Here is a 255,000-nt window from a genome sequence, read left to right as displayed (position 1 = left end):
TTTTTACGAAGCCACGCTGTTGTAACCCGTGCTGAATGTGGCTTGGCATTGTCTTGCTGAAATAAGCAGGGGCGTCCATGAAAAAGACGGCGCTTAGATGGCAGCATATGTTGTTCCAAAACCTGTATGTACCTTTCAGCATTAATGGTGCCTTCACAGATGTGTAAGTTACCCATGTCTTGGGCACTAATGCACCCCCATACCATCACAGATGCTGGCTTTTGAACTTTGCGTCGATAACAGTCTGTATGGTTCGCTTCCCCTTTGGTCCGGATGACACGATGTCGAATATTTCCAAAAACAATTTGAAATGTGGACTCGTCAGACCACAGAACACTTTTCCACTTTGCATGAGTCCATCTTAGATGATCTCGGGCCCAGAGAAGCCGGCGGAGTTTCTGGATGTTGTTGATAAACGGTTTTCGCCTTGCATAGTAGAGCTTTAACTTGCACTTACAGATGTAGCGACCAACTGTATTTAGTGACAGTGGTTTTCTGAAGTGTTCCTGAGCCCATGTGGTGATATCCTTTAGAGATTGATGTCTGTTTTTGATACAGTGCCGTCTGAGGGATGGAAGGTCACGGTCATTCAATGTTGGTTTCCGGCCATGCCGCTTACGTGGAGTGATTTCTCCACATTCTCTGAACCTTTTGATGATATTATGGAGCGTAGATGTTGAAATCCCTACATTTCTTGCAATGTCACTTTGAGAAACGTTGTTCTTAAACTGTTTGACTATTTGCTCACGCAGTTGTGGACAAAGGGGTGTACCTCGCCCCATCCTTTCTTGTGAAAGACTGAGCATGTTTTGGGAAGCTGTTTTTATACCCAATCATGGCACCCACCTGTTCCCAATTAGCCTGCACACCTGTGGGATGTTCCAAATAAGTGTTTGATGAGCATTCCTCAACTTTATCAGTATTTATTGCCACCTTTCCCAACTTCTTTGTCACGTGTTGCTGCCATCAAATTGTAAAATTAATGATTATTTGCACAAAAAAAAAAATGTTTATGAGTTTGAACATCAAATATGTTATCTCAGTGACGTGCGGTGAGGTTGATGGCTGGTGAGGCACTGACTTCATCACAGTCACATTTACAAACATATGAACCCTAAAGAGTATCTTATTCACCATTTGATTGGCAGCAGTTAACGGGTTATGTTTAAAAGCTCATACCAGCATTCTTCCCTGCTTGGCACTCAGCATCAAGGCTTGGAATTGGGGGTTAAATCACCAAAAATGATTACCAGGCGCGGCGCCGCTGCTGCCCACTGCTCCCCTCACCTCCCAGGGGGTGATCAAGGGGATGGGTCAAATGCAGAGGACAAATTTCATTACACCTAGTGTGTGTGTGACAATCATTGCTACTTTAACTTAACTTTAACTTTACACATACAAACTGTAGCACACAAAAAAGCACATTTAATTAAAAAAAAAACATTATTATGGTCTTACCTTTATGTAATATATTGAGTTGGAGGCAATAACCAGGCGAGGTGATGAAGTACGTCTCTTTACTGTAGACTTCAGAACAGACTCAACACACTTGACGTCAGGTGCGCAACACCACGTAAATCGTTGGCCAACCAAAAAGTAACCCCAGTACGCTATAGCCAACATTAACCAGGAGATGGCAACAGACAAACATAGATCACTCTATTACATTCCTCTCCTTTTAGAAATGTAGAAGTTACTCAATAGAAATAAACAACCCAACCAAAAAATGCAGCAGCTCAATAAGAAGCCAAAAAGTGAAAAAACAATAATAAAGTTAAAGTACCAATGATTTTCACACACACACTAGGTGTGGCGAAATTATTCTCTGCATTTGACCCATCACCCTTGATCACCCCCTGGGAGGTGAGGGGAGCAGTGGGCAGCAGCGGTGGCTGCGCCCGGGAATCATTTTGGTGATTTAACCCCCAATTCCAACCCTTGATGCTGAGTGCCAAGCAGGGAGGTAATGGGTCCCATTTTTATAGTCTTTTGGTATGACTCGGCCGGGATTTGAACTCCCAACCTACCGATCTCAGGACGGACACTCTAACCACTAGGCCACTGAGTAGGTTGTGTTGGAGGAGTTGTGAATTAATGAAATATGAAATCCGTGCTGCAGTCTGCAGGTGTACCTAATGTTGTGGCCCTGCAGTCATTCACAACTCCTCCAACACGAACATTATTGTTTTTGCACTTTTTGGCTTCTTATGAAATAACTTTTTTAAATAGATTCAATCTTGCACGTGGAAAGTTTAAGTGTGGGCTTTAGTTGATATAACAATTCTACGGCGGGGGTGCAGGAGGCGGGACTACTGCGAGCCTCAGCCAGTGCGTCTTTTGCAGCCGTTTTATGATCGCTCAGCACAAGAAATACGTTACACACATACAGTTGTTGACAAAATACACTGTACATTATATACCTCAGCTAACTAAACTATGGAAATGTATAATATAGTTCATATAGCAATACAGTCTCACTGCACAGCAGGCCAGCAGTTAGCCGAGTCCGGAATCCATGTTGAGGCACTGAGTGACGTGCCTCAACTGGCTGCTGTTCACCGCACCGTCTCTTCTCAGTATTTGAACGGCAAATGTGAAAATTCAGCAATTTTGAATAAGAATAATCTAAAACTGGTGAAGTTAAATGGAAAATAACTTTATAGTATAATCACTGGATACATTTAACAATTGAATTAATTTTTTTTCTTTTTACATTTTTTTTCTTTCCATGATGGCAGGTGAGGCAGGGGCCTCACCTGCCTCTAATGACTGCACGTCACTGCTTTGTAGCATATTCAACTGAATATGGGTTGAAAAGGATTTGCAAATCATTGTATTCCGTTTATATTTACATCTAACACAATTTCTCAACTCATATGGAAACGGGGTTTGTAACATCAGATGCTTATCTCAGTGGTGGAGTGTGTATTTCATTTAAAAAAAGGATTACTAACAGGGGCCAGGTCCCTCCAGGGCTCTGGGCTTCTGCATGCAACGCAGCATGGTATGGTTAGAAAACACCAACCTGAGATGTTATCGGAAGGAGGGATCACTTGGAACCGAATCACACGCTTTCTCAGCTGGACGCGGGAATGTTCACCAATCACCTGCCTTCACTCATTTGTGTTCATTTGTGCTGACGGCCGTATTGGATTTCAGATGCTGGCGAGCCTCCGTAGTGCAATGAACGTTCATTTCATACTTTATTCTACAAAGCCAGTGAAGTTGGCACGTTGTGTAAATGGTAAATAAAAAGAGAATACAATGATTTGCAAATCCTTTTCAACTTATATTCAATTGAATAGACTGCAAAGACAAGATATTTCATGTTCGAACTGAGAAACAAACAGAGGTGGGTAATAACGCGCTACATTTACTCCGTTACATCTACTTGAGTAACTTTTGGGATAAATTGTACTTCTAAGAGTAGTTTTAATGCAACATACTTTTACTTTTACTTGAGTATATTTATAGAGAAGAAACGCTACTTTTACTCCGCTACTTTTATCTACATTCAGCTCGCTACTCGCTACTAATTTTTATCGATCTGTTAATGCATGCTTTGTTTGTTTTGGTCTGTCAGACAGACCTTCAAAGTGCCTGCGTTTCAACAAATACAGTCACTGGTGACGTTCACTCCGTTCCACCAATCAGATGCAGTCACTGGTGACGTTGGACCAATCAAACAGAGCCAGGTGGTCACATGACCTGACTTAAAGAAGTTGAAAAACTTATTGGGGTGTTACCATTTAGTGGTCAATTGTACGGAATATGTACTGTACTGTGCAATCTACTAATAAAAGTTCCAATCAATCAATCAAAAGTGTGAAGGAAAAAAGACCCTTTTTTATTTCAACCGTACATCCCGTCAAAAGCCTAAAGACTGACCGCACAGTTCCTGTCTTCACAATAAAAGTGCCGCTCCATCGCGCTTGCGCTTTCAAAACAAGAGTCTCCGAAAGCCAGCGCAAACAAGCTAGCAAGCTACGGAGTTTGCCGCCAATGTATTTCTTGTAAAGTGTATAAAAACGAATATGGAAGCTGGACAAATAAGATGCCAAAAACCCACCACTTTCATGTGGTATTAGACAGAAAGGAGGAACTTTTTTTCTCCTCCATTTGAAAACGTGGACGTTATCATCACTACTGTCTGATTACAATCAATGCAAGTCATCAGAATCAGGTAATACACCAACTTATATTCTTGTCTTCATGAAAGAAAGGAATCTATATGTGTTAAACATGCATGTATATTCATTAAAACACTATTAACATTTAAACAAAAACGGCAAAAAAAAAATATATAAATTATATACTGTATATATCAATGTATGTATATATATATGTGTGTGTGTGTATATATATATATATATATATATATATATATATATATATATGATATGTGTGTGTATGTTACTCATCAGTTACTCAGTACTTGAGTAGTTTTTTCACAACATACTTTTTACTTTTACTCAAGTAAATAATTGGGTGACTACTCCTTACTTTTACTTGAGTAATAAATCTCTAAAGTAACAGTACTCTTACTTGAGTACAATTTCTGGCTACTCTACCCACCTCTGGAAACAAATAATCACAAACTTACAATTTAATGGCAGCAACACATTGCAAAAAGGTTGGCACAGGGGGGCATGTTCACCACTGTGTTACATGGCCTTTCCTTTTAACAACACTCAGTAAAGGTTTGGGAACTGAGGAGACACATTTTTGAAGCTTCTCAGGTGGAATTCTTTCCCATTCTTGCTTGATGTACAGCTTAAGTTGTTCAACAATCCGGGGGTCTCCGTTGTGCTATTTTAGGCTTCACATTTTCAATGGGAGACAGGTCTCGATGTGCTGAATGTGGCTTGGCATTGTCTTGCTGAAATAAGCAGGGGCGTCCACGAAAAATATGTTGCTTGGATGGCAACATATGTTGCTCCAAAACCTGTATGTACCTTTCAGTATTAATGGCGCCTTCACAGATGTGTAAGTTACCCATGTCTTGGGCACTAATACACCCCCATACCATCACACATGCTGGCTTTTTCAACTTTGCGCCTAGAACAATCCGGATGGTTCTTTTCCTCTTTGGTCCGGAGGACACTACGGTCCACAATTTGAAATGTGGACTCGTCAGACCACAGAACACTTTTCCTCTTTGCATCAGTCCATCTGAGATGAGCTCGGGCTCAGCGAAGCATGCGTTGTTTCTGGGTGTTGTTGATAAATGGCTTTTGCTTTGCATAGTAAAGTTTTAACTCGCACTTGCAGTACATATGTAGCGACCAATTGTAGTTTCCTACTCAGTGGCCTAGTGGTTAGAGTGTCCGCCCTGAGATCGGTAGGTTGTGAGTTCAAACCCCGGCCGAGTCATACCAAAGACTATAAAAATGGGACTCATTACCTCCCTGCTTGGCACTCAGCATCAAGGGTTGGAATTGGGGGTTAAATCACCAAAATGATTCCCGGGCGCGGCCACCGCTGCTGCCCACTGCTCCCCTCACCTCCCAGGGGGTGATCAAGGGTGATGGGTCAAATGCAGAGAATAATCTCGCCACACCTAGTGTGTGTGTGACAATCATTGGTACTTTAACTTTAACTTTAACTTTTTAACTTTAACTTTAACTTAACTTTAACTTTAACTTTAACTTTAGTTACTTACAGTGAAGTGAAGTGAAGTGAATTATATTTATATAGCACTTTTCTCTAGTGACTCAAAGCGCTTTACATAGTGAAACCCAATATCTGAGTTACATTTAAACCGGTGTGGGTGGCACTGGGAGCAGGTGGGTAAAGTGTCTTGCCCAAGGACACAACGGCAGTGACTAGGATGGCGGAAGCGGGGATTGAACCTGCAACCCTCAAGTTGCTGGCACGGCCGCTCTACCAACCGAGCTATACCGCCTCATACAGTGGTGTTCTGAAGTGTTCCTGAGCCCGTGTGGTGATATCCTTTACACACTGATGTCGGTTTTTGATGCAGTACCGTCTGCGGGATCAAAGGTCCGTAATATCATGGCTTACGTGCAGTGATTTCTCCAGATTCTCTGAACTTTTTGATGATATTACAGACCGTAGATGGTGAAATCCCTAAATTCCTTGCAATAGCTGGTTGAGAAATGTTGTTCTTAAACTGTTCAACAATTTGCTCACGCATTTGTTGACAAAGTGGTGACCCTCGCCCCATCCTTGTTTGTAAACGACTGAGCATTTCATGGAAGCTGCTTTTATACCCAATCATGGCACCCACCTGTTCCCAATTTGCCTGTTCACCTGTGGCCCTGGGGAAGAAGCTGTTCTTTAGCCTGTTTGTTTTGGTTTGAATGCACCTGTAGCGCTTCCCAGAGGGCAGCAGGTGGAACAGGTCAGAGCCAGGGTGGGTGCTGTCCTTGATGATGGCACTGGCTCTGTTGAGGCAGCGGGAGGTGTAGATGTCCGTCAGAGAGGGGAGAGGGCGGCCGATGATCTTCTGAGCCGTCTTGACCACTCTTTGCAGCCTCTCCCTGTCTGCTGCAGTGCAGCTGCCGTACCATACCGTAATACAGTAGGTCAGCAGGCTCTCGATGGACGAGCGGTAGAAGGTCAGCAGCAGGTCAGGCTTCAGGTTGTACTTCCCGAGGACTCTAAGGAAGTGTAGCCGCTGCTGAGCCTTCTTGATGATTGATGTGGTGTTGAACTCACTTACAGATGTAGCGAAGAACTGTAGTTACTGACAGTGGTTTTCTGAAGTGTACCTGAATGCATGTGGTGATATCCTTTACACACTGATGTTGGTTTTTGATGCAGTACCGCCTGAGGGATCGAAGGTCCGTAATATCATTGCTTAAGTGCAGTGATTTCTCCAGATTCTCTGAACCCTTTGATGATATTACGGACCGTAGATGGTGAAATCCCTAAAATCCTTGCAATAGCTGGTTGAGAAATGTTGTTCTTAAACTGTTGGACAATTTGCTCAGGCATTTGTTGACAAAGTGGTGACCCTTCGCCCCATCCTTGTTTGTGAATGACTGAGCATTTCATGGAAGCTGCTTTTATACCCAATCATGGCACCCACCTGTTCCCAATTAGCCTGCACACCTGTGGGATGTTCCAAATAAGTGTTTGATGAGCATTCCTCAACTTTTTCAGTCTTTTTTGCACCTTGTGCCAGCTTTTTTGAAACATGTTGCAGGCATCAAATTCCAAATGAGCTATTATTTGCAAAAAAAAAAGTGTGAATGTTAAATATCTTGTTTTGGGGCGGTATAGCTCGGTTGGTGGAGCGGCCGTGCCAGCAACTTGATGGTTGCAGGTTCGATCCCCGCATCCACCATCCTAGTTACTGCCGTTGTGTCCTTGGGCAAGACACTTTACCCACCTGCTCCCAGTGCCACCCACACTGCTTTAAATGTAACTTAGATATTGGGTTTCACTATGTAAAGCGCTTTGAGTCACTAGAGAAAAGCGCTATATAAATATAATTCACTTCACTTCACGTCTTTGCAGTCTATTCAATTGAATATAAGTTGAAAAGGATTTGCAAATCATTGTATTCTGTTTTTATTTACCATTTACACAACGTGACAACTTCACTGGTTTTGTACAATGGCTTGCATGGGATGATGACAGAAAATAAGATATAAACAACCGACGGTTGCCATGGCATTATGGAAGACAAACACGCCGTGATCAATTAGAAGGGAGCAGGAAGAGCAGCATGTACACCTCCAGGAGGCAACGCGGTTTCCTCCTTTTTATGACTTCAAGATGGCTACTTCAGAGGGAAAAGTAATAAGTGTAGCATTGCGGGTTCTTGTTGGATGTAAGATGTAAGAGCTTGATTTAAGGGAGCTGGCCCTCCCTGACCAGCGTACAAATTGCTCTGGGGTGGAAGGAGCATGCACGGGGAATTCCTGTCATTCATTTATGTTGCAAGAATATTTGCTTGTCATTCTGCATCACAGAGGACTGACACTTTAATAGGTACACCTGCACACAATTACGGGTAAACGATAGCCGCTACACGAGCTGTATCTAAAATGACCTCTTCAGTGGTTTGTTTATTGTGGCGGAATGTGTTTAATGTTCAATATTACGCTTACTTTATTTAGTTACGAGAGTGAAAAAAAATGTTGAAAAGAGCTCTCAGGATGACAATCAACATGTTGTTATGCATAAGGAGCTAAATTAGGGCTTTCCATCCATCCATCCATCCATCCATCTTCCTCCGCTTATCCGAGGTCGGGTCGCGGGGGCAGCAGCCTAAGCAGGGAAGCCCAGACTTCCCTCTCCCCAGCCACTTCGTCCAGCTCTTCCTGTGGGACCCCGAGGCGTTCCCAGGCCAGCCGGGAGACATAGTCTTCCCATCGTGTCCTGGGTCTTCTCCGTGGCCTCCTACCGGTGGGACGTGCCCTAAACACCTCCCTAGGGAGGCGTTCGGGTGGCATCCTGACCAGATGCCCGAACCACCTCATCTGGCTCCTCTCCATGTGGAGGAGCAGCGGCTTTACTTTGAGCTCCCCCCGGATGACAGAGCTTCTCACCCTATCTCTAAGGGAGAGCCCCGCCACCCGGCGGAGGAAACTCATTTGGGCCGCTTGTACCCGTGATCTTGTCCTTTCGGTCATAACCCAAAGCTCATGACCATAGGTGAGGATGGGAACGTAGATCGACCGGTAAATCGAGAGCTTTGCCTTCCGGCTCAGCTCCTTCTTCACCACAACGGATCGATACAGCGTCCGCATTACTGAAGACGCCGCACAGATCCGCCTGTCGATCTCACGATCCACTCTTCCCTCACTCGTGAACAAGACTCCGAGGTACTTGAACTCCTCCACTTGGGGCAAGATCTCCTCCCCAACCCGGAGATGGCACTCCACCCTTTTCCGGGCGAGAACCATGGACTCGGACTTGGAGGTGCTGATTCTTTTAGAATTAGGGCTTTGTACTTTGGAAAAATACATCAATGTATTCAAAATAAAAAATAATTGTACACATTTTTTTAAATATTGTTTCACTCTGGTAATTCATTTGAATCAATTGTTTATTTTCCTTTTTCACTTTCATATATTTTGATATTTGAGCTTCTGTTTTTTTCAGTTTCAAATCCTATTTTAAGCACTATCAGAATGTTCTTTTTCAGATGTTTTTTTTTTTCTTTTTTCAGATTCAGTCTTATGGTAAATAGCAGCCTATTTGTCACATATCAATTCCAGTTCTAAAAATGAAGTTTATTTAGTAAATTTTGTTTTTAATTTCATGTTGGTTCAATCCTCAATACCTAATGATCAGAGGTGGGTAGAGTAGCCAGAAATTGTACTCAAGTAAGAGTACTGTTACTTTAGAGATTTATTACTCAAGTAAAAGTAAGGAGTAGTCACCCAAATATTTACTTGAGTAAAAGTAAAAAGTATGTTGTGAAAAAACTACTCAAGTACTGAGTAACTGATGAGTAACATACACACACATATCATATATATATATATATATATATATATATATGTATGTGTGGGAAAAAAATCACAAGACTATTTCATCTCTACAGGCCTGTTTCATGAGGGAGGGTACCCTCAATCATCAGGAGATTTTAATGGGAGCATTCGCATACCATGGTTTATATAGGGCACAGAGTGTGTGGGTACAGGCTGGTGTAGGGGCGTGGTGATTGGCTCATGTGTTACCTAGGAGGTGTTTCCGTCTATGGCGGCATGTTGTTACAATTTCGCTGCGCTTGTTGAGGGATGACAGGTCTGGACGGTAAATAATAAACAGTTTCTCTTTCAAGCATAGGTTGCATCTTTTATTACCACTATTGTAAGGTGTGCTGGATGCAAGAATTTGCCATGTTATTGAATATTCAACATTATTGTCTTTGAGGTCCCAAATGTGTTTGCTGAGTTCTGTGGTATTCCGCAGGTTTTGGTTCCTGAAAGAAGCCTTGTGATTGTTCCATCTGGTTTTGAATTCTCCCTCGGTTAATCCTACATATGTGTCGGATGTGTTAATGTCCTTGCGTATTACCTTAGATTGGTAGACAACTGATGTTTGTAAGCATATATATATATATATATATGTATATACATATATACATATATATATACATATACATATATATACACACACATATATATATACAGTATATAATTTATATTTATTTATTTTGCCGTTTTTGTTTACATGTTAAAGGTGTTTTAATGAATATACATGCATGTTTAACACATATAGATTCCTTTCTTTCATGAAGACAAGAATATAAGTTGGTGTATTACCTGATTCTGATGACTTGCATTGATTGTAATCAGACAGTAGTGATGATAGCGTCCACGTTTTCAAATGGAGGAGAAAAAAAGTTCCTCCTTTCGGTCTAATACCACATGAAAGTGGTTGGTTTTTGGCACCTTATTTGTCCAGCTTCCATATTCGTTTTTATACACTTTACAAGAAATACATTGGCGGCAAACTCCGTAGCTTGCTAGCTTGTTTGCGCTGGCTTTCGGAGACTCTTATTTTGAAAGCGCATGCGCGATGGAGCGGCACTTTTATTGTGAAGACAGGAACTGTGCAGTCAGTCTTTAGGCTTTTGACGGGATGTACGGTTGAAATAAAAAAAGGGTATTTTTTCCTTCACACTTTTGATTGATTGATTGGAACTTTTATTAGTAGATTGCACAGTACAGTACATATTCCGTACAATTGACCACTAAATGGTAACACCCCAATAAGTTTTTCAACTTGTTTAAGTCAGGTCATGTGACCACCTGGCTCTGTTTGATTGGTCCAACGTCACCAGTGACTGCATCTGATTGGTGGAACGGAGTGAACGTCACCAGTGACTGTATTTGTTGAAACGCAGGCACTATGAAGGTCTGTCTGACAGACCAAAACAAACAAAGCGTGCATTAACAGATCGATAAAAATTAGTAGCGAGTAGCGAGCTGAATGTAGATAAAAGTAGCGGAGTAAAAGTAGCGTTTCTTCTCTATAAATATACTCAAGTAAAAGTAAAAGTATGTTGCATTAAAACTACTCTTAGAAGTACAATTTATCCCAAAAGTTACTCAAGTAGATGTAACGGAGTAAATGTAGCGCGTTACTACCCACCTCTGCTAATGAATAAATAGCATCATATTGCATCCCCTGAAGGCAGCATGATAGGACACGCCCCCCCCCCATCCTTTTTGCACAACTGCCTTTAATGATGCCACGCCCTTTTCAGTTGATGACACGCCCACCACGCCAAATTTGAGCAATAAGTCCGAATCTGACAAAAAAAAAATAGATTTGAATCTGAAAAAGAAAAATGAAAATGAAATGAAAGCATAAAATGAGATTTCAGTATGAAAAAAACAAAAGCTCAACTGTCAAAATATATGAAAGTGAAAAATGGAAATTAATATTTTACTAAAGTGAATCATAATTATGTTCAACCTAAAAATATGTGCGCATTTATTTGTATTTTGTATAGACTAATACATTTTTCATTATTCAACATCAAGACTTCATCAGTTTCAAACTTTTGTTTTTCCAAATACAAAACCTTTGACCTAATTTAGCGCCAAACTTGTGTCACGCAAAACTAATCTTATTTGTTATATATTATTAGCAGTGCTGTCAAATGATAAAAATCTGATTATTCACACTTTGGCATTTTGATTAATTGCAATTAATTGCAGTAAATTACTTGTCTTATATAATTTAATCATTAATAATGATTATTAATTTGATTAACTTTAACAAAGACTCTAATATTTTGACGTAAATGCAATTTTAAATTCCAAATGTTATACAAAAAAAAAAAAATCACATTTTTTTTACTTTTATTTTCTCAAAACAGTTTTATTTACTTGGTTAAAAAAAAAAAAGTCAGTAGATTTTACGGTCACCAGAATTGTATTGTTAAGATAAGGGAGCATGCATGCTCAAAATAAACTGCACGATTAATCTGCGTTTCTACTTGATTAACGCGATAATCTTTTGTGATTAATCGCATTAGTTAATTGTTTAACTTTGACAGCTCTAATTATTAACAATATCAATATATTGTTATACTGTATTATTTATTCTAAATCTTTTTGTCGAATTAGATTGTGCAGGTGTACCTAAAGTTTTGGCCACTAAATATTACTTTTCTGTTTTTTTTTGTCGTCAATAATTGTACAAACCCCGTTTCCATATGAGTTGGGAAATTGTGTTAGGTGTAAATATAAACGGAATACAATGATTTGCAAATCATTTTCAACCCATATTCAATTGAATATGCTACAAAGACAACATATTTGATGTTCAAACTCATAAACAGTTTTTTTTTGCAAATAATCATTAACTTTAGAATTTGATGGCAGCAACACGTGACAAAGAAGTTGTGAAAGGTGGCAATAAATACTGATAAAGTTGAGGAATGCTCATCAAACACTTATTTGGAACATCCCACAGGTGTGCAGGCTAATTGGGAACAGGTGGGTGCCATGATTGGGTATAAAAACAGCTTCCCAAAAAATGCTCGGTCTTTCACAAGAAAGGATGGGGCGAGGTACACCCCTTTGTCCACAACTGCGTGAGCAAATAGTCGAACAGTTTAAGAACAACGTTTCTCAAAGTGCAATTGCAAGAAATTGAGGGATTTCAACATCTACGCTCCATAATATCATCAAAAGGTTCGGAGAATGTGGAGAAATCACTCCACGTAAGCGGCATGGCCGGAAACCAACATTGAATGACTGTGACCTTCCATCCCTCAGACGGCACTGTATCAAAAACCGACATCAATCTCTAAAGGATATCACCACATGGGCTCAGGAACACTTCAGAAAACCACTGTCACTAAATACAGTTGGTCGCTACATCTGTAAGTGCAAGTTAAAGCTCTACTATGCAAAGCCAAAGCCATTTATCAACAACATCGTCGGCGTTTCTGGGCCCGAAATCATCTAAGATGGACTCATGCAAAGTGGAAAACTGTTCTGTGGTCTGACGAGTCCACATTTCAAATTGTTTTTGGAAATATTCGACATCGTGTCATCCGGACCAAAGGGGAAGCGAACCATCCAGACTGTTATCGACGCAAAGTTCAAAAGCCAGCATGTGTGATGGTATGGGGGTGCATTAGTGTCCAAGGCATGGGTAACTTACACATCTGTGAAGGCACCATTAATTCTGAAAGGTACATACAGGTTTTGGAACAACATATACTGCCATCTAAGCGCCGTCTTTTTCATGGACGCCCCTGCTTATTTCAGCAAGACCATGCCAAACCACATTCAGCACGTGTTACAGCAGCGTGGCTTCGTAAAAAAATAGTGCGGGTACTTTCCTGGCCCGTCTGCAGTCCAGACCTGTCTCCCATCGAAAATGTGTGGCGCATTATGAAGCGTAAAATACGACAGCGGAGACCCCGGACTGTTGAACGACTGAAGCTCTACATAAAACAAGAATGGGAAAGAATTCCACTTTCAAAGCTTCAACAATTAGTTTCCTCAGTTCCCAATCGTTTATTGAGTGTTGTTAAAAGGAAAGGCCATGTAACACAGTGGTGAACATGCCCTTTCCCAACTACTTTGGCACGTGTTGCAGCCATGAAATTCAAAGTTAATTATTATTTGCAAAAAAAAAAAAAAAAAGTTTATGAGTTTGAACATCAAATATGTTGTCTTTGTAGCATATTCAACTTGCAAATCATTGTATTCCGTTTATATTTACATCTAACACAATTTCCCAACTCATATGGAAACGGGGTTTGTATATTATCAGAATTGGCTGCAAAAAAATATTGTTAGTGAGGTTTTTTTGTTGTTGTTGTTTGTTTGTTTTTTATTATTATTATCATTTTATTTATTTTTTTATTAATCAGACCAACAAAATAATACACACTAATACCATAAAAATACAATTGAAATTCCAAAACCCAACCCGGCAACATTCAGAATAGCAATCAACAGAGCAATTGAGAGGACACACAAACATGACACAAAACAATCTAAAAGTAGTGAAACAAAAATGAATAATGTCAACAACAGTATCAATATTAATAAGAATTCCAACATAGCAATGGTTAGAAATTCCTCATTTACATTATCATCACAGCCATTTATAAAAAATAAAATAAAAACATTTTTTAAAAAAAGAACAATAGTGGCTTACACTTGCATCGCATCTCATCAGCTTGACAACACACTGTGTCCAATATTTAGTGAGTTTTGGCTCAGAACTTAATTTTTTTTTGGTGTTTTTATTTTGTTTTGATTGATTTGGATTGGCTGCATCTAGTTATTTCTATGTAAATAGCACCAAACTTTGATTTGGCTTGTTTTGCCAGGGCCCACCAGGTCCACCAGGTCCCCGAGGTTCTCAAGGAGAAAAGGTAATGCCAATGTTATTATTACAGGTAAAAGCCAGTAAATTAGAATATTTTGAAAAACTTGATTTATTTCAGTAATTGCATTCAAAAGGTGTAACTTGTACATTATATTTATTCATTGCACACAGACTGATGCATTCAAATGTTTATTTCATTTAATTTTGATGATTTGAAGTGGCAACAAATGAAAATCCAAAATTCCGTGTGTCACAAAATTAGAATATTACTTAAGGCTAATACAAAAAAGGGATTTTTAGAAATGTTGGCCAACTGAAAAGTATGAAAATGAAAAATATGAGCATGTACAATACTCAATACTTGGTTGGAGCTCCTTTTGCCTCAATTACTGCGTTAATGCGGCGTGGCATGGAGTCGATGAGTTTCTGGCACTGCTCAGGTGTTATGAGAGCCCAGGTTGCTCTGATAGTGGCCTTCAACTCTTCTGCGTTTTTGGGTCTGGCATTCTGCATCTTCCTTTTCACAATACCCCACAGATTTTCTATGGGGCTAAGGTCAGGGGAGTTGGCGGGCCAATTTAGAACAGAAATACCATAGTCCGTAAACCAGGCATGGGTAGATTTTGCGCTGTGTGCAGGCGCCAAGTCCTGTTGGAACTTGAAATCTCCATCTCCATAGAGCAGGTCAGCAGCAGGAAGCATGAAGTGCTCTAAAACTTGCTGGTAGACGGCTGCGTTGACCCTGGATCTCAGGAAACAGAGTGGACCGACACCAGCAGATGACATGGCACCCCAAACCATCACTGATGGTGGAAACTTTACACTAGACTTCAGGCAACGTGGATCCTGTGCCTCTCCTGTCTTCCTCCAGACTCTGGGACCTCGATTTCCAAAGGAAATGCAAAATTTGCATGGTTGGGTGATGGTTTGGGGTGCTATGTCATCTGCTGGTGTCGGTCCACTCTGTTTCCTGAGATCCAGGGTCAACGCAGCCGTCTACCAGCAAGTTTTAGAGCACTTCATGCTTCCTGCTGCTGACCTGCTCTATGGAGATGGAGATTTCAAGTTCCAACAGGACTTGGCGCCTGCACACAGCGCAAAATCTACCCATGCCTGGTTTACGGACCATGGTATTTCTGTTCTAAATTGGCCCGCCAACTCCCCTGACCTTAGCCCCATAGAAAATCTGTGGGGTATTGTGAAAAGGAAGATGCAGAATGCCAAACCCAAAAACGCAGAAGAGTTGAAGGCCACTATCAGAGCAACCTGGGCTCTCATAACACCTGAGCAGTGCCAGAAACTCATCGACTCCATGCCACGCCGCATTAACGCAGTAATTGAGGCAAAAGGAGCTCCGACCAAGTATTGAGTATTGTACATGCTCATATTTTTCATTTTCATACTTTTCAGTTGGCCAACATTTCTAAAAATCCCTTTTTTGTATTAGCCTTACACAATATTCTAATTTTGTGACACACGGAATTTTGGGTTTTCATTTGTTGCCACTTCAAATCATCAAAATTAAATGAAATAAACATTTGAATGCATCAGTCTGTGTGCAATGAATAAATATAATGTACAAGTTACACCTTTTGAATGCAATTACTGAAATAAATCACGTTTTTCAAAATATTCTAATTTACTGGCTTTTACCTGTATATCTGATGATTAAAGTGGCTGTGTTGAACAAAGAATGACATTAATGCTGTATTTATGCATGAAATAAAAAGAGGCTCTTCCCTGTGTTTGCATCAGGGGGAGCTCGGTTTACCGGGTCCAGCTGGATTGGACGGCCAGAAGGTGCTTAGAAGAAAGTTGTGACAATACTGTATATTGGGGTTTTTTTTTCAGCTGTTCGCCATTCATTGGTGCTTATTTCTGTCCTCCAGGGATCTAAAGGTGACGTCGGTGAAATAGGACAGCAAGGGGAAAGAGGAGAAAAGGGAGAGATGGGTCTTTCTGGGCCTGCGGTAAGTTGTAAGCTGACAAACTAACTGGTCACTCTATTAGGTACACCTGCACAATCTTAAATGGTCGAGTCGTTTGAAAGAAATCTGCCTGTACAATATAATAATGCTCTGTTTAACAGCATGTTTATGGTTGTTGTGTTTTACTCGAGCATACTGTTAATTGTAGAGATGTCCGATAATGGCTTTTTTGCCGTTATCCAATATTCCGATATTGTCCAACTCTTATTTACCGATACCGATATCAACCGATACCGATATATACAGTCATGGAATTAACACATTATTATGCCTTATTTTGTTGTGATGCCCCGCTGGATGCATTAAACCAGGGGTGCTCATTACGTCGATCACGAGCTACCGGGTCGATCTCGGAGGGTGTGTCAGTCGATCACCAGCCAGGCATTAAAAAAATTGTCCTAAAAATGAGCGATCATAAATCTTCACTATGACGTCACTTTCGTCACTTGATTGACATTCACGGCACCCGAGGGTCTTCTGAGATGACGCTGGCTGCTGCCAGCCCATTAAAATTACCGACTGGAAGGCGAGAAACACTTTATTTCAACAGACTCTGGCGCCGTACCTGTCGTCAAAACTCCAAAGACCGACTGCACAGTTGCACAGTTGCGCTAACAAAATAAGAGTCTCAGAAAGCTGGCGTGCACAAGCTAGCAAGCTACGGAGTTTGCCGACAATGTATTTCTTGTAAAGTGTATACAAAGGAGTACGGAAGCTGGACAAATAAGATGCCAAAAACCAACCACTTTCATGTGGTATTGGACAGAAAGGAGGACTTTTTTTCTCCTCCATTCGAAAATGCGGTCCTTATCAGCACCACTGCATAATCAATGCAAGTCATCAGATTTAGGTAATACACCAACTTATATTCTTGTTTTCTTCCTTTTCTTTCTTTCTTTAGTTTATTTGGAACATGAACACACTTACATCATAATACATCACACAATTTCATATCATTTCATTTTACATCATGCCCGAAAAGGAGTAGGAAGAAGCAAAGCTTATTTAATCCTACCCCTTTCCCACTTCAAGCGTTTACAAATATATAGAATCATTTACTGACCTTTTTATATAATAAAATAACATCTATGAATTAGTATACAACAGTTTTGTAATATGTAATTAATTAATTAATTCAGTCATTATTAACATACTGAGATGAAGAATATCTTATTTTCAATAAGGTTGAAAGTATTTCTCATAATTCTTCTTCTTTGTACTCTGTAAGCACTATTATTTTGAACAACCTCTTAAACTGGATCATATCAGTACAATTTTTAACTTCTTTACTTAATCCATTCCATCATTTAATTCCACATACTGATATGCTAAAAGTTTTAAGTGTTGTACGTGCATATAAATGTTTTAAATTATTTTTTCCTCTAAGGTTATATTTCTCCTCTTTAGTTGAGAAGAATTGTTGTACATTCTTTGGTAGCAGGTTATAGTTTGCTTTGTTTTCATGAAAGAAAGGAATCTATATGTGTTAAACGTGCTTGTATTATCTTTAAACACCTTTAACTTATTAACAACATGAACTATATGTGTTAAACATGCTTGTATTATCTTTAAACACCTTTAAGTTGTTAACAATATTAACTATATGTATTAAACATGCTTGTATTATCATTAAACACCTTTAATTTTTTAACAATATTAACTATGTGTGTTAAACATGCTTGCATTATCTTTAAACACCTTTTACTTGTTAACAATATTAACTATATGTATTAAACATACTTGCATTATCTTTAAACACCTTTTACTTGTTAACAATATTAACTATATGTATTAAACATGCTTGCATTATCTTTAAACACCTTTTACTTGTTAACAATATTAACTATATGTATTAAACATACTTGTATTATCATTAAACACCTTTAATTTTTTAACAATATTAACTATATGTGTTAAACATGCTTGTATTATCTTTAACCACCTTTAACTTATTAACAATATTAACTATATGTGTTAAACATGCTTGTATTATCTTTAAACACCTTTAAGTTGTTAACAATATTAACTATATGTATTAAACATTCTTGTATTATCATTAAACACCTTTAATTTTTTAACAATATTAACTATGTGTTAAACATGCTTGTATTATCATTAAACACCTTTAACTTGTTAACAATATTAACTATATGTATTAAACATGCTTGTATTATCATTAAACACCTTTAATTTTTTAACAATATTAACTATATGTGTTAAACATGCTTACATTATCTTTAAACACCTTTTACTTGTTAACAATATTAACTATATGCATTAAACATACTTGTATTATCATTAAACACCTTTAATTTTTTAACAATATTAACTATGTGTTAAACATGCTTGTATTATCTTTAAACACCTTTAATGTATTAACAATATTAACTATATGTGTTAAACATGCTTGCATTATCATTAAACACCTTTAATTTGTTAACAATATTAACTATATGTGTTAAACATGCTTGTATTATCTTTAAACACCTTTAATGTATTAACAATATCAACTATATGCGTTAAACATGCTTGCATTATCATTAAACACCTTTAATTTGTTAACAATATTAACTATATGTGTTAAACATGCTTGCATTATCTTTAAACACCTTTTACTTGTTAACAATATTAACTATATGCATTAAACATACTTGTATTATCATTAAACACCTTTAATTTTTTAACAATATTAACTATATTGCATTATCATTAAACACCTTTAACTTGTTAACAAAAACATATATTTCATAAATAAGTAAATGTAAATGATATATATGAATGAGGTAGATCCCCACGACTTGATCAATTGAAAAGTAGCTCGCTTGCAGAAAAAGTGTGAGCACCCCTGCATTAAACAATGTAACAAGGTTTTCCAAAATAAATCAACTCAAGTTATGGGGAAAAAAAATGCCAACATGGCACTGCCATATTTATTATTGAAGTCACAAAGTGCATTATCTTATTTTAACATGCCTCAAAACAGCAGCTTGGAATTTGGGACATGCTCGATGAGGAGGTTGAGGTGGGCGGGGTTGAGGGGGACGGGGTTTGGTGGTAGCGGGGGGGTGTATATTGTAGCGTCCCGCAAGAGTTAGTGCTGCAAGGGGTTCTGGGTATTTGTTCTGTTTTGTTACGGTGCGGATGTTCTCCCGAAATGTGTTTGTCATTCTTGTTTGGTGTGGGTTCACAGTGTGGCGCATATTTGTAACAAAGTTGTTTATATGGCCACCCTCAGTGTGACCTGTATGGCTGTTGACCAAGTATACGTTGCATTCACTTGTGTGTGTGAAAAGCCGTAGATATTATGTGACTGGGCCGGCACGCAAAGGCAGTGCCTTTAAGGTTTAATGGCGCTCTGTACTTCTCCCTACGTCCGTGTACACAGCAGCGTTTTAAAAAGTCATACATTTTACTTTTAGAAACCGATACCGATCATTTTAAAACCAATACCGATAATTTCCGATAATATATTTTAAAGCATTTATCGGCCGATATTATCGGACATCTCTAGTTAATTGTATTCTATTGGATATCATTGAATCAGGTATAAACAGGTGTGTTCAGTTCATCTTGCACTTTGTGACTCAGGGTATGGATGGACAGAAAGGAGAGAAGGGCGACTGCAGACTGGATGACAACCTGGTCAGTGGTATTTCCTTATTAGTCTTTGGGCATCCCGAGGGCCCAAAACATCCATTATGTTACTTGATATGATTGTTCAGTTTGAAATTTCACAGGTTTTTTTTTCAATATTGAATTGCATTGTTTTTTATTGCAACGGTGTTAGAATAGGATATAAAAATAAAGTACCGTGTTTTCCGGACTATAAGGTGCACTTAAAATCCTATTTTTTTCCCTCAAAACTCGACAGTGCGCCTTATAACCCAGTGGTTCTCAAACTTTTTTTGTCATCCCCCACTTTGGACAAGGGGGAGTTTTCAAGCCCCACCTGCCCCCATCGCCCCAACAGAGCGCTAATGCCAAGCTTTAACATTTTCAAATTTATTGAACATCAAGTTGTATACATTCGAACTCAATAACATAAAATAACATTAAGTTCAATAATAAATAAAATAACTGTGCAGCTGTGGTATAACTTGCATCAAGTTCAATAATAAATAAAATAACTTCCATCAAGTTCAATAATAAATCAAAAAAAGTGTTATAACTTGCATCACGTTAAATAATAAATCAAAAAAAGTGTTATAACTTGCATCAAGTTCAATAATAAATCAAATAAAAGTGTTATAACTTGCATCAAGTTCAATAATAAATCAAAAAAAGTGTTATAACTTGCATCAAGTTCAATAATAAATGAAAAAAGTGTTATAACTTGCATCAAGTTCAATAATAAATAAAAAAAAAGTGTTATAACTTGCATCAAGTTCAATAATAAATCAAAAAAAGTGTTATAACTTGCATCAAGTTCAATAATAAATGAAAAAAGTGTTATAACTTGCATCAAGTTCCATAATAAATCAAAAAGTGTTATAACTTGCATCACGTTCAATAATAAATCAAAAAAAGTGTTATAACTTGCATCAAGTTCAATAATAAATAAAACAAAAGTGTTATAACTTGCATCAAGTTCAATAAAAAAAAAAAAGTGTTATAACTTGCATCAAGTTCAATAATAAATCAAATAAAAGTGTTATAACTTGCATCAAGTTCAATAATAAATCAAATAACTTGCATCAAGTTCAATAATAAATCAAAAAAAGTGTTATAACTTGCATCAAGTTCAATAATAAATCAAATAAAAGTGTTATAACTTGCATCAAGTTCAATAATAAATCAAATAAAAGTGTTATAACTTGCATCAAGTTCAATAATAAATCAAAAAAAGTGTTATAACTTGCATCAAGTTCAATAATAAATAAAAAAAAGTGTTATAACTTGCATCAAGTTCAATAATAAATGAAAAAAGTGTTATAACTTGCATCAAGTTCCATAATAAATCAAAAAGTGTTATAACTTGCATCACGTTCAATAATAAATCAAAAAAAGTGTTATAACTTGCATCAAGTTCAATAATAAATCAAATAACTTGCATCAAGTTCAATAATAAATCAAAAAAAGTGTTATAACTTGCATCAAGTTCAATAATAAATAAAACAAAAGTGTTATAACTTGCATCAAGTTCAATAATTAAAAAAAAAAGTGTTATAACTTGCATCAAGTTCAATAATAAATCAAATAAAAGTGTTATAACTTGCATCAAGTTCAATAATAAATCAAATAACTTGCATCAAGTTCAATAATAAATCAAAAAAAGTGTTATAACTTGCATCAAGTTCAATAATAAATAAAACAAAAGTGTTATAACTTGCATCAAGTTCAATAATAAATCAAAAAAAGTGTTATAACTTGCATCAAGTTCAATAATAAATAAAACAAAAGTGTTATAACTTGCATCAAGTTCAATAATAAATCAAAAAAAGTGTTATGACTTGCATCAAGTTCAATAATAAATCAAATAACTTGCATCAAGTTCAATAATAAATAAAATAAAAGTGCCACTTTGCAATCTTTGCAAAAAAAAAAAAGGAGGAGCTATGCATTTGGCAAGACAGGGCAAGTGACAGCACTTTCCCCCAGGAGAGCCACCTTGCTTCACTGTGAAACAGCACGGCTGTATGATCAGCTCCCATTTCCTCACACAGTGCAGAGAACAGTCGCGCTTTCAGTGGTCGTGTTTTGATCAAATTTACCGCGCTCACAACATCTGTTAAAACCTCATTGAGTTCGGGGCTGAGCTGCCTTGACGCGAGTGCTTCCCGGTGAATGACACAGTGTGTGCCCGTCACATTTTTGTTTCTCTGCAGGCGCTGGCTCTGGCTCGACGACCTTTGAGGTGCGAGTCACAAATGTATATATTTGTGTAATTGTGGTCCACACGTTAGCCTGCTACCCATCCGCGCGAAAGTTTGTTCCGCTTAGCCCCGCCCCCATTAGTTACTGTTGCTATGTCTGTCAAACTTTCGCTCGTACCGAGAAATATAAAGCCTACAGTAAAAATAAGTACCGGTAATTTCCATTTATTTATATAGCGGATTTCACAGACAGAATCACAAAGTGATTTACAGTGTGTATAGAAAATGAAAGCATAGTAAAAAAAATAATCTAAGAATATAATAATAAAAAAAAAATTTTTTAAGTGAAATTTCCTCCCGTTCCTCGCGCCCCACCTGTCATGTCTCTATTCCCCACCAGTGGGGCGCGCCCCACACTTTGAGAAACGCTGTTATAACCCGTTATGCCTTATGTACGGAATAACTCTGGTTTTTCTTACCGACCTCAAAGCTGTCAGGAGTTGTAGGTAACGAACCCCAAGATGCAGAGAAGGTGGAAGGCATAGTGCGGGGAAACAAGATTTAATGTTCATAAAATAAAGGAAAAAACACAAACCAGGAACTAGGAACAGGAAACAGGATGCCAGGAAAACAGGAACCGGAAGACGAGGAACAAAAAGACAGCAAGCTACAAAACATCTACAATAAATAGCTTACAGCTACACTGGCATCAACAAGTAGGAAAGACAATAATCCAGCATTGACTGGAGGGGAAGGCAGGTTTAAATAGAAGCTGGCTGATTGACACCAGGTGTGGCCAGGTGCCAATCAGCCACAGCTGAGGGGAAGCAGCACTCAGGGAGACAATCAGGAAATGAAGACAAAATAAAAGCGCTGACAGAAAACTAAGACAAACGCAGAGGAAAAACTAAAACGCAGTCAAACTGTCAGGGACAAGCCTGACTAAAGTTATTTTATTTGGTACATGGTGAAATGATAGGTGTGACCAGTAGATGGCAGTCAAACATAAGAACTGTATGTAGACTGCAATGTGACTCAAGTAAACAACACCAACATTTGACATGTTCCATTGAAAATATAGAACATTACACACGGCGCTCAAAAATCTATCAACATTTTTTAGCACGACTTAGGTAAGCTATGAAGCCAATGATGGATTGTACTGGTCTTCAACATACGGGTATTATTATGGTGTGTGTATAAGGTAAGACATACCTGGCGTTTTGTTTCGCAATATTACCGTATTTTTCGGACTATAAGTCGCAGTTTTTTTCATGCGACTTATACTCAGGAGCGACTTATGTGTGAAATGATGAACACATTAGCGTAAAATATCAAATAATATTATTGATGTCATTCACGTAAGAGACTAGACGTATAAGATTTCATGGGATTTAGCGATTAGGAGTGACAGATTGTTTGGTAAACGTATAGCATGTTCTATATGTTATAGTTATTTGAATGACTCTTACCATAATATGTTACGTTAACATACCAGTTGGTTATTTATGCCTCATATAACGTACACTTATTCAGCCTGTTGTTCACTATTCTTCATTTATTTTAAATTGCCTTTCAAATGTCTATTCTTGCTGTTGGCTTTTATCAAATACATTTCCCCAAAAATGCGACTTATATATGTTTTTTTCCTTCTTTATTATGCATTTTCGGCCGGTGCGACTTATACTCCGGAGCGACTTATACTCCGAAAAATACAGTATGCAAACTTTTCTTATCTTCTGGTACCTGCTGATGTGTATTTGGGATCTGCATAAGTCCTGAAAAATTGTGTGTGTCCACCTTTGTAGTCCGTGCCGACACCGTAGTCGATAAGCTTCTTCTTTTTCTCTATCTTCTTGTTATGGGACATTCATCCTCCACTGTTGCCATTTCTAATATAAAGTAGTGTAAAGTTCTTACTTATATCTGTCAGTAAACTCACCATTAAAGCACTAAAACATACCGGTGTAGTGAGTTTACATTATTCACCCAAGGAACTTTAGTTATTAGACCGTTCCGGTCGGACGGTTTTTCACAGGACACATTTCCGGTGTTGTTGTTGTCTTGAGAACTGTGTGGGCGCCCTTAATGCCCACACAGTTCTCAAGACAACAACTGGTTCCGGTCGTACCTAACCGACAGGAGTTTTTGTGTAAAAATAGACAGTTTTATGTCTTCCACAACTCCTTTACCACATAGGTCCCCCAGGGCTCAATCCTTGCCCCAATTTTATTTGCGCTTAACCTTCTCCCCCTTGGTTCTGTTTTTAGGAAGTATGGTATTGCCCGATATTGCCAGAAAACCGTGAGCGTAATCGTCAGAGCTTTGATAAGCGTAAATAAGTTGAACTGCCATTAAATGCAATCACTTTCTTGTAGTTTTGAAGGTTGGCCATGAAGATAAAATATGACTCTTGCAATCTACTGCAGTGGACTTGGCGCTTATGGCGATTGATTTCTTTGCTCAGGTTCAAATGATTTCCCAGCCAGGCCCTCCTGGCCCACCAGGCCCACCAGGAGTTTCCGGGTCACCTGGATCTATGGTGAGTACAGCTAGCGCCGGAGAAGCAATTTGGTCGTCACATACTTACAAATGCCATGTTTTTTTAGGGGCTGCATGGCATGCCCGGTCCCAAGGTAAGAACGGAAGACCGCCAACATGTGATGGGGACTACAAGGTGTTATTTCTTTAGTTCAATGCTCCTCTATTGCCATTCAGGGGGAGCCAGGATTCGGCGTAAAAGGGGAGAAGGGTAACATTGGTGTTCCAGGAAGCCACGTGAGTGACACTTATTTTGTCGTGTTGTTTAGGAATCAAACATAATGCCGAATGACTCATGTGTTCTTACGCTCTGGCTGCAGGGAATGGACGGCTTTCAGGGTTCACCTGGCTCTCCGGGCCTAGTGGGTCTTCCAGGAGCTAAAGGAGAAAGAGTAAGTACTTTAACACTGAGACATTTACCCAGGGCCGGCTCCTGGCATAAACACGGTTATTTGGACTCTCTCTATTATGTTAGATCCACTATGGACGAGACTCTCACAATATTATGTTAGATCCACTATGGACTGGACTCTCGCTATTATGTTAGATCCACTATGGACTGGACTCTCACTATTATGTTAGATGCACTATGGACTAGACTCTCTCACTATTATGTTAGATCCACTATGGACTGGACTCTCACACTAATATGTTAGATCCACTATGGACTGGACTCTCACAATATTATGTTAGATCCACTATGGACTGGACTCTCACTATTATGTTAGATCCATTATGGACTGGACTCTCACTATTATGTTAAATCCACTATGGACTGGACTCTCACTATTATGTTGGATCCACTATGGACTAGACTCTCACAATATTATGTTAGATCCACTATGGACTGGACTCTCACTATTATGTCAGATCCACTATGGACTGGACTCTCACAATATTATGCTCGATCCACTATGGACTGGACTCTCACACTATTATGTTAGATCCACTATGGACTGGACTCTCACTATTATGTTAGAACCACTATGGACTGGACTCTCACACTATTATGTTAGATCCACTGTGGACTGGACTCTCTCACTATTATGTTAGATCCACTATGGACTAGACTTTCACAATATTATGCTAGATCCACTATGAACTGGACTCTCACACTATTATGTTAGATCCACTATGGACTGGACTCTCACTATTATGTTAGATCCACTATGGACTGGACTCTCACTATTATGTTAGATCCACTATGGACTGGACTCTCACACTATTATGTTAGATCCACTATGGACTGGACTCTCACACTATTATGTTAGATCCACTATGGACTGGACTCTCACTATTATGTTAGATCCACTATGGACTGGACTCTCACACTATTATGTTAGATCCACTATGGACTGGACTCTCACACTATTATGTTAGATCCACTATGGACTGGACTCTCACACTATTATGTTAGATCCACTATGGACGAGACTCTCACAATATTATGTTAGATCCACTATGGACTGGACTCTCACTATTATGTTAGATCCATTATGGACTGGACTCTCACTATTATGTTAGATCCACTATGGACTGGACTCTCACTATTATGTTAGATCCATTATGGACTGGACTCTCACTATTATGTTAGATCCACTATGGACTGGACTCTCACTATTATGTTAGATCCATTATGGACTGGACTCTCACTATTATGTTAGATCCACTATGGACTGGACTCTCACTATTATGTTAGATCCACTATGGACTAGACTCTCACACTATTATGTTAGATCCACTATGGACTGGACTCTCACACTATTATGTTAGATCCACTATGGACTGGACTCTCACACTATTATGTTAGATCCACTATGGACTGGACTCTCACTATTATGTTAGATCCACTATGGACTGGACTCTCACACTATTATGTTAGATCCACTATGGACTGGACTCTCACACTATTATGTTAGATCCACTATGGACTGGACTCTCACACTATTATGTTAGATCCACTATGGACTGGACTCTCAATATTATGTTAGATCCACTATGGACTGGACTCTCACTATTATGTTAGATCCACTATGGACTGGACTCTCACACTATTATGTTAGATCCACTATGGACTGGACTCTCACTATTATGTTAGATCCACTATGGACTGGACTCTCGCTATTATGTTATATCCACTATGGACTGGACTCTCACAATATTATGTTAGATCCACTATGGACTGGACTCTCACTATTATGTTAGATCCATTATGGACTGGACTCACACTATTATGTTAGATCCACTATGGACTGGACTCTCACTATTATGTTAGATCCACTATGGACTGGACTCTCACACTATTATGTTAGATCCACTATGGACTGGACTCTCAATATTATGTTAGATCCATTATGGACTGGACTCACACTATTATGTTAGATCCACTATGGACTGGACTCTCACACTATTATGTTAGATCCACTATGGACTGGACTCTCACACTATTATGTTAGATCCACTATGGACTGGACTCTCAATATTATGTTAGATCCACTATGGACTGGACTCTCACTATTATGTTAGATCCACTATGGACTGGACTCTCACACTATTATGTTAGATCCACTATGGACTGGACTCTCACTATTATGTTAGATCCACTATGGACTGGACTCTCGCTATTATGTTATATCCACTATGGACTGGACTCTCACAATATTATGTTAGATCCACTATGGACTGGACTCTCACTATTATGTTAGATCCACTATGGACTGGACTCACACTATTATGTTAGATCCACTATGGACTGGACTCTCACTATTATGTTAGATCCACTATGGACTGGACTCTCTCACTATTATGTTAGATCCACTATGGACTGGACTCTCACAATATTATGTTAGATCCACTGTGGACTGGACTCTCTCACTATTATGTTAGATCCACTATGGACTGGACTCTCACTATTATGTTAGATCCACTATGGACTGGACTCTCACAATATTATGTTAGATCCACTATGGACTGGACTCTCACACTATTATGTTAGATCCACTATGGACTGGACTCTCACACTATTATGTTAGATCCACTATGGACTGGACTTTCACAATATTATGTTAGATCCACTATGGACTGGACTTTCACAATATTATGCTAGATCCACTATGGACTGGACTCTCACACTATTATGTTAGATCCACTATGGACTGGACTCTCACACTATTATGTTAGATCCACTATGGACTGGACTCTCACTATTATGTTAGATCCACTATGGACTGGACTCACACTATTATGTTAGATCCACCATGGACTGGACTCTCACTATTATGTTAGATCCACTATGGACTGGACTCTCACACTATTATGTTAGATCCACTATGGACTGGACTCTCACTATTATGTTAGATCCACTATGGACTGGACTCTCACTATTATGTTAGATCCACTATGGACTGGACTCACACTATTATGTTAGATCCACTATGGATTGGACTCTCACACTATTATGTTAGATCCACTATGGACTGGACTCTCACTATTATGTTAGATCCACTATGGACTGGACTCTCACTATTATGTTAGATCCACTATGGACTGGACTCTCACTATTATGTTAGATCCACTATGGACTGGACTCACACTATTATGTTAGATCCACTATGGACTGGACTCTCACTATTATGTTAGATCCACTATGGACTGGACTCACACTATTATGTTAGAGCCCCTGCCTCGAAAGAAAATGTTTGCCTTGGTTCCCTAAAATATGAGCCCTCCTTTAAGGCAACACTTGCCTTGACTTTAAATAGTTAAAATTGGAGGCCTGTGTAGGACCGGCACCGCATTTACAGCATTTCTTCCATGTTGTCGGTGTGACCCCACAGTGAGACATGTGTCATGTGTTTACAGGGCAGGCAGGGGGAGCCTGGACTTGATGTGAGTATCTCAACTAATTGGTTACTTGAATATTTCCTATCTTATATGGAAAGTAGCTTCTGACCTCATCATCTCTGTTATTGCCAGGGTTTGCCGGGCTTTACGGGAGAGAAAGGAAACAGAGGCGACCGAGGGGAGAAGGTTGGTACAAAACGTTCACAAATGTCAGCGATATTGTTATTGACAGGGCCGGCCCGTGGCATAGGCCGTATAGGCAAATGCTAAGGGCGCCGTCCATCAGGGGGCGCCACGCCAGTGCCACAAATGTTGGAGAAAAAGAAAAAAAAAGTTGGTACTATTATTTCTAAATACAAAAAATAATCCCACGTTAATTAAAATGCAAAGTAAAGCCTATTTAATAGAAATATTATTTGTTACAACATTACGCCCCCTCCCTTCCCGTATCATGACTCTTTTTGGACGTCACCACATCAAAAAATCAACACAAGATGCCAAAACTGTCAGGTGCCCAGGGAAGAAAAAAGAGAAAAGAAGAGGAGGAGAAACGAGAAAAGACAGAGGTAGCAGGTAGGTAACGTTAGCCTACATGAAATTATTTGTCTGTTACAGAATGTGATAGTAACCTGGCTTTTTAGCATTAAGCTAATGTTACATGATTCGGCAATTGCTAATCAATAAATAGCTAGTTCTGTTTTAACGTCGGGTTAATATTGTGGAGGGGGCTAAATTGTTATGGAAAATAATAATGTAACATTAGGTAATTACAGTACTCCCACCTTACATTCCTCAGGGACATTTGTATTAGATCTTTTAAGCAGGTGTTTTTTGTTTACATTGTTATTGCCTTCTGGTTAGCTAATGTTTGCCCTGCAGGTAATAGTCACTTTTCCACCCCTTTATATATTAGTTATAGTTGTAAGCCTAGTTGTTAAAGTGCACATCATTATTGTAAATTAAGCAATATGTATGTAAAAAATATTGTATTTCATATATTCATTTTTTATTTTTTGCATTCATTCATTTATTCATATTTTTTTTAAATCTTGTTAACTATTCTGATTGTTAATTTGCTTTCTTTAAGTAAAAAAAAGGTCAAAGACAAAGCTATTCGGTTTCTTGTGAGTATATACACTTCACTGCCGATGTGGGGGGGCGCCACCTAAAATCTTGCCTAGGGCGCCAGATTGGTTAGGGCCGGGCCTGGTTATTGACAAGTGTTTTTAGGTACACCGGCATCCAATACAAGAGCAGCATCGCAGATTTAGGTCTTCAAAAAAATGATGCAATTTGTTATTCTTCTCTGAGGAAGTAAACACACAGGACTGTCTATAACAGGGGTGTCAAACTCAAATACAGAGTGGGCCAAAATGTAAAACTGAACAAAGCCGCGGGCCAAGGTTGAACAAATTAACCTTTTAATAGGGACCCAAACAAGTTTTGCATTGAATCTTGAACAAGCAAGGCTTATATAACTTTATGGTGACATGCAAAATCCAGTTTCAAATAATAATTAAAGATGCAAGCAGCGTTGGTCGGGCCCGCGTATTTGGCAGGTGCTAGTCCTAAGTGTCCCAATACTTTTGTCCAGTTTTAGTCCCAAGTGTCCCAATACTTTTGGCAAGTTGTAGTCCTAAGTGTCCCAATACTTTTGTCAAGTTGTAGTCCCAAGTGTCCCAATACTTTTGTCCAGTTTTAGTCCCAAGTGTCCCAATACTTTTGTCAAGTTGTAGTCCCAAGTGTCCCAACACTTTTGTCAAGTTGTAGTCCCAAGTGTCCCAAAACTTTTGTCCAGTTTTCGGCCTAAGTGTCCCAATACTTTTGTTTAGTTTTCGGCCTAAGTGTCCCAATACTTTTGTCCGGTGGTAGTCATAAGTGTCCCAATACTTTTGTCCAGTTTTAGTCCCAAGTGTCCCAATACTTTTGTCAAGTTGTAGTCCCAAGTGTCCCAATACTTTTGTCCGGTGGTAGTCATAAGTGTCCCAATACTTTTGTCAAGTTGTAGTCCCAAGTGTCCCAATACTTTTGGCAAGTTGTAGTCCTAAGTGTCCCAATACTTTTGTCAAGTTGTAGTCCCAAGTGTCCCAATACTTTTGTCAAGTTGTAGTCCCAAGTGTCCCAATACTTTTGTCAAGTTGTAGTCCCAAGTGTCCCAACACTTTTGTCAAGTTGTAGTCCCAAGTGTCCCAAAACTTTTGTCCAGTTTTCGGCCTAAGTGTCCCAATACTTTTGTCCAGTTTTCGGCCTAAGTGTCCCAATACTTTTGTCCGGTGGTAGTCATAAGTGTCCCAATACTTTTGTCAAGTTGTAGTCCCAAGTGTCCCAATACTTTTGTCAAGTTGTAGTCCCAAGTGTCCCAATACTTTTGTCCAGTTTTCGGCCTAAGTGTCCCAATACTTTTGTCCAGTTTTCGGCCTAAGTGTCCCAATACTTTTGTCCGGTGGTAGTCATAAGTGTCCCAATACTTTTGTCTAGTGTACCTACCTTGTCTGCATTGTGTGGGCACGCTGGTGCTTCCTGCTTTTAAGCAGCCATCTTAAAAAAACAGCAGCGCAGCAGCATCAGCGCAGCGGGTCTTTGAAGGGTCATAAAATCAAAACCGGAGCAGGTATTAAAACGCTGTTCTGTTATTTTATACACAAGGGTTTAATCTCTCTCCTGTGTTAGTTTGAAGCCGAAACGACAAACGCGCTCAGAGGAGATAGATTTTGAAGGTTTTTACAAAAAATTTGTTTTGAAGGGGGAATAGCAAACTTCCTGTTGATTTTTGCTGGGGGTTGTCAATTTATGAAATGTAGGTCTAAGTGAGACCTACATAGAGGTTTTTGTTTCATGTCTCTCCGACCTTCCCAGTGGGAGTTACAGGCAGTTTTGTCAGTTTTTTCATCCGAGGAGCAGTTTTTTGTGCGTTTTATTAAAACATTGCGCTAGAGCACAATTTTGAGATTTGGGGTTAGGTTTTTTATTAGATCACAATTTGTGCGTTCAGTTTGGTGAGTTTTGAAGCATGTTAAGGGGGTCAAATTACAGCTCAAAGAGGCAAAAGTGACTGTTTTTAGTACTTTTTTGTCTTGAAGGGGGAATTGCCAACTTCCTGTTGATTTTAGCCCGAGAATGTACCATTATGAAATGTAGGTCTAAGTCAGACCTACATAGAGGTTTTTGTTTCATGTCTCTCAGACCTTCCTAGTGGGAGTTACAGGCAGTCTATTTTTTTTTTTTCCTAGGGGGCGCTAGAGCGCAATTTTGAGTTTTGTGGTTCGGTTTTTTTTTAAAAAGGCAATTTTCGCAGGTCCTGATGTGTGGGTCAAATATGGTGACTTTTGAAGCATGTTAAGTGGGTCAAATTACAGTTTAATGTGGCGGCAGAAGAATAAAGAATAAAGAATAAAACCTTACAAATTCAATAGGTCCTTATGTCCCATTGCATAAGGACTCCCTTTGGGAGTCCTTATGCAATGGGCCATGCGGGCCCTAATAATAATAATTAAAAAAATATCAATGGCATATCAAATACAATTTCAATAAAAAAATTGAATGCCTCTTTTCTATTTGCAGCCTTCCGAGGTAAATATCAACATTAACGTTTTCCACAGGCTATTAAATTTGAAAATAAAATAATGAATAAACCAACCATTCAGGACTTTAAACTGCTGAGTTTGCAACACACTGATCTAATCTGATGTGCCCAAGCCAGATACCTGACATCTTTTCTTGGATGCTAGTTCATCAGGCTTTGAGCTGAGGCAACCTTCATTATCCAGCGAAGGTGTTCATCAGTCATTATATCTCGTAGTCCACCCGGACCACAGTCTTGGGGGCGTGCTTTAAAGGCACTGCCTTTAACGTACTCTACGAGCTGTCGTCACGTCCGCTTTTCATCCATTCTAACTACGTGCCGGCCCAGTCACAAGATATGTGCGGCTTCTGTACGCACTAGAGATGCGCGGATAGGCAATTATTTCATCCGCAACCGCATGACAAAAGTCGTCAACCATCCGCATCCACCCGAATTAACATTTAATCAACACCGCACCCGCCCGTTGTTATATATCTAATATAGACGATGCAAGGCATTAGTGAGGTTATAAAGCTTTTGCCTGTTAAAGAAAGGAGACTGATCCAATGCAGCAATCATCTGGGAGCCGCGCTGAGCGCACCTCCAAGCGCGTGGAGGTGCGATGTCCCTCGCACCTACGGCGGCTCTACCCGGGCTCGCGCCTGAGGCTTCAGCGCGCACCGCGACACCGGCGACGGCCGGGTATGGGCCCGACGCTCCAGCGCCATCCATTTTCAGGGCTAGTTGATTCGGCAGGTGGGTTGTTACACACTCCTTAGCGGGTTCCGACTTCCATGGCCACCGTCCTGCTGTCTATATCAACCAACACCTTTTCTGGGGTCTGATGAGCGTCGGCATCGGGCGCTTTAACCCGGCGTTCGGTTCATCCCGCAGCGCCAGTTCTGCTTGCCCCACCCCTTTCGTGAGCGCACTGCGCGCGGAGTGACCCCTGTTACGAGCCCCCGGCCACGGGGGTGGCGGCCAGGTAAGCTGCTTACCTGCTGCGCGTGACGCCGGCCGCGGCGAAGGCGGACGAGGCGGGGTGTCGGTGCGGTGGGCGCGGTGGTGACCCTGGACGTGCGTCGGGCCCTTCTCGCGGATCGCCTCAGCTACGGCTCCCGGTGGGGCCCTCTCGGGGAAAGGGGCCTCGGTCTCGGACCTCGGCGAGTCGTCCCTTCTCCGCTCCGTAAAAGTGTCCATCTCTTTTTTTTTTCTTCTTCTGTTGTGGCATATGCTGCAGGTGCCTGCTCGTTTTTCGTATGTGGGTAACAACATTTAACTATGTATATATATTTACCAATTGGTTTAACTGCCACCCGCCTGAATCTATTTAAAATCTAATTTTGTTTTATTTCAACCGCCCGACCCGACCCGACCCGACCCGACCCGCGGATAAAATCTAATTTTGTTTTATTTCAACCGCCCGACCCGACTCCACCCGACCCGACCCGCGGATAAAATCTAATTTTGTTTTATTTCAACCGCCCGACCCGACCCGACCCGACCCGACCCGCGGATAAAATCTAATTTTGTTTTATTTCAACCGCCCGACCCGACCCGACCCGCGGATAAAATCTAATTTTGTTTTATTTCAACCGCCCGAACCGCGGATAATCCGCAGACTCCGCGGTTGTGTCCGCAAACCGCGCATCTCTAGTACGCACACACACGTGAATGCAACGCATACTTGATCAACAGCAATACAGGTTACACTGAAGGTGGCCGTATAAACAACTTTAACACTGTTACAAATATGCACCACACTGTGAACCCACACCAAACAAGATTGACAAACACATTTCGGGAGAACATCCGCACCGTAACACAACACAACATTTTTCATGTACCGTATTTTCCGCACCATAAGCCGCCCCGTGTTATAAGCCGCGCCTTCAATGAACGGCATATTTCAAAACTTTGTCCACCTATAAGCCGCCCCGTGTTGTAAGCCGCATCTAACTGCGCTAAAGGAATGTCAAAAAAACAGTCAGATAGGTCAGTTAAACTTTAATAATATATTAAAACCAGCGTTCTAACAACTCTGTTCACTCCCAAAATGTACGGTAATGTGCAAATGTGCAATCACAAACATAGTAAAATTCAAAATAGTGCAGAGCAATAACATCAATAACTTAATGTTGCTCGAACGTTAATGTCACAACACACAAAATAAACATAACGCTCACTTTCTGAAGTTATTCTTCATTCATAAATCCCTCGAATTCTTCTCCTTCGGTGTCCGAATTAAAAAGTTGGGCGAATTACGGGATCCAAAATGGCCGGCTCCGTCTCGTCGAAGTCATCAGAGTCAGTGTCGCTGTTGTTTTTCCAGCAGTTCCGTGAATCCTGCCTTCCGGAAAGCTCGGACCACAGTTGAGACCGAAATATCCGCCCAGGCATTTACGATCCACTGGCAGATGTTGGCGTATGTCGTCCGGCGCTGTCTCCCTGTCTTAGTGAAGGTGTGTTCGCCTTCGGTCATCCATTGTTCCCACGCCGTTCGCAGTCATGCTTTAAATGCCCTGTTGACACCAATATCGAGCGGTTGTAGTTCTTTGGTTAATCCACCCGGAATGACGGTGAGTGTTGTATTTGTGTGCTTCACTTGTTTTTTGACACCATCTGTGATGTGGGCGCGCATGGAGTCGTATATCAACATGGACGGAGCTGCGTGAAAAAAGCCACCCGGCCTCTTCGCGTAAACTTCCCTTAACCACTCGCTCATCTTTTCTTCATCCATCCATCCCTTCGAGTTAGCTTTTATGATGACGCCGGCTGGAAAGGTCTCTTTTGGCAAGGTCTTCCTTTTGAATATCACCATGGCTGGAAGTTTCTGGCCATTAGCATGGCAAGCTAGAACCACAGTGAAGGATGACTTCTCATTCCCTGTGGTGCGAATATTCACCGTACGTGCTCCCGTTGTATCCACAGTGCGGTTCACAGGAATATCAGTTGCTGTGAAATAGTAGTCCGTGTGCGGATGGAGAGATTGCGTCTTTTCATGAACCGGATCCCTGTCGCTTTGTAGGAGCCATTTTGTGGTCTTTACAGATGTAAACACACAAAGGAAATGAAACGTAATACCCGCGCGCTTCTTCTTCTATGGGGGCGGGTGCTTACCTTGGTGGTTGCTTACAGTAGAAGAAGAAGCACTTCCTCTTCTACGGGGAAAAAAGATGGCGGCTGTTTACCGTAGTTGCGAGACCTAAACTTTATGAAAATGAATCTTAATATTAATCCATATATAAAGCGCACCGGGTTATAAGCCGCACTGTCAGCCTTTGAGTAAATTTGTGGTTTTTAGGTGCGGCTAATAGTGCGGAAAATACGGTATATATTCATTTCACACCATATTCATTGCACTTCTACATTTTTTATATTTCTATATATTTGCACATTGTTTTTCTAGCATGCACACATCGCACTGTATGGAATGGCCTCAATCTCGTTACCTTGCGTAATGACAATAAAGCTGATTCTTGTCAGAGTATGTAGGTGACGAACCCCAAGATGCAGAGAAGGCGGAAGGCATTGTGCGAGAAAACATGATTTAATTAAAACACTAAGGCAAAACTACAAACGAAAGGGTAACAAAAGGCGCGCACAAGGCGGAGAACAAACTTGGCTATGAACTAAAATAGCACAGAGGCTAACTGTGGACAAGAAACCAAAAACACTTACTGTGACACGAAGGAACTAGGACATGAGCAGAGTGAAACAAAAGTAGACAGAGCTACAACGACAAGTATTAAGAACAACGACACGACAGGTAGGAACGACAATGATCCAGCAGTGACTGGAGGGTAGGGCAGGTATAAATAGCAGCTGGCTGATTGACACCAGGTGTGGCCAGGTGCCAATCAGCCACAGCTGAGGTGACACAGCACTCAGGGAGAAACAGGAAACAGAACCAAAACAAGAGCGCTGACAGGAAATACTACACACACACACACACACACACACACACACACACAGAGGAAAAACTCAAAACATAACTAAACTGTCAGTGACAAACCTGACAGATTCTGATTCTAAACACAACAGAACAAATACCCAGAACCCTTTGCAGCACTAACTCTTCCGGGACGCTACAAAATACACCCCTGCTACCACCAAACCCCCCCCTCACACACACCTTGTAGAATATACTGTAGACTATACTGTAGACTATACTGTAGATTGTACTATAGACTATACTGTAGTAGACTATACTGTAGAATATACTGTAGACTATACTGTATAAAATACTGTAGACTATACTGTAGACTATACTGTAGAATGTACTATAGACTATACTGTAGTAGACTATACTGTAGACTATACTGTAGAATGTACTATAGACTATACTGTAGTAGACTATACTGGAGAATATACTGTAGACTATACTGTATAAAATACTGTAGACTATACTGTAGACTATACTGTAGAATGTACTATAGACTATAGTGTAGAACCTGTCAGATGAGAATGTTGGGTGATATGTGAGTGTGTGTTGTGCTATTCAGGGTGACAGGGGAACTGTCGGAAAGAGAGGACTGAAGGGTCAGAAGGGAGAACAGGGTCCTCCAGGTCTAGACCAACCCTGTCCTGTGGTATGTGACACACACACACACACACACACACACACACTGACCACAACTTCTTAATGAGTGCTGCATCTCTTTTCCAATTTCCCATCCCTTCCATTTCCTTCCTCCAAGTTGTGCGTGTCTAACTGACTCTTGCTGACAGGCTTGTGATGACAAGAAAGATGTGTCTGGTGTGGAAGGAGCACTTTCTTCTCCTCTTCCTCCTTCCGCCCCTGTGGCCCTGTGTCCTGTGGTACAGTAACTCTGCTCTCTTCCTGCTCTCTTCTTTTATTCGCATTAGCGCAGGTGTGTCCACACCTTTTCCGCATATCGAGGAAGGAAAGTATGCCGGGGGGGCCACTTTGATACGTTGTGTACATTACAGACGTTAAAACCTCTTCACTTGGATCTCCAAGTAACCCTGTAATGACAAACATTAAGATACAGTAGCGTAGTACGCATAAGTATTCATTGAAAACAAAGCAATATTTTGACAGGTATGTTTAATTTTCTTATTTGAGTTATTTTAGGGTGTGTTCTAACTATGGTGGGATCACACTCCTCAGCCTTACCTGGTAAGGTCTATTCAGGTGTACTGGAGAGGAGGCTACGCCGGATAGTCCAACCTCGGATTCAGGAGGAACAGTGTGGTTTTCGTCCTGGTCGTGGAACTGTGGACCAGCTCTATACTCTGGGCAGGGTCCTTGAGGGTGCATGGGAGTTTGCCCAACCAGTCTACATGTGTTTTGTGGACTTGGAGAAGGCATTCGACCGTGTCCCTCGGGAAGTCCTGTGGGGAGTGCTCAGAGAGTATGGGGTATCGGACTGTCTGATTGTGGCAGTCCGCTCCCTGTATGATCAGTGCCAGAGCTTGGTCCGCATTGCCGGTAGTAAGTCGGACACGTTTCCAGTGAGGGTTGGACTCCGCCAAGGCTGCCCTTTGTCACCCATTCTGTTCATAACTTTTATGGACAGAATTTCTAGGCGCAGTCAAGGCGTTGAGGGGATCTGGTTTGGTGGCTGCAGGATTAGGTCTCTGCTTTTTGCAGATGATGTGGTCCTGATGGCTTCATCTGGCCAGGATCTTCAGCTCTCGCTGGATCGGTTCGCAGCCGAGTGTGAAGCGACTGGGATGAGAATCAGCACCTCCAAGTCCGAGTCCATGGTTCTCGCCCGGAAAAGGGTGGAGTGCCATCTCCAGGTTGGGGAGGAGATCTTGCCCCAAGTGGAGGAGTTCAAGTACCTCGGAGTCTTGTTCACGAGTGAGGGAAGAGTGGATGGTGAGATCGACAGGCGGATCGGTGCGGCGTCTTCAGTAATGCGGACGCTGTATCGATCCGTTGTGGTGAAGAAGGAGCTGAGCCGGAAGGCAAAGCTCTCGATTTACCGGTCGATCTACGTTCCCATCCTCACCTATGGTCATGAGCTTTGGGTCATGACCGAAAGGACAAGATCACGGGTACAAGCGGCCGAAATGAGTTTCCTCCGCCGGGTGGCGGGGCTCTCCCTTAGAGATAGGGTGAGAAGCTCTGTCATCCGGGGGGAGCTCAAAGTAAAGCCGCTGCTCCTCCACATGGAGAGGAGCCAGATGAGGTGGTTCGGGCATCTGGTCAGGATGCCACCCGAACGCCTCCCTAGGGAGGTGTTTAGGGCACGTCCCACCGGTAGGAGGCCGCGGGGAAGACCCAGGACACGTTGGGAAGACTATGTCTCCCGGCTGGCCTGGGAACGCCTCAGGGTCCCACAGGAAGAGCTGGACGAAGTGGCTGGGGAGAGGGAAGTCTGGGCTTCCCTGCTTAGGCTGCTGCCCCCGCGACCCGACCTTGGATAAGCGGAAGAAGATGGATGGATGGATGGAGTTATTTTAACTCAACATTTTGGGTTAATTTTTGCAACCCAACTTTTGCGTTGAATTATTTACCCAAACGTTTGGTAATGCTAACTCAATGTTGGTTGATTCATAACCTAACTATTGGGTGTAATTTACAAACCCCGTTTCCATATGAGTTGGGAAATTGTATTAGATGTAAATATAAACGGAATACAATGATTTGCGAATCCTTTTCAACCCATATTCAGTTGAATATGCTACAAAGACAACATATTTGATGTTCAAACTCATAAACTCTTTTTTTTTTTGCAAATAATAATTAACTTGGAATTTCATGGCTGCAACACGTGCCAAAGTAGTTGGGAAAGGGCATGTTCACCACTGTGTTACATGGCCTTTCCCTTTAACAACACTCAGTAAACGTTTGGGAACTGAGGAGACACATTTTTGAAGCTTCTCAGGTGGAATTCTTTCCCATTCTTGCTTGATGTACAGTCCGGGGGTCTCCGTTGTGCTATTTTAGGCTTCAAAATGCGCCACTGGGAGACAGGTCTGGACTACAGGCAGGCCAGTCTAGTACCCGCACTCTTTTACTATGAAGCCACGTTGATGTAACACGTGGCTTGGCATTGTCTTGCTGAAATAAGCAGGGGCGTCCATGGTAACGTTGCTTGGATGGCAACATATGTTGCTCCAAAACCTGTATGTACCTTTCAGCATTAATGGTGCCTTCACAGATGTGTAAGTTACCCATGTCTTGGGCACTAATACACCCCCATACCATCACACATGCTGGCTTTTACACTTTGCGCCTATAACAATCCGGATGGTTCTTTTCCTCTTTGGTCCGGAGGACACGACGTCCACAGTTTCCAAAAACTATTTGAAATGTGGACTCGTCAGACCACAGAACACTTTCCCACTTTGTATCAGTCCATCTTAGATGAGCTCAGGCCCAGCGAAGCCGACGGCGTTTCTGGGTGTTGTTGATAAACAGTTTTCGCCTTGCATAGGAGAGTTTTAACTTGCACTTGCAGATGTAGCGACCAACTGTAGTTACTGACCGTGGGTTTCTGAAGTGTTCCTGAGCCCATGTGGTGATATCCTTTACACACTGATGTCGCTTGTCGATGCAGTACAGCCTGAGGGATGGAAGGTCACGGGCTTAGCTGCTTACGTGCAGTGATTTCTCCAGATTCTCTGAACCCTTTGATGATATTACGGACCGTAGATGGTGAAATCCCTAAATTCCTTGCAATAGCTGGTTGAGAAAGGTTTTTCTTAAACTGTTCAACAATTTGCTCACGCATTTGTTGACAAAGTGGTGACCCTCGCCCCATCCTTGTTTGTGAATGACTGAGCATTTCATGGAATCTACTTTTATACCCAATCATGGCACCCACCTGTTCCCAATTAGCCTGCACACCTGTGGGATGTTCCAAATAAGTCTTTGATGAGCATTCCTCAACTTTATCAGTATTTATTGCCACCTTTCCCAACTTCTTTGTCACGTGTTGCTGCCATCAAATTCTAAAGTTAATGAGTATTTGCAAAAAAAAATGTTTTTCAGTTTGAACATCAAATATGTTGTCTTTGTAGCATATTCAACTGAATATGGCTTGAAAAGGATTTGCAAATCATTGTATTCCGTTTATATTTACATCTAACACAATTTCCCAACTCATATGGAAACGGGGTTTGTATTTAACACAAAAGCTGAGTTATGCTCACTACAATGTTGGGTTATTCCCAACCCAAATATTGTTTCGCGCAATATAGCGCTCGTTGACCCAATAGTTGGTTAAAAATTACAGATGTTCTAGCGGTAAATGTTCCAAGCCGATAAATGCTTTAAAATGTAACATCGGAAATTATCGGTATCGGTTTAAAAAAGTAAGATTTATGATTTTTTTAAACGCCGCTGTACGGAGTGGTACACGGACGTAAGGAGAAGTACAGAGCGCCAATAAACCTTAAAGGCACTGCCTTTGTGTACATAATATCTACGGCTTTTCACACACACAAGTGAATGCAACGCATACTTGGTCAACAGCCATACAGGTCACACTGAGTTTGTCCGTATAAACAACTTTAACACTGTTACAAACAAGAATGACAAACACATTTCGGGAGAACATCCGCACCGTAACACAAGAGAACAAATACCCAGAACCCCTTGCAGCACTAACTCTTCCGGGACGCTACAATATACACCCCCCAAAGCTGCAGTTTTGAGGCATGTTAAAGAAAAAAATAATGCACTTTGTGACTTCAATAATAAATATGGCATTTTTTTTCCATAACTTGAGTTGATTTATTTTGGAAAACCTTGTTACATTGTTTAATGCATCCAGCGGGGCATCACAACAAAATTAGGCATAATAATGTGTTAATTCCACCACTGTATATATCAGTATCGGTTGATATCGGAATCGGTAATTAAGAGTTGGACAATATCGGAATATCGGTTATCGGCAAAAAAGCCATTATTGGACATCTCTATTAAAAATTATAAATTTTACTGCTGGTTTGTCCTCCTCCTTCCCAACTACTGATCGAAATTATTTTTATTCCATTAAAATATACTCAAAAGCAAGATATGAGTGGCATTTTTTACAATAATTGCCATGTAAGGTCATAGCAGTCCTATACAGCATGCTCAAATATGTCAATAATGTTCATGAGATTAATCCATAATAAAATTCACTTTAAGAAAAAAGTAACTTTTTAATAAAAAAAAAAATGCGTTACTCATTGAGAAACAACCCAAAAATGGTTCCTAATTTTGAAAACCCAGAAATTAAATTAAAATAATACCGTTATAACCAGAGGTGGGTAGTAACGCGCTACATTTACTCCGTTACATCTACTTGAGTAACTTTTGGGATAAATTGTACTTCTAAGAGTAGTTTTAATGCAACATACTTTTACTTTTACTTGAGTATATTTATAGAGAAGAAATGCTACTTTTACTCCGCTACTTTTATCTACATTCAGCTTGCTACTCGCTACTAATTTTTATCGATCTGTTAATGCACGCTTTGTTTGTTTTGGTCTGTCAGACAGACCTTCATAGTGCCTGCGTTTCAACAAATACAGTCACTGGTGACGTTCACTCCGTTCCACCAATCAGATGCAGTCACTGGTGACGTTGGACCAATCAAACAGAGCCAGGCGGTCACATGACCTGACTTAAACAAGTTGAAAAACTTATTGGGGTGTTACCATTTAGTGGTCAATTGTATGGAATATGTACTGTACTGTGCAATCTACTAATAAAAGTTCCAATCAATCAATCAAAAGTGTGAAGGAAAAAAGACCCTTTTTTATTTCAACCGTACACCCCGTCAAAAGCCTAAAGACTGACCGCACAGTTCCTGTCTTCACAATAAAAGTGCCGCTCCATTGCGCCTGCGCTTTCAAAATAATAGTCTCCGAAAGCCTGCGCAAACAAGCTTTGCCGCCAATGTATTTCTTGTAAAGTGTATAAAAACGAATATGGAAGCTGGACAAATAAGATGCCAAAAACCAACTACTTTCATGTGGTATTAGACAGAAAGGAGGAACTTTTTTTCTCCTCCATTTGAAAACGTGGACGTTATCATCACTACTGTCTGATTACAATCAATGCAAGTCATCAGAATCAGGTAATACACCAACTTATATTCTTGTCTTCATGAAAGAAAGGAATATATATGTGTTAAACATGCATGTATATTCATTAAAACACCTTTAACATGTAAACAAAAACGGCAAAAAAAATATATATAAATTATATACTGTATATATCAATGTATGTATATATATATACATATATATATATATATATATATATATATATATATATATATATATATATATATATATATATATATATATATATGTATGTGTGGGAAAAAAAATCACAAGACTATTTCATCTCTACAGGCCTGTTTCATGAGGGGGGGGTACCCTCAATCATCAGGAGATTTTAATGGGAGAATTCGCATACCATGGTTTATATAGGGCACAGAGTGGGTGGGTACAGGCTGGCCTAGGGGCGTGGTGATTGGCTCATGTGTTACCTAGGAGGTGTTTCCGTCTATGGCGGCATGCTGTTACAATTTCGCTGCGCTTGTTGAGGGATGACAGGTCTGGACGGTAAATAATAAACAGTTTCTCTTTCAAGCATAGGTTGCATCTTTTATTACCACTATTGTAAGGTGTGCTGGATGCAAGAATTTGCCATGTTATTGAATATTCAACATTATTGTCTTTGAGGTCCCAAATGTGTTTGCTGAGTTCTGTGGTATTTCGCAGGTTTTTGTTCCTGAAAGAAGCCTTGTGATTGTTCCATCTGGTTTTGAATTCTCCCTCGGTTAATCCTACATATGTGTCGGATGTGTTAATGTCCTTGCGTATTACCTTAGATTGGTAGACAACTGATGTTTGTAAGCACCCCCCGTTGAGAGGGCAATCAGGTTTCTTTCGACAGTTACAGCCTTTGTTGGTTTTGGAGTCGCTCTGTCTGGGGGCCGACGGCTCATTTGCAATTGTTTTGTTGTGGTTTGAGATGATTTGTCGTATATTGTTCATGCAGCTGTAGCTCAATTTAATGTTGTTCTTGTTGAATACTTTTCTTAGGGTGTTGTCTTTGGGAAAGTGTTTATATATATATATATATATATATATATATATATATATATATATATATATATATATATATATATATATGTATATATGTGTGTGTGTGTGTATATATATATATATGTATATATGTGTGTGTGTGTATATATATATATATATATATATATATATATATATATATATATATATATATATGATATGTGTGTGTATGTTACTCATCAGTTACTCAGTACTTGAGTAGTTTTTTCACAACATACTTTTTACTTTTACTCAAGTAAATATTTGGGTGACTACTCCTTACTTTTACTTGAGTAATAAATCTCTAAAGTAACAGTACTCTTACTTGAGTACAATTTCTGGCTACTCTACCCACCTCTGGTTATAACCCAAAAAATGGATTGCTCTTCATAAAAATAACTGAGAAATTCAACCCAACACTCGCAACTCATAAATTGAGTTATCAGAATAACCCAGCATTTTTTATTTAAGTGTGTATATTGTATTGTGGCTCGTTAATGACCATTTCTCTGCTTTGTGACTGTGCAGGGACACGATGGGCTGCCAATACCAGGCTGCTGGCACAAGGTGAGAAGCCGGATCCACTTCATTAATACAACCATGATGCTTTATGTGCGACTAGCAGAGTGATTTGATACGGAGACATGTTTACAGTGTGTGAGCTTGCACTTCTAACATTTGCATATTTGAGTTTCATGTGTCCAAACCTTTTATACAAACAAAAACATCTCAGGGATCGCAGCTTTAACTTTGATTTCTTCAATCTGTTAAAACCAGTCAAAAGTAGGTCGTACTCTATTATCAATTATACATTCAAAAACAAATATCTAAAAACAAACTACCTCTGAGCATTCTATGATAGGTGATAAGACGAATGCCGTATCGATCAGAATATAAGACAGCTTTTTTTTCCTATGGGGTGAAAAAATGGACTGATATCGAGAGTTATACAAGTAAAGCAAGAGCTTATCTTCCTGTCACTCACACAAACAGGGATCGGTGTGGAATTTGGTACTTTCATAGGTACCTAACAAAGCTTGTCCATATTCTGATACCTTTGTTGCACCTGATGGCCCATGCTGCAACCGGCTTAAACACTTTGTTGGGAAACAAGCTGTCAAGCCCTTCAGGCCTCTACGTAATGTTACAGTTTTCCATGCCAACAAAGCAAGATAAAGGCGCAGATAAGTACAGTAAGGCTCCACTGTTCAAATTAAGATAGCTCACTGCTAATTTACATGGCATTTCCAATAGACATGCTATCGATTAGCATTAGCGATTTTACACGGCGATTTCAACAATTCCAAATTTCATTCAAGATGCACATTACAATCAAACATGTTGCAATAATGTAATATGCCATCCATCCATCCATTTTTTTTATCGGTTGTTAAATGTAATAAATACTATAGTTACACTTTACAGTTGTAGGACTTAGCAAAAGAAGAGACTGGCGCATTCAACCTCATGGCAAAGACTACTTCCTACAGTATAGACTACTCTGGTGTTTATGCACTACTGCCATCTAACATCTTGGAATGGCTACTGCATGCAAAATCTACGATAAGATAAAGTCCAAATGAGACACAGAAGTGTAAGAAAACAAGGCAAGAACTGGACAGCACAGCTCAGTGTTCAAATGTTTAATGTTTTTTAGAACATTTATTAGCACATTTGAACACACAGTAGCAGTATCGGTTCCCAGGTACCCGGAATTGGTACCGTATGGATGTACAAACCCCGTTTCCATATGAGTTAGGAAATCGTGTTAGATGTAAATATAAACGGAATACAATGATTTGCAAATCTTTTTCAAGCCATATTCAGTTGAATATGCTACAAAGACAACATATTTGATGTTCAAACTCATAAACTTTTTTTTTGTTTTTGCAAATAATAATTAACTTAGAATTTCATGGCTGCAACACGTGCCAAAGTACACTCTTAGAAATAAAAGTGCTAAGTAGAACCATATATGGTTCTTCGGCTCGTCCTCATAGGAGAACCCTTTTTGGCTCCAGGTAGAACCTTTTTATAAAGGTTCCACCTGGAACCCTTCTGGAGGGTTCTACCTAGAACTGTGTGTGTAAGGTTCCACCCAGAACCCCCCCATGAGAGGTTCTACAAAGAACCCACGCAGGGAGTTCCACTAAGAACCCTTTCGTATTTCAAGGGTTTCATCTAGAACCCACACAGGGAGTTCCACTAAGAACCCTTTCGTTTGTCAAGGGTTTCATCTAGAACCTATGCAGGGAGTTCCACTAAGAACCCTTTCATGTTTCAAGGGTTTCATCTAGAACCCACGCAGGGAGTTCCACAAAGAACTCTTTCATGTTTCAAGGGTTTCATCTAGATCCGACACAGGGGGTTCTAAAAACATCCCTTTTCAAAGGTTTTCACCGATAACCGTCTTGTCTTCTGAGGGTTCTATAAAGAACCATATTGTATTCTACAGATCAGTTTAGTTCATATTATATTGTGGTCATTTATCATGTTGACATTGAACAAACATTCAAAACATTTAAATGAGAAAAACATTTATTTAAAGATAGGCACCATTATTGGCAAATGTTATCAGGAAGTATGTCCCTGGTGACACAGGATCTTACCCATGCTTTCAACAATCCCTGAAGAACTCTTTCTTCCAAAAACGGTTCTCTGGATCAAAATAGTTCTTACTGGAACCCTTAGTGTTAGTGAGAACCCTTTTAAAACCAATTATTCAGAAAAGGGGTTTTAAAGGGTTCTCTGGATCAAAATGGTTCTTACTGGAACCATTAGCGTTACCAAGAACCCTTGAAAAACCCTTTCTTCGGGAAAGGGTTTTTCAGAAGCAAATGGTTCCAGTTAGAACCTCAGCCCTTGTAGAAGAACCCTTTTAGAACCCTTATTTCTAAGAGTGTACAACAGTTGTGTCGCTACTTTTAAGATAATAACAGTCAATGAAGGAGAGTTGTCTAACCTTTCACCTGTTTACCACTTGAAACATCTTAGTTTTTTAAATACTTATCATTGGACATTACACCATAGCCTATGCACTCGATTATTACATTTTTTTCATGTACAAACCAATGTTATCTTTACTAACATATTTTTGTAATACACTATATAACAACATAATATTTGGCATGATTATATAATAACGTTTAGAACAGTGGTGTCAAAGTCAAAGATCCGGCCCGCAAATGAATTATCTATGATATTTGAACCGGCCCGCAGGCCACAGCCACATGCTTTGAAGGAAGTTTGTTTTTGTTGAAAAATGTTTTCACTTAAAATTAGTGACAGAGCCCTACAAAAATGTTGGATTATTTATTTCATCATTAAATAAAATACAGTACACTGTGTTAGGTCTTGGTTCAATAGGTCATCCATCCATCCACCCATCCATTTTCTACCGCTTGTCCCTTTCGGGGTGGCGGGGGGGGGGGGGTGCTGGAGCCTATCTCAGCTGCATTCGGGCGGAAGGGCGAGGTACACCCTGGACAAGTCGCCACCTCATCGCAAGGCCAACACAGCTAGACAGACAACATTCACACACTAGGGCCCATTTTTAGTGTTGCCAATCAACCTATCCCCAGGTGCATGTCTTTGGAGGTGGGAGGAAGCCGGAGTACCCGGAGGGAACCCACGCAGTCACGGGGAGAACATGCAAACTCCACACAGAAAGATCCCGAGTCCGGGATTGAACTCAGGACCTTCGTATTGTGAGGCACATGCACTAACCCCTGTGCCAATGTGCTGCCCTCAATAGGTCATGTGCAATCATTTTAATATGTTTTCATAAACATTGAACCACTCCTCAGCCTTCCCGGTAAGGTCTATTCAGGTGTACTGGAGAGGAGGCTACGCCGGATAGTCGAACCTCGGATTCAGGAGGAACAGTGTGGTTTTCGTCCTGGTCGTGGAACTGTGGACCAGCTCTATACTCTGGGCAGGGTCCTTGAGGGTGCATGGGAGTTTGCCCAACCAGTCTACATGTGTTTTGTGGACTTGGAGAAGGCATTCGACCGTGTCCCTCGGGAAGTCCTGTGGGGAGTGCTCAGAGAGTATGGGGTATCGGACTGTCTGATTGTGGCGGTCCGCTCCCTGTATGATCAGTGTCAGAGCTTGGTCCGCATTGCCGGCAGTAAGTCGGACACGTTTCCAGTGAGGGTTGGACTCCGCCAAGGCTGCCCTTTGTCACGATTCTGTTCATAACTTTTATGGACAGAATTTCTAGGCGCAGTCAAGGCGTTGAGGGGATCTGGTTTGGTGGCTGCAGGATTAGGTTTCTGCTTTTTGCAGAGGATGTGGTCCTGATGGCTTCATCTGGCCAGGATCTTCAGCTCTCACTGGATCGGTTCGCAGCCGAGTGTGAAGCGACTGGGATGAGAATCAGCACCTCCAAGTCCAAGTCCATGGTTCTCGTCCGGAAAAGGGTGGAGTGCCATCTCCGGGTTGGGGAGGAGATCTTGCCCCAAGTGGAGGAGTTCAAGTACCTAGGAGTCTTGTTCACGAGTGAGGGAAGAGTGGATCGTGAGATCGACAGGCGGATCGGTGCGGCGTCTTCAGTAATACGGACGCTGTATCGATCCGTTGTGGTGAAGAAGGAGCTGAGCCGGAAGGCAAAGCTCTCTACGTTCCCATCCTCACCTATGGTCATGAGCTTTGGGTTATGACCGAAAGGGCAAGATCACGGGTACAAGCGGCCGAAATGGGTTTCCTTCGCCGGGTGGCGGGGCTCTCCCTTAGAGATAGGGTGAGAAGCTCTGTCATCCGGGGGGAGCTCAAAGTAAAGCCGCTGCTCCTCCACATGGAGAGGAGCCAGATGAGGTGGTTCGGGCATCTGGTCAGGATGCCACGCGAACGCCTCCCTAGGGAGGTGTTTAGGGCACATCCAACCGGTAAGAGGCCACGGGGAAGACCCAGGACACGTTGGGAAGACTATGTCTCCCGGCTGGCCTGGGAACGCCTCGGGGTCCCACAGGAAGAGCTGGACGAAGTGGCTGGGGAGAGGGAAGTCTGGGCTTCCCTGCTTAGGCTGATGCCCTCGTGACCCGACCTCGGATAAGTGGAAGAAGATGGATGGATGGATGGATGAACCAGTCCGGCCCTCGGCTTGTAGCAATTTTTTTTTTTCTGATGTATTTGACTTTGACATCCCTGTTTTGGAAGATACTCATTTTTTCCTGTCAAAATCGAAATAATTATTTGCTTTTAGTAAAAAGTATTTTATTAACACACATGTTTCCCAGGCTTTTGCGGGCCACATACAATGATGTGGCGGGCCAGATCCGGCCCCCGGGCCTTGAGTTTGACAACCTGTGTCTTAGTTCAATGCAAATGGCTCCTATTTGGTTCATCACTAAGCCACTAATTATGTATCTCCTTTATCCTCCTCTTTTGCAGTGATGACTAACCAGCAGCATGGACTCTGTACATATTGTTATGGTGTATATTGCAACCACCTTTTCATCTAAAATAGACTTTTTTGTTGTTGTTGATATAATATATTGACACATGGACACCTCGGCAGTATTACTAAGAACTCCAGAGATCCATGTTGTGCTTGGAGGAACTGAACTGGACGTTTGGACCAGGTGCAGTTTCAGGGCCGTGACTAACACAGGCTGACTGAGGGATGCATGGAGGCTGGGATGGTGGCTCTCGCCAGCCGCGGCCGATGGAGGAGCGCGCGTCACTCTCTTCTCCCCTCTCTCGTTTCTGAAAGGAGGAGATGGCGAGGCAGAAGCTTAAGCGCAAGCGTCTCGTTCACCCTTGAGGGTTCTGCTCGGGGCGAGGAGGAACACTTCGATGGAGCACAACGCGCACTTGCCTCCGTGTCATGCTGAACACTTCAAGTCTCCCGTATGGAAACTCTTCAGGAGGGGGCGACAAATCCGCTTCTACAAATAAACCCGGCCCTCCCCGGAAGCTGAGGCTAATGATGTGGGGTGACGGCGCGTAAGGAGGGGTTGACAGCACGTGCAGTATTACGCTTGGATATCTTCGAATGACCCGCCTAAATATAACGTATGGCTGTTTTGGGGAAAATTGGCCTTCTTTTGCAGGAGTTTTATTTTGTTCATGTTGCAGTAGAAATGTGTGTTTTTAGGCCAGTTACATTTAGCATTCCTATGTATTGCCGTCGCAGTATTCAGGCTAAACCAGAGCGCCTGTGTGGTACACTTCCGCATTGCTCGTCTTCTTATTGCAGTGTTTTTCAACCTTTTCTGAGCCAAGGCACACCATCAGCAGAAAACATTAAAAAAATTAAACTTAACAGCCAATATTGACAGTAAAAAGTCCTTCTCGCAATTGTTGGATATGAATTCAAACCATAACCAAGCATGCATCACTATAGCTCTTGTCTCAAAGTAGGTGTACTGTCACCACCTGTCACATCACGCCATGACTTATTTTGAGTTTTTTTTGCTGTTTTCCTGTGTGTAGTGTTTTACTTCTTGTCTGGCGCTTGTTGATTGTCATGTCATGTACGGATGTACTTTGTGGACGCCGTCTGCTGCTCCACACGCTTTAAGTCTTTGCTGTCGTCCAGCATTCTGTTTTTGTTTACTTTGCAGCCAGTTCAGTTTTCCTTTAGTTTTGCATAGCCATCCCTAAGCTTCAATGCCTTTTGTTTATTTTTGGTTTAAGCGTTAGATACCTTTTTACCTGCACATTGTGATCACGACGAACCATGTTCCCGACATCTACAAAGCAATTAGCTACCTGCTGCCACCTACTGATATGGAAGAGTATTACACGGTTACTCTGCCAATCTCTAGACAGCCCAGAAACTCATTAAATATATTTTTTAAATAGATTTTTTCATTTTCACACATCTCTGAAAGAGTTCCCAGGGAGCCACGAGGGCGGCGGTAAAGAGCCACCTGATGACCCCCGCACCAGATCAGTGTTTTTCAACCTTTTCTGAGCCAAGGCACATTTTTTTTCTTTGAAAAAAATCCCAAGGCACACCACCAGCAGAAAACATTAAAAAAATTAAACTTAACAGCCAATATTGACAGTAAAAAGTCCTTCTCGCAACTGTTGGATATTAATTCAAACCATAACCAAGCATGCATCACTATAGCTCTTGTCTCAAAGTAGGTGTACTGTCACCACCTGTCACATCACGCCATGACTTATTTTGAGTTTTTTTGCTGTTTTCCTGTGTGTAGTGTTTTAGTTCTTGTCTGGCGCTTGTTGATTGTCATGTCATGTACGGATGTACTTTGTGGACGCCGTCTGCTGCTCCACACGCTGTAAGTCTTTGCCATACTTGCCAACCCTCCCGGATTTTCCGGGAGACTCCCGAAATTCAGCGCCTCTCCCGAAAACCTCCCGAGACAAATTTTCTCCCGAAATTCAGGCGGACTGAGGTCCTCCACAATATAAAAAAGCGTACCTGCCCAATCACGTTATAACTGTAGAATGATGGAGGGCGAGTTCTTGGTTTCGTATGTGGGTTTATTGTTAGGCAGTTTCATTAACGTCCTCCCAGCGCGGTAACAACACACAACAACAGCAGCCACTTTTTTGTCTACCGTAAAGCAGTTCGTCTGCCGTAAACAGCAATGTTGTGAAACTCTTAAACAGGACAATACTGCCATCTAGTGCATTTGATGAAAGCACTTTTGTGCGTGCCACACAGCAATGCATCATCAGAGAGGGTGTTCAGCATGGTTAGAAAGATAGTGACAGAGAATAGAACAAGGATGGACAATTCAACCCTTAACTCAACTATGAGTAGATGACTGTTATGTGTGTGTATATGTGTAAATAAATGAACACTGAAATTCAAGTATTTATTTTATATATATATATATATATATATATATATATATATATATATATATATATATATATATATATATATATATATAATAAAATATATATATATAGCTAGAATTCACTGGACGTCAAGTATTTATATATATATATATATATATATATATATATATATATATATATATATATATATATATATATATATACATATATATATATACAGTAGGGCTTCACGGTGGCAGAGGGGTTAGTGCATCTGCCTCACAATACGAAGGTCCTGAGTAGTCTTGGGTTCAATCCCGGGCTCGGGATCTTTCTGTGTGGAGTTTGCATGTTCTCCCCGTGACTGCGTGGGTTCCCTCCGGGTACTCCGGCTTCCTCCCACCTCCAAAGACATGCACCTGGGGATAAGTTGATTGGCAACACTAAATTGGCCCTAGTGTGTGAATGTGAGTGTGAATGTTGTCTGTCTATCTGTGTTGGCCCTGCGATGAGGTGGCGACTTGTCCAGGGTGTACCCCGCCTTCCGCCCGATTGTAGCTGAGATAGGCTCCAGCGCCCCCCGTGACCCCAAAGGGAATAAGCGGTAGTAAATGGATGGATATATACAGTATATATATATAGATATGAAATACTTGACTTGGTGAATTCTAGCTGTAAATATACTCCTCCCATTTTAGCCACGCCCCCAACCACGCCCCCGTCCCACCCCGACCACACCCACACCCTCCCCCCACCTCCCGAAATCGGAGGTCTTAAGGTTGGCAAGTATAGTCTTTGCTGTCGTCCAGCATTCTGTTTTTGTTTACTTTGCAGCCAGTTCAGTTTTACTTTAGTTTTGCATAGCCATCCCTAAGCTTCAATGCCTTTTGTTTATTTTTGATTTAAGCGTTAGATACCTTTTTACCTGCACGCTGCCTCCCGCTGTCATCTGCATATTGTGATCACCCCAAAACCATGTTCCCGACATCTACAAAGCAATTAGCTACCTGCTGCCACCTACTGATATGGAAGAGTATTACACGGTTACTCTGCTGAGCTCTAGACAGCACAGACACTCAACAAGGGCACATTATTTGCGGATTATAATTACTGGTTTGGAAAAAATATTTTTAACCCAATTAGGTGAAATGACATCATCTCCCACGGCACACCAGACTGTATCTCACGGTACACTAATGGTTGAAAAACACTGTCTTATCGCCTTATAACATGGTACACTTCCGCATTGCTGGTCTTCTTATTGCCCTAAAACAGGGTTCATTTTGGTTGGCCCCACGGCAAACATGGAATTCAACAAGAAAAATAGCGCAATGTTCTATCTTCATAATGAATGCACAGGAATTGTTCTTTGTTGTTTACTCAACGTCTTGTAGCGCGCGCACATTGGTGCACTCTTCTTCTAATGCCATGTGATGTAGACGAGTGCGCCCCCTATAAGTGTAATTATCTCTCAAGGGAGCCGACATAAATGTACACATACAGTGGTGGTCAAAAGTGTACATAGACTTGTAAAGAACATCATGTCATGGCTGTCTTGACTTTCCAATCATTTCTACAACTCTTATTTTTTTGTGATATAGTGATTGGAGCACATACTTGTTGGTCACAAAAAACATTCATGAAGTTTGCTTCTTTTATGAATTTATTATGGCTCTACTGGGTCAAAAGTATACATACAGCAATGTTAATATTTGCTTACATGTCCCTTGGCAAGTTTACCTGCGCTTTTGGTAGCCATCCACAAGGTGACCACAGAACGTTCCTCCAGAAGTTCTTATCTTTGTCCATGTGATGTCAGATGAAACAAAATTGGAGCGGTCTGGCCACAATACCCAGCAATATGTTTGGAGGAGAAAAGGTGAGGCCTTTAATCAGGCCCGGCCCTAACCAATCTGGCGCCCTAGGCAAGATTTTAGGTGGCGCCCCCCCCACATCGGCAGTGAAGTGTATATACTCACAAGAAACCGAATAGCTTTGTCTTTGACCTTTTTTTTTTACTTACAACTATACCTAATATATAAAGGGGTGGAAAAGTGACTATTACCTGCAGGGCAAACATTAGCTAACCAGAAGGCAATAACACCTGCTTAAAAGATCTAATACAAATGTCCCTGAGGAATGTAAGGTGGGAGTACTGTAATTACCTAACGTTACATTATTATTTTCCATAACAATTTAGCCCCCTCCACAATATTAACCCGACGTTAAAACAGAACTAGCTATTTATTGATTAGCAATTGCCGAATCATGTAACATTAGCTTAATGCTAAAAAGCCAGGTTACTATCACATTCTGTAACAGACAAATCATTTCATGTAGGCTAACGTTACCTACCTGCTACCTCTGTCTTTTCTCGTTTCTACTCCTTTTCTCTTTTTTCTTCCCTGGGCACCTGACAGTTTTGGCCGTTTTGACATCTTGTGTTGATTTTTTGATGTGGTGACGTCCAAAAAGAGTCATGATACGGGAAGGGAGGGGGTTGTAACAAATAATATTTCTATTAAATAGGCTTTACTTTGCATTTTAATTAACGTGGGATTATTTTTTGTATTTAGAAATAATAGTACCACCTTTTTTTCTCTTTTTTTTTTTTTTTCTCTCCAACATTTGTGGCACTTGCGTGGCGCCCCCTGATGGACGGCGCCCTTAGCATTTGCCTATACGGCCTATGCCACGGGCCGGTTCTGCCTTTAATCCCAGGAACACCATTCCTACCGCCAAGCATGGTGGTGGTAGTATTACGCTCCGGGCCTGTTTTGCTGCCAATGGAACTGCTGCTTTACAGAGAGTAAATGGGACAATGAAAAAGGAGGATTACCTCCAAATTCTTCAGGACAAGCTAAAATCATCAGCCCGGTGGTTGGGTCTTGGGCGCAGTTGGGTGTTCCAACAGGACAATGACCCCAAACACACGTCAAAAGTGGTAAAGGAATGGCTAAATCAGGCTAGAATGAAGGTTTTAGAATGGCCTTCCCAAAGTCCTGACTTAAAGGTGTGGACAATGCTGAAGAAACAAGTCCATGTCAGAAAATCAACACATTTAGCTGAACTGCACCAATTTAGTGGTCAAAAATTCAAGCAGAAGCTTGTGGATGGCTACCAAAAGCGCCTTATTGCAGGTAAACTTGCCAAGGGACATGTAAGCAAATATTAACATTGCTGTATGTATACTTTTGACCCAGTAGAGCCATAATAAATTCATAAAAGAAGCAAACTTCATGAATGTTTTTTGTGACCAGCAAGTATGTGCTCCAATCACTTTTTGATTGATTGATTGAAACTGTTATTAGTAGATTGCACAGTTCAGTACATCCATCCATCCATCCATCTTCTTCCGCTTATCCGAGGTCAGGTCGCGGGGGCAGCAACCTAAGCAGGGAAGCCCAGACTTCCCTCTCCCCAGCCACTTCGTCCAGCTCTTCCTGTGGAACCCCGAGGCGTTCCCAGGCCAGCCGGGAGACAGTCTTCCCAACGTGTCCTGGGTCTTCCCCGCAGCCTCCTACCGGTCGGACGTGCCCTAAACACCTCCCTAGGGAGGCGTTCGGGTGGCATCCTGACCAGATGCCCGAACCACCTCATCTGGCTCCTCTCCATGTGGAGGAGCAGCGGCTTTACTTTGAGCTCCCCCCGGATGACAGAGCTTCTCACCCTATCTCTAAGGGAGAGACCCGCCACCCGGCGGAGGAAACTCATTTGGGCCGCTTGTACCCGTGATCTTGTCCTTTCGGTCATAACCCAAAGCTCATGACCATAGGTGAGGATGGGAACGTAGATCGACCGGTAAATTGAGAGCTTTGCCTTCCGGCTCAGCTCCTTCTTCACCACAACGGATCGATACAGCGTCCGCATTACTGAAGACGCCGCACCGATCCGCCTGTCGATCTCACCATCCACTCTTCCCTCACTCGTGAACAAGACTCCGAGGTACTTGAACTCCTCCACTTGGGGCAAGATCTCCTCCCCAACCCGGAGATGGCACTCCACCCTTTTCCGGGCGAGAACCATGGACTCGGACTTGGAGGTGCTGATTCTCATCCCAGTCGCTTCACACTCGGCTGCGAACCAATCCAGTGAGAGCTGAAGATCCTGGCCAGATGAAGCCATCAGGATCACATCATCTGCAAAAAGCAGAGACCTAATCCTGCAGCCACCAAACCGGATCCCCTCAACACCTTGACTGCGCCTAGAAATTCTGTCCATAAAAGTTATGAACAGAATGGGTGACAAAGGGCAGCCTTGGCGGAGTCCAACCCTCACCGGAAACGTGTCCGACTTACTGCCGGCAATGCGGACCAAGCTCTGACACTGATCATACAGGGAGCGGACCGCCACAATCAGACAGTCCGATACCCCATACTCTCTGAGCACTCCCCACAGAACTTCCCGAGGGACACGGTCGAATGCCTTTTCCAAGTCCACAAAACACATGTAGACTGGTTGGGCAAACTCCCATGCACCCTCAAGGACCCTGCCGAGAGTATAGAGCTGGTCCACAGTTCCACGACCAGGACGAAAACCACACCGTTCCTCCTGAATCCGAGGTTGGACTATCCGGCGTAGCCTCCTCTCCAGTACACCTGAATAGACCTTACCGGGAAGGCTGAGGAGTGTGATCCCACGATAGTTAGAACACACCCTCCGGTTCCCCTTCTTAAAGAGAGGAACCACCACCCCGGTCTGCCAATCCAAAGGTACTGCCCCCGATGTCCACGCGATGCTGCAGAGTCTTGTCAACCAAGACAGCCCCACAGCATCCAGTTCAGTACATATTCCGTACAATTACAACTAAATGGTAACACCCGAATACGTTTTTCAACTTGTTTAAGTCGGGGGGTCCACGTTAATTAATTCATGGTATCTATCACAAAAAAGTTGTAGAAATGATTGGAAACTCAAGACAGCCATGACGTTATGTTCTTTTCACGACTGTACATAAGCAGGTATATAAAAGATTATCTACGATACCACACGCAAAAAAACAGAATGTAAAAAAAAAAAAGTACATATTTGAATGTTTTTATTAGCGTTTTTACAAATAACAAAGTAGTTCCACGTGTCATTTTTCAGTACACGTTTGCCTCAAAAGCTGCCGTTTTTCACCTGTAATTAGTTTGATTGATGATGATATTTTCATCCCTGTTTTCTCCCGTGTTGCTGCTGACTTAAATGTGTGTTATTTGTATGATAGTTTTTCATTAATATTAGAAATAGCCGACTAAAGTGTGACATTTGGGTTTAACTGCTTGGAATTGAACTGTTTTTAAAGCTGGTTAATTTGACATCTATGCATGTGTGCCTTCTTAAATGTGTCGGGTTTAAGAACTTTTATTAGTGTATTTTGGTCTTTGCATCACATTTACAGGATATTAATTGTGTAATGCTTTCTAAAGCTGGACTCCCTATACAACTTTTGCAAGGTTGTAACGCATAATGTACGTGCACAGTCATACAGGGATGATTGTACAGTATAAGGATTGGGGTTAAATTGAGAAATTAGCATTATATTTTCTTAAGGAACTAATCCTAATGATGTACACTCTGCTGACCAGCTCCAAATTATTGGGGAATAATAATGTGTGCAACAGTCACTGCAATTTGTTTATAAGTACATTTTCAGTCAACGCACTGTCTTGGAAAAGCCTTTTTTGTTTATTAATTTGTTGTATTTTTTTCTTCATTAATAATAACTAGGATCAGTAATCGCTACAGTCGACCCTTGTCATGTCCTGGAATTTTTATTTTATTTTTGAGGGGTATTCTATATATTTTTGGACTAAATTAAGCATTCCCAAGCATCAAAATAGATTAAAAATATTATTGCTATAGTAGTATTTCCCACTAGATGAGACCCAACCAATCAGACATGCTGTCCAGTATCGTGGCCTCCGATTGGCTTAGCCTCAGGCCAGCCTTTACAGTGTGGAGGTGACTACAGGTAAAAGCCAGTAAATTAGAATATTTTGAAAAACTTGATTTATTTCAGTAATTGCATTCAAAAGGTGTAACTTGTACATTATATTTATTCATTGCACACAGACTGATGCATTCAAATGTTTATTTCATTTAATTTTGATGATTTGAAGTGGCAACAAATGAAAATCCAAAATTCCGTGTGTCACAAAATTAGAATATTACTTAAGGCTAATACAAAAAAGGGATTTTTAGAAATGTTGGCCAACTGAAAAGTATGAAAATGAAAAATATGAGCATGTACAATACTCAATACTTGGTTGGAGCTCCTTTTGCCTCAATTACTGCGTTAATGCGGCGTGGCATGGAGTCGATGAGTTTCTGGCACTGCTCAGGTGTTATGAGAGCCCAGGTTGCTCTGATAGTGGCCTTCAACTCTTCTGCGTTTTTGGGTCTGGCATTCTGCATCTTCCTTTTCACAATACCCCACAGATTTTCTATGGGGCTAAGGTCAGGGGAGTTGGCGGGCCAATTTAGAACAGAAATACCATGGTCCGTAAACCAGGCACGGGTAGATTTTGCGCTGTGTGCAGGCGCCAAGTCCTGTTGGAACTTGAAATCTCCATCTCCATAGAGCAGGTCAGCAGCAGGAAGCATGAAGTGCTCTAAAACTTGCTGGTAGACGGCTGCGTTGACCCTGGATCTCAGGAAACAGAGTGGACCGACACCAGCAGATGACATGGCACCCCAAACCATCACTGATGGTGGAAACTTTACACTAGACTTCAGGCAACGTGGATCCTGTGCCTCTCCTGTCTTCCTCCAGACTCTGGGACCTCGATTTCCAAAGGAAATGCAAAATTTGCATGGTTGGGTGATGGTTTGGGGTGCCATGTCATCTGCTGGTGTGGGTCCACTCTGTTTCCTGAGATCCAGGGTCAACGCAGCCGTTTACCAACAAGTTTTAGAGCACTTCATGCTTCCTGCTGCTGACCTGCTCTATGGAGATGGAGATTTCAAGTTCCAACAGGACTTGGCGCCTGCACACAGCGCAAAATCTACCCGTGCCTGGTTTACGGACCATGGTATTTCTGTTCTAAATTGGCCCGCCAACTCCCCTGACCTTAGCCCCATAGAAAATCTGTGGGGTATTGTGAAAAGGAAGATGCAGAATGCCAGACCCAAAAACGCAGAAGAGTTGAAGGCCACTATCAGAGCAACCTGGGCTCTCATAACACCTGAGCAGTGCCAGAAACTCATCGACTCCATGCCACGCCGCATTAACGCAGTAATTGAGGCAAAAGGAGCTCCAACCAAGTATTGAGTATTGTACATGCTCATATTTTTCATTTTCATACTTTTCAGTTGGCCAACATTTCTAAAAATCCCTTTTTTGTATTAGCCTTAAGTAATATTCTAATTTTGTGACACACGGAATTTTGGATTTTCATTTGTTGCCACTTCAAATCATCAAAATTAAATGAAATAAACATTTGAATGCATCAGTCTGTGTGCAATGAATAAATATAATGTACAAGTTACACCTTTTGAATGCAATTACTGAAATAAATCAAGTTTTTCAAAAGATTCTAATTTACTGGCTTTTACCTGTATGTAGGTGTTAATCCATGTCTAGAGGCCTCTCATAATATTAAAATAAGGTATTTACAATGTTTTATGATTAGAATGAATAATTCCTACTTTGCGGATTTTCATTTATGGTCAAGTCCGAAACCAAATAACAGCGATAAACGAGGGTTTACTCTAAAGCAACTTCTCATAATTATATTCTTCTATGCATGCAAGTTGAGTGTGTATTTGTACATAAACATTTATTTGCATACTTGTACCAGAAACAAGTTTTCTGTACTCTTAGCATGAGATGAGTTGGGAATCCTAAGAATGGTTGAAGTGCTTTATGGGTTGATTGGAGGCAAGTGTGGATATCTGTCAGTTATCATTTTATTTCTTTCTGCAGATGACATGACTTTGAAGGCTTTTTAGAGTTGCTAATTGCAGCACAACGCCTGGATTGTTTGGTGTTGTAGCCAATAACATAATATCACAGTATTAGCTTGACTTTGGAAGAACGTTTGCTTGTGTATTTGTTTGTAAAAGAATTCAGCTATTTTTGTAATTATTGTTTGAATATGTGTGTAACTTGGTCAATTTAACATGCAGACTGAAATAAACTGATTTTTATGCTCTTTTTTTTTTGGTGATATACAGTACGTGCTGTGGGGCTGTCTTGGTTGACAAGACTCTGCAGCATCGCGTGGACATCGGGGGCGGTACCTCTGGATTGGCAGACCGGGGTGGTGGTTCCTCTCTTTAAGAAGGGGAACCGGAGGGTGTGTTCTAACTATCGTGGGATCACACTCCTCAGCCTTCCCGGTAAGGTCTATTCAGGTGTACTGGAGAGGAGGCTACGCCGGATAGTCGAACCTCGGATTCAGGAGGAACAGTGTGGTTTTCGTCCTGGTCGTGGAACTGTGGACCAGCTCTATACTCTCGGCAGGGTCCTTGAGGGTGCATGGGAGTTTGCCCAACCAGTCTACATGTGTTTTGTGGACTTGGAGAAGGCATTTGACCGTGTCCCTCGGGAAGTCCTGTGGGGAGTGCTCAGAGAGTATGGGGTATTGGACTGTCTGATTGTGGCGGTCCGCTCCCTGTATGATCAGTGCCAGAGCTTGGTCCGCATTGCCGGCAGTAAGTCGGACACGTTTCCAGTGAGGGTTGGACTCCGCCAAGGCTGCCCTTTGTCACCCATTCTGTTCATAACTTTTATGGACAGAATTTCTAGGCGCAGTCAGGGCGTTGAGGGGATCTGGTTTGGTGGCTGCAGGATTAGGTCTCTGCTTTTTGCAGATGATGTGGTCCTGATGGCTTCATCTGGCCAGGATCTTCAGCTCTCACTGGATCGGTTCGCAGCCGAGTGTGAAGCGACTGGGATGAGAATCAGCACCTCCAAGTCCGAGTGCATGGTTCTCGCCCGGAAAAGGGTGGAATGCCATCTTCGGGGAGGAGATCTTGCCCCAAGTGGAGGAGTTCAAGTACCTCGGAGTCTTGTTCACGAGTGAGGGAAGAGTGGATGGTGAGATCGACAGGCGGATCGGTGAGGCGTCTTCAGTAATGCGGACGCTGTATCGATCCGTTGTGGTGAAGAAGGAGCTGAGCCGGAAGGCAAAGCTCTCAATTTACCAGTCAATCTACGTTCCCATCCTCACCTATGGTCATGAGCTTTGGGTTATGACCGAAAGGACAAGATCACGGGTACAAGCGGCCCAAATGAGTTTCCTCCGCCGGGTGGCGGGGCTCTCCCTTAGAGATAGGGTGAGAAGCTCTGTCATTCAGGGGGAGCTCAAAGTAAAGCCGCTGCTCCTCCACATGGAGAGGAGCCAGATGAGGTGGTTCGGGCATCTGGTCAGGATGCCACCTGAACGCCTCCCTAGGGAGGTGTTTAGGGCACGTCCGACCGTTAGGAGGCCACGAGGAAGACCCAGGACACGTTGGGAAGACTATGTCTCCCGGCTGGCCTGGGAACGCCTCGGGATCCCCCGGGAGGAGCTGGACGAAGTGGCTGGGGAGAGGGAAGTCTGGGCTTCCCTGCTTAGGCTGCTGCCCCCGCGACCCGACCTCGGATAAGCGGAAGAAGATGGATGGATGGATGGAGTACGTGTCAACTCATTTCCATGGAGTTCTTTGCAACTTTATGATCATTTCTCATCTGAGATCCACTTTGGCATAGAAGTGTTGTATTTAAGATGTTACAATGAGTTTACACAAGTTACACAATAGTTAAAATAGCTTTAATAACGTTAACATCTGCTTGAACTCTTTACAGAAAGTATTCACAGCGCTTCACTTTTTCCACATTTTATGTTACAGACTTATTCCAAAATGGAACAGTTCATTTTTGTCCTCAAAATTCCACACACAATACCCCATAATGACAATTTGAAATGTTTTTCTTACAAACCCCGTTTCCATATGAGTTGGGAAATTGTGCTAGATGTAAATATAAACGGAATACAATGATTTGCAAATCATTTTCAACCCATATTCAGTTGAATATGCTACAAAGACAACATATTTGATGTTCAAACTCATAAACATTTTTTTTTTTTTCAAATAATCATTAACTTTAGAATTTGATGGCAGCAACACGTGACAAAGAAGTTGGGAAAGGTGGCAATAAATACTGATAAAGTTGAGGAATGCTCATCAAACACTTATTTGGAACATCCCACAGGTGTGCAGGCTAATTGGGAACAGGTGGGTGCCATGATTGGGTATAAAAACAGCTTCCCAAAAAATGCTCAGTCTTTCACAAGAAAGGATGGGGCGAGGTACACCCCTTTGTCCACAACTGCGTGAGCAAATAGTCAAACAGTTTAAGAACAACGTTTCTCAAAGTGACATTGCAAGAAATGTAGGGATTTCAACATCTACGCTCCATAATATCATCAAAAGGTTCAGAGAATGTGGAGAAATCACTCCACGTAAGCGGCATGGCCGGAAACCAACATTGAATGACCGTGACCTTCGATGCCTCAGACGGCACTGTATCAAAAAGCGACATCAATCTCTAAAGGATATCACCACATGGGCTCAGGAACACTTCAGAAAACCACTGTCACTAAGTACAGTTGGTCGCTACATCTGTAAGTGCAAGTTAAAGCTCTACTATGCAAAGCGAAAGCCATTTATCAACAACACCCAGAAACGCCGCCGGCTTCTCTGGGCCCGAGATCATCTAAGATGGACTCATGCAAAGTGGAAAAGTGTTCTGTGGTCTGACGAGTCCACATTTCAAATTGTTTTTGGAAATATTCGACATCGTGTCATCCGGACCAAAGGGGAAGCGAACCATCCAGACTGTTATCGACGCAAAGTTGAAAAGCCAGCATCTGTGATGGTATGGGGGTGCATTAGTGCCCAAGACATGGGTAACTTACACATCTGTGAAGGCACCATTAATGCTGAAAGGTACATACAGGTTTTGGAACAACATATGCTGCCATCTAAGTGCCGTCTTTTTCATGGACGCCCCTGCTTATTTCAGCAAGACAATGCCAAGCCACATTCAGCACGTGTTACAACAGCGTAGCTTCGTAAAAAAAAGAGTGTGGGTACTTTCCTGGCCCGCCTGCAGTCCAGACCTGTCTCCCATCGAAAATGTGTGGCGCATTATGAAGCCTAAAATACCACAGCGGAGAACCCGGACTGTTGAACGACTGAAGCTCTACATAAAACAAGAATGGGAAAGAATTCCACTTTCAAAGCTTCAACAATTAGTTTCCTCAGTTCCCAATCGTTTATTGAGTGTTGTTAAAAGAAAAGGCCATGTAACACAGTGGTGAACATGCCCTTTCCCAACTTCTTTGTCACGTGTTGCAGCCATGAAATTCTAAGTTAATTATTATTTGCAAAAAAAAAATAAGGTTTATGAGTTTGAACATCAAATATGTTGTCTTTGTAGCATATTCAACTGAATATGGGTTGAAAAGGATTAGCAAATCATTGTATTCCGTTTATATTTACATCTAACACAATTTCCCAACTCATATGGAAACGGGGTTTGTAAATACAGTAAGTATTCACAGCCTTTGCTCAAGACTTTGTTGATGCACCTTTGGCATGAAGTCTTTGTGAATGCAATGCCACAAGCTTGGCACACCTCTCTTTGGCCTGTTTCGCCCATTCCTCTCTGTAGCACCTCTCAAGCTCCAGCTGGTTGGATGGGAAAGGTTGGTTTTCATCCAGGATGTCTCTGTACTATCGTACTTTGTCAACAAATGCGTGAGCAAATTGTTGAACAGTTTAAGAAAAACCTTTCTCAACCAGCTATTGCAAGGAATTTAGGGATTTCACCATCTACGCTCCGTAATATCATCAAAGGGTTCAGAGAATCTGGAGAAATCACTGCACGTAAGCAGCTAAGCCCGTGACCTTCCATCCCTCAGGCTGTACTGCATCAACAAGCGACATCAGTGTGTAAAGGATATCACCACATGGGCTCAGGAACACTTCAGAAACCCACTGTCAGTAACTACAGTTGGTCGCTACATCTGTAAGTGCAAGTTAAAACTCTCCTATGCAAGGCGAAAACCGTTTATCAACAACACCCAGAAATGCCGTCTGCTTCTTTGGGCCTGAGCTCATTTAAGATGGACTGATACAACGTGGAAAAGTGTTCTGTGGTCTGACGAGTCCACATTTCAAATTGTTTTTGGAAACTGCGGACGTCGTGTCCTCCGGACCAAAGAGGAAAAGAACCATCCGGATTGTTAAGTTGAAAAGCCAGCATGTGTGATGGTATGGGGGTGTATTAGTGCCCAAGACATGGGTAACTTACACATCTGTGAAGGCGCCATTAATGCTGAAAGGTACATACAGGTTTTGGAGCAACATATGTTGCCATCCAAGCAACGTTACCATGGACGCCCCTGCTTATTTCAGCAAGACAATGCCAAGCCACGTGTTACATCAACGTGGCTTCATAGTAAAAGAGTGCGGGTACTAGACTGGCCTGCCTGTAGTCCAGACCTGTCTCCCATTGAAAATGTGTGGCGCATTATGAAGCCTAAAATAGCACAACGGAGACCCCCGGACTGTTGAACAACTTAAGCTGTACATCAAGCAAGAATGGGAAAGAATTCCACCTGAGAAGCTTCAAAAATGTGTCTCCTCAGTTCCCAAACGTTTACTGAGTGTTGTTAAAAGGAAAGGCCATGTAACACAGTGGTGAACATGCCCTTTCCCAACTACTTTGGCACGTGTTGCAGCCATGAAATTCTAAGTTGATTATTATTTGCAAAAAATAAATAAAGTTTATGAGTTTGAACATCAAATATGTTGTCTTTGTAGCATATTCAACTGAATATGGGTTGAAAAGGATTTGCAAATCATTGTATTCCGTTTATATTTACATCTAACACAATTTCCCAATTGGACAATTGGATGGTGGTCCAATTCTGGACCACCATCCGCCGCCTCAGGAAGGGGAAGCAGTGCACTATCAACACCGTGTATGGTGAGGATGGTGTTCTGCTGACCTCGACTGCGGATGTTGTGGATCGGTGGAGGGAATACTTCGAAGACCTCCTCAATCCCACCAACACGTCTTCCTATGAGGAAGCAGTGCCTGGGGAGTCTGTGGTGGGCTCTCCTATTTCTGGGGCTGAGGTTGCTGAGGTAGTTAAAAAGCTCCTCGGTGGCAAGGCCCCGGGGGTGGATGAGATCCGCCCGGAGTTCCTTAAGGCTCTGGATGCTGTGGGGCTGTCTTGGTTGACAAGACTCTGCAGCATCGCGTGGACATCGGGGGCGGTACCTCTGGATTGGCAGACCGGGGTGGTGGTTCCTCTCTTTAAGAAGGGGAACCGGAGGGTGTGTTCCAACTATCGTGGGATCACACTCCTCAGCCTTCCCGGTAAGGTCTATTCAGGTGTACTGGAGAGGAGGCTACGCCGGATAGTCGAACCTCGGATTCAGGAGGAACAGTGTGGTTTTCGTCCTGGTCGTGGAACTGTGGACCAGCTCTATACTCTCGGCAGGGTCCTTGAGGGTGCATGGGAGTTTGCCCAACCAGTCTACATGTGTTTTGTGGACTTGGAGAAAGCATTCGACCGTGTCCCTCGGGAAGTCCTGTGGGGAGTGCTCAGAGAGTATGGGGTATCGGACTGTCTGATTGTGGCAGTCCGCTCCCTGTATGATCAGTGCCAGAGCTTGGTCCGCATTGCCGGCAGTAAGTCGGACACGTTTCCAGTGAGGGTTGGACTCCGCCAAGGCTGCCCTTTGTCACCCATTCTGTTCATAACCTTTATGGACAGAATTTCTAGGCGCAGTCAAGGCGTTGAGGGGATCTGGTTTGGTGGCTGCAGGATTTGGTCTCTGCTTTTTGCAGATGATGTGGTCGTGATGGCTTCATCTGGCCAGGATCTTCAGCTCTCACTGGATCGGTTCGCAGCTGAGTGTGAAGCGACTGGGATGAGAATCAGCACCTCCAAGTCCGAGTCCATGGTTCTCGCCCGGAAAAGGGTGGAGTGCCATCTCCGGGTTGGGGAGGAGATCTTGCCCCAAGTGGAGGAGTTCAAGTACCTGGGAGTCTTGTTCACGAGTGAGGGAAGAGTGAATCGTGAGATCGACAGGCGGATCGGTGCGGCGTCTTCAGTAATGCGGACGCTGTATCGATCCGTTGTGGTGAAGAAGGAGCTGAGCCGGAAGGCAAAGCTCTCAATTTACCGGTCGATCTACGTTCCCATCCTCACCTATGGTCATGAGCTTTGGGTTATGACCGAAAGGACAAGATCACGGGTACAAGCGGCCGAAATGAGTTTCCTCCGCCGGGTGGCGGGGCTCTCCCTTAGAGATAGGGTGAGAAGCTCTGTCATCCGGGAGGAGCTCAAAGTAAAGCCGCTGCTCCTCCACATGGAGAGGAGCCAGATGAGGTGGTTCGGGCATCTGGTCAGGATGCCACCCGAACGCCTCCCTAGGGAGGTGTTTAGGGCACGTCCGACCGGTAGGAGGCCGCGAGGAAGACCCAGGACACGCTGGGAAGACTATGTCTCCCGGCTGGCCTGGGAACGCCTCGGGGTCCCACAGGAAGAGCTGGACGAAGTGGCTGGGGAGAGGGAAGTCTGGGCTTCCCTGCTTAGGCTGCTGCCCCCGCGACCCGACCTCGGATAAGCGGAAGAAGATGGATGGATGGATGGATGGACAATTTCCCAACTCATATGGAAACGGGGTTTGTAAATACAGTAAGTATTCACAGCCTTTGCTCAATACTTTGTTGATGCACCTTTGGCATGAAGTCTTTGTGAATGCAATGCCACAAGCTTGGCACACCTCTCTTTGGCCTGTTTCGCCCATTCCTCTCTGCAGCACCTCTCAAGCTCCAGCTGGTTGGATGGGAAAGGTTGGTTTTCGTCCAGGATGTCTCTGTACTATCGTACTTTGTCAACAAATGCGTGAGCAAATTGTTGAACAGTTTAAGAAAAACCTTTCTCAACCAGCTATTGCAAGGAATTTAGGGATTTCACCATCTACGGTCCGTAATATCATCAAAGGGTTCAGAGAATCTGGAGAAATCACTGCACGTAAGCAGCTAAGCCCGTGACCTTCCATCCCTCAGGCTGTACTGCATCAACAAGCGACATCAGTGTGTAAAGGATATCACCACATGGGCTCAGGAACACTTCAGAAACTCACTGTCAGAAACTACAGTTGGTCGCTACATCTGTAAGTGCAAGTTAAAACTCTCCTATGCAAGGCGAAAACCGTTTATCAACAACACCCAGAAACGCCGTCGGTTTCGCTGGGCCTGAGCTCATCTAAGATGGACTGATACAAAGTGGAAAAGTGTTCTGTGGTCTGACGAGTCCACATTTCAAATTGTTTTTGGAAACTGTGGACGTCGTGTCCTCCGGACCAAAGAGGAAAAGAACCATCCGGATTGTTAAGTTGAAAAGCCAGCATGTATAGTAGAGGCAGTATAGTACCGTTTTTACCGTCATCTGAACAAACATGCCAGGTAAAAAATCCATCTAATATATCGAAAATATTGTCGGACTATAAGAACATTTTAAAATAATTTTAAAAAATTAAAAAAATAAATACAATTCACATTGTCATTATAGAGTATTGTCTGTAGAATTTTGAGGACAAAAATTGATGTATTCCCTTTTGGAATAAAGTCAAAACATAACACAATGTGGAAACAGTGAAGCGCTGTGAATACTTTCTGGATGCACTGTATATTGTTGCGTTTTGGACCAGTTGTTCCTCCCAGGGAATTCAAGTCACAAGTCGCTCCCAAGCTTTTTACGACACTTAAAGCTGAGTTGAAAAACCACCAGAGACAGAATAGGTATTTTGTTGTATATTTTCAAAGCTTTGCAAATATTTTGAGACCAGTCCAGCATAGAACATTCTATCGCCCCGCCAAAATGGTCTGTCCCCCGAAACACCCTCTCCCCCCTTAAGTCCCTGGCAGTCCTCTGTCTCTAGCCAAAACAAATGCTTATTATCGCTTCTTCTTACATTCCAAAGAATTCAAGGTTAACACACACAGGTTACTTGCAGACAAAGCAGCAAGAGAAGAAATGGAAAACACGAGCTGTTTTCAAATATGACTATGAAATAAAAGAAGTACAACTTAAATTCGGATATATGTAAATATCTTCCTCCGACAATTCCCCCTTCAGATCTTCTAAAAAGATCTTTATCACTAGTACAACACTTCTAAAATACGCCCCTCTTTGAGCAAGCTAGTAAAAAATTAAAAGCATAGTTACTAACTCTAATTACTAAGTTGCTAATTCTAACTCGCATTTTTAACCACGCTGGTGAAAATGTCAAATAAAGCTGGTGTGAAACATAATCTCATATTTTTGTGGTTGTCAAACCTGTCAGTTGTTGATGAAATCAAATGTTCTTCAGCTCTTCAAAAGTTAGGAAATACATTCTTACGTAATGTCAAAAACATTGGAAGATGCTCCCGTAAATTATAAAAAATATCAATTAAATTGTCTATTTCGTATAAATTTGAAATGTACCCATTTCTAAAATAATTGGTTTTGTTCAAATGATTTCATTATGCTTCTCTGTGGGGTCAATAAGTGGGAAAAAAATGTAATGAGAAAACAACGGACCAATGATTACATCATTGGCGTTGTTCGGCCTATTTTAGGGGGGCTCAAGCCCCCCTAAAATATTCTTAAGCCCCCCTAAATAATTTGGTGTTTTTTTGTTTTTTTTTACAAATACATGCCGACATAGTCATTATAAAGTGGCCCAAATATGAGTTTAAATAAATAATCATATAACCTGTTATTATTCACTCAGTTTCCCCTCACTTCATAGCGTAAGGTAGAGAGCCCCTTTAGTGCGTCGGTATCCAATCCATTCCACTTGTTCATATAGAAAATGCCCACACCACTCAAATTCCAGTCCGCATTTTCTCTGCGACCTTGCTTGCGGTCCTGCAGGTGTACGAAGCACATTATCTTCCTTTACAATGAGTGAAGCTGCACAAAACCTTGTGTGTGCAATTTTAAATCATTTAGTTTTTAAGTTTTGTGTTTCTTGTAGAATCTATATAAAGTAATATACATTAGCCTATTGTTAAAATAATGAAAAAAACATCATTAAATATATTTGTTTTATTGTATTTTTCCATTAACAGCTGTTGTATTATTATAGGATGGCTTGTTAAACATTTCATAGGATTTTCAGAGGGAGGAAAAACCAAGACATTTAATATAACATGTAAAATGAATAAATACATAAAAAGAAAAAGAAAACAAAATGGTTAAAAGCAGGCCCGGTCCTAACCAATCTGGCGCCCTAGGCAAGATTTTAGGTGGCGCCCCCCTCCCCACATCGGCAGTGAAGTGTATATACTCACAAGAACCCGAATAGCTTTGTCTTTGACCTTTTTTTTACTTACAACTATACCTAATATATAAAGGGGTGGAAAAGTGACTATTACCTGCAGGGCAAACATTAGCTAACCAGAAGGCAATAATGTAAACAAAAAACACCTGCTTAAAAGATCTAATACAAATGTCCCTGAATGTAAGGTGGGAGTACTGTAATTACCTAACGTTACATTATTATTTTCCATAACAATTTAGCCCCCTCCACAATATTAACCCGACGTTAAAACAGAACTAGCTATTTATTGATTAGCAATTGCCGAATCATGTAACATTAGCTTAATGCTAAAAAGCCAGGTTTTGTAACAGACAAATAATTTCATGTAGGCTAACGTTACCTACCTGCTACCTCTGTCTTTTCTCGTTTCTCCTCTTCTTTTCTCTTTTTTCTTCCCTGGGCACCTGACAGTTTTGGCCGTTTTGACATCTTGTGTTGATTTTTTGATGTGGTGACGTCCAAAGAGAGTCATGATACGGGAAGGGAGGGGGCGCACCGTGCGGGGGGAGGAGGGGGTGCGTAATGTTGTAACAAATAATATTTCTATTAAATAGGCTTTACTTTGCATTTTAATTAACGTGAGATTATTTTTTTGTATTTAGAAATAATAGTAACAACTTTTTTTTTTTTTTTTTTTTTTTTCTCCAACATTTGTGGCACTGGCGTGGCGCCCCCTGATGGACGGCGCCCTTAGCATTTGCCTATACGGCCTATGCCACGGGCCGGCCCTGGTTAAAAGCCATCGTTCCGGGGAGCATTTCATTTCGTCCCGTGCATTTTTTTTAAATAATGATAATAACAATGAATAATTTCAAAGTCTTTGTTTGCCGTTTGGGAAGTTTTGTGCTTGCGCGTAACGTTCGCTCGCATCCTGTGCATCTCCTGGGGGCTAAGCCCCCCCTGTCCTTAAAAGCTAGTGACGCCCCTGGATTACAGTTTAACATTTGTTTTGTTAATCTATGTTTTTGTATTATTATGTGTTTTAAATCAGTGGTCCCCAACCAGCGGTCCGTGGATCGATTGTTACCGGGCCGCACAAGAAATTAAAAAAAATAAAAATGTATATATTTTTTTTTAATATTTTTTTTTTTTATTAAATCAACATAAAAAAACACAAGATACACTTACAATTAGTGCACCAACCCAAAAAACCTCCCTCCCCCATTTACACTCATTCACACAAAAGTGTTGTTTCTTTCTGTTATTAATATTGTGGTTCCTACATTATATATCAATATATATCAATACAGTCTGCAAGGGATACAGTCCGTAAGCACACATGCTGGTCCACTAATAGTACTAACCTTTAACACTTCATTTTACTCATTTTCATTCATTACTAGTTTCTATCTGTTTTTATATTGTTTTACTTTTTTTTTTATTCAAGAAAATGTTTTTAATTTATTTATCTTATTTTATTTTATAATTTTTTTTAAAAAGGACCTTATCTTCACCATACCTGGTTGTTCAAATTAGGCATAATAATGTGTTAATTCCACGACTGTATATATCAGTGTCGATTGATATCGGTATCGGTAATTAAAAAGTTGGACAATATCAGAATATCGGATATCAGCAAAAAGCCATTATCGGACATCCCTAGTTTAGTTCCAATTATTTCATTATGCTTCTCTGTGGGGTCAATAAGTGGAAAAAAAATGTAATGAGAAAACAATGGACCAATGATTACATTTTAACATTTGTTTTGTTAATGGCCCTGCGATGAGGTGGCGACTTGTCCAGGGTGTACCCCGCCTTCCGCCCGATTGTAGCTGAGATAGGCTCCAGTGCCCCCCGCAACCCCAAAAGGGAATAAGCGGTAGAAAATGGATGGATGGATGGATGGTTTTGTTAATCTATGTTTTTGTATTATTACCGTATTTTCCGCACTATAAGCCGCCCCGGGTTATTAGCCGCACCTTCAATGAATGGCATATTTCACAGTCTGACACTCTTATTATAAGAGCGAACACTGAGGAACTATTTTTCTGGTGTAATAACACATCGCCTTGCGACGTTAGCGCCAGCATTTGCTAGAGGTTTAGACAATAGGTAAGCTAGCTTCTGCGTCAGCAGCTGAATGGCTTTTGAGTTTGTAATGCACAACACAACACGACAGGACACCAAAGTATACTGACTGAAAAAACATGAACAATCATATTTCAGTCGCTGTAAAATATTAGCCCATATTTCATTTAGATCGACAGTGTATGTAGTTGTACTAACAAGTATGATCAGCTCCTATCATGATCAATATTAGTGACTTACTCGACTTGATGGACATTTGTCCCTTTAGTCAAGCGGGTAGGGGAAGTTTTTTCCCCGGTTGATTTTGGGTCCAGCAGGAGGAAAAACATTTTTACCACTGCAGGGTTTGTTAGTGCAAACAGTTCATCTTTTGTTGTTATGCAGTTCATTTTAGCAGTGTACTCCTAACGAGATACAAAAAGCCTTTCCATTGATAAAAAAAAACATTGTGTCCCTCTTAGTGCAGCAGAAGCAAATGTCTGTCAACATACAGTAGCTTAGCAAGCTTGACATTTACACGGTCCTAACTATCGACTCCCGTCACCAATGTTTCAACCTTGCTTCAAGGAAATTAGATTCCAGTAATGTGACCAAAATACGGTAAATATTGGACATATTACATATTGTTATGAATGCGTTTTGTTACTATATTATATACATATTTACAGCATGTATATAAAACGTGGGACTCCCATTAGCCACATCTTACGAGAATATTTTTTCATCCCTAGAATATAAAAATGTAAAAAACATCTATGTTGTTGTCTCTTGTAATGATTGAGACAGATAGAAAAAATAAAAAATAAAAAGTGCTGCAAAACATGTTTCAAATCAATTGTTCTGTATGATCTATCTATATTTGCATTTTTCATTTGAAGAATTGTATTTGTTAGAGAGAATGAACTCTCAGCAGTATTTTATTTGTGCTTTATTTGAAATACTATTAAAGGGGAACATTATCACAATTTCAGAAGGGTTAAAACCATTAAAAATCAGTTCCCGGTGGCTTATTTTATTTTTCGAAGTTTTTTTCAAAATTTTACCCATCACGCAATATCCCTAAAAAAAGCTTCAAAGTGCCTGATTTTAACCATCGTTATATACACCCGTCCATTTTCCTGTGACGTCACATAGTGATGCCAAGACAAACTAACATGGCGGATAGAACAGCAAGCTATAGCGACATTAGCTCGGATTCAGACTCGGATTTCAGCGGCTTAAGCGATTCAACAGATTACGCATGTATTGAAACGGATGGTTGTAGTGTGGAGGCAGGTAGCGAAAACCAAATTGAAGAAGAAACTGAAGCTATTGAGCCATATCGGTTTGAACCGTATGCAAGGGAAACCGACGAAAACGACACGACAGCCAGCGACACGGGAGAAAGCGAGGACGAATTCAGCGATCGCCTTCTAACCAACGATTGGTATGTGTTTGTTTGGCATTAAAGGAAACTAACAACTATGAACTAGGTTTACAGCATATGAAATACATTTGGCAACAACATGCACTTTGAGAGTGCAGACAGCCCATTTTAGGGCTGTCTGCATTTAAAAGTTTTTAAGCTAAATTATTGGTAAACACAGTTTATGTATAATAATTTATGTAAAACCGCGAGTAATGAATAAAGTTTTCATCAATTAATATATTCTGTAGACATACCCTCATCCGCCCTCTTTTCCTGAAAGCTGATCTGTCCAGTTTTGGAGTTGATGTTAGTATCTGCTTTGAGTGTCGCAGGATATCCACACATTCTTGCCATCTCTGTCGTAGCATAGCTTTCGTCGGTAAAGTGTTCGGAACAAACGACTGACCATCTCGTCGGCTTTCCCCACAGCCTCGTATTTTGAACAAATTTCGTCCAATTTCTTGCCACTTTGGCATCTTTGGGCCACTGGTGCAACTTGAATCCGTCCCTGTTCGTGTTGTTACACCCTCCGACAACACACCGACGAAAGTGAGAAAATGGCGGATTGCGTCCCGAGAGCGAATAATAGAAAGGCGTTTAATTTGCCAAAATTCACCCATTTAGAGTTCGGAAATCGGTTAAAAAAATATATGGTCTTTTTTCTGCAACATCAAGGTATATATTGACGCTTACATAGGTCTGGTGATAATGTTCCCCTTTAAAGTTGAAAAGGTAAGCAGTTTTGTCCCTTGGAATTTTGTTCCCTTACTGGAGGTTAAGGATGTATATCGTTAAGATTTTATATTCTTGTCGGTACTACATGTAGTGGTGGAAATAAAGATTTTAAAAATGCATTTTTATTAAAAATTTTATTGGCACAAAAAAAATCATATGGTCAACATTAATATCACAATTTTTTACATATTTTTTAACCTGCCAGTTTTATAGCATCTGTACTATAAACCAAACACATTTGGGATTACCGGTATGTGTTTTAAATCAGTGGTCCCAAATGCTTGAAAATGTGTCCCATGGGGGGGATATGGTATTTATTTTTATTTTTTTGTCACAAAAAAATACAATCATGTGTGCTTACTAGAGATGCGCGGTTTGCGGGCACAACCGCGGGGTCCGCGGATTATCCGCGGATCGGGCGGTTGAAATTAAAAAAAATTAGATTTTATCCGCGGGTCGGGTCGGGTCGGGCGGTTGAAATTAAAAAAAAATTAGATTTTAAATAGATTCAGGCGGGTGGCAGTTAAACCAATTGGTAAATATATATACATAGTTAAATGTTGTTACCCACATACGAAAAACGAGCAGGCACCTGCAGCATATGCCACAACAGAAGAAAAAAAAAAAAAGAGATGGACACTTTTACGGAGCGGAGAAGGGACGCCTCGCCGGGGTCCGGGACCGAGGCCCCTTCCCCCGAGAGGGCCCCACCGGGAGCCGTAGCTGAGGCGATCCGCGAGAAGGGCCCGACGCACGTCCAGGGTCACCACCGCGCCCACCGCACCGACACCCCGCCTCGTCCGCCTTCGCCGCGGCCGGCGTCACGCGCAGCAGGTAAGCAGCTTACCTGCCCGCCACCCCCGTGGCCGGGGGCGCGTAACAGGGGTCACTCCGCGCGCAGTGCGCTCACGAAAGGGGTGGGGCTCACCCTGGTTGATATAGACAGCAGCTAGGACGGTGGCCATGGAAGTTGGAACCCGCTAAGGAGTGTGTAACAACCCACCTGCCGAATCAACTAGCCCTGAAAATGGATGGCGCTGGAGCGTCGGGCCCATATACCCGGCCGTCGCCGGCAGCGAGACGCGCTTGGAGGTGCGCTCAGCGCGGCTCCCATATGATTGCGCACTGGTGTGCGTCTGGGTCGTGACAGCGTGGCACGCGAATGTCTGTGCTGCATTGGATCAGTCTCCTTTCTTTAACAGGCAAAAGCTTTATAACCTCACCATACCTGCCAACTTTTGAAATCAGAAAAACCTAGTAGCCAGGGCCCAAGGGCCGCAGGCCCCGGTAGGTCCAGGACAAAGTCCTGGTGGAGGGTTCAGGGCTTCGCCCCCCGACGCAAAATGATTATTAGCATTCAGACAGGTTAAAATGTTGCTAAAACCATCACTTTTCTATCAGTCACAGTGACTTTTCAAAACAAAAATATTACAGCAAAAATCATATGGGTTGATTGACATGTTTATTCTGTAAGCTAACTTCAATAGTTTGAAATTATTTTGACAGTTAATGCCAGTTATCCTGTCAACCTTTCACAAGACTTCAATTTGTTCATTGAAAGTATAAACACTTTTTACAGTAAACAAATGGTAAAACAGTACTAAACAATTCCATTAAAAAAAAAATTGGTGTCATTATTAACTTTCTGTCCAAGCTTGTATAATCTACTGCCTTGTTCAATTGTAAAAAATATTCTGTGCCTAAAATTCACATTTCTATCACAATTATCATACTGTAAACATGGTAAGCTAACTTCATTAAAATTAATAGTCCTGTCAATAGCATGGAATTACAATTCAAATGTAGTTTTTTTGTAAGCTTTTCAAAAGAATTCAAAATATGAAAAATTAATGAAAATTAATTTAAGCCATCAGACACTTGAAAAGTGGCACATCACATCTCTAATCAGAATCAGAATCAGAATCAGAATCAGCTTTATTGTCATTACGCAAGGTAACGAGATTGAGGCCATTCCATACAGTGCGATGTGTGCATGCTAGAAAAACAATGTGCAAATATATAAAAATTTAAAAAAATCATTTGTAATCATTTGAACTTTTCAACAGAAATAGCACTGCAAAAATATTAAGGACATACTTCTGTATTTTGGTAGTTATGCTGTCAACATTTAACAAGATTTCTTCAACTTGGACTTGAAAGCATAAATAGTATAAACACTTTTAACAGTATGTCGTGCTGTGAAATACAGCCGACAGGATTGCGCACCAAACACGAAGCAAGGCCAAAGCGCATGCATGGTGCAGGAGAACAAAGGACTTCTTTCATTTAAGGTTTGTGATAAACCATCAAACTCATTCGTTAAAAGGACTCTATAGTAATATAAAGCGAATTTTTCTGGACATTATCATGCAAGAAAAGTTTATTTTTGGGACCGCGATCACCACGTAATGATTTTTAAAGGTTGCATTACAAACATTTAACTGTCCCATGTGATCAGCCAGTGCGATTGGAAATCCATGCTCAATTATTGCCTCCGTAAATAAAACTTCGGGCGGGTGCGGGCGGATGGCGGGCGGGTGCAGTTCTGATCAAACGTTACATCGGGTGGATGGTGGATGGTTGACGACTTTCTGACGCGGTTGCGGATGAAATAATTGCCTATCCGCGCATCTCTAGTGCTTACTGACTGTATCCCTGCAGACTGTATTGATCTATATTTATATGTAATGTAGGAACCAGAAATATTAATAACAGAAAGAAACAACCCTTTTGAACGAATGAGTGTGAATGAGTGTAAATGGGGGAGTGAGGTTCTTTGGGTTGGTGCACTAATTGTAAGGGTATCTTGTGATTTTTATGTTGATTTAATTTAAAAAAAAAAAAAAAAAAAAAATTAATTTTTTTTATTTCTTGTGCGGTCCACGGACCGGTACCGGGCCCGGTGGTTGGGGACCACTGTTTTAAATGACTAGATTTGTATTTTATTTTGAAAGAAGAAAAAAAAAAAGCTCCATACTTTCAACAATAACTTTTTTTCTCTGCAGTACCGCCATATGCCTGCGTGGCGCTGCTTCAAATTGCGCACGTTACAGCCCTATTTCCCAGAATCCTTTGCTGGCTTTTCACCCCTCATAGTTTGTCCATCCGGGTTCTTACTTCCTTTTCCTCTGTGCCCAGATGCGATGAGGACGTAGGTAACATTTGGACTTCTTATAATCCGAATCCATCCTTGTCGAAGGCTTCACCGAACAACGCCAAAATGACCGAGCAGATGACAGTGAGGGGGACCCTCAAGGGGCACAGTGGATGGGTCACGCAGATCGCCACGACGCCTCAATATCCCGACATGATTCTATCGGCGTCCCGAGGTGAGGTTCCTCCCGCCGGCTCCGCCAACATGGCTGTGCTAGCATAAAGTCCGCTAGCTAGTTGCTTGTCGTAATGTACAATAAACGGCAGTGATATTGTGAATGATTAATAAACATATCCTTAAAGGAATACATTCTTTATAACTTACTGCTTAGTAACTCATTCTGGCCAGGCTTGAGAATAAACGAATTATAGCCGCGGTTCTTATTAGCTAACGTTAGCTCTAACTGTAGTAGCTTTATCATTAATAGCCGATGTTCTTTGAGTACAAAATCCATATTTGTGTAAATAAAGTTTAAGTGTGTCTGCACAAGTAAGTATTTTAAGGTAATGTCCCCTGGATATACATATTAAAACTTTAATTCATTAATAACCAATGTTCGTTGAGTATTTGTGTAATCAAAGTTTAAGTTCATTTAATTTTTTTTCATTTCATTTTTATTTATCTCCTTCATTGATCGATAGACTATTACACCTCAATTATACATTTACACACCAATGCCTGAGAAGGAGCAGGATGAAGAAAAATCTTATATTTTCCTGCCCCCTTCAACATAATAGTAGTCTTACTTAATGATATCATATACACCAACATCTACATCCAAATATAACGAAAACAAACAAAAAAACACAAGTGCAAATCTTCATGAAGTATAAACCAAACAAAAGAAGTAATATACGCCTCACGGATGATACAAAACCAGGCAAAAAATAAGTAAAATAGTGAATAAAATGCAAAATGTAAACACTTATGATCTTATTGTTCTGTCTTTATATACTTTTTTCAATTGGAATATATTTTTACAATCTTTTATCTCATTGTAAAGGGAATTCCATAGTTTAACCCCCACCACTGATATACACATTTGTTTTAAAGTTGTCCTTGAATACTGATGTTAAAAATGACCTTTTCTTCTACGCTCTTCATTCTCAGAAGTGATGACAAATGTTTTTTTGTAAATTTGCTGGTAATGTTTTACTTTTAGCCTTAAACATGACACATAATGTCTGTAACTTTACTAGCTCCTGTGATTTCAATAAACCCCATCCATCCATCCATTTTCTACCGCTTATTCCCTTTTGGGGTCGCGGGGGGCGCTGGAGCCTATCTCAGCTACCATCGGGCGGAAGGCGGGGTACACCCTGGACAAGTCGCCACCTCATCACAGGGCCAACACAGATAGACAGACAACATTCACACTCACATCCACACACTAGGGCCAATTTAGTGTTTCCAATCAACCTATCCCCAGGTGCATGTCTTTGGAGGTGGGAGGAAGCCGGAGTACCCGGAGGGAACCCACGCAGTCACGGGGAGAACATGCAAACTCCACACAGAAAGATCCCGAGCCTGGGATTGAACCCAAGACTACTCAGGACCTTCGTATTGTGAGGCAGATGCACTAACCCCTCTGCCGAATTAATAAATAATGTTAGTGTATTTTAAGTATTCTACTTTATGAATAATCCTTATAGCTCTTTTCTGTAGTTGATACAATGCCTTTATGTTACTCTTATATGTTCCCCCACACAGTAGCTGATATATGGCAATATAAGTGCACAATACAATATACGTATTGCCCTATAATCTAACACATATTTTACCTTATTTAATATAAAAATACTCTTAGATATCTTTTTCCGTACATGTGCAATATGAGATTATGTCTGCTCAAGTAAGCATTGAAATACGGATGAGCGATATGGCCTTTTTTTAATATCTCGATATTTTTAGGCCATGTCACGATACGTGAGTTGTATCTCGATATTTTGCCTTAGCCTTGAATAAACACTTGATGCATATAATCACAGCAGTATGATGATTCTATGTCTACATTAAAACATTCTTGTTCATACTGCGTTAATATTTGCTCATTTTAAACTTTTATGCAGATAGGGAAATCACAACTAAGTTAATTGACCAAAAGTGTATTTATTAAGCAGTGGCACAAACATTCATGTCATTTCAAAACAGAAAGTGCAAGATTGTCAGAGACATTTTAAAACAAGCTATTAGTGCACTTTTGTGCATGATGTCACGAAGATGACATATCAAAACAACACTAAATTAAAGTGCACTTTTTGTACAGAACACCGCTACAATAGTTCAAAACAAATAAAGTGCACTTTAGTGCATGATGTCACACAAGATATTTCAATAAGTGTCAAATAAAAATGAGCTGCATAATAGGAAATCAAATAGTGTATGTCCTTCGCTATGTGGTAGGTTCCTGCGGCCGTTATCTCCTTGACTATTTTTTTCATACGGTGTTGATGTGGAAATGGTTGCCTCTGCATTTTGTTGGTGTGGCACCGGCCGGAGATGTTGACGTGCAGAGTTTCAAGCACTCTTCATTCTCTAGCGGGTGACTTTTAAAATCATGCTACAAATTAACAGTAATGCTACTTTTTGTAACAACGCTTTTGCTCCACACTTGACAAATTACGGTTGTCTGTTCGACATATTCCCGCTTGAAGCCAAACCACCGCCAGACTATGGACACCATGCTGTTTTTCTTGGGAATTAATTAGAGATAAATGCGTTAAAATGTAATATCGGAAATTATCTGTATCAGTTTTTTTTTTATATATATTTATATATATATATATATATATATATATATTAAATCAACATAAAAAACACAAGATACACTTACAATTAGTGCACCAACCCAAAAAACCTCCCACCCCCATTTACACTCATTCACACAAAAGGGTTGTTTATTTCTGTTATTAATATTGTGGTTCCTACATTATATATCAATATATATCAATACAGTCTGCAAGGGATACAGTCCGTAAGCACACATGATTGTGCGTGCTGCTGGTCCACTAATAGTACTAACCTTTAACACTTAATTTGACTCATTTTCATTAATTACTAGTTTCTATCTGTTTTTATATTGTTTTACTTTCTTTTTTTATTCAAGGAAATGTTTTTAATTTATTTATCTTATTTATTTTATTTTATTTTTAAAGTACCTTATCTTCACCATACCTGGTTGTCCAAATTAGGCATAATAATGTGTTAATTCTACGACTGTATATATCGGTTGATATCGGTACCGTATTTTCCGCACTATAAGGCGCACCGGATTATTAGCCGCACCTTCTATGAATTACATATTTCATAATTTTGTCCACCAATAAGCCGCCCCGGACTAAAAGCCGCGCCTACGCTGCGCTAAAGTGAATGTCAAAAAAACGCTGCGCTAAAGTGAATGTCAAAAAAACAGTCAGATAGTTCAGTCAAACTTTAATAATATATTGAAAACCAGCGTTCTAACAACTCTGTCCCAAAATGTACGCAAATGTGCAATCACAAACATAGTAAAATTCAAAATGGTGTAGAGCAATAGTAACATAATGTTGCTCGAACGTTAATGTCACAACACACAAAATAAACATAGCGCTCACCTTCTGAAGTTATTCTTCATTCGTAAATCCTTCGAATTCTTCGTCTTCGGTGTCCGAATTGAAAAGTTGTGCAAGCGTGGGATCCAAAATGGCCGGTTCCGTCTCGTAGAAGTCATCGGGAGTCAGTGTCGCTGTTGTTCTGTGAATCCTGCCTTCCGGAAAGCTCGGACCACAGTTGTGACCGAAATATCTGCCCAAGCATTTACGATCCACTGGCAGATGTTGGCGTATGTCGTCCGAGGCTGTCTGCCCGTCTTAGTGAAGGTGTGTTCGCCTTCGGAGCTGTGTGAAAAAAGCCACCCGGCCTCTTCGCGTAAACTTCCCTTAACCACTCGCTCATCTTTTCTTCATCCATCCATCCCTTCGAGTTAGCTTTTATGATGACGCCGGCTGGAAAGGTCTCTTTTGGCAAGGTCTTCCTTTTGAATATCACCATGAGTGGAAGTTAGCATGGCAAGCTAGAACCACAGTGAAGGATGACTTCTCATTCCCTGTGGAGCGAATATTCACCGTACGTGCTCCCGTTCCACAGTGCGGTTCAGTTGCTGTGAAATACGGTAGTAATCCGTGTGCGGATGGAGAGATTGCGTCTTTTTATGACCCGGATCGTTTAGTAGGAGCCATTTTGTGGTCTTTACAGATGTAAACAGGAAATGAAACGTACGGTGATATCCGCGCGTTTTTTCTTCTTCTTCCGGGGGCGGGTGAAGCGCTTCCTGTTCTATGGGGGCGGGTGAAGCGCTTCCTGTTCTATGGGGGCGGGTGCTTTCCTTGGCGGTTGCTTGCGTAGAAGAAGAAGCGCTTCCTGTTCTACCGGGAAAAAAGATGGCGGCTGTTTACCGAAGTTGCGAGACCGAAACTTTATGAAAATGAATCGTAATAAAGCGCACCGGGTTATTAGGCGCACTGTCAGCTTTTGAGAAAAATTGTGGTTTTTAGGTGCGCCTTATAGTGCGGAAAATACGGTAATTAAAGAGTTGGACAATATCGGATATCGGCAAAAAGCCATTATCGGACATCCCTAGAATTAATTCTTCCTTCATTTGTTACCAGATTGGCACCTTCTTTCTCTCGTATTACCACTCGCACCACAGCTAACGTTACCCATGCCGCTACCTCTCTGCTCCGCGAGGGCGTATCGTATGTGACGTACGTAAGAAGGTGTGCTTGTTTTATGTCTCTGTGAGGAGAGACAACAAAGAGCGATAAACGCTTATAGTGTAATACCCACAGCTAAAAGCAACTGTGAGAACGTATACTCGAATATCACGATATAGTAATTTTCGATATCGCACAGAGACAACCCCGCGATATATCGAGTACCGTATTTTCCGCACCATAAGGCGCCCTGGGTTATAAGCCGCGCCTTCAATGAACGGCATATTTCAAAACTTTGTCCACCTATAAGCCGCCCGGTGTTGTAAGCCGCATCTAACTGCGCTAAAGGAATGTCAAAAAAACAGTCAGATAGGTCAGTCAAACTTTAATAATATATTAAAAACCAGCGTTCTAACAACTCTGTTCACTCCCAAAATGTACGCAAATGTGCAATCACAAACATACGTATATCAACATGGACAGAGCTGCGTGAAAAAAGCCACCCGGCCTCTTCGCGTAAACTTAAACTTACCTTAACCACTCGCTCATCTTTTCTTCATCCATCCCTTCGAGTTAGCTTTTATGATGACGCCGGCTGGAAAGGTCTCTTTTGGCAAGGTCTTCCTTTTGAATATCACCATGGGTGGAAGTTTCTGGCCATTAGCATGGCAAGCTAGAACCACAGTGAAGGATGACTTCTCATTCCCTGTGGTGCGAATATTCACCGTATGTGCTCCCGTTGTATCCACAGTGCGGTTCACAGGAATATCAGTTGCTGTGAAATAGTAATCCGTGTGCGGATGGAGAGATTGCGTCTTTTCATGAACCGGATCCCTGACGCTTAGTAGGAGCCATTTTGTGGTCTTTACAGATGTAAACACACAAAGGAAATGAAACGTACGGTATATCCGCGCGCTTTTTCTTCTTCTACGCGGGCGGGTGGTTGCTTACAGTAGAAGAAGAAGCGCTTCCTGTTCTATGGGGGCGGGTGCTTACCTTGGCGGTTGCTTGCATAGAAGAAGAAGCGCTTCCTGTTCTACCGGGAAAAAAGATGGCGGCTGTTTACCGAAGTTGCGAGATCGAAACTTTATGAAAATGAATCGTAATATTAATCCATATATAAAGCGCACCGGGTTAAAAGCCGCACTGTCAGCTTTTGAGTAAATTTGTGGTTTTTAGGTGCGGCTAATAGTGCGGAAAATACGGTACTCGAATATCACGATATAGTAATTTTCGATATCGCACAGAGACAACCCCGCGATATATCGAGTATATCAATATATCACCCAGCCCTACTTTGAAAGATAATGTCCCCTGGATATACATATTAAAACTTAAAAATTTGTGGAAAATAAACAGTGATTATTCCCCACAGACAAGTCCATCATCATGTGGAAGCTGACCCGCGATGAAACAAACTATGGCATCCCTCAGCGGTCCCTGAAGGGTCACTCGCACTTTGTCAGCGATGTTGTCATCTCCTCTGATGGACAGTTTGCCCTGTCTGGAGCCTGGGACAGCACCCTCCGCCTGTGGGACCTCACCACGTAAGACCTGCCTGCCGCCTTACCCTGTGGTGTACTTTCACCCTCTTGCTCCTAGGTCTGTAGATTATTCCAATGTACTTGACTATATTGACATGTTTAGTATGTGTTTGTCGTAGACTCTTCCATCCCGATTGAGGCCATGTCCACACAAACGGATTAGACTCCTCGCACATTTTTCACGGTCCGTTAAGAAAATCTCCATCCACATGACTAAAATAAAAAAATCTGTACATATTAATCTTTTCACATTCCAGGGTGTACCCCGCCTTCCGCCCGATTGCAGCTGAGATAGGCTCCAGCACCCCCCGCAACCCCGAAAAGGGACAAGCGGTAGAAAATGGATGGATGGCATTCTTATATCAAAGATCTGTTCGCATACTAATCCATTCACATTCTGTCATCAGGGTCTCCTTCGGGTCATTAAATAGTATTGAAAGTCATCAAGTAGATTTTGTAAAAATTAAGGCCTTATATAGCAATTAAACAATGCCCAGAGGCATTAAAAAAATCATACAATTGCCATTGGCAACAAAAAAACAAATGGACAATTTTTTTTTTTTAAGCAAAAAATGCACTTCAAGATGTTCAGCATTAATTGAAGGTTTTTTTTGCTAACAGATTGAGTCTATTTTATGAGGTTTGTTTACCTAGTTAAGACAATTGTTGTTCACCCCACAATGGTTAAAAAAACACTAAAAAATTGCAAAATATGTTGCGTTTGAAAGGGTTATACACATTATATATTATGATTACACGAGTGCTTAATTTGGCCACTGTTAATGTAAACTTTAATTATTCAACATTGTCTAATGCTTACAATTTTGTCTTTACAGACAATTGTGGGTTTGACTAAGGAGCTGCAGCAAGACATGGGAATCAAAATTGTTCTAAGTTTCATTAAAAAGCATTACATTAGATTTGCTGATACCTGCAGAAACCGTAGTTCGGCCAATAAGCCAAAAACAAACACAGGTGATGCGGTTGTGCATTCTAATGCCCAAGTTCAATGAGATAATGCTGCACTTCTTTTTTTATCTGCCACACAAAAAGCTCAATTTGTAAGGATAAATACCGTATTTTCCGCACCATTAGCCGCACCTAAAAACCACAAATTTACTCAAAAGCTGACAGTGCGGCTTTTAACCCGGTGCGCTTTATATATGGATTAATATTAAGATTAATTTTCATAAAGTTTCGATCTCGCAACTTAGGTAAACAGCCGCCATCTTTTTTCCCGGTAGAACAGGAAGCGCTTCTTCTTCTACGCAAGCAACCGCCAAGGTAAGCACCCGCCCCCATAGAACAGGAAGCGCTTCTTCTTCTACTGTAAGCAACCACCCGCCCCCGGAAGAAGAAGAAAAACGCGCGGATATCACCGTACGTTTCCTTTGTGTGTTTACATCTGTAAAGACCACAAAATGGCTCCTACTAAGCGACAAGGATCCGGTTCATGAAAAGACGCAATCTCTCCATCCGCACACGGATTACTACCGTATTTCACAGCAACTGATATTCCTGTGAACCGCACTGTGGAACGGGAGCACGTACGGTGAATATTCGCACCACAGGGAATGAGAAGTCATCCTTCACTGTGGTTCTAGCTTGCCATGCTAACTTCCACCCATGGTGATATTCAAAAGGAAGACCTTGCCAAAAGAGACCTTTCCAGCCGGCGTCATCATAAAAGCTAACTCGAAGGGATGGATGAAGAAAAGATGAGCGAGTGGTTAAGGTAAGTTTAAGTTTACGCGAAGAGGCCGGGTGGCTTTTTTCACGCAGCTCTGTCCATGTTGATATACGTATGTTTGTGATTGCACATTTGCGTACATTTTGGGAGTGAACAGAGTTGTTAGAACGCTGGTTTTTAATATATTATTAAAGTTTGACTGACCTATCTGACTGTTTTTTTGACATTCCTTTAGCGCAGTTAGATGCGGCTTACAACACGGGGCGGCTTATTGGTGGACAAAGTTTTGAAATATGCCGTTCATTGAAGGCGCGGCTTTTAACCCAGGGCGCCTTATGGTGCGGAAAATACGGTACCCGTTTCCATGTAGCTGAGAAGCATTTTTAACATATCCGTATTCGAGTAGACATGGCCTGAATTTCAAATTAAGGAAACCATAGGAACTTGCTCACTACCGTAAATTTCGGACAATACCGTGCACTTAAATTGTCCCTTTTTCTCAAAAAAAAGTCAGTGCGCCTTATAACCCGGTGTGCCTAATGTACGTATTAATTCTGGTTGTGCTTATTTACCTTAAAGCAATTTTATTTGGTCAGGGTTTCCCCTAGATTGCCAAGATACCTATCGTATGGAGCCGTGGCCAATGTGAGCTCACATTTGCTACGATGCATACATGTTCTTTAAAAAAGCAACAACAAAAATAAGTATACATTAAAAACAATTTTGTTATAAATTTTAGTATTAATTGATTTTAGGTAGAAATATCTCATTTTACAATACCAGATCTATAGGGTACACTTATTAATGATGAAAAATTACATCTGCGATTCATTTTGATTTAACTATGAACAATTTGATTGACGCGATTAAATATTTTAATTGTTTGACAGCCCTAGTAATAACATATTTTCTTTACATACTACTGTTTTGCTGTATTTTTCAATTGTACAATGTACTTGGGTGAGATTTTTTTTCCCAAGAGAATTTGCCAATCCTTTTAGTCACTATTTCTTTATTAAAATTAGAAACAAACATAGCATCTATTTCTGGTGTTATTGTAGACTGTACTTGTGTTTAGAGACTTCTGTCACTCTATTCACAATAAAAACAACAAAAAGCGAGCTGCAAATAGCCAGGCACATGCTTTGCGCTGCTGCAAGCCTTCTTCTTGAAAGCCGTCAGCATCATCTTAAATTTTATAGATCGCTGTCGGCAGGTTTGTCGAATATATTAAAGTACGCGGGCATTCTGCCTCCGATCCAGACAGATTCGTTGCTTATGGCTTACACCCTTGCAACATTCGGTTTCCGCAGCGCTGTTCCGATGGGGCTCGTTAGCTTGGTTGGCAATAAAAGGTAAAACGAGCGTCAGATTGTCTTTTTTCTGGACATTACAATACTTTATATTGCTTTTTGTTTTCAAGCAAAAACTCAAATTTTAAGGTGATGTTTCATTAAGATGAACATTACACTCAAATCTGTCAGTTTTATTGCAATTTTGGTCATCTACGAAGCCGCACCGCTTGAATTGTCGGCGCAATACGGCTACTGCAGTCAGACTGTGCTTCAACATACAAGTATTATGGTGTGTGTGTTTATATGGATCTCAAAATTGCACCTAGTAGGAGACATTATCTGGCGTTTGTTTCGCAATGTTATGCAAAACCAACTTTTCTTGGTTCTTGCTGTTGTGTATTTGCGATCTACATTAGTCCCGAAAATGTGAGCGCGTCCGCCATTGCAGTCTGCAGAAGAAGCTTTTTTTCCATCCTCTTGTTGTGGGGCATTCATCCTCCGCTGTTGCCATCTAATATAAAGTAGCGTACAGTCTTAAATATATGTGGCAGTAGACTTGCTATGGAAGTGCTAAAACTACTGTTACAACAAAGATGAAGAGAAGACGCTGTCAAAGTGGAGCCATGTAAATAAGACCGCCCACAAAACACAAGTCTAGGAAGCGGCTCGAAGATGGTCTGTAAAACATCCATCCATGCAAAATATTGATCAAAGAACCACCATTGCATGTTATGTAGACTACCGTATTTTCCGCACCATAAGCCGCCCTGGGTTATAAGCCGCGCCTTCAATGAACGGCATATTTCAAAACTTTGTCCACCTATAAGCCGCCCCGTGTTATAAGCCGCATCTAACTGCGCTAAAGGGAATGTCAAAAAAACAGTCAGATAGGTCAGTCAAACTTTAATAATATATTAAAAACCAGCGTGATGTGGGCGCGCATGGAGTCGTATATCAACATGGATGGAGCTGCGTGAAAAAAGCCACCCGGCCTCTTCGCGTAAACTTCCCTTAAACACTCGCTCATCTTTTCCTCATCCATCCATCCCTTCGAGTTAGCTTTTATGATGACGCCGGCTGGAAAGGTCTCTTTTGGCAAGGTCTTCCTTTTGAATATCACCATGGGTGGAAGTTTCTGGCCATTAGCATGGCAAGCTAGAACCACAGTGAAGGATGACTTCTCATTCCCTGTGGTGCGAATATTCACCGTACGTGCTCCCGTTGTATCCACAGTGCGGTTCACAGGAATATCAAAAGTCAGTGGAACCTCGTCCATGTTGATAATGTTCTCTGGCCGGATCTTTTTTTCAGCTATCTTGTTTTTACAATATGCACGGAAAGTAGCCAGCTTTTCTTGAAAGTCTTTAGGCAGTTGCTGTGAAATAGTAGTCCGTGTGCGGATGGAGAGATTGCGTCTTTTCATGAACCGGAAACCTGTCGCTTAGTAGGAGCCATTTTGTGGTCTTTACAGATGTAAACACACAAAGGAAATGAAACGTAATATCCTCGCGCTTCTTCTTCTTCTACGGGGGCGGGTGGTTGCTTACAGTAGAAGAAGAAGCGCTTCCTCTTCTATGGGGGGCGGGTGCTTACCTTGGCGGTTGCTTGCGTAGAAGAAGAAGCGCTTCCGCTTCTACGGGGAAAAAAGATGGCGGCTGTTTACCGTAGTTGCGAGACCGAAACTTTATGAAAATGAATCTTAATATTAATCCATATATAAAGCGCACCGGGTTATAAGCCGCACTGTCAGCTTTTGAGTAAATTTGTGGTTTTTAGGTGCGGCTAATGGTGCGGAAAATACGGTACTTTAGTTTCCCATGCAACCCGAGACTATAGGAGACTCTGCGGCTAATTGAATGCAGGTGTTAATTTGAACGTTTACAGTAATTAAAATAAACATTAATTCCAGGATCCTCACCATAAAACTTGTATCAACTCCAAAGGCAATTTTTTAATGGCCCTCTTTTAATGACATTGAGGAAGCATGAAACTTCCTAACCTTGGGCCTCAGTGCAGTTTAATATTCCTCTGAACCGTCATGTCTCCTCAGTGGCGCCACCACTCGCCAGTTTGTGGGACACACCAAGGATGTCCTGAGCGTGGCCTTCTCTGCTGATAACCGACAAATTGTGTCTGGCTCCCGCGACAAGACTATCAAGCTGTGGAACACACTTGGAGTCTGCAAGTACACTATTCAGGTGCCAAACAATTTGTGCTCCCAAAGGCTAATTGACCGAGCGACATTTTGAATGTAGGTCTAAAGAAAACACTGCTGTCAAGTCAAAGTATTCTTGTTCATTATTAGGATGAAGGCCATTCTGAGTGGGTGTCGTGTGTGCGCTTCTCCCCCAACAGCAGCAACCCCATTATTGTGTCTTGTGGCTGGGACAAAATGGTCAAGGTATGTCGTCTTTACTTCCACATGATGCCACATGCCCGATGATTATTTAATGCATGTATTAGCTGAGTGTCACACTGATGAAACACTTCTACACATGAGGGCACATTGTACTGCTGACCTTGTCATTATGTGACCTACATGCCGCCATATGATGATGTTTTGCTCCCAGGTGTGGAACCTTGCCAACTGCAAGCTGAAGACAAACCACATTGGTCATACTGGCTACCTGAACACAGTGACCGTCTCTCCTGATGGCTCCCTGTGTGCATCTGGTGGAAAGGTAAACTAAACACTGTACTTTTACTACTAGCTTGCAGCCTTCAACTGTGATGAATCTCATTTGCCTGTCTGTTTATCATTGATGACAAAGAGGCTGTTTCTGAGTTTTACCTGCACCTTTTTGATATTTCTCTGGACAGTGAGGTTGCCTGTAAATAGTTAGATAATCCAGGCTGATTGGAGCGTTGTTGTTCCCTTCAGGATGGTCAGGCCATGCTGTGGGACCTGAATGAAGGCAAGCACCTCTACACCCTGGACAGCGGAGACACCATCAACGCCCTCTGCTTCAGCCCCAACCGTTACTGGCTGTGTGCCGCCACTGGCCCCAGTATCAAGATCTGGGTAAACCCTTACTGTTCCATGCTTTGTATTGGTTGTGCTGTGTAAAAGCGGTGATGAGACTTCAAATGCCAACTGTATTATTTGATGATAAAGAGGCTGTTTCTGAGTGTTGTGGAAACCAAACTGCTGTTGTCTAAATTGACTGCATTTACTGACAACACACTTGTGTGTGCAGGATCTGGAGGGCAAGATTATTGTGGATGAGCTGAGACAGGAGGTGATCAGCACAAACAGCAAGGCTGAGCCCCCACAATGCACCTCTCTGGCCTGGTCTGCCGATGGACAGGTACTATTTACCTTTTTGTGTTCAACCGTGATTGTGTTTGTGCATCCCCAGTGATTATACCTATTCACTTAAAAATCTGATGTCTTCTGATGACAATCCTGCAATTATGAGGGGCAAAAACATTTCTGTATTTTTGTATTTGTTCTACGCAATGACACTTTTTGAATTCTAACCATTATGTTTTGTTTTTATACAGACCCTGTTTGCTGGCTACACTGACAACCTTATCAGAGTGTGGCAGGTTACTATTGGAACCCGATAAGAACTTTTCATCAAAGTAACTTTGAATAAAAGACAGTTTGAAAGAACGTGGTATATGTGGATTTAATACTCCTTACTGAACTGTTGTTTCTATTAAAAGGAAATACGTTATTATAAAACACTTGCAAGTAGAAAGTTAGCTAAATGGAGTACATGGTCCCCATTTAACCTCAGCTTTTGTCTACATTTGTGTTTTATATAATGCACAATAAGAGTATGAAGTGTTTTTACACACATCATTGTGTACATAAACAGACCTATTAAAGTGTCCTAGTCTGCCCACTAGATAACATACCTGCCAACTTCTCCGGTTTTCCCGTAATTAGTACGGTTTTCATCAACCTATTCCGGGTTACGGTTGCAGTGATAAAAAATACGGTTTTTCATTAATTAAAAAAAAAAAGGGTGAAAACTACGCGAATTGCACCTTGTGCAGACAAGATTTTTCGATCAGACACGGAGGAATTAGCGATGTAAAAGACCACGTTGGGACAAAAAAACACAAGTCTAATGCCGTTGCTAGCGATACAAGTGGAAAACTTTCAACGTTTTTCATCGCCCAAACAGATTCTTTGGATGTGATAAATGCCGAAGTTTTATTTACGGAGGCAATAATTGAGCATGGACTTCCAATCGCACTGGCTGATCACATGGGACAGTTAAATGTTTGTAATGCAACCTTTAAAAATCATTACGCGGTGATCGCGGTCCCAAAAATAAACTTTTCTTGCATGATAATGTCCAGAAAAACTCACTTTATATTACTATAGAGTCCTTTTAACGAATGAGTTTGATGGTTTATCACAAACCTTAAATGAAAGAAGTCCTTTGTTCTCCTGCACCATGCATGCGCTTTGGCCTTGCTTCGTGTTTGGTGCGCAATCCTGTCGGCTGTATTTCACAGCACGTCTTTGACAACTTGAAGTGGCATAAAACATTTAAAACAAAGGGGTTATAGGAACAATCACTTTCAGTGTTTTATGCCACTTCAAGTTGTCAAAGACGGTATGCTGGTGCCCGACTGCCACAAGTGGAACAAACATTTGAAACAAAGGGGTTATAGGAACAATCACTTTCAGTGTTTTATGCCACTTCAAGTAAACTTATAAAGTTACCATATCATTTTTGCAGTATGATCAATCTGATAGAATAAATTTGGATTTTAGCCACAAAAAGGTAATGACACCAATGTTATCTATTGGAATTGTTTAGTACTGTTATACTGTTAAGTGTTTATACTATTTATGCTTTCAAGTCCAAGTTGAAGAAATCTTGTTAAATGTTGACAGCATAACTACCAAAATACAGAAGTATGTCCTTAATATTTTTGCAGTGCTATTTCTGTTGAAAAGTTAAAATGATTACATTAGAGATGTGATGTGCCACTTTTCAAGTGTCTGATGGCTTAAATTAATTTTCATTAATTTTTCATATTTTGAATTCTTTTGAAAGGCTTACAAAAAAACTACATTTGAATTGTAATTCCATGCTATTGACAGGACTATTAATTTTAATGAAGTTAGCTTACCATGTTTACAGTATGATAATTGTGATAGAAATGTGAATTTTAGGCACAGAATATTTTTTACAATTGAACAAGGCAGTAGATTATACAAGCTTGGACAGAAAGTTAATGACACCAATTTTTTTTTTTAATGGAATTGTTTAGTACTGTTTTACCATTTGTTTACTGTAAAAAGTGTTTATACTTTCAATGAACAAATTGAAGTCTTGTGAAAGGTTGACAGGATAACTGGCATTAACTGTCAAAATAATTTCAAACTTGAAGTTAGCTTACAGAATAAACATGTCAATCAACCCATATGATTTTTGCTGTAATATTTTTGTTTTGAAAAGTCACTGTGACTGATAGAAAAGTGATGGTTTTAGCAACATTTTAACCTGTCTGAATGCTAATAATCATTTTGCGTCGGGGGGCGAAGCCTGAACCCCCCACCAGGACTTTGTCCTGGACCTACCGGGGCCTGCGGCCCTTAGACCCTGGCTACTAGGTTTTTCTGATTTCAAAAGTTGGCAGGTATGAGATAATATTGAGGAGGTGGCTGAGCAAAGTATGTTCACATCCATCATGTCTAATCTCACTGAAGCACAGACTTTACTCCACGGTACAGGAAGAAGTGTTTTCGCAGGTCTTTACTACCGGTAACCTGTGACTTTATAAGATGTTTTATTTATTTTTTTTACTGTGATCTGCCTTTTTTCTTGTGCAATATGGGTGTTAGTGGGGTTTTTTGTTTTCTTATATACAGGTAAAAGCCAGTAAATTAGAATATTTTGAAAAACTTGATTTATTTCAGTAATTGCATTCAAAAGGTGTAACTTGTACATTATATTTATTCATTGCACACAGACTGATGCATTCAAATGTTTATTTCATTTAATTTTGATGATTTGAAGTGGCAACAAATGAAAATCCAAAATTCCGTGTGTCACAAAATTAGAATATTACTTAAGGCTAATACAAAAAAGGTATTTTTAGAAATGTTGGCCAACTGAAAAGTATGAAAATGAAAAATATGAGCATGTACAATACTCAATACTTGGTTGGAGCTCCTTTTGCCTCAATTGCTGCGTTAATGCGGCGTGGCATGGAGTCGATGAGTTTCTGGCACTGCTCAGGTGTTATGAGAGCCCAGGTTGCTCTGATAGTGGCCTTCAACTCTTCTGCGTTTTTGGGTCTGGCATTCTGCATCTTCCTTTTCACAATACCCCACAGATTTTCTATGGGGCTAAGGTCAGGGGAGTTGGCGGGCCAATTTAGAACAGAAATACCATGGTCCGTAAACCAGGCACGGGTAGATTTTGCGCTGTGTGCAGGCGCCAAGTCCTGTTGGAACTTGAAATCTCCATCTCCATAGAGCAGGTCAGCAGCAGGAAGCATGAAGTGCTCTAAAACTTGCTGGTAGACGGCTGAGTTGACCCTGGATCTCAGGAAACAGAGTGGACCGACACCAGCAGATGACATGGCACCCCAAACCATCACTGATGGTGGAAACTTTACACTAGACTTCAGGCAACGTGGATCCTGTGCCTCTCCTGTCTTCCTCCAGACTCTGGGACCTCGATTTCCAAAGGAAATGCAAAATTTGCATGGTTGGGTGATGGTTTGGGGTGCCATGTCATCTGCTGGTGTCGGTCCACTCTGTTTCCTGAGATCCAGGGTCAACGCAGCCGTCTACCAGCAAGTTTTAGAGCACTTCATGCTTCCTGCTGCTGACCTGCTCTATGGAGATGGAGATTTCAAGTTCCAACAGGACTTGGCGCCTGCACACAGCGCAAAATCTACCCGTGCCTGGTTTACGGACCATGGTATTTCTGTTCTAAATTGGCCCGCCAACTCCCCTGACCTTAGCCCCATAGAAAATCTGTGGGGTATTGTGAAAAGGAAGATGCAGAATGCCAGACCCAAAAACGCAGAAGAGTTGAAGGCCACTATCAGAGCAACCTGGGCTCTCATAACACCTGAGCAGTGCCAGAAACTCATCGACTCCATGCCACGCCGCATTAACGCAGTAATTGAGGCAAAAGGAGCTCCAACCAAGTATTGAGTATTGTACATGCTCATATTTTTCATTTTCATACTTTTCAGTTGGCCAACATTTCTAAAAATCCCTTTTTTGTATTAGCCTTAAGTAATATTCTAATTTTGTGACACACGGAATTTTGGATTTTCATTTGTTGCCACTTCAAATCATCAAAATTAAATGAAATAAACATTTGAATGCATCAGTCTGTGTGCAATGAATAAATATAATGTACAAGTTACACCTTTTGAATGCAATTACTGAAATAAATCAAGTTTTTCAAAATATTCTAATTTACTGGCTTTTACCTGTATATAGTTCAATTGATTAGTGAGCAATATGAATTCATTCGGGTCAATTTAGTGTTGCACATCAGTCTATCCCCAGGTGCAAGTCTTTGGAGGTGGTGGATGTATTGTCACTCATTGTCTACTTTTCATTGCTGCTCCACTTAAGTTCCTGTAAGTACCATCTGCACTGCAACCACAGAAAGTCCACATTGTGGGATAGTTTATTCTGTTAAGTGACCAAAAATATGACTTGCAACAAGTTATCACTCCTGTCCTCTAGATGGCGGTGTTGTCTCTGGAGAATTTTCCATTTAGGGAATATTCACTTAGGTGACACGCTTGATCTTTTTTTTTTTTTTTTTAAACAAAATTAGCAACGTAGCATTTTAAACATTTACTGTTTATCAACCTTGCTGACTATCTGATTCGGGCTGTTTATTCAAGGGATGTGCAATGTTTGTGGTATCCTAGCAACCCAACGAGCGAGTCTGCAGCTTAATCGTCATTTAGTGGAAGATGGAACCCACGTCATGGCCTCGTATTTACGTGGAAAGAACTTTGGCTCTCATTAAACCAGATGCAATCCACAGAAGTGAGGAGATTGAGGATATCATTCAGAAAAAAGGCTTCATTATCCTCCAGGTTTGTCTTTTTTTGCAGCTTGTGCTTTCTCATGATGTTACATGTGATGAAGTAGTTTAACTAAAATGTCCCAACTATTCATCTTTGTTGCAGAAGCGCACAGTGCAGCTGACTCCAGAACAGTCTAGTGACTTCTATGCTGAACATTATGGAAAAGTCACCTTCCCCAGACTGACTGCTTACATGAGCTCTGGTCCGATCATCGCATTGAGTCTCGGCCGCCACAATGCTGTCTCTCACTGGAAGTCCATCATAGGACCTGCTAAAGATGCACAATCTCATCCACAATGGTAAGACTTGCTTGTTTTTAAACTGTGAGCGGTGGTGTCCAGAGTGTGGCCCTAGGGCCATTTGTGGCCTGCACCAAATGTTTTAACAGCCTGCCTCACGTGAAAATACTATATAAAAAAAGAACATATTATAAAAAAGTGGAATAAAAACGAGCAAATGAAATGTAACAAGAAAAAGTTGCCATGCAGACTGTTTTTTTTTTCTTTTTTCTTAAAAGCTGTCATTGCTCAAAAACTAATCATGAATCAAAATCAATTCCATGAATTATTGACCGAGGCTTTTAATTATTTTACATCAAATATTCCACTTTGAAATATTTTTGGGGGAAAATATTGCATATCTTAGACTTAGACTTCCTTTTATTGTCATTCAAATTTGAACTTTACAGTACAGACAGAGGTGGGTAGAGTAGCCAGAAATTGTACTCAAGTAAGAGTACTGTTACTTTAGAGATTTATTACTCAAGTAAAAGTAAGGAGTAGTCACCCAAATATTTACTTGAGTAAAAGTAAAAAGTATGTTGTGAAAAAACTACTCAAGTACTGAGTAACTGATGAGTAACATACACACATATATATATATATATATATATATATATATATATATATATATATATATATATATATATATATATATATATATATATACATATACATATACATATACATTGATATATACAGTATATAATTTATATGTATTTATTTAGCTGTTTTTGTTTACATGTTAAAGATGTTTTAATGAATATACATGCATGTTTAACACATATAGATTCCTTTCTTTCATGAAGACAAGAATATAAGTTGGTGTATTACCTGATTCTGATGACTTGCATTGATTGTAATCAGACAGTAGTGATGATAACGTCCACGTTTTCAAATGGAGGAGAAGAAAAGTTCCTCCTTTCTGTCTAATACCACATGAAAGTGGTTGGTTTTTGGCATCTTATTTGTCCAGCTTCCATATTCGTTTTTATACACTTTACAAGAAATATATTGGCGTCAAACTCCGTAGCTTGCTAGCTTGTTTGCGCTGGCTTTCGGAGACTCTTGTTTTGAAAGCGCAGGCGCGATGGAGCGGCACTTTTATTGTGAAGACAGGAACTGTGCAGTCAGTCTTTAGGCTTTTGACGGGATGTACGGTTGAAATAAAATGTATCTTTTTTCCTTCACACTTTTGATTGATTGATTGGAACTTTTATTAGTAGATTGCACAGTACAGTACATATTCCGTACAATTGACCACTAAATGGTAACACCCCAATAAGTTTTTCAACTTGTTTAAGTCAGGTCATGTGACCACCTGGCTCTGTTTGATTGGTCCAACGTCACCAGTGACTGCATCTGATTGGTGGAACGAAGTGAAACGTCACCAGTAAGGCAGGCACTTTGAAGGTCTGTCTGACAGACCAAAACAAACAAAGCGTGCATTAACAGATCGATAAAAATTAGTAGCGAGTAGCGAGCTGAATGTAGATAAAAGTAGCGGAGTAAAAGTAGCGTTCCTTCTCTATAAATATACTTAAGTAAAAGTAAAAGTATGTTGCATTAAAACTACTCTTAGAAGTACAATTTATCCCAAAAGTTACTCAAGTAGATGTAACGGAGTAAATGTAGCGCGTTACTACCCACCTCTGAGTACAGATAAGAACATTTCGTTGCATAAGCTCATGGTAGTGCAGGATAAAAGAGCAATAAGGTGCAGATATAAATAAATAGATTACTGTACAGATAAATATATTGTACTTTTGCATATGCATCCACGTTTATGGATGTATATTATATTGTCTTTATATTCCAGCCAGTTAATCCATTTTTGGGGGTAATTGAGGGAATTATTTTGATGCGTTCAAGAGTCTTACGGCCTGAGGGAAGAAGCTGTTACAGAACCTGGAGGTTCTGCGGAAACTCTTTCTAGAGTCCAGCAGTGAAAACAGTCCTTGATGGAGGTGGGAGGAGTCTCTGTAGATTTTCTTAGCCCTGGTCAGGCAGCGGCTTTTTGCGATCTCCTGGATAGGAGGAAAAGGAGTCCTGATGATTTTTTCCGCCGTCCTCACCACTCTCTGGAGAGACTTCCAGTCTGAGGCATTGCAGGCTCCAGTCCAGACAGATAAATAAATGATAAATGGGTTATACTTGTATAGCGCTTTTCTACCTTCAAGGTACTCAAAGCGCAGAGATGATATCTTGTGTTTGACATATAAAAAAACAAAGATTTCTCTTGACAAAAAGGCCATAAAACAAAAAAATTAAAATTGATTGAGAGATTTAAAGTGGAACTGCAGTTTTTGGGGAATTTTGCCTATCGTTCACAATCATTATGGGAGACAAGATGACGGATGTATTTTCTACTACATCCTCATACTCAGTGGCCTAGTGGTTAGAGTGTCCGCCCTGAGATCGGTAGGTTGTGAGTTCAAACCCCGGCCGAGTCATACCAAAGACTATAAAAATGGGACCCATTACCTCCCTGCTTGGCACTCAGCATCAAGGGTTGGAATTGGGGGTTAAATCACCAAAAATGATTCCCGGGCGCGGCCACCGCTCCTGCCCACTGCTCCCCTCACCTCCCAGGGGGTGATCAAGGGTGATGGGTCAAATGCAGAGAATAATCTCGCCACACCTAGTGTGTGTGTGACAATCATTGCTACTTTAACTTTTTAACTTTAACTTTTCATAAATAAAAGTCGGCTTACAATAGAGCCAATAGGAGGTCCTCTTTTCCGCCCAAAAAACCCAATTTGGATCCCTAATACCATCCAAAAAACAACAGCACTAGATTTACATTTTGTGACTTGAATATTACACCAATATTAGTGATATTGTTATTACAAGCGCTAACGCAGACAAACTATCTTTAGCGGCGCTGTGATCACTAGCTTGTGTGGCTCTGTTTACATCAGCGGCTGATGAGATGCCTTCTCACGTAGGAGTTTGCGGAAGTTTATTCTAGATCATAATCTCTCTCACCTTGATAATAGAAGGATGAGGACGTAATCTGACAAGTTGGTAAATTTTGACAGCCATTTTAGACTTGGAAATGGCGAGAAAGACACACATAGACGCTTGATTTCACCCCCCTTTTCTTAGCGAGGATTATGAGTCATTCTTCATGTAAATGAGAATGTGTGAACATCCTATCAGTCGAAATCCTAATAACAGCAGACGTTGTACAGTAAGTGACGTTTTATTATGTTTTTGTTGTCTCTTGTGATGTCTGCACTGAGTAATAATCAGTGATGTTGTTGAAGAAGCGAACGTCGTTATGTTTTTGAAATTAATGTGCTGCCTTATGTTTAAAATGAGCAAATTACGTAAATATAACTTTTTTTTTTAAATGTGCCCATTACTACATACCAGAGGTGGGACCAAGTCATTGTTTTGCAAGTCACAAGTAAGTCTCAAGTCTTTGCCCTCAAGTCCGAGTCAAGTCCCGAGTCAAGACAGGCAAGCCCCGAGTCAAGTCCAAAGTCAAGACTGGAAAGTCTCAAGTCAAGTCCTAAGTCCTGCATTTTGAGTTTCGAGTCCTTTCAAGTCCTTTTAACCACAGACTAATATATTAACACAGATTGTGTATGCTTTTCAAACGCTGTATTTATTTATTAAAACAAGTACATTTTAAATTGCAGGAAAGAAAATTGTGCTGACATTGCACTTTATAATAGCACTATTAACCAGTCATTTGAAACATTAACTCATTCCTTTACAGAACAAACACATTGAAAAATAAAGTGCAAATGTACTTATTTGTACAAAAGTGTTAACATTGAAAAAACATGACATATACGTGAACATAACAAAAAAGTTGTACTTTTTATATGTCAGGGCCCTATGCTGCATTGCATTTGCAAAAGACCAAATTAGCCAAGAGTCTGTCAGTCATTTGTGCACGATGGGGGCGTAGTATGATGCCACCATGGCTGAAAACTCGCTCCACTGGAGCACTGGAGGCAGGCACTGCCAAGACTCTCATGGCCACTCGGAACAGTGAAGGAAGAGTCTTCATGTTCAATGTCCAGAACAAAAGGGGGGAGAGAGTTGTTTTGGGTTGGTGCACTACTTGTAAGTGTATCTTGTGTTTTTTATGTTGATTTAATTAAAAAAAGACAAAATATATATATATATTTCTTGTGCGGCCCGATACCAATCGATCCACGGACCAGTAGCGGGCCGCGGCCCGGTGGTTGGGGACCACTGAGGTAAACAACCAACAGTATGTCAGAAAGCTAGCTAAAACGGTACACTTATTCATAATATAGTATACATTTTAACTGACCTTTATTTGACTATTTTTGTCTTTTTTTAGGTGGCTAAAATACGCGGTGCTGCTGACCGCCGTCTAACGTTACGTGTGATATATTGACTAACGTAACCCTGCTTAAAAAAATCACTGAACAAAAAGTATGAATAAGGTAGTGAACTGCAACAGATTCCCGTGTTTGCAATAACGTTGTAACGTTAGCAGTGAGTTTACAGCCTCACTGATTTAACTACACAGCAAATAAAAGTCACGTTACTTAGCCAATAAACGTTATCTTACATTCAAAACTTACCCTTCTTTGTGCAACTTCAAATGCCGGACGAAGTTGGAAGTTGTTGCCTCTCCATCAGTCATTTTGGAACCGCATGTGTTGCATACTGCAAACCGTTTTGTGTTGACCACCTCGTAATTTTTATACCCAAACGAAATTATTTTAGGTATCATTTTTTGTTCACTGGCGTGTGGTTTGGACATGTCTTCTTCGTTGGTTGTCCTGCAATTTGATTGGATGAATGCTGTGTGATGAAAACAAAGTAGATCTAATGTGATTGGCTGTTGTACTGAGAGCACACCAGCTGACACACGCAACGCTGATAGACAAGTACACAATGAAAAATACGGAGCGCTCCCGAATAACTTTTTCATCTTTGGGTTTTGGGGAAAGTAGCAAGTCATGTCAAGTCATGTCAATTCAAAAGGCTCAAGTCCAAGTGAAGTCACAAGTCATTGATGTTAAAGTCTAAGTCGAGTTGCAAGTCTTTTTACATTTTGTCAAGTCGAGTCTAAAGTCATCAAATTCATGACTCGAGTCTGACTCGAGTCCAAGTCATGTGACTCGAGTCCACACCTCTGCTACATACATACAGTATATACTTACATCATGTATATAAAACCTTAATGGAGGTGTTTGGATGTTTTGAATGGCTTTTTAGACAGACTAGAGTGATTACCATTAGCTACATTGTAAGCAGACTTTTGGTCGCATTTATTAAATATTTAGAATGCATAAATAAAATAAAAACGTGTTCTTGTCTTACATAGTTATTGTGAATGTTGGGTCGAATGCAAACAAAAGTGCAGTTCCCCTTTTAAGTATTGTAAGTTACCTTTTTTTTAATTAACATTTCTAAGACTTGGGGCCTTTTTGGATTACCAAGAATTTAAGAGATTTTTTCAAAAAATAATAATCAATGTTATGAATCATTGACCTAGTTAGGGCTCCAAGTACATCACATTAAATATATCACTTTAAACATTTATTTGGGGAAAATATGACATATTTTGTGTTTTTGCCATAAAACACAGGGTTTTCTTTAACTGAAAGAGAATAAAACATTGTTTTTTTTAATTTATATCGACAGTTAGGCCTGAAGATGATCTAGAAATTTAAGCGTTGCGTAATAATAATTAAATATATATCTAAATATGTATGTGTGTGTATATGTGTGTATGTATATATATATATATATATATATATATATATATATATATATATATTATATATATGTGTGTGTATGTGTGTGTATATACGTATGTGTATACACTGTATACGTGTTGAAAAATGTGTTTGAATATATGTGTATATTGTCGGAGGCAGATATTTACATATATCCGAATTTAAGTTGTACTTCTTTTATTTCATAGTCATATTTGAAAACAGCTCGTGTTTTCCATTTCTTCTCTTGCTGCTCTGTCTGCAAGTAAACTGTGTGTGTTAACCTTGAGTTCTTTGGAATGTGTTTTAACTAGCATTTGTTTTGTCTACAGAGATGGGACGAGAGAGAGGGTGGTGGGATCGGGAAGACAGACCATTTTTGGGAGGCGAAATAGAATGTTCTAGGGTTAGACTGGTCTCAATCAATGTATATTGGCAAAGCTTTGAGAATATACAACAAAATACCTATTCTGTCTCTGGTGGTTTTTCAACTCAGCTTTAAGTGTCGGAAAGAACTTGGGAGCGAATTGTGACTTGAATTCCCTGGGAGGAACAACTGGTCCAAAACGCAACAATATATATATATATGTATGTATATGTACAGTACAGGCCAAAAGTTTGGACACACCTTCTCATTTCAATGTGCTTTCTTTATTTCCATGACTATTTACATTGTAGATTGTCACTGAAGGCATCCAAACTATGACACCTTCCATCCATCCACCCATCTTCGGGTCACGGGGACAACAGCTCCAGCAGAGACCCCCAGACTTCCCTCTCCAGAGCAACATTAACAACTTCCTCCTGGGGAATCCCGAAGCGTTCCCAGGCCAGAGAGGAGATGTAATCCCCCCCATCTGGTCCTTGGCCTGCCGCGGGGTCTCCTCCCCGTGGGACGCGCAACGAGGACCTCCCTAGGGAGACGCTGGTTAGGCATCCGCACGAGATGCCCGAACCACCTAAGCTGGCTCCTTTCCAAGCGAAGGAGCATCGGCTCTACTCCGAGTCTCTCTCGGGTGACTGAACTTCTCACCCTATCTCTAAGGGAGATGCCAGCCACACTTCTGAGGAAACTCATTTCGGCCGCTTGTATCCGCGATCTTAGTCTTTCGGTCATGACCCACACTTCATGACCATAGGTGAGAGTAGAAATGTAGATAGCTCGGTAGACCAAGAGCTTTGCCTTCTGGCTCAGCTCTCGTTTGGTCACAACAGTGCGGCAGAGAGACTGCAATAATGCCCCAATGCTCCCATTCTCCGGCTGATTTCCTTCTCCATTTTTCCCTCACTTGTGAACAAGACCCCGAGATACTTAAACTCCTCCACCTGGGACAGAGTCTCGTCCTCTACCTGGACTGTACAAACCATCGGTTTTCTGATGAGAACCATGGCCTCAGATTTGGAGATGCTGATCCTCATTCCAGCCGCTGAACACTTGGTTTTGAACCGAATCCAGTGAGAGCTGAAGGTCACGAACCGAAGATGCCATCAGAACCACATCATCTGCAAACAACAGTGACACAACCTTTAGCCCCCCGAGACGTATACCCTCTCCGCCATGGTCACGACTCTGCCTAGAAATCCTGTCCATGAAAATCACAAACAGGATAGGTGACAGAGCACAGCCCTGGCAGAGACCAACCCCCACTGGAAACGGATCCGACTTACATCCAAGCACCCGGACACAACTCTCGCTTTGGTTGTACAGAGATTGGTTGGCCCTCAGCAGGGTTCCCCTCACTCCGTACTCCCTCAGCACCTCCCACAAGATCTCCCGGGGGACCCGGTCATACGCCTTCTCCAAATCCACAAAGCACATGTAGACTGGATAGGCATACTCCCAGGCCTTCTCCAGGATTCCCGCAAGAGTAAAGAGCTGGTCAGTTGTTCCACGACCAGGACGGAACTATGACACCTGTGAAGTGAAAACCATTTTAGGTGACTACCTCTTGCAGCTCATCGAGAGAATGCTAAGCGTGTGCAAAGCAGTAATCGGGGCAAAGGGTGGCTATTTTGAAGAAACTAGAATATGAAACATGTTTTCAGTTATTTCACCTTTTTTTGTTAAGTACATAACTCCACATGTGTTCATTCATAGTTTTGATGCCTTCAGTGACAATCTACAATGTAAATAGTCATGAAAATAAAAAACTTAAAAAATTGAATGAGGTGTGTCCAAACTTTTGGCCTGTACTGTGTAAATGTGTATATATATATATATACATACATACATATGTGTGCATGTAGTTTGTGTATATACAGGTAAAAGCCAGTAAATTAGAATATTTTGAAAAACTTGATTTATTTCAGTAATTGCATTCAAAAGGTGTAACTTGTACATTATATTTATTCATTGCACACAGACTGATGCATTCAAATGTTTATTTCATTTAATTTTGATGATTTGAAGTGGCAACAAATGAAAATCCAAAATTCCGTGTGTCACAAAATTAGAATATTACTTAAGGCTAATACAAAAAAGGGATTTTTAGAAATGTTGGCCAACTGAAAAGTATGAAAATGAAAAATATGAGCATGTACAATACTCAATACTTGGTTGGAGCTCCTTTTGCCTCAATTACCGCGTTAATGCGGCGTGGCATGGAGTCGATGAGTTTCTGGCACTGCTCAGGTGTTATGAGAGCCCAGGTTGCTCTGATAGTGGCCTTCAACTCTTCTGCGTTTTTGGGTCTGGCATTCTGCATCTTCCTTTTCACAATACCCCACAGATTTTCTATGGGGCTAAGGTCAGGGGAGTTGGCGGGCCAATTTAGAACAGAAATACCATGGTCCGTAAACCAGGCACGGGTAGATTTTGCGCTGTGTGCAGGCGCCAAGTCCTGTTGGAACTTGAAATCTCCATCTCCATAGAGCAGGTCAGCAGCAGGAAGCATGAAGTGCTCTAAAACTTGCTGGTAGACGGCTGCGTTGACCCTGGATCTCAGGAAACAGAGTGGACCGACACCAGCAGATGACATGGCACCCCAAACCATCACTGATGGTGGAAACTTTACACTAGACTTCAGGCAACGTGGATCCTGTGCCTCTCCTGTCTTCCTCCAGACTCTGGGACCTCGATTTCCAAAGGAAATGCAAAATTTGCATGGTTGGGTGATGGTTTGGGGTGCCATGTCATCTGCTGGTGTCGGTCCACTCTGTTTCCTGAGATCCAGGGTCAACGCAGCTGTCTACCAGCAAGTTTTAGAGCACTTCATGCTTCCTGCTGCTGACCTGCTCTATGGAGATGGAGATTTCAAGTTCCAACAGGACTTGGCGCCTGCACACAGCGCAAAATCTACCCGTGCCTGGTTTACGGACCATGGTATTTCTGTTCTAAATTGGCCCGCCAACTCCCCTGACCTTAGCCCCATAGAAAATCTGTGGGGTATTGTGAAAAGGAAGATGCAGAATGCCAGAGCCAAAAACGCAGAAGAGTTGAAGGCCACTATCAGAGCAACCTGGACTCTCATAACACCTGAGCAGTGCCAGAAACTCATCGACTCCATGCCACGCCGCATTAACGCAGTAATTGAGGCAAAAGGAGCTCCAACCAAGTATTGAGTATTGTACATGCTCATATTTTTCATTTTCATACTTTTCAGTTGGCCAACATTTCTAAAAATCCCTTTTTTGTATTAGCCTTAAGTAATATTCTAATTTTGTGACACACGGAATTTTGGATTTTCATTTGTTGCCACTTCAAATCATCAAAATTAAATGAAATAAACATTTGAATGCATCAGTCTGTGTGCAATGAATAAATATAATGTACAAGTTACACCTTTTGAATGCAATTACTGAAATAAATCAAGTTTTTCAAAATATTCTAATTTACTGGCTTTTACCTGTATATACATACATACATATGTGTGTATGTAGTATGTGTATATATATATATATATGCGTGTATATACATAGAAGTATGATACTTTCCAACTTTCCAATCTTTGTCCCCGCAGCCTTCGAGCAAAGTACGCCACTTCTGAGCTGCAGAACGCTCTCCATGGCAGCGACTCCTCTCACACTGCTGAGCGGGAGATCAAATTCATGTTCCCAAACGGTAGGAAAAAGTGTGTATTTCGATACAACAACATGTACTCAACCAACTTGTTCGCCGTGCTGCAGCCGTCATCGAGCGCGTTCCCTCAAGAGAAACCACTAAAGAGTACCTGAGTCGGCATGTCAACCAAACTTTGCTGCAAGGACTCACTGAACTCTGCAAACACAAACCGCTCCAACCTTGTGTAAGTACTCCACTCAATGCTTTACATTTGGAAAAGTACACACATTCATTAGGAAACGTGTTATTATGAACACTCAACAGGTTTGGCTAGCTGACTGGCTCATCACACACAATCCAAACAAGCCTCTAATATGTCATGGAGTTCCTGAACTGGACTAAAGGTAGAATGTCACTCCTAGTCTGCACCATAGGGAAGCAGAATGACTAACGCCGGTCAAAAATGGTCACATTTCTAAACCGCGGACATTTATCCATGAAAATATTAAAAAGCTACTGATGGAGAAGTAGCTGGAAGTCCACTCTCCAAGGTAAATGCTGTACATTATTAGCACTGTTGTTTTGTTTTTATACAATATTTCTAATCTAAAAGCTCCAAAAGGCTTCTTACATGTCAAAACTGCTGTTTTGGGGGAGCAAGCACCAATAAAATTGATTTCAATTCATTTCAACGGGAGATGTTGATTTGCGGAAAAAGTGTTTTAAGTGGACTTGGAGAAGGCATTGGACCGTGTCCCTCGGGAAGTCCTGTGGGGAGTGCTCAGAGAGTATGGGGTATCGAACTGTCTGATTGTGGCAGTCCGCTCCCTGTATGATCAGTGCCAGAGCTTGGTCCGCATTGCCGGCAGTAAGTCGGACACGTTTCCAGTGAGGGTTGGACTCCACCAAGGCTGCCCTTTGTCACCCATTCTGTTCATAACTTTTATGGACAGAATTTCTAGGCGCAGTCAAGGCGTTGAGGGGATCTGGTTTGGTGGCTGCAGGATTAGGTCTCTGCTTTTTGCAGATGATGTGGTCCTGATGGCTTCATCTGGCCAGGATCTTCAGCTCTCACTGGATCGGTTCGCAGCCGAGTGTGAAGGGACTGGGATGAGAATCAGCACCTCCAAGTCCGAGTCCATGGTTCTCGCCCGGAAAAGGGTGGAGTGCCATCTCCGGGTTGGGGAGGAGATCTTGCCCCAAGTGGAGGAGTTCAAGTACCTCGGAGTCTTGTTCACGAGTGAGGGAAGAGTGGATGGTGAGATGGACAGGCGGATCGGTGCGGCGTCTTCAGTAATGCGGACGCTGTATCGATCCGTTGTGGTGAAGAAGGAGCTGAGCCGGAAGGCAAAGCTCTCAATTTACCGGTCGATCTACGTTCCCATCCTCACCTATGGTCATGAGCTTTGGGTTATGACCGAAAGGACAAGATCACGGGTACAAGCAGCCGAAATGAGTTTCCTCCGCCGGGTGGCGGGGCTCTCCCTTAGAGATAGGGTGAGAAGCTCTGCCATCCGGGGGGAGCTCAAAGTAAAGCCGCTGCTCCTCCACATGGAGAGGAGCCAGATGAGGTGGTTCGGGCATCTGGTCAGGATGCCACCCGAACGCCTCCCTAGGGAGGTGTTTAGGGCACGTCCGACCGGTAGGAGGCCGCGGGGAAGACCCAGGACACGTTGGGAAGACTATGTCTCCCGGCTGGCCTGGGAACGCCTCGGGGTCCCACAGGAAGAGCTGGACGAAGTGGCTGGGGAGAGGGAAGTCTGGGCTTCCCTGCTTAGGCTGCTGCCCCCGCGACCCGACCTCGGATAAGCGGAAGAAGATGGATGGTGTTTTAAGTGCAAGTGCTCTGTCTTAGAAACTATTTTTTGGATCAGTTTTACTTGGTGGCCCCCAGTGTCAAATGCTAACATGTCAATCAAAGGTTTTATGCTTGACTCAGTGTGAGGGGGGGGGAAATTGGGGGCAAGTGACCATGTGTTTTAAAGTAAATGTTTGTTTTATTACCACTTCAAAATGTACTCTGTCAGTTTTGTTTACAAACCAAGAATCAGAATCAGAAATACTTGATTAATTCCCGAGGGGAAATTAAAATTTTCAGCACAATTCCATTCAAGATCAGACAAACATTACAGGGAGACAGAACAGGATCGCTGACGGGTCTGCCAGCTTCCGGCGCCCCTTACAAAAAAGGTGAGATACAGGTAAACAATGGGGAGGTTGAGAAGAAAAAAAATCTGTGTAAGCCTGGGCCCCTGGAGAGGGGGTCCAGACTGAGGCCAAGGGAAAAAACAACTCATAGCCATAGCACACATCCCTCTTACATGTGTGTAAGAGGGAAACATCAAAGGACATTAGTGAAGTGAAGTGAATTATATTTATATAGCGCTTTTTCTCTAGTGACTCAAAGCACTTTACATTGTGAAACCCAATATCTAAGTTCCATTTAAAGCAGTGTGGGTGGCACTGGGAGCAGGTGGGTAAAGTGTCTTGCCCAAGGACACAACGGCAGTGACTAGGATGACGGAAGCAAGGATCGAACCTGGAACCCTCGAGTTGCTGGCACAGCCACTCTACCAGCCGAGCTATACCTCTATAGCTATAAGACATTTTTGGACATGATTTATTATGAATGATTGTGTTGCCTCCACTTCATTTCATGCATTGAAATTCTATTTCTGCAGTGGGTGAGGTTTTTTTTTTTTAAATGTTTAAAAAAAACAAGTTTAAAAAAACATACTTCTCATTATCCAACGTCGATCAATAAAGACACACACACACACACACAATTAATAAAAACTTCTTTTTTTTTACATAACTATGGAAGCCTGGTTCCGCCACTGAAAAAAAATACCCCCATTTTTATTAGATAAAAAGTCGAAATTATGAGATAAAGTCAATTTTATTGAGAATTTATGACTTTCTATGTAATTATTTGGATTTTTTAATCTCATAATTTATGTCTCATTTTATGTCATAATGATGACTTTTTATCTAACAATTATGACTTTTTATCTCATTATTTCGATTTTTCATCTCATAATTTTCACTTTTTTTCTCTCATAATTTCGACTTTTTTGTCCCATAATTTCGACATTTTATGTCACAATGATGAATTTTTATCTCATTATTTTTGACTTTTGATTTTGACTTTTTATCTCAATATTTGAATTTGTGTTCCATAATTTTGACATTTTGTCATGACAACTTTTTATCTAACTTATGACTTTTTATATACTTATTTCACATAATGTCGACTATTAACTAAACATTTACTTTTTATCTCATGATTATGACTTATCTAAAAATGTGGACTTTTTATCTCAGAATTTTGACTTTTTATCTAAGAATTTTGAATTTGTTGTTCCATAATTTCGACATTTTATGTCATAATTATGACTTTTCATTTCATAATTTTGACCTCTTTATCTTATGCTTTCTACTTTTTTGTCCCATGATTTTGACATTTTATGTCATAATGATGACTTTTGATCTAACAATTATGACTTTTTATCTCATTATTTCGATTTTCATCTCATAATTTTCACTTTTTCTGTCAATATTTTGACTTTCTTTGTAATAATTTTTTACTTTTCATCTCATAATTTCGACGTTTGTGTCCCATAATTTTGACATACATTGTCATAATGACGATTTTTTTATCTAACAATTGACTTTTGATCTCCTTATTTCGATTTTTTTAATCTTATAATTTAAATGTTTTTAATCTTTGACATTTTATCTCATAAATTTGACTTTCTTTGCATATAATGTCGACTTTTTATCTAAAAATGATGACTTTTTATCTCATAATTTCCATTTTTTACTCTTGAATAATGACATTTTATCTCATAAGTGCTGGCGACTTGTCCAGGGTGTACCCCGCCGTCCGTCTGAATGCAGCTGGGATAGGCTCCAGCACCCCCGCCACCCTGAGAGGGACACGCGGTAGAAAATGAATGGATGGAAGTTTGACTTTCTTTTCACATAATGTTGACTTTTCATCTCATAATTTTGACTTTTTATCTCAATATTTGAATTTTTGTCCCAGAATTTTGACATTTTATGTCATAATGACGACTTTTTATCTAACAATTAGGAATGTTTATCTCCTTATTTACATTTTTGAAATCTCTAATAATAATTTAATCTCATAAATTTGACTTTCTTTTCACATATCGACTATTCATCTCATAATTTTGACTTTTCATCTCAATATTTTTTACTTTGTAATGTAATGTCGACATTTTTGTACCCTAATTTTGACATTTTATGTCATAATGACGACTTTTTATCTAATAATTATGGCTTTTTATCTCATAATTTAAATGTTTTAAATATTTGACATTTTATCTCATAAATTGGACTTTCTTTTCACATAATGTCGACTTTTTATTTAAAATTATGACTTTTTAATCTAAAATCATGACTTTTTAAAAAATATTATCTCTGATTATGACATTTTATGTCACAATTTTGACTTTCTTTTCACATAATTTCGACTTTCCATCTCATAATTATGACTTACCATGGGATATTTTTTCCAGTTTTTTTTTTTTCAGGACATACAAAATATATTCACTTTCAACTCTGCGCCGTTTGTAGCTTGTGACGTCATCACGTCCACGCAGGTTAATACTTCCGTATGACGTCATAAAGTACCCATCTTGTTTAGCAGCATGTGCCATCATCGGTGAAATAACGGAATAGAATTGTACAAGAATGGAAGAGCCGAAGGTGGACGAAGTAGACACGAATGAATTTACTCGTATTTATGTGGAAAGGACTTTGGCCATCATTAAACCAGACGCTGTCCACAAAAGTGAGGAGATTGAGGACATCATCTTGACGTCGGGCTTCACGATCCTGCAGGTTGGTGGAAAGTAATCCAGTAATATCCTTTAATGGGCACTCTTTCAAATTAGTATTATTGCAAGATTACTCTTTCCATTTTTCATGTATTGACTAATATTTTTTCATTATCTGTACGTTTTTATATTTTCCAAATATAGTTAATTAGCAGGCACATGCACAACAAGTGTGTGTGTGTGTGTGTCAAGTAAAAACATCGCAAATAATATTCATAAAGCTATTTTTAATTAATAAAATAACTTAATAATTTATTGGAAATTTCTCCAATTTAATAATGATAAATTAGAGAAATGTACTTCATACTGGGAAAACTGGGTCAATTATGTTATGAATTATGCCCATAAACCTACATTTTATTTTCTCGAATTAGTGATTTTACAGTTTAAAACAAGATTACTCCCTATGTCTATAGTTTTTTCTATTTATTTATTTACTCTCTGTTCATTATTATTATTATTATTATTTAAATGTATTTATTTGCCGCCCGAATGCCGCTGAGATAGACTCCAGCACCCCCCGCGACCATACTTGCCAACCCTCCCGGATTTTCCGGGAGACTCCCGAAATTCAGCGCCTCTCCCGAAAACCTCCCGGGACAAATTTTCTCCCGAAATTCAGGCGGACCTGAGTGACGTGTCGACAGCCTGTTTTCACGTCCGCTTTCCCACAATATAAACCGCGTGCCTGCCCAATCACGTTATAACTGTAGAATGATGGAGGGCGAGTTCTTGGTTTCTTATGTGGGTTTATTGTTAGGCGGTTTCATTAACGTCCTCCCAGCGCGACAACAACAGCAGTCATGTTTTCGTCTACCGTAAACAGCAATGTTGTGACACTTTTAAACAGGACAATACTGCCATCTACTGTACATGCATATGTGACAATAACATCTAGGGCTTTTAGAGAGCGCAGTGCACAACTGCGCACACAACAAGGAGACGAAGCAGGATGCATCATCAGAGAGGGTGTTCAGCATGGTTAGAAAAATAGTGACAGAGAATAGAACAAGGATGGACAATTCAACCCTTAACTCAACAATGAGTAGATGAGTGTTATGTGTGTGTATATGTGTAAATAAATGAACACTGAAATTCAAGTATTTCTTTTATTTATTTATATATATATATATATATATATATATATATATATATATGTATGTGTGGGAAAAAAATCACAAGACTATTTCATCTCTACAGGCCTGTTTCATGAGGGAGGGTACCCTCAATCGTCAGGAGATTTTAATGGGAGCATTCACATACCATGGTTTATATAGGGCACAGAGTGGGTGGGTACAGGCTGGCCTAGGGGCGTGGTGATTGGCTCATGTGTTACCTAGGAGGTGTTTCCGTCTATGGCGGCATGTTGTTACAATTTCGCTGCGCTTGTTGAGGGATGACAGGTCTGGACGGTAAATAATAAACAGTTTCTCTTTCAAGCATAGGTTGCATCTTTTATTACCACTATTGTAAGGTGTGCTGGATGCAAGAATTATATATATATACTATATATATATATATATATATATATATATATATATATATATATATATATATAGCTAGAATTAACTGAAAGTCAAGTATTTCTTATATATATATATATATATATATATATATATATATATATATATATATATATATATATATATATATATATATATATATATATATATATATATATATGAAATGCTTGACTTGGTGAATTCTAGCTGTAAATATACTCCTCCCCTCCCAAAATCGGAGGTCTCAAGGTTGGCAAGTATGCCCGCGACCCCTAAAAAGGAACAAGCGGTAGAAAAATGGATGGATGGATTATTATTTTGGTTTGTTCTGTTTTTGTTTTTTTGCGGTTTTTCTCTTTTTGGGGGAGGGGGAGGAATGGCATTGTTGGGATATAAACAATTTTTTTTTTGACATTTAGGGCAGACAATAGACGTATGATGTATGCAAATATGTAATGATAGGAATGTCTGATGCTGGATGTCAATAACAATTTACAAAACATTCATAATTATTAAAACATTTTAAATGATATATTTTTATGATAAAAATCACAGCAGGCCAGCAGGGTATTTTCCACTTATATAGTAACCGATAAAAACTGAAGTAAATTGAATACAAACGTGTATTGTACAATCATTTTTCAACTATTTTCTGACAGACTTTAAGTATAGGCAGCATCACACTATTAATACACACACACACACACACACACACACACACACACAACAATATATATATATACCTCACCGGACTATCATATACAGTTCTACTCTAGACCCACCTTTCATCTATATTGACCACTTCAAAATAGACAGCCCAGTGGTTATGACACTCACAAAAAAATAAATCAATTAAAAAAAAAAAGGAATGCGATATCAAGTTCCGGTTGAGTCATGTCAATTTTTTTATTTATTTTTTTAACCTTTTTCACTGTGATTTGCGATTAAAATCAAAACGTCTTATTTTTCTCAATTTTTCCAATAATATACCACTTAATGACAAGCAAATTATTCTCACATAATAGTGTGAGAGTCCAGTCCATAGTGGATCTAACATAATAGTGTGAGAGTCCAGTCCATAGTGGATCTAACATAATAGTGAGAGTCCAGTCCATAGTGGATCTAACATAATAGTGTGAGAGTCCAGTCCATAGTGGATCTAACATAATAGTGAGAGTCCAGTCCATAGTGGATCTAACATAATAGTGTGAGAGTCCAGTCCATAGTGGATCTAACATAATAGTTTGAGAGTCCTGTCCATAGTGGATCTAACATAATAGTGAGAGTCCAGTCCATAGTGGATCTAACATAATAGTGTGAGAGTCCAGTCCATAGTGGATCCAACATAATAGTGTGAGAGTCCAGTCCATAGTGGATCTAACATAATAGTGAGAGTCCAGTCCATAGTGGATCTAACATAATAGTGTGAGAGTCCAGTCCATAGTGGATCTAACATAATAGTGTGAGAGTCCAGTCCATAGTGGATCTAACATAATAGTGTGAGAGTCCAGTCCATAGTGGATCTAACATAATAGTGAGAGTCCAGTCCATAGTGGATCTAACATAATAGTGTGAGAGTTTAGTCCATAGTGGATCTAACATAATAGTGTGAGAGTCCAGTCCATAGTGGATCTAACATCATATTGTGAAAGTCCAGTCCATAGTGGATCTAACATAATAGTGTGAGAGTCCAGTCCATAGTGGATCTAACATAATAGTGTGAGAGTCCAGTCCATAGTGGATCTAACATAATAGTGAGAGTCCAGTCCATAGTGGATCTAACATAATAGTGTGAGAGTCCAGTCCATAGTGGATCTAACATAATAGTGAGAGTCCAGTCCATAGTGGATCTAACATAATAGTGTGAGAGTCCAGTCCATAGTGGATCTAATATAATAGTGTGAGAGTCCAGTCCATAGTGGATCTAACATAATAGTGTGAGAGTCCAGTCCATAGTGGATCTAACATAATAGTGTGAGAGTCCAGTCCATAGTGGATCTAACATAATAGTGAGAGTCCAGTCCATAGTGGATCTAACATAATAGTGTGAGAGTCCAGTCCATAGTGGATCTAACATAATAGTGAGAGTCCAGTCCATAGTGGATCTAACATAATAGTGTGAGAGTCCAGTCCATAGTGGATCTAACATAATAGTGAGAGTCCAGTCCATAGTGGATCTAACATAATAGTGAGAGTCCAGTCCATAGTGGATCTAACATAATAGTGAGAGTCCAGTCCATAGTGGATCTAACATAATAGTGACAGTCCAGTCCATAGTGGATCTAACATAATAGTGTGAGAGTCCAGTCCATAGTGGATCTAACATAATAGTGTGAGAGTCCAGTCCATAGTGGATCTAACATAATAGTGTGAGAGTCCAGTCCATAGTGGATCTAACATAATAGTGTGAGATTCCAGTCCATAGTGGATCTGACATAATAGTGAGAGTCCAGTCCATAGTGGATCTAACATAATAGTGAGAGTCCAGTCCATAGTGGATCTAACATAATAGTGTGAGAGTCCAGTCCATAGTGGATCTAACATAATAGTGTGAGAGTCCAGTCCATAGTGGATCTAACATAATAGTGTGAGAGTCCAGTCCATAGTGGATCTAACACAATAGTGAGAGTCCAGTCCATAGTGGATCTAACATAATAGTGTGAGATTCCAGTCCATAGTGGATCTGACATAATAGTGAGAGTCCAGTCCATAGTGGATCTAACATAATAGTGAGAGTCCAGTCCATAGTGGATCTAACATAATAGTGAGAGTCCAGTCCATAGTGGATCTAACATAATAGTGAGAGTCCAGTCCATAGTGGATCTAACATAATAGTGAGAGTCCAGTCCATAGTGGATCTAACATAATAGTGACAGTCCAGTCCATAGTGGATCTAACATAATAGTGTGAGAGTCCAGTCCATAGTGGATCTAACATAATAGTGTGAGAGTCCAGTCCATAGTGGATCTAACATAATAGTGTGAGAGTCCAGTCCATAGTGGATCTAACATAATAGTGTGAGATTCCAGTCCATAGTGGATCTGACATAATAGTGAGAGTCCAGTCCATAGTGGATCTAACATAATAGTGAGAGTCCAGTCCATAGTGGATCTAACATAATAGTGTGAGAGTCCAGTCCATAGTGGATCTAACATAATAGTGTGAGAGTCCAGTCCATAGTGGATCTAACATAATAGTGTGAGAGTCCAGTCCATAGTGGATCTAACACAATAGTGAGAGTCCAGTCCATAGTGGATCTAACATAATAGTGTGAGATTCCAGTCCATAGTGGATCTGACATAATAGTGAGAGTCCAGTCCATAGTGGATCTAACATAATAGTGAGAGTCCAGTCCATAGTGGATCTAACATAATAGTGAGAGTCCAGTCCATAGTGGATATAACATAATAGTGAGAGTCCAGTCCATAGTGGATCTAACATAATAGTGTGAGAGTCCAGTCCATAGTGGATCTAACATAATAGTGAGAGTCCAGTCCATAGTAGGGCCAGCAGGAAAAACTCTTGTCTATTCAGCTAGTAAGGTCCCAGCACCTCAACCCCTAGTAAGAGGCAGTGGAAGTTCCTTGGAGTAGTCCAGTCGATGGCGCTGGATTGGGCTGTGCATCTGGCAAACCTCAGTTAGCTGGATGGTTAACGGACTACAGAATTTGGCAATACAATTTCTGGCCACATTATTACCGTATTTTTTTGGACTATATTTTTTCATAGTTTGGCCGGGCTCCAGTGAGACTTATATGTTTTGTTCCTTCTTTATTATGCATTTTCGGCAGGTGCGACTTATACTCCGAAAAATACAAATACCGTATTTTCCGCACTATTAGCCGCACCTAAAAACCACAAATTTACTCAAAAGCTGACAGTGCGGCTTATAACCCGGTACGCTTTATATATGGATTAATATTAAGATTCATTTTCATAAAGTTTCGGTCTCGCAACTACGGTAAACAGCCGCCATCTTTTTCCTTGTAGAAGAGGAAGTGCTTCTTCTTCTACGCAAGCAACCGCCAAGGTAAGCACCCGCCCCCATAGAACAGGAAGCGCTTCTTCTTCTACTGTAAGCAACCACCCGCCCGCGTAGAAGAAGAAGAAGCGCGCGGATATTACGTTTCATTTCCTTTGTGTGTTTACATCTGTAAAGACCACAAAATGGCTCCTACTAAGCGACAGGTTTCCGGTTCATGAAAAGACGCAATCTCTCCATCCGCACACGGACTACTATTTCACAGCAACTGCCTAAAGACTTTCAAGAAAAGCTGGCTACTTTCCGTGCATATTGTAAAAACAAGATAGCTGAAAAAAAGATCCGGCCAGAGAACATTATCAACATGGACGAGGTTCCACTGACTTTTGATATTCCTGTGAACCGCACTGTGGATACAACGGGAGCACGTAGGGTGAATATTCGCACCACAGGGAATGAGAAGTCATCCTTCACTGTGGTTCTAGCTTGCCATGCTAATGGCCAGAAACTTCCACCCATGGTGATATTCAAAAGGAAGACCTTGCCAAAAGAGACCTTTCCAGCCGGCGTCATCATAAAAGCTAACTCGAAGGGATGGATGGATGAAGAAAAGATGAGCGAGTGGTTAAGGGAAGTTTACGCGAAGAGGCCGGGTGGCTTTTTTCACGCAGCTCCGTCCATGTTGATATACGACTCCATGCGCGCCCACATCACGCTGGTTTTTAATATATTATTAAAGTTTGACTGACCTATCTGACTGTTTTTTTGACATTCCTTTAGCGCAGTTAGATGCGGCTTATAACACGGGGCGGCTTATAGGTGGACAACGTTTTGAAATATGCCGTTCATTGAAGGCGCGGCTTATAACCCAGGGCGCCTTATGGTGCGGAAAATACGGTAACATGTGGCACCTTTTTAAATGATTTTTTTTTTTCTTCAAATTTGACTCCAGCAGAAAGGGTTATTTTCTCCCATAGGGCAAAGGGGCAGGTGCCTGATCAATAGATATGACATTTCAAACAAAAGCTGCATTTGTTTCTTTTAGGGGGAAGGTTATTTAAATAATAATTTCTCCTGTGTCCTGAACTAAAGTGTGCAATCATTCCTCCCTGCGGCAGAAGAGGAAGCTTCAGCTGAGTCCAGAACAGTGCAGTGACTTCTACATAGACCAGCACGGAAAACTCACCTTCGACAGACTGACTGCTTACATGAGCTCTGGTCCCATCATTGCCTTGACTCTAGCGCGGGACAACGCTATAACCCTTTGGAAATCCATCATAGGACCTGTCAAGGCCCCAGAATGTCATCCAGAATGGTGAGTGTCCTTTTGAAGGGGGATGGTGGTCTGATAGGAAAGCTTTGATTGATTGATTGATTGATTGATTTAGACTTGTATTAGTAGATTGCACAGTACAGTACATATTCCGTACAATTGACCACTAAATGGTAACACCCCAATAAGTTTTTCACACTTGTTTACTTAGCTCAACTCAGGGGCGTCACTAGCTTTTAAGGACAGGGGGGGCTTAGCCCCCAGGAGAGCGAACGTAACGCACGAGCACAAAACTGCACAAAATACTAACAAATACTTAGAAATTATTCATTGTTATTATTATTTTAAAAATGCACGGGACGAAATGAAATGCTCCCCGGGACGATGGCTTTTAACCATTTTTTTTTTCTTTTTCTTTTTATGTATTTATTCATTTAACATGTTATATTGAATGTCTTGGTTTTTCCTCCCTCTGAAAAAATCCTATGAAATGTTTAATCAGCCATCCTATAATAATACAACAGCTATTAATGTAAACATACAATAAAACAAATATATTTAATGATGTTTTTTTCATTATTTTAACATTAGGCTAATGTATATTACTTTATATAGATTCTACAAGAGTGATGTGGGCATTTTCTAAATGAACAAGTCCAAGGACCGCAGGCAAGGTCGCAGAGAAAATGCGAACTGGATTTTGAGTGATGTGGGCATTTTCTATATGAACAAGTGGAATGGATTGGATACCGACACACTAAAGGGGCTCTCTACCTTAAAGTACCAATGATTGTCAGACACACACACACACACACACACTAGGTGTGGTGAAATGTGTCCTCTGCAGAGGTGGGTAGTAACGCGCTACATTTACTCCGTTACATCTACTTGAGTAACTTTTGTGATAAATTGTACTTCTAAGAGTAGTTTTAATGCAACATACTTTTACTTTTACTTGAGTATATTTATAAAGAAGAAACGCTACTTTTACTCCGCTACTTTTATCTACATTCAGCTCGCTACTCGCTACTAATTTGTATCGATCTGTTAATGCACGCTTTGTTTGTTTTGGTCTGTCAGACAGACCTTCATAGTGCCTGCGTTTCAACAAATACAGTCACTGGTGACGTTCACTCCGTTCCACCAATCAGATGCAGTCACTGGTGACGTTGGACCAATCAAACAGAGCCAGGTGGTCACATGACCTGACTTAAACAAGTGGAAAAACTTATTGGGGTGTTACCATTTAGTGGTCAATTGTACGGAATATGTACTGTACTGTGCAATCTACTAATAAAAGTTCCAATCAATCAATCAAAAGTGTGAAGGATAAAAGACCCTTTTTTATTTCAACCGTACATCCCGTCAAAAGCCTAAAGACTGACTGCACAGTTCCTGTCTTCACAATAAAAGTGCCGCTCCATCGCGCCTGCGCTTTCAAAATAAGAGTCTCTGAAAGCCAGCGCAAACAAGCTAGCAAGCTACGGAGTTTGCCGCCAATGTATTTCTTGTAAAGTGTATAAAAACGAATATGGAAGCTGGACAAATAAGATGCCAAAAACCAACCACTTTCATGTGGTATTAGACAGAAAGGAGGAACTTTTCTTCTCCTCCATTTGAAAACGTGGACGTTATCATCACTACTGTCTGATTACAATCAATGCAAGTCATCAGAATCAGGTAATACACCAACTTATATTCTTGTCTTCATGAAAGAAAGGAATCTATATGTGTTAAACATGCATGTATATTCATTAAAACACCTTTAACATGTAAACAAAAACGGCACAATAAATAAATATAAATTATATACTGTATATATCAATGTATGTATATATATATATATGTGTATATATATGTATATATATATATATATATATATAAATATATATATATATATATATATATGTCTTAATAAGGTTATCCAAAAAAAAATAGTGCTCGATACCGTAGTAGAGCACAATATATGTATGTGTGTGAAAAAAATCACAAGACTATTTCATCTCTACAGGCCTGTTTCATGAGGGGGAGTTCCCTCAATCATCAGGAGATTTTCTCCTGATGATTGAGGGAACTCCCCCTCATGAAACAGGCCTGTAGAGATGAAATAGTCTTGTGATTTTTTTCCCACACATACATATATATATATATATATATGTGTGTATGTTACTCATCAGTTACTCAGTACTTGAGTAGTTTTTTCACAACATACTTTTTACTTTTACTCAAGTAAATATTTGGGTGACCACTCCTTACTTTTACTTGAGTAATACATTTCTAAAGTAACAGTACTCTTACTTGAGTACAATTTCTGGCTACTCTGCCCACCTCTGTATATATATATATATATATATATATATATATATATATATATATATATATATATATATATATATATATATATATAACACCAAATTATTTAAGGGTGCTTGAGCCCCCCTAAAATAGGCCTAACAACGCCAATGGCTCAACTAATGTTCACAAACTACCGTAAATGCTTAGATTATTGTGTAGTGTATTTACGTAAGCTGCTAGGAAGACACTTTTATATGTACCGACCAAAGTTTGTCAGTACTACCAAGCACCAATTCACGTAAAATCAAAACGGAGCCATATTTCGATACCTTTGTTGCAAGTGATGTCACGTTCGGTTGCAAACTAGGCACTGGTTCGAGCACTTGGTCGGGAAACAAGCTGTCAAGCGCTTAGCTGGACTGCCTCTATAGCACAGGTGTCACACTCAAGGCCCCGGGGCCAGATCTGTTTGGCCCGCCACATCAATTTGTGTGGTCCCCGAAAGTGTGGAAATATGTGTATGTAACAGTGAGGTTGATGGCTGGTGAGGCACTGACTTCATCACAGTCAGATTTACAAACATATGAACCCTAAAGAGTATCTTATTCACCATTTGATTGGCAGCAGTTAACGGGTTATGTTTAAAAGCTCATACCAGCATTCTTCCCTGCTTGGCACTGGAATTGGGGGTTAAATCACCCAAAATTATTCCCAAGCGTGGCGCCGCTGCTGCCCACTGCTCCCCTCACCTCCCAGGGGGTGATCAAGGGGATGGGTCAAATGCAGAGGACAAATTTCACCACACCTAGTGTGTGTGTGACAATCATTGCTACTTTAACTTAACTTTAACTAATTAATTTCCCAACTCATATGGAAACGGTGTTTGTAGATTGCAGTTCAGGGGCGGAAAACTGCTATTTCACCTTTTTTGCTTCAAACAGGTTCTTGCACATACATTTTATGTTATAAATACTTATTTTTATTCACCATATTTTTGAAAAAGCTTAAAAATATACATTTACTGTGGTCTTAAAAACTTGTATCATACCAGGGCGTGTTCATATCTTGTAAACATGTTGGGGCGGCATTGCTCGGTTGGTAGAGCGGTCGTGCCAGCAACTTGAGGGTTCCAGGTTTGATTCCCGCTTCCGCCATCCTAGTCTCTGCTGTTGTGTCCTTGGGCAAGACACTTTACCCACCTGCTCCCAGTGCCACCCACACTGCTTTAAATGTAACTTAGATATTGGGCTTCACTATGTAAAGCGCTTTGAGTCACGAGAGAAAAGCGCTATATAAATATAATTCACTTCACAATTCACATAAGAACAGGGAGGAAATATGGTGATATATTTCCTACTTTTGTTTCCCCAGCCTTCGAGCAAAATACGGCACTTGTGAGCTGCAGAATGGCCTCCACGGCAGCGACTCCTTTCATGTGGCTGAGCGAGAGATCAAATTCATGTTCCCAAACAGTAAGATAAACGCATGCAGCTGTCGGCATTTGGATGTCAAAATGTGTGTAAAATCCTCTTTGCAGCTCTGACAGTTCCCACCAGAGAAGAAACTGAAGAATACTTGAGTCGATACGTCAACCAAACGTTGCTGCAAGGACTCACTGAGCTCTGCAAGCACAAGCCGTTAAACCCCTGCGTAAAAAGAACTATGTTCATCTGACAGTTATCCATTGGCTCTTACTTCAGTGTTTAATATTCTCTCATTGTCCTCTCAATAGGTTTGGCTTGCTGATTGGCTCGTCAAAAATAATCCAAACAAGCCTCAAATAAGTGACGTTGCTATTGTGGAAGAAGAACAATAACGTCTAGGAAGAATCAACAGGAAGGTGCGATTCCAGGAAACGTTCATTTATCCATCCATCCATCCATCTTCTTCCGCTTATCCGAGGTCGGGTCGCGGGGGCAGCAGCTTAAGCAGGGAAGCCCAGACTTCCCTCTCCCCAGCCACTTCGTCCAGCTCCTCCCGGGGGATCCCGAGGCGTTCCCAGGCCAGCCGGGAGACATAGTCTTCCCAGCGTGTCCTGGGTCTTCCCCGTGGCCTCCTACCGGTCGGACGTGGCCTAAACACCTCCCGAGGGAGGCGATCGGGTGGCATCCTGACCAGATGCCCGAACCACCTCATCTGGCTCCTCTCGATGTGGAGGAGCAGCGGCTTTACTTTGAGCTCCCCCCGAATGACAGAGCTTCTCACCCTATCTCTAAGGGAGAGCCCCGCCACTCGGCGGAGGAAACTCATTTGGGCCGCTTGTACCCGTGATCTTGTCCTTTCGGTCATGACCCAAAGCTCATGACCATAGGTGAGGATGGGAACGTAGATCGACCGGTAAATCGAGAGCTTTGCCTTCCGGCTCAGCTCCTTCTTCACCACAACGGATCGATACAGCGTCCGCATTACTGAAGACGCCGCACCGATCCGCCTGTCGATCTCACGATCCACTCTTCCCCCACTCGTGAACAAGACTCCGAGGTACTTGAACTCCTCCACTTGGGGCAAGATCTCCTCCCCAACCCGGAGATGGCACTCCACCCTTTTCCGGGAGAGAACCATGGACTCGGACTTGGAGGTGCTGATTCCCATCCCAGTCGCTTCACACTCAGCTGCGAACCGATCCAGCGAGAGCTGAAGATCTTGGCCGGAGGAAGCCATCAGGACCACATCATCTGCAAAAAGCAGAGACCTAATCCTGCAGCCACCAAACCAGATCCCCTCAACGCCTTGACTGCGCCTAGAAATTCTGTCCATAAAAGTTATGAACAGAATGGGTGACAAAGGGCAGCCTTGGCGGAGTCCAACCCTCACTGGAAACGTGTCCGACTTACTACCGGCAATGCGGACCAAGCTCTGGCACTGATCATACAGGGAGCGGACTGCTCAGAGAGTACGGGGTATCAGACTATCTCCATATCATCAATTCTTATATGACACTGTGTTATTTTTCCTACTTCCAAAAATTATATATTTTGTTTTATTTAGGTTGATTGATAGTTTATTGGCATCAAACCATTGCTTTAGTATGTGGAGTTCACTCTCTACAGCAGGGGTGCTCCTTACATCGATCGCGATCTACCGGTCGATCTCGGAGGGTGTGTCAGTCGATCACCAGCCAGGCGTTAAAAAAATAGTCCTAAAAATGAGCGATCATAAATCTTCACTATGACGTCACTTTCGTCACTTGATTGACATTCACGGCACCCGAGGGTCTTCTGAGATGACGCTGGCTGCTGCCAGCTCATTAAAATTACCGACTGGAAGGCGAGAAACACTTTATTTCAACAGACTCTGGCGCCGTACCTGTCGTCAAAACTCCAAAGACCGACTGCACAGTTGCACAATAAAAGCTCTGCTTCATCCTGCCTGCGCTACCAAATTAAGAGTCTCAGAAAGCTGGCATGCACAAGCTAGCAAGCTACGGAGTTTGTCGACAATGTATTTCTTGTAAAGTGTATACAAAGGAGTACGGAAGCTGGACAAATAAGATGCCAAAAACCAACCACTTTCATGTGGTATTGGACAGAAAGGAGGACTTTTTTTCTCCTCCATTCGAAAATGCGGACGTTATCAGCACCACTGTCTGATTCCTATCAATGCAAGTCATCAGAATCAGGTAATACACCAACTTATATTCTTGTCTTCATGAAAGAAGCATGTTAAACATGCTTGTATTATCTTTAACCACCTTTAACTTGTTAACAATATTAACTATATGTGTTAAACATGCTTGTATTATCTTTAACCACCTTTAAGTTGTTAACAATATTAACTATATGTGTTAAACATGCTTGCATTATCTTTAAACACCTTTAACTTGTTAACAATATTAACTATATGTATTAAACATTCTTGTATTATCATTAAACATCTTTAATTTTTTAACAATATTAACTATGTGTGTTAAACATGCTTGCATTATCATTAACCACCTTTAACTTGTTAACAAAAACATATATTTCATAAATAAGTAAATGTAAATGATATATATGAATGAGGTAGATCCACACGACTTGATCAACGGAAAAGTAGCTCGCCTGCAGAAAACGTGTGAGCACCCCTGCTCTACAGTCTCTAAGAGTGGCCAAGGTCTTGTCCAGAACAGTACAGACTTGTATCATCAGCAAAGAGAATACAGTTGAGTTTTTTTAAAAAGATTTTTACAGATATCATTAATATACAATAAAAACAATTTTGGTCCCAGTACAGAACCTTGGGATACTCCATGTGTTATAATCTTTTTATCTGAATCTACATTGTTCATAATTTAAATTCAGTTTTGAATAAACACTTTCCCCCCCCCCTTGTTCCTGTTTCTTCGTTTTGCAAGTTGACAGTAGCTTGTTTACAAACCCCCCGGTTTTAAATCAAATCAAATCAAATCAACTTTATTTATAAAGCACATTTAAAATTTACCACAGGGGTAGCCAAAGTGCTGTACAATGAGCAGGTTAAAAGATAAAACGAGTACCGAGCAAACACAACACAACACAAACAGAACACGATAAAAAATAAATAATTAAAATAGAATTAATAAAAACATAAAAACAGGATCACAGCAGGTGTATTATGGGGCGCCATTGCAGGATGGATATCACTCAGTGTTAAAAGCCATGGAATAAAAGTATGTTTTTAAGAGAGATTTAAAAACAGGAAGAGAGGAGGCTTGTCTAACACTCAGGGGTAGGTCGTTCCAGAGCTTGGGAGCAGCAACGGCGAAAGCTCTGTCACCTCTAAGCTTCAGCCTTGTGTCAGGGACCGTCAACAGCAGCTGATCGGCTGATCTTAAGGATCGGGTGGGGCAGTAAGGCTGAAGGAGGTCGGAGAGATAGGTTGGCGCGAGGTTGTTTAGACATTTAAAAACAAATAAAAGGAGTTTAAAATGTATTCGGTAACGCACAGGGAGCCAGTGAAGGGACGCTAAAATAGGGGTGATGTGCTCACGTCTGCGGGTTTTAAGACTGTTAAAGACTTCCAAGCCATTGTTTTCGAATATTTAAAAAAAAGACACCTCAGAAAGTACATGTTAATAATAACATATTCAAGGATTTCACTCGTGCAAGCTGGTTTGTGCAGTTGAAAGGCAAAAAGCCTATCTGACTTCAGGTTATGACAACGTGAAAGTCTTTCATAACAGCCAGATTTGAGTATAGTTGGACTATTAAAACCAATGGTCATAAACTTTTGACCAGATGTAAGTTTTAATTTAAATTCAGTTTTGAATAAACATCCCCCCCCCACCTCTTGTTCCCGTTTCTTCCTTTTGCATGTTGATAGTATCTTGTTTACAAATCCCCCGGTTTTAAGACTATGTTAAAGACTTCTAAGCCATTGTTTTCGAATATTTACAACAACAACAAAAAACACCTCAGAATGAACATGTTAAAAATAACATATTCAAGGATTTCAATCGTGCAACTGGCTGATATTCAAAAGTTTGAGTGGACGCCTAATATGAACGTTTACATAGTGAATATGAAAAAGTCTTAAATGTTGTGCTGACGTCACAGCCATGAAAGAGGTCTTACATAAAGGCACAATCGCATATTCTCGCATATTCTCTGTCTGTGACCACTTTTTAATGAAGGTACGTTGCTTGTCTACTGCTGAGAATTATTCATTTTGTGTTAAAACCGCTTTAGTTTTTCACGATGCCGGTGTAGCAGAATGGTTTAGCCACTGTATTACATGGCTTAAAATCAACGTAATTGTTGAACTTCAAAGCAGTACATCCTGGAATAGTTTATGGCGTCCCTACAAATATGTCTTATTGGACGATAGGCTAAATGTTGCCGATAAATGAGATGAATGTAAACATGTACGCACATCCTTCACTTCCGGTTGTAGGAAGAAGCAGCCATTTTGTATGCCCCACATCTTCATCTGTCTGGACAAGATGGGCGGGGTTATGACATCACGTGGTACACGAGCTGCTCTAAAATCAGTCGGAAAAGCAACGTACTTTTCCCATCCACTTTTATCATGTGCAACACCCGCATCAAATATGAACATTCAGTCGTGTGCGAAAGGGAGTTAGGTTGAGTAAAATGTTGAAAATACATCGTGTATAAACTGCAACTGCGTGTCTTCTCGGTTTGATCTACACCCGCGCCTGTGATTGGTCAAGCGTGTGAATGGCACCGCCGTTCCTCCAATCAAATCGCGTCATCACATGACGCCATTCCCCCCTCCCGCCCCCACCGGTGTTAGAAAACCAGCCGACGACCGTCGCCTTGTGGGAGAATCCATTTTAAAGAGAGCACTCTAGTTGCGTGATTAGCAAATAGGTCTGCGTTACTTTAAACAGCCTTTCCCCCCTCAATTGGCAAGTAAGTACACCATGTATGCCTTTGCGTTGCTGCAGTTGCGTTCTTTTTTTGTAAATTTACAGCGACTGTGAAATCGTCGATGCGGCCTATGCTGCGTTGCGTAACTGCGAATAATTTAGTTTTATATATGTGAAATACATGGCTTTTTAAAAAAATGTATAATTTATTCCAACGTGTTGAGCGTTTAAGCGATAAATATAAAGCAATGTGTATCTTTAAAATTCTTAAACCGTTCAATAGAAGGCCGAGCCGTGCCGGTCAAAATGGTGGCGACGCATGCGTTAGCAAAATGGCTACGTTCACTTACATAACCCCCGCTCGATGCATCCCGGTGTTATTGTACCGTCTTATGTCTTGTGTTAGGTGTATTAACACAAAATGGCCGACATCGAGCAACAGTACATGGAGACGTCAGAAAACGGCCACGAAGTCGACGACGACTTTAATGGAGGCGACCAGGCCGGCGGAAACGACGACTGCGGTGGCGCAGGGGCCGACGACAACTCGCAGAACGGCGGCACAGAAGGCGGTCAAATCAACGCCAGCAAGGGCGAGGAGGATGCAGGGTGAGTCAAAAAAAGACAATTTGTGCTCATTTAGAGCTGTGAAGCGGCGCTTTGGTGAGCCACAAGGTTTCTTTGTTCCAGCGGGCCTTTGTTGGCGCCATGTGCGGAGCGGGTGGGGGATGGGCGCTCCGGGAACAAGCTAATCTATCACGAACCAGACTCTCATGCATGCTTATGAGTAGGGATGTCCGATAATGGCTTTTTGCCGATATTGACAAACCCTTAATTACCGATACCAATATATACAGTCGTGGAATTAACACATTATTATGCCTAATTTGTACAACCAGGTATGGTGAAGATAAGGTCCATTAAATTTTTTTTAAAAATAAAGACATTTTCTTGAATAAAGAAAGTAAAACAATATAAAAACAGTTGCACAGAAACTAGTAATTAATGAAAATGAGTCAAATTAACTGTTAAAGGTTAGTACTATTAGTGGACCAGCAGCATGCACCATCATGTTTGCTTATGGACTGTATTGATATATAATGTAGGAACCAGAATATTAATAACTGAAAGAAACAACCCTTTTGTGTGAATGAGGGAGGTTTTTTTGGGTTGGTGTACTAATCGTTCATCTTAAAACAATTACATAGAAACTAGTAATTAATAATAATAACTGGGATTTATATAGCGCTTTTCTAAGTACCCAAAGTCGCTTTACATGTAGAACCCATCAATCATTCACACCTGGTGGTGGTAAGCAACGGCCCCTCCGACCACCACCTATCATTCATCATTCAATTCACCGGTATGAGTGGCACCGGGGGAAAAGGGTGAAGTGTCCCGCCCAAGGACACAACGGCAGCGATTTTTGGATGGTAAGAGGCGGGGAGCGAACCTGCAACCCTCAGGTTTCTGGCACGGTTGCTCTACCCACTACGCCATGCCGCCCTCAACCCTCATTAATGAAGATGAGTAAAATTAACTGTTAAAGGTTAGTACTATTAGTGGACCAGCAGCACGCACGATCATGTGTGCTTACGGACTGTATCCCTTGCAGACTATATTGATATATAATGTAGGAACCGGAATATTAAACAGAAAGAAACAACCTTTTTGTGTGAATGAGTGTAAATGGGGGAGGGAGTTTTTTTTTGGGTTGGTGCACTAATTGTAAGTGTATCTTAAAAACAGTTACATAGAAACTAGTAATTAATGAAAATGAGTAAAATTAACTGTTAAAGGTTAGTACTATTAGTGGACCGGCAGCATGCGCGATCATGTGCGCTTACAGACTGTATCCCTTGCAGACTGAATGAGTGTAAATGGGGGAGGGAGGTTTTTTGGGGGTTGGTGTACTAATTGTAAGTGTAGCTTGTTTTTTATGTTGATTTAATGAAAAAATACAAAAAAAACGATACCGATTATTGAACAAACCGATACCGATAATTTCCGATATTACATTCTAAAGCATTTATCGGCCGATATTATCGGACATCTCTACTTCTGAGTGATTAGATCTGCATTTCTGAGCAAATTATGAAGTAAAATAAAGCAAATGAGGGAAAGTACTCCTGATCTGAAACATTCTAGGTGTACACCCCCGTTTTCCCAGTCCCATCCCCCAACACACACACGCAGGGATGGAAATGCCTCAATTGACCGTACGGTTTTGTTTCTATTCAGGAAAATGTTTGTTGGTGGCCTTAGCTGGGACACAACCAAGAAGGATCTCAAAGATTACTTCTCCAAGTTTGGCGAGGTGTCAGACTGCACCATTAAAATCGACCAGACAACAGGCCGGTCACGAGGCTTTGGCTTTATTCTTTTTAAGGAGCCTGGTAGCGTAGATAAGGTGAGCAGAGAACACCTTGTTACATTTTTAAAATAATACAAATATTTACTCATTTTGCATGCATTGGTGAATAAATCATGCATGTGTGAAATTCTTTCACAAATAAGTGATAATTGTTTATATGGTTTACTTAAAGGTTCTGGAACAGAAGGAGCACAGGCTGGACGGGCGACAGATTGACCCCAAGAAAGCTATGGCCATGAAGAAGGAACCAGTCAAGAAGATCTTTGTGGGGGGCCTTAACCCAGACACGGCAAAGGATGTCATTGAGGACTACTTTAAAACATTTGGAGAGGTATGACCACAAACCATTTACAGCAGAGATGGAATCCATCTGATAGTTGTCGACTGAACTCTTCAATCTTGTCCTTGTATAGATTGAAACAATTGAGCTTCCTCAAGACCCAAAGACTGAGAAGAGAAGAGGTTTTGTATTCATCACATACCAGGATGAGGCTCACGTGAAGAAAGTCATGGAGAAAAAATACCACACTGTCGGTGGAAGCAAGGTGAGCCCGTGTGTTCTAATGTTGGATTGTTCTGTGGGTCTATGATGTGCTAATGTGGCTTGTTCTGTTGCAGTGTGAAATTAAGATAGCCCAACCCAAAGAGGTCTACCAGCAGCAGCAGTATGGTGCTCGTGGATTCAGCGGTGGTCGCGGAGGCAGGGGAGGCCGTCCAGGTAAGAATTCTTTCAAATAAGTGCTTTGCCAGGTTTTGGTGATGTGAAAGAGTACCATAGCTCTATTTTGTTTGTTTTTTGTAGGTCAGGGCCAGAACTGGAATCAAGGTTACAACAACTACTGGAACCAGGGAGGCGGAGGAGGAGGCGGATACAACCAGGGCTATGGCTATGGACAGCAAAGCTATGGCGGCTACGGTGGTGGCTATGGCGGCTATGACTACTCTGCTGGTTATTACGGCTATGGGGGTGGCTACGATTACAGTAAGCGATAAGTGCCCCCGGGGGAAAGACTGAATTGGAGAAGCTTATTTTCTTGGTCCTCCTTGTTGTACAGAACTCAGTCCCTTTTTCTCTTGTCCTCCAGACCAGGGCAATACAAGCTATGGGAAAACTCCAAGACGTGGCCACCCGAGTAGCTACAAGCCATACTGATCACACGTAGTGCAGGTATGCATTTTTGCATCATCCATGGTAGTATGAGATTATAGCTCGTACCATTGGTGCCTTTTTGACCCTCCCCTCTCCCAAAAAAAATCCTCATCTACTCTTAATTCCATTCCAACATTGTGGTGGGGGCTAGGGTAGCTTGTTTTGATGGGGGTCTGGATCCATTCCACCTATCATCACCCTAAGATGCATCCCTACAAACACTACTTGATCGATACGGGTTGAGCTGGTGGTGGTTAAGAATAGGACGTTTCACCTAGGTGTAATTGCTTTCGGTTTAAAGTCTTGTCTATTCACCGATCTGTTTAACTCATTCATGCAACTGTTTTGTCTTTGTAACTGCTCAAATTTGGTTTATTCTCAGTAACGTTAAGCAACGTGTTTCTCTCTTAAGGTCTAACGTAAATAAGAAAAAGAGATCCATGGTCAGACCACAGCGACCTTGGGCTCTGGCTTTTCCTTTGGAGTTGGCAGAAAATTTGGACTCATGCTCCATTTGTACAGATCAAGTGAGGAACTGGGGAAGCAAATGTCACTTTTCCACTTTTATTTTATATTGTTTTGTGTCCATTTACATTTCCAGTGATGGAAGTGTTATTTTTACTGTACTTTTTGGTACCTTTTGAATCTAATGTATTGTATGGTTGTATTTTTACATGTCTACTGGATTTACAGACAAAACAGCAAGAGCTTTTAAAGCTCACAAATAAAACAAATTAGGCTTTTTTTTTTCCAGTGTACTAGATCTTTAGTTATGTTTCCCCCTGTGCTGGGTGTTGGATATAAGTTGCATGGGTGAGACAAAACAAAGGATTGAAACTAAAGGGTTCATTGTAAACGTGTAATGAATGTTTGCAGATGGCTTGGTAAAAAGACAACCAGCATCATTTTTTTTTTCCATTTTGTTTTTTGGCTTTTAAGGAGTTTCTTCCCCGTTCGTGTTTGCAATTTTTAAGTGGCTTTACTAGTGTAACTCAACTGAACGCAAGCCTGTTAAATGTAAGAGGGTATTTCCCTCTCTCACTGGATACTCATTCCTCTAGTGTCTTGGGCAAATTGGTAGAAATAAACTTTTGATTTATATTACAAATGGATCTTACTGTTATTATTTGTAAAGATAATGTTAACTGTATTGATTGTACTGTTAAATGGCTTGCTCAATATAGCTGGAGTAATGTGAACATCGCGACGGATGCCCCTTTTGGAAGCTGCGGGAGAGGGCTTCACCACCTGCAGTGTTAAATGTCAACCCCCTAGATGTGAAACTGCAATACTTGAACATAAGTAGTGTGAGTGTGGTCGGGTAAGTGCTTATATTTAATAATGTGCATTGAAAAGATTTGTCTGAGCAGTACTGATGCAAGAAATTTATTTTTTTAATGTTGCTAATTTATTTATAAAAAAACACAATTTACTTGCATATTTGTTACACAATCTGCAAAGGTAACGGTAGTGTAGAGATGTCTTTGGGCGGTTCCTTCAAATGGATTCTGCATACATTAACAGTATTGCAAAATGGCTGCTGATTCCTATGGAAATCAATTAAACAATGTTTACATTACAGGATTAAAACCCTTTCAGTATATGCCTTGAGGTTCCTAAATGCAGTGAGGTCAGGAAATGGCAGTACATCTGCTATTAAGTCGTTTCTACCTCTGAACTATGAATGTGACCATCTGACAATGTCTGAACACATTAAAACATTTTCTACAGGATTCAACGCACCTTTCATTAGATGTCTTCCTTTTCTAGTTTCACATCAGTGGCTGGCTTCCATGTCTGGGAAGTAACATTTAAGTGTTAAAAAGGTTGCAAAAGTTGAACGTGACAATTGTGTCAACCTGTGAGAATGCGGTCGATACATTGCACCACCAGCTCAGCGTCCTCCATACTGAAGCACATGGGAGGTTTAAACTTCACCACGCTGTCCCAGGGGCCGTCCGTGCTCACACAGATACGATCCTCCAATTTAAGCCTAAACAACATGTTTAAATCAACAATATTTAAAATGCAAACTTTTTCTGTATGTTACCTTTTAACCAGTTGTGCTGCAGCTTTAGTGGCAGGTGTCAAGAGTTGTCTGTCTTCAACCAGCTCAACTCCAACAAAAAGTCCCTCTCCTCTGTTTGGATGGATCAGGGTGTTTTATACATAAAAATAGGCATTTTGAATTACATTGTCAGAATTTTCTATACTACATAGATCGGTTATATAGCTCAGAATCTCAAGATCAGCGCTTCAAATTAAAATCACAATTCTTTGCTCTCTAATGACTGACTATAACATGCAGTAGTGTAGTAAGCTTAAGTATTAAGAACAAAGCATTCAACATTACTATTACAGTTTGCACAATAATATTTGAATATGTGAAAATAACACTATAATCAAGTAATTCTTTTATGTACCACTAGATGGAGTCTATGTACTGGTAGTGGTACATGTACTACAGTTTGAGAACCACTGCTCTAAATGCATTACATACGACTGCATACTTCCTAATCTCTGGATGTATCTTTATTAGTACTCATTTGCAGTGTCGTTACCTTACGTCTCCAATAATTTGATGTCTGGTTTTAAGCGTTGACAACAAATGCTTAAGATGTGTGCCAACCCTTGTGGCATTTCCTCTCAAGTCTTCTTTTTCTATGACGTCAAGGACGGCTAGACCGATGGCACATGACACTGGATTACCGCCAAACTGCAACAAAAAAAAACATCCACAAACAAATGTATTTAGCTTATTGTTCTGACTTGATAATATGACTGATAATGTAATGATCAGAGCCTGGATTATTCACATTGTCTGTATCAAACATGAATACAGGGTTCTGTCATTCTAGTCATGTTTGTACTTCTATATACAAGCACCATGCACTATTCAAAGATCTATAAGATGAGCAATTTATGATTCGAAGGAGCAAAAATAGAACTGAAACTAACATAGTCTCCAGTTTAATATCCCTGGTTTAAAGTGTTGGCCTGTGCCTCTTTGACAGAGTGCTTCATAAGCTTGAAACATTCATCCATCCATTTCATTCACTGTATTGAAACAACCCCACTTGCAATGCCACACTAAAGCCAACATACCGTATTGAAATACTCCACACCGTTGTCAGTGAAGGCTCCTGCTATCTCCGCTGTAGTCACCACACACGCTACAGGATGCCCGTTGCCCATAGGTTTGCCCATGGTCACTATGTCCGGGCAGAAATCTGCACCTTGCAGCTGAAAAGCCCAAAAGTGACTCCCCGTGCGTCCGAAACCTGTCTGCACCTCGTCGGCCACGAACACTCCGCCTGCTGCGCGCACGTACCTGTGTGGAGCACGAGCAGTAAGTGTCTCGATCGTACACCGCTAATAACCATGTAGACCTACTCTGCAACTTTGGATGAGTAGCCTTCAGGCAAAACGAGTTGTCCTCCCACGCTCGGCATGGATTCAGCAAAGAAGGACGAAATCTATTGGGAGGGGAAGTTGTTAGATAAGCATTGATACGTTGTGACTTGTTGACTCACCTTTCGACCTTTGAGGTGCACCTCCTCTATCAAGTCTTTGACTGTATCGGCATACGCTTGTCCTGGATCGGGCATGTCTTTGTGCACACCTCTGTAGGTGTCTGGTAAAGGGGCCTGGTGGAGTCAATACCATTAATAAGAGATTTTATGAAACTGCTGTATTTCACTCACCACATGGACCCATTCTTTTTGTCCGCTCAGTTTCCGGAACTTGTACGGACTGATGTCGATGAGGGACTTGAGATGACCGTGGTAGGCACTGAAAAGAGACAGGTTGACGTTTGAAAACGTGTGATCTGAGGAGATGAACGTGATTTATTAACAGGGAATCATCACTGGTCGAGAACGATGACGTCCTCGTGTTGGGTGTACTGCTGGGCCAAGCGCAGAGCCAGATCATTGGCCTCGGAGCTGTGAGAACAACGGTTGTTGATATCAGTGATGTTCTGACTTAGATTGTGAAAACGGCAGTATTATATCATCATTGGCCTCGGAGCTGCGAGAACACAGGTTATCAGTGATTTTTTTGTTTCTCAGGCTCAGATTCTGAAAATTGCAACATGACCTACGACTTACAACGATCACATGGTTTCACTTATTACTGCAATGGCCCACGTTGCCGATGCAAAACCTACCCGGAGTTGACAAAGTAGAAGACTGAGAGTCTGTCGGGCAAGGTGGCAGCCAGGCGGTCTGCATACAGGACTAAGTTGTCGTGCAGGAATCTGGTGTTGGTGTTCAGAAGGTCCATTTGTTCTGATGCAGCCTTTGTAACACTGGGGTGGCAGTGGCCCACTACAGTAAAAAACAAATGGGGTTAAATCAGTGGTTCTTAACCTGGGTTCGAAGGTCAAGACACACCCGACTCATCGTGTAAATAAAAACTTCTCCCTATCGGCGTGTTATGGATAACCCCAAACAATGTTCCTTCTAATTTTCCATCTGATTTGCAGGTTTTTTGATTGATTGATTGGAACTTTTACTAGCAGATTGCAAAGGAAGAGAATACGTTATATGAAACACTACAGTTTACACAATACAGTACATATTCCGTACAATTGAGCACTAAATGGTAAGCCCCGAATAAGTATTTCAACTTGTTTAAGTCGGGGTCCACGTTAATGAATTCATGTGAATGTGTGTAAAGTGTATAATTTGTTGTGAGTTCATGCACTGTGTTGGTTTTGTTCTTTGAACGAGGTGATGTTCATGCACGGTTCATTTTGTGCACCAGTAAAAAAACATACAACGTTTTCTTGAATTAAAAAAAATCATTTTATTTTTCACTAAAGAAGGGTTCGGGAAACGCGCATATGAAACTGGTGGGGTTCGGTACCTCCAACAAGATTAAGAACCCACCCATCCATCCATTTTCTACCGCTTATTCCCTTGTGGGGTCGCGGGGGGCGCTGGAGCCTATCTCAGCTACAATCGGGCGGAAGGCGGGGTACACCCTGGACAAGTCGCCACCTCATCGCAGGGCCAACACAGATAGACAGACAACATTCACACACTAGGGCCAATTTAGTGTTGCCAATCAACCTATCCCCAGGTGCATGTCTTTGGAGGTGGGAGGAAGCCGGAGTACCCGGAGGGAACCCACGCAGTCACGGGGAGAACATGCAAACTCCACACAGAAAGATCCCGAGCCTGGGATTGAACCCAAGACTACTCAGGACCTTCGTATTGTGAGCAGACGCACTAACCTCTCTTCCACCGTGCTGCCCAAGATTAAGAACCACTGGGTTAAATAAAAAAAATGCCACTAGATGGCAGAAGTCTGACATGCTTTTTTTTTAAACTGAAAAATGTTGATCAAAATACATTTACCGTGATGGACATTGCTGATACAGTCCAAATAGCGCTGTCCGTTCTCGTCAAAAAGATATTGTCCCCTCGCTCTCACAATCTTAACTGGATCGTCTGAATAAAAAAGTCTGCACGATTGCCTGCAATCAAAAACAATGTCAGGATAGTTATCACGTGACACGAAAAAAGTGTCAGTTTCATACTTGAAAAAAAAAAAAAAAAAGCAGTTACCCGATGAACCTTCTCCTCATTGCCAGGGTGTTGTCTTTGCTGAGGAGGATTGACGCCATGTCTCGTTACGGGTGGCTTTATTTTAAAAATACTCGCTGCGGTCTTGGAACGCACTGCGCATGTGCACAAACCACGTCAGCTATTAGTGTGAGCGAAATGGATCAAAATTACACGCCAGTTTCCTTTAGTGTATACGCTAAGTTACGTTTATGCTTTAAAAAAAAAAAAAAATTTAATCGTAATTTGTTTAAAGGTGTTTGGATTCTTACACTTCCGCCTTCGACGTCGACTCGTAAATGGAGTGGTCCAACTGGATACGTGCGGGGGATATAAAACAACTTGTTTCTCAAAGCTAAAATACATCAAAAAGTAGTTGCGAGTCACGTATAAAACTTGTATTGTAAAAAAATGTACTCGTAATCACCGCCGCGGGTGACATTTGGAGAAGCGTAACACCCGCCCTTGCTGTAATGGTATCGCCCAGAAGCTATATAAACCCTCGGCTTGGCGACGCTCATCCGGTGCACTGAGCAGCCGCGGTTGCTAAGGAACCACCAAACCAAGGTAATGCATCAGGACAGCTGTGTAGCACGCTAGCCTGCAATAACTAAGCTACCGCGGACGTGCTTATTCAAACTTGTCACCTGTGTTATTACTCTCTTATTTATCATGTGAACACTTTATGTGCAGTGTCAACCTGCTAACTAACAGTAAACTGGCCGAATAGCTCAAAGAAGTATGTTACCCCCATAGCATGCTAGCTTGATAGCCTCGCTAAACTATGTCGTATTGCTGAGCTAACTTCCGATAATAAGCGCACATAAATCGTGTCATGACACGACTAGTATGTTTCATATATGGAATGATAGTCAGTCCCGTTGTCAGAACCAGCCTAGGTACTATTTTGTAATAAACTCGTTTGACAGTATGTTATTGTGAAGGCTAATTATGCAAAGCTCGATAAAAGTAGTGCGTATTGGTTGCAACATAGCTCAAAATGAAGTTCTTTTAGAGTGTTTGTATGCCTACTCCCTGCAGGCCACATCTGACTGCCAACAACAAGTGTTGAATCACACCATAGTTGCTACTTGCATGTTGGAACCAATCTTAAAACACTTTACTGGCTGCATTGGAGGAGTGGTAGAAATAACAAGCAACTGTCACATTTGAATCTAACTTTTGGTTTTGGCTGTATGCAACCATTTGCTTAGGCATGGTATCTTTTTTTTTTTATGGAGCTGTGCAAAGGTTCTCTTGCATGCAACAGCGCAACAGAGGATTTAGTCTTTATTTGCACATCCCCAAAAAAATACTCTGCCATAGTAATATAAGTTCTGGGGACTTGGTCATTATTCCTTTGTACCCTTTGCAAAGATTCTATGGCATGCTACCAGCCCCTATCCCCATTCATTTTCCCTCACACTTCCCCCATTCTCTCCCTTTCCTTCTCTCCCTCCCCCTTCTTCACAAGTCACAACTGCTGTTATCTGTTTAGTATAACTCCCCCATTTTTACCCCAACACTTTCCATTTGGAACTTACTCTGCATGTTCTATGCCGTGTATGACAAATAGTTTGTACATTTTTTATATACCAATAACAGACTGCAGTGCTCACTTGCTAAGTGAACATGATGGAATGCGAAGTGTTTCTTTGTTCTGGTTGTCCTCGTGTCCATGTGTGCTCTCTGCTTTTGTGAACATGAACTTCTGCTCGTGGCCTGCCGGAGACTCACTTTTTCAGTGGAACATGTATGCAGCTTTTCATTCTGTCAGGGACTAAAAGGTCCTATAAACTATGCCGTAACCCCTATACACACTGTTGTTACTTTAAACAATGATAATGTTTCATACAGATCCATTGCTCCGTCCATACAGGTGGGACCACGATGACGACTGGAAGTAATTGAAGTGTGGAGAGGACACGCCATGCCAGGTGTCTGACCCAACAGTTCCAGGATCATAGCTGTCATTATGGTGACACTTATCACAGAGCAGCTCAGAAAGCAAAGTTTGGAAGAGCCTTATCACAAGGCTTTCAATGGGAACGTGGTATGTCATTTCTTTCTATTACGCAATTACGGTTCAGTTCACTTTGATACTGTGCACATTTTATTACAAACCCCGTTTCCAAATGAGTTGGGAAATTGTGTTAGATGTAAATATAAACGGAATACAATGATTTGCAAATCCTTTTCAACCCATATTCAGTTGAATATGCTACAAAGACAACATATTTGATGTTCAAACTCATAAACATTTTTTTTTTGCAAATAATCATTAACTTTAGAATTTGATGGCAGCAACACGTGACAAAGAAGTTTGGAAAGGTGGCAATAAATACTGATAAAGTTGAGGAATGCTCATCAAACACTTGGAACATCCCACAGGTGAACAGGCTAATTGGGAACAGGTGGGTGCCATGATTGGGTATAAAAGTAGATTCCATGAAATACTCAGTCATTCACAAACAAGGATGGGGCGAGGGTCACCACTTTGTCAACAAATGCATGAGCAAATTGTTGAACAGTTTAAGAAAAACCTTTCTCAACCAGCTATTGCGAGGAATTTAGGGATTTCACCATCTACGGTCCGTGATATCATCAAAGGGTTCAGAGAAGCTGGAGAAATCACTGCACGTAAGCAGCTAAGCCCGTGACCTTCCATTCCTCAGGCTGTACTGCATCAACAAGTGACATTCAGTGTGTAAAGGATATCACCACATGGGCTCAGGAACACTTCAGAAACCCACTGTCAGTAACTACAGTTGGTCGCTACATCTGTAAGTGCAAGTTAAAACTCTCCTATGCAAGGCGAAAACCGTTTATCAACAACACCCAGAAACGCCGTCGGCTTTGCTGGGCCTGAGCTCATCTAAGATGGACTGATACAAAGTGGAAAAGTGTTCTGTGGTCTGACGAGTCCACATTTCAAATTGTTTTTGGAAACTGTGGACGTCGTGTCCTCCGGACCAAAGAGGAAAAGAACCATCCGGATTGTTATAGGCGCAAAGTTGAAAAGGCAGCATGTGTGATGGTATGGGAGTGTATTAGTGCCCAAGACATGGGTAACTTACACATCTGTGAAGGCACCATTAATGCTGAAAGGTACATACAGGTTTTGGAGCAACATATGTTGCCATCCAAGCAACGTTACCATGGACGCCCCTGCTTATTTCAGCAAGACAATGCCAAGCCATGTGTTACATCAACGTGGCTTTATAGTAAAAGAGTGCGGATACTAGACTGGCCTGCCTGTAGTCCAGACCTGTCTCCCATTTGAAAATGTGTGGCGCATTATGAAGCCTAAAATAGCACAACGGAGACCCCCGGACTGTTGAACAACTTAAGCTGTACATCAAGCAAGAATGGGAAAGAATTCCACCTGAGAAGCTTCAAAAATGTGTCTCCTCAGTTCCCAAACGTTTACTGAGTGTTGTTAAAAGGAAAGGCCATGTAACACAGTGGTGAACATGCCCTTTCCCAACTACTTTGGCACGTGTTGCAGCCATGAAATTCTAAGGTAATCATTATTTGCAAAAAAAAGTTTGAGTTTGAACATCAAATATGTTGTCTTTGTAGTGCATTCAATTGAATATGGGTTGAAAAGGATTTGCAAATCATTGTATTCCGTTTATATTTACATCTAACACAATTTCCCAACTCATATGGAAACGGGGTTCGTATAATATGCATTAGTTTGACCATTTAAAATCAACGATAATAAAAAGGAGATGCTTGGAAATAGCATAAAAATGCCCCCAAAACTTGGAAAAACTCGATTCATCGCGTTACTTTTTGGTGTAACCATCATGAGCGTTCTGTTCAGGTATATTTCTTTTATATTTTGATAAATGATCATATTTATGTATTACTAAATTTAAATAGGTATTGATCAATATTTAAGCTGTGTGTATTTGATTTCAGTTGTTATTTAGAATTGTAGTTGAAACTTTTACAACCTTGTGTTGCGCTCATGATGGCGTAACCAAACTAGATTTCATTTAATGATCTTATTTTGTATATTTATTCCCTTTTTTACATTTAGTATATTTAAATATTCATTTATAAACATTGAGTACATTTCAAATATCAATAAAATGCAATTGCCTTCATCTTATAGGGCAGGGGTCGGCAACCCGCGGCTCTAGAGCCGCATGCGGCTCTTTAGCGCCGCCCTAGTGGCTCTCTGGAGCTTTTTCAAAAATGTATGAAAAATGGAAAAAGTTGAGGGGAAAAAAAAATTTTTTTGTTTTAATATGGTTTCTGTAGGAGGACAAACATGACACAAACCTCCCTAATTGTTATAAAGCACATTGTTTATATTAAACATGCTTCACTGATTCGAGTATTTGGTGAGTGTCGTTTTGTCCTACTAATTTTTGCAGTCCTTGAACTCACCTTCGTTTGTTTACATGTATATCTTTCTGCGACTTTCTAGGACGTGTTTTATGCCACTTCTTTTTCTGTCTCATTTTGTCCACCAAACTTTTTTAACGTTGTGCATGAATGCACAAAGGTGAGTTATGTTGATGTTATTTGCTTGTGTGGAGTGCTAATCAGACATATTTGGTCACTGCATGACTGCGAGCTAATCGATGCTAACATGCTATTTAGGCTAGCTATATGTACATATTGCATCATTATGCCTCATTTGTAGCTATATTTGAGCTCATTTAGTTTCCTTTAAGTCATATTAATTCAATTTATATCTCATGACACACTATCTGTATGTAATATGGCTTTTAATTTTTTGCGGCTCCAGACAGATTTGTTTTTGTATTTTTGGTCCAATAAGGCTCTTTAAACATTTTGGGTTGCCGACCCCTGTTATAGGGTAATGTTTAGTTACACCAAGTCATGAGTGTAACACTTACCAGAGCTGTACACCCTTGCATGTATTGTCTGTGTTTTAGTGGCCTGCTTGGAGGATCCTCCGGGCAACTGTTGGCTAGTTGCGCTCCTCCTCCACCTTCCTTACGTCTTATTACCGTATTTTCCGCACTATTAGCTGCACCTAAAAACCACAAATTTACTCAAAAGCTGACAGTGCGGCTTATAACCCGGTGCGCTTTATATATGGATTAATATTAAGATTCATTTTCATAAAGTTTCGGTCTCGCAACTACGGTAAACAGCCGCCATCTTTTTTCCCCGTAGAAGAGGAAGTGCTTCTTCTTCTACGCAAGCAACCGCCAAGGTAAGCACCCGCCCCCATAGAACAGGAAGCGCTTCTTCTTCTACTGTAAGCAACCACCCGCCCGCGTAGAAGAAGAAGAAGCGCGCGGATATTACGTTTCATTTCCTTTGTGTGTTTACATCTGTAAAGACCACAAAATGGCTCCTACTAAGCGACAGGTTTCCGGTTCATGAAAAGACGCAATCTCTCCATCCGCACACGGACTACTATTTCACAGCAACTGCCTAAAGACTTTCAAGAAAAGCTGGCTACTTTCCGTGCATATTGTAAAAACAAGATAGCTGAAAAAAAGATCCGGCCAGAGAACATTATCAACATGGACGAGGTTCCACTGACTTTTGATATTGCTGTGAACCGCACTGTGGATACAACGGGAGCACTTACGGTGAATATTCACACCACAGGGAATGAGAAGTCATCCTTCACTGTGGTTCTAGCTTGCCATGCTAATGGCCAGAAACTTCCACCCATGGTGATATTCAAAAGGAAGACCTTGCCAAAAGAGACCTTTCCAGCCGGCGTCATCATAAAAGCTAACTCGAAGGGATGGATGGATGAAGAAAAGATGAGCGAGTGGTTAAGGTAAGTTTACGCGAAGAGGCCGGGTGGCTTTTTTCACGCAGCTCCGTCCATGTTGATATACGACTCCATGCGCGCCCACATCACGCTGGTTTTTAATATATTATTAAAGTTTGACTGACCTATCTGACTGTTTTTTTGACATTCCTTTAGCGCAGTTAGATGCGGCTTACAACACGGGGCGGCTTATAGGTGGACAAAGTTTTGAAATATGCCGTTCATTGAAGGCGCGGCTTATAACCCAGGGCGCCTTATGGTGCGGAAAATACGGTACAATGACTGACAGAAAAGTGAACATTGTTCAATTAGCCTAGGCTTCATTCACAAACACCTGAACTTAAGACACTTGACATGTTTTGCCCATCTGTCATTGTTCATCCTGCTAAGCAAACATAAGGGTTTACCATACTGCGAAGAACTGAACTGAACTGTCTGGTACTGGAAACATACACTAGCTGTTTTTGTAACGATGTCCTTTGTTTCTAGACGCTACCTGCATTAGGCTCCAGCCCCACCATCTCCTGGAGAGCATGCAAGTCCACCCAAGGCAAGTGCAGTGGATTGATCTGCTGCATGTTGAGACCTTTCTCATTTTGTCGTCTCTTGGCATTTTCAGAGAGCAGCGTTGCTACACAGCCACTATTCAAAGCCAAACCTCTGGATGCAACGTGTGGACTGGACTCCACGTGGCCTTGCCAGGTGGGAAAACCTCACCATGGAGCTGAGGTTTCCATTGCAAAGCAGGCTTTCCAGAGCTCCCCTCCTCCACCGCCTCCTAAACGTCACTGTCGCTCCCTCTCTGTACCGGAGGATCTCTCCCGGTGCCGCTCCACATGGCATCCTAGTGCATCCAAAGTTTGGACCCCAGTAGAACGCGCCAGTCAATGCGTAGGGACATCTAATGTAGGCTCTGGAGACGGCTTGTTGCCTCTTTGTGGTCCCAGGACCTTCTCTAAGTCGTCCTCTTTACATTCCTCCTCGAGCCCCACTTTCTTTAGCTTAGCACTGTCTGCGGACTCTCCACTGCCATGGAGCTTTCCGTGGGACCCGTGTGAATCACCAAAAACCGCTTGCTCTTCATCACTGGCCACCACTTCCTCATGCTCCTCGTCACCGACGCCCCTCTCGGGCCACTTGGTGCTGCACCGCCGCTACTCCCTCTCTCCTTTACAAGTTTTGAATACGTCCATGTTGGCCCAGCACCCTCGGGCAGCACATGCTGTGGGCATGGAGGGCCCTGCCTTGTCTCCTTCTCCCACGTCAGCCTGCAGCACGCCATCCTCCTCTCGACGCGACCCGCACCCAGCACTGCCACGATGCCACTCGCAGCCCTGCGACATGCGCAAACCTCGCTTGAAGAGGCGCCACGACCCAGATGTGTTACCTGGCCCGAGGCCAGGGCTCGACTTCAGCAAGATGACACAGGTTAGCTCATTTTGCTCTTTGCCATACAGTATTAATGGTGCCGCTAATTGGGGTTTAAGGTCATAGGGTTTCCCCACCCCAGATTATCACCTGACTTCACTAAATACTAGGGCTGCGAATCTTTAGGTGTCCCACGATTCGATTCAATATCGATTCTTGGGGTCACGATTCGATTCAATATCGATTCTTGGGGTCACGATTCGATTCAAAATCGTTTTTTTTCCGTTTCAATGCAATTCTCGATTCAAAAACGATATTTTGCCGACTCAAAAGGATTGTCTATTCATTCAATACATAGGATTTCAGCAGGATCTACCCCAGTCTGCTGACATGCAAGCAGAGTAGTAGATTTTTGTAAAAAGCTTTTATAATTGTAAAGGACAATATTTTATCAACTGATTGCAATAATGTAAATTTGTTTTAACTATTACCGTATTTTCCGCACCATAAGGCGCCCTGGGTTATAAGCCGCGCCTTCAATGAACGGCATATTTCAAAACTTTGTCCACCTATAAGCCGCCCCGTGTTATAAGCCGCATCTAACTGCGCTAAAGGAATGTCAAAAAAACAGTCAGATAGGTCAGTCAAACTTTAATAATATATTAAAAACCAGCGTGATGTGGGCGCGCATGGAGTCGTATATCAACATGGATGGAGCTGCGTGAAAAAAGCCACCCGGCCTCTTCGCGTAAACTTACCTTAACCACTCGCTCATTTTTTCTTCATCCATCCATCCCTTCGAGTTAGCTTTTATGATGACGCCGGCTGGAAAGGTCTCTTTTGGCAAGGTCTTCCTTTTGAATATCACCATGGGTGGAAGTTTCTGGCCATTAGCATGGCAAGCTAGAACCACAGTGAAGGATGACTTCTCATTCCCTTTGGTGCGAATATTCACCGTACGTGCTCCCGTTGTATCCACAGTGCGGTTCACAGGAATATCAAAAGTCAGTGGAACCTCGTCCATGTTGATAATGTTCTCTGGCCGGATCTTTTTTTCAGCTATCTTGTTTTTACAATATGCACGGAAAGTAGCCAGCTTTTCTTGAAAGTCTTTAGGCAGTTGCTGTGAAATAGTAGTCCGTGTGCGGATGGAGAGATTGCGTCTTTTCATGAACCGGAAACCTGTCGCTTAGTAGGAGCCATTTTGTGGTCTTTACATATGTAAACACACAAAGGAAATGAAACGTAATATCCGCGCTCTTCTTCTTCTTCTATGGGGGCGGGTGGTTGCTTACAGTAGAAGAAGAAGCGCTTCCTGTTCTATGGGGGCGGGTGCTTACCTTGGCGGTTGCTTGCGTAGAAGAAGAAGCACTTCCTCTTCTACGGGGAAAAAAGATGGCGGCTGTTTACCGTAGTTGCGAGACCGAAACTTTATGAAAATGAATCTTAATATTAATCCATATATAAAGCGCACCGGGTTATAAGCCGCACTGTCAGCTTTTGAGTAAATTTGTGGTTTTTAGGTGCGGCTAATAGTGCGGAAAATACGGTAAATGAACCAAAAATATGACTTATTTTCAGTGACGTGCAGTCACTAGAGGAAAGAAAAAAAATGTAAAAAGAAAAAAACGTAATTAAATAGTTATATGTATGCAGTGATTATACTATAAAGTTATTTTCCATTTAACTTCACCAGTTTTAGATTATTTTTATTCAAAATCGCTGAATTTTCACATTTGCCGTTCAAATACTGAGAAGAGACGGTGCGGTGAACAGCAGCCAGTCGAGGCACGTCACTCAGTGCCTCAACATGGACGGACTCGGCTAACTGCTGGCCTGCTGTGCAGTGAGACTGTATTGCTATATGAACTATATTATACATTTCCATAGTTTAGTTAGCTGAGGTATATAATGTACAGTGTATTTTGTCAACAACTGTATGTGTGTAAAGTATTTCTTGTGCTGAGCGATCATAAAACGGCTGCAAAAGACGCACTGGCTGAGGCTCCAGTAGCCCCGCCTCCTGCACCCCCGCCGTAGAATTGTTATATCAATTAAAACCCACACTTAAACTTTCCACGTGCAAGATTGAATCTATTTAAAAAAATGTATTTCATAAGAAGCCAAAAAGTGCAAAAACAATAATGTTCGTGTTGGAGGAGTTGTGAATGACTGCAGGGCCACAACATTAGGTACACCTGCAGACTGCAGGTGTATCTAATTCACAACTCCTCCAACACGAACATTATTGTTTTTGCACTTTTTGGCTTCTTATTAAATAACTTTTGTAACCTATTTTTATGGGCTTTCCTATTTGTGATGTTAAGTTCCTGTTATGCGCTGTTATACAGTATATGCCTTGAGTTCTTATTTTGAAGGCGCCAAGAGCGGAAGTGATGACATGTTGTAGTGGAGCGGAGGTTTTTGAAAGAAGGTAAATAAAGTGGTCCTCGTGTAAACTGGAGCCTCCGTGTTTGTTATTTTGTAGTTTCATACAGTATAGGCCACATTTATAAACCCTCGGTTACACTTTTTTAAATAGATTCAATCTTGCACGTGGAAAGTTGAAGTGAGGGCTTTAGTTGATATAACACACCCGTCAGGGGGTTCATTAATCCAGCACAACAGCGGCGAATGGACTTTATTTATAAGTAAAGGTAAGACCATAATAATGTTTTTTTTATTAAATGTGCTTTTTTGTGTGCTACAGTTTGTATGTGTAAAGTTAAAGTTAAGTTAAAGTAGCAATGATTGTCACACACACACTAGGTGTAATGAAATTTGTCCTCTGCATTTGACCCATCCCCTTGATCACCCCCTGGGAGGTGAGGGGAGCAGTGGGCAGCAGCGGTGCCGCGCCTGGGAATAATTTTTGGTGATTTAACCCCCAATTCCAAGCCTTGATGCTGAGTGCCAAGCAGGGAAGAATGCTGGTATGAGCTTTTAAACATAACCCGTTAACTGCTGCCAATCAAATGGTGAATAAGATACTCTTTAGGGTTCATATGTTTGTAAATGTGACTGTGATGAAGTCAGTGCCTCACCAGCCATCAACCTCACCGCACGTCACTGCTTATTTTATCTTTGTGAAAATATTGGACACAGTGTGTTGTCAAGCTTATGAGATGCGATGCAAGTGTAAGCCACTGTGACACTATTGTTCTTTATTTTTTATAAATGTCTAATGATAATGTCAATGAGGGATTTTTAATCACTGCTATGTTGAAATCGTAACTAATATTGATACTGTTGTTGATAATATTCATTTTTGTTTCACTACTTTTGCTTTGTTCTGTGTGGTGTTTGTGTCTCCTCAATTGCTCTGTTTATTGCACTTCTGAGTGTTGCTAGGTCGGGTTTGGTTTTGGAATTGGATTGCATTGTTATGGTATTGCTGTGTATTGTTTTGTTGGATTGATTAATCAAAAATAAAAATAAAAAAATCGATAAAAAAAAAAAAAAAGAGAATCGATTCTGAATCGCACAACGTGAGAATCGAGATTCGAATTCAAATCTATTTTTTCCCCACACCTCTACTAAATACTGTACATCTGTGGAACATTTGGTTTGAAAATATTGTGCAAACTGCAGTTTTTCATTCAGTTTAAAGCAGGGATGTCAAAGTCAAGGCCCACGGGCCGGATCTGGCCCGCGAATGAAAGATCTATGGCCCCCGGGATGATATTTGATTAGTATTAGAACCTGCTGCTGTTTTCATACCTGCCAACTACTCCGGTTTTCCCGTAATTAGTACGGTTTTCATCAACCTATTCCAGGTTACGGTTGCAGTGATAAAAAATACGGTTTTTCATTAATTAAAAAAAAATTTTTTTTTTAAAGTTTTATTCACGAAATCGCGTAACAACAATGACAATCGACACTGCTTCCCGTAACTTCCTATCCAGCCATTCCGAATGCCATGCGCGAGGCTATTTATAGCACCGCTGCCAAGCACGAGGCACCAGTTGCCATTGTTTCCAAACGAGCGAACGATCATGGAATCAGCCGGAGAAAAATGGCAAACGAGTCTTAAACCGAAAAGAAAACTGCAGTCATTCCGTGAAGAATATTCAAAAGCCTATCCGGGAATAATTATCCGTTCCAAAAAGGGTGAAAGCTACGCGAATTGCACCTTGTGCAGACAAGATTTTTCGATCGGACACGGAGGAATTAGCGATGTAAAAGACCACGTTGGGACAAAAAAACACAAGTCTAATGCCGTTGCTAGCGATACAAGTGGAAAACTTTCAACGTTTTTTGTCGCCCAAACAGATTCTTTGGATGTGATAAATGCCGAAGTTTTATTTACGGAGGCAATAATTGAGCATGGACTTCCAATCGCACTGGCTGATCACATGGGACAGTTATTTCGGAAAATGTTTCCCGACTCGAAAATCGCCAAAAAATATGGATGTGGTCGAACCAAAACATCAAACATTATTCAGTGTCTTGGAACAGAATCCTCAAAAAGTATCGCCGATGTCATGAAGACGGAACCATTTAGCATGTCGACTGACGGCAGCACCGATGATGACCATGTAAAACTGTACCCCATTTGTGTTCGATATTTCGATGACGACATTGGAAAAGTATTGTCAGTACTTCTGTCTTTGAGGGAATGCAATACGGCTTCCACAGGCGAAAACATTTACAAAATACTTGCGGAAGAAATAGACTCAAACGAAATTCCTTGGCAGAATTTGGTTTGCTTTGATGCCGATAATGCTGCAGTGGTGATGGGATCTAAAAAGGGTGTTGCAGCTTTCATTACGGAAATGTCTCCTTCGGTTTACATCGCCGGTAAGTACAGTTCGTAGCATAAAAAAACTCACAAAACATACAATTTTAAGTAAATCTTTAATTACATAAACAAAAAATCAAATCAAAAATAATTTCTGTGTACAGTATATCTTTTTATTTGTGATAACGATAACATGTTCAAAACAAGTAACATATAACTATCATACTATTCTATTACTCTTTATTAATTTGAAAAATGTCGTCATGAAGTTTTATATTTATATTTATTTATATTTCTTTCATACAATACAATAATGTCTGCAATATCAATAATGACATGTCTTATTTATATTGTGTAATTTGAACCAAATACTCTCAAAAATCTTATTCTTTCAAGTTGTTGAAAGTTTCAACATATAAAGTTAATGTCAAAAGATTTTGAATACATTTACAATCATAACTTTATTTACCAAAACACATTTGCATGGTGAACTGCATATTTTCACTGAATTTCTTTTAAAGATGTCAAGGTATGATATTGTGGTTATCAAAGAAATAATCACATAATATTGAAAAAGCATAAGGCATTGATTGAATGGTATAAATATTTAATTAATCATGAGAGGAAAACAAATTTATTTTTTTAATATCTTAGATGTTAAAATTTTAACATTTTAACCTGTCTGAATGCTAATAATCATTTTGCGTCCGGGGGCTTCCCTTAACCCCCCACCAGGACTTTGTCCTGGACCTACCGGGGCCTGCGGCCCCTGGACCCTGGCTACTAGGTTTTTCTGATTTCAAAAGTTGGCAGGTATGTGTTTTGCACGCACCAATACTCCATCAGTGTTGGTGCTACAAATGTTCAAAATGGGGTCCCAGGGACCCCATCAAGTCATAAAAATGGGGTCCCACAGTAAATTTGTGGGGTCCCACTTTTTTGGAAGTGTTTTGAAAACAAATGCTAAATGTATGCATTATCCTGTTCTATCTCACATCCTATATTGTGTTTTGGAAAAAGGTTGTCATAAACGTTAATTCATTAAAAAAAGAATACAAATGCATATGTAAATGTATTCAGTTATAAACATTCTTTCACTTTCTTCTTTCCTTCATGGATCTAAACTTTACCGCTGCCGGTATTTTTTTTCTATATTTTTGTTGTAATATTTTCACAATGTGTCTGTTGTATTTTTGGCCAAAGAAAGACAAAGAAAATAATCTAAAGTTGTCTTTATTTTTTTAGTTTTAATGCCATGATTTTAATAGTCCGGCCAGCGTGTGCACAGTTTCCTCCATGTGGCCCCTGAGCTAAAATTAGTTTATGACACCCCTGGTTGAAAGGTTTTACCAAATACAAACCCCGTTTCCATATGAGTTGGGAAATTGTGTTAGATGTAAATATAAACGGAATACAATGATTTGCAAATCCTTTTCAACCCAAATTCAGTTGAATATGCTACAAAGACAACATATTTGATGTTCAAACTCATAAACTTTATTTTTTTTTTGCAAATAATAATTAACTTAGAATTTCATGGCTGCAACACGTGCCAAAGTAGTTGGGAAAGGGCATGTTCACCACTGTGTTACATCATCTTTTCTTTTAACAACACTCAAAAAAAGATTGGGAACTGAGGAAACTAATTGTTGAAGCTTTGAAAGTGGAATTCTTTCCCATTCTTGTTTTATGTAGAGCTTCAGTCGTTCAACAGTCCGGGGTCTCCGCTGTCGTATTTTACGCTTCATAATGCGCCACACATTTTCGATGGGTGACAGGTCTGGACTGCAGGCGGGCCAGAAAAGTATCCGCACTCTTTTTTTTTCTTCTTTTTTTTTACGAAGCCACGCTGTTGTAACACGTGCTGAATGTGGCTTGGCATTCCATCCATCCATCCATTTTCTACCGCTTATTCCCTTTGGGGTCGCTGGAGCCTATCTCAGCTACAATCGGGCGGAAGGCGGGGTACACCCTGGACAAGTCGCCACCTCATCGCAGGGCCAACACAGATAGACAGACAACATTCACACTCACATTCACACACTAGGGCCAATTTAGTGTTGCCAATCAACCTATCCCCAGGTGCATGTCTTTGGAAGTGGGAGGAAGCCGGAGTACCCGGAGGGAACCCACGCAGTCACGGGGAGGACATGCAAACTCCATACAGAAAGATCCCGAGCCCGGGATTGAACCCAAGACTACTCAGGACCTTCGTATTGTGAGGCAGATGCACTAACCCCTCTTCCACCGTGCTGCCCTGTGGCTTGGCATTGTCTTGCTGAAATAAGCAGGGGCGTCCATGTAAAAGACGACACTTAGATGGCAGCATATGTTGTTCCAAAACCTGTATGTACCTTTCAGCATTAATGGTGCCTTCACAGATGTGTAAGTTACCCATGTCTTGGGCACTAATGCACCCCCATACCATCACACATGCTGGCTTTTCAACTTTGCGTCGATAACAGTCTGGATGGTTCGCTTCCCCTTTGGTCCGGATGACACGATGTCGAATATTTCCAAAAATAATTTGAAATGTGGACTCGTCAGACCACAGAACACTTTTCCACTTTGCATGAGTCCATCTTAGATGATCTCGGGCCCAGAGAAGGCGGCGGCGTTTCTGGGTGTTGTTGATAAATGGCTTTCGCTTTGCATAGTAGAGTTTTAACTTGCACTTACAGATGTAGCGACCAACTGTATTTAGTGACAGTGGTTTTCTGAAGTGTTCCTGAGCCCATGTGGTGATATCCTTTAGAGATTGATGTCGGTTTTTGATACAGTGCCGTCTGAGGGATGGAAGGTCACGGTCATTCAATGTTGGTTTCCGGCCATGCCGCTTAAGTGGAGTGATTTCTCCACATTCTCTGAACCTTTTGATGATATTATGGAGCGTAGATGTTGAAATCCCTACATTTCTTGCAATTTCACTTTGAGAAACGTTGTTCTTAAACTGTTCAACAATTTGCTCATGTATTTGTTGACAAAGGGGTGTACCTCGCCCCATCCTTTCTTGTGAAAGACTGAGCATTTTTTGGGAAGCTGTTTTTATACCCAATCATGGCACCCACCTGTTCCCAATTAGCCTGCACACCTGTGGGATGTTCCAAATAAGTGTTTGATGAGCATTCCTCAACTTTATCAGTATTTATTGCCACCTTTCCCAACTTCTTTGTCACGTGTTGCTGGCATCAAATTCTAAAGTTAATGATTATTTGCAAAAATAAATAAAGTTTATGAGTTTGAACATCAAATATGTTGTCTTTGTAGCATATTCAACTGAATATGGGTTGAAAAGGATTTGCAAATCATTGTATTCCGTTTATATTTACATCTAACACAATTTCCCAACTCATATGGAAACGGGGTTTGTACAACCTGATAATGAAGATGCGTCTCTTTCCACTGCAGATTGGCAATGGCGACGTAACAACTGCTACATGTGGTTGCATGGCGCCGGCGCGGTCCCATGTGGAGAAGAACTCCGCCGTTTCGCCCGCCGAGTTCCTGGGCCGAGCCAGCATCAGACCGCTGAGCGAGAGTGAAGAGGACGAAGACGACACAATCAAAAGGACTGCGACACCGGAGGCGCAAATGGTTTTTGAAAGAGACTGCACAGAACTAGACCTGAACCTCATAGAAGAGAACTAATGTTCCAGGAGAGCATCCTTAGCCATGTTTTAAGCACACTCTTAGGAACCTGCTCGCCGCCTCAGGTTTATTATGTCTTATACTCCAGATCCAAGCAGCTATAATAAACACACCACTCTCAAGCTAGTTCCTGTTGGAGAAGTCCGTGTTCTCCATAGTGCCTCCCTTATCAACGCTCCAAAGTCAACCTGACACCTCTTTTTGCAGAGTATGATGAGTTATTCATTTATTTAGCAGCCATATGGAATTAGCACTGGAGTCCCCACTTTAGAGAAGAATGCATTTTCCATGCAGGCACTGAAACTGACAAAAACGTGCTGATAGAAGTCGCATCGAAACAAACCCTCCACAAATTATTTTATGATGGTCATGTAGGTTTAGATCAAACCTAGTTTCATGTGCATTTGAACATTAGCCACCAAATCTAACATGATCCAGTTTTTTTTATTTTTTAAACTGATGCTCATTTTTTTTGCGTTCTGACAATGTTACGTTTATTAAGTGTTCTGGTTTTAGTGTCATCCAACCACAACAAGTCATACAATACTTATTACTTGCTGCAATGCCTTCCCCCAAAATATATACCCTTTTTTTCGGAGTATAAGTCGCTCCGGAGTATAAGTCGCACCGGCCAAAGATGCATAATAAAGAAGGAAAAAAACATATACCGTATTTTCCGCACCATAAGGCGCCCTGGGTTATAAGCCGCGCCTTCAATGAACGGCATATTTCAAAACTTTGTCCACCTATAAGCCGCCCCGTGTTATAAGCCGCATCTAACTGCGCTAAAGGAATGTCAAAAAAACAGTCAGATAGGTCAGTCAAACTTTAATAATATATTAAAAACCAGCGTGATGTGGGCGCGCATGGAGTCGTATATCAACATGGACTGAGCTGCGTGAAAAAAGCCACCCGGCCTCTTCGCGTAAACTTACCTTAACCACTCGCTCATCTTTTCTTCATCCATCCCTTCGAGTTAGCTTTTATGATGACGCCGGCTGGAAAGGTCTCTTTTGGCAAGGTCTTCCTTTTGAATATCACCATGGGTGGAAGTTTCTGGCCATTAGCATGGCAAGCTAGAACCACAGTGAAGGATGACTTCTCATTCCCTGTGGTGCGAATATTCACCGTACGTGCTCCCGTTGTATCCACAGTGCGGTTCACAGGAATATCAGTTGCTGTGAAATAGTAGTCCGTGTGCGGATGGAGAGATTGCGTCTTTTCATGAACCGGATCCCTGTCGCTTAGTAGGAGCCATTTTGTGGTCTTTACAGATGTAAACACACAAAGGAAATGAAACGTACGGTATATCCGCGCGCTTTTTCTCCTTCCACGCGGGCGGGTGGTTGCTTACAGTAGAAGAAGAAGCGCTTCCTGTTCTATGGGGGCGGGTGCTTACCTTGGCGGTTGCTTGCGTAGAAGAAGAAGCGCTTCCTGTTCTACCGGGAAAAAAGATGGCGGCTGTTTACCGACGTTGCGAGATCGAAACTTTATGAAAATGAATCTTAATATTAATCCATATATAAAGCGCACCGGGTTATAAGGCGCACTGTCAGCTTTTGAGTAAATTTGTGGTTTTTAGGTGCGGCTAATAGTGCGGAAAATACGGTACCCCATTTTTCGGAGTATAAGTCGCTCCGGAGTATAAGTCGCACCGGCCAAAAAATGCATAATAAAGAAGAAAAAAAACATATTTAAGTCGCACTGGAGTATAAGTCGCATTTTTTGGGGAAATGTATTTGATAAAACTAGGGATGATGTTTGATAAGAAATGATCGAGTTCGAGCCTATTATCGAATCCTCTTATCGAACCGATTCCTTATCGATTCTCTTATCAAGTCCAGATAGGTTGTTGTATATGGAAAAAAACACACAATATTTGGTTTAACAAAAGTTCACTTTTATTATATCCATCCATCCATCTTCTTCCGCTTATCCGAGGTCGGGTCGCGGGGGCAGCAGCCTAAGCAGGGAAGCCCAGACTTCCCTCTCTCCAGCCACTTCGTCCAGCTCTTCCTGTGGGACCCCGAGGCGTTCCCAGGCCAGCGGGGAGACATAGTCTTCCCAAAGTGTCCTGGGTCTTCCCCGCGGCCTCCTACCGGTCGGACGTGCCCTAAACACCTCCCTAGGGAGGCGTTCGGGTGGCATCCTGACCAGATGCCCGAACCACCTCATCTGGCTCCTCTCCATGTGGAGGAGCAGCGGCTTTACTTTGAGCTCCCCCCGGATGACAGAGCTTCTCACCCTATCTCTAAGGGAGAGCCCCGCCACCCGGCGGAGGAAACTCATTTGGGCCGCTTGTACCCGTGATCTTGTCCTTTCGGTCATGACCCAAAGCTCATGACCATAGGTGAGGATGGGAACGTAGATCGACCGGTAAATTGAGAGCTTTGCCTTCCGGCTCAGCTCCTTCTTCACCACAACGGATCGATACAGCGTCCGCATTACTGAAGACGCCGCACCGATCCGCCTGTCGATCTCACCATCCACTCTTCCCTCACTCGTGAACAAGACTCCGAGGTACTTGAACTCCTCCACTTGGGGCAAGATCTCCTCCCCAATCCGGAGATGGCACTCCACCCTTTTCCGGGCGAGAACCATGCACTCGGACTTGGAGGTGCCGATTCTCATCCCAGTCGCTTCACACTCGGCTGCGAACCGATCCAGTGAGAGCTGAAGATCCTGGCCAGATGAAGCCATCAGGACCACATCATCTGCAAAAAGCAGAGACCTAATCCTGCAGCCACCAAACCAGATCCCCTCAACGCCTTGACTGCGCCTAGAAATTCTGTCCATAAAAGTTATGAACAGAATGGGTGACAAAGGGCAGCCTTGGCAGAGTCCAACCCTCACTGGAAACGTGTCCGACTTACTGCCGGCAATGCGGACCAAGCTCTGGCACTGATCATACAGGGAGCGGACCGCCACAATCAGACAGTCCGATACCCCATACTCTCTGAGCACTCCCCACAGGACTTCCCGAGGGACACGGTCGAATGCCTTCTCCAAGTCCACAAAACACATGTAGACTGGTTGAGCAAACTCCCATGCACCCTCAAGGACCCTGCCGAGAGTATAGAGCTGGTCCACAGTTCCACGACCAGGACGAAAACCACACTGTTCCTCCTGAATCCGAGGTTGGACTATCCGGCGTAGCCTCCTCTCCAGTACACCTGAATAGACCTTACCGGGAAGGCTGAGGAGTGTGATCCCACGATAGTTAGAACACACCCTCCGGTTCCCCTTCTTAAAGAGAGAAACCACCACCCCGGTCTGCCAATCCAGAGGTACCGCCCCCGATGTCCACGCGATGCTGCAGAGTCTTGTCAACCAAGACAGCCCCACAGCATCCAGAGCCTTAAGGAACTCCGGGCGGGTCTCATCTACCCCCGGGGCCTTGCCACCGAGGAGCTTTTTAACTACCTCAGCAACCTCAGCCCCAGAAATAGGAGAGCCCACCACAGACTCCCCAGGCACTGCTTCCTCATAGGAAGACGTGTTGGTGGGATTGAGGAGGTCTTCGAAGTATTCCCTCCACCCATCCACAACATCCGCAGTCGAGGTCAGCAGAACACCATCCTCACCATACACGGTGTTGGTAGTGCACTGCTTCCCCTCCCTGAGGCGGCGGATGGTGGACCAGAATTGCTTCGAAGCCGTTTAAAAATCCCGCTTTTCCCAAATTTCCAGGAAGTTCCCATTAAAATGAATGGGACATTTTTCCAAGTTGCACAATTCCGACATTTTTCAACCTATTTAAACCATTCCAACATCAACACATTGCACTCATCCTGGACATTCAAACTAACACACTTTCCCAAGTTCCAAACCAAATTCCGGTTTTCCTGGAAATTCAAGGTCTTCCAGCATTCAAACTATTCTTACATTCATACTACATTCTGTCAGCATTTCAGTTCAACGTCAGCATTGGAGCATTCACACGCAATTCCTTCCAGAATTGCTTCATCGAGTTGATAATTGAGTTAGTTTTTAGTGTATTGCACTGATTCATTCCCCTCCTTGGTTGGATAAGACTATCAGATGTATCAGTTCCTCGAGGTTGTATAGATCTTCACAAACCACTTCAGATGATGTCATTCTTTCTCCTCCACTTCCATGTTTGCAGTTTCATACGTTGCTTGAACATGACCAGGAGTGGACACACACACACACACACACACACACACACACACACACACACACCACTGTAATTGAACCACGGCTTCAACTCGACATGCAGGCTTGATATATGCTGTCGATGATTCAAATACTTTCGGTGCGCACAAAAATCCTGTGGAATTCCTCAAATGAATGCTTCAGCCAGACCATAATGGCACGACGTCATGGACTTTGAACGGGATTGAACCCGGTCAAGAGTGTGGGTGTGAATGAATGGGAGACGGGCCATTTTTGGTGGCCTTTCAGAGATGATTTTGCATACAGTATGTTTTCAGATGGCCATATTCCAGATATGGATATATTGCACAATTTATGTACCAATAAAATTTGATAGAGAATGATACTAGTGTGTGTGTGTGTGTGTGTGTGTGTGTGTTACGGAGATAAGCATGAGAATGATCTCTCTGTATGATGATAGTACATTGCTACACAATGTCTCGGGACTTCAGCTCAGTGAGAATTTGAAAGGGGTACACTAATCCCTCGTTTAGCGCTGCAGATTGGTTTAGGACACCATCCATCCATCCATTCATCCATCTTCTTCCGCTTATCCGAGGTCGGGTCGCGGGGGCAGCAGCCTAAGCAGGGAAGCCCAGACTTCCCTCTCCCCAGCCACTTGGTCCAGCTCTTCCTGTGGGACCCCGAGGCGTTCCCAGGCCAGCCGGGAGACATAGTCTTCCCAACGTGTCCTGGGTCTTCCCCGCGGCCTCCTACCGGTCGGACGTGCCCTAAACACCTCCCTAGGCACATGTAGACTGGTTGGGCAAACTCCCATGCACCCTCAAGGACCCTGCCGAGAGTATAGAGCTGGTCCACAGTTCCACGACCAGGACGAAAACCACACTGTTCCTCCTGAATCCGAGGTTGGACTATCCGGCGTAGCCTCCTCTCCAGTACACCTGAATAGACCTTACCGGGAAGGCTGAGGAGTGTGATCCCACGATAGTTAGAACACACCCTTAGTTTAGGACATGAGCCAGATGAATAAATTATTTGACAAATCTGACTAATTTAGTGCATGGAAATGTACGGTCTGTAAAAAGTGACAATGTCCGACAAGGCAGCACAAATCTTCAATGTTTACTACTTTACAAACTACGTAAAATAGCATTTATATCATGCGCTGTCATTTGTGACAGTAGAAATGTACAGGTAGTCCACTTCCACCTCCAGAAAACACCTTTCAGTAAATTGCAGACGATTTTTTATGTTTTACACACACACACACACACACACACACACACACACACACACACACACACACACACACACACACACACACACACACACACACACACACACACCAACTGTGGTTTTAGTCCAAGGTCCATTAAAAAAAATAGCTACTAAATAGGAGCAAAGGATGCTAACATCACTTATGCTAACACAATAACGATAGCATGCTTACAGTTTGCATGAGTGAATACCAAAATAAATGATACTGAAGTGTTTACCTGCTAAATTAGCTAAAAAAAAAACGCTAGAATGCTAATGCAGCATGCTAAAATGCTAACTGTAACGTGCGTCAAATACCGAAGAAAAAACTTGGCTCTCCAAGTACCACCATCATGACCAAAATTAAAATACAGTAGCATAGTAAGCCTAAGAAAGCTAGAATGCTAATGTTAGCATGCTAAAATGCTAACTGTAACGTGTGTCAAATACCTAAAAAAAAAACTTGGCTCTCCAAGTACCACCATCATGACAAATTAAAATACAGTAGCATAGTAAGCCTAAAAAAGCTAGAATGCTAATGCTAGCATGCAAAAATGCTAACTGTAACATGTGTCAAATACCTAAAGAAAAAAACTTGGCTCTCCAAGTACCACCATAATGAGCAAAATTAAAATACAGTAGCATAGTAAGCCTCAAAAAGCTAGAATGCTAATGTTAACATGCTAAAATGCTAACTGTAACGTGTGTCAAATGCCGAAGAAAAAACTTGCCTCTCCAAGTACCACCATCATGACAAATTAAAATACAGTAGCATAGTAAGCCTAAAAAAGCTAGAATGATAATGCTAGCATGCAAAAATGCTAACTGTAACATGTGTCAAATACCTAAAAAAAAAACTTGGCTCTCCAAGTACCACCATAATGACGAAAATTAAAATACGGTAGCATAGTAAGCCTAAAAAAGCTAGAATGCTAATGCTAGCATGCAAAAATGCTAACTGTAACGTGTGTTGAATACCTAAAAAAAAAAACCTTGGCTCTCCAAGTACCACCATCATGACCAAAATTAAAATACAGTAGCATAGTAAGCCTAAAAAAGCTACAATGCTAATGTTAGCATGCTAACAGGCGAACTGCAACGTGCGTCAAATACCGAAGAAAAAACTTGGCTCTCCAAGTACCACCATCATGACAAATTAAAATACAGTAGCATAGTAAGCCTAAAAAAGCTAGAATGCTAATGCTAGCATGCAAAAATGCTAACTGTAACATGTGTCAAATACCTAAAAAAAAAACTTGGCTCTCCAAGTACCACCATAATGACCAAAATTAAAATACGGTAGCATAGTAAGCCTAAAAAAGCTACAATGCTAATGTTGGCATGCTAAAATGCTAACTGTAACGTGTGTCGAATACCTAAAAAAAAACTTGGCTCTCCAAGTACCACCATCATTTAAATACAGTAGCATAGTAAGCCTAGTATTCATTAAAAACAAGTTGGTTTTTTTTAGATTTTTTCTTACCTAGTATACTTATTTTTGGCATTACACACATAGTTTGAACAGGAAAATAAACTTTGATCAAGTGTTTTTTTGGCGTACGACTTTCGGTACACATACCACATTTTGAGAATAACTAACGTAGAAATGCTGCCTAAGGCTGAGCCAATCAGTGGCCTCGATACTGAACAGTGTGATCTGATTGGTTTGGTCTCATCTAGAGGCCAATGCTACTGTAGTATGGATATGTTTTAGTTCATTTCGTCATTTTATGCTTGACAATGCCTAATTTAGGGTAAAACTGTGAAATAGGATTAAAAAATACAATAATTGTGATGTGTTGAAGGGCGATTGAACTACATAAGAGATAAGTCAGTAATTGTGTGCATTTACAGCATAATTATATTAATACAATTGCCATTCTACCTCAGTGTTATGATAAAACTGCTGAAATGCTAAAATGCTAACTGTAACATGCAAAGACCAAACTATTATCACTGTGAGGTGTGTACCTGAGAAATGTGTTTAAAATGCTAGCATGCTAACATTAGCATGCCTCAAGTACCAAAATATGACCAAAACAAGTATTTACATACTTTTTTAAATTATATATATTTTTTGTTTATTTACATATTTACTTTTTTTAAATAGATTTAGAAATCAATTTAAGACCGGGATGAATACGAAGTGCGATCTGGATGTGAATTGATTTTTATGTGTACCCCTAATACCTACAAAATGATTAAAAAAAAGAAGCTAGTATGCTAACGTTAGCATGCTAACGTTAGCATGCTAACGGGTATCATTTGTCGAGTAACAAAACATTTGACGCTGAGGTGTATACCAGCAAAATTAGCAAAAAAGCTAACATGCTAATAACAGAATGCTAACAACTGCGCCCGTTAAACAAAATAGCTACGGACCGCAGTTTGGACACCCCTTCTCTAAACTCTCCGGGGACTTTTTTTTGCATGAGTGAACACCAAAATCAAATATACTGAGGTGTTTACCTGCTAAATTGGCTAAAAAAGCTAGAATGCTAATGTTAGCATGCTAAACTGCTAACTAATGTGCGTCAAATAAACTATTATCACTCTGAGGTGTGTACCTGAAACGTGTGTTTAAAATGCTAGCAAAAGCTCAAAAAAAAGTATTTACATACTTTTTCTAATTATATATATATTCTATTTATTTACTTTTTTAATAGATTTTAGAAATTTAGAAATCAATTTAAAACCGGGATGAATAGGAATCGCGATTTGGATGTAAATTGATTTTGTAGTGCACACCTAATGCCTACAAAATTATTACAAAAAATAAAAAAAGCTAGCATACTTACATTAGCATTCGTCAAGTAACAAAATATTCGACGCTGAGGTGTATACCAGCAAAATTAGCAAAAAAAAGCTAGCAAAAAAATAGTAGCAAAGCATGCTAACATCACTTACGCAAACACGATAACAATAGCATGCTTACAGTTTGCATGAGTGAATACTAAGATAAATTATACTGAGGTGTTTACCTGCTAAATGAGCTACAATGCTAATGTTAGCATGCTAAAATGCTAACTGTAACATGCGTCAAATAAACTATTATCTAACGTTACATTTTTATTTATTTTAAAGCTAGTATACAAACGTTAGCATGTTAATGGGTATCATTCGTCAAGTAACAAAATATTTGATGCCGAGGTGTATACCAGCAAAAATAGCAAAAAAATAGGAGCAAAGCATGCTAACATCACTTACACGATAACAATAGCATGCTTACAGTTGGCATGAGTGAAATACCAAAATATATCATACTGAGGTGTTTACCTGCTAAATTAACTAAAAAAGCTGGAATGCTAATGTTAGCATGCTAAACTGCTAACTAACAAAACTACTACAAAATACTACTACTACAAAAGTGCTAGTATACCAACATTAGTTAGCATGCTTTATTCGTCAAGTAACAAAATAAACCAGAAAAATTAGCAAACAAAGCTAGCATGCTAATAATAGAATGCTAACAACTGTGCCGTTAAAAAATAGCTACGAACCGCACTTTGGACACCCCTTCTCTAAGCTCTCTGGGGACTTTTTTGCATGAGTGAATACCAAAATAAGGTTCCAAGTGGAAAATAAATATAATGCTAGATAAATAGCGAGGTTCCAACTGGTAAATAAATATAATGCTAGATAAATAGCGAGGTTCCAACTGGTAAATACATATAATGCTAGATAAATAGCGAGGTTCCAACTGGTAAATAAATATAATGCTAGATAAATAGCGAGGTTCCAACTAAATACACTACTAAAATATAGCGAGGTTCCAACTGGTAAATACATATAATGCTAGATAAATAGCGAGGTTCCAACTGGTAAATAAATATAATGCTAGATAAATAGCGAGGTTCCAACTGGTAAATAAATATAATACTAGATAAATAGCGAGGTTCCAACTGGTAAATAAATATAATGCTAGATAAATAGCGAGGTTCCAACTAAATACACTACTAAAATATAGCGAGGTTCCAACTGGTAAATACATATAATGCTAGATAAATAGCGAGGTTCCAACTAGTAACTAAATATAATATTAGATAAATAGCGAGGTTCCAACTGGTAAATAAATATAATGCTAGATAAATAGCGAGGTTCCAACTGGTAAATAAATATAATGCTCGATCAATAGCAAGGTTCCAACTGGTAAATAAATATAATGCTAGATAAATAGCGAGGTTCCAACTAGTAACTAAATATAATATTAGATAAATAGCGAGGTTCCAACTGGTAAATAAATATAATGCTAGATAAATAGCGAGGTTCCAACTGGTAAATAAATATAATGCTCGATAAATAGCGAGGTTCCAACTGGTAAATAAATATAATGCTAGATAAATAGCGAGGTTCCAACTGGTAAATACATATAATGCTAGATAAATAGCAAGGTTCCAACTGGTAAATAAATATAATGCTAGATAAATAGCGAGGTTCCAACTGGTAAATAAATATAATGCTAGATAAATAGCAAGGTTCCAACTGGTAAATAAATATAATGCTAGATAAATAGCGAGGTTCCAACTGGTAAATACATATAATGCTAGATAAATAGCGAGGTTTCAACTGGTAAATAAATATATTGCTAGATAAATAGCGAGGTTCCAACTGGTAAATAAATATAATACTAGATAAATAGCGAGGTTCCAACTGGTAAATAAATATAATGCTAGATAAATAGCGAGGTTCCAACTGGTAAATAAATATAATGCTAGATAAATAGCGAGGTTCCAACTAAATACACTACTAAAATATAGCGAGGTTCCAACTGGTAAATACACATAATGCTAGATAAATAGCGAGGTTTCAACTGGTAAATAAATATATTGCTAGATAAATAGCGAGGTTCCAACTGGTAAATAAATATAATACTAGATAAATAGCGAGGTTCCAACTGGTAAATAAATATAATGCTAGATAAATAGCGAGGTTCCAACTGGTAAATAAATATAATGCTAGATAAATAGCGAGGTTCCAACTGGTAAATAAATACAATGCTAGATAAATAGCGAGGTTCCAACTGGTAAATACATATAATGCTAGATAAATAGCGAGGTTCCAACTGGTAAATAAATATAATGCTAGATAAATAGCGAGGTTCCAACTGGTAAATAAATATAATGCTAGATAAATAGCGAGGTTCCAACTGGCAAATAAATATAATGCTAGATAAATAGCGAGGTTCCAACTGGTAAATACATATAATGCTAGATAAATAGCGAGGTTCCAACTGGTAAATAAATATAATGCTAGATAAATAGCGAGGTTCCAACTGGTAAATAAATATAATGCTAGATAAATAGCGAGGTTCCAACTGGTAAATAAATATAATGCTAGATAAATAGCGAGGTTCCAACTGGTAAATAAATATAATGCTAGATAAATAGCGAGGTTCCAACTGGTAAATAAATATAATACTAGATAAATAGCGAGGTTCCAACTGGTAAATAAATATAATGCTAGATAAATAGCGAGGTTCCAACTAAATACACTACTAAAATATAGCGAGGTTCCAACTGGTAAATACATATAATGCTAGATAAATAGCGAGGTTCCAACTGGTAAATAAATATAATGCTAGATAAATAGCGAGGTTCCAACTAAATACACTACTAAAATATAGCGAGGTTCCAACTGGTAAATACATATAATGCTAGATAAATAGCGAGGTTCCAACTAGTAACTAAATATAATATTAGATAAATAGCGAGGTTCCAACTGGTAAATAAATATAATGCTAGATAAATAGCGAGGTTCCAACTGGTAAATAAATATAATGCTCGATCAATAGCAAGGTTCCAACTGGTAAATAAATATAATGCTAGATAAATAGCGAGGTTCCAACTAGTAACTAAATATAATATTAGATAAATAGCGAGGTTCCAACTGGTAAATAAATATAATGCTAGATAAATAGCGAGGTTCCAACTGGTAAATAAATATAATGCTCGATAAATAGCGAGGTTCCAACTGGTAAATAAATATAATGCTAGATAAATAGCGAGGTTCCAACTGGTAAATACATATAATGCTAGATAAATAGCAAGGTTCCAACTGGTAAATAAATATAATGCTAGATAAATAGCGAGGTTCCAACTGGTAAATAAATATAATGCTAGATAAATAGCAAGGTTCCAACTGGTAAATAAATATAATGCTAGATAAATAGCGAGGTTCCAACTGGTAAATACATATAATGCTAGATAAATAGCGAGGTTTCAACTGGTAAATAAATATATTGCTAGATAAATAGCGAGGTTCCAACTGGTAAATAAATATAATACTAGATAAATAGCGAGGTTCCAACTGGTAAATAAATATAATGCTAGATAAATAGCGAGGTTCCAACTGGTAAATAAATATAATGCTAGATAAATAGCGAGGTTCCAACTAAATACACTACTAAAATATAGCGAGGTTCCAACTGGTAAATACACATAATGCTAGATAAATAGCGAGGTTTCAACTGGTAAATAAATATATTGCTAGATAAATAGCGAGGTTCCAACTGGTAAATAAATATAATACTAGATAAATAGCGAGGTTCCAACTGGTAAATAAATATAATGCTAGATAAATAGCGAGGTTCCAACTGGTAAATAAATATAATGCTAGATAAATAGCGAGGTTCCAACTGGTAAATAAATACAATGCTAGATAAATAGCGAGGTTCCAACTGGTAAATACATATAATGCTAGATAAATAGCGAGGTTCCAACTGGTAAATAAATATAATGCTAGATAAATAGCGAGGTTCCAACTGGTAAATAAATATAATGCTAGATAAATAGCGAGGTTCCAACTGGCAAATAAATATAATGCTAGATAAATAGCGAGGTTCCAACTGGTAAATACATATAATGCTAGATAAATAGCGAGGTTCCAACTGGTAAATAAATATAATGCTAGATAAATAGCGAGGTTCCAACTGGTAAATAAATATAATGCTAGATAAATAGCGAGGTTCCAACTGGTAAATAAATATAATGCTAGATAAATAGCGAGGTTCCAACTGGTAAATACATATAATGCTAGATAAATAGCGAGGTTCCAACTGGTAAATACATATAATGCTAGATAAATAGCGAGGTTCCAACTGGTAAATACATATAATGCTAGATAAATAGTGAGGTTCCAACTGGCAAGGGACGAGGAGCTCGCGTACCCCCAGAATAGTGAGTACTCAGTCCCGCCACACGGTCAAAGATGTCTTCGGTCGAGTTGTCAGACCTTCGAAGGCAAGCGTTCCGCCATGAAAGGTGAGGGCGCTCCTTCCAGACCACCGGCGCTCTTTTCCTCGCGGCCCCGCTGCCCCCCACCACAGATAGCACTTCCTCTTTTGTGCGATTTCATGGCGATCGGAAGCGAGGGAGAAGCCGCACACACTCACTGTCTCTCCGCACTCTCCGAAGAGTTGAATCGGGGGTAAATAATTGCTGTTTTAGCTTTTTTTTTTTCTTCTTTTTTTTTTTTTCTTAATTCGCAGGATACCATACTCGTTACACTTGAATCCAGACACTAGGGTGACGTAATTTGAATTTGTATAATTCAGAACGTTGTTGTTAGATTGATAACAAATGGAGCGAATCTTGCATCTTCCCCCCCCACACACACGCTCCTTTAGCTCGCCAGCTAGTTAGCAACCGGGGGGCAACGCATCGAGTCATGTAGTTGTACACGCCGCCAAAACCGTCGCTTTTCGCCTCTCAACTCCGGCTAAGTAAGCCTGACGCGTCGCGCACAGAAAAAGCTCGGCGCGTTTTTGTCATTTTCCCATTCATATATCAGCTTATTTTGCGAGCCTGTGATGTTTGTGTTGTGGGGTTAGCTAGCTCGCCTCGGCTAAGCTAGCTTCTGCCGCTAAGTCGGTAGTTAGCCGTAGTTGAGATAGCCGTTTAGAACTTAACATGACTGATTTTAACTAGCGCACTACCTAACTATTTTATAAACCATCAGCCGCTTTTAATTTAATGTTTGCAAAATAGCAACCGCCATTCATTTAATCGTTCTTGACTGTCGATGTCTGGCTAGCATTGTCGGCTAACTGGGTAACGGTAAGTTTGCTGCTAACGAGGGAGTTCCAAATAACCACAAATCGATACTTTACATACTCCTATATAAACGTTGCTTGTGTTTAACTGACAACGATATGCTTCGATATTCGTGGCGTATCGTCCGCATACCCAAAACTACACTACACTACATAACGTGAACATGTGACTGATCGATTGCCAGCATTACACTTTTTGATTGATTGATTGAAACTTTTATTAGTAGATTGCACAGTACAGTACATATTCCGTACAATTGACCACTAAATGGTAACACCCCAATAAGTTTTTCAACTTGTTTAGTGAAGTGTGATGTGAATTATATTTATATAGCACTTTTCTCTAGTGACTCAAAGCGCTATCCATCCATCTTCTTCCGCTTATCCGAGGTCAGGTCGCGGGGGCAGCAGCCTAAGCAGGGAAGCCCAGACTTCCCTCTCCCCAGCCACTTCGTCCAGCTCTTCCCGAGGTGTTCCCAGGCCAGCCGGGAGACATAGTCTTCCCAACGTGTCCTGGGTCTTCCCCGTGGCCTCCTACCGGTCGGACGTGCCCTAAACACCTCCCTAGGGAGGCGTTCAGGTGGCATCCTGACCAGATGCCCGAACCACCTCATCTGGCTCCTCTCCATGTGGAGGAGCAGCAGCTTTACTCTGAGCTCCTCCCGGATGGCAGAGCTTCTCACCCTATCTCTAAGGGAGAGCCCCGCCACCCGGCGGAGGAAACTCATTTCGGCCGCTTGCACCCGTGATCTTGTCCTCTCGGTCTTAACTCAAAGCTCATGACCATAAGTGAGGATGGGAAAGTAGATCGACCGGTAAATTGAGAGCTTTGCCTTCCGGCTCAGCTCCTTCTTCACCACAACAGATTGATAGTGATCGATAGCGCTTTACATAGTGAAACCCATTTAAACCAGTGTGGGTGGCACTGGGAGCAGGTGGGTAAAGTGTCTTGCCCAAGGACACAACGGCAGTGACTAGGATGGCAGAAGCTGAGATCGAACCTGGAACCCTCAAGTTGCTGGCATTGCCACTCTACCAACCGAGCTATACCGCCCCCCAATTTAAGTCGGGGTCCACTTAAATTGATTCATGATACAGATATATACTATTTTCATAATACAGTCATCACACAAGATAATCATCAGAGTATATACATTGAATTATTTACAATACAGGGTGTGGGATATGGAGGGGGGGGGGGTTGGATTTGATTGATATCAGCACTTCAGTCATCAACAATTGCATCATCAGAGAAATGGACATCGAAACAGTGTAGGACTGACTTGGTAGGATATGTACAGCAAGTAGTGGACACAGAGAGAGAGATCAGAAAGTATAAGAAAAAGTGTCTACATTTGATTATTTACAATCCGAAGAGGTATGATGAGGAAGGGGGGGGTGTTAGTTTAGGGTTGAAGTTGCCTGGAGGTGTCCTTTTAGTGCGATTTTGAAGGAGGATAGAGATGCCCTTTCTTTTACACCTGTTGGGAGTGCATTCCATATTGTTGTGGCATAGAAAGAGAATGAGTTAAGACCTTTGTTAGATCGGAATCTGGGTTTAACGTGGTTAGTGGAGTTCCCCCTGGTGTTGTGGTTATGGCGGTCATTTACGTTATGGAAGTAGTTTGACATGTACTTCGGTATCAGGGAGGTGTAGCGGATTTTATAGACTAGGCTCAGTGCAAGTTGTTTTACTCCGTCCTCCACCCTGAGCCAGCCCACTTTGGAGAAGTGGGTAGGAGTGAGGTGTGATCTGGGGTGGAGGTCTAGAAGTAACCTGACTAGCTTGTTCTGGGATGTTTGGAGTCTAGATTTGAGGGTTTTGGAGGTGCTAAGGTTTTATTTATTTAGCCTTTATTTAACCAGGTAAAATCCCATTGAGATCAAATATCTCTTTTTCCAAGGGAGACCTGGCCAAGAGGGCAGCAGCAAGGTTACATTAAAAACAGTAAACATGTAAAACTTCAAATGTACAACATTAAAACTTGCTCACATAGCACATGTGCATACAGACAAGGTAGACTGCAATCCTTACACAGAAGCTTTAAACCCATTTAATGTAACAAGGGTTTGAAGTTGAAGATGCGATTTTAGGTTATTCTACATGTTGGGGCGGTATAGCTCGGTTGGTAGAGTGGCCGTGCCAGCAACTTGAGGGTTGCAGGTTAGATCCCCACTTCCGCCATTCTAGTCACTGCCGTTGTGTCCTTGGGCAAGACACTTTACCCACCTGCTCTCAGTGCCACCCACACTGGTTTAAATGTAACTTAGATATTGGGTTTCACTATGTAAAGCGCTTTGAGTCATTAGAGAAAAGCGCTATATAAAATATAATTGATTGATTGATATTCCAAGCCTTCGGTGCTGTAAACCTAAACGCTTTCTTGCCCAGTTCAATGATGCTCCTTGATTGTAGATAGCTTAATAATATCTATATCTGACACATCAGCAGCATGACATTGTCAATCTAAAGTCACTCTCTTTGTTTGCAGTATCAACTTGAGTGGGCAACCCTAACTTTGACAACAGACATTGCTTTCCAGGTGAGTACCGGGGAAAACTTTTTAGTTTTATTGGACTATATTGTTCTTTTTAAAACATTTCATCAGATTGCTGCTGAGTCTAATCCTCCTTTTGAAATGTTGAACTTTTAGAAATAGTGTACATTTAAAGCACGCACGTAATAAGGGGAGTTGTATTAAAGTACAGACATGTGAAATGTCTGTTCTTTAAACATAAATTTTTCATGTCAAAATATTACTTCCACGTTTCTTCAATGAAATGTCAATGAAAATACGATCTGAACCAAAATTTACCAAAAGGTAGTCGTTTTTTTTTCTTGCCTAAAGGCCGTACTGAATTTGACTTGGACTTAAGACAAACTTTATAGATCCTCAAGGGAAATTGTTCCACACAGTAGCATAGTTACAAAGGATGGAAAGGATAATGCAGGTATAAAGTAGACAAAAAAGGTACCATAGTAGCAATATAACATATATGTAATATTTACATATAATATATACTGATATGTTATGTTGTATTGTTATATAATATATAAAAAAATCCCAATTACCATGTACAATATTGCAGTATATGTAAAAGGGCTGCATAAAATAGAGAGTAACTGCAGCAGAAAATATACATTATAAACAAAGAGAGGTAGCTAACATGTCAGGTGTCAGGTAATAGACAGATATTATCTATTGCTGTATGGCAAGTGATTATGCAGCTGGATGGAGTGCGGAATGAAGGAGTTCTTGGGAACGAAGCTGCTCTGCTGTCCCTCAATTGTCTGGTGGAGTGGGTGGGCAGGATTGTCCATGATGGCGAGAAGTTTGTCCAGTGTCCTCCTGTCCCTCACTGACACAAACGCCTCCAACTGCGTGTCAATAGTTTGGCCGGCTGTCTGGATCAGTTTGTCAATCCGGTTTAAGTCTCTTTTGCTGGTGCTGCTCTCCAACATACTACTGCAAAGTACAGGGCACTGGCTACAACAGACTGAAAAAAGATCTGTTGCAGGACGAGGAAACGTCAGGCGCACCAAAACAAGCTCGCTAGTAGGCTAACCATCTAGTTTGCTTACTAGTTGTCGCCTCCGTTCGCTCACTGAGCTGCCACGTTGACAGCTGTCTACTTTGCCTCCAATCATATTTGGATGATTACAGTCCGAACACTGTTGATTTCGAACCAGTTGTAGTTCCAGAGCAAGGGTCTGCAACCTGTGGCTCGTATAATTTCAAGCTAGTTCATGCTTCTGTGTACTGTTGTCACTACTAGAGGTGGGGGAAATAATCGATTTTTAGATGCAACACAATTCGGGCATGGAAGATTATCGAATCGATTAGTAAATGTCAATAATTGATCATCAATTTATTTATTGTAAGATAGGCAACAGCCCCCCCGTGGCCCCATTATGGACAAGCGATAGAAAATGGATGGATGGATGGAAAGTAATGTCGACAGTTCTAAACTAAACATTTTTCTAAACGAGCCACCTCACAGAGAGATCCGACCAACTCCTTTACTATCTGGCACTTTTGTTCCAGTTTTGCACACATTTTCATTAATTTAATAAATGTGACGGGAATTAATTGAACTGTTTCTTATTCCAAATTATTATTATTTTAAGTTGCAAGTGATATCCGCTTATTTAGTGAAACAAAAATAAATGTAGTACTGCATATATATACAGTACAGGCCCAAATTTGGACACACCTCATTTCAATGCGTTTTCTTTATTTTCATGACTATTTACATTGTAGATTGTCACTGAAGGCATCAAAACGATGAATGAACACATGTAAATGGTAAATGGTAAATGGGTCGTACTTGTATAGCGCTTTTCTACCTTTTTAAGGAACTCAAAGCGCTTTGACACTATTTTCCACATTCACCCATTCACACACACACACACATTCACACATTCACACACTGATGGCGGGAGCTGCCATGCACGGCGCTAACCAGTCCCATCAGGAGCAAGGGTGAAGTGTCTTGCTCAAGGACACAACGGACGTGACTAGGATGGTAGAAGGTGGGGATTGAACCAGTAACCCTCAGATTGTTGGCACGGCCACTCTCCCAACTTCGCCACGCCGTCCCCATGTGGAGTTATGTACTTAACAAAAAAAGGTGGAATAACTGTAAACATGTTTTATATTCCAGTTTCTACAAATTAGCCACCTTTTGCTCTGATTACTTTTTTGCACACTCTTGGCATTCTCTCGATGAGCTTCAAGAGGTAGTCATCTGAAATGGTTTTCACTTCACAGGTGTGCTTGAAACTCATCGAGAGAATGCCAAGAGTGTGCTAAGCAGTAATCAGAGCAAAGGGTGGTTGTTTTGAAGAAACTAGAATATAAAAATGTTTTCAGTTATTTCACCTTTTTCGTGTTGAGTACATAACTCCACATGTGTTCATTCATAGTTTTGAGGCCTTCAGTGACAATCTACAATGTAAATAGTCATGAAAATAAAGAAAACACATTCAATGAGGAGGTGTGTCCCAACTTTTGGCTTGTACTGTACATAAACTAAAGATGCATCAATAATCAATTTTTAATCGAATTGTAGCTCCAGAATGGTAATCGCAATCGAATCGTGAAGTGCCCAAAGATTCCCACCTTGAGAAATTCAAAAGTTCTGCAACAACAATTCAGTGCAGTGTTTTCTGGTGAGAAATGATTTAGCTACGGTAGTTAGCTTCTTTTTGTTGCTAATAAACAATGGTAATTAGAGAGGGATTGGGTGTTATTGGAACTTATGCTTTGTTACAATACTTTAATTGCAAACAAGGACGGCATTTTTACAAAGGTGGGCAGTACACTTCAAATCAAATCAACTTTATTTATAAAGCACATTTAAAATTTACCACAGGGGTAGCCAAAGTGCTGTACAATGAACAGGTTAACAGATAAAACGAGTACCGAGCAAACACAACACAACACAAACAGAACACGATAAAAAATAAATAATTAAAATAGAATTAATAAAAACATAAAAACATAAAAACAGGATCACAGCAGGTGTATTATGGGGCGCCATTGCAGGATGGATATCACTCAGTGTTAAAAGCCATGGAATAAAAGTATGTTTTTAAGAGAGATTTAAAAACAGGAAGAGAGGAGGCTTGTCTAACACTCAGGGGTAGGTCGTTCCAGAGCTTGGGAGCAGCAACGGCGAAAGCTCTGTCACCTCTAAGCTTCAGCCTTGTGTCAGGGACCGTCAACAGCAGCTGATCGGCTGATCTTAAGGATCGGGTGGGGCAGTAAGGCTGAAGGAGGTCGGAGAGATAGGTTGGCGCGAGGTTGTTTAGACATTTAAAAACAAATAAAAGGAGTTTGAAATTGATTCGGTAACGCACAGGGAGCCAGTGAAGGGACGCTAAAATAGGGGTGATGTGCTCACGTCTGCGGGTCTGTGTTAGCAGACGAGCAGCAGAGTTCTGCACGAGCTGCAGGCGGGCGAGGGAGGCCTGGCTAATGCCAACATACAGGGCATTACAATAATCAAGACGAGTCGAGATAAAGGCGTGGATTAATTTCTCAAGATCATGTCTTGATAGAAGCGGTTTCACTTTCGCTATTTGGCGTAATTGATAAAAGCTTTTTTGAACGACGCTGCTGATTTGTTTTTCGAATTTAAAATCTGAGTCAAACTTTACCCCCAGGTTTGTGACAGAGTCGCTGAGATACGGGGTCAGAGTGCCGAGGTCAACGTTGGGGGAGGGAGAGCGACTTGGACCGAACAACATAACTTCTGTTTTGTCTTCATTTAGGCTTAGGAAGTTAGCTGAAAGCCAGACTTTGATGTCGTGCAGGCAGTCAATAAGACGTTGAACCGTGTTATTTTGTGCCATGGGAAAATAAATCTGGCAATCATCGGCATAAAAATGAAATGCAATACTGTACTTCCTAAAAATAGAACCAAGGGGGAGAAGGTAAAGCGCAAATAAAATTGGGGCAAGGATTGAGCCCTGGGGGACCCCATGTGGTAAAGGAGCTGTGGACGACATAAAACTGTCTACTTTTACACAAAAACTCCTGTCGGTTAGGTACGACCGGAACCAGTTGAGGGCGGCGCCCTTAATGCCCACACAGTTCTCAAGACGAGTGATTAAGGTGGCGTGGTCGACGGTGTGGAACGCAGCAGACAGATCTAAAAGCACCAGGACAACATATTTACCAGAATCAGTGGACAGGAGGATATCGTTAAAAACTTTTAGAAGCGCTGACTCTGTGCTGTGGAGGGCTTTAAAACCGGACTGGAACAGCTCAGTGATACCATTATCCTCTAAGAAGGGCAGCAACTGACTTCATTCACTAACCGTGTTACAAAAAAGATCAGTTAGAATAATACATTATGTTGAAAATAGAGAACATTCAAACAATTTATTTGACTCACAAATATTGAAATTCAATGGTTTGGTGCATTTGCAAACAGCTCAAAGGCTGAAACTGGTTGGCTTTTAGTACTAGTCCTGAATTGATGCGATTCAATCATGAGGTAAAGTGCCCACCTTTGCAAAAAATGCCTTTGCCGCGTCGCTGCTACGCAAGAGGATTTGGAGAGGAAGGACCGAGCTCGCCATAACGCAGCAGCATAAACAAATTGTAGATAGAAGAAGACGTGTGACAACCAGTCTTAGGCATAATGTCGTTACAATAATAACAGCGTTACTAATACAGACGCACACAACTTTAATTACAATGGGGGAATAATTGACAACAATTCCTAGAAGTGATAATCATGTAATCCCACAATACCCTGCGTGTGGACAAGGAGAGATACAGCCACCAAAGCACATTAAATCTAATTAAGTACCTTTTCAAAGTAATTTGCCTAACATTGGCAACAAAACAGATCATAAAACAAAAATCCAGCAACGTTGGATCTTGACTAATTGTCAGGTGGCAACAGGTGTGGGTCGTTGCCTAGGGAGAAGCTAGAAAAGAAACCAGCAGAACCTCCAGGTTCTGTAACAGCTTCTGCCCTCAAGCCGTAAGACTCTTGAACGCATCATAATTAAATTATCCCCTCAACTCCCCCCAAAATGGATTAACTCGCTGGAATAAAAACGACAATATAACATACATTCATAAACGTGGACGCATGTGAAAAAGTGCAATATATTTATCTGTACAGTAATCTATATATTTATTTATTTTATATATATTATTTATATATATTTATTTATTTATATATGCACCTTATTGCTTTTTTATCCTGCACTACCATGAGGTTATGTAACGAAATTTCGTTCTAAACTGTGCTGTAAAGTTCAAGTCTAAGTAACAAAATAACATGCCAAAGACGGGTGGGGGAATGTAACATGACACTACTTTAAAGGAAGCTGTATATGTAGCATTAACTTCAATGTAGTGATCAAAAAGATTTTTTGGCTCCAAGTGGGTTTTGATTTGGTGGAAACGGGTCCAAATATCTCTTTTGATGCAAAAGGCTGCCGACCCCTGATTTAGAATAAACGTTCACAAGCTCAGAGGCGAGAAAGCTGCTCACCTGCTCATGACATCAATACAACAGCATAAGAAAATGACCTCTCTGTTAGCTCTTGTAATAATATCGCTAATACTTGGTTAATATTCAGGTCACGAAATGTAAATGGACTATTGTTGGCGCTTTCTGGATTTTACGGTCGGAATAGACGCAATGACGTCATGACTTCATGGATCCCATTCACTCCGTTGTAAGCAGACTTTTATTTACGTTTATTTACGAGTTAGAATGCATTTAAAAAAAGACATGTTCTTGTCTCTCATAAGGATTGTGAATTATAGGCAACATTTTTAAATAAGTGCAGTTCCCCTTTAAGCGTCCCGATTTTATTTCATGCTCAACCTAATTGAGTTTTGCAGCTACAGGAAGAACAAATTTGACATTAAAAAAACTTGCACTCATTTATTTTCATGCCGTACCCAGGGTTTTACACCACCGTCTTTTTGCATATTATGTCAATGGATAGCTTATTTTTCTGTGCTTTGACTGTTTAATATGAATAACTCAACAAAATAAATGTTGAACTAGTCAAACATGAAAACAACTCAACTTTGAAGCTTCACACTATTCCTAATGCACGTAAAAGTGTGACAAACAAGGTTCCGTTACGTTGGCAATGATCCAGTGAATGTGAATATTCCACACAAACTCTTGCATATATCGAGACACTACTGCACACTACAATCATATTTGTTGGGAAGTGTGCATGTTTTCCACATATTGTTGACAGTGAATAGCCACTTTACCCTACCTAAACTTTTGATTGGGACCTCACTTGACCCAATAGACAACTGTTTAATGCATCTGCTGATGCCAACCCCTCTTCTAATGTATGTGTACTGTAGCTTAGGCCAGTGGCATCCAGTCTTGATGATTAACTCATTGAATAGCCAGTAGAATTGTGAAAACACCATTATGCTTGTTGATGAGTGGGCTTTCATCTTAAAAGCAAGGGAGCCATTTGAAGTTTGTTTCACAAAACTTATGTAAATCAAGATTATATACATTTATATGATATACATTTGATTGAGCTTTCAATACTATCGTTATATCGTGATAATGCATGTATGTAATTCAATAATAATTCAATAGTAGCAAAATAATTTAAATATTTGATATTGTTACATTGCCATCCTATGTTTTTGTCTAATTATAATTGTTATCAAAAATCAATCAATCAATCAATGATTTTGAACATTTGAAGAATCCGCATTGGTATGACCAATACTGCCCCTGTAACTACTTGATATTGGATCGATACCCACATTTTAAGTATCGCCAAACAACTAATATAAAGTATCAAACAGAAGAATACATGCTTGTTGCATTATAACACATGTGTAGATAGAACAATATTACAACAAAGTAAACACTTATTAACAGTAAAATAGAAAGTACTGGAACATTATTCATCATTTTGACAAAAGGATACAACCAAAAATGACGCAGTATGTGACCACATATGTCAGCAGCCTTTGTAACCCGTTTTGAAGTTCTATTCTTCTATTATCCGTTTTCTATTATCATTTACATACTAAAAATATATATTGTGTTATATATCGTTATTGCATGAGGCTATAATATGTATTGTATTATAGATTTTAGGCTATATCACCCATCTGTAGCCAAGATGTAGTGTCAGGAAGCCAAATGAAACACCTTTGGGAAAACCTGATCCGAACATTGGAAAAAACGTGTAAAAAACGACATTGTTGTATTATCTTTATCAAATTTGAAATGTGATTGAATAAGGACTCAAGTCATGGTATTCTTTTTTTTTTTTTTTTAAATCTACAGTATATTATATCTATAAACTCAGGAAATATGTCCCTGGACACATGAGGACTTTGAATATGACCAATGTATGATCCTGTAACTACTTGGTATTGGATCGATACCTAAATGTGTGGTATCATCCAAAACTAATGTCAAGTATCCAAACAGCAGAAGAATAAGTGATTATTACATTTTAACAGAAGTGTAGATAGAACATGTTGAAATGGAAAATAACCAGATATTAACAGTAAATGAATAAGTGGATTAATAACCAATTTTTACAGCTTGTCCCTCATAATTTGACAAAATAATAGAAGGAGAAATGACACAATATGTTATTGCATATGTCAGCAGCTAAATTAAGAGCTTTTGTTTGTTTACTTACTACTAAAAGTAGTAGTAAAAGTTGTTTAGTATGTTCACTATTTTATTTAAGACCCAAATTGTTCTTCGTTTGGGGTGGTTTAGCTCGGTTGGTAGAGTGGCCGTGCCAGCAACTTGAGGGTTCCAGGTTCGATTCCCGCTTCTGCAATCCGAGTCACTGCCGTTGTGTCCTTGGGCAAGACACTTTACCCACCTGCTCCCACTGCCACCCACACTGGTTTAAAAAATGTAACTTAGATATTGGGTTTCACAATGTAAAGCGCTTTGAGTCACTAGAGAAAAGCGCTATATAAAAATAATTCACTTCACTTCACAATAAGAAACATATGTTTAATGTACCATGAGATGTTTTTGTTAAAATAAAGCCAATAATGCTATTTTTGTGGTCCCCTTTATTTAGAAAAGTATCTAAATATATTTTGGTACCAGTACCAAAATATTGTACACACAACATTTACATTTGGAGAGGCATGTTTTGTATTGCACAATGGTAATATATTCGTATGGGCCTTGTGAAGATTGTGATTTATAAACAATGTTTGACTAATTGTGCCGGCAAGTTCTATTCTTCTATTATCCGTTTTCTATTATCATTTACATACTAAAAATATATATTGTGTTATATATCGTTATTGCATGAGGCTATAATATGTATTGTATTATAGATTTTAGGCTATATCACCCATCTGTAGCCAAGATGTAGTGTCAGGAAGCCAAATGAAACACCTTTGGGAAAACCTGATCCGAACATTAGAAAAAACGTGTAAAAAAAACTACATTGTTGTATTATCTTTATCAAATTTGAAATGTGATTGAATAAGGACTCAAGTCATGATCCCAATTTTGTTTCCTGGTCCAAACCACCAAACAAGTTATTGAGAGGGCACATTTTTCTGAAATTTTTTTTCTTCTTTTGAGCGTTTTCAAGCTGTTCTTTAGTATCAGTGCCACTTAGACCAGGGCTCTCCAACCTGTCGCTCGCAAGCTACCACTAGCTTGCCACGCCTTTCTGTGTAGCTCGTCAATGTGATGCGTTATTATGCACACCAAACAGCTGCCCTACGCTGGCTGAACGGTCAAATGTTTTGAATGGCTCTTTTACGTGAACAATATGTACTAATTTGCACAATAGTGTGAGATAGTAATTGGAATCGGTATTCAAGGTTCAATTATAGCTGTTCAAAAAGTTGTTAGTTTTGGCAGCCGGGGTTACACATTTAGCCTGTTAGCTTGTAAAAGTGCCCAAAGCCGTGCTTTTACTCCAATTATTTAATTGGCAGCTTTACTTTTCTTTAACTATGACTTTTATAGGCGTTTGAGCCACCCAAAAAATCCCAGAATGGTATAGGTAAAAAAATGTATTTTACAAAACAGAAATAGAAATAAAACAAAACTGTAAAGTCAAAAAATATGCATAATTTTATGAGAATGTTTTGTCATACATTTATTCAGTAATGTAGGAAGTGATAATAGTAAAGTATTGTCATAATATTAACATGATCCATTCTTGTAAAATGTTGACGTTTGTAATCCTATCTGCAGCTTCATTCTTGTATATGTTTAGCTAATCTAAATTTAACTTTGTTGCTCTGACTTCATTTTTTTCTAATTATGACTACATGTTCAGAAATTAAGTTGCCTATTCAAGCAAGTTAAGTAGCAATATATAAGCACAAAGCTGTAAATGCTATTTATATAAAATGAAATTACAAGGCATAATGTTAGGATAATAAATGCAAGAATACATTTGAGATGATCAAATACTTTAACAAGAATAAAGGTATTCTAGCCTCAATGTCCAATGTAATATTTCCAATATTTTGACTTTTTAATCCAGTTTCCAACTTTATTCTTGTATATTTTAATGTGTATAGAATTACATTTTTCAAAACAAATATTGTTCTTTATTGTATTTATTACCTCCTTAATATATGTGATAAACAGTTGTGTTTAGGTTAGTGTAGGCATTCTGATATTCCCTTGTCTCATTAGAAATTTTTTTCTTAAAGGCTATGATATTTTTTAATGCGTTAATATCCAGTGGTTTGTTTGAAGCATTAAATGCTCAAAAAAAGTTATCTTTATCTTTTTCTTTGTGTTTTCTTGTTAAACAGAAGTGAAGTTGATCAAGAGGCTCTCAGATCGGTTCTCCTGCGTTGGACATCCAGTCTGCTTAGTCTATGGCTCTGATGGACAAACATAAACAGGTCAAGCGGCAGAGGCTCGACCGCATTTGTGAGGGTGAGATTTTTTTGTTTGTTACAAAAGAAAACTCATATTTGTTAGATAATTATCCACTTTCTACCCTTTTTAAGTACTAAAGCAGCAACCCCAACTTTAGGTACACTTCTGTACACGAGTGCTCTTACTAGGCCAAGTTAACACTTAAAGTCTAATTTCTTGCTTGCACTTTTACAATGTAGTCATGTCACAGATTGACTGGGATGTAATTGCTTTTCACCAATTCTTTCTAACCACCAACTTTCATTGTAACAATAAATCGAAAACGCAAAATAATCCATAATGTCATGTTCACTCACTTGCTATGATATTCTCATGCATAAAAAACGCATGTTATTTAATTATTGTGATCGCCACCTTCCATAGAAATAATCAAATCAATTCAAAGAAAGACAGGTGATAATTCCATCCATCCATCCATTTTCTACCACTTGTCCCTTTCGGGGTTGCGTGTGGTGCTGGAGCTTCTCCCAACTGCACTCGGGCAGAAAACGGGGTACACCCTGGACACACTGGTGATAATTCACATAGTAAAACAAAAAATGCAATAATACTGCAGAGTACAAGTGATGTCACAAGCAAGCAAACGGGCCAAAGCACATCAAAGGTGACAGAAGAGGGAAGGGGCATAATGCAAGTGAGAGTTAGCCCTTACACAATCTAATAAATACTGTACAGTATACCGGTACTAGTATAGTATTGCGGTACTAATGAATAAAAACAGTACCGGCACTATACTCTCGTTGAAAAGTACCGGTTCTCCATTATTATTTTTTATTTTTTTTTAACGGGCATGACGGCACGTCGTCACGTCGTGACATTGTTGGGTTTACGAGCAGATGAGCGTGTTCGGCAGCGCACAATCACAGAGTACTTACAAGCAGACACAGTGTGTAGACAGAAAATGGAGAATGGACACATTTTGGCCGAAAAACTACAGATAAAGATGAAGCTATAACACCGAAACGCCCTCAGGAAGAAGTGCTTTAAGACATGGCGAGCTAGCTAGCAGCTAACGTCTATTAGCAGTTGGCAGTGTTTTAGCTACCGGTACTTCTAAATCACTACTACTCGCCCTCGTGGCGACAAAATAAGTTTCTTACAAGAATCTTGCCTGCAGGACGAGGAATAGCTAGACATGCTTCACTACACACCGTAGGAGGATACAATAGCTCACCAGTGTCATTAGCAGTTCTGAATGTAAACAAATGCCATGGGTGGATCTACACCTGACATCCACTGTAATGATACCAAGTACAAGAGCGTATCTAGTCAATACTACTATGATTACATCGATATTTTTTATCGTCACAAAATCTTTTTTCTTTTTTTTTAAATCTACAGTATATTATAGCTATAAACTCAGGAAATATGTCCCTGGACACATGAGGACTTTGAATATGACCAATGTATGATCCTGTAACTACTTGGTATTGGATCGATACCTAAATGTGTGGTATCATCCAAAACTAATGTAAAGTATCCAAACAGCAGAAGAATAAGTGATTATTACATTTTAACAGAAGTGTAGATAGAACATGTTGAAATGGAAAATAACCAGATATTAACAGTAAATGAACAAGTGGATTAATAACCAATTTTTACAGCTTGTCCCTCATAATTTGACAAAATAATGGGAGAAATGACACAATATGTTATTGCATATGTCAGCAGCTAAATTAAGAGCCTTTGTTTACTTACTACTAAAAGTAGTAGTAAAAGTTGTTTAGTATGTTCACTATTTTATTTAAGACCCAAATTGGTATAGCTCGGTTGGTAGAGTGGCCGTGCCAGCAACTTGAGGGTTCCAGGTTCGATTCCCGCTTCTGCAATCCGAGTCCCTGCCGTTGTGTCCTTGGGCAAGACACTTTACCCACCTGCTCCCACTGCCACCCACACTGGTTTAAAAAATGTAACTTAGATATTGGGTTTCACAATGTAAAGCGCTTTGAGTCACTAGAGAAAAGTGCTATATAAAAATAATTCACTTCACAATAAGAAACATATGTTTAATGTACCATGAGATGTTTTTGTTAAAATAAAGCCAATAATGCCATTTTTGTGGTCCCCTTTATTTAGAAAAGTATCTAAATATATTTTGGTACCAGTACCAAAATATTGTACATTTGGAGAGGCATGTTTTGTATTGCACAATGGTAATATATTGGTATGGGCCTTGTGAAGATTGTGATTTATAAACAACGTTTGACTAATTGTGCCGGCACTGTGGAAGTATTATGGGTGGGAAAGTTTGAATAATAGTTGACATGCAGAAAAAACAATAGGAAAATATCGAAATATCTGGCGCAGGAATTTTTAGTTTGCAGTGGAGTGAAGTCTCAAGTAGGCAATAGAGATCAGGCGTAAAAGGGAAGCTTAAAATGGAGGGAATATTGTGGGAGACTCTCTGGAGACGGGTGAGAAGGAGAGTGCAAGGTGAAGGGTCGTGGCTGCAGCCATGGGGAAACGGGCCAGCTGTCTCTTTAAAAAACGACAACGGCCCCAAACCGCCCTCAGGCCTCGGTTATATGTTAATAAGGTTAGTGCTGGTTGGTTGGCCCTCAATGGAGCCGCCAGTGATTGGACGGCAAAGGTAGGGGGAGGGCGGGCTGGGCGTGGATGACAGCTGAGAGAGAGAGAGAGGGGGTGAGAGCGAGCGAGAGAGGGAGAGGAAAAAGCAATAGAGGGAGAGCGAGGCGAGGGAGGAAGAAGGGCTGACAGACTTCATAATGCAAGGTTAGCTCTTGTGCTCATGTGTTTCTCTGTTTGGGATTGTGTTTTGTACAGTTTTGGGTTCCGTACGGCCGGTGGGGAGAAGAGAGGACTACGGTTTTGGGTGGGGCGCAGTCGAACGTGTGTATGCCGCGTTGTGTGTCGCTCAGAGTGTGTTTGCCTTGTCCCAGCCGCAGGAGGAACTAAATAACAGCGTGTGTGCGCGCGCGCTGGTCTGGGTGGAGTACGGTTTCTTGCTGCATTATCATCATCTACTGCCCCTCCCCCCCCACCACTCCTTCCTCCAAATGCAGCCAGAGGGAGCATGAAGAGGAGGGGGGGGGGAAAGGGAGAGCAGAGTGAGGGAGAATGAATGAAACACTGAATGAAATGTATTGTGTGCGGCCATGCTTGCATTTTGTCGGCTCGGCTATGCCAGTGTCCTTTACTCAAATTACCCTGTGTGAGGAGGCCTTCTTGTGGATTTCCCCTGCAACTTGTTCTGAGGCCTTCTTTGTCATGAAGCCATTTTGGTTGGTCTTTGTCCACCCGTGGTGTAAGAAGTATGCCTGTTCGCGTTCTCCAGCCAGATGCAGCACTTTTTCCACTTCCATTTGGAATGCTCTGTGGGTTTCTCTCTTCTTTTTCATTTAATACAAGTTGATAAAGGTCTGACATCGCAGGAAGTGTGAACAAATATTTGTTTTGCACCCTGGGCTACTAGCTACCGTCCCTCCTGTGCACTCTCACCATTACCTTTCCCCCCCTGTTAATGTTCCAGCTTGTCACACTCCCCCACCCTGGTGGAGGCACACAAATGGGCACACACCCACACACAGACAGACACCTGTCACGTAACAGGAATATGATGGTGTGTACCGGTGCATGTGTGAGGCTGCACTAAGCAAAAGGGAGAAAAAAAAGAGGGGCTTTTTTTGCTATGAAAGTCAGTTTCAATTCCATTGTCTTGATGACTATCTCTAAAATGCAACGTTTCTTGAGTCGACATGGTGATGCCACTATGAAGTTGGGAAGGTGTGCGTGTGTCTCCTGAATTTGAGGGGGGAGATGCAGGAATAATATAGGCGAGGAACACGCCCACATAGGAGAATTTAGGTCATGACTCAGACCCCGTCATGAACCCCCACCTCTCTTCTGAGACCCGGCAGATTTCTGCACCCCTCCCCCTTACCCTTTTGGCCACCACACTCCCCATCATCTCTTCTCATGCATGCCCCCTCATACATTCAGTACAGTACAGTAAGGCAGGTCCAGTTCCCAGACTAAATGATGAAAATTGTGTATAAAGTGGAACCTCGGGGTCAAACAGTTCATTCTGGGGCACTGTTTTGCCTTAGATTTGTTTGTTGTTTTTTTTAAAGATCCCAAAGGGAATACCGTATTTTCCGCACCATAAGCCGCCCTGGGTTATAAGCCGCGCCTTCAATGAACGGCATATTTCAAAACTTTGTCCACCTATAAGCCGCATCTAACTGCGCTAAAGGAATGTCAAAAAAACAGTCAGATAGGTCAGTCAAACTTTAATAATATATTAAAAACCAGCGTGATGTGGGCGCGCATGGAGTCGTATATCAACATGGACGGAGCTGCGTGAAAAAAGCCACCCGGCCTCTTCGCGTAAACTTACCTTAACCACTCGCTCATCTTTTCTTCATCCATCCATCCCTTCGAGTTAGCTTTTATGATGACGCCGGCTGGAAAGGTCTCTTTTGGCAAGGTCTTCCTTTTGAATATCACCATGGGTGGAAGTTTCTGGCCATTAGCATGGCAAGCTAGAACCACAGTGAAGGATGACTTCTCATTCCCTGTTGTGCGAATATTCACCGTACGTGCTCCCGTTGTATCCACAGTGCGGTTCACAGGAATATCAAAAGTCAGTGGAACCTCGTCCATGTTGATAATGTTCTCTGGCCGGATCTTTTTTTCAGCTATCTTGTTTTTACAATATGCACGGAAAGTAGCCAGCTTTTCTTGAAAGTCTTTAGGCAGTTGCTGTGAAATAGTAGTCCGTGTGCGGATGGAGAGATTGCGTCTTTTCATGAACCGGAAACCTGTCGCTTAGTAGGAGCCATTTTGTGGTCTTTACAGATGTAAACACACAAAGGAAATGAAACGTAATATCCGCGCGCTTCTTCTTTTTCTTCTACGGGGGGGGGGGGTTGCTTACAGTAGAAGAAGAAGCGCTTCCTGTTCTATGGGGGCGGGTGCTTACCTTGGCGGTTGCTTGCATAGAAGAAGAAGCACTTCCTCTTCTACGGGGAAAAAAGATGGCGGCTGTTTACCGTAGTTGCGAGACCGAAACTTTATGAAAATGAATCTTAATATTAATCCATATATAAAGCGCACCGGGTTATAAGCCGCACTGTCAGCTTTTGAGTAAATTTGTGGTTTTTAGGTGCGGCTAATAGTGCGGAAAATACGGTAATGTAAATAGAAAAAAAAATCACAAATTCCAGGGTCACCGCTATTGGCATCATAAAACCATTACTGTGCTGGCAAGTAACATTTAAATACAAATGTGAAAAATGTTAGCCACTGCTATTTGAAGCAATTCTCAAGTTAACATTTCAATGATGAAAGACAAAGGCTGTTCATATCCAAACATTCTGTCCTATTATGGAAAAATCTAGTTTTCTTAGCTGTTGGTAGCTTTTAAAAAAAAAAAAAAAAATTGGGATTCCCATAAGTCCCGAAAATTAGAAATCAAACCATGGAGGCATGGCAGAGATATAACTATCTAGCCTTCTTTCGAACTTGCTCCAATGGAGACGTTTGGAATTTGAGACTTTAGTGACGTATTTTGCCTTAGTTGCATTAGCATATCCCCATATATGGTTGAGCTTTACTTGAACAGCTTCGTGCAAGTCCGCCATTTTAATTCAGTTGTAGCCGAAAGCTGTAGTCGGTGAGTTTCTTATTTTTCTCTATTCTCTGACTCGTACATGCACATGCATGCTTACTACGCAGCTGTTGCCATTTCTAAATACAAAGTAGTGTATAGTTCTAACTTCTGTCAGTAAACTCCATTTGGAAGCGCTAAAAACTACAACATGGCTGACGGAGGGGAGACTTTGCCTGAAGGAGGGGTTTGACACGTAAATAAGGCCACCCACAAAACGGCGCCTCCTGAAGAGACGGTCAGAAAGCGGCTTGAAGATGGTCTGTAAAACAAAGTCTATGGACAATTTTGACCAAAGCACCACCATCACATTATGTAGACAACAAGGAAGTGCTTTACACGTAGAAAAAAAATCATATGACCCTTTTTAAGCTTTAAAAGGATTCCGCTTGCTTCATATACCTTGTAGGTGTTGAAGGCTGATCTTTGGATAGAGCCATAAAAAGCAGAACAAAAAGCAAAACACATTTAGAACTATTTGGTGTTCTACTCGTTTCACTCGTACACCTGTGCAATATATTGTTTTCATTAAAGCTTTTTGGTACAGATAATAAAAATAAATACATACAAATTTAAGCTTTTCTCCTCTTGCTACCACCTACCTTTTTCCGCCACAGGCTTCCATAGCTTTCCCTGTCCTCCTTGTTTCCTTAACAGAAATGCCCATTGGACAACAATGGCTGCCCGTCTATAGCTCTGCTTCTTCCTACTGCCGTTTATTGCGGTTAATTGGTACCAGACATGACCTTGATCCACAAATTTATGCAAAGTAGGATTATTAACAGTAAATCTAATATTTTCATAGTTAGAGCAAAAAATTACTGTTTACGATGTTCTAAATACGTTTTTTTTTTAACATTCATACCATCAAACATGACTTGTTTCACCTAATACAGTAGCCTTGAGTGTGTTCCATGGTAATGTAATTACATTACTTGCCCAGAGGATCCTTAAAGCTTCATTGCTATTAGAGATGGGCGATATGGTCTAAAATCTATATTGCAATATATTTTGCAGCCTCCTGTGATAAAGATATGGATCACAACAAATGAGTTGGTATATAAATGATAATAGAACCGTTTCAAAAGGGGTAACAAAGGCTCCTAATTTAGCTGCTGACATATGCATTAACCTTACTTAATTTCCTGTTGTTTTACCGGTATTTTCTCAAAACTATTACCGGTATTTGTTTACTTGTTAATTTACTGTTAAAAGCTTATTAGTTTCTGTTGTAACATGGTTCTATCTTCCCTTTTATTAAAATGTAATAAGCACTTTCCTTTTTCTGTTGTTTGGATACGATAGTACATATTTGTGTATCGATCCAATACCAAGTAGTTACAGGGGCAGTATTGGTATATTTTATATTATCTATATAGCACAATCCTAATTGCTATATAATAAAATATGCTTAAAGATATATAATATACATTTATATAAAAACTATACCTAAAAAAAAAAGTAAGTTGTAGCATAAGAAAACTACTCCTTTGTTGACATGTACCGTATTTTCCGCACCATAAGGCGCCCTGGGTTAAAAGCCGCGCCTTCAATGAACGGCATATTTCAAAACTTTGTCCACCTATAAGCCGCCCGGTGTTGTAAGCCGCATCTAACTGCGCTAAAGGAATGTCAAAAAAACAGTCAGATAGGTCAGTCAAACTTTAATAATATATTAAAAACCAGCGTTCTAACAACTCTGTTCACTCCCAAAATGTACGCAAATGTGCAATCACAAACATACGTATATCAACATGGACAGAGCTGCGTGAAAAAAGCCACCCGGCCTCTTCGCGTAAACTTAAACTTACCTTAACCACTCGCTCATCTTTTCTTCATCCATCCCTTCGAGTTAGCTTTTATGATGACGCCGGCTGGAAAGGTCTCTTTTGGCAAGGTCTTCCTTTTGAATATCACCATGGGTGGAAGTTTCTGGCCATTAGCATGGCAAGCTAGAACCACAGTGAAGGATGACTTCTCATTCCCTGTGGTGCGAATATTCACCGTACGTGCTCCCGTTGTATCCACAGTGCGGTTCACAGGAATATCAGTTGCTGTGAAATAGTAATCCGTGTGCGGATGGAGAGATTGCGTCTTTTCATGAACCGGATCCCTGTCGTTTAGTAGGAGCCATTTTGTGGTCTTTACAGATGTAAACACACAAAGGAAATGAAACGTACGGTGATATCCGCGCGCTTTTTCTTCTTCTACGCGGGCGGGTGGTTGCTTACAGTAGAAGAAGAAGCGCTTCCTGTTCTATGGGGGCGGGTGCTTACCTTGGCGGTTGTTTGCGTAGAAGAAGAAGCGCTTCCTGTTCTACCGGGAAAAAAGATGGCGGCTGTTTACCGAAGTTGCGAGACCGAAACTTTATGAAAATGAATCTTAATATTTATCCATATTTAAAGCGCACCGGGTTATAAGCCGCACTGTCAGCTTTTGAGAAAATTTGTGGTTTTTGGGTGCGCCTTATAGTGCGGAAAATACGGTATTTGTTTACTTGTTAATTTACTGTTAAAAGCTTATTAGTTTCTGTTGTAATGTGGTTCTATCTTCACTTTTATTAAAATGTAATAAGCACTTTCCTTTTTCTGTTGTTTGGATACGATAGTACATATTTGTGCATCGATCCAATACCAAGTAGTTACAGGGGCAGTATTGGTATATCTATTATCTATATAGCACAATCCTAATTGCTATATAATAAAATATGCTTAAAGATATATAATATACATTTCTATAAAAACTATACATAAAAAAAAATGTAAGTTGTAGCATAAGAAAACTACTCCTTTGTTGACATGTATATGTGCAGTTGTTCCAATTAAACTAGTACCATAATTGCTAACAATGGCAAGAAGTTTGTTCCCAAAAATGAATAGTATCAACTTTGATTTGAGACAAATTTGTGTTTGCGGCAACAGAACAAGTGACACCCATTGCAACAAAAGACAGGTGCACGACAAACATATTCCACATCAGATACAGATGCATCCAGTCGAGTGGTAACTTTCACAACGGTAGTAACAGGACCACTACAACAGACTCCTGCTAAAACGCTCTGGTGGAATTGGTTACCTACGGCACCACATATGATAAGAAAGGGGCAAAGTGGAGCTATCGTTATTCATCCCTGTAAATGATGGCATTGTTTACAGTGAGACATAATAAAAATGCATTGTGTATTTTTCATCACATTCTTAAAGAATTCTTGGTTAATGTTTTCAATAATAGTGCAGCTTTTAATGTGATTGTCAACCAGTCAACTTTCAAACTACAAAGTGTATTTTTTAAACCAAACAGCTGGCACTTAAATTCCTGTAGAAAAATGGCGGTTACTATCAAGTTTTTGATAAATTTAAAACACAATTAATTTTGAATTACCTGTCATTTGTACTGAAAAAAATGTAAACTGAATGTTTGATGATGAGAGTTTTAGGCCGCATCGCTCAGCCCTACTTTTTCATGAAGTATGCTCACATGCTACGCTCTTGACATCCATGATGATAGTCCCCCTTTTGGAATAAGACTTGCAAAAAAAGTCCTAGAAAAACAAAAGTACATTAACAATTCATCATTTGATGCCTGTTGAGCTAGAGTGTAATACGGACACGTTTCCTCCCAAAATTTGGGTCGTATTCTGAATTGTATGACTTAAGCAGTCTTTCTGGACTCCCATTAAAGTACCTCCTATAGAAATGCAACGCATAGCTGTATACCGGTAGTTGCATTCATCATTTTTACAAAACAAAATACGATTAAATGATTAATTTAATCGTATTAAATGAGATACCTGCTTGTAATGTCCTGGCCAGTAAAGTTAAGTGTTGGTTGTTTACATTGCTCTGTTAGCACCATTACTTTCAAAACAAGTATTTGGCCAAATATCTACAAACCTAGTGAAGGAATAAATCATGGGGGAGTAAAAACTCAGTCAGAACCCAAAGGGCTATGACACAGTTAAACCATCTGCATGTAGTGGTCAAGATTATAAAAATTACATCACCGAACGTTTATGCTTGGACTTTGTATAAAAAATTAAAAAAATCCCCTTTTTTAAAGATAACTCTGTTTAGAGACTGTCAATGGTATTCATTTAACAATGATTATTATTTTAATTGTAGTGTGTGGCGTTGTACAATTGCACTGCATAACACTGAGGTTTGTATCACTTTTGAACTACGTAAGAGAGGCATCAGACCAGAACCTCAATCATAAACATCGAGTTGAATTAAAGGGGTCATATTATGATTTTTTCCTTGTGGTCTCCATAGCATGTAATGGTGGTTCTTTGGTCAAAATGGTGCATATTTACAGACCGTTTTCAAGCCGCTTTCTGATCGTCTCTTCAGGATGTGCTGTTTTGTTGGCGGTCTTATTTACCGGTACGTGCCTCCATTTCGACTTCGTCTACTCCCGCAGGCATTGTTGTAGTTTTTAGCGCTTCCATAGCAAGTTTCCTGACAGATATACGTTTGAATTATACACTAATTTGTATTCGAAATGGCAATAGTACGAGCCAGTCTGCCCCACAACAAGACGATAGAGAAAAAGAAGAAGCTTACTGACTACAGCGTCGGACTACAATGTCAGATCTGTGCAAAGCACTTTGGCCAAATTTCTAAGACAGGTGAAACTCAAAATGTTTTAATATTGTGCAAAGGTTTGTTTATTCCAGCAAATAGAGAGGGGGGGGGGGGGTTACCCACATATGCGGTCCTCTCCAAGGTTTCTCATAGTCATTCACATCGACGTCCCACTGGGGTGAGTTTTTCCTTGCCCTTATGTGGGCTCTGTACCGAGGATGTCGTCGTGGCTTGTGCAGCCCTTTGAGACACTTGTGATTTAGGGCTATATAAATAAACATTGATTGATATTTATTTACAAGGTGAGACCAATATAAGACATAGACTCATAACATGTACCGTATTTTCCGCACCATAAGGCGCCCTGGGTTAAAAGCCGCGCCTTCAATGAACGGCATATTTCAAAACTTTGTCCACCTATAAGCCGCCCGGTGTTGTAAGCCGCATCTAACTGCGCTAAAGGAATGTCAAAAAAACAGTCAGATAGGTCAGTCAAACTTTAATAATATATTAAAAACCAGCGTTCTAACAACTCTGTTCACTCCCAAAATGTACGCAAATGTGCAATCACAAACATACGTATATCAACATGGACAGAGCTGCGTGAAAAAAGCCACCCGGCCTCTTCGCGTAAACTTAAACTTACCTTAACCACTCGCTCATCTTTTCTTCATCCATCCCTTCGAGTTAGCTTTTTATGATGACGCCGGCTGGAAAGGTCTCTTTTGGCAAGGTCTTCCTTTTGAATATCACCATGGGTGGAAGTTTCTGGCCATTAGCATGGCAAGCTAGAACCACAGTGAAGGATGACTTCTCATTCCCTGTGGTGCGAATATTCACCGTACGTGCTCCCGTTGTATCCACGGTGCGTTTCACAGGAATATCAGTTGCTGTGAAATAGTAATCCGTGTGCGGATGGAGAGATTGCGTCTTTTCATGAACCGGATCCCTGACGCTTAGTAGGAGCCATTTTGTGGTCTTTACAGATGTAAACACACAAAGGAAATGAAACGTACGGTGATATCCGCGCGCTTTTTCTTCTTCTACGCGGGCGGGTGGTTGCTTACAGTAGAAGAAGAAGCGCTTCCTGTTCTATGGGGGCGGGTGCTTACCTTGGCGGTTGCTTGCGTAGAAGAAGAAGCGCTTCCTGTTCTACCGGGAAAAAAGATGGCGGCTGTTTACCGAAGTTGCGAGATCGAAACTTTATGAAAATGAATCTTAATATTTATCCATATATAAAGCGCACCGGGTTAAAAGGCGCACTGTCAGCTTTTGAGAAAATGTGTGGTTTTTAGGTGCGGCTAATAGTGCGGAAAATACGGTACCTCAAGAAATTTCAAGCCATCTTTTGATAGAAATGTGATAATCATGACTTACAGCTAATTAAAAATATTTAGGTTTTTTTCTCCGGGGAAGTGTTCAAAAACTGTAAGTCATGATCCATCCATCCATCCATCCATTTTCTACCGCTTATCCCGATCATCAAAATAATAACAAAGGCTTGACATATCTCACTTTGCATGTAATGAGTTTATATCACATGTTAGTTTCACATTTGAAGTTGAATTTCTGAAATTAATGGACTTTTGCATGATATTCAATATTTTAAAGTTTCACCTGAATGTGGAGATATTCGCTGATGTCACAGTGAGGAAAAGCACAATTGTTTTATATACAGTGTATTTATATATCTCTGCAATTTATTTTTATTTTTATTATTTTTTTAAATTTTCCTGAGGGAACTTTCCTGAAGGAATCAATAAAGTACTATCTATGTCTCCATGTTTATTTTTACATTTTCGGGACTTATGTAGATCCTAAATACACAAAACAGGTACCAATAGGTAAGAAAAAGTAGATTTTGCATAATAGCTCCCCTTTAATACCTCTCATACTACAATGAAAATTGAGCATTATAAATAAAATTGTAAAGGCAGATTTTTATGATTTTCTCTGTCACTTGACACTCAGCATCAAGGGTTGGAATTGGGGGTTAAATCACCAAAAATGATTCTCGGGCGCAGCCACCACTGCTGCTCACTACTCCCCTCACCTCCTAGGGGGGATTAAGGGTGATGGGTCAAATGCAGAGAATAATTTTGCTACACCGTGTGTGTGTGTGTGTGTGTGTGTGTGTGTGTGTGTGTGTGACAATCATGGGTAGACACTTGTGATTTAGGGCTATATAAATAAACATTGATTGATTGATTGACTTTAACTTTTAGATTATGCAATTGTACTTCCTGATGTGTATGTGCTCCACATATTGCATAAACATGACAAAATACACCCACAGCAATAGCGGATTTATAGACGTCTGACATACCGGTGTAACCAGCTATTAGCCATGATGAATATGCATATTTAACATCTTCTATGGAAATACATATCAAATGGTTTCCCTATACTTTACTCAGGTATCCGACCCCCCATTCTTAACGGGCCCATGCATCCACGGCCACTGGTGGCGCTGTTGGATGGGCGCGACTGCACTGTTGAAATGCCTATCCTCAAAGATGTCGCCACAGTGGCCTTCTGTGACGCCCAGTCCACACAAGAAATTCACGAAAAGGTACATTTGAATACTTGAATAACAAGCTATGGCAAAGGACACACACATTCATTATGAAATAATCATACACACATCATGTGTACACATTCTCCTTTTGAAGTGGGAGGTCGTGTTGTTAATGATACATTTTGTCCTGTGCAGGTGCTGAATGAGGCTGTTGCTGCCCTGCTTTATCACACCATCACTCTGTCCAGAGATGACTTAGAGAAGTTTAAAGGCCTCCGAGTAATTGTCAGAATTGGATCTGGTTTTGACAATGTTGACATCAAAGCAGCTGCTGAGCTTGGTAAGAAAGGACCCGAGCAGAGCACCGCAAGGGCTCTATTGAAATGTTGTTTTTCTTCTATGTTTGAACACCTTTTTTGAGACCCTTAACATGCATGAAAAGTCCCCATATTTAGCAGGCATGTCAAGTATGCCGAAAAATTTTATATTTTGGGGATCCTGAAAATGAAATTTCAGAATTGGCTCTCCAAAGCCCTCTTTAAAATAAAAAATAAAAAAGTCCCTTTCTACCAGTGTCATTTATTGACACAAAAATTGTAAGAGATGTCTATCATGTCGGGACGCACATAAAAGATCAGGAACTCATACCTGAAAACAAACAGGAAGTTGGCCATCTTGGTTTTCATCTTACAGATTACAGATATTACACGTATGGCTGATAATAAATTGTGCATAAATATTTACGCCATAAGATCAGTGCATGGAATGGCACCAAACTTTGATCTGATGGTCACCGCAAAGCATGAAACGCTAACAACTCAGCTCCACAAGTTCAGATCTTGATCCTAATGGGTGCACATTAGAGTTGTCTCGATACCATTATTTTGGTATCTGTACCAAAATGTATTTCGCTACTTTTCGATACCATTCTAAATAAACGGGACCACAAAAAAATGGCATTATTGGCTTTATTATAACAAAAATCTTAAGGTACATTAAACATGTTTGTTATTGCAATCGAAGAACAATTTTGTCCTTAAATAAAATAGTGAACAAGCTAGACATCTTGTCTTTTAGTAGTAAGTGAGCAAACAAAGGCTCCTAACTTGTCTGCTGACATATGCAGTAACATATTGTCTTTTCTATTCTATTATTTTGTCAAAATGGTAAAGGACAAGCTGTAAAAATTTATTATTAGTCTACTTTTTCATTTACTGTTAATATCTGGTTATTTTCCGTTTCAACATGTTCCATCTACACTTATGTTAAAATGTAATAATCACGTATTCTTCTGTTGTTTGGATACTTTACATTAGTTTTGGATGATTCCACAAATGTAGGTATCGATCCGATACAAAGTAGTTACAGAATCATACATTGGTCATCATTTAAGTTGTCATGTGTCCAGGGACGTATTTCCTGAGTTTATGAATATAATATGAATTTAAAAGAAAAAGGATTTTGTAACGATAAAAAATATCGACGTAATCATAGTAGTATCGACTAGATACGCTCTTGTACTTGGTATCATTACAGTGGATGTCAGGTGTAGATCCACCCATGGCATTTGTTTACGTTGTGTCGTGAAGCATGTTTAGTTATTCCTCGTCCTGCAGGGATGATACTAGTAAAAAACTCACATTATTTGTCGCCGTGGAGGCGAGTATTAGTGATTCAGAAGAAGCTAAAACACTGCCGATTGCGGATGGACATTAGCCGCTAACTAGCTAGCAATGTTTTTAAGTACCTCTTCCTGAGGGCGTTTCAGTGTTATAACTTCACCTTTGTCGTTAGTTTTTAAGCCAAAATGCGTCCGTTCTCCCTTTTCTGTCTACACACTGTCTGCTGGTAAGTACTCTGTGATTATGCGCTGCCGACTATGCTCCTATGCTCGTAAAACCAGCAATGTCACAACGTGACGACGACACGCCGTCATGCCCGTAAAAAAATATGGCGAACCGGTACTTGTCAAACATAGTAGAGTACAGTTGTTGATTCATTGGTACTGTGATACTATACTAGTACCGGTATACCGTACAACCCTAGTGCACATGATGATGTCAATCTGAAGTAGCCTATGGGTCATATTCATAGCTATGCTTAGTGGCGAAAATGGCACCTCGCCATCAATTGTCAAACTATCCTTACTTCACTATAGCTGATCGGATCGTTTTCGAAACTGACATGAAGCTTTAAGGTGATGGCCCGATCATTCCCCTTTGTGGTGAAAACCCCTAACAGGCATAACTTCCTTTCCATGTGCTCAGATCTTCCCAAAATTTTTGATGGTGGGTCAGAGTATTGGGTAAGATGCAACAATGTCACTGCAGTGGCACCAATTTCGCCCCTTTTGTAGTGGAAAATTATACCAATCGCAACTTCCTTCCACATGCTCCTTTCTTTCTGAATTTTTGAATGGTGGGTTCGGGTGTCGGGTGGGACGCAACTGCATGACTACTTCGGCGCCTTTATCGTGGAAAATTATAACGATCATATAGACCTTTCACATGCTTAGTTAGGCTTTTCTGAAAATGTTGATGGCGTGTTGGAATATTGATTGAGATCCAACTGCATCACTGCAATGGTGCCACTATTGCCTCCTTGTGTTGAAAAATTATTACAGTCATAACTTCCTTCCACATGCTCCGATCGACCAGAAATGTTTATTTGTATTGAGTATTGAGAGGGGTGCAACCGCGTCACTGCAGTGGCACCAATAGCCCCCTTTGTGGTAGATTACTATAACAGTCATAACTTCTTTCCACATGTTCCAATTTTTAAGATTTTTTTTTATAGTGGGTGGGGGTCTTAGGTGGGCCGCAAGTGCATGACTACTGCGCAGAGTTGCGTATAAAGCAGTGGTTCTTAACCTGGGTTCGATCGAACCCTAGGGGTTCGGTGAGTCGGCCTCAGTGGTTCGACGGAGCCTCCATCGTGGCGGTCAAGACACACTCGACTCATCGTGTAAATAAAAACTTTATGGATACGGCAACAGCAGAAGTCAGACTGATTTGCAGGTGTGTAATTTGTTGTGAGTTCATGCACTGTGTTGGTTTTGTTCTTTGAACAAGGTGATGTTGATGCACGCTTCATTTTGTGCACCAGTAAAAAAACATAACTTTGCATACCTGCCAACTACTCCGGTTTCCCCGTAATTAGTACGGTTTTCATCAACCTATTCCGGGTTACGGTTGCAGTGATAAAAAATACGGTTTTTCATTAATTAAAATTTTTTTTTTTTTTTAAAGTTTTATTCACGAAATCGTGTAACAACAATGACAATCGACACTGCTTCCCGTAACTTCCTATCTAGCCATTCCGCATGCCATGCGCGAGGCTATTTATAGCACCGCTGCCAAGCACGAGGCACCAGTTGCCATTGTTTCCAAACGAGCGAACGATCATGGAATCAGCCGGAGAAAAATCGCAAACGAGTCTTAAACCGAAAAGAAAACTGCAGTCATTCCGTGAAGAATATTCAAAAGCCTATCCGGGAATAATTATCCGTTCCAAAAAGGGTGAAAACTATGCGAATTGCACCTTGTGCAGACAAGATTTTTCGCTCGGACACGGAGGAATTAGCGATGTAAAAGACCACGTTGGGACAAAAAAACACAAGTCTAATGCCGTTGCTAGCGATACAAGTGGAAAACTTTCAACGTTTTTCGTCGCCCAAACAGATTCTTTGGATGTGATATATGCCGGAGTTTTATTTATGATGCTATTGAATTACATTTTAATGAAGTAAACTTATCATAAAGTTACCATATCATTTTTGCAGTATGATCAATCTGATAGAATAAATTTGGATTTTAGCGACAAAAAGGTAATGACACCAATGTTATCTATTGGAATTGTTGACGGTAGTACTGTTATACTGTTAAAAGTGTTTATACTATTTATGCTTTCAAGTCCAAGTTGAAGAAATCTTGTTAAATGTTGACAGCATAACTACCAAAATACAGAAGTATGTCCTTAATATTTTTGCAGTGCTATTTCTGTTGAAAAGTTCAAATGATTACATTAGAGATGTGATGTGCCACTTTTCAAGTGTCTGATGGCTTCAATTAATTTTCATTAATTTTTCATATTTTGAATTCTTTTGAAAGGCTTACAAAAAAACTACATTTGAATTGTAATTCCATGCTATTGACAGGACTATTAATTTTAATGAAGTTAGCTTACCATGTTTACAGTATGATAATTGTGATAGAAATGTGAATTTTAGGCACAGAATATTTTTTACAATTGAACAAGGCAGTAGATTATACAAGCTTGGACAGAAAGTTAATGACACCAATTTTTTTTTTAATGGAATTGTTTAGTACTGTTTTATCATTTGTTTACTGTAAAAAGTGTTTATACTGTTTATACTTTCAATTAACAAATTGAAGTCTTGTGAAAGGTTGACAGGATAACTGGCATTAACTGTCAAAATAATTTCAAACTATTGAAGTTAGCTTACAGAATAAACATGTCAATCAACCCATATGATTTTTGCTGTAATATTTTTGTTTTGAAAAGTCACTGTGACTGATAGAAAAGTGATGGTTTTAGCAACATTTTAACCTGTCTGAATGCAATCAATCATTTTGCGTCGGGGGGAGCCTGAACCCCCCACCAGGACTTTGTCCTGGACCTACCGGGGCCTGCGGCCCCTGGACCCTGGCTACTAGGTTTTTCTGATTTCAAAAGTTGGCAGGTATGACTTTGTCTTGAATTTGAAAAAAAACAATTTTATTTATCACTAAAGAAGGGTTCGGTGAATGCGCATATGAAACTGGTGGGGTTCGGTACCTCCAACAAGGTTAAGAACCACTGGTATAAAGAGAGTACGGCCAGCTGAACAGGCGCCATTACTGCTTCCAAAGAAGTGTGCAGCTTTGTCCGGATGCATGCAATTGCTGTCATCTTGACAATAGTTTTTCTGACAAAATAAACTAAAATAATATGCCTATATATAGTTCTAAACATACTCCAGCTCATGAACCTACAATAAAACATGCTTTTATTTCGTGAAAGTATAATTTTGCAGCCGTATTTGACATACTTTGCTGCTACATTCCTGCATTTTTGTGACCAGCGGGCACTCTAATACGCACCCGACGGCACAATAAACGCAAAAGAATACACAGAACGACCAAAAAAATAACTTCATTTTGCCAACATCTTCTTTAGCTTTGGACCAACAATCAGGAAGATTGTGATGTTTGCGTAAATTATGTCATTGAGTGGCTGCCTCCAATGTATTTGTAATCACTGTATGTATCACTCATTATGTATTATTCTAACTTTTCTTTTGTAACATGCTGAGTGAATAAATGTACTTTTGTGGTTATTTCTACATATTTCTGCACAGTAACTCTGATATGGTAACACTGGTGAGCAGTAGAAAATATAAAGTAATTTTTGGTCCAAAACGTATTTTGCTTTATTCAGTATTGACATATTTCTTGCCGCTTTATTTTATATATTTTTTATGAGATTTCCTGGTCATTTTCTCATCTTTTATTACTACACCCAAAATTTGGTTTCTTTTACTCATTCAATGTCCGTCTATTTGTATTTGTGTTTGCCTTTTCTCTTCTGTCTGCTGCTACCGAATTGCATTATATTAGTTTTACTGGAATTCAAAGAGTCTGTTTTTGTCAAACCATCTCTTAAATGCATACATTTTTTTATTGTTATTTGTATTAGCTTCTGTGTGTTCTCTCCTGAACAAAACGCAGACTTTGTGTCGTGTTTACCTCGCACATGGCGCCGTAATCAGCGGTTTTCCAGTAATGATGGCAAATCTTTGCCTCCATTACTTGTTTTCTTCCCGGGTTGTGGGGAAAGCGTTGTAAAAGCTTTCCACAATTCTTGCGGGTGAAGCAGCCCCACGTTGAACAACAGGGAATTTATACACGTCGAGGAAGCGCCGCAAACATAGCATTAGCTCAAAGTTAGTTGCAGTCATGAGGCCCTGTAGTCACGTGAGTGCCTTTTGACCAGTCATTGACCGATCACCTGAAACCAAGGTGGCCACAATCTATATACACAACTCTGCAACTGTGTTGCCTTTTTTGCCCCCTTGTGGTGGAAACTTTTAACAGTCATCACTTCCTAAAACATTCTACGATTTTCCTGAAATTGGGTGGAATGCAACTGCATGACTAATGCGGTGTTAATATTGCCCCCTTGGGGTGGAATTTTATAAAAGTCATAACTGTATTATACATGCTCAGATCTTCCTGACGTTTTTTTCTACGTTTTTATTTAAGATACATTGCAAAAACTAAACGTTCACACTTGCACAATTCAACATATCGAAAAGTAGCGGGAAGAAATCGCATGTGTGACACTTACAATGAGGTATTCATGTGTTTATATTTTTTCATTCAAGAATTTAGTCTTTACGTGTCACTTTTTTCTAACAAGTAGAGAAAAGAATAAAGACTTAAGCAATAAGTATTAGTAATTTAAAGAACTTACAGGAACATTGGTGAAAAAAAATCTGGCAAAGGTATTATCATAACTAAATGCTAAATGTGTATTATTAATAATAATAATAATGGATTAGATTTATGTAGCGCTTTTTGATACACTAAACACCCAAAGCGCACACAGAAAAGTGAGAACCCATCATTCATTCACTCCACATTCACACATTGGTGGTGGTAACATACATTTGTCTCCGCTCGAGATGGTCTCCTGCTGGCCCCACTATGGACTGGACTCTCACTATTATGTTAAATCCACTATGGACTGGACTCTCTCACTATTATGTTAAATCCACTATGGACTGGACTCTCACACTATTATGTTAGATCCACTATGGACTGGACTCTCTCACTATTATGTTAAATCCACTATGGACTGGACTCTCACACTATTATGTTAGATCCACTATGGACTGGACTCTCACTTTTATGTTAGATCTACTATGGACTGGACTCTCACTATTATGTTAGATCCACTATGGACTGGACTCTCACACTATTATGTTAGATCCACTATGGACTGGACTCTCACTATTATGTTAGATCCACTATGGACTGGACTCTTCACTATTGTTAGATCCACTATGGACTGGACTCTCACACTATTATGTTAGATCCACTATGGACTGGACTCTCACTATTATGTTAGATCCACTATGGACTGGACTCTTCACTATTGTTAGATCCACTATGGACTGGACTGTCACTATTATGTTAGATCCACTATGGACTGGACACTCACACTATTATGTTAGATCCACTATGGACTGGACTCTCACTATTATTTTGGATCCACTATGGACTGGACTCTCACACTATTATGTTAGATCCACTATGGACTGGACTCTCACATTATTATGTTAGATCCACTATGGACTGGACTCTCACACTATTATGTTAGATCCACTATGGACTGGACTCTCACACTATTATGTTATATCAGTGGTTCTAAACCTTGTTGGAGGTACCAAACCCCACCAGTTTCATATGCGCATTCACCAAACCCTTCTTTAGTGAAAAATAAAAATAAAAATATTTTTTTCAAATTCAAGTCAGTTATGTTTCTTTTACTGGTACACAAAATGAACCGTGCATCAACATCACCTTGTTCAAAGAACAAAACCAACACAGTGCATGAACTCACAACAAATTACACACCTGCAAATCAGTCTGACTTCTGCTGTTGCCGTATCCATAAAGTTTTTATTTACACGATGAGTCGGGTGTGTCTTGACCTCCACGGCGGAGGCTCCGCTGAACCCCTGAGGCCGACTCACCAAACCCCTAGGGTTAAGAACCACTGTGTTAGATCCACTATGGACGGGACTCTCACTATTATGTCAGACCCACTCGACGTCCATTGCATCCGGTCTCCCCTAGAGGGGAGCGGGGGGGGGGGGGGGTCACCCACATATGCGGTCCTCTCCAAGGTTTCTCATAGTCATTCACATCGACGTCCCATTGAGGTTGTGAGTTTTTCTTATGTGGGCTCTGTACCGCGGATGTCGTTGTGGCTTGTGCAGCCCTTTTGAGACACTTGTGATTTACGGCTATATAAATAAACATTGATTGATTGATAACTGCCCTGGGGTAGACTAATGGAAGCGTGGTTGCCAGTTTGCGCCTACAGCCCCTCCGACCACCACCAAACATTTATACACCAGTGGGACCAAGGGTGAAGTGCCCAAGGACACAAAAGCAGTGACTTAAGCAATAACCATTTGATATGAAATAATAAAGTACATTGCTTAAATGGACAATTTGCAGTTGTTCGGCGGCTACTTAGAGGTTGCCTGCGTTTGAATGAGCTGAAAGCATGACCTTGTTCTTCATTCCTTTTATTGTGCGAGACAGCAGTGAGTGACAGCCTGAACAGCAGTAATCTTATTCAGCCTGAACGGCAGGTTTTACACAGTTTAAATTCTAATTGTGACAAATATAGAGATTTACTTTTTTAAATCTGTTCTCTTAGACCACTATCGGTAACATATGCTAGCAGTTGGGTGTGTCATTTTGAGCACCTTTTAGTATTGTTGAAACTAGCATACATAAATTAATAATGTATTGTTCGGTTTTGTTTTTGCATGCAGAAAAATCAATTATTGCAAAAATTGAAAAATAATTGTGTCCTGATCTATGTGGTGATTGTAGTGTTGTTGCACTAAATTGTTGATGGCTTTGATACATCAAGACTGCACAATCTTTGTTGTCTCATTTTTTTAATATCTTTGACAACAAATATTTTGGCATTCTCCGGTTTATTGTTTCCCCTGCTTTAAGTCTCCTGCTTTTTTGTTTTGCGATATTATATTTGGGTTTCGTCAGATGCTCAATCATGGAGACGTCTGACCTTTTCAGCTTGTGAACTTATTAATACATCCTCTTTTGAAAAAGTCAATGAATTAACCATGCTTAATTTGTCCTGCCTATCTGTGCAGGCATTGCTGTCTGTAACGTTCCAGCATCCTCAGTGGAGGAGACAGCCGACACCTCGCTATGTTTGATCCTCAACCTGTACAGGCGAGTCACCTGGATGCACCAGGCTCTCAGGGAGGGAACCCGTGCCTCCAGTGTAGAACAGATCCGAGAGGTGGCTGGTGGTGCTGCTCGCATACGAGGAGAGACGCTGGGCATCATTGGTCTTGGTAAATCGCCAACTTTGTTCATTTGTGTCGCAGCTTTATTTATCGTCTAAAAATGCATGAATTGATAATATTCTGCGGGGCCCTGCTTAGATGCTGCAGTGTATGGAACTGTACGGCACTTTTTGTATCAAAAGAAAGATCACGCTTTATTAATATATGCCTTTCCGTTGCACTTAATGACCTTATTATTCAATCATCCATCCATTTCCTACCGCTTATTCCCTTTTTGGGGTCACGGGGGCACTGGAGCCTATCTCAGCTACAATTGGGCGGAAGGCGGGGTACACCCTGGACAAGTCGCCATCTCATCGCAGGGCCAACACAGATAGACAGACAACATTCACACACTAGGGCCAATTTAGTGTTGCCAATCAACCTATCCCCAGGTGCATGTCTTTGGAAGTGGGAGGAAGCCGGAGTACCCGGAGGGAACCCACGCAGTCACGGGGAGGACATGCAAACTCCACACAGAAAGATCCCGAGCCTGGGATTGAACCCAAGACTACCGGTACTCAGGACCTTCGTATTGTGAGGCAGATGCACTAACCTCTCTTCCACCGTGCTGCCCTATTATTCAATCAATCAAACTTTATTTAAAAAGCGCTTTTCATACATAAGTTAAATGCATCACAAAGTGCTTTACAGACTTAAAAACAATACCCCTATGACCCACATCCCACTTAATCACACACACGCACAAATGAATGCATGGCAGAGTACAGAGGAGCTAGGTGACGAAACACTATCACAGGAGCCGTCTGCACCAGGTCACCAGACCGCGGCCACCAGGATGCTGACACAAAGAGCCCCCACTGCCATGGCAAATAACCCCTGATGCAGAGGGATCCCTCTTAGAAACGATGGAAAGTAAAGCTAATACAACATTTAAAATAGTAAGAACCATGAGTTGGGATAAAGGATTGAAACAAGTAACATATTATGAAGATAAAACAATGTATACAGTGAATATACAATAAATTAATAGAACTAGAGCTGTCCGATAATATCGGACTGCCAATATTATCGGCCGATAAATGCTTTAAAATGTAATATCGGAAATTATCGGTATCAGTTTCAAAATGATCGTTATCGGTTTCAAAAAGTAAAATTTATGACTTAAAACGCTGCTGTGTACACGGACGTAGGGAGAAGTACAGAGCGTGAATAAACCTTAAAGGCACTGCCTTTGCGTGCCAGCCCAGACACATACCGGTAATATACAGGTAAAAGCCAGTAAATTAGAATATTTTGAAAAACTTGATTTATTTCAGTAATTGCATTCAAAAGGTGTAACTTGTACATTATATTTATTCATTGCACACAGACTGATGCATTCAAATGTTTATTTCATTTAATTTTGATGATTTGAAGTGGCAACAAATGAAAATCCAAAATTCCGTGTGTCACAAAATTAGAATATTACTTAAGGCTAATACAAAAAAGGGATTTTTAGAAATGTTGGCATCTTCCTTTTCACAATACCCCACAGATTTTCTATGGGGCTAAGGTCAGGGGAGTTGGCGGGCCAATTTAGAACAGAAATACCATGGTCCGTAAACCAGGCACGGGTAGATTTTGCGCTGTGTGCAGGCGCCAAGTCCTGTTGGAACTTGAAATCTCCATCTCCATAGAGCAGGTCAGCAGCAGGAAGCATGAAGTGCTCTAAAACTTGCCGGTAGACGGCTGCGTTGACCCTGGATCTCAGGAAACAGAGTGGACCGACACCAGCAGATGACATGGCACCCCAAACCATCACCCAACCATGCAAATTTTGCATTTCCTTTGGAAATCGAGGTCCCAGAGTCTGGAGGAAGACAGGAGAGGCACAGGATCCACGTTGCCTGAAGTCTAGTGTAAAGTTTCCACCATCAGTGATGGTTTGGGGTGCCATGTCATCTGCTGGTGTCGGTCCACTCTGTTTCCTGAGATCCAGGGTCAACGCAGCCGTCTACCAGCAAGTTTTAGAGCACTTCATGCTTCCTGCTGCTGACCTGCTCTATGGAGATGGAGATTTCAAGTTCCAACAGGACTTGGCGCCTGCACACAGCGCAAAATCTACCCGTGCCTGGTTTACGGACCATGGTATTTCTGTTCTAAATTGGCCCGCCAACTCCCCTGACCTTAGCCCCATAGAAAATCTGTGGGGTATTGTGAAAAGGAAGATGCAGAATGCCAGACCCAAAAACGCAGAAGAGTTGAAGGCCACTATCAGAGCAACCTGGGCTCTCATAACACCTGAGCAGTGCCAGAAACTCATCGACTCCATGCCATGCCGCATTAACGCAGTAATTGAGGCAAAAGGAGCTCCAACCAAGTATTGAGTATTGTACATGCTCATATTTTTCATTTTCATACTTTTCAGTTGGCCAACATTTCTAAAAATCCCTTTTTTGTATTAGCCTTAAGTAATATTCTAATTTTGTGACACACGGAATTTTGGATTTTCATTTGTTGCCACTTCAAATCATCAAAATTAAATGAAATAAACATTTGAATGCATCAGTCTGTGTGCAATGAATAAATATAATGTACAAGTTACACCTTTTGAATGCAATTACTGAAATAAATCAAGTTTTTCAAAATATTCTAATTTACTGGCTTTTACCTGTATACGGCTTTTCACACACACAAGTGAATGCCATTCATACTTGGTCAACAGCCATACAGGTGACAATGAGGGTGGCCGTATAAACAACTTTAACACTTTTGCAAATATGCGCCACACTGTGAACCCACACCAAACAAGAATGACAAACACATTTCGGGAGAACATCCGCACCGTAACACAACATAAACACAACAGAACAAATACCCAGAACCCCTTGCAGCACTAACTCTTCCGGGACGCTACAATATACACCCCCCGCTACCCCCTATTCCCCCACCTCAACCCCGCCCACCTCAATCTCCTCATGCTCTCTCAGGGAGAGCATGTCCCAAATTCCAAGCTGCTGTTTTGAGGGATGTTAAAAAAAATAATGCACTTTGTGACTTCAATAATAAATATGGCGGTGCCATGTTGGCATTTGTTTCCATAACTTGAGTTGATTTATTTTGGAAAACCTTGTTACATTGTTTAATGCATCCAGCGGGGCATCACAACAAAATTAGGCATAATAATGTGTTAATTCCATGACTGTATATTTCGGTATCGGTAATTAAGAGTTGGACAATATCGGAATATCGAATATCGGCAAAAAAGCCATTATCGGACATCTCAAAATAGAACTAAATGAAATCTTGCACAACTAATAAGATAAAAAGTAAAGTATGAATGACTTTAATAAAATTAATAAATATTAAGTAAAAGCCAAATAAAAATGGTGGGTCTTAAGCCTGTTCTTAACATCATGAATATTCTCTGCAGCCTTGAGTTCCTCCGGCAAACTGTTCCATAGACGGGGGCTATGATAGTAGAAAGATGCCACCCCGTGACTTTGTGTCCTGTCTTTTGGAATAACTAATAATTATTGTGGCCTTCTAGGGCGCGTTGGACAAGCAGTGGCTCTGCGGGCCAAAGCTTTCGGATTTGGCGTCTTCTTCTATGACCCCTATTTGCCTGATGGCGTGGAGCGCTCCCTGGGACTGCAACGCATGACCACCCTCCAGGACCTGCTTATCCACTCAGACTGTGTATCCCTGCACTGCAGCCTCAACGAGCACAACCACCACCTCATCAACGACTTCACCATCAAACAGGTGACTTTCATAATAGTATTTTCATAGAACCGTACTCATTTTAGCCTTATTTTAAATCTGGATCCGGTGTTAAGTAAATATGCTCCCTGAATAGAGTAAATGTTGGAGACATTGGCTTGTTCAGGTGGACTTGTTTGTAGGGGTGGGGGAATTTTTTTTACCTCCTGCTACTCAAGAGAGATACTGATAACTTATTTATAGCTATTATTTTTCTAGATTTAGATTTCACTTTAGTTTGTGCAACACCTTTATTTGTGGCTGACTTTGGGGCAGCTTCTTGAGCAGTGCAGGTGTCTTCAAAGGCTTTCAAAACACTGTCGTAACGATGCGGGCATTTCAGGTGACTAACATAGTTTGATGTGTTATATGAAGCTCAAAATTGTTTTCTTTCCGTGTGGAAATTTTGCAAATAGCACGTAAAATGTTTCCTTTGAAATCATGGAAAAGTCCCACTCAATCGACTCCATGTTTGTCAACAAGTTCCGGAGGTTTACGACAGGCCATTTACAGCACTTAAGAGAAAAGGAGTGCTTGATTTGCTCACCCTATCACACCTACACCACATTAAGGCTAATTTGCCTCATAGGAGCTTTGTCATTTTTTTTTTCATTGGAGCTATTTTTTCTAAGCTTATAGGTATGAGATTTTTTATTATTATGATATACGGAATTACCTGTCCGATATTTATTGTGCATCTCTACTCCCTAGTTTTGCATGACAGGCAGTTTCCTTTATAATTAAACTATGTGGAAATAATGAACTTGTAAAGCACAACTTGGCACGTGCAAGAACATTTGCAGTGTCATTTCATCCACATCTGACAACATTTGACTGGGTCTTTCATAAAACTGTTAAAAAAAAAAACATTTGTTAAGTCATTGTGCTGTTTGATAAGTGAGCTGATGCTTTTTACTTCAATTGTTCTGATTAGTTAGGCCTGGTAGAAATTTTAAACCTATGTTCCATCCCTTACAATAGCAGTGCTTGAAGGTGGATGTCTCTAACCAACATAATGTCAGTAAAATGAGCAGCCAGATGTTTAGAGCCCAATATTTTCCTGCACAATAAATCCACCTCTTTTAATGTGGTTTCTTGAAGCTTTTATTGAGAAATACATGCAAGTCAGCTGTAAATTGCTGTTATTCCTTTCCAACTCAAAGTAAACAGGCAACCGTAGTGAGCAGCATAAGAAGGGAAATACATTTTAAAATCAACAAATGATTGAAAGATCTGCTAAGGTAGACACATTGTTTGCTTTTAGGGCTGCAGCTAACGATTATTTTTCTATCGATTAATCTATAGATGATTTTTTTTCGATTAATCGGTTAATCTATAGATTATTTTTTTCGATTAATCTATAGATTATTTTTCCTTTTACCGATTTTTTTTTTAAATTTAAAATGAAGAGGAAAAAATAAATGTAGGCCAGTTTTTTCAAAAGGCATGGCTTTTATTTACAAAAAAAAAAGTATGGCCACTCAGTCAACATTGACAACAACATGACAAAATATTCTGTAACAATGTAAACATTTAAAACTTTTAACATTTAACAAAATTAAAAGTAGCTTATTTGCTTTTTAATGTGCAAATATAAAAGTAAACATCCATTGCAAATCTTAATATTCTGGAATAGTATAAGCATTTCAAAAGTAAAAGTATTGCTTATTTTGCTTTAAAATGTGCAAAAATAAAGATAAACATCCAATACAAAAAAGTGCAAAACGGAAATATTCTGTAACAAGTGTAAACATTTCAACAAAAGTAAAAGTATTGCTTATTTGCTAAAATGTGCAAAAATAAAGCTAAACATCCAATACAAAAAAGTGTACAGTGTAAACATTTCAACAAAAGTAAAAGTATTGCTTATTTTGCTTAATAACACAACAATGATAGTATGATTAAAGTGAAAGTTAATTGTTGGTTTGTACATAGTATATGTAACTGTTAATGTTGTAAAAGGTATTTGCACAACTAATTAATGTTAGCGTTTGTGACACGTCTTGTGCCGTGGGGTTCTTTCAGGACCGACAGACTGAACGCCAGACGGCTTTGCCAGGTTTACAATCTTTTAATTTTACACAAAGTCTTTTCTCTTCCAACTGCGCGGATCGCGCACCTGGGCACGATTGCGGCGTCGCTCCCCGCGCGCCCCGCCTCGCCGCTCGCTCGCCGCCGCCGCCTCTCCACAGCGTTAAAGAGGAGCGCGTCTTTGTAAACACTGAACAGGCACGCCAAACGCGCCTCTCAGAGCGAAACGGTGCTTTAGTTTATGAATTTACAACGCAGATACAAATGACACATTCATGTTTTTGTGTACCGTATTTTCCGCACTATAAGGCGCACCGGATTATTAGCCGCACCTTCTATGAATTACATATTTCATAATTTTGTCCACCAATAAGCCGCCCCGGACTATAAGCCGCGCCTACGCTGCGCTAAAGTGAATGTCAAAAAAACAGTCAGATAGTTCAGTCAAACTTTAATAATATATTGAAAACCAGCGTTCTAACAACTCTGTCCCAAAATGTACGCAAATGTGCAATCACAAACATAGTAAAATTCAAAATGGTGTAGAGCAATAGTAACATAATGTTGCTCGAACGTTAATGTCACAACACACAAAATAAACATAGCGCTCACCTTCTGAAGTTATTCTTCATTCGTAAATCCTTCGAATTCTTCGTCTTCGGTGTCCGAATTGAAAAGTTGCGCAAGCGTGGTATCCAAAATGGCCGGTTCCGTCTCGTCGAAGTCATCGGGAGTCAGTGTCGCTGTTGTTCTGTGAATCCTGCCTTCCGGAAAGCTCGGACCACAGTTGTGACCGAAATATCTGCCCAGGCATTTACGATCCACTGGCAAATGTTGGCGTATGTCGTCCGGCGCTGTCTGCCCGTCTTAGTGAAGGTGTGTTCGCCTTCGGAGCTGTGTGAAAAAAGCCACCCGGCCTCTTCGCGTAAACTTCCCTTAACCACTCGCTCATCTTTTCTTCATCCATCCATCCCTTCGAGTTAGCTTTTATGATGACGCCGGCTGGAAAGGTCTCTTTTGGCAAGGTCTTCCTTTTGAATATCACCATGGGTGGAAGTTAGCATGGCAAGCTAGAACCACAGTGAAGGATGACTTCTCATTCCCTGTGGTGCGAATATTCACCGTACGTGCTCCCGTTCCACAGTGCGGTTCACAGGAATATCAGTTGCTGTGAAATACGGTAGTAATCCGTGTGCGGATGGAGAGATTGCGTCTTTTTATGAACCGGATCCTTTTCGCTTAGTAGGAGCCATTTTGTGGTCTTTACAGATGTAAACAGGAAATGAAACGTACGGTGATATCCGCGCGTTTTTTCTTCTTCTTCCGGGGGCGGGCGGTAGCTTACAGTAGAAGAAGAAGCGCTTCCTGTTCTATGGGGGCGGGTGCTTACCTTGGCGGTTGCTTGCGTAGAAGAAGAAGCGCTTCCTGTTCTACCGGGAAAAAAGATGGCGGCTGTTTACCGAAGTCGCGAGATCGAAACTTTATGAAAATGAATCGTAATAAAGCGCACCGGGTTATAAGGCGCACTGTTAGCTTTTGAGAAAATTTGTGGTTTTTAGGTGCGCCTTATAGTGCGGAAAATACGGTAATAATGACAACGTATACGCACGCGGACGATTGACTTGTTGATGGTGATGGCAAGAACGCTGTCGGGGGTTTTCTTTTCAAATGTTCGTTCATAGCCGTTGTGCTGCTATGATAGGCCATTTCCGCTCGACACAGTGTGCATACAACAACATTATTAGGCCGTTTATTGAAATACTCCCACACTTTTGACGACTTTTGGCGTGCTTTGCGCATCGTCTGCTTTGCGCTCCGCCATGACAGTAAAGTAGAGTGACGTAAATATGCGACGCGCCGACGCACAAAAACGGCGTCGACGTATTTACGTAACCGATGACGTCGACGCGTCGTTTCAGCCTTATTTGCTTTCTTGTTAGGGTACAATATAAAGTACTTACTGGCCTCTAATGTGTACCGGTGCACTTGTTTACATAATATTATTATAGTATTATTGTACTCATTACATCTTTGTGCACAAAAGCAAACTCTTATTTGACTGAACCATTGCTAAAATCCCTAACCTAGATGCGCCAGGGAGCTTTCCTGGTAAACACATCAAGAGGCGGTTTGGTTGACGAGAAAGCACTGGCTCAGGCCCTGAAGGAGGGTCGAATACGAGGGGCTGCTTTGGACGTTCATGAGACTGAACCCTTCAGGTAACCCAGGCCTTCATAAAGCCTCAGAGATTGTATTTACACATCACTCCCCTTCAAACAAATCCTACTGTCCTTGGCAGTTTTTCAACAGGCCCACTGAAGGATGCCCCCAACCTGATCTGTACGCCACATACTTCCTGGTACAGCGAACAGGCCTCGGTAGAGGCTCGGGAGGAGGCAGCCAGGGAAGTGCGCCGTGCCATCACTGGTAAGTATGGATGTCAGACATTAACTTAGTAAATGTTGATTTACGAGCACAAAAAAAATGCCACGAGTGGTGCCCCAATGGATCGGCCATCGATCAGCAGCTAATAGTGTATGTATGTGTAGCCTAAGTTATTATCACCTCCATCGATCAGCAGCTAATAGTGTTATTGCCCCAATGGATCGGCCAATAGTGTTATTGCCCCAATGGATCGGCCATCGATCAGCAGCTAATCGTGTATGTATGTCCATACACAATGTGTAGCCTAAGTTATTATCACCTCCATCGCGGCAAATTAACAACATTTTTTACAATTATCATTCTCACTGGGGGACCGGAGAATGACCGAGCAAGAGCGCTTCAGGCAACAAGAAGCCATGCAAACCGCTATGCTGGCTTGAAAAAAACTAAAGAATGATGCTTAGTTCACTTTAACAGCAGTGTAGAAAGTAAACAGCTATGAACAGGAAATACACTAACACACTACACAAGGCATACATGTAAGGTTAGGGTGGATCGATCCATATATCGGTAGTGTCAATACCAAGGATAGTAACAGTATAGATTAATACCGTATTTTTCAGATTATAAATCGCAGTTTTTTTCATAGTTTGGCCGGGGGTGCGACTTATACTCCGAAGCGACTTACGGTATGTGTGAAATTATTAACACATTACCGTAAAATGTAAAATAATATTATTTAGCTCATTCACCCAAGAGACGAAGCAAATGTCCGCAATCGTCTCACATACGTCAACCAATAAGAATTCGGTGGGGGCGGGTCATGGCAGAAGTGCATTGTGGGTCATGGGATGCTAACTGCTGCTACATCCGTAGCTATTAAAATGGATTATTTCAACATTGGCGGTAACTTATAAAAACTGAGAAGGGCTGAACTAAAATGGCACCGAAAAGGAAATCATATACTGCAGATTACAAGCCGGACGTAGTGAAATATGCAGCAGAAAACGGCGATCAAGCAGCAGAAAGAAAGGAAACGGCGCATACCAGAGGCGACACCGGGGAGGAAGATTTCATGGGATTTAGCGATCGGGAGTGACAGATTGTTTGGTAAACGTATAGCATGTTCTATATGTTATAGTTATTTGAATGACTCTTACCATAATATGTTACGTTAACATACCAGTTGGTTATTTATGCCTCATATAACGTACACTTATTCAGCCTGTTGTTCACTATTCTTTATTTATTTTAAATTGCCTTTCAAATGTCTATTCTTGCTGTTGGATTTTATCAAATATATTTCCCCAAAAAATACGACTTATACTCCAGTGCGACGTATATATATATATGTTTTTTTCCTTCTTTATTATGCATTTTCGGCCGGTGCGACTTATAGTCCGAAAAATACGGTACAAAGGGAATGAGATATTTTTATTATTTCCAAAAAAAAAAAATGGTGTTATTGTTTACCAATTCAGGAAATACGTCCCTGGACACAGGAGAACTTTGAGGGCAAAAACCAAATTATTTAAATGAGTAGTTGATGGTAGTTTTTGCTTTTGTTTAGTTATTGTGTACAACTGGCTCTATTATTACTGAAATAAATGTGAGCAATGAAACACATTAAGGAACTGGTTTGAATATCGTGTTGATATTATTACACTGCCGTCCTGTTTTTATTAGAGTTTTTCCTGAATATAATTTTGGTTAAAAATTAGAAAACAAATCATTCAATGATCTTTAATATTTTAAAGTAAAAAGTAATAAAGTATCGGTATCATTATTGTTATGGCCAGGCCAGGAATTTCACGGGGGCCATGACGACCATGGCTCTCGTTGCCCCTCTGTTTGGCCGTGTGCCTCTCAAAAAAGGATATACCGTATTTTCCGCACCATAAGGCGCCCTGGGCTATAAGCCGCGCCTTCAATGAACGGCATATTTCAAAACTTTGTCCACCTATAAGCCGCCCCGTGTTATAAGCCGCATCTAACTGCGCTAAAGGAATGTCAAAAAAACAGTCAGATAGGTCAGTCAAACTTTAATAATATATTAAAAAACAGCGTGATGTGGGCGCGCATGGAGTCGTATATCAACATGGACGGAGCTGCGTGAAAAAAGCCACCCGGCCTCTTCGCGTAAACTTACCTTAACCACTCGCTCATCTTTTCTTCATCCATCCCTTCGAGTTAGCTTTTATGATGACGCCGGCTGGAAAGTTCTCTTTTGGCAAGGTCTTCCTTTTGAATATCACCATGGGTGGAAGTTTCTGGTCATTAGCATGGCAAGCTAGAACCACAGTGAAGGATGACTTCTCATTCCCTGTGGTGCGAATATTCACCGTACGTGCTCCCGTTGTATCCACAGTGCGGTTCACAGGAATATCAAAAGTCAGTGGAACCTCGTCCATGTTGATAATGTTCTCTGGCCGGATCTTTTTTTCAGCTATCTTGTTTTTACAATATGCACGGAAAGTAGCCAGCTTTTCTTGAAAGTCTTTAGGCAGTTGCTGTGAAATAGTAGTCTGTGTGCGGATGGAGAGATTGCGTCTTTTCATGAACCGGATCCCTGTCGCTTAGTAGGAGCCATTTTGTGGTCTTTACAGATGTAAACACACAAAGGAAATGAAACGTACGGTAATATCCGCGCGCTTCTTCTTCTTCTACGCGGGCGGGTGGTTGCTTACAGAAGAAGAAGAAGCGCTTCCTGTTCTATGGGGGCGGGTGCTTACCTTGGCGGTTGCTTGCGTAGAAGAAGAAGCACTTCCTCTTCTACGGGGAAAAAGATGGCGGCTGTTTACCGTAGTTGCGAGACCGAAACTTTATGAAAATTAATCTTAATATTAATCCATATATAAAGCGCACCGGGTTATAAGGCGCACTGTCAGCTTTTGAGAAAATTTGTGGTTTTTAGGTGCGCCTTATGGTGCGGGAAATACGGTACACCACAGCCGTAACGCTCTGACGAACGCATCTATTTCACTCTGCGCGATTTTCATGTCGTTGGGGCTTCTTTGACCAGTAATGGGTTTATTTCTGCCTTGTATGAACCGCCGGAGTCCCACACGCAGCACAGTGCCAAACACAAGTTAAATCCAACACACGCATTAGCCTGTACCCCAGATTTCCGCTGGATTCAGAACGGCTGCTGAACGTAACCGCCACGGGACAGCACCGCCATCCACAGTTAAGCAATCCCCACCGCCACTCTGTTGTGGCTCCGTCGGGCAGCGAAATAGCACAGACTTTTACGAGATCTAGCGAATCCGGAATGTTGCAATATAGTGAGCCACAGTTTATTCTGTTCATCCAGAGGAGCAGAAGCAAATAAACTCTGTCCTGCCCTTGATAACTGAATATTTTATTTTGAAAATGAACCGGATAATTGATTTTGGGTTTGTGCATGACTCGCTGTCCAACACAAGCAGATTTAAACTAAATTGAACAGATTTGTTGCGATGTACAGAAAAAAATAGAAGCTTTTTTTTTTAGCGCTAGAACGCAGAACGTCAACAGTATGACGGTGACGTTCCGCATGCGGTGGAAACTGACACATTGACTTGACAGGAGCCGGTTTGTGATCGAGAGAGCCGGCTCCCCATAGAGAGCGATTTACAAAAAATAGTTTTTTAAAGCCGCGTTGATCAACATGAGTAGCTGTGGACAGGGGAGGGGTTACAGACACTCGCATGGAGCACGCACACCAACAGGAGGGAGAGAGATGAGAGCGAGAGGACTTTACCATTTTATATAAGACGAGTGACAGCAGGAAAAAAGAGTACGATTTGGACACATATTAAAGTGTTGACATCGGAAAGGCAGAGTGTACACTTTGTAAATTACTAAATAATATCGAGCAGGCTCTACAAACAACAAACACAGGCATATGCAAACGAATCATCCAACAGTGAGAGAAGTCCAGCAAAGGACTCTGTTAGGTGCCAATGTGTCAACTCCTGCAACTGTTGCTCTAACGTCTGTAGCATCAGCCAGTATATCAATAATATTACGGCCACCTTGTAGACTTGCATCCCAAAGCTTTGTGAGCCAGTTTATGCAAAAGGCTATGACACCATTTTTTTTTTCATTTTTTTAAATAATACCTTCATGTATCCAGTATGTTATGTTAAGTTGATTAATAAAGCCATATAAATATTCTACATATGTTATATTTTATTTTGTTTTACATTAGTTATTAAGGCAGCGGACAGGTACCGACAGGCCAAGCGGTGTGCGGCTTCAGCGGTCGCAGAGGCAAAAACTCGGACATGGGAGGAGTTCGGGGAAGCCATGGAAAACGACTTCCGGACGGCTTCGAAGCAATTCTGGACCACCATCCGCCGCCTCAGGAAGGGGAAGCAGTGCACTATCAACACCGTGTATGGTGAGGATGGTGTTCTGCTGACCTCGACTGCGGATGTTGTGGATCGGTGGAGGGAATACTTCGAAGACCTCCTCAATCCCACCAACACGTCTTCCTATGAGGAAGCAGTGCCTGGGGAGTCTGTGGTGGGCTCTCCTATTTCTGGGGCTGAGGTTGCTGAGGTAGTTAAAAAGCTCCTCGGTGGCAAGGCCCCGGGAGTAGATGAGATCCGCCCGGAGTTCCTTAAGGCTCTGGATGCTGTGGGGCTGTCTTGGTTGACAAGACTCTGCAGCATCGCGTGGACATCGGGGGCGGTACCTCTGGATTGGCAGACCGGGGTGGTGGTTCCTCTCTTTAAGAAGGGGAACCGGAGGGTGTGTTCTAACTATCGTGGGATCACACTCCTCAGCCTTCCCGGTAAGGTCTATTCAGGTGTACTGGAGAGGAGGCTACGCCGGATAGTCGAACCTCGGATTCAGGAGGAACAGTGTGGTTTTCGTCCTGGTCGTGGAACTGTGGACCAGCTCTATACTCTCGGCAGGGTCCTTGAGGGTGCATGGGAGTTTGCCCAACCAGTCTACATGTGTTTTGTGGACTTGGAGAAGGCATTCGACCGTGTCCCTCGGGAAGTCCTGTGGGGAGTGCTCAGAGAGTATGGGGTATCGGACTGTCTGATTGTGGCGGTCCGCTCCCTGTATGCTCAGTGTCAGAGCTTGGTCCGCATTGCCGGCAGTAAGTCGGACACGTTTCCAGTGAGGGTTGGACTCCGCCAAGGCTGCCCTTTGTCACCCATTCTGTTCATAACTTTTATGGACAGAATTTCTAGGCGCAGTCAAGGCGTTGAGGGGATCTGGTTTGGTGGCTGCAGGATTAGGTCTCTGCTTTTTGCAGATGATGTGGTCCTGATGGCTTCATCTGGTCAGGATCTTCAGCTCTCACTGGATCGGTTCGCAGCCGAGTGTGAAGCGACTGGGATGAGAATCAGCACCTCCAAGTCCGAGTCCATGGTTCTCGCCCGGAAAAGGGTGGAGTGCCATCTCCGGGTTGGGGAGGAGATCTTGCTCCAAGTGGAGGAGTTCAAGTACCTCGGAGTCTTGTTCACGAGTGAGGGAAGAGTGAATCGTGAGATCGACAGGCGGATCAGTGCGGCATCTTCAGTAATGCGGACGCTGTATCGATCCGTTGTGGTGAAGAAGGAGCTGAGCCGGAAGGCAAAGCTCTCAATTTACCGGTCGATCTACGTTCCCATCCTCACCTATGGTCATGAGCTTTGGGTTATGACCGAAAGGACAAGATCACGGGTACAAGCGGCCGAAATGAGTTTCCTCCGCCGGGTGGCGGGGCTCTCCCTTAGAGATAGGGTGAGAAGCTCTGTCATCCGGGAGGAGCTCAAAGTAAAGCCGCTGCTCCTCCACATGAAGAGGAACCAGATGAGGTGGTTCGGGCATCTGGTCAGGATGCCACCCGAACGCCTCCTTAGGGAGGTGTTTAGGGCACGTCCGACCGGTAGGAGGCCGCGGGGAAGACCCAGGACACGTTGGGAAGACTATGTCTCCCGGCTGGCCTGGGAACGCCTCGGGGTCCCGCAGGAAGAGCTGGACGAAGTGGCTGGGGAGAGGGAAGTCTGGGCTTCCCTGCTTAGGCTGATGCCCCCGCGACCCGACCTCGGATAAGCGGAAGAAGATGGATGGATGGATGGATTAGTTATTAATTTTACACATAATTTGGTAATAAATGATTGAAATCTGAGAAGCCAAAAGAGACGGAATTTGCTTCACTGACGACAATGTGTGCGTTTTTTGCAGTTTTCTCTATCCCACTCGACCATGCTAGTTTCACGTAAATGAAAACCGCATAGAAAAGGATCCTGGCTGTGCACTAAATAATATAAAGTCCCAACATGTTATCGTCATTTAGGGCAAAATAGATTATTAAGAAATAAACACATCTGTGTCTGTCATTTATGTAATTGAAAGTGATGCATGCTAAAAATGTCATCATCCTTAACATTTAAGCTACTTTTTTTTTTTTACCGTGGACTTAAAATCATTGTTTTATTTGATGGCCTTCCTGCCCTGACATTTGACTTTTGTGCCCTCAAAAGGTTGACGACACCAAAGGCAAAGTGGCCTTGTCCTTAAAATGACGAAATTCCAGGCCTACCGGTAGTTAAGGCCCATACTGACCCTGTAACTCACTACATTGAATCGATACCCAACTTTGTAGTATGACCCACTACTAGTTTACTTCACAAAAACTAGTCCTAGTAAAAACCTGAACAACATGGTGCTCTGTAAACTGTGCACACAGGAAATTGTTTTTCAGTACAGTTCTGCTGCAATACACAAGCACTTAAAAGCGGTATCAGGGGGCGAGTTTCCAAGATGTCAATTGAAGTTACATTTCTCTGAGAAATTTACTTTTGTATCCCAATTCTAACAACATTCATTATAAGTTTCTAGACACAAAAAAATGTTAGTATGCTTTAGGGATGTCCCGATCCGATATTTGGATCGGATCGGCTGCCGATATTTGCCAAAAATTGCGTATCGGCAAGGCATGGGAAAATGCCGATCCAGATCCAGTTTAAAAAAAAAACTCCGGTCCGTGTTTTCTAACGCACCTATTTAAATAATACATTCCACTTTTCTGCTGCTCCGTAAGTTCCGTTCCGCATTTTCCAGCACACCTTCAACACATCCACAATTCTCACGCAGTTGCTTTTAGCTGCTGGCATTACACGACAGGCTTTTCTCACTCTTTCCTGTGTCTCCCTCTCACAGACAGCGAGCGCACCTTCTTACACACGTCACATTCTGTCACGTCATACGTCACATACGTATACGTCCTCTCCCAGCAGAGAGCGAGGTAGCGGCGTGGCTAACGTTAGCTGTGATGCTAGCGCAGCCGCTAAGGTGCGCGCCTGCTCAAGCGTTCTCTGCGCACGGCAAATCTATGCCATGCACAAAATCAAATAAAAAAATAAGCGCATAACAATTTTCGACACACGGACACGACAGAGACAACAGTTTTCGTCATTATTGTTCAAATATTGTGACGTCTGTCGAGACGCTTATCTCCATTCGGTGCCACACGTCCAGACTCCACACCATCAAAATGGCAAAGATTTCCACATCAACACCGTATTAAAAATTAGTGATTTTTTTTTGTTGTGATTTCCTTCTCTGCATGAAAGTTTAAAAGTAGCATATATTAATGCAGTATGAAGAAGAATGTTTTAATGTAGACACATAGAATAATCATACTGCTGTGATTATATGCATCAAGTGTTCATCCAAGGCTAAGGCAAAATATCGAGATATATATTGTGTATCGCAATATGGCCTTAAAATATCGCAATATTAAAAAAAGGCCATATCGCCCAGCCCTAGTTCAATGATGCCATTTCTGTTTGTCATGTATAATTTTGTCTATTTTGTGTTTATCCTTGAATAAACAGGTCAGTTTCTTGTTACCAACCATTGTGTATTATTCAAACTCCCCTAATTCAGCTGGCTAGTTGTTATCAAGAGTACTAAAACCCTTTTCAACATGATTCTGACAACTAAGTAGGCTAAATAACTTTAAACTTTAATACATGCTCGGATAGGCCAGTATCGGTCAGTATCGGTATCGGTCAGTATCGGTATCGGATCGGAAATGCAAAAGCAATATCGGTATCGGATCGGAAGTGCAAAAACCTGGATCGGGACATCCCTAGTATGCTTTTAGGGAACTCATTTGTAAAAACAGTTAGTTGAACCACTACACTAAAAAGCAGTTGGATACAAAAAAAAATAAAAAATTATCGATCAATATATAGTTTTTTATGAAAAAATTGTTTGGTGCAGCCTTCCTGGACACTCTAACCAAAAAGCACATGAGATACCACCACACGGAGTATAATCACTCACTCACCCTTTGAAGACCCCTAGGAAAAGCTGAAAAAAATACAGTTGACTTTAGCCATCTGCCGTGCAAAGAGTCAGTACAAAGAATGCCCAAATTTGGTGTTTGCAGCAGTCGGTCATAATTCCTCAGTTGTTTTTAAATGTAATCCTCTCAAGGTGTGTGATTCCTTATTTAGAAATGTGGGGACTCCTGTGCTAATATTTTCTTGTCCAGTACTGTCTAATTTGCGTCTACAATAAATGTTACGATAGTCTACTACAGGGGTGCTCACACTTTTTCTGCAGGCGAGCTACTTTTCAATTGATCAAGTCGTGGGGATCTACCTCATTCATATATATCATTTATATTTACTTATTTATGAAATATATGTTTTTGTTAACAAGTTAAAGGTGTTTAATGATAATGCAAGCATGTTTAACACATATAGTTAATATTGTTAACAACTGAAAGGTGGTTAAAGATAACACAAGCATGTTTAACACATATAGTTAATATTGTAAACAACTTAAAGGTGGTTAAAGATAATACAAGCATGTTTAACACATATAGTTAATATTGTTAACAAGTTAAAGGTGGTTAAAGATAATACAAGCATGTTTAACACATATAGATTCCTTTCTTTCATGAAGACAAGAATATAAGTTGGTGTATTACCTGATTGTGATGACTTGCATTGATTGGAATCAGACAGTGGTGATGATAACGTCCGCATTTTCGAATGGAGGAGAAAAAAAGTCCTCCTTTCTGTCCAATACCACATGAAAGTGGTTGGTTTTTGGCATCTTATTTGTCCAGCTTCTGTACTCCTTTGTATACACTTTACAAGAAATACATTGTCGGCAAACTCCGTAGCTTGCTAGCTTGTGCACGCCAGCTTTCTTAGACTCTTATTTTGGTAGCGCAGGCAGGATGAAGCAGAGCTTTTATTGTGCAACTGTGCAGTCGGTCTTTGGAGTTTTGACGACAGGTACGGCGCCAGTCTGTTGAAATAAAGTGTTTCTCCACTTCCAGTCGGTAATTTTAATGAGCTGGCAGCAGCCAGCGTCATCTCAGAAGACCCTCGGGTGCCGTGAATGTCAATCAAGTGACGAAAGTGACGTCATAGTGAAGATTTATGATCGCTCATTTTTAGGACTATTTTTTTAATGCCTGGCTGGTGATCGACTGACACACCCTCCGAGATCGACCGGTAGCTCGCGATCGACGTAATGAGCACCCCTGGTCTACTACTACTACTACTACTAGTCTTGCAGGGAAGCGTACATCTACATGGGTTCACTTTTATCTCGACATGACAATAGGATCTCTGTCTCTGTGGACATCCCAGTCTGAACGTAGACTTGTTCATTGTCCGCTTTCATTGAAGGTTTTTAATGACAGGACTGGAGTGTGTTTAATTTATAAAAGGCCTATAGTCCGAGATTGTCTCCATGATGAGTGTTTCACATAGTTGTTAATCACCACCTTTGGGTCCATATGTGACATTGGAACATCTTTAAGTTTGTCCCATAACAACATTATTCTTTTACACATTTCTGAATGTGTAAAAGAGTGCCTGCTATTAGAAAGCATCAAGCCATCAGGATGAAAGCACTAGCTTGTGCAGTATTAGTTTGCCTCAATGTCTGAGTAAAGCACATGCTTAACAATGGGTGTGCAAACCGTCTTGTATCCTGTTCGAAATGTAGCCTTTTTAAATGTCCTTGTTCTGTTCTAGGGCGTATCCCAGACAGCCTGAAGAACTGTGTGAATAAGGAGTATCTGATGGCAGCGTCTCAGTGGCCCAGCATGGAGGCTGCCACCGTTCACCCGGAACTTAATGGAGCAACCTACAGGTGAGAAGGAACGGGCAGGGATCACTTAACAAGCATGGTGCAAGAATTTTAAACGGGGGCTTGCATTAGTAATTTTGCTATCCAATGATATTCTCATACAGAGTTCTACACAGGGCAGTCCTGCAAACTGCAAGCACCCCGATGACATATTGCTAAACTACCGTATTTTTCGGACTATAAGGCGCACTTAAAATCTTTTCAGTTTCTCAAAATTCGACAGTGCGCCTTATAACCTGGTGCGCCTAATGTACGGAATAATTTTTTTTGTGCTTACCGACCTCAAAGCTATTTTATTTGGTACATAGTGAAATGATAAGTGTAACCAGTAAATGGCAGTCACACATAAGTGATGTGTGTCGACTGCAATATGACTCAGGTAAACAACACCAAAATTGTATATGTTCCATTGAAAATACAGAACATTACACACGGCGCTCAAAAATCTACCAAAATGTTTTAGTATGACTTGGGGGTAAGCTATGAAGCCGCACCGCTTGATGGATTGTACTGTGCTTCAACATACGAGTATTATTATGGTGTGTATATAGTCGAACCTCGGATTCAGGAGGAACAGTGTGGTTTTCGTCCTGGTCGTGGAACTGTGGACCAGCTCTATACTCTCGGCAGGGTCCTTGAGGGTGCATGGGAGTTTACCCAACCAGTCTACATGTGCTTTGTGGACTTGGAGAAGGCATTCGACCGTGTCCCTCGGGAGATCCTGTGGGGAGTGCTCAGAGAGTATGGGGTATCGGACTGTCTGATTGTGGCAGTTCGCTCCCTGTATGATCAGTGCCAGAGCTTGGTCCGCATTGCCGGCAGTAAGTCGGACACGTTTCCAGTGAGGGTTGGACTCCGCCAAGGCTGCCCTTTGTCACCCATTCTGTTCATAACTTTTATGGACAGAATTTCTAGGCGCAGTCAAGGCGTTGAGGGGATCCGGTTTGGTGGCTGCAGGATTAGGTCTCTGCTTTTTGCAGATGATGTGGTCCTGATGGCTTCATCTGGCCAGGATCTTCAGCTCTCACTGGATCGGTTCGCAGCCGAGTGTGAAGCGACTGGGATGAGAATCAGCACCTCCAAGTCCGAGTCCATGGTTCTCGCCCGGAAAAGGGTGGAGTGCCATCTCCGGTTGGGGAGGAGACCCTGCCCCAAGTGGAGGAGTTCAAGTACCTCGGAGTCTTGTTCACGAGTGAGGGAAAAGTGGATCGTGAGATCGACAGGCGGATCGGTGCGGCGTCTTCAGTAATGCGGACGCTGTATCGATCCGTTGTGGTGAAGAAGGAGCTGAGCCGGAAGGCAAAGCTCTCAATTTACCGGTCGATCTACGTTCCCATCCTCACCTATGGTCATGAGCTTTGGGTTATGACCGAAAGGACAAGATCATGGGTACAGGCGGCCGAAATGAGTTTCCTCCGCCGGGTGGCGGGGCTCTCCCTTAGAGATAGGTTGAGAAGCTCTGTCATCCGGGGGGAGCTCAAAGTAAAGCCACTGCTCCTCCACATCGAGAGGAGCCAGATGAGGTGGTTCGGGCATCTGGTCAGGATGCCACTCGAACGCCTCCCTCGGGAGGTGTTTAGGGCACGTCCAACCGGTAGGAGGCCACGGGGAAGACCCAGGACACGTTGGGAAGACTATGTCTCCCGGCTGGCCTGGGAACGCCTCGGGATCCCCCGGCAGGAGCTGGACGAAGTGGCTGGGGAGAGGAAAGTCTGGGCTTCCCTGCTTAAGCTGCTGCCCCCGCGACCCGACCTCGGATAAGCGGAAGAAGATGGATGGATGTATATAGTGTAAGACATATTATCTGGCGTTTTTGTTTCGCAATATTATGCAAAAGCAACTTTTCTTACCTTCTGGTACCTGCTGATCTGTATTTAGGATCTGCATAAGTTCTGAAAATGTGCGCGCGTCCACCTTTGTTGTCCGTGTCGACAACGTAGACGGTAAGCTTCTTCTTTTTCTCTATCTTCTTGTTATGGGACATTCATCCTCCGCTGTTGCCATTTCTAATATAAAGTAGTGTAAAGTTCTTACTTATATCTGTCAGTAAACTCGCCATTAAAGTGCTAAAACATACCGGTGTAGTGAGTTTACATTATTCACCCAAGGAACTTTAGTTATTAGAGAGTTCCGGCCGGATGGTTTTTCACGGGACACATTTCCGGCGTTGTTGTTGCACTAGTGAGCCACGGATGAGGAGATGCTGCTCCGTTATTGATTTTAAGTAAAGTCTGAATGTCATTAAAACAGTTAGCTCCATCTTTTGACACTTCTTCCACTCCCGTCCTTGCACGCTACACCGCTACAACAAAGACGACGGAGAAAATACGCTGCCGAAAGTGAGCCATGTAAATAAGACCGCCCACAAAACGGCGCATCCTGTAGCGACTGTCAGAAAGCGGCTTGAAGATGATCTGTAAAACATCATCTATGCAACATTTTGAGTAAAGAACCACCATTACATGTTATGTAGACCACAAGGAAGTCTTTTACATTTAGAACATTTTTTAATAATATGACTCCTTTTAATGCGCCCTATAATCCGGTGTGCCTTTTGTATGAAAATAGAACTGACTAGACTAGACCCGCTGGTGCGCCCTATGGTCCGAAAAATACGGTACATTTGCATCGGTCATTGTCAGTCATCATTATCATCTTTGTATGTATCTAATCTATGTTCCAGATTTCCTCAAAGTCTGATCAATGTTGCCGCAGCAGGGGGTCTCCCGGGAGCCGGCTCAGGGGTTGAAAGCCTGGTTTCGGCAAACCTGGCTCACGGCATCGCCCCGGTCTCTCACCCACCACACGCCCCCTCCCCGGGGCAGCCAACTAAGGCCGAAGCCGACAGAGACATCCCCTCCGACCAATAGCCTTTCTCCCCCGACCACCACCACACACACCAGCCCTAACCCCTCCCCTTGCTGCCGCCAGCACATTCCTGTCACCTCTGGAAAAACCGGGCTCCACACCCATGCTCCCTGCATCACTCCCCCCACTGTACCAATACGCCCTGATGCGGATCCACATGGTCTCATGTGACCAGCTCAGGACACACCCAGTCACATCCATCCTCATTTCATCCTCCCCACCCGCCTCTCACACCCCAACGTCAGCAATAACTTTGTTCTCAAGGATTCGATGATCGGAGTGGTGTTTTTTCCATAGTTGGCTGTTGTTTCAATGGAAAGTTGATCAGTCGTGACTCTAGGTGTTAATGTTTGTAAAGAAAAAGAAAAAACATTTTTGACATCAAGATTTTCCAGTTGGTTGCATCCTCTGACTGACCAGTAGAGGTGCTCAGGCAGAAAGTCGCCCTTTTGTCCACGAAAGCCTCTTGTTACTGCTTTCTTCTTGTCTTTCCCCCCATCCGACATCTACATCCAATCACGAAATGCCTCACCTAGAGCCCAGTTTGGCCCTCAGCGCTTTGAACTCTTCAGCTCGTTATTCGTTACTCCCAGCTTCAGTAATCAGTGATTGAATCCTCCGTCGCTACTTGTCCATAGACCCGCCTCGCTTATGGGCATGAATTTCTGTCTCATGCCTAAAGCTACAGAGCCAACAGGCAATGGCACAGCGTGGCCAGCAGAGGGCGCCGCCTCACTGCTCAATTTCAGCCCAATAGAACAACTGTAGTTGAGTGCACCCCAAAAGCGATCAAACCAGGCAGACCATCCCCACTCCCACTCTCTCACTGCCATGCCCCCCTCCCTCCCTCCCTCCACCCACCCACACACACATGCTCATCAACCCGGTATGCATTCTTCCTTTAAACGTGAGGCGACAGTAGAGTTTAGATCCTCAGTAAGAGTCAGGGGGGACGTTATTCTTGCATGCTGGCTTTGTTAACAACAGTGGTGTCTGTGTGCGAGTGTGTGTGTGTGTGAATGTGTGTTTGCAGGTGTGTGTCTGTGTGTCCTTTCACCCTGTTTATAACCAGCGGATTTTTTCCCAAAGGAATAGTCCCTCGGAGTAACTCTTGAACGCTGTCCCTCCGGTGTCAATGAAACACCTTTCTAGTACCTCAGTAACAGATATTGAATGTACCGTGCATACCCTTTTATTTTTTGTACAGATTTTCTAGATTCTTTTTACTGTTCTTTACCAGAAGGGTTGTGATATTGTAGCAGTAATAAGATTTAAACAAAAACAAACAAAAAAAAAACACCTCCCCCATCATGAAATAAACGGACAAATAGGTTGTCTCTCCATAAGTTACTAAATACTCAGGCTTCGAAACCAATGCTTGTCTTTATGCCTTCACCCTGCCTCCTTTCATCCTCCGTCTTACTGGCTAAAGATAATTGGGGAATAATGAAAGGTGGTTCTTGCGCTCTGCTCTTTGACTAGAACATTTATAAAGGAGGCTTTTTTTGTTGTTTTGTTTTTGAGCCCCTTTTATCATTGCCCTGCTGCTCTGTTTGTAGTGCATGTGCGATTTGTTTTAAACACAAATAACCTTACAAATTAGTGGCTGCTTTTTCCCTCTGCTGAGTGCTTATTTTTTTATTTTATTTTTAGACCCAGTTGACATTTATGTTGTGGTCAGTTTCCAGTAATGTGCAGTTTTGCCCTTCATCCCCTGCAATCCCACCCCTTCAGAGTCTAACAGTGACTTGGAGCATGTGATGCTTGGCTCCTCTTGTCATGTGATGAGTATATATTTTTAAGAATAACCCTTCGCCCTCCCGTTCCTCCTGCTTTCTCTCGCTTTCCTATAGTTCCGTTAATGAGTAATCTTCAATTTTTTGCTGTTGATGATGATTATATATATTTTTTCATTTCAGCCGTGCACTGTCATGTATACCAGTTAGTTTTAATGTAGATGTGGATTTTTTTTTTTTTTATGGATATATGCTGTCTGTGTTCTACATGTTGTACTAAAAGTATAGATAAGAGATCACCCCCCCCCCCCCCCCCCCCCCCCCCCCCCCCCGGCCCCCGGCCCACTTCCTCCGCTTTCGTCAGACCCCCCCCAGGCCTTACTTACTGTCCTCCCCCTGTAGCCGTTGTAGAAAGTCGCCAACGAACCACTCACTGCCTTAACACAGTTGACCACAGCAGGTGACCAGTAGAAACCGACTAGCCAAAAAACACAAGAAAACTCCACACTCCTACAGCAGGCTGAATTCTATAAGTGAAAAGTAATATAATCAGTCGTTAAGAGGATAGAAAGGTGATGTCATGGGAAAAAAGTTGTCATATGAGGGGGGAAAAAAGTACTTTTTTGAGAAGATGACCCTCGTTGTTAAAACACCTAGAATAATATCGCAACCTAACCGAACACAAATTTTACTCGCATAGTATTTCAACTTTATTCTCAGTACCATTTTCTTTCCTTTTTGCGACCCAGCTCTGAATATTCCTTCATAGAACATCACCTTCGGTGTCAACAGTTTTTATTTTTGGATCCAACCTAAAACACGCCATTTTCGCCCTGTTAAGTCGGGCCAGCCAGTGTTTGTTCACATGCTAAGAAGATAAGCACAGTGTTTGTGTGAGCGTGTGTGTGTGTGGTCACAAAGCTCCAGCTGATATTTCACTCTTGGGTGTGAAAAAAATGCACCTCCCAACACCGCCACCCCTCCTGCTACTACTTCTTCTACTACCGGGGGCTTACGAAGGGTCTTTCAGTCTGCTGACAGAGCCCCCAAAGGGCTGGAGTGGGGGGTTGGGTATCACCGCCGATACTGGTGTCATCTGTCAAAACGAAAAAAAGAGAATTGGTCACTTTTTCTCTCTCAGGGTTCAAATGCACACACATATCCTTTAGCAGTTTGTCCTCCCTCCGAATGTGTTTTTAGAAGTCGCTAACCTCTTCTCTGGTTCCACAACTTTTGCATCTCTCTTGATTTCCCTTTGGCACTGACGTCTAACCATCTTAACAAACAAGGAGTGAATGAATGAATGTGTGTAAGTGTGACTCCGTGTGTGTGTGTGATAAGATTGGGAAATGTATTTTTACAACATGTTTTTCCCCTTTTCCCTCTCACCCTCATTTGTGAACCAATTTTCACCAGACTGCAAAAACAACAACAAAAAACACAAAAAAGGAAAAAAAAACTCCATCTCTGTAACTAGGCTCTTAAGCTTTATTTTTTGTTTTGTTTACTTTTTTTATTAGAAACAATCATGTTTGTGATGGTAACTTCCAATGGTAAACTCCACACCATATTTTAATAAAATCTTAAAAATTAAACCCTTTTGTTTACATGTTTAACTTCCTAAATGCTCCATTAGACCCTGTTGTGTACACAAGCTTTATACCTCATTACATCCAAACAGTCTGAGACTGATTGCTGCTGTGCAATCCCACCGTGCCGCTTTAGGACCTGGATTTCAGTTTACAGAGCTTTCGCCTTAAACAAAATTGTTTACCGCGGTTTGTCGGTTCTTTTATAGAGCGTCAGGGGGAACCGCAGTGCCAAGGCGCTTGGGGTGCACACGGGAAAGGGGCTTTTGTGTGCGCCCGCAGGCGAGGAGTGAGTGGGGGGGATTATCGGGCCTAAAATTGCTAACACATGCACGTAACTCTGGGCCTGCTTTTAAAATGACGGTGGACTAAAAGCAGTCACATGAGGAACCTGTTGACACCCAAAGTAGTATCAGATTTATTTGTTTCAGACAAGTTACAACATATCTGAAGAGTAATGAAAAAATTATTTATTAGGCTGTAATCACACATGTTATACCATAAACCAGGGGCCATATCGCATTTATGTTCTAACAGTGAATGATATTATTACACATTTGCCTATGCATTTGATGATTTGTTTTTTTATGTACAATGTAGAAAAAAATGGTAGATTTTACAGTAAAATACTTGACAAGTCAGTCGCAAAAATTTTACCGTAAAATGTAGTTTTTTTCAGCATGTTACCGTAAAAGGAAAAAACAGTACCACTGTTTTTCATGGTACAAAACTGTCAGTTCAGTTGATAGAATTTTACGGTAAAACTTCTTTTTTTTTTACTGTAAATATAAAACCCTTTTTACAGTAACATTCTGGCAACTTAGCTGCCAGTTTTGTACCGTGAAAAACAGTGGTACTGTTTTTTTTCAGCATTCAGCACTGTAAATGGAGAATAAAAGTACCAGTTGATAGAATTTTACTGTAAAATGTACAGTTTTTTTTTTACTGTAAATATGAAACTGCATTTTTACAGTAAAATTTGTCAACTTAGCTGGCAGTTTTGTACCGTGAAAAACAGTGGTATTGTTTTTTCCGTAAAATGTAGTTTTTTCCAGCATGTTACTGTTAATGAAAAAAAAACTGCCACTGTTTTTCACGGTACAAAATGGGCAGCTCAGTTTATTGGATTTTACTGAAAAATGTACAGTGTTTTTTTACTGTAAATATAAAACTGCCTTTTTACAGTGACATTCTGGCAACTTAGCTGCCAGTTTTGTACCGTGAAAAACAGTGGTACTGTTTTTTTTCAGCATAAATGGAGAATAAAAGTACCACTGTTTTTCACGGTACAAAAATGGCAGCGCAGTTGATAGAATTTACTGTAAAATTTACAGTGTTTTTTTACTGTAAGTATAAAACTGCATTTTTACAGTAAAATTCTGGCAACTTAGCTGCCGGATTTTACCGTAAAAACGACAACTGGAGCTTTTACTGTGTACTATTGTGAATAGCAAAACAGTACCACTGTTTGTTTTTTTTACAGTAAAAAAAACTGACCACTCATTTGCCAGAATTTTATGGTAAAAAAAAAAACACTGGTACTGTTTTTTCCGTAAAATGTTTTTTTTTCAGCATGTTACTGTAAATGGAAAAAACGGTACCACTGTTTTTCACAGTACAAAACTGGCAGCTCAGTTCATAGAATTTTACTGTAAAAGTTACAGGTTTTTTAACTGTAAATATGAAACTGCATTTTTACAGTAAAATTTGTCAACTTAGCTGCCAGTTTTGTACCGTGAAAAACAGTGGTATTGTTTTTTCTGTAAAATTTAGTTTTTTCCAGCATGTTACTGTTAATGAAAAAAAAACTGCCACTGTTTTTCACGGTACAAAATGGGCAGCTCAGTTTATTGGATTTTACTGAAAAATGTACAGTGTTTTTTTACTGTAAATATAAAACTGCCTTTTTACAGTAACATTCTGGCAACTTAGCTGCCAGTTTTGTACCGTGAAAAACAGTGGTACTGTTTTTTTTCAGCATGTTACTGTAAATGGAGAATAAAAGTACCACTGTTTTTCACGGTACAAAAATGGCAGCGCAGTTGATAGAATTTACTGTAAAATTTACAGTGTTTTTTTTACTGTAAGTATAAAACTGCATTTTTACAGTAAAATTCTGGCAACTTAGCTGCCGGATTTTACCGTAAAAACGACAACTGGAGCTTTTACTGTGTACTATTGTGAATAGCAAAACAGTATCACCGTTTTTACAGTAAAAAACTGGCAGCTCAGTTGCCAACGTTTTATGGCCACATAACACGGGTACTGTTTTTTCTGTAAAAAAATTTTTTCAGCATGTTACTGTAAATGGAAAAAACGGTACCACTGTTTTTCACGGTACAAAACTGGCAACTCAGTTAATTGAATTTTACTGTAAAATTAATTTATTTTTTTTACTGTAGATATAAAACTGCATTTTTACAGTAAAATTCTGGCAACTTAGCTGCCAGTTTTGTACCGTGAAAAACAGTGGTATGTTTTTTTCCGTAAATATGTGAATAGCAAAACAGTACCACTGTTGTTGTTTTTTTACAGTAAAAAAAACTGACAGCTCATTTGCCAGAATTTTATGGTAAAAAAAACAAACACTGGTACTGTTTTTTCCGTAAAATGTTTTTTTTTCAGCATGTTACTGTAAATGGAAAAAGCGGTACCACTGTTTTTCACAGTACAAAACTGGCAGCTCAGTTCATAGAATTTTACTGTAAAAGTTACAGGTTTTTTAACTGTAAATATGAAACTGCATTTTTACAGTAAAATTTGTCAACTTACGGTAGCTGCCAGTTTTGTACCGTGAAAAACAGTGGTACTGTTTTTTTTCAGCATGTTACTGTAAATGGAGAATAAAAGTACCACTGTTTTTCACGGTACAAAAATGGCAGCGCAGTTGATAGAATTTACTGTAAAATTTACAGTGTTTTTTTTACTGTAAGTATAAAACTGCATTTTTACAGTAAAATTCTGGCAACTTAGCTGCCGGATTTTACCGTAAAAACGACAACTGGAGCTTTTACTGTGTACTATTGTGAATAGCAAAACAGTACCGCTGTTTTGTTTTTTTTACAGTAAAAAAAACTGACAGCTCATTTGCCAGAATTTTATGGTAAAAAAAACAAACACTGGTACTGTTTTTTCCGTAAAATGTTTTTTTTTCAGCATGTTACTGTAAATGGAAAAAACGGTACCACTGTTTTTCACAGTACAAAACTGGCAGCTCAGTTCATAGAATTTTACTGGAAAAGTTACAGGTTTTTTAACTGTAAATATGAAACTGCATTTTTACAGTAAAATTTGTCAACTTAGCTGCCAGTTTTGTACCGTGAAAAACAGTGGTATTGTTTTTTCTGTAAAATTGAGTTTTTTTCCAGCATGTTACTGTTAATGAAAAAAAAACTTCCACTGTTTTTCACGGTACAAAACGGGCAGCTCAGTTTATTGGATTTTACTGAAAAATGTACAGTGTTTTTTTACTGTAAATATAAAACTGCATTTTTACAGTAAAATTTTGGCAATTTAGCTGCCGGATTTTACTGTAAAAACGACAACTGTAGATTTTACCGTGTACTATTGTGAATAGCAAAACAGTATCACCGTTTTTACAGTAAAAAACTGGCAGCTCAGTTGCCAACGTTTTATGGCCACATAACACGGGTACTGTTTTTTCTGTAAAAAAAAATTTTCAGCATGTTACTGTAAATGGAAAAAACGGTACCACTGTTTTTCACGGTACAAAACTGGCAACTCAGTTAATTGAATTTTACTGTAAAATTAAATTATTTTTTTTACTGTAGATATAAAACTGCATTTTTACAGTAACATTCTGGCAACTTAGCTGCCAGTTTTGGACCGTGAAAAACAGTGGTATTGTTTTTTCCGTAGAATTTAGTTTTTTTCAGAATATTACTGTAAATGGAAAAAAAAACAGTACCACTGTTTTTCACGGTACAAAACGGGCTTCTCAGTTTATTGGATTTTACTGAAAAATGTACAGTTTTATACTGTAAATATAAAACTACATTTTTACAGTAAAATTCTGGAAACTTAGCTGCCAGGTTTGTACCGTGAAAAACAGTGGTATGTTTTTTTCACGTAAAATGTCGGGTTTTTTCAGCATGTTACTGTAAATGGAAAAAAAACAGTACCACTGTTTTTCACGGTACAAAACGGGTAGCTCAGTTTATTGGATTTTACTGAAAAATGTGCAGTGTTTTTTTACTGTAAATATAAAACTGCATTTTTACAGTAAAATTCTGGCAACCTAGCTGCCGGATTTTACCGTAAAAACGACAACTATAGATTTTACGGTGTACTATTGTGAATAGCAAAACAGTACCACGGTTTTTGTTTTTTTACAGTAAAAAACTGGCAGCTCATTTGCCAGCATTTTATGGTCAAAAAACACTGGTATTGTTTTTTAATGTACAGTAAAATGCTGTAAAATCACAGAAAATGTCAGTCGCTGTAAAATCGCTTTAATAAAATTTGACAATTTGATGAATTTGACTTATTTGAAATCATAAGTCAAGCAGATGAATAGTATTTATTTTGAGTTGAACAAAAACATTGTTTGAATGTATGATCATATAATGTTGAAAAAATATGCGATTGCATTGAGTACATGTATTTATTTCTGTCAAAATGGAAAAAACTACGACATTTAGTAAGAAAATATAAAGTACTTTAATGACGCATATTTCCAGGCTTTCAAGGGACAAATAAAATTATATGGCGGGCCAAATCTGGCCCCCGGGCTTTGAGCTTGACACCTGTGCCATAAACCCTAAAGACAATATAGTGGGGCACGTGCACGGGTGTTGCTGTAATTTGCACGCCAGGCCAGTAGTTGGCGATGTCACATACAGTGGCACTAATCTCTTGTATCTCGCTAAATAGTCAATCTTCTCCGGTAGTGAAAGACTTGGTAAGTAACGTTAGGAGTCGGAGGGGATCTCCCTCATTCTTATTTATTTATGAAAGAGACATTTTTGTTTACAAGTTAAAGGTGTTTAATGATAATACAAGCATGTTTGACACAAATAGATTAATTTCTTTCATGAAGACGAGAATATAAGTTGGTGTATTACTTGATCGTGATGACTTGCGTTGATTGTAATCAGACAGTAGTGATGATAACGTCCAAGTTTTCAAACGGAGGAGAAAAAAAGTCCTCCTTTCTGTCCAATACCACATGAAAGTGGTTGGTTTTTGGCATCTTATTTGTCCAGCTTCCATACTCGTTTTTATACACTTTACACAAAATACATTGGCGGCAAACTCCGTAGCTTGCTAGCTTGTGCGCGCTAGCTAGTTAGCTGAGACTCTTATTTTGTTAGCGCAGGCAGGATGAAGCAGCACTTGTATTGTGAAGACAGGAACTGTGCGGTCGGTCTTTAGGCTTTTGACAGCATTAGTCTGGCATTCCCGTCGGTCAGTTTGTGTTCTTAATAATGAGCTGGCAGCAGCCAGCGTCATCTCACGAGACCCTCGGGTGCCGCCAATGTCAAACAAGTGACATCATAGTGAAGATTGATGATCGCAATTTTTAGGTCTATTTTTTTAATGACTGGCTGGCGCTCGACTGACACACCACACCCTCCACGATCGACCGGTAGCTCGCAATCGACGTTATATACCGGGGGTGTCAAACTCAAATACAGAGTGGGCCAAAATGTAAAAGTGAACAAAGCCGCGGGCCAAGGTTGAACAAATGAACCTTTTAATAGGGACCCAAACTAGTTTTGAACAAGCAAGGCTTGTATAACTTTATAGTGACATGCAAAATCCAGTTTCAAATAATAATAATTAAAAAATATCAATGGCATATCAAATACAATTTAAATAAAAATTGAATGCCTCTTTTCTATTTGCAGCCTTCTGAGGTAAATATCAACATTAACTTTTTCCACAGGCTAATAAAATAATGAATAAAGCAACCATTCAGGACTTTAAACTGCTCAGTTTGCAACACACTGATCTAATCTGATGTGCCCAAGCCAGATACCTGACATCTTTTCTTGGATGCTAGTTCATTAATGTTGGGGCTCAGGCTTTGAGCTGAGGCAACCTTCATTATCCAACGAAGGTGTTCATCAGTCATTATATCTCGTAGTCCACAGTCTTGCCTTACAGGCACTGCTTTTAACGTCCTCTACGAGCTGTCGTCACGTCCGCTTTTCATCCATTCTAACAACGTGCCGGCCCAGTCACAAGATATGAGCGGCTTCTGTACGCACACACACGTGAATGCAACGCATACGTGATCAACAGCGATACAGGTTACACTGAGGGTGGCTGTATAAGCAACTTTAACATTGTTAGAAATGTACGCCACACTGTGAACCCACACCAAACAAGAATGACAAACGCATTTTGGGAGAACATCCGCACCGTAACACAACATAAACACAACAGAACAAATACCCAGAATCATTTGCAGCACTAACTCTTCCAAGACGCTACAAAATACCCCCCCACACACACACACACATACACACACCTTGTAGCGTCCCGGAAGAGTTAGTGCTGCAAAGGGTTCTGGGTATTTGTCCTGTTGTTACGGTGCGGATGTTCTCCCGAAATGTGTTTGTCATTCTTGTTTGGTGTGGGTTCACAGTGTGGCGTATATTTGTAACAGTGTTAAAGTTTTTTTATACGGGCACCCTCAGTGTGACCTGTTTCGCTGAAAATCAAGTATGCGTTGCATTCACTTGTGTGTGCGTGTCAAAGCCGCACACATTATATGACTGGGCCAGCACTCGTTGGACTGGACAAAAAGGGGACGTTCCGATTTTCGGGAGGGTCACTGAAATTTGGAGTCTCCCGGGAGGTTTGGCAAGTATGAGGATTAGCGGTGAATGCGGTGTTACCACTGCTGTATATAATCGGCGGGCCAGCTCTAGTGTTAATTTGATATCGCCTCAAGGGCCAAGTGAAATTACACGGCGGGCCAGATTTGACACCCATGTTATAGACTCAAAGTTTTCTAGAGCGTCATTACTATTAACTGACTTACTTTCGCTTTTCGTGTCAATCGTTTTCAGCGTTTGATTGATTGATTGAGACTTTTATTAGTAGATTGCACAGTACAGTACATATTCCGTACAATTGACCACTAAATGGTAACACCCCATTAAGTTTTTCAACTTGTTTATGTCCACGTTAATCAATTCCTGATAAATGAATTGATTAACGTTCAAGCCGTAAATCGTCATTTTCTACAAAATGGCTACTAAAACAATGGAACTTAAAAAAAAAAATCAGTCTTTTTTTTTTAGTCCACGTTTTTGTTCTAAATTCTGAAACTGCTGTTTTTTGGCCTCTAGGTTAATGTTTACTGCCCTATATTTTGTACCTGTTGTCATATTTTGAACAATTGTAAACTAAACAACCTCACAGTATCACATACTTGCCAACCTCGAGACCTCCGATTTCGGGAGGTGGGGGGTGGGGGCGTGGTCGGGGCGGGGCGGGGCGTGGTTGGGGGCGTGGTTAAGAGGGGAGGAGTATATTGACAGCTAGAATTCACCAAGTCAAGTATTTCAAACATATATACAGGTAAAAGCCAGTAAATTAGAATATTTTGAAAAACTTGATTTATTTCAGTAATTGCATTCAAAAGGTGTAACTTGTACATTATATTTATTCATTGCACACAGACTGATGCATTCAAATGTTTATTTCATTTAATTTTGATGATTTGAAGTGGCAACAAATGAAAATCCAAAATTCCGTGTGTCACAAAATTAGAATATTACTTAAGGCTAATACAAAAAAGGGATTTTTAGAAATGTTGGCCAACTGAAAAGTATGAAAATGAAAAATATGAGCATGTACAATACTCAATACTTGGTTGGAGCTCCTTTTGCCTCAATTACTGCGTTAATGCGGCGTGGCATGGAGTCGATGAGTTTCTGGCACTGCTCAGGTGTTATGAGAGCCCAGGTTGCTCTGATAGTGGCCTTCAACTCTTCTGCGTTTTTGGGTCTGGCATTCTGCATCTTCCTTTTCACAATACCCCACAGATTTTCTATGGGGCTAAGGTCAGGGGAGTTGGCGGGCCAATTTAGAACAGAAATACCATGGTCCGTAAACCAGGCACGGGTAGATTTTGCGCTGTGTGCAGGCGCCAAGTCCTGTTGGAACTTGAAATCTCCATCTCCATAGAGCAGGTCAGCAGCAGGAAACATGAAGTGCTCTAAAACTTGCTGGTAGACGGCTGCGTTGACCCTGGATCTCAGGAAACAGAGTGGACCGACACCAGCAGATGACATGGCACCCCAAACCATCACCCAACCATGCAAATTTTGCATTTCCTTTGGAAATCGAGGTCCCAGAGTCTGGAGGAAGACAGGAGAGGCACAGGATCCACGTTGCCTGAAGTCTAGTGTAAAGTTTCCACCATCAGTGATGGTTTGGGGTGCCATGTCATCTGCTGGTGTCGGTCCACTCTGTTTCCTGAGATCCAGGGTCAACGCAGCCGTCTACCAGCAAGTTTTAGAGCACTTCATGCTTCCTGCTGCTGACCTGCTCTATGGAGATGGAGATTTCAAGTTCCAACAGGACTTGGCGCCTGCACACAGCGCAAAATCTACCCGTGCCTGGTTTACGGACCATGGTATTTCTGTTCTAAATTGGCCCGCCAACTCCCCTGACCTTAGCCCCATAGAAAATCTGTGGGGTATTGTGAAAAGGAAGATGCAGAATGCCAGACCCAAAAACGCAGAAGAGTTGAAGGCCACTATCAGAGCAACCTGGGCTCTCATAACACCTGAGCAGTGCCAGAAACTCATCGACTCCGTGCCACGCCGCATTAACGCAGTAATTGAGGCAAAAGGAGCTCCAACCAAGTATTGAGTATTGTACATGCTCATATTTTTCATTTTCATACTTTTCAGTTGGCCAACATTTCTAAAAATCCCTTTTTTGTATTAGCCTTAAGTAATATTCTAATTTTGTGACACACGGAATTTTGGATTTTCATTTGTTGCCACTTCAAATCATCAAAATTAAATGAAATAAACATTTGAATGCATCAGTCTGTGTGCAATGAATAAATATAATGTACAAGTTACACCTTTTGAATGCAATTACTGAAATAAATCAAGTTTTTCAAAATATTCTAATTTACTGGCTTTTACCTGTGTGTGTGTGTGTGTGTGTGTGTGTGTGTGTGTGTGTGTGTGTGTGTGTGTGTGTGTGTGTGTGTGTGTGTGTGTGTGTGTGTGTGTGTGTGTGTGTGTGTGTGTGTGTGTGTGTGTGTGTGTGTGTGTGTGTGTGTGTGTGTGTGTGTGTGTGTGTGTGTGTGTGTGTGTGTGTGTGTATATATATATATAGATATAGATATCTACATCCTGAAAATGTGCAAACAAACTGTGTTTAGATAATTGATACCTCAAACTTGCATAAATAAATATTAAGGAATATAACATAACTTGGCTTCTGAGAGTTTCAAAATGTAATGAATAAAATGCTAAAGTTGTTGATAAACAAGCAATTATTTTAATAATTAAATATGGTCATTTTAAATGAATTATTATGATCATTTAAAATCAATTATTTCAAATATGTTTATTTTAATGTATAATTATATGGCTGGATGTAATAAGGAGTCACGAAAAAATACAAATAAAAATACAATTAATTTTGATGTTTTTAGCAAAATATAGTACAAATTTATTTTAATTTATTTTATTTTTTTAAATTAATAAATATATTTATTTTTAGGTAAAATAAACATAATACTACAATTTATCTCTAGTCTGGATGATTTAGTTCTTGTCACCCTGTTGTCCTCCCGTCATGAAAAAAGGCTGTCCTCACTCAGGTCCGCATGGAGCTGGAGGGGGCGTGGCTTCCAGCTCCGGCTGAAAATCGGGAGATTTTCGGGAGAATATTTGTCCCGGGAGGTTTTCGGGAGTCTCCCGGAAAATTCGGGAGGGTTGGCAAGTATGCAGTATCATCACAACACCCATATAAGTTTCATTTTTCTTGCATTTAATAATTTGAAATGAATAGCTTTTATTAGTTACAAATGCTGTTAATTATTGAATTGTCCCTTACAGTGGACAAGCAAATATATTTACAACACACGATTTAAAATTGTATTTCTAAAATGTTCCCTAGTTTTAAGAGTTATGTACTTTATTTTTAGTCATTGACTAATCTTAATTTTAGCGCGAATAATTATGTTTTGTTAAAATTGATCAAATAACTTCAAATAAGATGTTTTGGTTTCCTCCCCCACCCCGGAAAATGTAGTTTGAATCTCGAGGATGCTTCATTCAAGGATTGTAAACTGAAAAATGCTTGTTTTCAGAAAAAAATATTCTATATAAACATTTTCTTTCTTCAAAATTTCTAGACATAAAAATCTTAATTTATGTCCATTCACCGAGTTAATTTCGCTATTACTTTTCCTAAAATCCAGTCTGTTACATTTTGACAGCTCTATTTTTAGTGTAATGTTGAAAACAAATTACAGTCTCTTGACTACAACACTTAACTGTTTTCACCATCTCATATGGAAAAGTAATAGTAGTCCTCAGTCATCACGTCCACCACAGACTCTGGAAAAATGTGTTTTCAGTCTCTTTCAATGACTCTTACCAAAACCACCTCAAACTATTGACACTTGTGCTAAAACCCCCAGAATTTCTTCCTTATCATCATGCCCAAACAATATAATTCATCACTGGAAAGCCCGTGATGTGCTTTTTACATCACAACAGATTGTGTTTTTGTACGTTGTTTTTGCCTTTTGAAATATGACTGGGAACGGAATTTCTTTGTTGGTGTGATGATATCTGGGCTTCGTGTTTACTGCCCAATTTTGCATCATGGATTTTTCAAATAGACACACCTGGAATACAGGTAAAAGCCAGTAAATTAGAATATTTTGAAAAACTTGATTTATTTCAGTAATTGCATTCAAAAGGTGTAACTTGTACATTATATTTATTCATTGCACACAGACTTGAAATCTCCATCTCCATAGAGCAGGTCAGCAGCAGGAAGCATGAAGTGCTCTAAAACTTGCTGGTAGACGGCTGCGTTGACCCTGGATCTCAGGAAACAGAGTGGACCGACACCAGCAGATGACATGGCACCCCAAACCATGGTTTGGGTTGGTTTGGTTTGCATTTCCTTTGGAAATCGAGGTCCCAGAGTCTGGAGGAAGACAGGAGAGGCACAGGATCCATGTTGCCTGAAGTCTAGTGTAAAGTTTCCACCATCAGTGATGGTTTGGGGTGCCATGTCATCTGCTGGTGTCAGTCCACTCTGTTTCCTGAGATCCAGGGTCAACGCAGCCGTCTACCAGCAAGTTTTAGAGCACTTCATGCTTCCTGCTGCTGACCTGCTCTATGGAGATGGAGATTTCAAGTTCCAACAGGACTTGGCGCCTGCACACAGCGCAAAATCTACCCGTGCCTGGTTTACGGACCATGGTATTTCTGTTCTAAATTGGCCCGCCAACTCCCCTGACCTTAGCCCCATAGAAAATCTGTGGGGTATTGTGAAAAGGAAGATGCAGAATGCCAGACCCAAAAACGCAGAAGAGTTGAAGGCCACTATCAGAGCAACCTGGGCTCTCATAACAGCTGAGCAGTGCCAGAAACTCATCGACTCCATGCCACGCAAAAGGAGCTCCAACCAAGTATTGAGTATTGTACATGCTCATATTTTTCATTTTCATACTTTTCAGTTGGCCAACATTTCTAAAAATCCCTTTTTTGTATTAGCCTTAAGTAATATTCTAATTTTGTGACACACGGAATTTTGGATTTTCATTTGTTGCCACTTCAAATCATCAAAATTAAATGAAATAAACATTTGAATGCATCAGTCTGTGTGCAATGAATAAATATAATGTACAAGTTACACCTTTTGAATGCAATTACTGAAATAAATCAAGTTTTTCAAAATATTCTAATTTACTGGCTTTTACCTGTATACCCGTATAGTCCCAGTGTATACACTCTAACCAGGTCATGTTTATTTAACTTTGTTTACTTTTGTATAGTACAGCCTCACCGGTACACTAAAATGTGTTGACGTTTAAACACATAGAATAGGAAATAATGGAAATATAATACAGTAATCAGTTACAGGTGAAACTATCATTACAACAAAGGATGTTGAGTTTCATGAAGAAGAATTTATTATTATTGTCCATTCTTTAAAGGGGAACATTATCACAATTTCAGAATGGTTAAAACCATTAAAAATCAGTTCCCAGTGGCTTATTATATTTTTCGAAGTTTTTTTCAAAATTTTACCCATCACGCAATATCCCTAAAAAAAGCTTCAAAGTGCCTGATTTTAACCATCGTTATATACACCCGTCCATTTTCCTGTGACGTCACATAGTGATGCCAACACAAACAAACATGGCGGAAAGAACAGCAAGCTATAGCGACATTAGCTCGGATTCAGACTCGGATTTCAGCGGCTTAAGCGATTCAACAGATTACGCATGTATTGAAACGGATGGTTGTAGTGTGGAGGCAGGTAGCGAAAACCAAATTGAAGAAGAAACTGAAGCTATTGAGCCATATCGCTTTGAACCGTATGCAAGCGAAACCCACGAAAACGACACGACAGCCAGCGACACGGGAGAAAGCGAGGACGAATTGGGCGATCGCCTTCTAACCAACGATTGGTATGTGTTTGTTTGGCATTAAAGGAAACTAACAACTATGAACTAGGTTTACAGCATATGAAATACATTTGGCAACAACATGCACTTTGAGAGTGCAGACAGCCCAGTTTTCATCAATTAATATATTCTGTAGACATACCCTCATCCGCGCTCCTTTCCTGAAAGCTGATCTGTCCAGTTTTGGAGTTGATGTCAGCAGGCTAGGGTCGATAGGGGGTTTAGCTCGCTCGTCTGCGGGAACAAACTGCTGCCATTGCTTGCCGTGCTACCGAGGCCCTTTGTCCCTGAATTGCTCACACACTCCGGCAGATTTCTTTGACTTTATGGTTGGAAATGCATCTGCTTTGAGTGTCGCAGGATATCCACACATTCTTGCCATCTCTGTCGTAGCATAGCTTTCGTCGGTAAAGTGTGCGGAACAAACATCCAATTTCTTGCCACTTTGGCATCTTTGGGCCACTGGTGCAACTTGAATCCGTCCCTGTTGGTGTTGTTACACCCTCCGACAACACACCGACGAGGCATGATGTCTCCAAGGTACGGAAAACAGTCGAAAAAACGGAAAATAACAGAGCTGATTTGACTCGGTGTTTGAGAAAATGGCGGATTGCTTCCTGATGTGACGTCATCGCTCCGAGAGCGAATATTAGAAAGGCGTTTAATTCGCCAAAATTCACCCGTTTAGAGTTTGGAAATCGGTTAAAAAAATATATGGTCTTTTTTCTGCAACATCAAGGTATATATTGACGCTTACATAGGTCTGGTGATAATGTTCCCCTTTAACATGTACAAGACACATAAGAACTGACATTTCATTTTGGGCACAGTCCCACTAAGAGCAGGGAGACAAGACGGGACCGCCAACGGATCAGCCACTTACGGCGCTCCTTAAAAAAGGTGGGAAAAAGGTGATTATTGGGAAAGGAGGGAAGAGTAAAAAATATCAGTCTAAGGCTGGACCCTCGGGAGGGGGTCCAGACTGAGTCCAAGGGAAAAAACCCCATTTAGCATAGCACACATAAACATGTTACATATAATCACAACAACTCGCAATAGTACTAAACAATTCCATTAAAAAAAAATTGGTGTCATTATTAACTTTCTGTCCAAGCTTGTATAATCTACTGCCTTGTTCAATTGTAAAAAATATTCTGTGCCTAAAATTCACATTTCTATCACAATGATCATACTGTAAACATGGTAAGCTAACTTCATTAAAATTAATAGTCCTGTCAATAGCATGGAATTACAATTCAAATGTAGTTTTTTTGTAAGCCTTTCAAAAGAATATGAAAAATTAATGAAAATTAATTGAAGCCATCAGACACTTGAAAAGTGGCACATCACATCTCTAATGTAATCATTTGAACTTTTCAACAGAAATAGCACTGCAAAAATATTAAGGACATACTTCTGTATTTTGGTAGTTATGCTGTCAACATTTAACAAGATTTCTTCAACTTGGACTTGAAAGCATAAATAGTATAAACACTTTTAACAGTATAACAGTACTAAACAATTCCAATAGATAACATTGGTGTCATTACCTTTTTGTTTGCTCAATTATTGCCTCCGTAAATAAAACTCCGGCATTTATCACATCCAAAGAATCTGTTTGGGCGACGAAAAACGTTGAAAGTTTTCCACTTGTATCGCTAGCAACGGCATTAGACTTGTGTTTTTTTGTCCCAACGTGGTCTTTTACATCGCTAATTCCTCCGTGTCCGATGGAAAAATCTTGTCTGCACAAGGTGCAATTCGCGTAGTTTTCACCCTTTTTGGAACGGATAATTATTCCCGGATAGGCTTTTGAATATTCTTCACGGAATGACTTCAGTTTTCTTTTCGGTTTAAGACTCGTTTGCGATTTTTCTCCGGCTGATTCCATGATCGTTCGCTCGTTTGGAAACAATGGCAACTGGTGCCTCGTGCTTGGCAGCGGTGCTATAAATAGCCTCGCGCATGGCATTCGGAATGGCTCGATAGGAAGTTACGGGAAGCAGTGTCGATTGTCATTGTTGTTACGAGATTTCGTGAATAAAACTTTAAAAAAAAAATTTTTTTTTTAATTAATGAAAAACCATATTTTTTATCATTGCAACCGTAACCCGGAATAGGTTGATGAAAACCGTACTAATTACGGGAAAACTGGAGTAGTTGGCAGGTATGCGACTTATACTCAGGAGCGACTTATGTGTGAAATGATGAACACATTAGCATAAAATATCAAATAATATTATTGATCTCATTCACGTAAGAGACTAGACGTATAAGATTTCATGGGATTTAGCGATTAGGAGTGACAGATTGTTTGGTAAACGTATAGCATGTTCTATATGTTATAGTTATTTGAATGACTCTTACCATAATATGTTACGTTAACATACCAGTTGGTTATTTATGCCTCATATAACGTACACTTATTCAGCCTGTTGTTCACTATTCTTCATTTATTTTAAATTGCCTTTCAAATGTCTATTCTTGCTGTTGGCTTTATAAACTTCCCCAAGAAATGCGACTTATACTCCAGTGCGACTTATATCATACTTGCCAACCTTGAGACCTCCGATTTCGGGGGGTGGGGGGTGGGGGGCGTGGTCGGGGGTGGGGGCGTGGTTGGGGGCGTGGTTAAGATATATATATATAAAAAATATTTGACTTTCAGTGAATTCTAGCTATATATATATATATATATATATTATTACATATATATATATATATATATATATATATATATATATATATATATATATATATATATATATATAATACATTATTTATTTATATATATATAAATAAATAAAAGAAATACTTGAATTTCAGTGTTCATTTATTTACACATAAACACACACATAACACTCATCTACTCATTGTTGAGTTAAGGGTTGAATTGTCCATCCTTGTTCTATTCTCTGTCACTATTTCAGAACACACACATTATACAAATATACATTATAAAATCAATAAGAAAACGGGAGCTCTAATTTGGGAGTCTGAATTAGGATCAGAAGTTCCTATATAAACATTGCGTACTCAAGTCGCCATTTTGTATTGATTACTGCAGCTGTGCACTGGATTCATTCACAAATACAAACTACAACTCACAAACACTTTAGAGTTAGGCTCCACCATCAGAATGTGTACTTAAACTTATAAAGATCACATGGATATTATTCAGTGAGTTGATTCACCAAAACTAACCTGTTATACAGGAGGAAAAAACACACAGGACGTTTCAATTGTTCACAGACTGGTCGCGCTCATCAGAATGACAAGACACTTCCGGTCTGCAAATCAAATCAAATCAAATCAACTTTATTTATAGAGCACATTTAAAATTTACCACAGGGGTAGCCAAAGTGCTGTACAATGAGCAGATTAAAAGATAAAACGAGTACCAAGCAAACACAACACAACACAAACAGAACACGATAAAAAATAAATAATTAAAATAGAATTAATAAAAACATAAAAACATAAAAACAGGATCACAGCAGGTGTATTATGGGGCGCCATTGCAGGATGGATATCACTCAGTGTTAAAAGCCATGGAATAAAAGTATGTTTTTAAGAGAGATTTAAAAACAGGAAGAGAGGAGGCTTGTCTAACACTCAGGGGTAGGTCGTTCCAGAGCTTGGGAGCAGCAACGGCGAAAGCTCTGTCACCTCTAAGCTTCAGCCTTGTGTCAGGGACCGTCAACAGCAGCTGATCGGCTGATCTTAAGGATCGGGTGGGGCAGTAAGGCTGAAGGAGGTCGGAGAGATAGGTTGGCGCGAGGTTGTTTAGACATTTAAAAACAAATAAAAGGAGTTTAAAATGTATTGGGTAACGCACAGGGAGCCAGTGAAGGGACGCTAAAATAGGGGTGATGTGCTCACGTCTGCGGGTCTGTGTTAGCAGACGAGCAGCAGAGTTCTGCACGAGCTGCAGGCGGGCGAGGGAGGCCTGGCTAATGCCAACATACAAGGCATTACAATAATCAAGACGAGTCGAGATAAAAGCGTGGATTAATTTCTCAAGATCATGTCTTGATAGAAGCGGTTTCACTTTCGCTATTTGGCGTAATTGATAAAAGCTTTTTTGAACGACGCTGCTGATTTGTTTTTCGAATTTAAAATCTGAGTCAAACTTTACCCCCAGGTTTGTGACAGAGTCGCTGAGATACGGGGTCAGAGTGCCGAGGTCAACGTTGGGGGAGGGAGAGCGACTTGGACCGAACAACATAACTTCTGTTTTATCTTCATTTAGGCTCAGGAAGTTAGCTGAAAGCCAGACTTTGATGTCGTGCAGGCAGGTGATAGCATTCAATTGGGAAGAAACACCCTACTGCCCCCTACTGACCAATGTGAATACTGATAAATGTGGAATGACTGTTCCAAAAACGAATTCAAACAATAAAATAAATAAATCAACACAAAAATGTGACACATTATGGGTGGGTCACATATGCATGTACAGTAGATGGCAGTATTGTCCTGTTTAAAAGTGTCACAACATTGCTGTTTACGGCAGACAAACTGCTTTACGGTAGACGAAAACTTGACTGCTGTTGTTGTGTGTTGTTACCGCGCTGGGAGGACGTTAATGAAACTGCCTAACAATAAACACACATAAGAAACCAAGAACTCGCCCTCCATCATTTGCTGTTTAAATTGTGGGAAAGCGGACGTGTGAACAGGCTGTCCTCACTCAGGTCCGCATGGAGCTGGAGGGGGCGTGGCCTCCAGCTCCGTCTGAATTTCGGGAGATTTTTGGGACAAAATTTGTCCCGGGAGGTTTTCGGGAGAGGCGCTGAATTTCGGGAGTCTCCCGGAAAATCCGGGAGGGTTGGCAAGTATGACTTATATATGTTTTTTTCCTTCTTTATTATGCATTTTCGGCCGCTGCGACTTATACTCCGGAGTGACTTATACTCCGAAAAATACGGTAATAGTAAAAGGTAAAACGCTTGACAGACGATGAAGGAAAGCGCTCAGCATTTCCATGCCCTGCAGTGAAGTGCGTCGTTGCTCGGATGACAAAGTACATTTAATGTCTTTCCTTTTTGTGTACTTGTATGTTATTTGAATCAGTGTCCTCTCCAGCGGTGCTCGGAGCGTGCACACTGTGTCCATACGTGAAGGGTTGCGTAAGAGCATGTGTATACAAATTTTGGTGGAAGAATGCGAGCAGTATTTTCACAGGCCTGATTCAGGCGCACTTTGCCTCATTACCTCCGAAAGTCCCACTCAGGATTGTGCAACCGCGCAATACATTAAGCGCTGTCAGCTCCCGTGCTGGGCTGCCAGATTATTTGTATTTATTTGTACACCTCCACAAGGGACAAAGAGTTATGGCGCTGAAAGCCCAGCAGGATAGGTCGGGTGTGAGAACCTGCCAAGGCAGTAAAATAGGAGCACTCTTGCCCGCACAGTGAAGCTGGCTCGCTGCTGGTCATCATGATTGCGTAACTTCTCCAGCTAGCGGACAGTCGCTAAAAGGAAAAAAATAACTCTACGTCCATCAAAGGGGAACTACAAACCCCGTTTCCATATGAGTTGGGAAATTGTGTTAGATGTAAATATAAAACGGAATACAATGATTTTCAAATCCTTTTCAAGCCATATTCAGTTGAATATGCTACAAAGACAACATATTTGATGTTCAAACTCATAAACTTTATTTTTTTCTTGCAAATAATAATTAACTTAGAATTTCATGGCTGCAACACGTGCCAAAGTAGTTGGGAAAGGGCATGTTCACCACTGTGTTACATGGCCTTTCCTTTTAACAACACTCAGTAAACGATTGGGAACTGAGGAAACTAATTGTTGAAGCTTTATTCTTGTTTTATGTAGAGCTTCAGTCGTTCAACAGTCCGGGGTCTCCGCTGTCGTATTTTACGCCTCATAATGCGCCACACATTTTCGATGGTAGACAGGTCTGGACTGCAGGTGGGCCAGGAAAGTACCCGCACTCTTTTTTTACAAAGCCACGCTGTTGTAACACGTGCTGAATGTGGCTTGGCATTGTCTTGCTGAAATAAGCAGGGGCGTCCATGAAAAAGACGGCGCTTAGATGGCAGCATATGTTGTTCCAAAACCTGTATGTACCTTTCAGCATTAATGGTGCCTTCACAGATGTGTAAGTTACCCATGTCTTGGCCACTAATGCACCCCCATACCATCACACATGCTGGCTTTTCAACTTTGCGTCGATAACAGTCTGGATGGTTTGTTTCCCCTTTGGTCCGAATGACACAATGTCAAATATTTCCAAAAACAATTTGAAATGTGGACTCGTCAGACCACAGAACACTTTTCCACTTTGCATGAGTCCATCTTAGATGATCTCGGGCCCAGAGAAGCCGGCGGCGTTTCTGGGTGTTGTTGATAAATGGCTTTGGCTTTGCATAGTAGAGCTTTAACTTGCACTGACAGATGTAGCAACCAACTGTATTTAGTGACAGTGGTTTTCTGAAGTGTTCCTGAGCCCATGTGGTGATATCCTTTAGAGATTGATGTCGGTTTTTGATACAGTGCCGTCTGAGGGATGGAAGGTCACGGTCATTCAATGTTGGTTTCCGGCCATGCCGCTTACGTGGAGTGATTTCTCCACATTCTCTGAACCTTTTGATGATATTATGGAGCGTAGATGTTGAAATCCCTACATTTCTTGCAATGTCACTTTGAGAAACGTTGTTCTTCAACTGTTTGACTATTTGCTCACGCAGTTGTGGACAAAGGGGTGTACCTCGCCCCATCCTTTCTTGTGAAAGACTGAGCATTTTTTGGGAAGCTGTTTTTATACCCAATCATGGCACCCACCTGTTCCCAATTAGCCTGCACACCTGTGGGATGTTCCAAATAAGTGTTTGATGAGCATTCCTCAACTTTATCAGTATTTATTGCCACCTTTCCCAACTTCTTTGTCACGTGTTGCTGCCATCAAATTCTAAAGTTAATGATTATTTGCAAAAAAAAAAAAAAGTTTATGAGTTTGAACATCAAATATGTTGTCTTTGTAGCATATTCAACTGAATATGGATTGAAAAGGATTTGCAAATCATTGTATTCCGTTTATATTTACATCTAACAGATTCCCAACTCATATGGAAACGGGGTTTGTAGATCAAAATTGGACCTGTCAGGTTGGCTCAGTGTTGAAAGCCAACTTTTGTCATCTACGTCAGCTGGCCAAGTCTCAAACCTTCTCTCCAAGCAACAGTTTGAGACAGTACTTCATGTCTTAATCACATCTCGGCTGGATTACTGTAACTTTCTGTATTTTGGAATTCGCCAGTCCTCCCTCTCACGTTTGCTGCTGGTTCAAAATGCAGCTGCCCAACTTTTAACATTTGCCCCTTCTTACCTCTCTGAGCTGCTCCACCTCTACGCCCTAACCCCGTCCCTCAGCTAACCAGCGGCTCCTCCAGGTACCGAAATCAGAGGTTGCAGGTCCTTTTCTGGTCCGGGACCCAAACTCTGGAACGAGAGACAGGCCCCTTCTTTGGGTGCTTTTAAGATTCTTCTTGCAGCTTCTTACTAACTGGCTTTTCACCCAGCATGAGACTTTCAACTCTTTTTAACTTTTGAACTGCCTTTTATCTGATTGATTATTCTTAAGATAAATAGTTTTATCTGATCTTTTTGAATATATTTTAACTTTGTTTAAAAAAAAAAAAAGATGATTTAGTCTGTCTTATGCTGTACTTTTCTGCTTATATACTTTTTTGTGGCGTACTGTCCTTTGTTTTTCAACTGTGGTTGTTTTTAAAGGGCTTTATAAATAAAGTTGGTATCGCAGCCTACTGCAATAACAATATATCCATCCATCCATCCATTTTCTACCGCTTATTCCCTTTGGGGTCACGGGGGGCGCTGGAGCCTATCTCAGCTACAATCGGGCGGAAGGCGGGGTACACCCTGGACAAGTCGCCACCTCATCGCAGGGCCAACACAGATAGACAGACAACATTCACACTCACATTCACACACTAGGGCCAATTTAGTGTTGCCAATCAACCTATCCCCAGATGCATGTCTTTGGAGGTGGGAGGAAGCCGGAGTACCCGGAGGGAACCCACGCAGTCACGGGGAGAACATGCAAACTCCACACAGAAAGATCCCGAGCCCGGGATTGAACCCAAGACTACTCAATCAATCAAAAGTGTGAAGGAAAAAAGACCCTTTTTTATTTCAACCGTACATCCCGTCAAAAGCCTAAAGACTGACTGCACAGTTCCTGTCTTCACAATAAAAGTGCCGCTCCATCGCGCCTGCGCTTTCAAAACAAGAGTCTCCGAAAGCCAGCGCAAAAAGCTAGCAAGCTACGGAGTTTGCCGCCAATGTATTTCTTGTAAAGTGTATAAAAACAAATATGGAAGCTGGACAAATAAGATGCCAAAAACCAACCACTTTCATGTGGTATTAGACAGAAAGGAGGAACTTTTTTTCTCCTCCATTTGAAAACGTGGACGCTATCATCACTACTGTCTGATTACAATCAATGCAAGTCATCAGAATCAGGTAATACACCAACTTATATTCTTGTCTTCATGAAAGAAAGGAATCTGTGTGTGTTAAACATGCATGTATATTCATTAAAACACTATTAACATGTAAACAAAAACGGCAAAATAAATAAATATCAATTATATACTGTATATATATATATATGTGTGTATATATATATATATATATATATATATATATATATGATATGTGTGTGTATGTTACTCATCAGTTACTCAGTACTTGAGTAGTTTTTTCACAACATACTTTTTACTTTTACTCAAGTAAATATTTGGGTGACTACTCCTTACTTTTACTTGAGTAATAAATCTCTAAAGTAACAGTACTCTTACTTGAGTACAATTTCTGGCTACTCTACCCACCTCTGACTATGGAAATGTACAATATAATTCATATAGCAATACAGTCTCACTGCACAGCAGGCCAGCAGTTAGCCGAGTCATTGCGCAATCCATGTTGAGGCACTGAGTGACGTGCCTCGACTGGCTGCTGTTCACCGCACCGTCTCTTCTCAGTATTTGAACGGCAAATGTGAAAATTCAGAGATTTTGAATAAAAATAATCTAAAACTGGTGAAGTTAAATGGAAAATAACTTTATAGTATAATCGCTGCATACATATAACAATTTAATTACATTTTTTCTTTTTACATTTTTTTTCTTTCCATGATTGACTGCACGTCACTGAAGTGTACGTTATATGAGGCATAAATAACCAACTGGTATGTTAACGTAACATATTATGGTAAGAGTCATTCAAATAACTATAACATATAGAACATGCTATACGTTTACCAAACAATCTGTCACTCCTAATCGCTAAATCCCATGAAATCTTATACGTCTAGTCTCTTACGTCAATGAGATCAATAATATTATTTGATATTTTACGCTAATAATAATAACCGGCAATAAATAATTGCCGGTAGTAAGTCGGACATGTTTCCAGTGAGGGTTGGACTCCGCCAAGGCTGCCCTTTGTCACCCATTCTGTTCTGAACTTTATGGACAGAATTTCTAGGCGCAGTCAAGGCTTTGAGGGGATCTGGTTTGGTGGCTGCAGGATTAGGTCTCTGCTTTTTGCAGATGATGTGGTCCTGATGGCTTCATCTGGCCAGGATCTTCAGCTCTCACTGGATCGGTTCGCAGCCGAGTGTGAAGCGACTGGGATGAGAATCAGCACCTCCAAGTCCGAGTCCATGGTTCTTGCCCGGAAAAGGGTGGAGTGCCATCTCCGGGTTGGGGAGGAGATCTTGCCCCAAGTGGAGGAGTTCAAGTACCTCGGAGTCTTGTTCACGAGTGAGGGAAGAGTGGATGGTGAGATCGACAGGCGGATCGGTGCGGCGTCTTCAGTAATGCGGACGCTGTATCGATCCGTTGTGGTGAAGAAGGAGCTGAGCCGGAAGGCAAAGCCCTCAATTTACCGGTCGATCTACGTTCCCATCCTCACCTATGGTCATGAGCTTTGGGTTATGACCGAAAGGACAAGATCACGGGTACAAGCGGCCGAAATGAGTTTCCTCCGCCGGGTGGCGGGGCTCTCCCTTAGAGATAGGGTGAGAAGCTCTGCCATCCGGGGGGAGCTCAAAGTAAAGCCGCTGCTCCTCCACATGGAGAGGAGCCAGATGAGGTGGTTCGGGCATCTGGTCAGGATGCCACCCGAACGCCTCCCTAGGGAGGTGTTTAGGGCACGTCCGACCGGTAGGAGGCCGCGGGGAAGACCCAGGACACGTTGGGAAGACTATGTCTCCCAGCTGGCCTGGGAACGCCTTGGGGTCCCCCGGGAGGAGCTGGACGAAGTGGCTGGGGAGAGGGAAGTCTGGGCTTCCCTGCTTAGGCTGCTGCCCCCGCGACCCGACCTCGGATAAGCGGAAGAAGATGGATGGATGGATGGATTTTACGCTAATGTGTTAATCATTTTACACATAAGTCGCTCCTGAGTATAAGTCGCACCCCCGGCCAAACTATGGAAAAAAACTGCGACTTATAGTCCGAAAAATACGGTACATATGCATTTCACTTATTAACCTGAACTGTCACACGAGTGTCAATAGCAAAGCCTAAAACACATCATTTTGACAACGATCTTACGAAGTCTTGTGGACCGACTCAGTGGCCTAGTGGTTAGAGTGTCCGCCCTGAGATCGGTAGGTTGTGGGTTCAAACCCCGGCCGAGTCATACCAAAGACTATAAAAATGGGACCCATTACCTCCCTGCTTGGCACTCAGCATCAAGGGTTGGAATTGGGGGTTAAATCACCAAAAATGATTCCCGGGCGCGGCCACCGCTGCTGCCCACTGCTCCCCTCACCTCCCAGGGGGTGATCAAGGGTGATGGGTCAAATGCAGAGAATAATTTCGCCACACCTAGTGTGTGTGTGACAATCATTGGTACTTTAACTTTAAGTAATTTTTGTGCGGAATGATCACATGAATAACAACACCTCTTTGACGACGTAAGATGGATAGCCATCATTTTGCGTGTTTGTTTTCTCCCCACACATCCACAGAGACACACTGCAAGGAACTCAGGGGAATGGAATGCCCTCAGGAGCGTAAGCATATGGGAATGAGGGTATTTTTTCCACTAAATCAGGCTGATCTTCCAAACATGCCATTTGAAGCCCTGTTGGCAGGTCATGGCAGTTAATGTACACAACTTAAATGCATACCTGCCAACTACTCCGGTTTTCCCGTAATTAGTACGGTTTTCATCAACCTATTCCGGGTTACGGTTGCAGTGATACAAAATACGGTTTTTCATTAATTAAATTTTTTTTTTTTTTTTAAAGTTTTATTCACGAAATCGCGTAACAACAATGACAATCGACACTGCTTCCCGTAACTTCCTATCGAGCCATTCCGAATGCCATGCGCGAGGCTATTTATAGCACCGCTGCCAAGCACGAGGCACCAGTTGCCATTGTTTCCAAACGAGCGAACGATCATGGAATCAGCCGGAGAAAAATCGCAAACGAGTCTTAAACTGTTGGGTTTCCTCTTTCTTCATTCATCTTCAATGAATACTCCAGTTGTATATATATGAAAGATGATGGTTTATTTTAAGGATGGTTCAGTACAATGCCTCACACCACCGGGAAACAAAACATCGGTAACTGTGGAAAATAGAACACAACTCCATCGAACTTTTCTGTGTGTATCTCATATTCTCTCGCGCGAAGTGAACCGGAAGAGATCACGTGACGATAGCGCGGATGAACCTGCACTACCGTATATAACCTATTGGAGGCGCATAACAACAACAGCAAGCCTTTCTTCTCATGATACACAGAAACAGCATTAATAACAATGAGATCACATTTACTCAACATAAACCGAAAAGAAAACTGCAGTCATTCCGTGAAGAATATTCAAAAGCCTATCCGGGAATAATTATCCGTTCCAAAAAGGGTGAAAACTACGCGAATTGCACCTTGTGCAGACAAGATTTTTCGATCGGACACGGAGGAATTAGCGATGTAAAAGACCACGTTGGGACAAAAAAACACAAGTCTAATGCCGTTGCTAGCGATACAAGTGGAAAACTTTCAACGTTTTTCGTCGCCCAAACAGATTCTTTGGATGTGATAAATGCCGAAGTTTTATTTACGGAGGCAATAATTGAGCAAACAAAAAGGTAATGACACCAATGTTATCTATTGGAATTGTTTAGTACTGTTATACTGTTAAAAGTGTTTATACTATTTATGCTTTCAAGTCCAAGTTGAAGAAATCTTGTTAAATGTTGACAGCATAACTACCAAAATACAGAAGTATGTCCTTAATATTTTTGCAGTGCTATTTCTGTTGAAAAGTTCAAATGATTACATTAGAGATGTGATGTGCCACTTTTCAAGTGTCTGATGGCTTCAATTAATTTTCATGAATTTTTCATATTTTGAATTCTTTTGAAAGGCTTACAAAAAAACTACATTTGAATTGTAATTCCATGCTATTGACAGGACTATTAATTTTAATGAAGTTAGCTTACCATGTTTACAGTATGATAATTGTGATAGAAATGTGAATTTTAGGCACAGAATATTTTTTACAATTGAACAAGGCAGTAGATTATACAAGCTTGGACAGAAAGTTAATAATGACACCAATTTTTTTTTTTAATGGAATTGTTTAGTACTGTTTTACCATTTGTTTACTGTAAAAAGTGTTTATACTTTCAATTAACAAATTGAAGTCTTGTGAAAGGTTGACAGGATAACTGGCATTAACTGTCAAAATAATTTCAAACTATTGAAGTTAGCTTACAGAATAAACATGTCAATCAACCCATATGATTTTTGCTGTCATATTTTTGTTTTGAAAAGTCACTGTGACTGATAGAAAAGTGATGGTTTTAGCAACATTTTAACCTGTCTGAATGCTAATAATCATTTTGCGTCGGGGGGGGGGGGAAGGAACCCCCCACCAGGACTTTGTCCTGGACCCTGGCTACTAGGTTTTTCTGATTTCAAAAGTTGGCAGGTATGTAAATGTCATTGAATTCAATGTGTTTCCCCTATCAGTTTACATGACTTATATATGCAACCTGAGATGTGTTTTCTCCTTGGCCTTCGACTGCTATCATTGATTTAATGTACAGTATTATTTACCTGAATGGAAAAAATTGTCAGGTATTCTTCCACTGCTCTGCGACTTACATTCCTCTTTAGGTCCTGTCTTCTTTTCCTATTGCTGAATGCTGACCTTCCATACTGTCATTGGCTAACATCCCACTTTCTTTTCATGCAGTCAGTGAAGATGGCAATCATCGCGCTGATTGCCATCGCAGTCATCAGTCTCCATGCAGTCATCGGATGGTCTACCTGTCAATCATCACACATCCAGTGATTACCTTCAGAAAGTTGTAAATACAATTTTTGTTTTTAGTTTCAATCAATCAATCAATCTTTATTTATATAGCCCTAAATCACAAGTGTCTCAAAGGGCTGCACAAGCCACAACGACATCCTCGGTACAAAGCCCACATACGGGCAAGGAAAAACTCACCCCAGTGGGACGTCGATGTGAATGACTATGAGAAACCTTGGAGAGGACCGCATATGTGGGTAACCCCCCCCCTCTAGGGGAGACCGAAAGCAATGGATGTCGAGTGGGTCTGACATAATATTGTGAGAGTCCAGTCCATAGTGGATCCAACATAATAGTAAGAGTCCAGTCCATAGTGGGGCCAGCAGGACACCATCCCGAGCGGAGATGGGTCAGCAGCGTAGAGATGTTCCCAGCCGATGCACAGGCGAGCGGTCCACCCCGGGTCCCGACTCTGGACAGCCAGCACTTCATCCATGGCCACCGGACCTGTGCCCCCCCCCCCTCAAGGAAAAGGGGAGCAGAGGAGAAAAGAAAAGAAACGGCAGATCAACTGGTCCAACAGGGGGGCTATTTAAAGGCTAGAGTATACAAATGAGTTTTAAGATGGGACTTAAATGCTTCTACTGAGGTAGCATCTCTAATTGTTACCGGGAGGGCATTCCATAGTACTGGAGCCCCAATAGAAAACGCTCTATAGCCCGCAGACTTTTTTTGGGCTCTGGGAATCACTAATAAGCCGGAGTTCTTTGAACGCAGATTTCTTGCCGGGACATATGGTACAATGCAATCGACAAGATAGGACGGAGCTAGACCGTGTAGTATTTTATACGTAAGTAGTAAAACCTTAAAGTCACATCTTAAGTGCACAGGAAGCCAGTGCAGGTGAGCCAGTATAGGTATATATATATATATGTATATATGTATATAAAGGTATATACAGTATAGGCGTAATATGATCAAACTTTCTTGTTCTTGTCAAAAGTCTAGCAGCCGCATTTTGTACCAACTGTAATTTTTTAATGCTAGACATAGGGAGACCCGAAAATAATACGTTACAGTAGTCGAGACGAGACGTAACGAACGCATGAATAATGATCTCAGCGTCGCTAGTGGATAAAATAGAACGAATTTTAGCGATATTACGGAGATGAAAGAAGGCCGTTTTAGTAACACTCTTAATGTGTGATTCAAACGAGAGAGTTGGGTCGAAGATAATACCCAGATTCTTTACTGATTCGCCTTGTGTAATTGTTTGGTTGTCAAATGTTAAGGTGGTATTATTAAATAAATGTCGGTGTTTAGCAGGACCGATAATCAGCATTTCCGTTTTCTTGGCGTTGAGTTGCAAGAAGTTAGCGGACATCCATTGTTTAATTTCATTAAGACACGCCTCCAGCTGACTACAATCCGGCGTGTTGGTCAGCTTTAGGGGCATGTAGAGTTGGCTGTCATCAGCATAACAATGAAAGCTAACACCGTATTTGCGTATGATGTCGCCTAGCGGCAGCATGTAAATACTAAAGAGTGCAGGGCCAAGAACCGAACCCTGAGGAACTCCGCACGTTACCTTAACATAGTCAGAGGTCACATTATTATGGGAGACGCATTGCATCCTGTCAGTAAGATAAGAGTTAAACCACGACAAGGCTAAGTCTGACATACCAATACGTGTTTTGATACGCTCTAATAAAATATTATGATCGACGGTATCGAAAGCAGCGCTAAGATCAAGAAGCAGCAACATAGATGACGCATCAGAATCCATCGTCAGCAGTAGATCATTAGTCATTTTTGCGAGGGCTGTCTCCGTAGAGTGATTTGCCCTGAAACCGGATTGAAAAGGTTCACAGAGATTGTTAGACACTAAGTGTTCATTTAGCTGCTGTGCGACAATTTTTTCGAGGATTTTCGAGATAAAGGGAAGGTGGGACACCGGTCGGTAGTTTACCATGAGGTCAGGATCAAGGTTAGGTCTTTTGAGCAGAGGATGAATAACCGCTTTCTTGAATGCTAGGGGAACAGTGCCAGAGGAAAGTGATAAATTTATAATATTTAGCACTGATGGACCTAATAATACAAAAAGCTCCTTGATAAGTTTCCCAGGAAGTGGGTCAAGTAAACATGTTGTTTGTTTTATCCCACTTACACGCTGTAATAGTTCCTCTAATGTTATTTCATCAAAAAGAGAGAGACTATTTTGTATTGCAGTATCCGTCGTAGATACAGTTGTATCTGTGTTCATAGAACCCAGTTGTAGCTGGGATGCGTTGTCTTTAATCTCCTTTTTAATGAGTTCAATTTTCTTATTAAAGAAATTCATAAAGTCATCTGCCGAGTGGGTGGAGCTATTGGGAGGAGTCCCTTGTTGGGTTAGCGATGCTACTGTACTAAACAAAAATTTTGGGTCGTTTTTGTTGAGGCGGATGAGATTTGAGTAATATTTAGCTTTAGCTAAGGTAAGCATGCGTTTATACGATATTAAACTATCACTCCATGCTTGATGGAAAACCTCAAGCTTGGTCGCGCGCCATTTGCGTTCCAACTTTCTACATGATAATTTATGAGCTCTGGTTTCTTCTGTAAACCATGGGGTGCGCCTTTTAGGGGCCCTTTTTTGTTTTAGCGGTGCTATACTATCAATGGTTTTGCGCAGGGCATTGTCAAAGTTGTTAGTTAGGTTATCAATAGAGCCGACATAATTTGGGAATGGTGCCATTACCGAAGGCAGTAGGTCAGCAAGAGTCATCGTTGTGGCGGCATTAATGTTGCGGCTGCTATAGCAGTTATTATTATTATTAGTTTGTTGACAATGAGTCAGAACTTCGAATTTTATAAGGTAATGATCGGACATTACTTTAGTATACGGGAGTACCATAACTTTGGAGGTGGTGACACCCCTGACCAGCACTAGATCTATCGTATTGCCGTTGCGATGCGTAGGTTCATTTATTATTTGTGTAAGACCACAGCTATCAATTATAGTCTGGAGCGCCACGCACTGAGGGTCCGATGGGGTATTCATATGGATATTAAAGTCCCCCATTATGATTATATTGTCTGCGTGCGTCACTAGATCAGCAACGAACTCTGAGAATTCATTAATAAAGTCCGAGTAGGGCCCTGGGGGGCGGTAGATAACAGCCATATCGAGAGGCAGCGGTGCGACAGACCTCATAGTAAGCACCTCAAACGATTTGTATTTATTATTTAGGTTAGGGGTAAGGTTAAAGTTTTCATTGTATATTAATGCGACCCCCCCACCCCTTTTAAGGGGACGGGCAATATGCGCATTCGTATAGTTAGGAGGAGATGCCTCATTTAGCGCAAAAAATTCGTCTGGTTTGAGCCAGGTTTCGCTAAGACCAATGACGTTAAGATTGTTGTCTCTAATGACCTCATTAACTAATAACGTTTTGGGAGACAATGATCTTATGTTTAAAAAGCCCATATTATAAGTATTGGGCTGTTTTGACGAGTTTTTGTTTAAATTATCCGTAGTAGAAATATTAATAATGTTGCGTTTATTATACGTAGTGCACTTTAAATAGTTTCGACCATATCTAGGAATTGATACGACGGGAATTTTCAGATTGTTTGCTTGATGCTGCGATCGACTAAACGCATCATGATTTGCCACCTCAGTAGAATGCATATCTACCCCGGACACATTCACAACAGAAAACACATTATGTGAGTTGTGTGTTATTCTAAGAAAATTGCTATGCGTACAGGAATTATCCAGCCTGGCGCTGGCTAGTTCTAGCTTAACTGACTCCTCACCCGGACTAGCAGGCTCTAGTTTAGAAAGAAACATTCGATTGGGAGTCGTTAGTACAAACCCCGTTTCCATATGAGTTGGGAAATTGTGTTGGATCATACTTGCCAACCCTCCCGGATTTTCCGGGAGACTCCCGAAATTCAGCGCCTCTCCTGAAAACCTCCCGGGACAAATTTTCTACCGAAATTCAGGCCGAGCTGGAGGCCACGCCCCCTCCAGCTCCATGCGGACCTGACCTGTTTTCACGTCTGCTTTCCCACAATATAAACAGCGTGCCTGCCCAATCACGTTATAACTGTAGAATGATGGAGGGCGAGTTCTTGGTTTCTTATGTGGGTTTATTGTTAGGCAGTTTCATTAACGTCCTCCCAGTGCGGCAACACATACTTGCCAACCTTGAGACCTCCGATTTCGGGGGGTGGGGGCGTGGTTGGGGGCGTGGTTAAGAGGGGAGGAGTATATTGACAGTTAGAATTCACCAAGTCAAGTATTTCATACATATATATATATATATATATATATATATATATATATATATATATATATATATATATATATATATATATGTATGTGTGGGAAAAAAATCACAAGACTATTTCATCTCTACAGGCCTGTTTCATGAGGGGGGGTTCCCTCAATCATCAGGAGATTTTAATGGGAGCATTCACATACCATGGTTTATATAGGGCACAGAGTGGGTGGGTACAGGCTGGCGTAGGGGCGTGGTGATTGGCTCATGTGTTACCTAGGAGGTGTTTCCGTCTGTGGCGGCATGCTGTTACAATTTCGCTGCGCTTGTTGAGGGATGACAGGTCTGGACGGTAAATAATAAACAGTTTCTCTTTCAAGCATAGGTTGCATCTTTTATTACCACTATTGTAAGGTGTGCTGGATGCAAGAATTTGCCATGTTATTGAATATTCAACATTATTGTCTTTGAGGTCCCAAATGTGTTTGCTGAGTTCTGTGGTATTTCGCAGGTTTTGGTTCCTGAAAGAAGCCTTGTGATTGTTCCATCTGGTTTTGAATTCTCCCTCGGTTAATCCTACATATGTGTCGGATGTGTTAATGTCCTTGCGTGTTACCTTAGATTGGTAGACAACTGATGTTTGTAAGCACCCCCCGTTGAGAGGGCAATCAGGTTTCTTTCGACAGTTACAGCCTTTGTTGGTTTTGGAGTCGCTCTGTCCGGGGGCCGACGGCTCATTTGCAATTGTTTTGTTGTGGTTTGAGATGATTTGTCGTATATTGTTCATACAGCTGTAGCTCAATTTAATGTTGTTCTTGTTGAATACTTTTCTTAGGGTGTTGTCTTTGGGAAAGTGTTTGTCAATCAGATTGAGGAATTTGTGTCCAATGTTAGTTGAGACGTTTTTGCTGTATGGGGGGGTTGTACCAGATGATGTCGTTTCGTTTTCTGTTCTTTTTTGGCTGGTTTCCTGGCGTATATATATATCTACATCCTGAAAATATGCAAACAAAACTGTGTTTAGATAATTGATACTTCAAACTTGCATAAATAAATATTAAGGAATATAACATAACTTGGCTTCTGAGAGTTTCAAAATGTAAGGAATAAAATGCTAAAGTTGTTGATAAACAAGCAATTATTTTAATAATTAAATATGGTCATTTTAAATGAATTATTATGATCATTTAAAATCAATTATTTCAAATATGTTTATTTTAATGTATAATTCTATGGCTGGATGTAATAAGGAGTCAGGAAAAAATACAAATAAAAATACAATTAATTTTGATGTTTTTAGCAAAATGTAAAAAAAAATGTACCGTATTTTCCGCACTATTAGCCGCACCTAAAAACCACAAATTTACTCAAAAGCTGACAGTGCGGCTTATAACCCGGTGCGCTTTATATATGGATTAATATTAAGATTCATTTTCATAAAGTTTCGGTCTCGCAACTACGGTAAACAGCCGCCATCTTTTTTCCCCGTAGAAGAGGAAGTGCTTCTTCTTCTACGCAAGCAACCGCCAAGGTAAGCACCCGCCCCCATAGAACAGGAAGCGCTTCTTCTTCTACTGTAAGCAACCACCCGCCCTTGTAGAAGAAGAAGAAGCGCGCGGATATTACGTTTCATTTCCTTTGTGTGTTTACATCTGTAAAGACCAGAAAATGGCTCCTACTAAGCGACAGGTTTCCGGTTCATGAAAAGACGCAATCTCTCCATCCGCACACGGACTACTATTTCACAGCAACTGCCTAAAGACTTTCAAGAAAAGCTGGCTACTTTCCGTGCATATTGTAAAAACAAGATAGCTGAAAAAAAGATCCGGCCAGAGAACATTATCAACATGGACGAGGTTCCACTGACTTTTGATATTCCTGTGAACCGCACTGTGGATACAACGGGAGCACGTACGGTGAATATTCGCACCACAGGGAATGAGAAGTCATCCTTCACTGTGGTTCTAGCTTGCCATGCTAATGGCCAGAAACTTCCACCCATGGTGATATTCAAAAGGAAGACCTTGCCAAAAGAGACCTTTCCAGCCGGCGTCATCATAAAAGCTAACTCGAAGGGATGGATGAAGAAAAGATGAGCGAGTGGTTAAGGGAAGTTTACGCGAAGAGGCCGGGTGGCTTTTTTCACGCAGCTCCGTCCATGTTGATATACGACTCCATGCGCGCCCACATCACGCTGGTTTTTAATATATTATTAAAGTTTGACTGACCTATCTGACTGTTTTTTTGACATTCCTTTAGCGCAGTTAGATGCGGCTTATAACCCAGGGCGGCTTATGGTGCGGAAAATACGATATTTAGTTTTTTTTGTTTTTTCAATTAATAAATATATTTATTTTTAGGTAAGATAAACATAATAATACAATTGATCTCTAGTCTGGATGATTTAGTTCTTGTCACCCTGTTGTCCTCCCGTCATGAAAAAAGGCTGTCCTCACTCAGGTCCGCATGGAGCTGGAGGGGGCGTGGCTTCCAGCTCCGGCTGAAAATCGGGAGATTTTCGGGAGAATATTTGTCCCGGGAGGTTTTCGGGAGAGGCGCTGAATTTCGGGAGTCTCCCGGAAAATCCGGGAGGGTTGGCAAGTATGCGGTAACAACACACAACAACAGCAGTCACGTTTTCGTCTACCGTAAAGCAGTTCGTCTGCCGTAAACAGCAATGTTGTGACACTCTTAAACAGGACAATACTGCCATCTACTGTACATGCATATGTGACAATAACATCTAGGGCTTTTAGAGAGTGCAGTGCACAACTGCGCACACAACAAGGAGACGAAGCAGAAGAACGAGGAAGATACAGCCGTGGCGACGCCGACGACGAGTAAGATGAAGAAATACGCATGTAAGTTCCAAGCCGCAGGTGCGATTGCACCTGGATAGCCTCCGGGAAGAAGTAGTGGACTACCAAGTGCTTGGCAGTGAAGATCTTCCTCAGGAAGCAAAGATTGACCGGTTTTGGGCCATGCCAGGGAGAGATGGAAGATTCCAGACTCTAGTGCATTTGGTGAAAGCACTTTTGTGCGTGCCACACAGCAATGCATCATCAGAGTTCAGCACGGTTAGAAACATAGTGACAGAGAATAGAACAAGGATGGACAATTCAACCCTTAACTCAACAATGAGTAGATGAGTGTTATGTGTGTGTATATGTGTAAATAAATGAACTCTGAAATTCAAGTACCGTATTTTCCGCACCATAAGGTGTGGGTTAAAAGCCGCGCCTTCAATGAACGGCATATTTCAAAACTTTGTCCACCTATAAGCCGCCCCGTGTTATAAGCCGCATCTAACTGCGCTAAAGGAATGTCAAAAAAACAGTCAGATAGGTCAGTCAAACTTTAATAATATATTAAAAACCAGCGTTCTAACAACTCTGTTCACTCCCAAAATGTACGCAAATGTGCAATCACAAACATACGTATATCAACATGGACAGAGCTGCGTGAAAAAAGCCACCCGGCCTCTTCGCGTAAACTTAAACTTACCTTAACCACTCGCTCATCTTTTCTTCATCCATCCCTTCGAGTTAGCTTTTATGATGACGCCGGCTGGAAAGGTCTCTTTTGGCAAGGTCTTCCTTTTGAATATCACCATGGGTGGAAGTTTCTGGCCATTAGCATGGCAAGCTAGAACCACAGTGAAGGATGACTTCTCATTCCCTGTGGTGCGAATATTCACCGTACGTGCTCCCGTTGTATCCACAGTGCGGTTCACAGGAATATCAGTTGCTGTGAAATAGTAATCCGTGTGCGGATGGAGAGATTGCGTCTTTTCATGAACCGGATCCCTGTCGCTTAGTAGGAGCCATTTTGTGGTCTTTACAGATGTAAACACACAAAGGAAATGAAACGTACGGTGATATCCGCGCGCTTTTTCTTCTTCTACGCGGGCGGGTGGTTGCTTACAGTAGAAGAAGAAGCGCTTCCTGTTCTACCGGGAAAAAAGATGGCGGCTGTTTACCGAAGTTGCGAGACCGAAACTTTATGAAAATGAATCTTAATATTAATCCATATATAAAGCGCACCGGGTTATAAGGCGCACTGTCAGCTTTTGAGAAAATTTGTGGTTTTTAGGTGCGCCTTATAGTGCGGAAAATACGGTAAATATAAACGGAATACAATGATTTGCAAATCATTTTCAAGCCATATTCAGTTGAATATGCTACAAAGACAACATATTTGATGTTCAAACTCATAAACATTTTTTTTTGTTGCAAATAATCATTAACTTTAGAATTTGATGGCAGCAACACGTGACAAAGAAGTTGGGAAAGGTGGCAATAAATACTGATAAAGTTGAGGAATGCTCATCAAACACTTATTTGGAACATCCCACAGGTGTGCAGGCTAATTGGGAACAGGTGGGTGCCATGATTGGGTATAAAAACAGCTTCCCAAAAAATGCTCAGTCTTTCACAAGAAAGGATGGGGCGAGGTACACCCCTTTGTCCACAACTGCGTGAGCAAATAGTCAAACAGTTTAAGAACAACGTTTCTCAAAGTGCAATTGCAAGAAATTTCGGGATTTCAACATCTACGCTCCATAATATCATCAAAAGGTTCAGAGAATCTGGAGAAATCACTCCACGTAAGCGGCATGGCCGGAAACCAACATTGAATGACCGTGACCTTCCATCCCTCAGACGGCACTGTATCAAAAACCGACATCAATCTCTAAAGGATATCACCACATGGGCTCAGGAACACTTCAGAAAACCACTGTCACTAAATACAGTTGGTCGCTACATCTGTAAGTGCAAGTTAAAGCTCTACTATGCAAAGCCAAAGCCATTTATCAACAACACCCAGAAACGCCGCCGGCTTCTCTGGGCCCGAGATCATCTAAGATGGACTCATGCAAAGTGGAAAAGTGTTCTGTGGTCTGACGAGTCCACATTTCAAATTGTTTTTGGAAATATTCGACATCGTGTCATCCGGACCAAAGGGGAAGCGAACCATCCAGACTGTTATCAACGCAAAGTTGAAAAGC

At 40.9% G+C, this 255,000-nt stretch overlaps 8 protein-coding genes across 18 annotated transcripts in view; 7 read left to right on the top strand and 1 right to left on the bottom strand.

Annotated features, from left to right (window-relative positions):
- col23a1b (collagen type XXIII alpha 1 chain b) overlaps window positions 1–49,874 on the top strand; it is a 467,238-nt gene extending 417,364 nt beyond the window's left edge. Inside the window, 14 exon segments of the mRNA XM_072912513.1 lie at window positions 14,291–14,335; window positions 16,045–16,089; window positions 16,179–16,259; window positions 19,866–19,919; window positions 24,558–24,632; window positions 24,700–24,726; window positions 24,809–24,868; window positions 24,952–25,023; window positions 28,493–28,519; window positions 28,607–28,660; window positions 36,542–36,628; window positions 36,768–36,857; window positions 43,608–43,646; window positions 48,471–49,874. Coding sequence (XP_072768614.1) covers window positions 14,291–14,335; window positions 16,045–16,089; window positions 16,179–16,259; window positions 19,866–19,919; window positions 24,558–24,632; window positions 24,700–24,726; window positions 24,809–24,868; window positions 24,952–25,023; window positions 28,493–28,519; window positions 28,607–28,660; window positions 36,542–36,628; window positions 36,768–36,857; window positions 43,608–43,646; window positions 48,471–48,473 — 759 coding nt within the window. The 3' untranslated portion in view covers window positions 48,474–49,874.
- A 25,610-nt stretch (window positions 49,875–75,484) lies between these two features.
- rack1 (receptor for activated C kinase 1) lies at window positions 75,485–88,365 on the top strand. The gene is made up of 8 exons (XM_061930087.2): window positions 75,485–75,704; window positions 81,596–81,767; window positions 86,800–86,947; window positions 87,055–87,150; window positions 87,320–87,430; window positions 87,631–87,771; window positions 87,947–88,057; window positions 88,254–88,365. Exons 1-8 carry the CDS (start codon window positions 75,596–75,598, stop codon window positions 88,317–88,319), a joined length of 954 nt encoding a protein of 317 aa, XP_061786071.1. The 5' UTR covers window positions 75,485–75,595; the 3' UTR covers window positions 88,320–88,365.
- Window positions 88,366–92,564: 4,199 nt separating this feature from the next.
- LOC133576891 (nucleoside diphosphate kinase homolog 5-like) lies at window positions 92,565–114,379 on the top strand. Of its 3 annotated transcripts, none has more exons than XM_072912434.1 (6): window positions 92,565–92,795; window positions 92,889–93,085; window positions 102,738–102,838; window positions 102,904–103,022; window positions 103,103–103,182; window positions 114,246–114,379. In XM_072912434.1, the coding sequence occupies exons 1-5, from the start codon at window positions 92,670–92,672 to the stop codon at window positions 103,178–103,180; spliced, it is 621 nt and encodes a 206-aa protein (XP_072768535.1). In that variant the 5' UTR covers window positions 92,565–92,669; the 3' UTR covers window positions 103,181–103,182; window positions 114,246–114,379. The 3 variants fall into 3 exon arrangements, with proteins under 3 accessions (XP_072768535.1, XP_061786247.2, XP_061786246.2); XM_061930263.2 differs by lacking the exon at window positions 114,246–114,379 and adding an exon at window positions 104,877–105,119; XM_061930262.2 differs by lacking the exon at window positions 114,246–114,379 and having other exon boundaries at window positions 92,568–92,795; window positions 103,103–103,576.
- Window positions 107,110–119,027, top strand: nme5 (NME/NM23 family member 5). Its single transcript, XM_072912433.1, has 5 exons — window positions 107,110–107,647; window positions 114,246–114,442; window positions 118,067–118,167; window positions 118,233–118,345; window positions 118,428–119,027. The coding sequence occupies exons 1-5, from the start codon at window positions 107,498–107,500 to the stop codon at window positions 118,509–118,511; spliced, it is 645 nt and encodes a 214-aa protein (XP_072768534.1). The 5' UTR covers window positions 107,110–107,497; the 3' UTR covers window positions 118,512–119,027.
- A 3,845-nt stretch (window positions 119,028–122,872) lies between these two features.
- hnrnpaba (heterogeneous nuclear ribonucleoprotein A/Ba) lies at window positions 122,873–127,616 on the top strand. The gene is made up of 9 exons (XM_061930260.2): window positions 122,873–123,027; window positions 123,391–123,593; window positions 125,226–125,394; window positions 125,531–125,689; window positions 125,772–125,903; window positions 125,977–126,076; window positions 126,161–126,340; window positions 126,444–126,526; window positions 126,921–127,616. The coding sequence occupies exons 2-8, from the start codon at window positions 123,406–123,408 to the stop codon at window positions 126,509–126,511; spliced, it is 996 nt and encodes a 331-aa protein (XP_061786244.1). The 5' UTR covers window positions 122,873–123,027; window positions 123,391–123,405; the 3' UTR covers window positions 126,512–126,526; window positions 126,921–127,616.
- A 220-nt stretch (window positions 127,617–127,836) lies between these two features.
- phykpl (5-phosphohydroxy-L-lysine phospho-lyase) lies at window positions 127,837–132,227 on the bottom strand. 2 transcript variants are annotated; one of them, XM_061930258.2, is made up of 13 exons: window positions 132,082–132,227; window positions 131,872–131,990; window positions 130,677–130,836; window positions 130,378–130,452; window positions 130,213–130,300; window positions 130,042–130,155; window positions 129,902–129,984; window positions 129,614–129,839; window positions 129,070–129,224; window positions 128,559–128,648; window positions 128,368–128,501; window positions 128,252–128,305; window positions 127,838–128,055 (listed from the first exon to the last, which is right to left on the bottom strand). In XM_061930258.2, exons 1-12 carry the CDS (start codon window positions 132,138–132,140, stop codon window positions 128,286–128,288), a joined length of 1,323 nt encoding a protein of 440 aa, XP_061786242.2. In that variant the 5' UTR covers window positions 132,141–132,227; the 3' UTR covers window positions 127,838–128,055; window positions 128,252–128,285. The 2 variants fall into 2 exon arrangements, with proteins under 2 accessions (XP_061786243.2, XP_061786242.2); XM_061930259.2 differs by lacking the exon at window positions 128,559–128,648 and having other exon boundaries at window positions 127,837–128,055.
- Window positions 132,228–132,438: 211 nt separating this feature from the next.
- LOC133576892 (protein FAM53C-like) lies at window positions 132,439–148,441 on the top strand. Its single transcript, XM_061930264.2, has 5 exons — window positions 132,439–132,645; window positions 133,958–134,131; window positions 138,344–138,404; window positions 138,474–139,282; window positions 147,372–148,441. The coding sequence occupies exons 2-5, from the start codon at window positions 134,054–134,056 to the stop codon at window positions 147,609–147,611; spliced, it is 1,188 nt and encodes a 395-aa protein (XP_061786248.1). The 5' UTR covers window positions 132,439–132,645; window positions 133,958–134,053; the 3' UTR covers window positions 147,612–148,441.
- Window positions 148,442–160,152: 11,711 nt separating this feature from the next.
- Window positions 160,153–218,484, top strand: ctbp1l (C-terminal binding protein 1-like). 8 transcript variants are annotated; one of them, XM_061930625.2, is made up of 11 exons: window positions 160,153–160,264; window positions 163,548–163,598; window positions 173,346–173,472; window positions 186,105–186,259; window positions 186,401–186,545; window positions 195,126–195,332; window positions 198,817–199,031; window positions 203,148–203,278; window positions 203,359–203,486; window positions 213,437–213,554; window positions 216,235–218,484. In XM_061930625.2, the coding sequence occupies exons 3-11, from the start codon at window positions 173,412–173,414 to the stop codon at window positions 216,419–216,421; spliced, it is 1,347 nt and encodes a 448-aa protein (XP_061786609.1). In that variant the 5' UTR covers window positions 160,153–160,264; window positions 163,548–163,598; window positions 173,346–173,411; the 3' UTR covers window positions 216,422–218,484. The 8 variants fall into 8 exon arrangements, with proteins under 8 accessions (XP_061786609.1, XP_061786608.1, XP_061786614.1 ...); XM_061930624.2 differs by lacking the exon at window positions 160,153–160,264 and adding an exon at window positions 160,294–160,430; XM_061930627.2 differs by lacking the exon at window positions 160,153–160,264 and adding an exon at window positions 160,471–160,528.
- The last annotated feature ends 36,516 nt before the right edge of the window (window positions 218,485–255,000 follow it).

Source organism: Nerophis lumbriciformis, linkage group LG36, assembly GCF_033978685.3.
Source record: "Nerophis lumbriciformis linkage group LG36, RoL_Nlum_v2.1, whole genome shotgun sequence".
In the NCBI taxonomy this organism is placed as follows: Eukaryota; Metazoa; Chordata; class Actinopteri; order Syngnathiformes; family Syngnathidae; genus Nerophis; species Nerophis lumbriciformis.
This window is presented reverse-complemented; position numbering and strand designations above follow the sequence as displayed.

Coding starts and splice junctions, on each gene's coding strand:
- rack1 (XM_061930087.2), top strand. CDS start 75,596: ATGACCGAGCAGATGACAGTGAGGGGGACCCTCAAGGGGCACAGTGGA. Junction 87,431..87,630: donor TGTGTGCATCTGGTGGAAAG/GTAAACTAAACA, acceptor TGTTCCCTTCAG/GATGGTCAGGCCATGCTGTG. Junction 87,772..87,946: donor GCCCCAGTATCAAGATCTGG/GTAAACCCTTAC, acceptor TTGTGTGTGCAG/GATCTGGAGGGCAAGATTAT.
- LOC133576891 (XM_072912434.1), top strand. CDS start 92,670: ATGGAACCCACGTCATGGCCTCGTATTTACGTGGAAAGAACTTTGGCT. Junction 93,086..102,737: donor GCACAATCTCATCCACAATG/GTAAGACTTGCT, acceptor TTGTCCCCGCAG/CCTTCGAGCAAAGTACGCCA. Junction 102,839..102,903: donor CAAATTCATGTTCCCAAACG/GTAGGAAAAAGT, acceptor GCCGTGCTGCAG/CCGTCATCGAGCGCGTTCCC.
- nme5 (XM_072912433.1), top strand. CDS start 107,498: ATGGAAGAGCCGAAGGTGGACGAAGTAGACACGAATGAATTTACTCGT. Junction 107,648..114,245: donor CGGGCTTCACGATCCTGCAG/GTTGGTGGAAAG, acceptor TCCCTGCGGCAG/AAGAGGAAGCTTCAGCTGAG. Junction 114,443..118,066: donor CCAGAATGTCATCCAGAATG/GTGAGTGTCCTT, acceptor TTGTTTCCCCAG/CCTTCGAGCAAAATACGGCA.
- hnrnpaba (XM_061930260.2), top strand. CDS start 123,406: ATGGCCGACATCGAGCAACAGTACATGGAGACGTCAGAAAACGGCCAC. Junction 125,690..125,771: donor ACTTTAAAACATTTGGAGAG/GTATGACCACAA, acceptor GTCCTTGTATAG/ATTGAAACAATTGAGCTTCC. Junction 126,077..126,160: donor AGGCAGGGGAGGCCGTCCAG/GTAAGAATTCTT, acceptor TGTTTTTTGTAG/GTCAGGGCCAGAACTGGAAT.
- phykpl (XM_061930258.2), bottom strand. CDS start 132,140: ATGGCGTCAATCCTCCTCAGCAAAGACAACACCCTGGCAATGAGGAGA. Junction 129,985..130,041: donor TGCACCTCAAAGGTCGAAAG/GTGAGTCAACAA, acceptor CCCTCCCAATAG/ATTTCGTCCTTCTTTGCTGA. Junction 128,306..128,367: donor TATCGACCGCATTCTCACAG/GTTGACACAATT, acceptor GTTACTTCCCAG/ACATGGAAGCCAGCCACTGA.
- LOC133576892 (XM_061930264.2), top strand. CDS start 134,054: ATGGTGACACTTATCACAGAGCAGCTCAGAAAGCAAAGTTTGGAAGAG. Junction 138,405..138,473: donor AGCATGCAAGTCCACCCAAG/GCAAGTGCAGTG, acceptor TGGCATTTTCAG/AGAGCAGCGTTGCTACACAG. Junction 139,283..147,371: donor ACTTCAGCAAGATGACACAG/GTTAGCTCATTT, acceptor TTTCCACTGCAG/ATTGGCAATGGCGACGTAAC.
- ctbp1l (XM_061930625.2), top strand. CDS start 173,412: ATGGCTCTGATGGACAAACATAAACAGGTCAAGCGGCAGAGGCTCGAC. Junction 173,473..186,104: donor GCTCGACCGCATTTGTGAGG/GTGAGATTTTTT, acceptor TACTTTACTCAG/GTATCCGACCCCCCATTCTT. Junction 195,333..198,816: donor GCTGGGCATCATTGGTCTTG/GTAAATCGCCAA, acceptor GTGGCCTTCTAG/GGCGCGTTGGACAAGCAGTG.